We start from the raw sequence: 287099 nt of genomic DNA on the forward strand, positions 1-287099 counted from the left end.
GTTTATTTGATGTCTTGATTCATTCGAGCAGAAGCATTTGTGAGTATGCAGAAAAATAAAAAAAGTGGTTAGTATCAAACACAGCGATATTATTTATTACAAGGCAGAAGCAATATTATATATTCGCTAAAAAAATTATACTCTACTTGAATAACAATACATATCATTAAAAATATTATTTGAAATTCTGGGTCAGCTTGTCTTAATGATCCAAAAAGATGCAACATTAGTTTTAAATGAATTAAGCGTATTCAATAACATTATCAAAGTAAATATCGAATAAATGTCCAAGGAAAATAGAAGAAAGGCATCAACAGCATATTTTTTCGAGGGTGCTTGAAACTGGTAGTGTCCACTTTATTTTAATTTAATTATGTTTCATCAACAAGTGACCAAAATTTTAGTAGGGATATTATCGTTTTGTTTTTTGTCATTAAAACAGATTATTGAAAACTCATTAAAGGTTATGCTGCTTATGTTTTATTGCTGTAATTGAATGATTCAACTTTTGAACCAGTGCTCACCGGCGAGAATAAGCTACGCATCGTCAATGTCACGTTCCCCGGACACATTAAATCGAAATCTCAATATTAATAAAGGCTGCCCTATGCTACTGTAAAACCGAGTGTGTAAAACTTAGTGCGAGGTGGCATTTACATTGTTTTTGTATATGGGCTCCGATATCCACTTAATACCAGATAATCCTTGAAGTCGTCCGTCAATATTAGCAATAAAAAAAAACATATCTGGTTTCTTTCTAAATTTTATGGGCACTATGGGTGAATCGCGATTTTTCATGAACACAGATTAGTTGCGTATTTATTAGTAAAAGGAACGGTTTGCTCACTAATTTACGGTTCCTTCAATAAAACAGATAAATTTAAATTAATAATTATCCATATTAATCTATACATATAAATAAAATTGGAGTGTCTGTTTGTAATATTGAAACAACCGCCATTTACTACATGCATATGAATATATATATATACGGTACATACACCAAAATAACATTTTTTACAATTTTTGTCTGTCTTTCACTGATAGGTAGCTGATGATATAAGGAGTAACTTAGGCTACTTTTTTAAGACTAGCTTCGCCCCGCGGCATCACCCGCGTTACGATAATAACCGCGGGTAACATCGCGGGACCAATAATAAAATTTAATGTTTTCGAAGCGAAGCGAGGGCGGGTCGCTAGTTTAAAATAAATTCATTTCGGCCGAGGACAGTATTGTTTTTTCTTACCTGAGAAAGGCGAATATCATCAGAGACAGGACCAGAGCGATCAATGAGATCGCGTAGCCACCGACATACATGTTGTTGATCACGTTGCGGAACTGTACACAATATTACAGTTACATTTGCCGCGAAACGATCATGCGTCCATTTTGGTTTAAAGGGTAGAACGAATGACGCTGTACAAGTGCTATTGAGATTTCAAATTTACTACCAGGTGGGCCTAGCGCCCAATTATTTATATTGCAATTAATTATCGGTAAGTAATTAATCGGTAGGCAGCGGCTTGGCTCTGCCCCTGGCATTGCTGAAGTCCATGGGCGACGGTAACCACTCACCATCAGGTGGGCCGTATGCTCGTCTGCCTACAAGGGCAATAAAAATAATAATAATTGTAAAATAATAATTAATATCCATACAAAATAAAAATTAATATGTAGCAGGCAACGGCTCGGCTATGCTCCTGAAATTGCTGATATTTAAGAGCAACGGTGACTACTTACCATCAGGTAGGCCGTATGCTCGTCTGTACAAAGGAAAAACCTTCTGATCTTTTTTACGAATTTATTTGATGATAAATCTATACAATACTAATATAAGCTGAGCCGCGGCCTTTTTATCTCCACTGTCACTTTAATAATATATTGTAATATTGTTTAGATAGAATTAGAAATCTATGTCATATAAATTGAAAAGTTATTTGTATTGTGGAGTAAATAAATGTAATTATTATTATTAATGTGTATTAAACACTGCCTCGCCTGCGAAGACGGCAGGACACACTCCGGCGAGGTGGGCAACAATCGGCTGGAGCGTTAGGGACTATTGGGAGAGAAACCGGCGAAATATACGGGCATTGTCGAGCAAGACTGCTTTTTGCATTTGGGCTACCACCGAATTTTTATTGAGACCAAGCCTCTCGAGATGTTTTGGAAGGCTTTTAGGGACCAAACCATTCACCGATACAACTACCGGGATTATTTCTGCAGATATCACCCTTATTATTATCATTATTATAATACTAAATCACTAAATCGTATTGTACAACCAGGGCCATCCCTTTTGTTTTAAGAAATGGTTGCGGTTTGTCTGTCCTTATCCTGTTTTCAATTATTTGTGTACTCTTTTATAGGATCCCAATAAGAAACTGTACGTTGGTACAGACGAAACCACGGTCAGTGCGTACATAAAAATACGGAAATTATTTTATTATAAACTCTATACGTACAAAGGTACATTTTTTACTAAATCTATATATTAATACGTGAAGCAAAAACGTTGTATCCCTTTTTACGTAAATTGCGCGGACGGAGGAGTATGAAATTTTCCACACTTATAGAGAATATAGAGAAGAAGTGCGCAATGCTAATTTTTTTTTTAAATAATGCATAAAAGATACATTAAATCAATAAAGAAAACATTGCACACACTACATACCATGTATTTGACGCACACACGCATGCATACTACCTATTTATTGTCAAACTTTTGTTCTTGACGTTTGTGGTCAAATTGAGAATAGATTAAATATTGTTTGTCTTTAATAATATTTTTTTATAGTGTAGCCTTGGCGAAATTTGTGATTATAGAAGTATAAAATACAATCATTATAGTGTACAAACTTACAATTGCAATTAATTATAGTCGAATTTCGACTACTGCGGGACCTCTAGTTTAATAACTACCATGATTTATCTCTCTGATCGAATCGGCGATTCGTTCAAAGTGGAGCGTAAAAAATCTTAAATTAAAGTTTGTCAGTTTCTAACTAATAATAACTAATAGTAACTAATAGTAACGTTCATTGTATTTTGTTATTGTACTTACACGCAGATCATCGTAGTCAATGCATGTCGTGTAATTGGTCCATACTTTCTTGCTCTCCGGATGCTCGAGCCAAGTTCCGTTCTCCAAACAGCTGTGGTTTGTACAAGCATCAGTCAATTTAACTACTTTGTATATCTATTAGTACCACGTTTCAAAAGTACTTAATACGATAAACAACAATTAAATTAATCGTAAGAAAAAGTAAAATGCTATGAGGGTCTATTGATTTTGTAAGTTAATCCTAAAGTTAGTTAGTCTCTCTTTTTCAACCCGAGTCCACTCAATGCTTTAACGGCCGTCTGGTGTAGTGGTAAGTAACATGGTCACTACATAAGGGGGTCGCGGGTTCGAATCCCGCCAAGGGAAGATATTTGTATGATAAATATAAACGTCTTTTCCAGGGTTATGGATGTATATTAAATATATGTATGTGTATAATAAAAATCTTACATTTATTACCGTTATCTGGTACCTGTAACACAAGTTCTTTACGGACTTATCACGGGACCAGTTAACGTGGCGTGATTGTTAGTAAATATTTATTGTTATTATTATTATTATTAAAATGCTGAGCGTGGGTGGACTAGGATTGAAAAAGAGTGTCCATCCAATGTCTTTTCGAATGTAACCCATCCTTTTCGCTCTGTTGCCTTGCGTATCCAGTCCTTACCAACCACTTTGACCAAGTCTTCGGTCCACCTCGTTGACTGCCTGCCTACGTTACGACGTCCAGTACGAGGTCTCCACTCCAGTAATTTTGTGCCCCACCGATTGTCAGTGCGACGGCATATGTGGCCGGTCCACTTTCACTTATTCCGAGCAATCACTTTGGCTCTATGTCAGTCAAACCAGTTCTTCTGCGGATTTCGGTATTGCGTACTCTATCTAGTGGAGAAATGCCTAAGCCTAAACGGCTATGCCCGTTCCATGGTTCTTCACGTGACTCGCATTTTGGTCATAATTTGCTTTTTGAGCGTCCATGTTTCGGCCCCATATACCATCACAGGGAGAACACATAAAAAACCCTAGTATCATATAAAAGTCAACATTTCTTACTAAAAAAACCTTCACAGTTCTCCGATGCGTTGAAAACGTAGTCCTAAGAAATTGAATATTATGCTTTCTTTTTAATTTTGCATTAAACTATAACGACCATCAAGCTGGTCTCGGAAGGCGCGTAGTGGAACCATGATTTGCTGCTTGCAAAATATAGTTGATGTAAATATTTTTTATAAATGTATTTTTAAATTGGTTTACATACATTTCGACTGAAACATAATCCTATTAGGAAAATAGTGAGCCCGTCCTTTAATATGCATACATACATACATATATATGTTTTTTTTTTCATTTTGACCAGTAAATAAATAAATAATGCTGTTTGACTTTAAAAAACAAAGTGTAGTTTCAGCGTTTTGAAAATTTTAAATACCAAGTTTTATTACCAGAGCACAACAATGGCGGAGAATTTTAGGTGCGTAAAAGCAGATGTAGGTACTAACGCGCATGCGCACTTGTCGGTACCCAGGGTGGAAAAGTTACACTTTCTTCCCTGTACAGCGGGAGGAAAAGTTAGACTTTCTTCCCTGTACAGCGGGAGGAAAACCAAACTTTCGGTGTAGGTAGGAGAAAAAAAAAAATTTACGTTGACAGAGTGAAGAATATAAGTGAAGGCAACTATTATATCTATTAGATGTTCAGACTTCGATACAAATAAGCAATGTCTTCTACTTTAGATTTTTTTATATTTAGAGGTTTCGATTAACATAACCCCATCTCTTGCAGTTAGTGATGTAAAAGCAACTAAACTATTAGATTTAGATATATAGGTAAATGTAGCCATATTGTCTGAATATTACATTATCATGCGTTTCTGATTGAAGGGTGGGACAAACATTATGCAATTAATTGAAATTTCGTCCTCCGGGTGGAGGCATTTACGTTGCTGTAAATACGTACATACGTCGTATACGGTAAACGTTGTTATCTCCAGCAATCTCCTGACTGATGCTCCATTAGTTCGTCCATCTATCTACACAATAACTTATAGTACCTACTAATAGGATATGATGTATATAGGCTCCGAAAACCATAATCAAAACGAATACTAATTTAAAAATGGTAGCAAAATGATAGAAGCATAAAAATGTCTTCTTCGCTTCTTGTTTAAGTAAGGAAGTGTCCAGGGCACAGACTTTAGGCATTCTGAATTTTAAAATAAATTACTAATTCTAGACACGAACCATTTTTTTTTTATTGCTTAGATGGTTGGACGAGCACACAGTCTACCCGGTGTTAAGTGGTTACTGGGGCCCATAGACATCTACAACGTAAATGCACCACCCACCTTGAGATATAAGTTCTAAGATCTCAGTTTAGTTACAACGGCTGCCCTATCCTTCAGATCGAAACGCATTATTGCTTCACGGCAGAAATAGGTAAGGTGGTGGTACCTACCCGTGCGGACTCACAAGAGGTCCTACCACCTACTATCTTTAATTGTATCTATACGTAAAATATCCATTTGTATTATTAAAAACTGAAACGGAGAAAAAAGAATACAATTTTGAATGTCATATAGGTACTCACTCTTTAAAAGCAGTTCGGCTTGGGTCGAATCCATTTATTAATTCTGGACAATTTTGTGCAACCGTTGTGTTGGACGGAGTTTCGTCCCAACATGAAAAACCGTCGAACGTTTTCGGGCACCGTGGAGCATTTTCTGTTAAAACCGAAAAATACATCGATTAAACAAAATTAAATAAAAACTGCAGGACTGTGTCACGAAAGTCTTCTTATTTGCAGAGCATGTCACAGCAAGGAATACGGTGAGCAGTCGAATGTGGTCTTGTTTAATAAGTAAATCTTTATTTACTATTACTCGTTCTATTTTGATAATAGTCAGATTATTATTAAATTTATTGAAATAAAAATGTCAATCTTTTGTATTTTGAATACTGTTTCACTCAACTTAATTACATCACATTGAAAAGGTACTTTAAATTGTGATTTATTAAACTTATGTATTGAGTGTAAATATTGAGTGTGCTTGTGCAAATTCTATGAGGTGAAAGCAAAAAGCCACATAAATTGCAATATAAATTTTTCTGAATTACATTTATTACCAAAGTTAGGATTGATGAAGTTAATATTATACGTTGCGTTTCGGCTACGTTACGATGTAAAACCGTTTTTATGACAAATTTTTCGGTGTATGATTAATTAAATTTACTATGACACAAATTAAATTCATTGAAAACATTTAAAAATCTTACCGCGATTTAACATTCAAAACTTTTCTTCTATTTCTACCTAGTGTATTAATATTATATTTTATCTTATTAGATCAGACAGAGAAAAACTAATAAAAATACAAATAGTATTGATGTACTTATGTGGCGTCCATTCAAGGATTATTTTTCAGGTCTCGTCCACCGATGCACTTGTTTACTCACCGTCGTATTCCGACTGAACTATTGTATTGTGAGTCTCATTTGAGACAAAACACTCTTCATAACGTGTATAAAGCACCTTCAGCTGTGGATTTTCAGTGACGTTGGTTTGATTAAACAATTTGTTCAGAAAACGTGACAACATATTGCATTATCTAATAGCCTTTTTCCTTGGTCGAAATATTTTGCATTCAGGTCATCGTTCGCATCTAAAATGAAACACCAAAAATAAATTTTAATATAATTGTGTAAGTTAGTCACGTACTGTTTTGAAGTTTAACGGCCTTGTACATATTATTTTGGCTTTCACTACGACTATGTTATTGAATCAGCAGATCATAGGCGCCGCAATGTACGGCGAATATAGGGATTTCTTTTTCTTTTCTTAATCGCGTAGGCTACTACATGGATGAGATAGAAATATATGGAGAGGTTAAAGCGATTCAAATGGCGAGATTATGGTAATAGAGATTGATGGTAATAGGTAATAGGGCTATGGTATGGTACTTAATTGATTTATCGTCATCAACTCTCTTACGTTTCAGTTAAAAACCTGTCCAAACTTTTTTTGTTTGTTTAAATAGCAATTAAGATTTCAGCACGTCTGCGTGTCAGTCTGCTTTTTTCTATATGACATCACTATGTATATAAAGTTCACGTACGACTCCTTCGTAAAGCCTGTGCGATTTTAACACCTCAAAAGGCATTTTAATCAACGAGTAATTTGGATTCCGCATCAAACATTCGTGCGTCCATCAAATGCACCGGAGCACTTCTTATTAAGGCTCAACAAACGTAGACCGGTCCTGGTGGGAGCCCTCTTCTTCGATGTCGCGAATGTGCTCGACAAAGTTTGGCACGACGGTTTGATTTACAAACTATACAATATGGGCATGCCAGATAGTCTCGTGCTCATGACACGAGACTTCTTGTCGAACCGTTCGTTCCGATATCGAGTAGGGGGAGCTCGCTTTCGCCCCCGTATCTAGCGGTGGGGGTCCCGCAAGTATAGTGTTCGCTCACGCAACCCGCACCAACATAAACACTCTTCAAATTATTCAATCCCGTTTTTACTTGATAGCCGTCGAAGCATCATGGTTCGTGAGGAATATGGATCTTCGCGACGATCTGGAATTAGATTCCCGTACTAAGTAATTGAAGACGGCGTCTGTGTGCCACTTCGAAAAATGGCCCTAGACGATAACCTCCTTATCGTGTCCGCCGGAAACTACACACCCGATCCTGCGGACCTAACGGTAAACAGTTGCCGTCGCCCAAAATACATCACTTAGATTCCTCCCCTTTCATTATCGGTGCTTTTACGGATTCCAAGCACCGGTCACCGTTCTCGTCGAATGCGACCAAGGATTCAACTAGTAAATTAATTTACAGAGGCAGTCCACTTTTTTTATTGTCCGTGTAAGAAGATGAGCAGATGGGCCACCTGATGATGAGTGGTTACCGTCGCTCATGGACGCCAGCAATGTCAGGTGCAGAGTCAAGCCGCTGCCTACAGTTTAATACTCTCTATAAGCCTCGTTTCAAGAAGGACATGTAATAAAGCTCGGGAAACACCGTGGAGGAGAGCTCATTCCAAAGCCGAAGGGTATGTGGTAAAAAAGATCTCTGAAAATGCACTGTGGATGAGCGTAGTGGCTCCAGTTAGTATGGATGGACTCTACTCCGGTGGCGGGCGGTGCGATGGTAAAAACGAGACGTTGATATCATCTCGAACAATTCCTCAGAGCACTCCCCATGGAACATATGGTACAGAATACAGAGGGAACTGAAGTTCCTCCGCAGACCCAGAGGTTCAAAACGATCCGTGAGAATGGGATTATCGACAATCCGAACAGGTCTCTTCTGTATGGAGTCAAATGGAAGTAGCTGGTATTTGAAGCCCCAGCCCAGAGGCGGGAACAATGCTCCACGCGAGTCCGGACCTGTGCTTTGTAAAGCAAAAGTATTGTCAAGGCTTGAATCGCTTCACTCTGTTGAGGACTCTCAGCATTTTGGACGCCAACTTGGCATTGCCCTCCAAATGACTCCGAAACTGGACATCGCTTGAAATGTCGACTCCAAGTATCATAATACTCTCGGAAGGTTGCAGGGATACTCCTTGGAATTGCGGCGTCATGACAAAGGGGTCCTTCTTCGCAGTGAACGCGTAAACTTGTGTCTTGAAGGGGTTGAATTGAACTAAATTCACCCCACTCGGAGACTCGCCCCAGAGAGTTCTTCACTTAAGACACAAGCTTAGATCTTCTCTTCTACACCACGCTCCGAGAAAGACTCTGATGGTCGATATATCGCACATCCCCTGTGCTGTCATTCGCATAGCAATGCATGCCATCAATAAGTAGCATGTCATTGATATACCTATATTATTATTTATACTTTATTTCAGTTTTTTTTTTAAAACCATCACATTTTTTATACAGGACGAAAAGCGTGGGCGAGTGTACGGAACCTTGTGGAACGCCAGTCTTAATGGTCATAGTATCGGAGCAGCAACCGTCTACAATGATAGTGATGCTCCGCCCATTCAAAAAGCTAGCGATCCTCTTGCAGTCCCTCGGGCATTCCGTAAGGTGGTAAAAAGTTTCTCGCCGGATCTTCTCAGTGGGTTGCGTTTCCGATCTGGCGCTAGATTCTGAGATTATTATTAACACTAGCCCTAGCTCTAGCTAGTGCGAATAAATACGTTGGGCTGAGCCCAATGAGCTCGCCTACACTTTCGGTCAATCTGATGTAATGGTGGCTATCATCATAGGCAGATAAAAAAAACGGTGACAATAAAAAAGGATTTAGCACCTTTAGCGGACTTGTCCAAATCACTGAGCATCCTCTCGACCGCGACGTCTTAAAACATCTAAACAGTTGCCCATAAGATCTATATAATTCTTACACCAGATTATACACAAAGTGAGCAGAGTGTTCGTTAACGCATTTATTCAATAAAATAAAACTAGATAGAAATAAGAATAGAATAAGGCTCTAGGTAACACGCTTGAAGGACTTCAATAATCAACTCGTTTATCCTAGCAGAGATTGCAGTCCCACATGATGCGATGGGCGGTGCCGGTTAGTGCCGTATGTTGACAAATCGCAATAACATGAACTTCACTAACTTAAATGAAAATAAGTTATGTTTCCAGTTTCCATGCCCCGTCAACATCAAAGTAGGCCAAGTATACAAATGGCGATGTTCTATTTATGTGAAATATTTTTCTTTTTAACTATAACAGAATAATGTCATGGACGACTACAAACACAATCAATTTAATTTACTTAATGCAGTCAAAGGCTGTATTAAAAAGTGTAGCGGTTCAATATCAGAGATAAGCCGATCATAATTCTTTTTAAATCTAATATAACGTCTAGTATAACATATGCCACGGATTTTTTTATGATTGAAGGATCTCTGGTGGCCCGGAGGCCTTTCCAGTTTGACCAGGACAGGTGGCAACGGATTTATAAGTGTGTGCAATATTATTTATCCTGATACCGACAAAGAATTAATTTTGTCTGTCCAATAGTAGGCATAAACGGATTTTTTAAACATCTCATAGGCTCATCCTGCTTTAAAGGATAAGTTAATGGTATCAGGTTGCTAACCCTGTTAGTTTTGAAATTACCTAAGAACCATTTAAAAAACTCCGAAAACAATATTTCTGAAATAGATTTCAAGATTTTAAAAATCTGAAATAGATTTCAAGTATCAAATCAAAATCATCAAAATTAAAATTAATATTTAAACTTTATGCTTACAAAGATAGAATGTTATAAGTAAATATAAAAAATATTAAAGTTATTTTATTGGTCCGCAAGCATCTCAGCAGCTCAGCTCACATTTCTTTTTTAGAACTAATTATTACTAAATTTAACGTCTTTGCCGTATGTCAATGTAAATAGGCTGAAGTTATTATGTTTTAGATGTTTTTTGTTACTTAAGGTAATAAATTATTGATGCTGAAGTCAAGGGTTTACAACTATTTCATCAGGAGCCATAAAATCAGGGAAATTGTAAATATTTGCAATGAAAGCATATACAACAAAACATATACATACTTCAGTTACGTTTATTTGCAAAGACCCACTTAGCCTTTAAGCTGTGCATTGGCACGTGCGAATAGAACGAATCGCTTCACGTGGCATTAGAAGTTCGAGGAGAAAAATTGATTGATATTTGCATTCTAATCTAAAAATGTATCTACATTTATTTCTGAAAATAATCACATACGATTTATTTTTATATCAACTATATTCATATTGTATCACGCGACTATATATATGCTGAAGTCCAGATACAACCGGCAGGTATGAGTTACTTTATTTGCATGAACAATCTCCACGATACAGGAACCGGTGGAAGGTCGTATTGTAAGTCCGCACGATTAGAACTCACACCCTAAGCATTTTTGGTGCGAAACAATCATCCATTTTGCTATAACGAGTATGACAGTCGTTTTACAATACAATTGAAACTTCCAACTCAAGTCTGAAAATAGGTGACAGCATTCACGTTTTGATGTCTATGACTCCCGAAACGCTTAGCACCAAGTTCGTTCGCCCGTCAGAATAATAAAAACAAAAAATAAAATAATCTAGGCTCCAGGGGCCAGTTAATTTCATGTTAAAAATACAGACATGAGCACTGTATTTCATCGACTGCACGTATATCGGGATGTCGGCGGGCCCGTAATTGCCCTCGGGGATTTTTTGGCAACGCTCTAATAATTAAAAAAAATATTTTTTATTTTGTTATCTTTCAGAACGTTTAATTTTAATTTTATTATAAATATTATTTATTATACTTACTATATATTATATATTACAATTATTATATTCATTCTACTTAGTCTGGCCATAAATACTGTTACAATTAAAAATAAAAATAAATCTATTGCAAATAACATTTATTACTTATACAGTGTGCTAGTTTAATACATAAATATAAAACAATTTAAAGTATAAAAAGCTTATTCGACTTATTATTTTTACTGGTGGTAGGACCTCTTGTGAGTCCGCACGGGTAGGTACCACCGCCCCGCCTATTTCTGCCGTGAAGCAGTAATGCGTTTCGGTTTGAAGGGTGGGGCAGCCGTTGTGACTATACTGAGACCTTATAACTATATCTCAAGGTGTGTGGCGCATTTACGTTGTAGATGTCTATGGGCTCCAGTAACCACCTAACATCAGGTGGGCTGTGAGCTCGTCCACACAGCTAAGCACAAAAAAAAAAAAATTCGAAGTGGTCTCCATTGGCTGCAATACAGTCCTTTAAACGTTGAGGCCAGTTATCAATAGAAGCACGCACTCTTTCCATGGGAAAATTTTTCATTGCCAATCGTACGGATTGTTTTAGGGACTCCAAATTATCATGGCGTTTAGAGCAAGCCGTATTCTCTAAAACTGACCATAAATCATAATCCAGCGGATTAAGATCGGGAATAGACGACGGCAAGTCTTCAGCTCTGATGAAGTTCGAAACGTTCGTTTCCAACCAAGACTGTGATATGATTTAAAGTTCTTGGTAGCACAGAGTCCAATCTTCAAATCGCAGAGTGCAGGCAGTTACGAAATAATATACCTACTAACACACTTTTATATATTAGTATTAGTTACGTCGATGTTTTAGAATATATTATCGAAATCACAGTTTTCTTATTTTTTATTGTACTTCACGAAGTGTCAGACATTTCTTCACTTCTTCTTATTATGACAACTCTTGTCACTTCTTTCTATGTATATGTTTTTGATAAGGAGTTTCTATATCCATTAACTCCAACACTTTCCCTAAACATTTACATAGTACACAGTCCTAGTGCCTGGCGTAGAACTGCATATGACGTACGAGGTAGTGATTTGGTAAGGATGTCTGCGACTTGATCCTTTGTTCCGATCCGTACAACGTTGCAGATACCCTCAGTTACCAATTCTCTGACGTAGAAATGTCTGAGCCGGATATGCTTCGTTCTCTTGTGAAACTCGGGGTTGTGAGCAAGACGAACAGCAGCTTCATTGTCCACATGCAGAACCGGTACGTCCGCAATTGTAGTCAATGCCTGGTATAGTCTAGCAAGCCACATTAGTTCTCTGCCAGCTTCACTAGCTGCCACAATTTCGGCTTCTGTAGTGGAGATAGCGACCGATGTTTGTAGCTGACTGATCCATGAAACTGTGCCTCCAGAATAGCGACAGATCACTCCCGTTGTGGAACGTCCGGTTTCTGGATCACCTCCGTGGTCGGCGTCGCTAAATCCTTCTAGGATTCCAGGTTTGAGACCAGCTTTATATGAGATCCCATGCGAAAAGGTACCTTTGATGTAGCGCAAGATACGTTTTACCTTGAGCCAATCTGTCTTTACAGGTTTCTCCAACTTTCTTGAGACAACTCCGATGGCATAAGCAATGTCAGGGCGAGTACCAACCATTAAGTATGCCAGAGCACCGACAGCTTCTCTATATGGGAAACAGGAAGCTTCCGTTTCTTCTTTCCCTTCTTGAATAGCCTCTCTCTCAATCGGTGTGGAAACGGGATTACAGTCACTCATTTGAAAGCGGTCTAATACCTTTTTCGCGTATGCCTCTTGGTTGATGAAGATGGAGCCATCCTTTCCTCGATGGATTTGAAGACCAAGATAATATGTCGCTGGTTTCGTCGTTATGCGCAGTCTCTTCTTCAAATCTTCTAAGAAAGCGTTAGCCGTGTCTTCATCAGTGGCAGCTACTAATCCGTCATCGACGTACAACGTGATCAGTAGTTTCTTCCCGTTAACTTCTCTTGAATATAAGCAGCAATCAGCTTCGGACTGTTTGAAGTTCATATCCAATAGGATCTCTTGAAAGCACGAGTTCCAGCACCTTGGTGCTTGTTTAAGTCCGTACAGGCTACGGTTAAGCTTGAAAACGGTAGACGTTCCTTCCGTGAGGTTACACCCTTCTGGCGGTTGAACGTATATTTCTTCCTCGAGCTTTCCGTTCAGAAAGGCTGTGCAAACGTCGAATTGGACCAGATGTAAGTTTTCATGCGCGCTAACACTGAGTAGTGCTCGTACAGTAGTCAGGCGTGCGACAGGACTGAAGGTCTGGTCATAGTCTACTCCTTTCCTTTGTCTGTACCCTTTTACGACAAGTCGAGCCTTGTATTTGTCGATCGTGCCATCTGGATTTCGTTTGATCCGTAAAACCCATTTGCAGGGAAGTGCTTTTCGTCCTTTTGGCAATGCACACGGCGTCCAAACGTTCAGGTCTTCGAAGGATTTCAATTCGCTACCCATTGCCCTTTGCCATTCTTCGCGATCGTCCCTTTTCATAGCGTCTGCGAAATTATTTGGGAATGTTTCAGTGATACAGACGTAATCTCTTAGTCTCTCAGGACGTCGAATCAGTGAGCGATCTCTAAGATTATAGCCGGTTGGCGGTGGTTCAGCATCATAAAATAATTCTTCTGGAACTGTCGTTTTGTCTTCATGGTCATGGTCTTCGTAGAGGACTTGATCCGATTCTTCTCCCTCGAGAACATGATCATGGTCGTTGGAGATTGTTTCGGTAGTTGTATCTCCCTCGTGAACGTGTGTTTGCTCTGGAATTGCAACTTCTCTTTCTAAGTTCGTATTTGGCGTTATGGTAATCGGGTATTCTCTTGTCTCAACTTCTGTTTTAGGAATTTCACTGTTACAGATGGGAAGAGGTTTCTCATCGAAGATTACGTCACGAGAGCGGACGAGCGTCGAGTGTTTTCCGTCTGTGACCCAGATACGGTAGCAATCTTCGTCGTACCCAATAAGTCGACCTTTTATTGCCTTTTTGTCGAGTTTTCTACGCTTCTGCTTTGGAATATGGACGTATGCGATTGAGCCTATTATTCGGAGATGTTTAATAATAGGTTTCTTTCCATACCAAAGTTCATGCGGAGATTTATCTGAACTTGTGGGACCTGTTCTGTTCAGTATGTATGCGGCGGTATTAATGAGCTCTGCCCATAGCACTTGCGGTAATGGCTCATGAGCGTACATTATTGATCTTGCTGTCTCAACTAGGGTTCTGTTCTCCCTTTCGCTTACTCCGTTTTGTTCAGGTGTATACGGGGTGACAAGTCGCTGTGCTATTCCATGTGTGTCTAAAACATTTTTTATGGACGCGTTGTCAAATTCACCGCCGTTGTCGCTTAGAAGGCACTTTATGGTGTGTCCGACTGTTTTAGTTTGAGCGATCATCAAAACTAATTTGTCTTTGACCTCGGACTTCTTGCGTATGAAGTACACCATACGGTAGCCAGTAAAGTCGTCTTTGAACAGAACGTAGTACTTATAGTTTGAGAAGCTAGGTTGAAACGGTCCGCAAACGTCAGTGTGTACGATTTCTCCGGGCGCGGTAGCTCGGGTTCTTGTACCGAATTTAAGTCGATGCGCCTTTCCAAAGATGCAGCCTTCACAGGTATCTTTATCCATCGGCAGGATTAGACCTAGTTCCCGTTGGATCGTCGCTCTTACGTGTCTTTTATTTTGGTGAGCGAGTCTCTCGTGGTAAAGTTGCATCGTTGCTGTAGTTGCAAAGACTTCGGGTGGTTTTTCTGGCAGTACGGGTTTTACTTCCAGTCGATATAAGCCACCTTGTTTTTGTCTCTTCCCTATTAAGCATACTTTCCCGTTGACAATGACGTTGCATTCAGTTGTCCTGGATGAAAAGGTGCTATTCGGGACTCGATCGTGAAGTGCGAGTACGGAGAAGAGGTTCTTGCTTATGGCCGGAACGTACCAGACGTCTTGCAGGCTGATGTCGATTTGTTTCCCGTTAACATATCCTCTGAGCTGTACTGTTCCTTTGCCTTTGGCACGGACTTCATTACCAGCGGCCGTTGTAACAGTGTAGTTCTCATTGAAATGTTCGTAGGTTTGGAAAATGTCAGCTCTGTTGGTGACGTGGCTTGTTGCGCCATTATCTATGTACCAGTTCTCGTTGTCCCGTGAAACTGTGAAGATTTCGTTATCTTCTAAAGACATGAGTAACAAATTAGCGGTCTTTGAAGTAGAAGGCGTTGCTGTCTGGATCGGATTTTGGCTCTTAGGAGGTCTACCGTCACGGATCCATTTTTGACAGTTGCGTACTCTGTGGCCAATACCTAGGCAGTAGTTGCATTTAAGCTTCTTGTCCTTCTTCTTTTCCGTATTCGAAACCAGGGCTTCCGAATGATGCGAAGGTACGTTGTTACCTTGCAGTGCCCTTTCAAATGCGCAGAGATGACTAGTTAGGTTTTCTACAGTACGGTTGGATTTGGGCAGTAGGAGCCAACTACTTCTGAAGCTGAAGTATGAATCATCAAGCGTGTCCAGTATCTTACAAACAAGTAGCAGTTCGGGTAGCTCTTGGTTACTGTCCTTCTTGAGTTCTTGATTCAGTTCAGTCCAGATGTTCTTTAATTTTGACATGTGAGTGGCTATGTCGTCTGCTTGATCCCTCTTAAAGCTGAAGAAACTCATACACAGGTTGTAGGTTTTGTCCGCATTTGTTCCGTCGAACAGCCTGTGGAGCTCTAACCAGACATCACGTACTTTAGTGAACCGCATAACTTTTCGAAGTGTGTCTTCTTGCATATTGGTGGTAAGTATTAGGATAGCGCTGGCATCAGCTTTATCAAACTTATCTTTTTGTTGTTGATAAGCCGCCAATTCAGCATCGCCGCATCCGGTAGGTGGACGAGTAGGCTCCTGGAACGATCCTTCAACTACTTCTAGGGCCGACGGTACGGTGCGTAGTAAGCATAAGGCTTTGTATTTCCAGGTGTCCCAATTTTTTCCATCTAGGAGGCCGATCTGAAGCTTTCCTGTGATACCTTCCATTTTCGTAGTGCTGGGTCCGTAACCTGATATGATTTAAAGTTCTTGGTAGCACAGAGTCCAATCTTCAAAACGCAGAGTGCAGGCAGTTACGAAATAATATACCTACTAACACACTTTTATATATTAGTATTAGTTACGTCGATGTTTTAGAATATATTATCGAAATCACAGTTTTCTTATTTTTTATTGTACTTCACGAAGTGTCAGACATTTCTTCACTTCTTCTTATTATGACAACTCTTGTCACTTCTTTCTATGTATATGTTTTTGATAAGGAGTTTCTATATCCATTAACTCCAACAGACTGCGTAAACCGAGCTTTATGAGCTGGCGCTGAGTCTTGCTGGAAGGCCCATTCTTGATTATTAACATGGTGTTGTTAAGGGGCTTCACTACCTTCTCAAGAATGGTATCTTGATACACTTGTGCCGATGTTTTGATACCTTTTTCACAAAAGTATGGCTCAGTCACTCCTTCATAGCGAATATCCCACCAAACCATCACTGAAGTCGGATAGTGCCCACGTTGCACTCTGTCGACTAATTGGGAAGCTTCCTTAGAGCTTTCTATGACCTTCCTTTGCGTACGACTTCAGTAGTTGTTTCGATTTTACCACCCTATTCTCTTTTAAATTATCAGTTAAGAAATGACCAGTACGTCTCTTATAGGCTGTAAGTCCTAAGTCATCTTTTAAAATACGCGACATAGTTCTAGGTGCTATCTTCATCTCCCGAGATAAAATATTTTGCTTTCGGACAGGATTTTTTCGAATTCTTTCCCTTACTGCTTTGACCACCTTTTTCGTACGAACACTGCGTGGACGGCCAGATCTTTTTCTGTCACAAACAGAGGAGGTCTCATTGCACCTATTAATAGCCCGGTACACAAACATTTTACTAATACTAAGCGTATGGAGAGTTTTAAAAATTGCATTTGGCTCCATACCTACTTTGTGTAATGCAATCATAGCGACTCGGTTCTCTTTATCATCCCACTACATTTTAATATCGCAAAATATTGTACAATGTATTGGCGCCAAAATGAGAAAACTCAATGAGCAATCATATAAAAATGACAGATTCCAAATTCAAATGTAATATTTTGTTTATTTTTAATTGTAACAGTATTTATGACCAGACTAAGTATATTTGTTTAAAATCTTATTAATTATACAATATTTTTTAAACAAGATATAAAAAACAATTTTAAAAAATAATATAAAAATAGATTGTCGCTGAAGGTGGCTTCTACTACACAAGCCATCAGTGGTTTGAACTCCGGAGTGAGAAATTCTCTCACAATACATGAGGAAAACTGCCTTCTGTATCAGGCCCCTAAACCTAAACCAGCTGGATAATGAAAGTTTCTTAAGGCGTTTATAGAATCTTTTCGTTACCAAACCGTGTATCGACACAACTATTGGAACAATTATGGTTGAATCAACATACCACTTGGCGGTAGTTTCGTGGACCAGGTCTAAATATTTTATTAATTAGTCATTTTCTGCCTTCACGCTGTTCTCGTCATGAGTTCTCGAAATGGTGATATCAGCCAACAATGCTTGATGCACTGACCGATCTAATATCACAACAACAGGCTTATTGGCAACAATATACCTATCCGTGATAATAGATCGGTCCCAGTAGAGCGTAACATGACCGTTTTCAAGAACTGGTTGAGGTTGGTGTTGGTAATAAGGCTATTAATATTATTATTGGAATGCAGGGTTGCGGTCCTTAAAAAAAGGAACCCTTAGACCAGTGTCGTCCATCTGTCCGACATTCAGTCTTTTTTCAAATGTATCAATTTACAACAAATATTATGATTTACTACCGTAAAAGGTAGTCATAAAAAAGGTCTCATCTAAGTTTTTTATTGCTTAGATGAGTAAACGAGTTCACACCACTCCTGGAGTATGGATGGTTCTACTCTGCTCTGGTGGCGGGCGGTGCGATAGTAAAAAAAGATGAAGGGACTCTCTTCAACGTTCCTCAAAGAACATATAAAATATAGAAGTAATCCAAGTCCCTCCGTAAATCCTGAGGCTTCCAACGATCCGTGAGAATGTTATTATTGACAGTCCCAACGTTTGTATGGAGTAAAATAGAAAAAAATTGGTATTTAGGAGCATTGGCGTAGAGAATGTTGACCCCGAGAATTCCAAGAACTCTCGAAAGGTTGTGTGGCGGTAGCTATCATACATCACAAGATATTTGACAGACGCCTGAATCTCGCTTACGACATTTTTAAGAAAAGCTTGCATATACATAAACAAGTTCCGAACAACAGCAGTCGGGTCGTCGCCGCGTCGGTCTACTGAGCAATTTCACCAGTTTGGTGGAAGCTCTTCCCTTCGTCTTGGAGTGACCATAGTTGTATATGAAAACACTTCTTAGAATCGCGGCATGAAAACAAAGAGGTCCTTCTTTGCAGTAACCACGTACCCTTTGTCTTCAAAGTGAATTAAACTAAATTCAATTAATCTGTTCCACAAGTTTCGATGGTCTTTCTTAGACTATGTTCCGAGAAAAACTCTCAAGGACAGTACATATCGTATCCTGTATGCTGTTATCCGCATCTCAATGCATGTCATTGATGACAGCCCGCCACTTTCATACGGGATGAAAATGGTACCGAGCTTTGTATCAAACCGAATGCCAATATTTTGGAACGTGAACGCCAATCAATGTCTGTAAATGAACGAAAGCTTGTTATAATCTTGTATCAGCAATTGATAGGATTTAGGAAAACTCAGACCCCTCCCCCGGTAATCTTTCAATAGAAGGCAGCTTGGGACCGAGTTTCCCTGGCCCTTAAGGCTCAAAAAATTAACTTTACAAGTGCCCGTAACCTCGCAAACGGGATTCAGATTAAGGCTCAAACACCCGACGACCATAGGGCCCTCTCTTCTTACCTTCGTAAGGAGCGTATAAGTTTCCATACGTATACGCTCCAGGAGGAGCGCGAACTCCGTGCCGTCATACGTGGCATCCCTAAGAAGTTGGATGGTGATCTCGTCAAGGCCGACCTTTTAGATCAAGGCCTACCTGTCAACTCCGTGCACCGCATGCACACGAGCCGCGGACCTGAGCCATATAACATGGATACCGTCTGTAGGCTCTTCGGAATCACCGTCGAAGCCCCACACAAGAAAGGCACACCTAGCCAGTGCCATAACTGACAATTATACGGGCATTCTTCCCGTAACTGTCACGTGCACCCCCGACGCGTCAAGTGTTAAGGCGATCACGCCACGGCCCTATGCACTTGCGATCAAAAAACCGCGACGGAACCGCCTAGCTGCGTCCTGTGTCGAACACAGGGTCACCCCGCAAATTACCGTGGATGCCCTCGAGCCCCCAAAATAAATCACCGCATCGCTCGCCAAAACCGCCTCCGAGCTTCCGGCCCGAGCATCAAAGCCTCGGCACCCTCTGTGTCATAGGCTAAGCCTGTCTTCGTTCCAGCGCCGGTGCCCAGCGTTTCGGCCTGGGCGAAACCGCTGCCGTACAGGAACACGGCTACAACTCTATCCCCCGTGATTCGTCCCGCCCCCGCGATACACCCCTACCCCGCGAATTGCCCTTCGACAGCGTCCGACAATCTCGCTCTAGCGATCGACTTCTTTCAGTCGATTAATTTTGAGTGCGTAAAAGCTTTGGGCGACGCCATCCGTGCCGCCTCCACTGCACAACACTTCATCGCCGTTGTGCAAGAATACGCTGACGTATACGTGTCGTTAAATACGAACGTCCTCCCCTCACTCCGCCGGTAATCAATGGCGTACAATAGTAGGCTGAATCCCCTATCCGAAACGATAGGATTTTTTAACGCATACGGTCTCGCAAATCAACGTGATCAGGTTTGTGATTTTTTGCGTGACCATCAAATTGACATATTTTTAGTACAGGAGATTTTACTTAAGCCCGCGTGCCGTGACCCTTAAATCGCGAACTATAACATGGTTAGGAACGACAGGCTCACTGTTCGTGGTGGTGGTACCATCGTTTACTACAGAAGAGCTTTGCACTGCATTCCGCTCGATCCCTCCGCTCTCGTTAACATCGAAGCATCAGTATGCTGAATCTTACTGACGGGACACGCGCCAATCGTTATCGCGTCCGTTTATCTTCCACCGGATAAGATCGTTCTAAGCAGTGATATCGAGGCGCTGCTCGGCATGGGGAGCTCTGTCATTCTGGCGGGCGACCTAAATTGTAGGCACCTAATGGTGGAACTCTCATACCACAACCCCCAAGGGCAGACGTCTCGACGCGTTAGTCGATGATCTCGCTTTCGATATCGTCGCTCCGCTAACCCTGACTCACTACCCGTTAAATATCGCGCTTCGCCCGGATATACTCGACATAGCATTACTAAAAAATGTAACTCTGTGCTTACGTTCGACCGAAGTAGTTTCAGAGTTAGACTCAGACCGTCGTTATGAAGCCCGGTCGCGCTCCCAATTCGGTTCCCGTCAAGAAAACTTTTTTTTTTTTTTTATTGCTTACCTGTGTGGACGAGCTCACAGCCCACCTGATGTTAAGTGGTTACTGGAGCCCATAGACATTTACAACGTAAATGCGCCACACACCTTGAGATATAGTTCTAAGGTCTCAGTATAGTCACAACGGCTGCCCCACCCTTCAAACCGAAACGCATTACTGCTTCACGGCAGAAATAGGCGGGGCGGTGGTACCTACCCGTGCGGACTCACAAGAGGTCCTACCACCAGTAATTACGCAAATTATAATTTTGCGGGTTTCATTTTTATTACACGATGTTATTCCTTCACCGTGGAAGTCAATCGTGAACATTTGTTGAGTACGTATTTCATTAGAAAAATTGGTACCCGCCTGCAAGATTCGAACACCGGTGCATCGCTTCAACACGAATGCACCAAACGTCTTATCTGTTAGGCCACGACGACCACAACTGTGGTGGATTAGCACACGCTGGGCATCAGCCTAGCTGAATCTGATCCACCATCGCTCCCGTGCAGCCCGGACCCTAATCCGATCCCTCCGGATACCGCTGAAGCCATAGACATCGTGTCACCTCGACATTAGATAACTCATCGAAGCAACTTGTAGTGGAGGACTTACTTCACCGCTTCAAATTGCCCGACGATAGTAGGGAGCTCCTTAGAGCCAAGAACGCCTCGATCCGCGCGTACGATAGGTATCCTACCGAGGAAAATCGTATTCGAATGCGCGCCCTACAACGCGACGTAAAGTCTCGCATCGCCGAAGTCCGAGATGCCAGATGGTCTAATTTCTTAGAAGGACTCGCGCCCTCCCAAAGGTCTTACTACTGGTTAGCTCGTACCCTCAAATCGGATACGGTAGTAGCTATGCCCCCCTCGTAGGCCCCTCGCGGCGTTCGATGATGACGAAAAAGCAGAGCTGCTTACTGATTCATTGCAAACCCAGTGCACTCTTATCACCCAGCCCACGGACCCTGCTCATGTAGAATTAGTAGATAGTGAGGCTGAACGCAGAGCCTCTTTGCCACCCTCCGAAGCGTTACCACCCGTCACCCCGATGGAAGTTAAAGACTTCATCAAAGACTTACGCCCTCGCAAGGCTCCGGGTTCAGATGGTATTTCTAACCGCGTTATTAAGCTTCTACCCGCCCAACTCATCGTGATGTTGGCATCTATTTTCAATGCCGCTATGACAAACTGCATCTTTCCCGCGGTGTGGAAAGATGCAGACGTTATCGGCATACATAAACCCGGTAAACCAAAAAATCATCCGACGAGCTACCACCCGATTAGCCTCCTCATGTAATGTAAGAGCGTCTGTTCTACAAACGTCTCAGAGACTTCATCTCATCAGATATGTAAACGGAGTAAAATGTCCCTTCGGAACAAGGTGACACTTTACAAAACTTGCATAAGGCCCGTCATGACTTACGCGAGTGTGGTGTTCGCTCACGCGGCCCGCACACGCATAGACACCCTCCAATCCCTACAATCCCGCTTTTGCAGGTTAGCCGTCGGGGCTCCGTGGTTCGTGAGGAACGTCGACCTACACGACGACCTGGGCCTCGAATCGATCCGCAAACACATGAAGTCAGTGTGGGAATGTTACTTCGATAAGGCTATGCGTCATGATAATCGCCTTATCGTTGCCGCCGCTGACTACTCTCCGAATCCTGATCACGTAGGAGCAAATCACCGTCCTCGCCCTTTGTGGTCGTCGTGGCCTAACGGATAAGACGTCCGGTGCATTCGTGTTGAAGCGATGCACCGGTTTTCGAATCCTGCGGGCGGGTACCAATTTTTCTAATGAAATACGTACTCAACAAATGTTTACGATTGACTTCCACGGTGAAGGAATAACATCGTGTAATAAAAATGAAACCCGCAAAATTATAATTTGCGTAATTACTGGTGGTAGGACCTCTTGTGAGTCCGCACGGGTAGGTACCACCGCCCCGACTATTTCTGCCGTGAAGCAGTAATGCGTTTCGGTTTGAAGGATGGGGCAGCCGTTGTGACTATACTGAGACCTTAGAACTATATCTCAAGGTGTGTGGCGCATTTACGTTGTAAATGTCTATGGGCTCCAGTAACCACTTAACATCAGGTGGGCTGTGAGCTCGTCCACAAAGCTAAGCCATAAAAAAAAATAAAAAAAACACGTCCTTACGGATCCATCAGATCCAATAACTCTTGCATTAGATACCTTTAGCTCTAACACTAGGAGCAGGCTTAGAAATTCCGGTAACCGTACTCGTCGAACTCGGCAAAGAGTTCGACGGGCAACCTAACCCATGTATCAGCCCGCTGAGTTTCTCGCCGGATCTTCTCAGCGGGTCGCGATTCCGATTCGGTAGTAGATTCATTCGCGAAGCAGCTACTCTTGAGTTGTTAGGTCTTTGGAGGTGCTCGGATTGCTGTTAGCAAATCCCACCCCTGTTGGCTGAGCCTTGCTTGCCCACCTGTCCTGGTGAAATAGGAAAGGCCTCCGGGCCACCAGTAATACTTCAATCATAAAAAAAAAGTTTGGTTCAAAAAAAGAGCCTGAAAACCGAATCATATTTTAGTAAAATAGGATAGGATAAAGCCGTCCGTTTTAAACGTAGTCGAAGTTTAAGCAAAAAAAGCTTTGACTATTTATACAATTGAAGCACGAACTATCTCTCCTACCTGTACGTTCCTGTATTAATTCTCGAAAAATGTGTTAATTTAAAACTTTCTTATTGCATATATGTATTTATTCAAGTAGGATTCGGAAAATATGATTCTCCAATCCACGTGTTGTTTATGGAGTTTACGGAGATAAACCTAGGCTAGTTACTAGAATTAGTTTATTCGCTGGTAACATATTTTTGTAGGCTATTTATTGTACTAGCATCTGTTTAAATCAAAATCTGTTTTGGAAAATTAAGAATTAAGGGCGGAAGTCCGGCGATTTCCACCTGACCAAAAAAAAAAAAACTAATGTACAGTATAAATAAGCTCGAATTTAAAAACGATATAATACGAGAAGCTCAAACTAAGGTCATAAACAACACGATTTGCTTAAATTACTACGAAACAGACAAACTCTTAACATAATCTCCTTATTTTCAATTGGTGTTTATTCATTGTGTTACTAACATAATTTATTCTCGCATACAAACAGACAAAACACACACAACAATAACAAACACATATGTGTATGTTTTCCTACTATTTATTTTGATAATTAAAATTCTTAGCGATTGAATTATTCGATTAGAATATATTTCTATTTGGCTGTATTGCCCTATAGTTAGCAAATCGTTTATAACACGAAAACCTCGATATATACCCCCAATAGTCTATATTTTTACTGTTGGTAGGACCTCTTGTGAGTCCGCGCGGGTGGGTACCACCACCCTGCCTATTTCTGTCGTGAAGCAGTAATGCGTTTCGGTTTAAAGAGCAGGGGCAGCCGTTGTAAGTATACTTGAGACCTTAGAACTTATATCTTAAGGTGGGTGGCGCATTTACGTCGTAAATGTCTATGGGCTCCAGTAATCACTTAACACCAAGTGGGCTGTGAGCTCGTCCACCCATCTAGTAATAAAAAATAAAAAAATAACGAGAAACACGCACGTTGTATTCAATATGTGTGTTGTTGTTTTAACCTGTTTACATGTACATGAGCAATGAAAAAAATTATTGAAAAAAATTAAATATATTTAATTCCCTGACGTGTTCCTTTTATGTTCGAATTATAAAAGTTGTTGAAGTCAACAAGTTTTTACTTGAATTAAATAACAAACAAACAAAGGAGTATTAAAATGCATTTTTACGTAATTCCTGAAAAATATTAATATAATATTAATATCATTCCAGTATATTTGTCTCAAAAGATCTACTCACTCTACTACTAAACTAATTTCAAACATATTTTTCAGAAAAGCCTCATAACTAAATTAGATTGATTTTTTTTATCGAATAAGGTACTAAAGAGTTATCCGTTTTTCTGCTGTTAAAGCTGTTATATTTAAAAGTATATGTAATGACCACCAAGTCACAATATATCAACCAAATACAATAACAATTCACATTCTTGTTTATGAAAAATCATTTTCTTTAAACAATAAGGGCTAAAATTTAATGGCGAGTTTGTTGAACTCGCCATTAATTCGAGTGATGGCGAGTTTGTTGAACTCGCCATCACTCGAAACTTTTCAAATTCGAAATTTTTTTTTGTGGTTTCAGTGTTATGACAAGTTTACAACTATACAGGGGATAATCAACATTGACGCAGTTTATCCATTATTTCCATGTTCATATCCATCCATATTAAAGTATGAAATTGCCGATTTCTACTGAAATATTGAAATTCTTTTTTTTAACATTTAACATATTTATTTAATCAAAATATCTACCATTATTATCTATACATTTTGCCATCTAATAAGAAGCTCATTTATGCATTTGCGAAAGATCTCTGGTGATCTAGATTGAACAAACTGTGTGAAAGCATTTTGTACCTACTGCCTCCTGGGAAGAAAACTTTTTATCATGTAAAAATTGTCCAAATCACGAAAAAAATGGTAATCCGTTGGAGCAAGGTCTGGCAAATACGGTAACAAATGGTTTCTAAATGCAGTTCATGTAGAGTTAAAACGGTTTCTCGTGTTGTATAAGGTCTCGCATTATTATGGAGCAATAATGGTGAAGTTCGATTCATGAGTCGAGGCTGTTTCACTGCAAGTTGTGCTATTATTGTTCGGAGTTCGGCACAGTAGACATCTGCTGTTATTGCTTAACCAGATCGGAGAAAGCTATAGTGAATAACACCATGCTGAGACACCAAACAGTTACCATTACCTTTTTATTGGTAAGCTTTGCTTTAGGACAACGTTGCGGCGTATGACCTGGGGTCAGCCATTGCAATTTTTACTTACGGTTGTCGTAAAGAGTCCACTTTTCATCAAATGTCCTAATTCGATCCAATATTCTTTCATTTCTGTATCGATTCAACAAGGCAATACAAGTTTCGACACGCGTGTCTTTCTGCAGATCAGTCAAATTATGACGCATCCATTTTTCATATTTTTTTATTTTATTGATTTGACGCAAATGGGCCAGTATTGTTGGTAAGGTAACGTTAAACCATGCCGCTAATTCCTGGGTAGTTTGGCTCGGATCGGCTTCCACCATCTCGAATAATCGAATGTTGCACATTTTTGAAAAGAAGAACCTCATAGGTATCATTTGAAAAAAGTTTCACTCAAAAATCTTAAGCCCTGAAGGTTCTATGTCAATTCGAAGTATCTACTACAATAAAACGGCAATTTCATACTTTAACCCCTATAATTTATATTTCCGTTAATAGAGTCGATTGGTTTGTGTCTGATCTATAATTAACACTAAGTCCGGGAGTGCATAATATCAAATTTTACTAAGATTTTAAAGGTACAGAGTAAACAAATCTGCTCTGTGCAAGAATGATGTCCACAGCGTTACATATTTCAATAAAGTTGCTCGCTCATCAAATATTTATTAATCTCGTGAGTCTTCTCATAAACCTTTCTCAAAGGCTTGTTGTTGAAAATATGTTCCAGTTTATTATTTTTCTAAACTAATTTTTTTGTGTACAAATATTTTTTAATATCCCGAAGCTATGCTATGCTTTTACTCTCGTTTCATAGATGTCGAGAATGCATATACGAGGCACACACATGAGTGACGAGAGCACACAAGTAGACCCGCATCTCAGAAATAAAATATTTAAATTTGAAAGTTTGTATGTTTCGATACTGTTCCTTCAATCACACCAAAATGGCTAAATGGATTTCAGTGAAATTATAGTAACTTCTCTGCTATAATAGCTAAAATCTCATATGTACCTATGTAGTTCGTAATTTGAACTAACTCATACGTTTACGATTTATTATGCAGAATGACATGGTCCAAACGATATCAGGTGTAACTAGTTCAGTAAGCTCAATTGTACCTATGTTTGCATGTTAGTGTTTTTATAGACCAAATTCGTAAATCAATTGGTAATTTATGTATAAGGCAGTGTAGCGGATAGCCATCACACAAACTCAAGATATTTAACAGATGCTTGAATCTCGCTTACGACATTTTCAAGTTAAGGTTGCATATATACAAGTTCCGAACAACTACATTCGCCGGTCATCGTTCTCGTCGAACCCGTCGCTTGCGACAAACAGCTCGGCGAGTAAATTAACCCACAGACACAGCCCACTGAGTTTCTCGCTGGATCTTCTCAGTGGATCGCGTTTCCGATTCGGTGGTAGATTCTGCGAAGCACTGCTCTTGCCAGGGTTAGTATTAGCAACGTTATCAGGTTTGAGCCCCGTGAGCTCACCTACTAATTGGGCGAATCTAGAATAACCCCTCGAAGTTGCGAATAGGTAGGAGAAAAAAAAACAACAACGAACGTTCCGACCGCTTTCTACCAAGTAATGTCACCCGTTCGGTGGAAGATGTTCCCATTGTCGTATACCCTCCACAAGAATGACACAGAAATGGCTGTCCCGGAAAAAGGCAAAGGGGTTATGGGCTAAACCGCGAGGTACATTTAGTACTCAGAGTCTCGTAAAAATAATAATTATTTATATTTATATTATATTATATTATATTATATTTATTTATATTATAATAATTATTATTTTGAATATTAAAATTATTTTGAACACGCATTATAATATAACTAGCTTTTGCCCGCGACTTCGTCCGCGTGGAATAGTTACTTTGGCATAACGCTAAATTTTACCCGCGACTTCATTTACAGTCTTCGATCAACAATAGTAACTAGATTTCGGGTCGGCGCAAAAATCCGTCTCGTTAAATAACAGCGCACTTGAAATGTGAGCTCTTATTTTGTTTAGTTCACTTCCGACTCAGCCAATGTCAACTCGTCTCACAATGCCGCAGTGTGTATTCAAAAGTTGCAAATAATGCCCGAAAAAGCAATTTAACGGCCGGAGTATCTTACTTTTGGTAAGTACATGAAGTATACGTTATATTTTAAGCTTTAAACTAATAAATAATATTAAATTTTAAACAAAATTACCGATTTTATCCACCGCTACAAATGTTGGCCAAGGCTCGCCAACACTTGGACAAAATTTTTGTTTAAAAGAAAAGTAAATGAATGGAGTAGATTTGTGTTGTAATAATTTTTAAAAATTTGTTAGCAGTACTTCAAAATTGGTTAGTTAAAATTGGTTAATTCTGCTTTTGTGTCTGTTTGTTGGATTCTCATTGGATACTTAGCTTTCCTTTTTTATTTTAGCTTTCCTAGCAATCACGTGTGCAGAATGGATCTCGATTGTCGCCAGAGAAAGAAGAGATTACTTTTATAAGCCAGCTAAGAACTGCACTCATTGACACTGGACATCTTTGCCTTCCGTGTTCACGGCTACCGAAACGTGGCCGAAGCATTGTAATAAAAATATCGCGCTTAAAACCGTTTAAACGTTGTTTTATTATATGTACTAGTCGCGAAAACATAAAAATATACTATAAAAATATCTATTACACAAAACGTAACGCTAATAAAATAATAAGTAATGTGTAGATACCAACAAACATAAATCCTCAAAACATAAAAAGTAAACAACTACACTTTTACTTTTTTTTTTTTTTTTTTATTGCTTAGCTGTGTGGACGAGCTCACAGCCCACCTGATGTTAAGTGGTTACTGGAGCCCATAGACATCTACAACGTAAATGCGCCACACACCTCGAGATATTCTATAAGATAAGTTCTAAGGTCTCAGAATAGTTACAACGGCTGCCCCACCCTTCAAACCGAAACGCATTACTGCTTCACGGCAGAAATAGGCGGGGCGGTGGTACCTACCCGTGCGGACTCACAAGAGGTCCTACCACCAGTACAAGAGGTCCTACCACCAGTACAAGAGGTCCTACCACCAGTACAAGAGGTCCTACCACCAGTACAAGAGGTCCTACCACCAGTGCAAGAGGTCCTACCACCAGTACAAGAGGTCCTACCACCAGTACAAGAGGTCCTACCACCAGTACAAGAGGTCCTACCACCACTTTTACTTTTATTCATATAATAAATTATTTTAGTGTTCAACGCGACTCCGTTACCTCCTGTAGTAAATAGAAATTGAAATTTCAAGAAGCAAAAATAAATAAATCAAAACGATGTTAGTTCTCAAAGGTATAACGGAAAAAATTACTTTATTTGTTGGTTCATAAGGTTCATTTAACATTAAAGGTTGTTTAACATATTCCTTTTCATTTGTAAGTGACAGGAGTAATTTATTGCTTTGTGACGAATGATCGTAAGTATTAGATAATGTTTTGGAGATTTGGAACTTTATTACTAGGTGGCATAGTTGTAATTAGTTTGAATTTAAAACTGTTTCAAAACTTTTTTCTCCGTTTGTTGTAAACCAACGTAGCTATGTATGTGTATATTCACGTGGACAGTTTTTGCTTCGATTTTGTACGTGTCCCTTTATCTAGTTACAATTGTTGATAGAAGTTTACAGTACTCTGGTTTGGTACTTCATTACTGAACCGGTAGATGGCGTTGAAGAAGCTAGATTTTGAGATTTTTTGACAAACAATTTTTTAATTTTTCGTAAAAAACATTTTTTTTTCTTAATAAATAGTATCCTATGTTACTTATAATACCTCCAAGAATATGTGTACAAAGTTTCATAATGATCGGTTAAGTAGTTTTCACGTGAAAGCGTCACAAACAAACTTACATTCACATTTATATATTAGTAGGGATGTATAATAATGTACACGTATTGTAACCCGCCCTCAGACTGTTATGTTCTTATGTCCACACCTTATTTTAGACATCTATTTTTAGAAATGCTGTAATTCATTAATTATACCTCGTGTATCCAGATTTAAGGAAATTTATTTTTGTATTTGTTGTATTATGTTTAATGTTTATTATTATTATTATTTGTTTTTGTGGCCTGAGATTTATTGTTCATAGTGAGATTTTATTGAATTAACGAAACATATATGGGTACTAATGCGAAAGAGTACTAATGCACTAATGCATGCTCTACATCTACACAAATTCTTTTTTTTTTTATTATCCATAACAACGAATGTGCTTAGAATTCACCTGGGAGCCAAAAGATATCCCAATGTAAGTCCCACTCATTTTGAGACATGTTTTTATTTTATTTTTTAGTTTGATAGATGAGCATATGGATCTCCTGATGGAGAGTGGTTACCACCGCCCATAGACGTCAGCAATGCCAGGGGAAAAGGCAAGCCGCTGCCTACCGCTAAGTACCCGGAGTTATTGTAACACAATTAACTTGTTTCATGGTTGTTCTATCCTTCAAGCCGGGTCTCGTGGACGGTAGAAGTAGGATGATAATACCAACCAGTCCGGGCCTAAGAAAGATACCCTAATCTTTTTTAATACGCTTTTATATATTTTATATAAAAAAACAAAAAAAAATACGCTTTTATAGAAAATCCAACTAAAAAATAGAAAATAAACTTTAATAAATTTGAATTAAAAATAGTGTAAGAAAAAATGATTTTATTGTGAAAAAGGGTGGGTTGCTTTTCAGGATATTATCAATAAACCATTCTACTCAAATCTGTTCATAAAATATTTATAACTACTGATACCATGCACCCACGCTTTTTTTACAATAAAATAATTATTTCTTACCCTATTTTTAATTCAAATTTATTTTCTATTTTTTAGCGGGGTTTTCTATAAAAGCGTATTTTTTTAGTTTTTTCAAACTATTATTTATTTGTAGTGTAGCATAGTTAGCGATTACGAGAGCAGATAGAAAGCACGCAACGTTAATGCTGCCGTCCACGTTGAGACATAAAGTCAAATATTTTAGAATAAAGCCGTATCTGTTATTCCAATACATTATCGGAATCGAAATTGACTTGGGTTCGATTTTCCACGATCGTGGAACTCTAACATAAATAAAATTAGTGCTCTAAGTTTCCTTAGGTAAATTAATTACCGCAGTAGTCAAGGCTTCTCTAAGCATACAAGGCGTATATATATAGACTCATGACGTCACTAACTATTGGGCTACGAAATATGAAAACGTGAAAAATAAAATAATCGTTAATTTTCTTTCGTTAAAATAATATGTATACTATTATTTACTTACAAATTTTTATTAAGAATGCAGGACTGCTGCATTTTTTTGGGCTGATTTATGGTTATGGTTGCATTATCATTTTTAATTTTTCAAATTAATGGTCGCAAGCAGTTGTCAAAGATTATCAAAATATTACTAGGTAGTTATGTTAGCGGAAAAAAATATGAGTTAAATACAACGGACATTGCGGTAGGCAAAGGCTTGGTGCCTGAATCCTGATATTGAAGATGTCCATGAGCAACGGTAAGACTTGCAATTCAGTGGGCCAAGCGGAAGATCCTTTTGTACGGCATAAAACGCAATACTCGTTTCGAATTAGTCCGGAAATTTTAAATAGTGTAAAAATAATTCTCCTTAAGATGATTAGTCAGAGCTTTTAATAGATACTAAAAAAGTAATCATCAATTCATCTAGAATTAAATAACCATCTTCGTCAACAAAAAAATATTCGTCTTAAATTAAAAAATCATCATCGTCAACAAAAAAAAGTAAAAAAATTAAAAGTAGCCAAACTAACTGCAGAACAACAAAAAGTGCAACAAGCGGAAGTAGAAAATGAAATTACGCTCTTATTTTCTTGAGCACCTACTCTAAAGATGCACTCAAAGCGAGTTTGTTAAAATTTATCCCCGTCTTTTAACAGAAAATGAAATATAAGATTAAAATAATATATTATTTGATATTGAAAAAGTTAGGAGAAGAAAAACATTTTCTGACTTCTGATGTCGTGCATATTTTTGAAAATGCTCATACCGAGTGAGTGAGACTCATAATGAGTTACATACAAGAATTTAATAAGCTATTCTTTGTTCTTCGATGCAGTTGAAAAGTGGGTTTTTTCAACTTAATTAGAGTAATAAATCTGTAGAGTAAAAAAAGGAATAATGACAATTAGAATCTATCCTCAGTCAACTAATCAATATTCAACGATTTTAATAAATGGAAAACAATAATTGACCGCCTTGAAACTAAAGTAAATGAAAATAAATCAATTTTAATACAGTTGAACTTCAATAATTGCACATAGAAAAAGTACAATTCGAAAAACCAAAAAAAAAATCAAATCATCAAATAATCAAAACTTATTAACAATGACTTACCTCATCCCAAGCAGCTTATTCCAGAAGGCTCTGCAAGTTTTGTAATGAAAAGGACAACACTTTTGAATTAATTATAATTATCTATATTTAGATACATTTAATCTGAGTAGTGGAGCTAGCAAGGCCCGGCGCCTTTCCGCGACGAAAGCTGAGCGGGAACTGAGATTTCTCCAGCGCTGCCTTTATTGCGGGCAGTTCGTAGCAAATTCAGAGCAGCTCTAGGTGCTTCTAGGTACTTCAACCGCCGGTCACTGTTCTCGTCGAACCCGTCGCTTGCGACAAAGGGCTCGACGAGTAAATTAACTCTCAGACACAGCCCACTGAGTTTCTCGCCGGATCTTCTCAGTGGGTCGCGTTTCCGATCCGGTGGTAGATTCTGCGAAGCACGGCTCTTGCTAGGGTTCGTGTTAGCATCGTCATCAGGTTTGAGCCCCGTGAGCTCACCTACTAGCCACGGTTACGCTGGAATAGCCGCTCCAGGCTACCAGCTTAGTTAGGGAAAAAAAAAAGCAGCTCTACATGCAAAATTTATTTTATCTAAGTAATAATTTTGATTTTTTATTACTTATAGTTAATCATTGAGTTTAATTTGAATTTAATTTTTTGCGTTGAACGTAATGACCAAGGTTTTCATAATTTTTATGCCGTTCAACAATTTAAATTACAAAAAAGCCTACAAAAAAGTTTCTTTTTACTGGCTTGTTCTAGGATTATGTTTTAGATTTAGCAGTCCCAGTTGCCATATAAACTTTATATTAGTACCAGATACTAAATTAAAACAAAATCGAAATTGAACGAAGATATTATACTATGTTTATAAAGTAGGATATTTGTTGTAGAATTTAATTGGTTCGTTTAATGTTTTACATATAGTACTCAAGTATATCAGCTTTTGTGGAAAACTACTTTTCACTTGTTCAAAAATAAATTAGTTCCAAGGAGTTCTAAATGTATACTGCATACGTTAAACTAATTAAAAGGTGGAACTTTATAAACGGCGGCAAGCGACCGAATGCAATTAATTTATCGATGCCTTTTTGTTCGAGTTCCTATTTTGTTCGCTTTAGGAAATATCCGTAAAGCATCTTGCCTTCACCTGGAGAGGAGGATGCGTTGAATAGGGCATCTAAGATGTACGATTAACTTGTACCAAAAAAAATGTATAATTAAAATTAAATGACAAGCAGTGTACATGTGGTGTATTATTTTTATGAGTTTGAAGTAGTATTTCTCCATATGTATATATAATATACTCCAGGATTTAACAAATAATCTGTGTGTTTACAATATTGTGCTTTTTATTTTCTAATGTACTGCACAAAGAGCTGAAATTCGCTTTTGATGCTCAGTGCGAAGCCCACAGTGGAGCCCACACATGAATACTTTCACTCGCCTTGAAATCTTAGGTCGAGGTCTCGATTGTCAATACAATTGACACTACGACCCTACGAATACGCTGGGGAAAAAGGTTTACCGTATTTTAAATGTGAAAAGTTGCAGTAAAATCTTTTTAGTTGTACTGTTTGTATCTGGCTTATTTTAATACTATTAAAACTGACTACTATTAAAAAAAAACAGACGAAATTACAAAAAAAAAACAGAAATATGATGGTAAGCAGATGTCGAAAGTTTTTCTGTGTATATTAGTAAATCTAACAAATACATTCAATTTTGATGTTTTATTGTAAAAAACGGACAAAGGTGACACAGCTCTGGAATTTTTAATTTTTGGCAACGTTTATGGACTTAACGATGAAATACAAAGACTTGTTTAAATCGCTTCTATTTTTGAAAAAGTGGAGCAATAGCTACAAATTTGGGATTGGAGCTCATTTATGTATTAAATAGCATATTGAAGAAATATGTAGTAATTATTTTTGCAGTAAAACTTCTACATTATAATTTGAGTTCTTGATATAGCTGTAAATAGTAGGTGAGCTCATGGGGCTTAAACCTGATGACGTTGCTAACACGAACCCTAGCAAGAGCCGTGCTTCGCAGAATCTACCACCGGAGTGGAAACGCGACCTACGGAAAAGATCCGACGAGAAATTCAGTGGGCTGTGTCTGAGGGTTCATTTACTCGTCGAGCCCTTCGTCGCAAGTGACGGGTTCGACGAGAACGATGGCCGGTGCTTGAGGTACCTAAAAGCACCGTTAGTGGATCGGGAGGATCAGAAATGACGTGTTTAGTATAATATCTATTTATTCACTAATTTCTTTTATTATTTTATAATATTTTATGGAAAGTGAGTTCTTAATTCCATAAAACAATCAAATCTAATGGACGGTGTGACGGAAAATACTTCCCATTTTTCTATTCACAAAAGCGTTGACCTATATTATTTGTCAATAACTAGTTTTAACATTAAATGGCTTTGTTCTTTTGTTTAATCCAAAGGATGTTTTGATAATCTAACCCGTTGCTCATTTTCTTACATGACATTCCGGATTTATCGAAATATTCACGTTTATAATATATATTTTTTGTGAGAATTTTCTTTTATTAGAACTTGTATAAGGGAGAGTGTATTGTTCGAAGCAATTCATAAAAACAATTCAACATGCATTTGTATTAAATAAACATTTTGCTTTTTATTTTGTTGCGATGTCATATTATTTAATCGAAACCGTGTAGCATTTATTTCGTTGCGTAGGTCTGCTGTGTAGCACTGGATGGATTAATATAATGTATTTTGCAAGTAATTAAATAAATCGATTAAAATTAACTGTCATGCGTGGTTTCTTCTTCACCATCGTCACGAACAGAAAATGGTGACCCCGACGTGATCGTGATTTGAAGACGAAACCCTCTGACCGGACGGATCGGACGTGATGTGACGTGAAGGCGAAAAGAAAAATAGCCCATTAATGTTGGTTGTTGGATTGCTCGTACCTGACAACTGCACAGCTGCTGGATTGTCATATCTACTGGTGCATTGAGCTCGTTCAAGGAAGTAGCCAATTTTCAATTATATTTTCATTAAATATGGGAATTTAGCCTCATTTTGTCGCAGAATGCTTGCTTGCGTAAATCAAATATACCGACATTGTTATTGTTGTCGACGCAATATGCGATCGTAATCAATACGCAATTAACTTAATTTACTAATAATTTAATCTAATAATTTGCTATTTTAACGATGTATTTTTGCATAATTTTCGTAAGTTTTTTTTGATGCTTTGCTGATTGCTGCCTGGGAATGAAACTATATCTACCCGCGCACACGCCAACATTTTTTGCTACGAATCTTCGCAATATCTATCTTTAACCGTAAATTTTTGTACAATACTATTTATTTCGTATGCTGTTATGTTGGAAAAAGTTAAGAATTTTTATTCAATAGCTTATTTGCACTACTTATCGTTAAAGTGTGATTTATGTATATAATATAGAGTTTCACGAAAAGTCATTGTACACACAGCTATCTTATTAGTTTTTTGTCGACTATTCAAGTTATGCGAGTCGCCAAGGAACCCCTTGGATCCCAACCAAAGCAACTGCGCGTATATTAATCGAAGTGGAACAAGGAGAGCGTAAGACGGGATCAGTGACGGAGTGGACTAAGGGAACTTGGCTGCCGCTGTAGGACACCTATAGCAGCCTGATAATTGTTTTTAATTTATTATTCGCCCATTTTGTTGCAACTTTAATGGCAACCATAATTGCAATTAATGGCAAATTTAATTGCAATTATGGTGGAATTGAAATCATTAATTCAGGAACGTGGTACGATTAGGGGAAGAGTAACTGCCTTTCAAATGTATACGAAAATTATAGAAGCAATTGATTCTAAGGTTATGGCTAAGGTTCAGCTTAATAAGCTTCAATTTAAACTTGAAAGATTTCAAAACTTATTGACCATTTTTGATGAAGTTCAACGAAAAATTGAATTATTGAGCGAGGATACTGTAGAACAAGAAAGGCAATTACATGAAAGAGTGCGGAGTGCGGGGTTCGTGGGATATAATAAAATGCACGTCTTAATTGCACAACGCTATATTTCAGATTGTCTTATTACTAACTTACACACTACACGACCGGGGTTATTTAAAAAAAGAAAAAAAATTAAGTAATACTTACATTTTTTTTATTATATAACTAGTCAGGTCATAAGTATTGTCACACAGTAAAAACTTTTCTTTTAGAATGCTGGCCACAAAAAAGTTTATTGAATTCGAATTTCGAATTGTTCATGAAAATAAAAATGTATACTTTTAGAATTTTACTCATTTTTAAATATGGAGTGGACGCTTAAAGAAGACCGTGTTACAGTTATTGCGTTGCATCGTTGCGGTTACGCGCCAATTCAAATTTTTAACATACTGAAAAATTTGAATATAACCAAAAGATTCGTTTATCGTACCATCAAACGATACAATGAAGACTCTAGTGTAGATGACAGGTCAAGAAGTGGTCGCCCTCGGTCTGTTAGGACTCCAGCAGTGATAAAAGATGTGAAGGCGCGAATTCAAAGAAATCCCAAACGTAAGCAGAAACTATTGGCGCTTCAGATGGGGTTAAGCAGAACCATTAAGCCGGCTATCCTCGACCCACGCTGGTTCTGCCCAGCGGGGTATTCCGTAGGATAGACCATTCTAACCGGCGCCATTTAGGCGGGCTCCGGATAGCCTGCCAACCGAGAGGGCTGGTGGTCGTGGCGTCGACGACCACCAGTCCGGCGTCCTGAGGGGGAGGGCGATGGGAGAGATGTGCTCCGCACTAAACGCCTCACTTTCCCCCATTTGCCTTTTCATGGGTTCTGTCTCATGCGAGGTTCGGACGCGGGTTGTTGAGCGACAGGAGGTTTTAGTCAGTTCGACTCCGACATGCCCCGCCTTCCATCCCCAGGGGAGGGCGAAAATCCGGCGATTTCCTCCTGACCAAAAAAAAAAAGCAGAACCACGGTGAAAAGGGTGTTAAATGAAGACTTAGGGCTTCGGGCATATCGAAGAAAAACAGGACATCGTTTGAATGCTCGTCTAATGGACCTGAGACTGAAGAGGTGCCGCGCTTTGTTGAAGCGGTACGCGGGAAAAAAATATCGGGAAATTCTTTTTTCGGATGAAAAAATTTTTACCGTAGAAGAGAGCTACAACAAACAAAATGATAAGGTGTACGTACTGTTATATGGATTTGGCCGAAGGCCTTTTTAAAAAATGAAATTAAGAAAGAATAGATTTATTTAATTAAATTACAATAAATTGGGCTCAATTTAGGGCAAGTGTCACGCGCGCGGATGATGGTTTCAAACTGATTTAAATTATACGAGTAATTATAAAGAGATGATAAAACTGCTGACTTTGTGATTTGTAATGGGGTTCCTTAGCACTATTGTATACGGGAACCATTTATAACAGCCCCGGGGCCGAGAGTAAACTTACCCCAAAAGGGTTAAGTTTAGGAAAAAGATGTACGGAGTTTTGGCACACTAGGGGAGACGGCGGCGACTTCCGATAATTCTTCGGTTTTTTCAATATTTAATTTAGTTTTGAATTTTAAAAGACGGTGACAAGTGCCCGATTTTACAACATTATAAAAAAGAGCTAAAATAAAAATAATAACTATAATAGAAATAATTATGGTTGTATATGAATAATATTCGCCGTATAGAACAATATGCGGTTTTTCATTAATCGTATCTAAACTTTTTATAATATTATTTATCTGTGTATGTTGTTGGGAGGTGATAGAATCAAGGTTAAAGTTAGATAAATTTAATAAAGGCAATTTAGTTTTGTATAGAGTTACAGAATTACAGCAAGAGTCGTTTAAAAGGTTGAAATTTACAATAATTGGTTGAAATTTTATTATCTTTGAATATTTTGGTATTAACCTTGAATCTTTATAAAATGCTACACAATGTATGGGAAGGTTAATGATGCCTGTACCTACTATTATTATCTCTGTACTGGGTTGGTCTTGACAATCTATGGAGAGTTTATAAGGTTCTGTAATTACAAAGACCCACCTGTTATTGGACAGTGGTTGCAAAATATCTAAATGACCTCCAAGAAAATTAGTTTTACAAACATTAGGTACAGAGTTTAAGGCTTTAGAAATAATTTCCGATTCGCAGATCGGGGATCTAGAACTGGAATAGGCATCTATGTTTTCACAAATGTAGTTTAAATTATATATTACCTTACAACTAATTAAACTATTCAACTTACAATAATGATTTCTATTTCTAGTGATGGCGATATATTTAGTTGATGGAATGATAGTTGCGTATGTTTTGTTAGAAATAATGACTGGATATGGAATACTATGGTATAAGTGATAATCTTTTGAATCGACAAGTGGTACTTTTAGAACAAATACAATTTTATTGTTATTATAATAGGTAGCGATTTCAGATACATTCATTAGTGTATAAATATTATCTAATGACAAACTTATGGGGAATTGGTGATAATCAGCCAAAAATCTATAATTGTCTACAAGCTCTGAAAACAATTGTTTCGGGGTTATTATAGACGGATATAAAATATTTGACTTGCTGAACATAATTGCGTTAATAATATCTTGTAATTTAAACGATAGTGTTAACAAACTGCTCTCTAGAACGTTCAATATTTCGTTAAGTTTTGACCTTTGAAGTAGATTGTCGGAAAGTAATGTGGAGTTTTGTTGTGCATGCATTAGAGTATCAATTGCACTGTTTAGCTGTTGTTCATTGATATTGATTTTATTTAAAGTATCTTTAAAAGAAGAGATGGTTGATGTAGTTACCAAAATATTTTGTTTGATTAATTTAGATAATTTAGTTTGGTCTTTTTCTATAACTTGAATGGCATTACTATAACGTATGGCATCGTTTTCGTCGATTGTACCGAACAGATGTTTGGACAAAGTACCGACTCCACCAAACCAGGCCGACCTTTTAGTTCTAATTTCGATTAAGTGTGATATTGATTCAAAGTCGCGAACTATGTCATTATATCTTATTGATAACGGCTGGTGTAAGTTTAAACATTCGACATTGGAGTAGAGAGCACTTTGCCTACACAGGAATTTTGAGCTGCCTATCACACCGTTCAGATTTATAATGTGTGGTTGTATGTAAGAAATATCTACAGGAACTATTACACTAAGATGTCCGTCTATTATTTTGAGTGACCCGATAGGGTCAAAGTATATACCAGATGTATTCATTGAGGGTTCAATGAATGTTTCGTGTGCTGAAGACAAGGAACTGTAAAGGAATAATAACTATACTAAATCTTAATATACGTATCTTACTATAGTTATGTATTGAATATAGTTATCTATTAAACACTTATTAAACATATATAATAATAATTTCATGCATTACATCGGCGTGCTAGTTTTATTTCATCATAGTGATGAATTATGTGACGCCTATTTATCAATAAGGTTAAACTATTCCTACCATTTAATTTAATTACTTTATAAGGACCCTTCCAGATAGGTGAAAGAGCCTTGCGCATTCTGAGGTGATTTTTCAAATAAACGTAGTCGCCAACATGATAAGTTACTGGGCGAGTGTGGGCGTCGTAGCGGGCCTTGGAAGACTCTTTAGATTTCAGTGTATGTTTAGTAGCTTGTTCTCTAGTGACTTTAAGGCGATGTTGCAGCATTCGAATATAATCAGGGTAAGTTGCATTTGGAGCTGATTCATAAATGGAGTTTGGAAGAACGGGTTTGTGACCGAAAATTAACTCGTAAGGCGTATAATTTGTTGTTGAATGGGTTGCAGTCTTATATGCCAACATGGCTGTATATACATACATATCTTGGCCAGTTGTCCTGGTTTCCGGATACGTAGGATTTCAAATACTCTTTCAATGTAGAGTGGCTCCTTTCTAATGCACCTTGCGTCTGTGGGTGATAGGGAGACGACCAGAGCTGTTTAATTTTTAAGAATTTGCATGTTTCTTTAAACATTTCAGAAGTAAAATTTGAACCCTGGTCGGTTAAGATGGTTTTGGGAATGCCAAATAAGGAAATAAAGTGAATCAGACAATCGCTGGTTTCTTCAGCGGTAGTACTGCGAATGGGATAAGCTACAGAATACTTGGTGAGATCGTCTTGAAGGGTAAGGATGTATTTAATTTTTGCTGTACCGGATTCGGGGAGAGGACCAACTATATCTAGGGACAATCTTTCGAAGGGAGCTGTTGAGGTGGTTGTTATCTGCATTGGTGCACGGTTAATTTTCCTAAGCGCTTTATTAGTTTGACATTGATTACAGTTTTTAACATAATTTTCTATTTCACTACGCATGTTCTTCCAATAGAATTGTTCCCGGATTTTGTTGAACATTCTACTAGAACCGAGGTGTCCGGCGACAGGTAAGTCATGATTTTCGCGGAGAATTTTTTGGACTTCGGTAGGGCAAGGATAGTATATTTTATTACTATAAATGTGTATTTGGATACCGGTATTATGGAATAAGTGAGCAAGTATGTTGTAGATTTTTATATAAATATGTTTATCGAACGGGTTCTTGAAGTCAGTAATGCTTATTTTATCGATAGTTTCATTCATGGATATTAAATGGTTTCTAAGGGCTTTTAATGACTCAAAAATGTCACTGTAGGTGCAATTATCAAAGTGATGTACCTTTATAAATAGAAAGTAATAGTTTTTATCATTAAGTAAAAGGTTTTTGTAGGAAAGTAAGGTTTTCTCTGAATTCGTGAATGATTCTGAATCTGGTGAATTTAATAAGATTTCTTGAACATAGGGAATTGACTCATCTAAATCAAGGGATGCAGGTATTACGATAGTTTTGTGTTGGCTTTTTATTATACTATCATTATGTTCAAAAATGGCTGTATCGTATTTAAAGCTTGAAGGAGTTTTTAAGAATTTAGTATAGGTGTCGTCGAGATCAGGTAAGTTATGGGGGCTTATTAAAGTATTAGGTTGTTGTAGAATAGGAGCTTGACTACTAGAAGGTTGGGGTTCATTTTCTATTATTGGATTTTGATCAGTGATTTCAGGTACAATTTCTGGTTGGAGCAGAGTATCAGGTAAATTGTTAGGACTTGGACTTAGAGGCGTAAAATCAGGGACTTCGGCATTAAAGGGACTGATGTCTAATGGACCCAGATCAATCAGTTCATTTTCATTTAAGTTTTCAGGATTTTCGGTATAGACAGGATTAACGGGATAACGAGATAGAGCGTCAGGTGCTGAATTTAATTTGCCTTTTCTATATATAATTTCGTATTCAAATTCTTGTAGTTGGAGACGCCAACGTTGTAGTTTGCTACTTGGATCAGTATGGTTAAATAGCCATTTTAGTGGACGATGATCTGTTACTATGATGAACTTACGACCAAATAAATACGGTCTAAAAGAATTGCAGCCCCAAACTATAGCTAGCAACTCCTTTTCGGTTGTGCTATAGTTAATTTCACATTTATTTAGTGTTCTGGATGCATAGGCTACAGGGCGGTCTTTACCTATAGGACCTTGCGAAAGGATAGCTGATATTGCATAGTTCGATGCATCGCAAGTAAGGTTGAATGGTTTAGTAAAATCTGGGTATATTAATACAGGAGAGGTAATGAGTTTATCTTTGAGCGTTTCGAAAGCTAATTGTTGCTCGTTGGTCCAAAGAAAAGATGCATCCTTTTTCAAGAGGGATGTGAGTGGTTTTGATAGTTTGGAGAACTCTGGGATAAAGCGTCTATAGTATGATATTAATCCTAAAAAGGATTTAATATCCTTGGGGGATTTTGGGATTGGAAACTCTTTAACGGATTTTATTTTATTAGGGTCTGGTTTTAGTCCTTCCTCGCTAATTATATGACCTAGGTAGCCGACTTCTTTTCGTAGAAATTCACATTTGTCTGGCTGCAATTTTAGGTTAAATTTACGTAGTCTATCGAATATTGCACCGAGGTTTTCAATATGAGATTTAAGGTCATGAGAATAAGACACAATATCGTCTAAATACACAAAACAGCGCTCACCTTGTAGGCCAGTGAGCACATTGTTCATTAAGCGCTGAAAAGTTGATGGGGCATTTTTTAGGCCAAAGGGCATCCTTGTAAATTCAAAGTGTCCTTGAGGGACACTAAACGCGGTTTTGCAAGCGTCTTTTTGAGTCATTGTTATCTGATGAAAGCCAGAAGCGAGATCTAATGTTGTGAAGTACTTTGAGTTTCCTAATTGGTCAAGAATTTCGACAATGTTAGGTATGGGGTAAGTTTCACCAATAGTAATATCGTTAAGTTTCCTATAATCAATTACAATCCGCCATTTCTTTTTTTTTTTTTTTTTTTCATACCTAAGCTGATAGCCTTGAGAGGCTATGTCAGCGTAACCCTAACTTTAGTAGGTGAGCTCACGGGGCTCAAACCTGACGATGTTGCTAACACGAACCCTAGCAAGAGTCGTGCTTCGCAGAATCTACCACCGGATCGGAAACGCGACCCACTGAGAAGATCCGGCGAGAAACTCAGTGGGCTGTGTCTGAGAGTTAATTTACTCGTCGAGCCCTTCGTCGCAAGCGACGGGTTCGACGAGAACGGTGACCGGTGCTTGAAGTACCTAAAAGCACCGTTAGTGGATCGGGAGGATCCGAGATGACGTGTTTTGGGCGACGTCGACTGCTTTCCATTCTGTCCGCAGGATCGGGAATGTAGTTACCGGCGGCCACGATGAGAGGGTTCTCATGTCGTGCCGCTTTATCGAAGTGGCGCATCGACGCCGACTGCATATACTTACTGGTGGACTCTAAGTCCAGGTCGTCATGGAGGTCGACGTTCCTGACGAACCACGGGGCTCCGACGGCTATCCTGCAAAAACGGGATTGAATAATTTGGAATGACTTTAAGTGAGTGCGGGCCGCGTGAGCGAACACTACACTTGCATAGGTCATGACGGGGCGTATGCAAGTTTTGTAGAGTGTCACCTTATTTCTAAGGGACATTTTACTTCGCCTACATATCATCGGGTAGGCCATTTCTTTTGACCAGAGGCATCGGTCTTTTTTGGGACAATCCATATAGGCGAGGACCAAGGAGATAGAGAAGGTTGTATGATTTTTTGGTCGAGCATTTTTTGTATTTGTGAGTTTACTTCTTGTTTATGAATCTCAGGAAATCGATAGGATTTGACATTAATAGGTTGATCGGAAGAAGTTCTAATCTCATGTTGGATGGCGTCAGTCGAGGTGAGTAAGTCATCAGGGAGGTGAAATATATCAGAATATTTAGAGCACATATCGTAAAGGGCTTCACTTTCTTCGCTATTTAAATGTGATACGCGTAATGATTTAAGGACATCATTAGTTCTATCTAAGCAGGTTTTAGTTGTGATTTGCGACTTACAGAGTTCATAGTCAACTGGAAGTAGAGTAAGTTGAAGTTTAGAATTTATAATAGCAGGTTTTTCAGAGGTATTTAAGACAGTAAGATTTACGCGATTATTATTTTTTACCTTCACTAAGCAATTAGCAATATAAAGTGTATCACTTACGTGTTGATCAAGAATGAGACCTTCTCTTAGCTCAGGATTTGTAACTGAGCACTCAACAGTTACCTCTGAGCGAGGCGGAATTTGGTAAGTGGGATCCGTGAAATTGAGTTTAATTTTATTTTTATTTAAGTAGAGAATTTGGCGATTGTAATCTATAGAGCACTGAAAACGGGTGAGTAAATCTGTGCCTATTATTCCGTCATAGGGTAAATCTATTTTGTCTATTACGTGAAAAGTGAAAGGAATTGATTCTTTTCCAAATATAAGTTTAAGATCAAAACTACCCAAAGTAGGTACGGGGTCTTCCGTACTATCTATACCTTTTAATTTAATTATATTATTTATGAGATTTATGTGTGAAAATGATTGAATAGATGTTTTTTTTATGAGGCATACGGAGGATCCAGTGTCAACAAGGAAAGTAAGCGGCTTGAAGGATATAGATGTCGAAACAAGTACATGGGGTAAGGATATTTTGCTAGAAATACAAGATAGTTCATAAATTTTACTTTCGTTTTGTTTTGTAATTGTATTTTCAATGATATTGCGTTTGTGTTTTGATATTGGATGAATGTAGACACTTGCTTGGGGCTGGTTACCCTTGTGGTCTTTGGAAATTGAATTACGGACACTTGTTTGGGGCTGGTTACCCGTGTGGTCCTTGGGAATTGAATTATGGACACTTGTTTGGGGCTGGTTACCCGTGTGGTCCTTGGGAATTGAATTATGGACACTTATTTGGGGCTGGTTACCCGTATGGTCCTTGGGAATTGAATTATGGACACTTGTTTGGGGCTGATTACCCGTGTGGTCCTTGGGAATTGAATTATGGACACTTGCTCGGGGCTGATTACCCATGTGGTCCTTGGATATAGAAAAGGTGTCTTTATCGTTACAGTTAGCTTGAAGTTGCGGTTTGGGCCTCACGAGACACCTTCGTGAGTCCCTTATTCGTTTAAATTCTGATTAAGATTATCTTGTGCATAATCTGTGTTAGATGATGGTTGCGGCTCGAAATCATCGTAGGTATAATTTTCGTCAACTAAACAGTTTACGCGAGCAGGATTAGGTTTAAAGTTTTCTTGAATTGGACGTTGTTGAAAATAGGGTTGAGGTATTTTGAATCGATTATTATTGTATTCACGTTTTTTACAGGTGTCGATTGTGTGGCCTTGGGTTTTGCAGTAACGACAGTACGGACCTTGGTTGCTTTGATTGTAAGGTCTCTGTATTTGAGGTTGAGGCCTAGGATTTCCGTTGAAGTTGGGAGGTTTGGAGATTTGGAAGGGTTTTGGGGACTGGCGTTGTGGCATGGAAGGGTTACGTTTGTTAAATAAATTTAATATTTTCTCCTCGGCAATTGCTAAATTAATAGCTTCGTTGAGGTTTAATGGATTTTTACCTCTGACTAAATTAGAAATTTCAGGCTTAAGGCCGAGTAAAAATGTATGAAGAGCTAAGTCTTCCATGGCTGCTACGCGGCCGCTAAGCTCAGACTTCTTTTTATTGGATAAGGTTACTTCTGTTAATAATTTTGAGAGGCAAGTTTCTAGGCGTAGAGCAAATTGGCTGACGAGTTCACTAATACCTTGACGGCATTCTTGCAAATCGGTTAACAAATGGGCGTAATGCTTTCTTTCCCCAAATTGTGTCTTTAGAAAATCACATAACTGGTCCCAACTACTGAATTCTTTTATTGAACAAGCTATTGCGGCTTTTCCCTCTAGTTGTGATAATATAAATTTAAAAAGAATTTCTTGTTGTGGTTCTGACGCTAATTCAATGGCATTACTACAGTTAGAAAGAAACGAATTTAATTTCTCGCGTGTTCCGTCAAATGGTTTAATAAATTTAAATAATATAGCAATCGTTACGTTATCGGTTTTTTCTAGTTTAAATTGAGACTCTTTTTGAGACATAGCTAAAAGTAATTAATACACACAAATGAAATAGAATAAAATATAGTGAACAATGATACTATACGGTGTAATAGGCAGCCACCTAAGTAACTTGATACACAGATAGCGTTGAGTAGTTAATGCAGGTGTGGTGAGTGACAAGTATAATTCTAAGAATTGACCCGTGAGAATATAATGTTAAAAACAATATTGGCAACTTATGATTAATATTATTAAAATTATTTTCTTTTATATTATTTCTAATTCTTCAATTCGTCAAACACGGATTTTCAGTCACGATGATTCACTTTAATTACGCACTCGATTATTTTCAGCTAATATTGATATGCACTTTCACTATGGAGTAAATTGATAAATAAATTCGCTTACAGGATCACGCAGCAACAGAGGTACAGGAACATGACTGGTTCACCTTGTTTTCTTTCAGGAAACGCCACACGCCTTAGGACTCGCAGATTTTCCACAGGAACAGCAGGTAAGTTTGATAATTATTTTTCTTTTCAGGAGCGTAACGCGTAACAAGACGAAAGCAAGCTACTTTCGTTTTTAAATAATACGTTTTTCAGGAAACTGGTATATTTTATTTTTTTCAGGGTCGAGACTAAGTGTTCGCCAGGATAATGCGGCGTATTTGAGCACGAAATTCTTCTTAATTATTGGAATTGAGATGGATATGAGTTTGATGCACTTCTTGACACTCGCGGCAAAGTCACTTTAGTTTTCACTTTTAGTTTTTCACTAATTAATGAGCCCGGACGGAGACGTCCCAGGGATACCTTAACCTTCGGTATCCCACCGCTGCCACCAAATTGTTATATGGATTTGGCCGAAGGCCTTTTTAAAAAATGAAATTAAGAAAGAATAGATTTATTTAATTAAATTACAATAAATTGGGCTCAATTTAGGGCAAGTGTCACGCGCGCGGATGATGGTTTCAAACTGATTTAAATTATACGAGTAATTATAAAGAGATGATAAAACTGCTGACTTTGTGATTTGTAATGGGGTTCCTTAGCACTATTGTATACGGGAACCATTTATAACAGTACACAGTAGTGAAGAAGCGAGCAACCGTATTCCGCGTGTCCAACGAGGTCATTTTCCATCCTCGCTCATGGTATGGTTGGGAGTTTCATATTGGGGCTTAACAGAGGTACATTTTTGTGAGAAAGATGTAAAAACGAATGCAGTTGTGTATCAAAATACAGTCCTGACGAACCTTGTGGAACCTGTTTCTCATACCATGTTCAATAACAGGCACTGGGTATTCCAACAAGATTCGGCGCCAGCTCATAGAGCGAAGAGCACACAAGACTGGCTGGCGGCGCGTGAAATCGACTTCATCCGGCACGAAGACTGGCCCTCCTCCAGTCCAGATTTCAATCCGTTAGATTACAAGATATGGCAACACTTGGAGGAAAAGGCGTGCTCAAAGCCTCATCCCAATTTGGAGTCACTCAAGACATCCTTGATTAAGGCAGCCGCCGATATTGACATGGACCTCGTTCGTGCTGCGATAGACGACTGGCCGCGCAGATTGAAGCCCTGTATTCAAAATCACGGAGGTCATTTTGAATAAACTTTAGTGTCATGACAATCTATGTTTTGTTAAGTTCATTTTGGTATATGAATGATTACATAATGAATAAACTTGTTTCAATTATTTTACATTAAACATGTGACAGAATTTATGACCTGACTAGGTATATAAATCACACACTGTAGTTTTTATTTTATATTATATATAAGGTTTCGTTCGATTTTTATGGATAATGTCACATTTTCCATTGATATAAATTTTTACATTAGCTCCTAAATCTTCTATCACTGAATATGGTCCTTTATATAATTCTGTTAATTTATTTCCTGTTTCATTCTTAATTAAAACTAAGTCATCTTTATTATAACTAACACTGTTAACATTTTTATCGTAATTATATTTCCTATTTAACTTATAATTGCGACATCTGTAATCTATATCTTAATTCTAACATATAATTATCTGGATTATATAGTGGATCCACTGTATCTCATATATTACTAGGGATGTTACATTGTTTTCCGAACACTAATTCGAAAGGTGTATATTTTATAGATGTGTGTACAGACGTATCATAGGCAAAACACCAATACTGGAGCCAGTGACTCCATGTTTCTGGCTGTCCATCACACTGTATTCTCAAGAAGGCGGCAAGGTGTTTATGCATATTTTCCAAACTACCTATAGATTGGTGATGATAAGCGATCGAGTGTAACTTACTTATGTGTAACAATTTACATAGTTTTTGAAGTAAACTCCGTTCCTCGATCAGTAGTTATGACCTTAAGTATTCCATAATGAAGTATAAAATTATTTACAAAAACATTTTCCACACTTACCGTGTCTTTACGTTGTAGCGGGAACGCTTTGATGTGTTGTTTTCGCATTGATGTAAGTTCACATTGAATTCTGAGAATGTAATTATATCCTTCGACGTCAGTGTCCATGGGTCCGATAATATCGAGATAAATCTTTTCGAACGCGGTATTGGCTGTTGTTGTGATAACCATTGGTTCCTTAATGTTTCTAGAGTATGTATTTCATTTTCTGACATTTACTACACTTTCTAACATACTCTCTAACGCTATTCTCTAGACCTGGCCAGTAATATTTTCGTTTTATATTGTTAACCATACGACGGACACCAGCGTGTCCACTCGTTGGCAGCAAATGAAAGTAATTTCATATGATAGTCTTTTCATCTCTGTCGACAATTCTTCTAACATTCTTTAATAGGTTTATTCGTGGTCCGGACCACACTTGTCTACTTTGTATTTCATTCAATAATTTCTTTATAAATATCGCGTCTCTTTCTGTTTTTATTAAACATATTTCTTTTACATTTATTTCATTACAAAAATCACTCGTCTCGCGAGATCTGCTGTATATAATTAATGTATATGTATATTATATAATTACTTAGTACGTACGCAAAACATTCTTTTTCTTTCGTTCTTTGTTTGTTCATTCTAAGTTTGTCTAATTATTTTCCTTGAATAAATCTCATTTCAACGAAATCGCTAGGAATTCTAAATATTTCTCCTATCCTTGGTTGATCAGGCCTTGGAATTTGAGATGAAATATTTGGAGCCCTAGTTTTTTCACTGACACTACCTGTACTACTAACTTCCTTTCCTGTTCTTCTAACTTTTTCTTTTGTGCTCTTGTGAGAACTAAAATTGTTATGGTCACCCTACTTAATGCGTCTGCAACGCAGTTATCTTTTCCACGAATGTAAACAACTTCTACTCATATTCTTCTAATTATAATCTAAATTTTATTAGACGACTCGAGGGATCCTTCATGCCAAATAAATATATTAATGGCTTATGGTCGGACAATATGGTAAAACTTTTTCCAAAAAGATACGGTCTAAAATATTTAACGCTCCATACAATTGCTAACAACTCCTTTTGGATAGTAGGATAATTTATTTCTGCTTTGTTTAGGGGTCGACTAGCGTATGCAACCGGGCGCATATCTTTGTTACATAAAACTGAACCTATGGCAATACCGGAAGCGTCTGTTTTGTAGTATAAATTCATTGTCACCGGAGAAATCGGGATACTGTAAAATAGGTGGGGAAATCAAAGCTTGTTTTAAATGTTCAAAAGATTGCTTGCAAATATATCCGAGTATTTTACGCAAATACATTGGATTTGTTTACGTGTGTCTGCTTCTAAATGATTAAATTTTAAATTTTGTAATAATTTTTTAGTTCTGCTGACAGAATTACGTGGTTCTGCGAAATTACATATATTATAGCCAAATATAGATTTTAATTGCGGTGTAAATATTGGCAACATCACGTCGTTATCATTTAAATTTAATATCCGTACCGGTATTTTGCCGTTTTGTGGTTTACCTAAAATGTTTCTTAAGTAAATATTTTTAACTAACTCTTTTTGAACGACTATATAATCATGGTTTGATTTTAACGATGAATCTATTTTTATTAAATGAACCGTGCAGACGGCGCGGCTCACCCCAAGGACGCCCAGCCGACGGAGCCAACACCTACTGGCTCCTGGGAAGTAAACTTTTTATCATGTAAAAATTGTCCAAATCACGAAAAAAATGGTAATCCGTTGGAGCAAGGTCTAGCAAATACGGAGGGTAACGAATGGTTTCTAAATGCAGTTCCTGTAGAGTTAAAACGTTTTCTCGTGTTGTATAAGGTCTCGCATTATTATGGAGCAATAATGGTGAAGATCGATTCATGAGCCGGGGCTGTTTCACTGCAAGTTGTGCTATCATTGTTCAGAGTTCGGCACAGTAGACATCTGCCGTTATTGCTTAACCAGATCGGAGAAAGTTATTGTGAATAATACTATGCTGAGACACCAATTAATGGGTATTATTATTTTATATATTATTTTATTGGTAAGCTTTGCTTTAGGACAATGTTGCGGTGTATGACCTGGGATCAGCCATTGCAATTTTCACTTACCGTTGTCGTAAAGAACCCACTTTTCATCGCATGTCGTAATTCGATCCAATATTCCTTCATTTCTGTATCGATTCAACAAGGCAATACAAGCTTCGACACACGTTTCTTTTTGCAGATCAGTCAAATTGTACGCACCCATTTTTCATATTTTTTTATTTTATTGTTTTTTTTTTTAATTGCCTTTTGGGCAGACGAGTGTACGGCCCACCTGATAGTAAGTGGTCACCGTCGCTCATGAACGTCAGCAATGCCAGGGGCAGAGCCAAGCCGCTGCCTATCATAAAGTACTCTCCGCAAACCTCGTTTGAAGAAGGACATGTCATAGCGCTCGGAAAACACCGTGGAGGGGGGAGTTCATTCCAAAGCCGGATGGTACGTGGCAAAAAAGATCTTTGGAAACGCACTGTCGATGAACGCAGTGGTTTCAGATAATATGGATGAAATCTGCTCCGATGGCGGGAGGTGCGATGATAAAAAGGAGATGAGGGGATCATCTCGAATAATTCCTCAGAGCATTCCCCATGGACCATGCGGTATAAAACACAGAGAGAACCGAAGTCCCTCCGTAGACTCAGAGGTTCCAAGCGATCCGCGAGAGCAGGACTATCGACCATCCGAACAGCCCGTTTCTGTATGGAGTCAAACGGAAGTAGCTGGTATTTGGGAGCCCCGGCCCAGAGGTGAGAGCAGTACTCCACGCGAGGTCGGACCTGCGCTTTATAAAGCGCAAGCCTCTGTCCAGGCGTGAAATACCGCTTCGCTCTGTTGAGGACTCCCAGCATTTTAGAGGCCAATTTGGCTTTAATGGCTCCGAAACTGGACATCGCTCGAAATATCGACCCCCAGAATCCCGACACTCGCGGAAAGCTGCAGGGATACTTGAAATTTTGGCGCCATGACAAAAGGGTCCTAATTTTATACTCAATTTCCTAGCTATAAATTTAGCTAAAAAATTCTTGCTTCTATTGAGCAGGAAAAAAATATGACTTTGGAATCTGCTTCCAATTTAAATTAATTAGTAAGACAAAGGAGTCACACTCTTGTAATTACAAATCTATTAATACAACAACTAGAATATACCCATCAAAAGACGTTAACGTTTCAATTATTAACATATTCAATTTGGTGCATCAAAATTTACAAGGGATGATGGGTAAAGAGCTAGGAATTGAAATGTTTTTAAATATGCATAATATTAATGTCATCTGTGTCACTGGTATAGAAACTATGAATTATTGTTTAATTTTAATGATCATCAGTTGTCAAGTTCCTTCTGCAGAGAGAACGTTATTCGCGGTGGCTCACTGATTCTCGTTAGTAAATGTTTGAAATGTAAGGAACGAAAGGATGTAGTGGCCCTCTCTGTTGAGAGAATTATTGAAATTTCCTGTGTTGAGCTTGAGCACCTCATTGTTGTCTGCGTCTACCGACCTCCTGATGCGTTATATGATTGTTTTGAAAATAGTTTGGAAAATGTATTGCTAAAGCTTTTTGTCTCTAATAAACAAATTTTTGTATGTGGTGATTTTAATATTAATCTTTTAGAAAATACAAATATCACTATCAGATTCAGAACATTGTTAAAGTCATATAACTTTCCAAACTTATTTTTAGAGTCTACTAGGACAACGACCACATCGGCAACATGTTTTGATAACATATTTACAAATGTAACACCAATTAACAAAAAAAATATTAATCAGTTATCATCAGACCATAGTGGACAATTTGTGTCTTTTGAATCTAATATGAATTCTAAAGATAAAAATACTCTTGTGATTGTTCCTATTAATAAAAAATGAATTGAGAAGCTTAGAAATAATATTAAGCAAGAACATTCAGAAATTATTTATAACAAAAACCCAAATTTGTCATAACAGAATATGTTTGAGAGAATGAATTTGGTCTTTACTGATGTATTTATTCCTAAAACTGTAACATTAAAAAACAAAACAGTGTTCAGCGAGTGGGCCACCACCGGAGTGTACAAAAGTAGAAAAAAGTTATATGATCTGTACTCTCTGCGAAGCACTGCTCTTGCCTCAGTTTCAGGATCTGCTGAAACTGCCAGGGTTAGTGTTAGCAACGTCATCAGGCTTGAGCCCCGTGAGCTCACCTACTAATTGGGCGAATCTAGAATAACTCCTCGAGGTTGCTAGAATAGGTAGGAGAAAAAAAAACAACAACGAACGTTCCGACCGCTTTCTACCGAGTAATGTGACCCGTTCGGTGGAAGATCTTCCCATTGTCGTATACCCTCCACAAGAATGACACAGAAATGGTTGTGAATGAAACAAGGCAAAGGGGTTATGGGCGAAGCCGCGAGGTACATTTAGTACTCAGAATCTCGTAAAAATAATAATAAAATGAAGAAGTGTCCTTGCCACTCAGGCAAGGACACTTCTTCATATTATTATTTTGAATATTAAAATTATTTTGAGCACGCATTATAATATAACATATTATAATGAACACGTATTTAACCCGCCCTCAGATTGTTATATTCTTATGCCCACACCTCATTTTAGACACCTATTGTTATAAATGCTTTATATTCGATACATTCGCTGTAATTCATTCATAAACAAATATACCTCGTGTATCCAGATTTCAGGAAATTTATTTTTGTATTTGTTTTTGTGGCCTGAGATTTATTGTTCATAGTAAGATTTTATTGAGTTAACGAAAATTATTAAAAAATTTCAAAGGACGTAATATCATTATTGTTATAAGTCTTCCGAGTGCTACTAAATATCGTAGCACAAAGAAAATTGGAACGCAATCGATCAGTGTCTGGTCTGAGCCGTGGTCTATAGGTAGCTCTATCACAAATTGTTTTTTTTTATTATCGATAACAACGAACCTGGGAGCCAATAGATGTCTCAATATAAGTTCTACTCATTTCACTCATTTTGAGACATGTTTTTATTTTATTTTTTAGTTTGATAGACGAGCATACGGATCTCCCGATGGTAAGTGGTTACCACCGCCCATAGACGTCAGCAATGCCAGGGGAAAAGGCAAGCCGCTGCCTACCGCTAAGTACCTGTTTTTCTATCCTTCAAGCCGGGTCTCGTGGACGGTAGAAGTAGGATGATGATACCAACCAGTCCGGGCCTAAGAAATATACCCTAATCTTTTTTAATACGCTTTTATAGCTTCAGACGTATGAATGTTAGTATGTAACGGAATCTTTGAACATGATTTTGACCCCCTTCAAAACGTCGGATTAACTCGCAATTTGGCATACTTATTAAGGACCGATGACAATTTAATATTTAAAAAAAATTGAAAAAATTGAAATTCGACTAAAAAATGAAAAATAAATAATAGCTTAAAAAAACTAAAAAAAATACGCTTTTATAGAAAACCCAACTAAAAAATAGAAAATAAATTTTAATAAATTTGAATTAAAAATAGTGTAAGAAAAAATGATTTTATTGTGAAAAAGGGTGGGGTGCTTTTCAGGATATTATCAATAAACCATTTTACTAATATCTGTTCATAAAATATTTATAACTACTGATACCATGCACCCCACGCTTTTTTTACAATAAAATCATATTTTCTTACACTATTTTTAATTCAAATTTATTTTCTATTTTTTTGTGGGATTTTCTATAAAAACGTATTTTTTTAGTTTTTTTAAACTATTATTTATTTGTAGTGTAGCATAGTTAGCGATTACGAGAGCAGATAGAAAGCACGCAACGTTAATGCTGCCGTCCACGTTGAGACATAGTCAAATATTTTAGAATAAAGGCGTATCTGTTATTCCAGTACATTATCGGAATCTACATTGACTTGGGTTCGATTTTCCGCGATCGTGAAACTCTAACATAAATAAAATTAGTGCTCTAAGTTTCCCTTAGGTAAATTAATTACCGCAGTAGTCAAGGCTTCCCTAAGCATACAAGACGCATATATATAGACTCATGACGTCACTAACTATTGGGCTACGAAATATGAAAACGTGAAAAATAAAATAATAGTTAATTTTCTTTCGTTAAAATAATATGTATACTATTATTTACTTACAAATTTTTATTAAGAATGCAGGACTGCTGCATTTTTTTTGGGCTGATTTATGGTTATGGTTGCATTATCATTTTTAATTTTTCAAATTAATGGTCGCGAGCAGTTGTCAAAGATTATCAAATATTACTAGGTAGTTATGTCAGCGGAAAAAAAAATGAGTTAAATACAACGGACATTGCGGTAGGCAAAGGCTTGGTGCCTGAATCCTGATATTGAAGATGTCCATGAGCAACGGTAAGACTTGCAATTCAGTGGGCCCAGCGGAAGATCCTTTTGTACGGCATAAAACGCAATACTCGTTTCGAATTAGTCCGGAAATTTTAAATAGTGTACAAATAATTCTCCTTAAGATGATTAGTCAGAGCTTTTAATAGATACTAAAAAAGTAATCATCAATTCATCTAGAATTAAATAATCATCTTCGTCAACAAAAAATATTCGTCTTGAATTAAAAAATAATCATCGTCAACAAAAAAAATAGTAAAAAAATTAAAAGTAGTCAAACTAACTGCAGAACAACAAAAAGTGCAACAAGTGGAAGTAGAAAATGAAATTACGCTCTTATTTTCTTGAGCACCTACTCTAAAGATGCACTCAAAGCGAGTTTGTTAAAATTTATCCCCGTCTTTTAACAGAAAATGAAATATAAGATTAAAATAATATATTATTTGATATTGAAAAAGTTAAGAGAAGAAAAACATTTTCTGACTTCTGATGTCGTGCATATTTTTGAAAATGCTCATACCGAGTGAGTGAGACTCATAATGAGTTACATACAAGAATTTAATAAGCTATTCTTTGTTCTTCGATGCAGTTGAAAAGTGGGTTTTTTCAACTTAATTAGAGTAATAAATCTGTAGAGTAAAAAAAGGAATAATGACAATTAGAATCTATCCTCAGTCAACTAATCAATATTCAACGACTTTTAATAAGTGGAAAACAATAATTGACCGACTTGAAACTAAAGTAAATGAAAATAAATCAATTTTAATACAGTTAAACTTCAATTGCATATAGAAAAAGTACAATTCGAAAAACCAAAAAAAAAAAAAAAAAACTAATGATCAAAACTTATTAACAATGACTTACCTCATCCCAAGCAGCTTATACCAGAAGGCTCTGCAAGTTTTGTAATGAAAACGACAACACTTTTGAATTAATTATAATTATCTATATTTAGATACATTTAATCTGAGTGGTGCAGCTAGCACGGCCCGGCGTCTTCCCGCGACGGAAGCTGAGCGGGAACTGAGATTTGTCCAGCTCTGCATTTATTGCAGGCAGTTCGTAGCAAATTCAGATCAGCTCTACATTCAAAATTTATTTTATCTAAGTAATAATTTTGATTTTTTATTACTTATAGTTAATCATTGAGTTTAATTTGAATTTTATTTTTTGCGTTGAACGTAATGACCAAGGTTTTCATAATTTTTATGCCGTTCAACAATTTAAATTACAAAAGAGTCTACAAAACAGTTTCTTTTTGCTGGCTTGTTCTAGGACTATGTTTTAGATTTAGCAGTCCCAGTTTCCATATAAACTTTATATTAGTACCAGATACTAAATTAAAAAAAAATCGAAATTGAACGAAGATATTATACTATGTTTATAAAGTAGGATATTTGTTGTAGAATTTAATTGGTTCGTTTAATGTTTTACATATAGTACTCGAGTATATCAGCTTTTGTGGAAAACTACTTTTCACTTGTTCAAAAATAAATTAGTTCCAAGGAGTTCTAAATGCATACTGCATACGTTAAACTAATTAAAATGTTTATGGACTTAACGATGTAATACAAAGACTTGTTTAAATCGCTTCTATTTTTGAAAAAGTGGAGCAATACTGACCAGGCGTGAAGTACCGCTTCGCTCTGTTGAGGACTCCCAGCATTTTGGACGCCAACTTGGCTTTGCCTTCCAAATGACTCTGAAACTGGACATCGCTCGAAATGTCGACCCCAAGTATCCCGATACTCTCGGATTACTCTCGGATACTTGTTTAAATCGCTTCTATTTTTGAAAAAGTGGAGCAATACCGACAAATTTGGGATTGGAGCTCATTTATGTATAAATAACATATTAAACAAATATGTAGTAATTATTTTTGCAGTAAAACTTCTACATTATAATTTGAGTTCTTGATATAGCTATAAATAGTAGGTGAGCTCATGGGGCTCAAACCTGACGACGTTGCTAACACGAACCCTAGCAAGAGCCGTGCTTCGCAGAATCTACCACCGGAGCGGAAACGCGACCCACTGAGAAGATCCGGCGAGAAATTCAGTGGGCTGTTTTTGAGGGTTCATGTTGTCGTTGAGCCCTTCGTCGCGAGTGACGGGTTCGACGAGAACGATGGCCGGTGTTTGAGGTACCTAAAAGCACCGTTAGTGGATTGGGAGGATCCGAAATGACGTGTTTAGTATAATTTATTTTAAGCTTTATAAAACACTAATTTATTTTATTATTTTAAAATATTTTATGGAAAGTGACTTCTTAATTCCATAAAACAATCAAATCTAATGGACGGTGTGACGGAAAATACTTCTCAGTTTTCTATTCACAAAAGCGTTGACCTATATATATTATTTGTCAATAACTAGTATCTACATTAAATGGCTTTGTTCTTTTGTTTAATCCAAAGGACGTTTGGATGATAATCTAACCCATCGCTCATTTTCTTACATGACATTCCGGATTTATCGAAATATTCACGTTTATAATATATGTAATATGTCAGATGGTACTGGAGTAAATAACGCAAATTTGATTTATCTAAAAATAGAAAAGTTTATTGTTATTATAAAATTAAACACTAAAAACATTTAAACATTGTGAATCTATTCACCTAAAAATAGAAAAATCGACAATTAAAGGTTTTTTACTTCCAATATTTCATAAATCACTTCACGGTCAAGATCAAATTCTCTATCTGAGTGTGTCAGTGCCAATGTCATTCTTATATATAATCTTACTCTATGGCCACGTACACAACATGCAGTCTATAAGCTTACATCTCCCCCCCTCAAAAGTGCAAATTAGTTCGGGCTAATTTGAATAATCCAACTGGGGAATGAGTTTTGTCACATGGTACAATCCCAAGGACTTTTTATTCTTTCCAGTGTTGATTCTACATACTGAATCTGATATCATTTCTTCGATCTCAAAAGGACCTATTCTTAGTTCATCCATTTTAGATCTGTTTAACTTATTACAGTCCATTATGTAAACCATATCACCTTTTTGAAACTTTTAATTTATTCTGTTTTTGTCAAAAATAGCCTTGTTCAATTCATGTGATTTTTTTGATCTGAGATATGCTGTATGACGGTCTTTTTCCAGTTCTCCTGGTTCCACTTGTTTTTTAATTAAATTCATTGGTAGTACATCGGTTGGTTCCCCACTTAACAGATATAGAGGCGAATAACCTGTCACTGTGTGGTTTGTTGAGTTGTAGGCTTTCACACAATCCATTGCCACGGTTGTCCAAGCTGTTCTTTTCTCTTTGCTATTCAGGACACATCTAATCCTATTTACCAGCGTCTGGTTCAACCTCTCATTATGACCATTTGAAAAAGGAGCATCTACTGCTGTAAAAATTAAATTAACAGAGTAGTCCTTTAAATATTTTTTAAACTCTTTTGAATTCAGTGCTGGATATTGATCAGAGAGCAATATTTCAACTTCATTATCCTTGATTACTTGGTCTATCAGTTTTATAAAGTCCTTAGCCAGTTGTGTCTTCGAGCATGAAATGTAAGCATAACGTGTGAAATGATCTATCAACAAATGTAGATACTTTTTTGAAGATCTGTTACCACCAAATCCTCCTATTGTATCTAGGGACATGATTTGGAAAGGTTTTTCTGCCGGTCCTAATTGTGACATGAGTCCATAATTCCTATTCAACCGTGATTTGTTTTTTATACAAACTTCACATTGACGGCAAATCAATCTTATATTATCCAGTAGATTTGGTGCTGTGTAGAAAGGTCTTATTTTTGACTCAATCTGATTTATTCCTACATGACACAAATGCTCATGCACCTTTTTTATTAATATTTTACTGTAGTCTTCGGACAAAATGATTTTTTTCCTCTTGTTGTTCCTTTTGTAATATATACCATTTTCTCTAATAAAACTATGTTTGTTCTGTATGTTTAGATTTTTGTTCTGGTCCTCCAATATTTCCTCAATCCTTACAATATTTACTGTTTTCAATTTATCTTCTTCGTTTTCGTGGCTTTCAAACACAGGATTTCTGCTTAAGCAGTCCGCTTCTATATTATTTCTACCTGGGTTGTATTTTATTTCAAAGTTGTATTGTGATAGGTAATGAGTCATGTCTCCCAGTTCATCATCTGTTCTGTTTTTTATGTTTAAATTTTCTAGTGGCTTGTGGTCCGTATAAATTGTGAATGATTTTCCTATTAGCCAGTGTTGCCAAAAGTAGTATCTATATCAAAATTATTCACATCTATGCCCTCATTGAAATTTATTTCATAATTAAACTCCCTGGTTTCAATTTCTTCAGTGGGGCTGACATATTTATTTTCAGTTGGGTTGGCACCTTTCTGTAGTTGGATGTTTAAATTCCCATCATGGGTCAATCCAAACCGCTTTATTGTATCCAGTCCCAAAAGTAAATCATGAGTGAAGTTTTTATCCTTGCAAACGAATGCATTTATTTCTTTTTCAATATTCAGTATTTTCCCCTTTAATCTTATTAAACCTGTTGTTTTTCCCCCACCACCAATTGTGTTGAATTTACTTTCTATGTAATTTTTCTTTGAATTTGTTACTTTTATTAATTTGGAATTTATTAAGGTTATATTTGAGCCAGGGTCATAAATACCTGTGCAGTTCAATGCGTCATCCAGTGTAACTTCAACATCTATTAGTGGGGGAATATTTAGTTTTTTGTATCCTGAAATTCATCAATCTCCAACATTAAGTTTTTGCAGTGTCTTACACTGTCGTTACTCTTCTTGTCTTCTTTGAACCAGCACAAATCTTCAGAGTGAAATCTGTTTTTCTTTCCCATCTTGTAACATATTTGACAAAGTATTTTTTTTTTATATTCAGCTTCTGTTTTAGTCGAGCTTTTCTTTTCAGTAAAATGTTTTTGTACATATTTATTCTGACTTTCATGCATCCGTAAGGCATTAAACAGAAGAGTTGGGTCGGTTACCTCTTGTCTATCTAGTTTACTTGTAATATAAGTTGGCAATCCTATAACAATTAAATCAGTGAGAGTTCTGGTATCTATATCACTATTATACTCGAGTAACAATCTCTGCTTTTTCAATGCATATTCCAGAAGAGAGCCATTCAAATGTTTGAAACTCAATGCATACATTACAGAGGACCAACTTTTATCTGCGAACGTGTTTAGGAAACTAGCTTGCCATATTTGCCACATCGAGTTTAAACTGTGTTTAATTAACATAGACTCATACCAGTCACTTTCTGAGTCATTTAAAAATAATCTCAAAGCACTAATTTTCTATGTATCATCATTTAAATCAAATCTTGTACATTCACTTTCAAAATTTTGCAACCATTGTTTGGCGTTAGTGTTTTTGTTATCAAAGCTCTTTAAAACAAATTTTTCATTCAATTTGCTTAACTTGTTATGTTTTTCTTTGTTGACCTTGGTTTTATCACTTAATTTCTCTAAAATTTCCAATAATTTTCCATCTGTAATAGATTGGCTTGTAACTTGAGTCATTTCTTGTAATAAATAATCATTAAATACCATATTTTCAGCATCATCCATGTATAGTGCTAAAACATCACTTGGCATGGACATCCACATCTTTCTATTATGACCTCTTCTCTGTAATGTTTTTTTTATTTTCAAAAATTCTGGTAACTTTACCAATTGAGGGTGATGTTTTGCTGCTTGCAAACATGGTGGTATGAGATATGTTGTTCCATCTTCTTTTGTTACTGATTTTATAATCAAGATGTTATTCTTCGGGTCTTCATCTGCCGCCAGCTCAACTTCAAATTGTAATCTTTTCATGATCTACTATTATCCAATCAAACTCTGACAATTGTCGATTTGTAATATGTCAGATGGTACTGGAGTAAATAACGCAAATTTGATTTATCTAAAAATAGAAAAGTTTATTGTTATTATAAAATTAAACACTAAAAACATTTAAACATTGTGAATCTATTCACCTAAAAATAGAAAAATCGACAATTAAAGGTTTTTTACTTCCAATATTTCATAAATCACTTCACGGTCAAGATCAAATTCTCTATCTGAGTGTGTCAGTGCCAATGTCATTCTTATATATAATCTTACTCTATGGCCACGTACACAACATGCAGTCTACAAGCTTACATATATATTTTTTGTGAGAATTTTCTTTTATGAGAACTTGTATAAGGGAGAGTGTATTGTATACTAAGCATTCGCAGCAATTCATAAGAACAATTCAACATGCATTTGTAATAAATAAACATTTTACACTTATATGAGATTTGGTGCGATGTCATAATTATTATTTAATGGAAACCGTGCTACGAATAATTATTTATTCGTAGAAACCGTGTAGCATTTATTTCGTTGCGTAGGTCTGCTGTGTAGCACTTGATGGAGGTATAGTAAGATGATTTTTGACATGCTGTTACTTACTTGTCATTATATTCCATTTGATGATTCAGGAAATAATGATAAAATTATATCCGAATATTAATCATTACTTGATTAATTGACATGCAACTCCCAGTAGCCTCTAGTACTGCTCTCAAATTATTTCAGAAATGAATAGATGTATTATCGGAAGCTATTATTTTCACTTCATGATTCAAGGTGGGTGGTGGCATTCGCTTTGTTATGTTTATGTGATGGTAACTGTTTGAAATCAGATGGTCATTAGTAAGCGTAGTAAATTAATTCTTATTAAGCACTTTTCGTTTTTTTCTTATTATTTATATGTCTTGGGCATAGTTATTTAGTTATTTCGGTAATCTTTTGTTTCTTATAACGACTCTCATTAACAGTTTTATCGCTGGGTTAGTTAAATTTTTTTTTTATTGCTTAGGTGGGTGGACGAGCTCACAGCCCACTTGGTGTTAAGTAGTTACTGGAGCCCATAGACATCTACAACGTAAATGCGCCTCCCACCTTGAGATATAAGTTCTAAGGTCTCAGTATAGTTACAACGGCTACCCCACCCTTCGAACCGAAACGCATTACTGCTTCACGGCGGAAATAGGTGAGGTGGTGGTACCTACCCGTGCGGACTCCCGAGAGGTCCTACCACCAGTGATTACGCAAATTATAATTTTGCGGGTTTGATTTTTATTACACGATGTTATTCCTTCACCGTGGAAGTCAATCGTGAACATTTGTTGAGTACGTATTTCCTTAGAAAAATTGGTACCCGCCTGCGGGATTCGAACACCGGTGCATCGCTACACACAAATGCACCGGACGTCTTATCCTTTAGGCCACGACGACTTGGACATTACATACATGGAAGAAGTTTTAGTATTTGCATACAGTATTTAAAAAATTAAGCACTTCAAGCCTAGGGATATGAAGGAAGGACTAAGTAAGTAAGAAAGAATTTATTTCACAATAAGCTACGAATTTTATGTTGGTAAAACTGAATTCAGCCCTAGATTGTTTTTATCAATTATAACAATATATTGTGACACTGGATTTTTCATCAGAACGAAAACAAATGTTTATCGCATCAATAATCAATAATGCTTCCAAAATTTCTATAGCCATAATTAATACGCAAAAGGAAACAAACAATAATAGCAAATGAAATAACAAGAATAATATTCTGTTTTCCTTTGTGCAGTACCTGTGAATAAATAGTGCGCGACGAAAAAAGAGCCAAAAGCGAATATACACACATATAACTTTTAATACGGGTTAGTTTTTAGTTTCGTCTGAAAATATCACCGAAATTGAAACATCCATTTACAAATGAAATTTAGTTCATGTTGACAGTATTCTAATAACTTAGTATACTATTTTAATGCTCCATATAGGCCGTCTAGATCATGTGCAATCTACTGTTAATTGATCAATGGAATTCTTAGACGTGAATAGTTCATTGTTCAAAACCATAGACCTAACTTCAGTGGATGAAATACAGTGCTGCTTTTAGTTATGTCATATTTAAAGTATATTGCGAATTTCATAAGGGCCAAAAAACTCGAACAAAGAGTTTGTCTTAAATTGAGCATCGCGAATGGAATTTCGTGTTCGGAGTCTCTGAAAATGTTAGTCAAGGCTTATGGCGAATCGATTTTAACAGAAACCGATTAAAATAAAAACAAGTGCGAGAGGTGCAAAGCGTTCAAAAGCGGTTGATATATTATGAAAGATTTGCCTTGCTCTGGTAGGCCACCAACGTCTGCAACTGAAGTTAACAGGAGCAATAGTGAAGTGAAAATTGGGATTGATAATCCTCATTCAAGCTTGATAGAGATAGCCTCCGAACTTTCTGTGTTTCCGTACCATTCCATATCATTTTAAATAATCACTTGGGTATGAAACATGTTATCGCTCGGATAGTCCCAAAAGACCTGATTTTCTCTAAGAACTCAATCGCATAAGAGTCGCTGAGGAACATGTCCATGTTAATTCCCACCCAACATTCATGAAACACATTGTTGCTTGTGACGAGATCGGTGTACGATTTTGACACGCAAATAAGTCACAAGCTTCGGAATGACAACTTCCAACTGAACCGAAACCGAAAAATAACGCCAAAGTAAAGCAAAAACCACAGTCGGGTCGACTGTTTTCTTCGACTATCTCGGTGTTATGTACTCGGAATTATTAATGAAAGGACAAACGGTAAATAAAGGATATATGTGAGCATTACGCGGCGTTTAAGAAAACGAATTCGATGAAAAAGGCCAGATTTGCGGAAAGAAAATTCTTGGATTTTGCATTACGATAATGCGCCTTCGCACAAAGCCATCATTGTGAACAAATTTTTGAACAAAAACTCAACAAATGGAATCAAGCTTCCACCTTATTCACCAGATATGGCTCGGGCTGACTCCTTTCTTTTCCTTAACTTAAATTACCAACTCGTGGCATCGGTTTTAATTAGGTAGAAGACATAAAGGAGAATTCGCAGCGAGAACGGAACGAAATTCGGAAAAAACGTTAAAAAAATTTTTGTTGATTGGTTTATTCGTCGAAGTAAGTGTATCGTTTCTGAAGGAGCATCCTGTGAATGTGATAAAATAAATTTGAATGAACACCAAACATTTCGGGTATTATTTATCATCATCATCAGCCTTTATCTGCCCACTGTTGGACATAGGTCTTCCCGAAAGCCTCTCACAGAATGCGGTCCTCCGCCTTCCATATCCAACGACTTCCCGCCGTGCGCACTAAGTCGTCGATCCTCCCGGTTGGAGGATGCCGCACGCTCCTGGTACCCATCCGTGGCCTCCATATTTATCGTTTCCTGGAAATTTCTTGACATACTTTTAGTATGTCACCTACCTTCGCATATGAGATTGTAGTCGTAGATAAACTATTCTATATACTATCTCTATCTACTATCGTCAATTAAGTAGCAGAAACGAATTATAAAAGAACGAAGTCGAGAATGTTCGAGAAGTATAACGCCATTTATTGTCAAATGGCGGAAAAGCATATCGAAAATGCGCGACTTGTGATGAATGTTCTCGATAACTCTAGGGATGTCATATCGATTATAAAAGCGTTACAGGAATGTCACGAAGGCAGTTAGTAATCGGAACTACTCGGAATGAAACACCGAACGGATCACTTGAAGCGAAGCGGAAGAAGTGAATAGAGAATTTTAGTGAGAATTTGTTGAAAATTTTAGTGAAATTGAGAATTTAAGTGTTCTTTAAGTGCTTTAAATTAAATAGAGTTGTAATTAGCACTTCGGTAGAATTTAAATTTATCCCGAACCCCAGTGCGTAACACTGTAAATCAGCGGATTGCCAACTGGCGTGCATGAATGTTTCGGGCCACTAATAAGTAAGATGGTGTATCCGTACATAGACAATGGGGCCTCGATCCGCGCCTACGATAGGTATCCTACCGAGGAAAATCGTATTCGAATGCGTGCCCTACAACGCGACGTAAAGTCTCGCATCGCCGTACTCCGAGATGCCAGATGGTCTGATTTCTTAGAAGGACTCGCGCCCTCTCAAAGGTCTTACTACCGCTTAGCTCGTACTCTCAAATCGGATACGGTAGTAACTATGCCCCCCTCGTAGGCCCCTCAGGCCGATTCGCGGCGTTTGATGATGACGAAAAAGCAGAGCTGCTGGCCGATACATTGCAAACCCAGTGCACGCCCAGCATTCAACCCGCAGACCCTGTTCATGTGGAATTAGTAGACAGTGAGGTAGAACGCAGAGTCTCTTTGCCACCCTCGGATGCGTTACCACCCGTCACCCCAATAGAAGTTAAAGACCTGATCAAAGACCTACGTCCTCGCAAGGTTCCAGGTTCCGACGGTATATCTAACCGCGTTATTAAACTTCTACCCATCCAACTCATCGTGATGTTGGCATTTGGAAAGAAGCAGACGTTATCGGCATACACAAACCTGGTAAACAAAAAAATAATCCGACGAGTTACCGCCCGATTAGCCTCCTCATGTCTCTGGGCAATCTGTATGAGCGTCTGCTCTACAAACGCCTCAGAGACTTCGTCTCAGCCAAGGGCATTCTCATCGATGAACAATTCGGATTCCGTGCACTCATGCGTACAACAGGTGCACCCCCTCACGGAGCACATTCTCGTAGGACTTAACCGACCAAAACCGATCTACGTGAGAGCCCTCTTCTTCGACGTCGCAAAAGCGTTCGACAAAGGCTGGCACAACGGTTTGCTTTTCAAACTTTTCAACATGGGCGTACCGGACCGCTTTTCGATATCGAGTAGAGGGAAACCGCTCCTCCCCGCGACTACTCACGGCTGGAGTCCCGCAAGGCTCCATTTTTTCTCTGCTCCTATTTAGTTTATTTGTCAATGATATTCCCCGATCGCCGCCGACCCAGCTAGCCTTATTCGCTGACGACACAACCGTTTACTACTCAAGTAGAAACAAGTCCGTATTCGCGAGTAAACTCCAGAGTGCAGCGTTAGCCCTCGGACAGTGGTTCCGGAAATGGCGCATAGACATCAACCCAGCGAAAAGCACAGCAGTGTTATTTCAAAGGGGAAACTCACCGCTTATTTCCTTCCGCATTAGGAGGAGAAATATCACACACCTGATCACCCTCTTCGGCCAACCTATACCCTGGGCCAGGAAGATCAAGTACCTGTGAGTCACCCTGGATACGTTCATGGCATTTATTCTCGGCAGACTCTATCCCATGATCTGTAAGCGGAGTAAAATGTCCCTGCGGAACAAGGTGACACTTTACAAAACTTGCATAAGGCCCGTCATGACTTACGCGAGTGTGGTGTTCGCTCATGCGGCCCGCACACACATAGACACCCTCCAATCCCTACAATCCCGCTTTTGCAGGTTAGCCGTCGGGGCTCCGTGGTTCGTGAGGAACGTCGACCTAAACGACGACCTGGGCCTCGAATCGATCCGCAAACACATGAAGTCAGTGTCGAAATGTTACTTCGATAAGGCTATGCGTCATGATAATCGCCTTATCGTTGCCGCCGCTGACTACTCCCCGAATCCTGATCACGCAGGAGCAAGTCACCGTCGTCGCACTAGACACGTCCTTACGGATCCATTAGATCCAATAACTCTTGCATTAGATACCTTCAGCTCTAATACTAGGAGCAGGCTGAGGAACCCCGGTAACCGTACTCGTCGAACTCGACAAAGAGGTCGACGTGCAACCTAAGCCATGCATCAGCCCGCTGAGTTTCTCGCCGGATCTTCTCAGTGGGTCGCGATTCCGATCCGGTAGTAGATTCATTCGCGAAGCAATTGCTCTTGAGTTGTTAGGTCTCCTTCGGAGGCGCTCGAGCAGTTGTTAGCAAATCCCAGCCCTCCTGGCTGAGCCTTTGCTCGCTCACCTGTCCTGGTGAAGCTGGAAACCCCTCTGGGCCACCAGTAATCTTTCAATCATAAAAAAAAGACAATGGGGATCGCCCGTGCCTCCATTTATTTCTACTGGCAATCATTGATTAAAATTATCCAAATACCAAGCGTACCGAGAGTTTTAAAAATTGCATTTGGCTCCATACCTACTTTGTGTAATGCAATCAAAGCGATTCGGTTCTCTTTATCACCCCACTCCATTTTAATATCGCAAAATATTGTACAATGTATGTATTTAACGGCCGTCTGGTGTAGTGGTACGTGACATGGTCACTACACAAGGGGGTCGCGGGTTCGAATCCCGCCAAGGGAAGATATTTGTATGATAAATATAAAATGTCTTTTCCAAGGTTATGGATGTATATTAAAATATTTATGTATGTTTATAATAAAAATCTTACATTTATTTCCGTTATCTGGTACCTGTAACACAAGTTCTTTACGAACTTAGCACGGGACCAGGTTTAATATTAGGTCAAACGAGATCGAATCCATTTATAGATAATTTCTGAAGTCTGCTGGTTCTAAATCACTCATAATGTTCATATATGCTAACATTCCGCACAGCAATAAATATTTCTTCATCGATATTCTAGTTTTTATTTATTTTTTATTTTGAGAAATAGAAACAAAAAACAAAAACCAAAAAAACAAAAAAAAAAACAAAAATTTTGTTATTGTCTAGACAATACTGGGTCCATCCTCTTACGCACACGACACGTCTTACTTCGTCGCGTTTCAACTGACAATTGATTCAGTAACTGAGCTTAGAACAGTGTAATCAGAAGCTTCTAAATTTGCTTCTGAATTCAGTCGACTAAATTCAGCCAAATGTAATAAGCCTTTTAAGAATGAGTCATAAAATAGCAGATGTTAAATTTGTGATTTGTTTTGTCATTTGTTCCTCCTAAATAATATAAATATAAATAAAGATCGACTGTCGCTTATAGAGGTATAGATAAGTAGCAGTCTCACTTACGGAGGTCCATGAGGGAAAAACGACTCTCCCTTACCAAAGTTTCTGTTTCTCGCTAATAGAGGTTTTGGGAGATTAAAATTACGGGTCCTAACTCTTACTCTCACTTATAGAGTTTTCTCACTTATCCAGTTCTAACTTACCCATGTTTGACTGTATACAGGTACATACAGTTAAGGATTCTGGTTTCGGCAATGTTATAATAGTTGGGGTTGTTTCCGGAATCTAAATTGCGGCCATAAATCTAATTTTTTTTGTATTTATAGATTTTGGACGAGAGATTATTATTATACAGTGCAAAAAGGACTATTTCAATAAAAACCTCTACGACGGAGTATAGAGCTTATAAGTTTATTTATATTATTAAAAATTAATTTTTGACATTCTTGACAAATTACACAATTTGTTTACAATTTTACTCGAACCACTAGATTTTTATTAGTATTTTATTGAATAAATTTGAGCTTTATTTTGAACTTAAAATTAACTGAAAATGTCGACATCACTTGATTCAGCCTTGGATCCAATGGAGGAGATACGTTTTAGAAAAAAACATGGCTCTATGTGGATGGAAATACAAAAAGATACGCATTTCACTTTTGATGAATTAGAAAGTAATTTTTTTTTCGTACATTTAGCGTAATAGATGTTTATTATTGATTTAATATATTAACGATAATTAAATGAATAGTTTCTTACTTAGTTACCTTCATTACGTTCAAAAACAGTGCAAAAGTACTCGACAGAAATTTTTATTAGTTACGGCAATCGCTTTAATTTTATGTTTTGATTAAAATAATATTAATGATTAACATTGGAATGTATCCTGAAAAATCCGAGACTTACTGTACTTTTATGATAACAAGAACACGGCTTATGCTATGTATCATAAAATACCTTTTAAGAAAAACCTTAAAAATAACCTTACCTTAACCCTTAACTTATAACCTTATTTAAAGATACCTTTAAAATACCTTTCACTTGTCAATACAAGTGGTGTCTCTAAGGTTCTTTTAATTCCTAATAAAAGATATTAAGTAATTTAGTTTCTATTTAAAATACATATTATTAATATATAGGTAATTTTTGTGTATATTTATTAAAGTATATGTGTATTTTAATGAATCACTATTTTTTTTCTGTTTTTGTAAATTATCTAAGATTTTTATTAAGAAATATGTTTTCATTACATATAGTTTGTATTATTTTGTATACTCGATAATTATAAGTGACGGATCTATTGAATTTTTTTTTTTTACATAATTTCTCCATTTTACGATGGTCTAGATGAGATCGTTTCCAGCTGTAAAACATTGTAGTATTGTTGAATATTTTTCATAACTCATAATGATAGAAATAGTAAAATACTGCGTTCCAAATTAATTTCAATTAGAAAAGAACTTAGCTGCTTATAATATTATAAATTATTGTAATAAATTGGCCGACTAAAAACAATTTTTGTTATATTTTGAAAACAGGAATCTCTCAATTCATATGATCAGAATTAACAGGAATATAAATGTATATTTGTTGTAGAAATAATGGTTATATTTTTCAAGATACAAAAGCGCGACGAAAAGCCGGCTGCATCCGATTTAATATCTAGGTACGTAAAATCAATTTTTAGCTAGAGTAGTGCTAACTTGTTCCAAGTACGCTACCTCCGCCTCACAGTATGTCAGATTAACGGTCGCCGAGTTAAAAGGGAAACTGCATTGTACCATATTCGAAAGTTTACATTTTTAAAACCGAAACGAGCTTACAGTACCGCGCTACGTGTGCTTCTCAAGCACTGGATTAGACTTGAAACTGTACACGTCCCATTGTAATGCACGTAACGTGACTTATATTTTACGAGAGCAAGGGTTCCGTCAGCTGTAAACTTAACAGTACGGACGGTTGTGCTTAAAAGCAAAACCGGATACATTTATTTTTAGTTCAGAAAGGATGCGTAAGAAATTTAATTCAGTGTAAAAGAGTTTTATTTAAAACAATACTTATATGTTTTCACTAGCTTAAGTCAAATGCTAAACCGGATTTAAATCTCTTTTTCCTAGCAGTTTTGATTTATTTTACCCTAAGAGTTTTATTATGACTAGTGGTCGCCCGGTAGTCGAAATTCGACAATAATTAATTTAAATTATAATATTGAAAATTATTAATTTGTCTATTGTCAAAGGCTATCATAGACTTCTATAACAACAAATTTCGCTAAGGCTACCTATAGATAAATAATATTGAAGACAAACAGTATTAATCCATTCTCAATTTCACCACAGACTTTAACAAGAAACAAAAGCGTATATATGCGTGTGTGTGTGTCAAGTAGATGGTATATAGTGCGTGTAATGTTTTTGTTATTCATTTAAGATATTTTTATGGGTAATTAAATAAAAATATTAACACTCTACACTCCTTCTCTATATTTTCTATAAGTGTGGGCAATTTCATACTACTTCGTCCACGTAATTTTCGTAAAAAAAAGGGGTACAAAGTTTTTTTTTTCTTTACGTATTAATTAATATATAGATAACTTTTTTTTTCAGTTTTGTTCTATTATATTAAAAATAGAGAATGTGTTTCAGGTCACATTTCAGAGATGTGCTTCATACTGGTTTAGGCATGACGGATTCATACATGATGGAACGTGTGATGGTAGCTCTCGACCGAGGCACGTCTCCTTACGTTACGATGGCAACTTTTGCAAAGGCTATATCATTGTATTTACGCGGTGATATTGAAGAACGTATCGCTTATGCGTTTACAGTAATTTCGTTGTTATTAGTAGCATTACTTTGTAGGGACTTTTCGTCTTGTACCGGTTCATAAAGCAATGAATATATATATAACTATTCATGAAGATAATTTTTTTTGGTTCATCCTGAAATTTTCAAGCTAAATTTTAAGTTTTTAACTACAATGTTCTTATTTAATTAAAAAATAAGTGGATTATTTGTCAAAGCTGTTCGATGTATTAGATAGTGATTAATTCGTTAGAAGATATAGTTAGATCTTTGATTGAGCTTCATTTAACATTGGTTGTTTGGTACAAAAATTTAGAAAATCCGCATTTTTGCTTAAAAATATGGAAATTTACTGACGAATCGCATAATTGACGAGTTGTTTTTTTTTTGTTTATACATTTATTATTAGCAACAATAATTTCATCGCTCGAAAACAAAATGGTATTATTATAGTAGTATTTATTACCTACAAGATAGTGGCGGGTATTTTGTATCATGTTTTAGTTTATTTATGTACATTTTTTTTTTTCTTAATCTTCACAATTTTGATCATAAACATTTCCTGTACATTTCTGCTCGTAGTGTTACGATCTTCTCGGCGAAGGTCACTTAAGAAGAGAAACGATGTATCAGCTCATGAAGAAGAGTCTTGCGAAAGCATCTAGAGATGATGACGTCGAAGAGGCGGTCAAGGTAACACATTAATTATTCAAACTAATTTCGAGTTCGATGAATATTGACAAAAAGAAAACCGTACAACAAATTTGAATTTTGAAATTTTTTCCGCTTTTTTTAATTTCTTTTGTGTTTTCATATTTGGGCGTCAATCGGTAAAATTAAGCACTCTATATTTTCACCGTATTTTTTATTCTACAAATAATTATTTAACATATTTTCAAAAAGTAGTGGTATAAATCTATTCTATTTATAAAATAAATTGAACAAATGGAGTGATTTTTCACAGATTTAGAATATAAATAGCGCCATTTCAAATTTTTCCGTTGGTATCTTATAAGGCGACTAGAGGAATCGCCGGAAAACTGGCAACATCATAAACTGAGTATGATACTAGTATAGTGCGATCAGCAACTGGTTTTTTTAGGTGGTAAGACGTTTTGTAAGCACGCACGGGTGGGTATAACAATCCTGCTAATTTCTGACACGAAGCAAAATATACAGTATAATTGAGGCTTAGGCCTCATGTTTCTAACTGGGCAACACGATTAACGTTATAATATCGATGAGGTCTAGTAACCTCTTAAAACGAGATGGGCCGTGGGTTCGTATATTCATCTACGTAATAAAAATCTTAGGTATGTAAGTATTTACTCCTACATGCACTACTAAAAGTAAAAATTATGTAATAGGTTGAGGAAAAAGTATTTTCGCTTTATAGTATGTATGAACTTATAATAAAATCTCTTTGGCCTATTTGTATCTGGCTGGTTTTGGTATCATTAAAAGTTTAAATTTTAAAGAAGATAATTCCAAATTCAAATTAGGAAAATGCGTGATTTTCATTTATTTTTCGTACTGTCAAGATGAGTGAATCTAATGAAGAAATTCGATACATTTTAAAATTTTACTACAAAAAAGGTAAAAATGCAACACAAGCCGCGAAAAAAATTTGCGATGTTTTTGGACCCAGTGAAGTGTCTGTGACACGTCCTTATGGAGCCATCAGATCCAATAACTTTTGCACTAGATACCTTCAGCTCTAACACTAGGAGCAGGATGAGGAACCCCGGTAACCATACTCGTCGAACTCGACAAAGAGGTCGACGTGCAACCTTACCCATGCATCAGCTCGCTTAGTTTTTCGCCAGATCTTCTCAGCGGGTCGCGATTCCGATCCAGTAGTAGATTCATTCGCGAAGCAGTTGCTCTTGAGTTGTTAGGTCTCCTTCGGAGGCACTCGGGCAGCTGTTAGCAAATCCCACCCCTTCTGGCTGAGCCTTTGCTCGCCCACCTGTCCTGGTGAAACTGGAAAGGCCTCCGAGCCACAAGTAAATATTCAATCATAAAAAAAAAGTTACTGTGAGAGTAGCACAAATTTGGTTTAAGCGTTTTCAATCCGAAAATTTTGATGTTAAAGATGCACGTCGCTCTGGTCGCTCTATCTATACTAATATTATAAAGAGGAAAGATTTGTTTGTTTGTTTGTTTCGAATAGGCTCTGAAACTACTGGACCGATTTGAAAAATTCTTTTTCCATTAGAAGCCGACATTGTCCCTGATGAACATAGGCTACTTTTTTTAATTTTTAATTTTTTTTTTTTCATTTGTGTTTTAATGTTTCCGAAGCGAAGCGAGGGCGGGTCGCTAGTTACGGATAAAATGGATGCAATTTTTGAAAAAGTGGAGCAAGATCGGCATATCAGTAGTTACGATCTAGTTGAAGAAGTGGGAATTGACCACAAAACAGTTTTGGCGCGTTTGAAAAAAACTGGGTACACAAAAAAGCTCGATATTTGGGTACTTCATGAGTTCACTGAAAAGTGGTCACGTACGACAAGAACGTGCGAAAAAGGTCGTGGTCAAAGGCCGGTCAGGCTTCACAGACTGTTGCGAAACCCGGGTCAACCGCAACAAGGTGATGCTGTGTGTGTGGTGGGATTGGAAGGGCATTATTTATTATGAGCTGTTGCCACCAGACAGGTCCATCGATTCTGAACTGTACTGCGAACAACTGATGAGATTAAAGCAAGAAGTTGAGAGAAAGCGGCCGGAATGAATCAACCGAAGGGGTGTGGTTTTTCATCATGATAACGCTAGACCTCACACATCTATAGTAATCAGCAAAAATTAAGAGATCTTGACTGGGAGGTGTTAATGCATCCGCCGTATAGTCCTGACCTTGCACCTTCAGATTTCCAGATGTTTCGGTCTCTTCAGAATTCTTTAGACAGTGTCAGGTTAACATCACGAGAGGACTGTCAAAATCAATTGTCGCGGTATTTTGATCAGAAGCCACAAAATTTCTATAGCAATGGGATCTTGCCCCTACGTACAAGATGGCAAAAAGTTATCGAACAAAATGGTACCTACAGACTTTAGTTAAATGTAAATTAACTACATTAAAAAATGTTGTTAATTTTCTTAAAAAATGCGAACTTTTTCCCCAACCTACTATTTAAAATATTTCATCACAAACCGAGATATATTAAACAAATTCGTGCAATTTTACAAATACAATTATAAAAAAGTCTAAATATTTTGGATGAATATATATAATTTGGCGACCAATGACCGAGAAATTATAAATTCTGGCAGATCTGAATGGAAATGTCTATATTAGATACTTTGTAATTCATACAAGAGCATTCTTAGGTAATAAGTAATTTTACTGACGGTAGGATGTCTTGTGAGTCCGTACGAGTAGATACCACTACCCTGCCTATATCTGCCTTAAAGCAGTAATGGGTTTCGGTTCGAACGGTGGGGCAGACGTTATACTGTTTAAAACGGAGACCTTAGAACTCATGTCCCAAAAGAGGTGGTGGCATTTACGCCAGTGGGCCAGGTGAGCTTTCATCTTACTAATAAATACGTTTACTATAAATATAGATATCAGCGCCACCTACCAGCATAAGTTAAAACTACAAGAACTTTTTCAAAAATTTAAATACTTGTTCACAGTAAGAGCCCAATAGATGGCGCTCAACTTTTCCATTAAGAAAAAAAAAATTTTGATTCTTCTTACTCACATGTTTAGAACTGATAATTACTTTGTTGATAATTCTTATACTTCTATAGTTTTGCGAACAAATGTTCGAAAACAAATCTTGTATAATATATTTTTTGTAGAATATGATAGACACATGACAAATAAATTTAGACGATATTATATATTTTTTACAAGCTCATGCGGCTTGAGGTCAGTTAATTATATTTTTTAATTTTATAATAATACTCAACATTTTGAATACTTATCAATGTGTGCCGTTAACTTATCAGTTTTAAATAGTAACTACAACTCTAGCTCTAGAAAATCAAAAACAAATTTAATTTTAGTCAATGTTTTTTGTACCTTTGCTATGTGATCAATATAATTTAATCAATCAAATATATTCAATCCATTGTCGTGAATTCGAGAGATAGGTCATTATGATACAATATATTGCATAATACTAAGCTTGTTCAGTAACGTATACATATTTTAACTAGTTGTTCCTAATGTTAATTTCAAATTCTCTTCAAACAAGAACGTTTAAAGTAACAACTGTAACAAGCTCAAGTATATAAAACAATTGTACGGTATAATTGCATTACGAAACCAAAGTAAAATAGAAACGTTGCTTTGTTCTATCGTTAAATATCTCTACAAAGCAGACTAACTCATTTTAACTCGGTTGAGCTAGACTTCGCATTTCACTTGTAATGTAGACGAGGATGAATGTCGTTGGTTCTATGTAACCAACAAATTCTGATAACTTTGTTTTTCTAAGTGTATCTTGTAAAGTTCATTTTATTATTTCATAAATTTTATATGGTTTTTTTTTTCCTACCTATGCTGATAGCCTTGAGAGGCTATTTCAGCTTCACCCTAACGTGTATAGGTGAGCTCACGGGGCTCAAACCGGAGTGTTGCTAACACTGACCCTAGCAAGAGTAGTGCTTCGCAGAATCTACCACCGGATCGGAAACGCGACCCACTGAGAAGATCCGGCGAGAAACTCAGTGGGCTGTGTGTGTCTATGGGTTAATTTACTCGTCGAGCCCTTCGTCGCAAGCGATGGGTTCGACGAAGACGGTGACCGGCATCTGGGTATTATTGTTTGTAGCTATTATAATATTTATTATATTATTATTATTATATTATAGACTATAAAAAAAATTCCAATTATTTACGCTGATTTCAGTTTTCAATTCGAAGAACTGTAGTTGTGTAACTACGAGTACTATTGTGGTTATATATTAAGTATTTAGTGTCTACAATGGACTTTCAAACTAAAGTTTCTGTCTGTGTCAAACAAATTAAATTTTAATGAATATATCACTTAGGTTTAGAGCTTAGTTAGAAAAACTTTATACTTTTTGGGGTCAGAAAAAACAAGCTATTTTTTTTTATTTTTTTTTTATTGCTTAGATGGGTGGACGAGCTCACAGCCCACCTGGTGTTAAGTGGTAACTGGAGCCCATAGACATCCACAACGTAAATGCGCCACCCACCTTGAGATACAAGTTCTAAGGTCTCATTTATAGTAACGACGGCTGCCCCACCCTTCAAACCGAAACGCATTACTGCTTCACGGCAGAAATAGGCAGGGTGGTGGTACCCACCCGCGCGGACTCACAAGAGGTCCTACCACCAGTAATTACGCAAATTATAATTTTGCGGGTTTCATTTTTATTACACGATGTTATTCCTTCACCGTGGAAGTCAATCGTGAACATTTGTTGAGTACGTATTTCATTTGAAAAATTGGTACCCGCCTGCGGGATTCGAACACCGGTGCATCGCTTCAACACGAATGCACCGGACGTCTTATCCGTTAGGCCACGACGACCGACAATGCTAGACAATGCTTTAAGATTTTTTTATATTATAAATTGCGACATTGTGCAGTACCTAGTTTTTCTAAGCATACATACTTTGAACCCAAGCCATACACCATTTTTGTTGTCAAAAGTCGTTGTTTTAAATATGCTATCTGGACGCAGACAAAGCAAGCATTACTTTAGAAAGCTATTTATTTTCCATGGTCCTTTACTTTGCGCTAATACGCCCAAATTCTGAATATTGAATACACGCGAACGTACTAGGTATAGTTGCGACGAGAAAACTATGTCATTTTCAAATTTGAGGTATTTGCTACGTGAAATATTTACCTTTGTGCTCTGTTAATAGCGTTCCTGTTTCAGGCTTTTTTTTCCGGAATACTACAGTTTCCTTTACTTGCTTCTATGCTCCAAGCTTCACATTGCATTTTTTTTCTAGTTTTTTATACCAGACGACTGTCTAAAAGCAATTTTTGTATCTCGTAGGAAGAGTATTTTTCCGGATGAAAGTAGTCCTGTGTCTATTTATGTAACCATGACACCCTTTTGCAAAATTACATGATGATCGGCTTAGAAGCTGGAACGTGTAAGCGTAACAGAGAAATAAATAAATCTCACATTCGTATTTATCGTAATTATTATTAGTATTGAAAACTGAGCTTATTTGTAATTAATGTTTACTGTTAGAAGCGTACGTCACCACATCATCATCATCATCATTATCCTGCCCTTCTCCCAGTCACCTGGGGTCGGCGCAACATGTTTGCTCCTTCCATACTCTTCTATCATATACCATTTCTTCGTTCACTCCCCTCCTACCCATATCGTCTTTCACACAATCCATCCATTTCTTCTTAGGTCTACCTCTTCCTCTAAAGTACTTCCACATTCACCACATACCAACATGAAATTAATAAAAAGAAAAATGCGTCTAAAAGAGCATAGCTTAGGTTGGTTTAGGTTGTAACGATTTTTTTCGTCCCTCAAATTTATTCAGTAACATACAGTATTAAATAAATAATCTACGAAGCCTTTAGCGCCGATCGACAAATAAGTTTCCCCTTGTAGTAAGAAGAATTATTCGATAAAGTTAAAGTTAGGTAGGGAAGGTAAAATATAAAAAATGGTAAACGTAATTTATTTTTGATAAATTTATCCCATTGTCTATGGATTGCTTTACTTTACCTACCGAGCTACTGTCGAAATTTTGTTAAATCGAATTATCTCTTTGATATATGACTGTTAAATACGGACAGACAGATCCAAATACTAACTGAATATTATAAATTTAAAACACGAAATCCTGAAAACGATAGCAAGAGCTAGAGTAGTAACAGTAGCTAGATAGAGAGTAATTGTCTGAGCAAGTCTCGTGTGTGAACTCAAATAAGCTAAGGATAAGTTAAATTAATTTCATTTTCCGAGAACACATTTTAATTTTTATATAATGTACGTTTTATTCTTCATTACCTTAGTATAGGAATTTGTTAAATGTCAAAGTACTTTTTCAATTTATTACATATCTTGCTGCTTGGTTATTCTTATATGATAATGTTATTCCTTCCAAGTTTTTTTGGTGCTTATTGTAGAAAATAGTTATCCAGGCATAATTCAGTAAGGTAGTTATTTATCATGTTTGCAACCTCTTTGTTTTCAAGAAATAAAGTTTATTTATATGTAATTCTTATTCAGTGCCATTTTTCATCAAACTTTTTAATGAAATACATTTAGGTATATTTAATATATCGCACCTTTAGAATTATAAAGACCTACTTCGAAATTTTTGGATTTCGACTTTAATTCAAATTCTAGAATGACCTCTTCAGCGACGCTTAATAATCAAATGACCAAAAGTAGCTTATAAAGGAACAAACTTAACCATCGGTCTCTTTCATTTCGTCCCCTTCCTCCACGTGTTCTCGGTTTGAAAATTTGATTTTCCAAAAAACCCTTTTTTTGCTTAAGTCGGTTGACGAGCACAAGGGCCACCTTATGTTAAGTGGTCACTGGAGCCCATACACATCTACAACGTAAATGCCGCCGCCTACCTTGAGACATGAGTTCTATGATCTCAGTTATTACAGTACAGCAGCCCCCCCCCCAAACCGAAACGCATTACTGCTTCACGGCAAAAATAGGCAAGGTTGTGGTACCTACTCGTGCAGATTCACAATACGTCCTGTCACCAGTAATTACGCAAATTATAATTTTGCGGGTTTCATTTTTATTACATGACTAACTGTACCCGTCCGCTTCGCTGGGCATTTAAAATTATCATTATTATTTCTCACCCCCACCGAGATTCTCATCATTAACGCCCCCGTAACTGGTGTAGGGAGTCCAACACTCATATAAATATTAGCCTATCCATTAAGTACATGTATTTTCTACATGGATACCAAGGTTCAAGTCAATCGGATGCATGGTTCAGTTGTTATAACGGAACATCCGTAAAAATCACTGTAGATTTATATATTAGTCAAATATTAGTATAGATTTATATATTAGTACAGACTAGAGGTCCCACAGTAGTCGAAATTCGACCATAATTAATTGGAATTGTTAGTTTGTACACATACTATAATCACAAATTTCGCTAAGGCTATAAAAATATTCATAAAGACAAACAATATTTAATCTATTCTCAATTTGACCACAGACGTCAAGAACAAAAGTTTGACAATAAATAGCATGCATGCGTGTGTGCGTCAAATACATGGTATGTGGTGTGTGTAATGTTTTCTTTATTGATTTAATGTATCTTTTATGCATTATTTTTAAAAAATATTAGTATTGTGCACTTTTCTCTATATCTATACTTAATATACTTAATATTATAAAGAGGAAAGATTTGTTTGTTTGTTTGTATTGAATAGGCTCCGAAACTACTGAACCGATTTGAAAAATTCTTTCACTGTTTGGAAGCTACACTATTCCCAAGTGACATAGGCTATAATCTTTTTTGCAAAAAATTAGAAATCCTTACTAAAACTCCAAAAATGTAACCCAAGATGTAAAAAAAATACCTAAAATATTCTTTACGCCGCGTGCCCTGCGAAAACTATTGATGATAGAATAGAATAATGTACTACGACTTTGTAGAACACATTATTATTTACAAAAAGTGTCGCGATCGCATATGTCTAACTATAACAGTTATGCCGCAATAAGTGTTCTTTTATTTTAAAAACTAAAATGCGTTGAAATTTTCGTTAAAGATCCGAGCGGAGCCGGAGCGGGCCGCTAGTTCTCTATAAGTGTGGAAAATTTCAGTCTCCTCCGTCTGCAATTTTCGTAAAAAGGGATACAAAGTTTTTGCTTCACGTATTAATATATAGATGTGTGATATTACATGATTCCTTTATTGTGGAAGTCAATCGTGAACATTTGTCAAGTACATATTTCATTAGAAACATTGGTACCTGCTAGCGGGTTTCGAGCACCGGTGCATCGCAAGATACGAATGCACCGGACGTCTTATCCTTTAGGTCACGACGACTTTTTTTATTGGGTCTCTATGATTCTAAAGGTGCGATATATACACTTTTACCTTTGAATTCCATATTGTTGGGATTAGGAATATAATAGGTTGGCTCAATCCGAAATTCTTTCATGCACTTCTAACTTGTCACACTCAAGAGTTTTCTAAGCAGATTGATGAACAAGATTTACAATTTTCAATTTGGCCGCCGGCGCCGTCTTTTGGTTTTTAGCGATATTCTATTGTTTTCAACTATTTTCCTCGTGGCAAACGCAGTTTCTCTTGGAGTGCGAACAGATGAAAAGGGACTTTTAGCCGAAACGGGAGGAGCGGAGTTGTGTCAATTTGTTTTATTTTGTTAATTTAGTCTTTTCGAGTTTAAATGTGTAATAATTGTGGTTTATTAGCTATTTAGCTTTGGTGAAAATGTACAGATGTGGGAAAATTAAAAAAAAGCCGCTAGACGTAGCTTCTCAGGTTGTTTTAAAAAGTTCCCCAAAAAGTCTCAGTTCATAACTACTATTTTATTGAAACTTTATTTCATCCCATCTCATCTCGTTTCATTTTATTTAATATTTGAATTTTTTTATAAGCTGACATTGACAAAAATGGTTTAGTGAAAGGCTAATTGCTACATTTAAAAAAAACAATTAGCAGAATATAGCATGGTTAGAGGACTGAAGAATAAAATAGAAAATCCCAAAATGAAATTCTTATAATTTTATTCTCTATCTATCTTCTTATTACATTTGGCTAAAAAATAATAATTTCAGTTGCTGAGTGAGCAAAATGTAATCGTCAACGAGTCTGTTTGTGACTTTTGAACTACATAAAATATAAGTTTTCATTATTTTGTATATCTGATCTATTTTATTTTGTCGATATAATAAAATAAAATGTTTGTTTGTTTGTCTCTTATGTTCTTAAGCCATTAATCCAATTGTGATGAAACTATTGTTGTGGGCATTCCAAGGATGCCTTCTATCGATATACGACCAGCATCGTGCGAGGAATTTCAGGAAATCGATTTTTACAATAAGCGATAGCGGAGTAGGTTTTACTAAAATTTTTTTCTCCGAAATCCCTCGATGGGTTGAAATGACAAAGTTATGTTATAAATGCAAATATGTACACATACGTTAGTTGTTTAGTAAGATTCAATTGTTTAACTCTCGAAATTAGAGATACGCAGATCCAAATTTAGATTTGCGGATTATAAATATTGCAAATAAATATACGTTTGCTTTACCGACTTGGCGTCGCTTGAATTTGTGAATTAAGTTAATAATTTAAAGGTTCACGACAGGCATCCCAGAAAAAACTTCAATGATTCATCTACGGGTACCTACTACAGTTTAAGAAAACTATTATGGAACATTTGTGTATGACGTATTCTAAAGCCAATGATTGGAAGAGGTACCTTTGAGGCACATTTTTTATATTTATAATATAAACTTGAAAATTACTTTTAAAATAAATGACCAAAAAGTAAATAAATGACGGTAATCATAAAATAAGATAGTCGATTAAGTTTGTTTCGTAATTTTTTTTATGATTGCGTTTTTTCGACATTTGTTGTACAGAAAACCATCTTCAACATTTATACTCATTGAATGTCGATAATTGTGTAGGAACGATACCTTTTTTTACCCTGGGGATTCCATTTACGGATCAAGGGGGGTAACGAACCGGGTTATGTCGGACTCCGGCGCCTCCCGAGAGGAAGAAGGAGACGAGGAGGGCCAAGGTCCTCCACCTCCCCGAATACCTCACAGGAGACTAAGCCTTAAAAAAGGCGCGTGAGGTGCTCGCCCCACGAAACCAACTACCGACTAAGCCTCATCGAGCTCCACCACACCGGCTACACCAGACCTACGGTACCGTAGTGCGTACCGAAAGTCCGCCTTCGCCGGTACCCGTCCTGATGATAAGACGGGATTTCATCTCCGGGAATATCCCGATGGACGTCGTCTCGGGAGACACACCGTGGGCGGCGCACAGGAGCCACCTTGCACCGCCCCACCACCGGACCGACAGACGAGTACCGGGCGCCCCCGCACCCGCTACAGTCCCTATGGGGGCTGAGCGGGAGCTTCGCGCCCGCGCCGCCCACCTCGTCTTCTACGCTGAGGTGCTTCGCGCTCCTCAGCCTCACGGGATACCATTACCAGGTCACAAAACCTGGCCATGACCTCCCACGAGCTCTGACCCTCTAACATACGGGCGACGACAGCCCGCAAGGAGAGGTCTCTCCCCAGCACCGCGACGAGATCTCGCCGTGAGTGCTCCCAGCGCGGGCACGTTTCGAGCGCGTGCTGCGCATCATCATCCGGATGCCCGCACTGGTGGCAACCTGGATGTAGCTCTCTCCTGCAGACCTTTCACAGATACCTCCCGAAACAGCCATGTCCCAAGAGGACCTGCGTAAGGTGAAAGGAGAGTACACCGTGATACCGGCTTCTTTCTGCAGATTTGAATCGGCTATTTCATACTTTTGACCCGTAATATTAAAAAATTACATGAATCGATAATAACTAAAAGAGATTTTTATAAAAAGTACATAGATCCGATCTTGCAGCTTTAGCATATATTTTTTTTGTGACAACTTCAATCATAAGGTTGGTGTCTCAATTGCGGAAAACCTGTTCTACAAATATATGTCTGCTTAGTGGTCGAAAAAGGCTGGGCAGTAATTCCCACGAAGGCTGACAAAATGCCTTACAACTAGTGATTATTATATATTTATATTTATGCATTTTATTATTAAACGATACTATTATTTCGTTCTCATATAGATAACTATAATATCATAATCATTATGATATTATAATTATTATAATATATCATACATCGTTAGCTTGTATATAAACACAAGCTATCATCACCCTTGGTTGTTAAATGTAAATAGCGACCAAATCCGTGCGGAACTACAACCTTGAGCCGTAATGATATATTTTTTTAATTACGTCAAAGAACGGTGAAGAGTCAGCTAATCTGATGGCAAGTGATTACCGCACCCTATAGACAAACAATCAGGCCGTTCCTTACCGCTAAGTAACTTTGTTGAGTATTTTTTGAAGAGGGACAGTCATAGGGCTGAGTGAACAAACACTATCGGGACAGAGTTACCTCCAGAGTGACAGTACGAGGAAAAAATGACTTCTAACATGTTGGATGCTTTGTGTTCCGAACAATAAACTAGGAACCGGTAACAATGGTAAAACAAGAGTGACTTTCTGGAATAAAGGCTATTTAGTCCGAGGGTGTTGTGTCAACTTAATCTGTCAATTGGGTGATTTATGAATGGAGTGTCCCAATTTTTTCTGATGGCTTTTGGGCTGTATGCGTTGTGATGTATCACGTCATAGCCACGGTTTGCCGCCACGTCGTTCATTCACAATTTAATTGTTGCTTCCATCGTTTCTCTGGCGTACTAAGCGTCACCAATTTCGGCTCTTTGTACACTAGTTTTTTTCCATTCCAATAGACTTTTAGTTAGCTATAGGTACTATTTGAGGTTGGCCTACGATTTTCTGAGGACTACCACATGAACGAAAACTTGAACATTGTTTTCGAGTATTCACAGTGTGTCACAGTTTTTATTTTTATTTCTTAGGTAGGTGGACGAGCTCACAGCCCACCTGATGTTAAGTGGTTACTGGAGCCCATAGACATCTACAACGTAAATGCGCCACCCACCTTGAGATATAAGTTCTAAGGTCTCAAGTATAGTGTAAGCTCAAATTCCAGAGCCAGTAAATAAATACACAGGTTGCAATAGTTCACTTAATACTTCTTTATTTGTAACTCCACTTGTACAATCTTAGATATCTGCTCACTACTCAATACACTGATTTCTGTGTCGTTTTTTCAGACTACCGCCTTTTTTATTATGTCACGTCCCCACTACTGCCATTGCTCCCACAAACAGTGTTGCTATTTAACAATCCGATAATTGCCTTAAGTTTAACATGATACATTTTATTATTTTTGTTTTAATTATTTTACAATAAACCTTACATTCGACCATCCTGACAACATGTATGTCCCCATACATGACCCAGGTGGTAACCTTACATTAGGCCAATATTTACTCAATTAGTCATCAGGTGTCCCTTCAAAGAAGTGTGCCTTTGTTGGTGCCAAATAAAATTTAACAGTAAATTACAGACATATGTAAATTCCTTCAAAACAGACTTTTCATTTGTTAAACTGCCTCAGCCAGTCAATTCTCAGTTGTGAAACTGCCTCAGCCAGTCAATTCTCAGTTGTGAAACTGCCTCAGCCAGTCAATTCTCAGTTGTGAAACTGCCTCAGCCAGTCAATTCTCAGTTTTGAAACTTCCTCGAGCCAGTCAATTCTCAGTTGTGAAACTTCCTCGAGCCAGTCAATTCTCAGTTGTGAAACTTCCTCGAACCAGTTCTCAATTGTGAAACTTCCTCGAACCAGTTCTCAATTGTGAAACTTCCTCGTACCAGTCGATTCTCAGTTGTGAAACTTCCTCGAACCAGTCGATTCTCAGTTGTGAAACTTCCTCAAACCAGTCGATTCTCAGTTGTGAAACTTCCTCAAACCAGTCGATTCTCAGTTGTGAAACTTCCTCGAACCAGTCGATTCTCAGTTGTGAAGCTTCCTCGAACCAGTCGATTCTCAGTTGTGAAACTTCCTCGAACCAGTCGATTCTCAGTTGTGAAACTTCCTCGAACCAGTCGATTCTCCGTTGTGAAACTCCTTCAGACCAGTCAATTCGTAATTGTGAAACTCCTTCACACCAGTCAATTCTCAATTGTGAAACTCCTTCGAACCAGTTAATTCTCAATTGTGAAATTCCTTCGAACTAGTCAATTCTCAATGACTTTAAACACACTAGACCAATCAATTGCAAGGACTTCGTGACATAAAATATAACAAACTGAACCAATCAATTCTCAGCTGTAGTATTTCTTGTTTTGCTTTGAACCAATCTATTCTCAAGAACTTTATGAAATAGTACCAACTGAACCAATCAATTCTCAGCTGTAGCATTTCTTGTTTTGCCTTGAACCATTCAATTCTCAAGAACTTTATGAAATAGTACCAACTGAACCAATCAATTCTCTATGAAATAGTACCAACTGAACCAATCAATTCTCAGATGTAGCATATCTTGTTTTGCCTTGAACCATTCAATTCTCAAGAACTTTATGAAATAGTACCAACTGAACCAATCAATTCTCAGCTGTAGCATTACTTGTTTTGCCTTGAACCAATCAATTCTTAAGGACTTCATGAGATATAAGTAACTGAACCAATCAATTCTCAGCTATAGTATTTCTTGTTTGCCTTGTAGGTACCAATTAATTCTCAAGGACTTTATGAAATACACAAACTGAACTAATCAATTCTCAGCTGTAGTATTTCCTATTTTGCCTTGAATCAATCTATTCTCAAGGACTTTCTGGTCAAGGTGCGAACCAATCCATTCTCGCTCCTGACCTGTAAATAAAATAATACTGCAGCATAATTTCTTCATCAAATTAATTGTATACATAATAACAATTTAAGCATAATAATAATATGTTTATGTACATATATTAACTGATAAATACTGATATCTTAGTAATATATTCTAGACTATAATCGATCATTACTAATACTATTATTCAGTGTCGGTTGCATCGTGATCAGTATCAAGTTCATTAATAAGAAGATCAAGTGACGCGATATGTATCCATTGCTGCATACGATCGTATGCAAAAGTAGTTTTGCGCTTATTTTTCATCCCTTCAAATCCAGGGATCGTTTATCCTATAATGATCATCACCTAGCACTTAAGGTTCTTGAAAGGGCCTTCGTAGTAGGGCACAAGCTTTGTGTCTTTTAAAAGAAGATTTTAATACTTTCAAGAGTTCTCCCTTGTTGTAATTTCGAGCCGGTTTCCTATTCCTATCGTAATAATGTTTTGTTTTCTATCCTTTCCTTAACTTGTTTCCGTATAGAAATAAGATCAGTCAGTCTCTCTAGGCACTCTTCGTTTAAGGCCGGATTAATTTCACTATTCATTTTCATACCGAACATGACTTCCATTGTTGTCCTATCAGTAGTCTTCTGTACAGTATTACTTAAACCCCATTTATTATTCCTAACTTCTTATTCCAATCCTTCTCATCGCTTTTAAATTTTGTGCAGTTAATGAGTCTAAAATCATGCAGTTATACCATTTGTGATCGTGGACTGGAATTTAAAATTTGTTAGATACCTTTATTAAGACAAAATTTCTTGAATAGTTGAGATGTGAAAAAAAACTTTCCTTATCACTAACGTGCCTATCTGGGTCACTGAAAGTATAAAATATCTCTTCAAGCATATAATGACGTTCTGCGCCTTCGTGCACAGATTTAATAAATACAAACTTTGTAAAGGAACCTGCTATAACCAAAATGTTCGTATAGCCCCGTTTTGACCTTATGAAGAACCCAACATGATCAAGGTGAAGCGTGTGAAAAAGAATGTCGAACTTCAAAATAGGATGTAACAATCCTTGCCGTGCATGCGATGTATGCCTCGCGTAAGCGTACTCAATACACGCGCTTACGCAAAAAGAGTCATTTTCACAAACCAATAATTCCGCCTAATTCTTCTACTTCGTCATGGTTCAACTTACAATTTTGCCATTGAGTACCTTTTAGTACCACCCATCGAACATCTTGTTAAACTTTGTTTAAATACCTAAAAAGCTTATTATTGCGAATGATAAAGAACAATTACGCCACGCTAACTGGTCCCGTGATAAGTTCGCAAAGAACTTGTGTTATAGGTACCAGATATCGGAAACAAATGCAAGATTCCTATTATACACATACACACATTTAATATACATCCATAACCCTGGAAAATACATTAATATTTATCATACAAATATCCTCCCTTGGCGGGACTCGAACCCGCGACCCCCAGTGCAGTGACCATGTCACTTACCACTACACCAGACGGACGTTATATAAAGTATAATATATAAAGTATGTCTCTATTCTACCTAAGTCCGCGTCACCTAACTGAAGAGTTAATAACCAGTCTTTATCATTAATGGTTAAACAGTCGGTGTGTGTGTGTGTGTGTGTGTGTGTGTGTGTGCAATAGTTAATTTTCTTCCGGGACAGGATTACGCGACATCGCATCGACGTGTGCCGTTCTGGTCCCTGCCCTATACTTAACTCACAGCTAAAATCTTGAATCAAGAGCCACCATCTAGCGATCCGAGGAATTAGATCTCTTTTTGAAAGGTAGAACGTAATGCACTACAATCAGTCGCGATCTTGAATGCCTTCCTTAGTAAATAAGCCCTAAACTTCTTGAGTGAACACATAACAGCTAATGTCTCTAGTTCATATGAATGGATAACCCTTTCTTCTGGAGAAGTTTGAAGACTGTAGAATGCTACTGGTTGGAATTTCCTGGAATACGCTGTAATAGAATTCCTCCAACTCCTAATTTGCTAGCATCTGAATGAAGCTTATATGTTCTGCGTTTGGATTAAGACCGGTCTATCAACGAGACTTTCTCAGTTCTAGAAACGCATGTTCCTGTGCCTGCGAACATTCCCAGACATTAAGTTTGTTCAGGGGGTGTGCGACTAACGCAAAACTTCAGACCGTGTAAGTTTCCAGGACGCGGAAAGTCAATGACGTACTGTATTATAGTCGAACGCCTTCCGCACTAACCTCACAACCCAAATATTCGATGTTGTTCTACAAGAAACTACACTTTGCAAGGCTTAATGTCAACTTCTAACCTGTCTAGACATTGTTTTGTGGATTCTCCTTTTTCTTACGTAGGTACTAAAATTATTGGACTCACAAATTCTGATGTAGATTCCCTAAGTATGCCAGCCTCCAACACCTCATTTACCCTTCCGCGTGCTTTATCCTTCTCAGAATTTATCTCGGTCAGTGACTGCTGTACCAAGTAATAACTGGTTCTTATCAATTAAGTTATCACTCATTACCTTATGGGCCTGATTCGAAACTATCGGTGAGAATTATTTAGTTAATCTATTTATAACCTTAATCGCTTCGGTTCGAAAAATTATATTATTTTCGTGTAATAGAGTGTAATAGGCAGCGTATTGATACTGGTGTGACAGTCGCATATAGCTGCCCATTTTTTAACTAGGTAAATGCCTCCACTAATAATGGCTTCGTTGTTTAATTTTGCCACTTATCTATTAGTTATTAGCACATAACCCATATGCTGTACTAATACACAATATAACGCTGACACTTCCGAACAGCTAGCTGAAGGTGACTTAGTATTTTTATTATTTTCCTCGAACAAACAGCAATTCAGAATCTACATTTAAAAACCTCAAAGTAGTTGAATCTTTATAAAAACTAGCTGACCCGGTATGCTTTGTAGTGCCTCAATCGATAAATAAAAGACCTAAACTTTTGTCTATACTTCTATACTAATATTATAAAGAGGAAAGATTTGTTTGTTTGTTTGTTTGTTTCGAATAGGCTCCGAAACTACTGGACCGATTTGAAAATTCTTTTTCCATTAGAAGCCGACATTGTCCCTGATGAACATATGCTACTTTTTTTTATTTATTTTTTTTGGTTTCATGTGTTTTAATGTTTCCGAAGCGAAGCGAGGGCGGGTCGCTAGTATAAAATAAACTTAAAACAACCACCGTCCGTCCGACGGGGGACATATCAAAGGAAAAACAAAATTGTTATTTTTATTTAATTCCGACCATTTCTATATTTATCTACCTTTTAAACCTTCCCTGGACTTCCACAAATAATTCAAGACCAAAATTAGCCAAATCGGTCCAGCCGTTCTCGAGTTTTAGTGAGACTAACGAACAGCAATTCATTTTTATATATAGAGATTATATGAGGTTGTTTAGTAAAATATTTACCAATTAACAAAGACTCATCTAACATTCATGATGATCATAAATTAATCTACAAATCACTAGCACGAACGCCATCAATCTCGAGATGTTGTTGATGAAGTTTGCTCCCGGGTAACTTTTTTAGCTTATTACCAAAGCCTTTCATGATGGTTTGTATATTGTCATGAATTTGCCTAATCTGTGCGCTATAGATATTATAATGAGGGTCATTTCAAAATCCACGAGCGACTCAAAGACCATACCGTTAATATAAACTTTCTTTTCTTTTTAGAACTTGATTCGCTGTCAGAGGCATTTTTATTTTTTCAATTGCGATCGTTGTTGATCATTATCCGTGTCCCTATAACTCATTAGAAACTGTAAAAGCCTTTCTGGAAGAGAGCAGCGCAAAGCTAAGGCACTAGACTTCATAGTCCTGTCACTAATTCAGTGAATTATGCAATCGACAGCGCGCTTACCAGAAATACCACATGGGTTTAACAGAGACAGTTTTTCATAATAGTATTTCTCTATAGGTTCATTAAGCTTGCTTCTTCATCTCAACATGTCTACGAAGCACTGGCCATAATTTGTTCGTAAGGTTTATAGTAAGTGTAGAAAAGTGTATAGTGGTGGTATCGTCCCAACCATAAACCGACGCGCCTTCATTAATTTCACACATTTCCTGTGATATTTTATTAATCATCGATGTGTTCTGCGCTAACGATTGAGATTCGGGACAGTGCTTAATAGACTATTGTTTTGACAACAAACATCATTGGTAGAAAAGGAAGGACTACGTGACCTGATATGTGTTGCACGGCGTTCATGGTTGACGTTTGCATACCGCCCGTAGTCACTTCGGCGCGTCTCTGTAGCTGCACGAAGAGAGGTCGCACGTGGCCTCTCGGTTGAAGAGCGCCGTGTACTTCTCTTTCATCGCTGTAAAATGTCCCGCTCTTGCTGCAGCTCTTGTTCTAGTCGCTGGATACGTTCTTGGTACAGTTCCAGCTCCCGGGCCCGGCTGCACGTGCGAGAGCTGCTGCCACGATTACGAGATCGGCTGGGACCCGCTTCACCTCTGCTTCCTTTACGGCTGCGCGAGGGTGTCATCAAACGATTGTCGATTCATGTTCTGGAACTTGCAGACGTTGCAAAATGTTATTTTAAATTGAACGTGAATAATATGAACAACGTTCAACCTATACTAATATAATAGAGAGAGGACAATTGTTTGTCTATAAATTCTCAGTCATCGGACCCATATCAACATTATTTCACCTACCCCAAATGAAAATATCAATGAAAAGCATGGGCAGCATTTTATCGACGGACTATGCGAGCGGGGCACCGAGCAAAAATTAGTAGAATGAGAACTACCTATATAAAGTTCGTAACTAGTTATGCTTTATACATTGAATTCGTGGTTGAAACACAAATTCAAATGAACACACCTAAAATAAAAGGTGATATTAAAGAATATGTACATACGTGTACACAACATATTATATACGCATCATAAAACTCAATGCGATATGGTCGCTGTTATTAATAACATAAATTACAATGTTATTTTGGTTGTATTCTAGCTCAACAAACATTTGAACGTTGAGTTATAATGAAACACGTGACATAACCATAACATCAGATAGTTTTTAGTTCTCAGTTATTAAAATAGTAAAGAAGATGCCACAATCATGGCGTATCACTTTATTCCGGGCTAAACTTTGAAGCTACCTCCGTAGTCAGCGCGGTTCTAATTCATTTTCTATACTTTTTTTTTTTTTTTGCGAAATATAAAGTGACGGCCAATTAACAAGAAACTCAAGAATGTACTTACGTGAGGCGATCCCTCTTCTGAGATGTAAGCTCAAATTCCAGAGCCAGTAAATAAATACACAGGTTGCAATAGTTCACTTAATACTTCTTTATTTGTAACTCCACTTGTACAATCTTAGATATCTGCTCACTACTCAATACACTGATTTCTGTGTCGTTTTTTCAGACTACCGCCTTTTTTATTATGTCACGTCCCCACTACTGCCATTGCTCCCACAAACAGTGTTGCTATTTAACAATCCGATAATTGCCTTAAGTTTAACATGATACATTTTATTATTTTTGTTTTAATTATTTTACAATAAACCTTACAATAGTAACAACGGATGCCCCACCCTTCAAACCGAAACGCATTCCTGCTTCACGGCAGAAATAGGCAGGGTGGTGGTACCTACCCGCGCGGATTCACAAGAAGTCCTACCACCAGTAATTACGCAAATTGTAATTTTGCGGGTTTGATTTTTATTACACGATGTTATTTCCTTCACCGTGGAAGTCAATCGTGAACATTTGTTGAGTACGTAGTTCATTAGATAAATTGGAACCCGCCTGAGATTCGAACACCGGTGCATCGCTCAACACGAATGCACCGGAGGTCTTATCATTTAGGCCACGACGAACAAGTTTACATTCATGTTACATTACATACATTCGAACATTAACGAAGTTTATTAGTAATTAGTTATATTTATTAATTACTTTGTAAGTACTAGTATTCAGTTATATAATAGCCGCACTCGCCCGCTTCGCTGGGCATTTAAAATTAGCATTATTATTTATTGTCATTATTATTAGGGAGTCCAACACTCATATAAATATTAGCCTATCCATTAAGTGCATGTATTTTCTACATGGATACCAAGTTTCAAGTCAATCGGATGCACGGTTCAGTAGTTATAACGGAACATCCGTAGAAGCCACTGTAGATTTATACATTACTAGCTGTACCCGTCCGCTTCGCTGGACATTTAAAATTAACATTATTATTTCTCACCCCCACAAAGATTCTCATCATTAAAGCCCCCGCAACTGGTGTAGGGATTCCAACACTCATATAAATATTAGCCTATCCATTAAGTACATGTATTTTCTACATGGATACCAAGTTTCAAGTCCATTGGATGCATGGTTCAGTAGTTATAACGGAACAGTCGTAAAAACCATTGTAGATTTATATACTAATAAGTGTTTTACTCTTTCTAACACATTTAAAACTGTACCTAATTGAATGGATCTTCTCTCTCGCACAAAATTCATGTTAGATTTAGAGAAAATCAGGTTTTTTAGATCTGGATCTCGGTTTTACTCGGACTGTTGATTTAACCGAATTCCGGGTGCAACAGTTGGCTTCAAAATGTCATTTTGAATTTTACTGTTTAAAAGCTAATACAGAGTATAGATTAGTAACTAAAAGTGCAGCTTAAAATTTTTAATCAAACCAAGATAGGGTCTATGTGTTTTATGTATTAATTAAGATTATCTGTGTTTGGTTTAATAGATAATTATTTATATTGCGATGATTGCTATTTTTACAACTATTTCTACATTTAGTTGGTATTAGAGCGTATCCTTTTTTAATATACTTTTAATCGGTTAAAAAAAAATTAACTTTGGTTGTTTATAAAGTCGGTGCTGTATAGCTGAGTAGCAATTACTTTTCCAAGTAAACACTCTCGGGTGGGTTCGATCTAATCAGACTCGGCTGAACGAGGGCCGCTCCTGGAGTCTCGGCCCGATAACTACTCTCACCATCGTTCTAATCGTTTCATTAGCACTGCTATTAAAACATAAACAAACATTAAAATTTACCAATGAAAAACCAAGCGCCCTGTTTGTAATAGATTGAATTTATTTTCATTATGATTTTGTCTAATGTTTTATCAGCTCACGCGGACAAGTGACCTGTTATTTTAAAAGGTTAATCATCCTTATAGTAGGTAATTAGCAATTACATATGATAAAAATCTAAACTCGTTTCATTGTTAAAAATGGATCAATCAGACTGTGAGTTTCAAGAAGATTTATTTACTGATTGTATTGAATATAAATACTTTTTTTTCGCATCAAGAAGAAGAAAAACCTTGTATTAGCCAGTCTGTGTTTGCAGAACGACGAGTTGGACATCTGAGACACAGAATTTAATATTTACTATGCGTATCGGTCATTTATTAGGGATTTAAGTATGAAATTGCCGATTTGTACTGAAAAATTTAAATACTTTTTTTTTTTCATTTAACATATTTATTTAATCAAAATATTCTACCATTCTTATCTATATATTGCTGCCATCTAATAGGAAGGTCATTTATGCCTTTGCGATAGAACTCTGGTGATCTAGATTCTACAAACTGTGTTAATGCATTTTGTACTACCTCCTGGGAAGTTAACTTTTTATCGTGTAGAAAATTGTCCAAATCACGAAAAAAATTGTAGTCCGTTGGAGCAAGGTCTGGCGAATACGGGGGAAGGTGACGAATGGTTTCTAATTGCAGTTCCTGTAGAGTTAAAACGGTTTCCCGTGCTGTATGAGGTCTTGCATTATCACGGAGCAATAATGGTGAAGATCGATTCATGAGTCGGGGCTGTTTCACGGCAAGTTTTGCTATCATTGTTCGGAGTTCGGCACAGTAGACATCTGCCGTTATTGCTTGACCAGATCGGAGAAATCTCAAGTGAATAACACCATGCTGAGACCACCAAACAGTTACCATTACCTTTTTATTGGTAAGCTTTGCTTTAGGACACTGTTGCGGCGTTTGACCTGGGGTCAGCCATTGCATTATTTGCTTACGATTACCGTAAAGAATTCACTTTTCATCACATGTCACAATTCGATCCAATATTCCTTCATTTATGTATCGATTCATCAAGGCAACACAAGTTTCAACACGCGTTTCTTTCTGCAGATCCGTCAAATCATGAGGTACTCATTTTTCATATGTTTTTATTTTATTGATTTGACGCAAATGAGTCAATATTGGTTGTAAGGTAACGTTAAACCATGCCGCTAATTCCTAGGTAGTCTGGATATTTCGGATCGGCTTCCACCATCTCTTTCAATTCATTTTTATTCACATGCGTGGGCGGTCCTCCACGTGGTTCATTCTTTAACTCAACATTTCCATTAAGAAAACATTTAAACCAAAATCGCACGGTGCGTTCATCAGCAGTCCCCTCTCCAAGCGCAACATTGATATTGCAACCTGTTTCTGCAGCATTACTTCCGCGTCGGAGCTCGTATTCAAAAATCACTCGAATTTTTGAAGTAGCCATCTTTATTGTCTTAGCTAAATAAATAAAAAACAATTGAAATTCGATAATCAAATGTTGCACATTTTTTAAAAGAAGGACCTCATAGGTAGGTACCATTTGAAAAAAGTTTCACTCAATAATCTCAAACCATGAAGGTTTAATGTCAATTCGAAGTACCTATTACAATAAAACGGTAATTTCATACTTTAACCCCTATTACTTCAAGCATGTAGAAGTGTTGGTTATCCTCTCCGCAATACGACGAAAATCTAGGGGCGCTGGAATGGCGTCGCGTCATGAGTTCATAGCGTTACAAAACTAGAATTGGAAGACAGATAAAATATATGGGTCTGACGACTTCATATATACGTACTTGATCTACATATGACAAAACGTACTTTTAACGTTCTATTCATTTTTTGCAAACTCGACATAACGAATTTTATCTAACTAGTTAATTGAAATTCTAAGTTTGTGTACCATTATGATTCTATTGTCAAATAAAGATCACAGATTTCGCCAAGACTACACTTTAGACAAATATTAATAAAGACAAACTTTATTTAATCTATTCTCAATTTGACCACAAACTCTAAGCCACAAGAAAAGTTTCACAATAGCTAGTCAAATAGTATGCATGCGTGTGTGTGTTTGTCAAAGACAGGGTAGTGTGTGAAATGTTTTTTTTTAATTGACTTAATGTATTTTTTATGCATAATTTAAAAAAAAATATTAACATTCTGCACTCCTTCTCTATATTCTCTATAAGTGTGGGAAATTTCATACTCCTCTGTCCGCGCAATTTTCGTAAAAAGGGGTACAAAGTTTTTGCTTCACGTATTAATATATAGATTCTAATGTAAATGTAAACGTCTTCGATTATATAATTTATATTGTTTCATCAATTATTTAAGATATTGAGATTGCAAGAAGAAGATAACGCACCTATTAAGAAACCATATACAAGCTTTATTATTGCAAAAAATAGAGGAGACCTTGTGCTTCTGATGTCGAGAATATTGGCCTTGTCAGTTGCATTTTCCTGCACGTAAATAAATACGATAAAGTAACTCTCGCTGCCCAGTAACTCTATGAGTGCACAGTCCAATATAAGGCAAAAGTTTCCCTCAGGGGTTGCGATACATTTAACGTCTTAAGCTGCACAGCTTACACAATGGCTTAAGTAGACTTTCTCTTGTCCACAGGAACTCGTTGACATTATGTTGAAGCGTATGGATTTGGATCACGATGGAGTGATTAATTTTACTGATTTTAGACAATGCGTCCTGACCACTCCGTCGTTAATAGAGAGTCTAGGCTACTGTTTACCAGAGAGGCCAGCTGTGTATGCATTTTTGGGAACTTGGTGTCCAGATTGGGGAAAAATGTGATTGAATAAATTAAACATAAAATAGATCGAGTCATGTTTACATGTTTCATAAAAATGATTACGAAATTCTATTCAAAGTAAAGGATAAAAATAGAAAAGTTCTTTTTAATAGTCTAGCTTAGTAATTAGTCTTCAAATTCATACGTACAAATTCGTTTACGTCAGACTGTAATATGCTAATTTAATTCCCTAAAGACCCGAGGAGGTGATCCCACAGTAACTTTTAATAAGCATAGTTACAAACGATCAACTTCGTGATACGAATTGAAGTGAATTTGATCAGATTCTATGTCGTCAGAAACGACCGACATTCATACTTGAAAAAAATTATCGATAATTATCAAGGTGAAACTGAATATTGAGGCAGTTATTCAGTTTCAGTTTTAATTTCTTCACAAGGTTATGTGTGCAGATTGTGACTTGTGATACGAATGCATGTCTGCATGTGTATTTCATAATGATATCGTAATCGTGATATCATTATTGCAGAATTATGAAAAATAATTTACATTCACGGAAAAATCACTAGAGTAGACAGTCTCGATTGTTTTTAAAAGAATACTATTCAGAATCAGAAGAAAGAATCATTCGAAACGAAACGTATTATGCGTGTACGTGAAAACTTGATATACACGACTTTCACGAAAACCTATTTTTCAGATTTGCATTTAAACGACAAAGAGTTTAATAAGTATATATTTTTAATTTTTCAATCTAAAACAAAACAATAAAACGGGTATTTCCTTTGCTTCCCTTAAACAACATACACACGTATTATAACGGTATAGTATAACGTCGAGTTCTTGAAATCTTATTGATTTACGTCATTGTGTATAGCTAAACTCATTAGTTCTGTTGAATAGGATCTCCCTTCATTCCGTTCAAGTAATGCGAGAGCCTTTTCTTCGAGTTCCAAAGATATGATGAAGATAATAAACGAGACATGTCTTCGTAGGTTAAAGCAGGAAGACGTGGGCATAGTAACTTTTTAACTAAATCTCGATATCTCTCCATTTTAATTTATAACTCTGCCTATTCCTGCCGTGAAGCAGTAATGCATTTCGGTTTGAAGGGTGGGGCCGTTGTGACTATACTTGAGACCTTAAAACTCATATCTCAAGGTGGGTGGCGCATTTACGTCGTAGATGTCTATGAGCTCCAGTAACCACTTAACACCAGGCGGGCTGTCAGCTCATCCACCTATCTAAGCAATAAAAAATAATAATAAAAAAGGTAAACAAATAAACATTGATAAAGCTAAGGAGTCCTTCCCATAGGTGTAAACACAGCAATTTTTTCCACGCGAAATATGAAAACCAATATGGAACCAATGGAATTTATCTGAATTTCTATAAATTATTTTTTAAAAACTTAAATTTAAATTTAGTTGCTTATTTGTGATTTATTTGACGTTCCTTAAGTTTGTTTAAATTATTTAAATGTTGCTTAGACAAATCAACGACCTCACCACGGCTTACCTAGTATTATCTATTACTACCTGGGCTCATATATATACAAACAAAGTACGCCGCAATCCTCCATGAAACACGAGATCGAGGTATCATACTTGAAGCTGGAACGCATGACGGCTTTAAAACGGAATTAGACAAGATGCATAAGACGATTGCATAACACGTCCTTGCACAAAGAATATTTGTATTGAAAATGAAAACTGAGAATTTATTTCAAATCATTTTTCACAGTAGAACTGTATCAGGTAGAAAAAGAAATTGGGTTCTACATTGTTTTATATTCTCTTACAAATGGATCTGCTTAAGGAATTCTAAGCATTATCATATGTGGGCTTTGTGCGGTCGTCTGTTCAATGTTGCTTATTATAATCTATTCCCTTGTCAATAGATTATTAATAAGCAGCATTCAACATCGATTTATTGATTTTCTCCAATCACGCTTGCTACCACTGCAGTATATATGTATTTTGGAGTTATATTCAGATGTGTCGTCTCTCTACGGAATGATTAGGCTACTCCAATTAACGTTCGATACACGGCTTTCAGTGAACTAACGACCAAATGGATTTTAGTTTCGAGATTTACCTGATCCATTATCAGGAAAGGTAACTAACTATACGTACAGAAATAGTGATATGACTTGTCTACACTAGGCTGGACAGAATTGATATAGTCGAAATCTGATTTTGGAGGTTAGGAGGATTTTTTATTTTTTTTATTGCTTTGATGGGTGGACGAGCTCACAGCCCAACTGATGTTAAGTGGTTACTGGAGCCCATAGACATCCACAATGTAAATGCGCCACTCACCTCGAGATATAAGTTCTAAGGTCTCAGTATAGTTACAACGGCTACCCCACCCTTCGAACCGAAACGCATTACTGCTTTACGGCGGAAATAGGCGGTGTGGTGGTACCTACCCGTGTGGACTCCCAAGAGGTCCTACCACCAGTAATTACGCAAATTATAATTTTGCGGGTTTCATTTTTATTACACGTTTTTTTTTTTTTTTTTTTATTGCTTAGATGGATGGACGAGCTCACAGCCCACCTGGTGTTAAGTGGTTACTGGAGCCCATTGACATCTACAACGTAAATGCGCCACCCACCTCGAGATATAAGTTCTAAGATCTCAGGTATAGTTACAACGGCTACCGCACCCTTCGAACCGAAACGCATTACTGCTTCACGGCGGAAATAGGCGGGGTGGTGGTACCTACCCGTGCGGACTCCCAAGAGGTCCTACCACCAGTGATTACGCAAATTATAACCATGTTATTCCTTCACCGTGGAAGTCAATCGTTAACATTTTTTGAGTACGTATTTCATTAGAAAAATTGGTACCCGCCTGCGGGATTCGAACACCAGTGCATCGCTTCATACGAATGCACCGGACGTCTTATCCTTAAAGCCACGACGACCAGCTCGAGCCCTGTTAGAAGATTAGGAGTACTTAGGAGGCCCCCCTTTGGCAATCAGATCGGGACAACCGGTGCGGCAAATACCGCGCGGTGTGGAATATCTGGTAACGCCTGTCGGGCTGATGACTTGTTTGGTCGGGCGTTCTTAGGCCATCCGCTTGGTTGCAGTGTTAAGCGGGGTCGCCTTTCTTACCACTCCCGGGTTCAGTCATTTAGAGAGCCTTTCAATCCACTTTTTTGTTTTCGATGAGTTCAACTACGGCAAGGGTTTCTCACATATCTGGTACACTCTGGGTGTTGTAGGTGACTTGGCCCCGGGCAAAAAAAATCGACGTCTGTTTCCTACTGTCATTGAGTTCATGGATAAATTCGACCACACTTTTATCTTTTGTGGTGAATTGTATTAAATCACTGCTGTATTAATATCGTGTGCAAATATGCCAGACTTCAAATCCTTCAAACAGTACAAGTACAAATGTTTCTAAAATTTATTAGTAAATGCATACCCCGCAGACGTTCAAGTACCTCTGTCTAATGATAAAACGGATAAAAAAAGAGTAATTACGGGTAGATTGAAATATTGGGTGCTCACAGATGCAGATACCTATGTCCTTCTTATTTCTACGTCATGCAATTTATTTAAAAGATGGGACAGCCTTTATCAAATTTATGTAATTAGGACTTCGACGTCATGTGTCAAGGAAATTGGTAAACCATTTTGAAATTCCATCCAAAAAAGTTCCATTGTCATTTAAGACCAGATCGCTCTGATTTTGTTTGCCAATTTGAAGCAACAAAATATACTACGTAAAGATTAAAACACTAACTGTTAAGAGGAAGCCGATTTATGTAGTAAGTGTAAGATTCAGAAAATCCTAGGTTTCAGTTCTGACTTCTGACTGACTGAGTCAGGCAGAACTTTATGGACTCTGTTAATATTTAACGTGTTATTTCCACTGTAACTGACGTGTAATATAGTCCCGTGATCCCCTGATAGCGCTTGCAATAAATAGCGCCGCAACACCGGGAACTTTTAAAATGAAAATCGTGGAAAAAAACCCTCAAAATAGTGTTTATAATGTAGATTGCGTGTGAAAGTTTAAAGCAATCAGATAACTGAGTTGAGTAAGTGAATGAATGGATGGATTTCGAACTTTGAACTATGGCCTTGAACTATAATTGTCTATAACATTCAACGTCAGACAAATAAAATCGATTTCGAATTTCAATTTGGCCTAGTAGCTGATTATTTACGAAGATCAATGAATAGTCTTAAACTACTTTCGAGCTATAGGGCTCACAAAGCCTGAGAGTGATTTACGGAAAAGGCAACAGATCTAATTGTTCAGTATTACATTTTCATTAGAAAAAAATTTGAGAATTTTTTACAATATGAAACATTACAAATGTACTAGTTGAATGGTCTCACTTTCTTGCAAGAACTGGGAGCTCTTAAGGATAAATTATATTTAATTACATAATACATATAATTAAATATAACTTTGAAAGCACATGAACTTGTATAAATGAGCGCATGTGCCAGTTTAGACTATAGACCCTATGACTATGACGCGTGTGCGTGAATAATCTACGCGTTTTGTATATACTTGACTGGTGGTAGTACCTCTTGTGAGTCCGCACGGGTAGGTACTACCACCCCGACAAATTCTGCCGTGAAGCAGTAATGCGTTTCGGTTTGAAAGGCGGGGCAACCGTTGTAACTATACTGAGGCTTTAGAACTTATATCTCAAGGTGGGTTTATTTATGGGTGGGGTAAACTATCGGGCATTTTATGTCTAGTTTATATGAAATGTTTCCTGAATTTGTAAGTTGCGTCAATTAACATAAGATTCGGAATTAAGAGAACAAATAAATGAAATAAAAGAAAATGTACGTTTCTCTGTATACTGTGCTTTAGTTCTGGTATTTATATAAATCGATTACTTTATTTAAATGTAAAAGATAAAGAAGCCTTTATTAACAACCTTAATTCATATTTAGGTACTTTTTTTTTTCTTTTCATTTGACATCGGTTAAGATTGTTTTGCTTTCACATAGGCCTCCCCCAAATCCTGCCATAAGTTCCGGTCGTGGCATTTCCTCTTCCACGTAGAGCCTGCAACGGCCTTTATATCGTCTACCCACCTTTGGAACGGTCGTCCTTTTAATCTTTTCCCCTCTCGAGGGTACCATTCAGTTACTAATTTAGCCTATTTTTCTGTTTTGCTTCTATTTAAATGTATGTAGGTTTAAATGCAATTTACTGTGGAGCGGTATCGATTCGATGAATTTTTCTAAGCGTATTTTAAGCCTTCATTTGAAGCCGACGTGATGTCAGGTACAGCTACCTAGATAGCTGTCACTTCAATAGGATTTAGCTTTTTCCTTTCGTAAGCTGTAAATTGCTTTAAGGTTGAATGTTTGTATAAGTTTAATATTCTTATAATTAAATTATAAGATAGTATGTTTGAAAGTATGACTTCATTTTAATTTTAATTAAACCGATTATAAGTTCCGATTACTCGTATTTATGAGAACAGTGGTCATGGATACTGACTACTAAAAGAACGACCAAACATAAATACCATTATTTTCTTTTCATTGTCCTCGATGACACATGCTTTGGCTTGCTATAAGTCAAAAGAAGATAGACCTTGCCACTTTAATTTAGATTCTCTTCTTAACCGGAGAAAACTAATGGGGGGTATATTTCTGTACAAATTAATCCATGGAATAACCGACACACCTAATCTCTTAACCCAGATAAAAATATCAGCCCCTAAGTACCTACCAAGAACGAAGAAATATAAACCGTTTATAAGAAAGCCTGCTCGTTTGAATCTAGGTGCTTACTCTACCTTAAACAGAATCCTTTGGGACTACAATAATGTCCAGGGTAGCACGAATCTGCCATGAACTTTTGTCAATTGTTCAATGTTTTGTATTGATGATCACTTTGTTGGTGCAACTTAATAAATAAATAAAACTGAAATATTAACTTAGCATATTGTAAATTATTAGCTCTGATAACTACTTAGCAGCAAGTGAGTTGTGAGTTCGATCACCCGTCTAAGCCATAATAAAATACTTACGAGTGAATGACCGATAATGCTTTTGACAGCTTTTAATGCTTTTGCTATTACGTAACAAAAAAAAACAAATGTGTGCAGTATCACAAATATTTTTTTTAAGCTTTCTAAAAACTTTTTTTTATTAAAAAGTAACATCGATACGCTATGGTATTGGTAAGCTAATCTGTTACATAAATTAACAAAAAAAATAATGGTATTTATCGTCGTATTTATTTTTACCACTTTCCATGTTTTCCAAATGATCTACATAGAATATGTTCTTTTCGGACCGAAGTTCCTTATGGGACGATGCGGGGGGTACCCTAACCGGGAAAAAACGTCTGTAACGTAAGATTTTTATTATTTATGTATAGTCTTAGTATGATGGCTATAGTGTCTAATGTATAGTCTACCTGATGACGGTTATTAATATTATTCACATAAATAGCTGTTTCCTTATATATTATTATTATATATTTTTTATAAATCATTGTGAATAAAATAAAGTTGATAACTTTGTAAAGATTTTTTTTTATCAATAAAAAATCATAATAAAAAATGTATACCCGAATAATTATTTTCTTTATACCTCCAATAGAACTTAAAATTAATATTTTTATAATATGGAACTTCGTTCCTATCCGGTATCCCACGACACCACACATCTTTTTTTATATTTCAAGGTAAATCAGATCCGCTTCCGAGTCCGGGAGAATGAGTGAAAACATCGATCGAGTGAAAACAGTATTTATCAGTATTTCATTCTTTGGATAGGTAGTTTAAGTATTGTTAGTATATAATGATTTAGATAAAGATAGTCTAAGAACAAATTTTAATGATTTAATGTATATAATGATATGATAGAATACGAGAAATGGTGTAGCATATAACGCGTTGTACATACAAAAGCAACGATTTGAAAAACCATTTATTCATTGTGGTAAGACAACTAAATATTTTGTTACGGGCTGGCAAAATTCCCTTCTAAAAAATTTATATCAGAATAAAGTGGAAGTTTTGTTAGTGAAATTGTAACTTACTAGCGACCCGCCCTCGCTTCGCTTCGGAAACATTAAAACACACATGAAACCAAAAAAAAAAAAAAAAATTAAAAAAAGTAGCCTATGTTCATCAGGGACAATGTCGGCTTCTAATGGAAAATGAATTTTTCAAATCGGTCCAGTAGTTTCGGAGCCTATTCGAAACAAACAAACAAACAAATCTTTCCTCTTTATAATATTAGTATAGATGAATAATGTACGTTGCGTTTTATTTTTATTGAATGAGATCAAGTGTTCACATTTTCGTTTCACTAATAACCAACGAGCCGTGAATTATTTAATTACGAGCTTTCCAACAGAGATACGTGCTTGCGATGGGTGTCAGTTAGCTGTCTGCAAGCGTTGCATGCAATTAATCTAGAGCGTAATGCCTCGTTGTATTGTGGTATTCAGTTTTCATGGCTTTTATGGTAATAGTGTATTGTAAGCTCCTACCTTTGTGCTACTTATTTATGCTGCGGAGCAGTCTTGCGTTTCGGAAAGAGAGTGGGATAGTTATGATTTTGTTAGTTTGTTGTATGATGTGTTTGTATGATTTTGTTTGATAGTTATGATGTATTTTCACCATACTCCGACGGCCCCAAAAACGCCTCATAACTAGTAATTACGCAATCATTTTACATGTTACATTTTAGTATTCGACGTTAACCCTCAATTGTGGAAGTTGTTAGTGAGCACTTTTCTACTTCTACTTTTCTACTTCTACTTTTCTAGTTCTACTTTTCTACTTTACTATTTTCAAAAAATATACTTTCTGGCAGGATTTTGAAGCTAGATTAGGTGAAAGTTGAAACTATTTCATATAGTTTTAATTCATTATTTTAAGTCCATAAAAGTAAATAAAAATCGTGTTTTGAAACGAGCCATTTTATTTTCGGTTTTCCGTTCACTGTTTTCTTCTTGTTTTTTAGACATACATATAATATTTTATTTTCCTTTTAGTGTTATCATTATAGGAGATACTGATATAAAAAAATAAATCGTATTGAAGATAATTACATTTATAATAAATGCTTTCGATTCATGTCAAATGTTTTTCGACTATAGCCGCTCGATAATACCTAGTCAGGTCATAAATTCTGTCACATGTTTAATGTAAAATAATTGAAACAAGTTTATTCATTATGTAACCATTCATATACCAATAGGAACTTAACAAAACATATATTCTTATGACACTAAAGTTTATTCAAAATGACCTCCGTGATTTTGAATACAGGCCTTCAATCTGCGCGGCCAGTCGTCTATCGCAGCACGAACGAGGTCCATGTCAATATCGGCGGCTGCCTTAATCAAGGATGTCTTGAGTGACTCCAAATTGGGATGAAGCTTTGAGCATGCCTTTTCCTCCAAGTGTTGCCATATCTTGTAATCTAACGGATTCAAATCTGGACTGGAGGAGGGCCAGTCTTCGTGCCGGATGAAGTCGATTTCACGCGCCGCCAGCCAGTCTTGTGTGCTCTTCGCTCTATGAGCTGGCGCCGAATCTTGTGGGAATACCCAGTGCCTGTTATTGAACATGGTATGAGAAACAGGTTCCACAAGATTCGTCAGGATTGTATTTTGATACACAACTGCATTCGTTTTTACACCTTTCTCACAAAAATGTACCTCTGTTAACCCAATAAGAAACTCCCAACCATACCATGAGCGAGGATACCACGAGCGAAGAAAATGACCTCGTTGGACACGCGGAATACGGTTGCTCGCTTCTTCACTACTGTGTGCGTACACCTTATCATTTTGTTTGTTGTAGCTCTCTTCTACGGTAAAATTTTTTTCATCCGAAAAAAGAATTTCCCGATATTTTTTTCCCGCGTACCGCTTCAACAAAGCGCGGCATCTCTTCAGTCTCAGGTCCATTAGACGAGCATTCAAACGATGTCCTGTTTTTCTTCGATATGCCCGAAGCCCTAAGTCTTCATTTAACACCCTTTTCACCGTGGTTCTGCTTAACCCCATCTGAAGGGCCAACAGTTTCTGCTTACGATTGGGATTTCTTTTAATTCGCGTCGTCACAGCTTTTATCACTGCTGGAGTCCTAACAGACCGAGGGCGACCACTTCTTGACCTGTCATCTACACGTCTTCATTGTATCGTTTGATGGTACGATAAACGAATCTTTTTGGTTATATTCAAATTTTTCAGTATGTTAAAAATTTGAATTGGCGCGTAACCGCAACGATGCAACGCAATAACTGCAACACGGTCTGCTTTAAGCGTCCACTCCATATTTAAAAATGAGTAAAATTCTAAAAGTATACATTTTTATTTTCATGAACAATTCGAAATTCGAATTCAATAAACTTTTTTGTGGCCAGCATTCTAAAAGAAAAGTTTTTACTGTGTGACAATACTTATGACCTGACTAGTTATTTATGAACTCAGATAATGAATTATTAGTTCAAAATGACTAATTGAATTATTATTATGTTTTCCTACTTTTGACATTCTAGTTTATTTTGTAATGATATAACATTATACTGAAATACTAGTTTGTTCTTGCAATTTTGTCGTGAAACGCAACGCTCAGAGAAATTTAAGTTGTATTTTTATTTTTTATTGTTTTATTGCTAAAGTGGGTGGACGAGCTCACGGCCCACCTTATGTTAAGTGGTCACCGGAGCCTATAGACATCTGCAACTTAGATGCCGCCACCTGCCTTGAGATATTAGTTCTAAGGTGTCAGTTTTTACAATACAACAGCTGCCCCACCCTTAAAACAGAAAGGCATTACTGCTTCACGGCAGAAATAGGCAGGGTGGTGGTATGGTACCTACCCGTGCGGACTCACAAGACGTCCTACCGCCAGTAATTATGCAAATTAAGTTTGATTTTAAAGCAAACAGTAAAATTCTGAAATTTAAAACTTACTTAATTCAAGATCGTTGAAATAATTTAGCTCTCTGCGCGATTTACCTCTTACTAATTAACTTGCTTAGTCCTTTGTGCAAGTTGGTGCATTTCAAAATTCTTCTGAAAGAAAGTAAGCGTGTTTGGAACTACTTCTTATTAATTCTGCCAGTTAAAATAAGGCTTTGAATGAAATATAAGACGAAGCTTACCCCCATTTTAGAATTTCCTAATGAATTTATATTATGAAATAAATAGTAGACATATATCAAGTGGTTTTTTAACTTTGACCTAATAATCAAAGATGACCAATTTTTTTTTTATTTACTAAAGAACGCTTTATTGCACAGGGATAAAACGAAACCAATGATGCTTTTTCGATGTGTTTTTTTTTCAGAAATAAGTAATAACTTGTTTCTCGAAAAAATAACATCGAATCTTAACAATCAATAGGCACCTTTCATTAAAAATCGTGCTCTTCAGATTGAGTCTAATTAATTGCATTTATTAAATGCATACGCAGGGAATGCTGCGTGAAAAGTAAAACATTAAATTAGTGAAGTAACCACACCCTCTATTACGTTTATTTTAAATACCGAAACTAAAGTTTCAACATTTTAGCATGTATACGTTCACTATTTGTTATTATTGTGAAAAAACAAATGCTTAAATCATTATTATAATAACAAAAGAGACTGTTTAGTGAGCATGATTATCTTTTGTACAAAAATTCTGCTTTGAATGGCCGATTTCTTTTATTTTCACCTAATAAAACTCGGCCTGCTTTGCTGCTCGATCTTTGTTTTAAATTTGATTCGATTGCTATTAAGCTTACCACGATCACTTTTAGGCCATTCTGAAGATTTTCTGAATATTTAATCGAAGCCGATCTATCCATCCGCATCAGTGTCTCTATGGAACTATATATAACTAGTCGTCCACTCATATAGGCAAAAAAAAAAAAAAAACACATCTACTTTTATGCGTTTAGGTAGATCGTAAATGATATTAAAGTATAATTCGTTTCGCTAGAGGCTTTTAATATTATATAATAGTAAAGTTTCAACAATGATGAAACAATAAGCTTTGTATAGTATTGTCATGTTTTGTCCCATTGTATGGAAATAAATTTTGTTTATGAAAACGTTTGTTTTAGTAGTAGTTTGTTTAGTTTTAGTTTAGGGTTATGGTGTCGTATTTTAAATTGTTTATCTACACTATTTAAATCTGATGATTTTATGATTTTTTCCGGGTTTAAGCGGTCACTGAAGGCTGTAAACAACTTTTGCTTCACTTGCGTGAGCTATGAGGTCGGAGTTTTCGTTTATACTCGTATGGTTCCGAGCGATTCTTTTACCTATTAAAACGGAAATAGAATAACTATTTGGAATGGATCATAGAAATAGTGCTTATAGTGCTCATAGAAATAGTGCTTCAGTAACTAGACGTACAGGCTCAGGAGAGACCACTATACTATTTTATTTTCTCTTTCTTTCACTATACTGGTGGTAGGACCTCTTGTGAGTCCGCGCGGGTAGGTACCACCGCCCTGGCTATTTCTGCCGTGAAGCAGTAATGCTTTTCGGTTTGAAGGGTGGGGCAGCCGTTGTAACTATACTGAGATCTTAGAACTTATATCTCAAGGTGGGTGGCGCATTTACGTTGTAGATGTCCATGGGTTTCAGTAACCAATTAGCACCAGGTGGGCTGTGAGCTCGTCCACCCATCAAAGCAATAATAAAAAAAAAACTATATTATTTTCAATGAAAGTTACTTAAATTTGGTCAGAAAAAAAATATATTTTTTTATCAAGAATGAAAACGCGTTGTCGTTAAGTTAACATTATGTAATATGTACGTTACCACGGTATAAGATGCTGTCATGTGACTGACAATAACACCTCCTCTATTAGGAGTTCAAAGGCACGCCTACTTCTCACTTTAACGTTAACGTAATATAATTTGACAGCTTACTAAACTCGATGTGTGATGTTATGACTACGCGAATATTTATTGGCGTGACTATTTATAGAGGATGGGGGATGTGTTTTCATTTGGATAGTCGACTATTATTCTTTTCTTACACGTTCCTTCTTATAAATTACATAGTTTAAAGGATAAGACGTCCGGTGTATTCGTTGTTGCGATACTCCGGTGTTCGAATCCCGCAGGTGGGTACCAATTTTTCGAATGAAATACGTACTTAACAGATGTTCACGATTGACTTCCACGGTGAAGGAATAACATCGTGTAATAAAAATCAAACCCGCAAAATTATAATTTGCGTAATCACTGGTGGTAGGACCTCTTGTGAGTCTGCACGGGTAGGTACCACCGCCCTGCCTATTTCTGCCGTGAAGCAGTAATGCGTTTCGGTTTGAAGGGTGGGGTAGCCGTTGTAACTATACTGAGACCTTAGAACTTATATCTCAAGGTGGGTGGCGCATTTACGTTGTAGATGTCTATGGGCTCCAGTAACCACTTAACACCAGGTGGGCTGTGAGCTCGTCCACCCATCTAAGCAATAAAAAAAAAAAAAAAAGTTTGCGTTTAACAAAATTGTTATTGTGCTTAGTAAGAAATAAACGTGTATAAGATAAATAAAAAAAAGCGTTTTTTAAGCCAGCACGGGTAAATAAAACCACTCTTTCTCATCAACCGCGTTTCGACTTAGTTAGTCTGAGACGAAATACACTTACATTGGGATAATTATCCCGAATGGTTAATATTAATATGCTATCGTGGACAATTTCTTGCGTCTTTGGTTACAACAAATACATCGAACATTAATTAGATGTATATAAAGAAGTAAAAAAAAAAATTCAAAAGAACAACTTTACGGCCGTCTGGTGTAGTGGTAAGTGACATGGTCACTACACAGGGGGGTCGCGGGTTCGAATCCCGCCAAGGGAAGATATTTGAATGATAAATATAAATGCCTTTTCCAGGGTTATGGATGTCTATTAAATATATGTATGTGTAATAAAAATCTTACATTTATATCCGTTATCTGGCTAGGCGGGCTTCGGACAGCCTGCCGACCGAGAGGGCTGGTGGTCGTGGCGCCGACGATCGCTGGTCCGGCGTCCCGAGGGGGAGGGTGATGGGAGAGATGTGCTCCGCACTAAACGCTTCACTCTCCTCCCCTTGCCTTTTCATGAGTTCTGTCTCATGCGAGGGTTGGACGTTGGTTGTTGAGCGACAGGAGGTTTTAGACGGTTCGACTCCGACATGCCCCACCCTCCATCCCCAGTGGAGGGCGGGAGTCCGGCGATTTCCTCCTGACAAAAAAAAAAAAAACCTGTAACACAAGTTCTTTACTAACTTATCACGGGACCAGTTAACGTAGCGTGATTGTTAGTAAATATTTATTTATATTTATCTAAAAAGTTTCTTTATCGATTTCGAAATCAATGCGAATCTGTTCAATATTTTGATGTCATTAAGTTTCTATTCCAGAGAAGAAAAGGCTTATCTGACTCTTTTGTATGTGAAAACTTTTCAGTTTTAAATTTCAATTAATTTTTTGGGGCGCAGGTGGTATTATGTTTTTTTTTTTTTTTCGGCTAGAGGGCCGAACCTCCTAATAGGTCCCCGCGCAAAAGGGAAAAACAAAAAAAAAAACAAAAAAAAAGTGGTATTATGTTGTAAAGCTGCTAATCCTGCCCACGATCACCATAAAGTGATAAACATCAACGACTGTATTAGTCTGGAAATCGCAATTTGTCAATTCTTCATTACAAAAATATACAGATTGGTACTTTCACGGGTTCAGGCACCTTGCTTCAGAATACTAAGAAAACAACTTGCTGAATACAGACTGACACTGAATATTAAAATAATATCTGATATTGCATACATAGAAATATTGAAAGCTCATAATAATATCTATTAATCATTTATACAATTTGTTTTATTTCAGTAAAGGAGATATAAAGATATAGCCGCGCAAATACCAGTAAAAACTACATATATTAGCACAAAATGTAAATACCTGGCTGTGGATGGTTACTGCCGCTCTCAAAAGTTGTTAGTATCTGGTATTCATACAGTAAGACCAATCTCTATTAAGAATTAAAAAGTTAAAACTACAAAATTTTTACATCTTCACAAAAGGCCAATTTTAAAATTGTGTCTATTTCTCCGAAGCTTAATAGTGTCGGAAGCTGAAGCAATTTCTGGGGTTTTTTTTTTCAGTTTTAATAGCTTGTAGAGTCCTAAGTAAGCTGCGGTTTGAGTTTTTATTTTGGTAAATAAACTCGATGCGACTATGTCAGTGTTCAAATCCCGTAAGAAGGTACCAATTTTTAGATTGATATACATACTTAGCCATCATACACACTGTAAGAACTAGAAGATTGCACAAAGTGGGAATGAGTTGCTCGCTCCGGGCATTTCAATATTGCAACAATTGTTACGTTATAATAGTCATTGTAAAAATGAATATTTAAAGAACCTAACTTTAAAAAAAAAAATCTAATATTTAAAAAAAAAAGACATGCCCGCTGAGTTTCTTGCCAGGTCTTCTCAGGACGGAGGCTAGTTTTTGTGAATTGACGGTAGTTCTTTTTGACGTTCAACAAGTATGTACTTTCATTTAAGTTGAATAAAAAAATTTTTTATTTATTTATTTGATTTGATTTGATTTATTGTTTTCTACGTTCGACGAATGACATCAAGCTATTAAAATCAAAATCTTAAAAATGATAATTTTCGCAACTACCGTTTTTATAGTATAATAAATATACGTAATCAATTAAGTATTGTAGAACCGGACGGGTACCACCACCCTGTCTATTTCGATGACGTATTTCGGTATGGTTTGAGTCAGTATAAAACTCAGACCTTAGGGTGGGTAACGGTATTAGCATTACGATATCTATGAAATTCGACAACCACTTAACACCAGGTCTGTCAACTCGTTCACACCAATATGCAAAAAAAATAAGACGATACCTCCAACTGCGATTTCTAAAAATGCCAACTAAAGAATACTTAAAGATTTTATGTATAGTTTAATTAGAATGGTAACGCTATAAAAGCCATAAAGAAAGTGAAATACATATTACACACACATAAAACTTTTTTGTATCTCTAGATAGGTAGAACGATCTCATAATCGATTTGCTACCGGGTTATATTTTATGGTAATTTGAATACAGCCTTGAAATATCTTCGATGTCTCATTTGATTATTTAACGGCCCTTCGGCTCTACGGCCTGGCTGCTTAAGCTACAAATAGCCGGAAGGATATGGCCTAATTGTACTGTTTCACAATACGCCGTGTCACTAATAATTGGGCACGTTGTACACGTTTCATTTTATTCGAATTTTTTCCTTTATGTTTGGTGAAAACGTGTCATTACGCGTTTAAGAAAGAAAAAACAAGCTTTATACTCGGCTTAACTGTATACATAGGCTAATTTAGCTTTTACGCAGCATACGGGATTTAAACAAAAAAAGACTTTAAAGTATGATGAAAACTTTGATTTTGAGACGCATATTATTTTTGTCACAAAAAAAAAAGTACATTTCTAATATGAACATTTTTATTGATTATAATTCATTTATACACTGTGAAATACATTGAAAAAATTGCCATACGAAAGCTCTCTTACAGTTTGGTTGAAGAGATTATTAAGCGCGTATGGGTCACAATAACAATTCCGGCAGCTACCTTAAAGTTTGAGATTGAAGTTTCGATTGCATTAAAATAACGACTGTCCTTGTAAGCGGAACGCCCCGTTATTGATTCTTTCCCTAAGCTACTGGTACCGGTTGCTATTCTTTTGCAATTAAAAAAGACGGAATACCTTTTGGGCGTTAATTATCCCAATAACGTTTCGTAAATAATTAATTTGCGCACAATCTATAAATATGTGATATGAGTGCTATCTATACTAATATTATAAAGAGGAAAGATTTGTTTGTTTGTTTGTTTCGAATAGGCTCCGAAACTACTGGACCGATTTGAAAAATTCTTTTTCCATTAGAAGCCGACATTGTCCCTGATGAACATAGGCAATTTTTTTTTTTTTTTTTTTTTTTTTTTTTTTTTTTTTTTTTTTTTTTTTTTTTTTTCATATGTGTTTTAATGTTTCCGAAGCGAAGCGAGGGCGGATCGCTAGTTTATAATATATATGGGTGTAGATAATAAATCACGTTTACCGCCTATCGCCAATGTAATGTAAGTACTTCCGCGGGTGTAGTCTCCTGAAAACAGCTACGATCTTTACTGACGAAAACCGCTAATAGTCAAGTAACAAGTCGTGGAGTCGTGTGCCTTCGTAAACGAATACTTCTGAATATAGTAGTAGTGTTGTACTTCATTTTGTATTTTTGTAAATACGCATCAAGACACCTGTATTAAAATTAGATGATTCGAATGAGTTTCCTTAGATATGTAAAATATAATTTATTTTAATCTTCATTCCGTCTTATTTCATTCATGTTTACAAAACTGCTAGCTCCCATGTAATTATTTGAGTTTTAATTTGGACCGCACCAAGCGATTTTGGTAGCACTCGTAAGTAAGCACTCGTAACAATAATTTGATCCAATCAAATGAAAAAAAAGTGAAGTTGAAGATGAAACATGTTACGAATTAGAATAAAAAAATATGTATTATGTTTAATAACAGAATAAAATTGTCATGACCAGGAAAAGGCAGAAAATGGTAGGATCGTAGCTGTTCGCAGGGGTAGGTGCAGTGCGCGGGGTGGAGGCTATACCGGTGGTGAGGTCTGAGGGGAAGCTTCACTGTCTCTTGGCACGGCTCTGCGTGCGGACGTCCCAAGCCAAGAAACCTCAATCGCGAACACTCGCGCTAATAGCGCACATTTCTTTTACCCAAAAGTCTAAATACGGCCTCAAACTGACGGGAAGTATAACAAACTTCGTTCAAAAAATCAGCAATGTCGTTACAGATGTCCAGAAGGAAACTACTGGTAAGTTTTTCTTTTATTTTTGTTGTTATTTGGTCACAGGGCTAAAGTACTGGCAAGTAACCGAAGGAAGGGCGCGTAAAAGTTTGAGTGAGGCGCGGTTTACGGCGGGCGCGGCGCCGCAACAGGTAGGCCGATATTGAGCGAAAGATCGGCTCATTTTTACTTTTCACTTAAGCGACCCTGATCCTGGTCTCTTCCTGTGCTTGCCGTTTTCTTTCTTGAAAATAATGTTCTTATTGAGGTGTTTTATTTAATATCTCTCCGTCAAACTTGATCCCTGCTTATTTAAAGCAAAACATTAAACAAGAACAATAGACTGAACTAAAATTTACTAGGAGTATTTCTGATTTTTTTAATTGGGGCTTAGCAACCCCAAGTAGTATTTCGCGGATAAAATGAGACGAGGATAGCCTTGGGTCACCTATTGTCTCTAAAATTTATATCTCTTTTGTGTAAAACGAAAATAAAGCCCATTATATTTGAAGAAATAATTATCCTTGATGTACGGAAAAATATTGTGTGAGAGAAAAAACTTTTTATATAATTTGTTAATCTTTCCAAACTCTAATATATATTTTTATGTATTACAATTAATTGAAAAATACTTTAGACATTTTGAATTTAACAAATTATTTAATCATAATAGGGAACGTATAAGAATTTTAGCTCTTATTGAATTCTCTTACTATAATTTTTCTCGCAAAACATATTATGTCCGGCGGCAGAAGCTCGGACGGCATACTGTCATTTTAATAAGGGATCATTCATTTCTGTATATGTATTATATAGATTACTAATTAATAAAAAAAACTAAAAAAGTTAATTCATTACTTTACATGAATTTTTATTTAACTTTTAAATTCACTTCAATATATTGATTTATTTTGAATAGTTAAAAATTTATTAGTATATTCTGTCACAGTCATTGGAAAAATTAGGAATGAAAGCGCTTGATATTTTTCTCGTGGATTTTCTCATAATAATGATTTCATACAATCCTTGTCCTAGTTAAATCGGCATACGCATGGCAATTGATTTTTATTTATCTATCTAAATAGATACTATTACGGTGCGCTAGATATTTCTGGAAGTTAATACTAAAATATCTGAGCAAAATGAAAGGAAGTCTAGTAACAAGCTGTCCATCAATATGTTTTCATAACATGAATTTTACAATCAGGTTATAATCAAATGGACACATCGAACGGTTCAAAACGAACAATTATGTTACCAATTATAAAATAAATTTTTACCGAAATTTATATTAGAAAAAGGGGGAAAATTCAAGGGTTAAATTGCAATTGATGGAATAATATAAATTACGAAGAAATACGAATAGAAGACAAAATCATAATGATTTTAGACTTCATTGCGTGCATTTAAAAATAATTACAACTTTTATTATTATGAATGTAATCAATCTTTTTACGATTCAGCATACGTTTATATAATAATTCTTTGAGATTGGATATGGTGTAGACAATGAAATCATGGGATTATTTTCCTGCTGTTAACCAATATACGAGTTTCAACTTAGTACGTAAAACAGGTCTCGTTATAAGAAGTAGATTTTTTTAAAATAGATAGATCTATCTAGAAATCTACCTTCTTATGAGTTATTTATTCTTTTTATGTAGAAACCTTGACGTCTTAAGCTTATTTGTTCTCTTGGTGCAGTATTAAGATTTATTCGTCTTTTCTTGATGTTTTTTAATTTTATTTTTATTACTAAAGAGGTACCGGAGTCGATAGAAATAATAACAGTATTTCCGCAACACACTTTCAGCCTTAAAATCTACGTCTTAAATTGTAATATTTGCGGGTTTGTTTTTTATTACGCGATGTTGTTCCCTCATCTTTATTCCGCAGTTCATTAGAAAAATTTGTATCTGCGTGCGGGATTTGAACACCAGTACATACGCATCGCACCGTACAACGTACATACCAGGCGTTTTATCGATTAGGCCACAACGACTTCGACGACCATGATGGTGTCCCGTATTCTTTAAATATACTTACATAAGTTGATGTAGGATTTTTATTGATAGTAATATCAACGAATGATTTGTGGCACTTGAGTAGTTTCAAGAAAACGTTGTTTTTCATACAATTAGCGACAGTTATAGCGCACCGTAAACTTGTTTCGCAAGTTTTTGAAAAGCAGCATAACTCTTAGAATTATTAGAATTAGGTACTAGTTGTCATAAACAACCGTGACGATCTTCATGTATTACCGTAAAGTGTTCCAAGGATCTTACATTATGTGGTCTATCGGGCATCTTTTAGTCTTCCTAATTCCTATATTGGGGAGTCGCAGGACGTGTTGCGAGTTGCACGATTTGTTAACACTAAATGATTATCTCAGCGGCGGATATCTAGATTACGCAGACTCTACGTTACAAATAAAATGAAGTAAAGTAAATTGATTAGTACTGCAAAAAAAATATGCTTTTAGCCCTATAAGGCGCTATTAATTTTGATACAATATGGGGAATAGATATTGATTTTCTGTTTTTTTTACTTTACTTATTTTTATTTTATTTTTAAACTTAATCTGTGAATTAATTGTGCATTTAATAATACAAATGTCATACATCTATTCGCAGCATACATTCTCATTCACACAGTTAAAAGTGAATTTTCTTCGAAGTGAAAACATTCTGTTAAATTACCAAGCTAATTTTGTATGAAGTTCCTCACGTGGTCGATGGAGGGTACAACGAACATCACATTTTCCATCTATATGAGTTAACACTCTAACACCAGGGCTCTTTTAAAATATTCACGCACTCAATTACCTCCAAATGAGCCGAGCTGTAAAGCGACGGGGATGTTTCGTGAATGTGTCTTTTTATCTACCGCGTTTTAACGGTTTTGTTTATTGATGTTCCTTAAAATTCTTTTTAATTACTTTGTAATCTTAATGGTGAAGTACAGTTAGTTGACCTATTTATAAAATATGCAAAGAATACTTAAACGCTCTTCCGCTTGCGAATCGTTTTTTTTTTTTCCTACCTAAGCTGAGAGCCTTGAGAGGCTATATCAGCGTAACCCTAACTTTTGTAGGTGAGCTCACGGGGCTCAAACCTGATGACGTTGCTAACACGAACCCTAGCAAGAGTCGTGCTTCGCAGAATCTACCACCGGATCGGAAACGCGACCCACTGAGAAGATCCGGCGAGAAACTCAGTGGGCTGTGTCTGAGAGTTAATTTACTCGTCGAGCCCTTCGTCGCAAGCGACGGGTTCGACGAGAACGGTGACCGGTGCTTGAAGTACCTAGAAGCACCGTTAGTGGATCGGGAGGATCCGAGATGACGTGTTTTGGGCGACGTCGACTGCTTTCCATTCTGTCCGCAGGATCGGGAATGTAGTTACCGGCGGCCACGATGAGAGGGTTCTCATGTCGTGCCGCTTTATCGAAGTGGCGCATCGACGCCGGCTGCATATACTTACTGGTGGACTCTAAGTCCAGGTCGTCATGGAGGTCGACGTTCCTGACGAACCACGGGGCTCCGACGGCTATCCTGCAAAAACGGGATTGAATGACTTGGAATGATTTCAAGTGTATGCGGGCCGCGTGAGCGAACACTACACTTGCATAGGTCATGACGGGGCGTATGCAAGTTTTGTAGAGTGTCACCTTATTTCTAAGGGACATTTTACTTCGCCTACATATCATCGGGTAGTTTTTTTTTCATGTATACGAGGTATTACGCACCTGGTATTAAGCGGTTACTGGAGCCCATTGACAACACGAAGCGAGTGTCACAATCCGCCTTGAGAAATGAGGTCTCTAACACCTGAAATCGGAACGTACATCTGCTTCGGCATATTAATAGGCAGGGTGATGGTATTAAACCGAGCGGGCTTAAAAAACGCTCACAACTGGTAATTACGTAATATATAATTGTTGATTATATGTTGTTTTTATTAGACGATGTTTTTCATTATGGTAGTGATTCGTGGACATATGTAAAGTATGATTTCCTTACAAAAATTGGTTCCTGTCTGGGGTTTTTTAACAGAGGCACAGCCAGTCGCATAGCCCGATATGAGTAGAGCAAGCGTGTTTTCTTTGTGACTACGACGACTTTATGTTTAGTATTAACGAGCATTAGTATTAAATAATGGAGTCGTCGTGGCCTAAAGGATAAGACGTCCGGTGCATTCGTGTTGAAGTGATGCACCGGTGTTCGAATCCCACAGGCGGGTACCAATTTTTCTAATGAAATGCGTACTCAACAAATGTTCACGATTGACTTCCACGGTGAAGGAATAACATTGTGTAATAAAAATCAAACCCGCAAAATTGTAATTTGCGTAATTACTGGTGGTAGGACCTCTTGTGAGTCCGCGCGGGTGGATACCACCGCCCTGCCTCTTTCTGCCGTGAAGCAGTAATGCGCTTCGGCTTGAAAGGTGGGGGAGCAGTTGTACTTATACTTGAGACCTTAGAACTTATATCTCAAGGTGGGTGGCGCATTTACGTTCTAGATGTCTATGGGCTCCAGTAACCACTTAACACCAGGTGGGCTGTGAGCTCGTCCACCCATCTAAGCAATAAAATAAAAATAATCGAAATAGGCAGGTTTTTTACAAGAATGAAAATTCAGTTAAGTACTATTCTCTCCTCTACTTATAAGTGTTATCACTACAGAGTATACAACAAAGTCGCTTTCTCTGTCCCTATATCTGTCTGTCCCTATGTCATTCCGATTTGAGCAACCGACGCGCGTGGACGTGCTCATTGTTTTGTCGGAAGTGACTACCGGTGATAATAGATCATTGTTCGTGGCACATCTGTGGCCCAAGTGTTTCTCGGAATTTGTACCTGCGCCTAATTGCAAGGCATTGCCGCCCGGGAACTGTGCAGTGGTTCTATTCACTCTAATTCTATTCTATCTATTCTATTCACTAAAATTTCTAAAATTCCTAGAATCGCTTCGGCCAATTTAGTGTTACCGACGCAGGGGCCTCGCCGCAAGGCGAGCGCGTGTTTAAGTCCCGGGGCCGCCCCCCCCGGGCGAAAATCACGTAAAGATGGAGGAAAAACTTTTCATCGACTTCATTCGGGAAAAATATCCGTCAATCGCGCCCGAATTCGAAGCCTATAGGGCCTCATTTGGTAAATATTCTCCCCCCGCATCTCTCGCCGCCGTCGCCAAACATGCCTCGCAGGCATGCCTCGCGTGCCCCGCCGCCGGTCCGTGTTCAAGCGCACGTACGCACGCCGCCGCCGTAGCGTCTAACGCCCCCGCCCCCGCTACCCCCGCGCCCGCGTCAATCACGTCAGTTTCATCCGTCGCGACCTCAATAGCGTCTAGTTCAGGCTCCGATACCGAATCGGAGATGGACTTCGAGTCCGCGACTAGCCCTCAACCCGGAACCTCGGATGGGTTCCAAACTGTAACGCGCGGTAAAAAGCGTACTCGCGTCGTGGAGTCCCGGAGCTCCATGACGAAGCAAACCAAGTCCGCGACCGCCTCCCGACCGCAGGTAGTCGTAACGCCGGAGTCGGACTCCGCCCGCCGCGTAATCCCACCGCCGCGCCCAAAAACCGCGCCCGCGCCTAAAACAGTTGTCCCGCCCCCGCTGATACTCCAGGAGAAGTCAGCGTGGAATCGCGTATCCCAGGCCCTTCAGGCCAACAAAATTAATTATACCCATGCGCGTAACGTCGCGCATGGGATTCAGATTAAGGTCGCAACGCCGGGCGACCATAGGGCCCTCTCTGCTTACCTCCGAAAGGAGAACATAGGTTATCACACCTATGCTCTTCAGGAGGACCGCGAACTCCGCGTAGTGATACGTGGAGTCCCCAAGGAACTCGACATAGACTACGTAAAGGAGGATCTGATCGGTCAGTCCCTCCCAATAATTAGTGTGCACCGGATGCACAGCGGACGCGGCAGACAGCCGTACAATATGATTCTCGTCGCGCTAGAATCAACCCCGGAGGCAAAGAAAAGAATCTCATGTCTCAAAACGATATGCGGCCTCTCCGGGGTCACCATCGAAGCCCCCCATAAACGTGGTACTCCCGGGCAGTGCCACAGGTGCCAGCTCTATGGCCACTCAGCGCGTAATTGCCACGCGCGCCCCCGCTGCGTGAAATGCCTCGGCGATCACGCAACCACAGAATGTTCGCGTGTTAGGGAAACCGCGACGGAACCCCCAAGCTGTGTCCTATGCCTTAAGCAAGGGCACCCGGCAAACTACCGCGGATGTCCTAGAGCTCCGCGTAAACGCCCGAACCACCCAGCCCCCCGAACCGTCGACCCAAAGACTTCGGCGCCTTCAGTGCCGAAACCAGCCTTCGTACCGGCTGCGGTTCCCACCGTCTCGGCGTGGAAAAAACCGCTGCCGTATACGAAGGAGGGAACACAAAACGTACCCCAGCTCCCGCCTGCGACACGTCACGCGCCTCAGCCCCTGCTCGCACCTCGCCCCGCGCCCGCGTACCGCCCCCCGCAACCCTCAGTCGTCAACGACTTCGCGCTCGTGCGCGACTTCGTCACCGCGGTAAACTTTGACCGTCTGCGATCGTTCGCAGATGCTATCCGTAGGTCGGTAACCCCCGAACAGCGGCTCGCGGCCGCTTTCGATCACATGGACGTCTACGAGTCCGTGTCTCGCACGTTATAAAAATTCTTTACCGGTAATCAATGGCGCAAAAAGGTAGAGAAAAACCGTATTCCCTTACGTTAGCATTCTACAATGCTAACGGACTCGCGCGGCAACGCGATCAAATTTTCGAATTCCTCCGCGACAACCTAATAGATATTCTGTTAGTGCAGGAGACCTGCCTGAAGCCCTCGCGTCGTGACCCGAAAGTCGCGAATTACGTCATGGTTAGGAATGACAGACTCACCGCCTCCAAAGGCGGGACTGCCATTTACTATAGGCGGGCCCTGCACGTTGTCCCTCTCGATACTCCCTCGCTCTCACATATCGAGGCGTCAGTGTGCCGTATCTCGCTGACGGGACACCAGCCGATCGTCATCGCATCCGTTTATCTCCCCCCGGACAAGCCCCTCCTGAGCAGTGACATCGAGTCACTGTTCGGCATGGGAGACTCTGTCATCCTGGCAGGCGATTTAAATTGCCACCACACCAGGTGGAACTGCCATCGTACTAACGTCAACGGTAGGCGTCTCGACGCGTTTATAGACGACCTCACCTTCGAAGTAGTCGGCCCCCCAATTCCAACATGTTATCCGTATAACATCGCGCTCCGTCCGAGCACTATAGACCTGGCATTGCTTAGGAACGTAACTCTGCGCTTGCATTCCATCGAAGCACTGTCAGAGCTCGACTCAGACCACCGACCTGTCGTTATGCAGCTCGGTCGCCCTCACAACCAAGTTACTGTTACGAGGACCATGGTGGATTGGAATAAGCTGGGCACGTGCTTAGCCGAAGCCGCTCCGCCAATCCTCCCTTACGGCCCGGATTCGAATCTATCCCCCGAGGACACCGTCGAATCCATAAACATCATTACCGATCACATCTCTTCCGCGATCATTGGATCTTCTAAAGAAGTCGATGTGGAGGATAGCTTCCACCGCATTAGACTTTCCCCCGAACTTAGGAATCTCTTAAGAGTTAGGAACGCGGCAATCCGGGCCTACGATCGTCTTCCCACGCATTCAAACCGGATTCGGATGCGTCGTCTACAACGCGAAGTCCACTCCCGCCTAAGCGACGCCCGTAACGAAAATTGGCATAGTTATTTAGAACAACTCGCGCCCTCCCACCAAGCATACTGGCGACTAGCTAGGACTCTCAAATCCGAAACTACCGCTACTATGCCTCCCCTCGTACGCCCTTCAGGCCAACCACCGGCTTTCGATGACGATGACAAGGCTGAGCTGCTGGCCGATGCACTGCAAGAGCAGTGCACCACCAGCACTCAATACGCGGACCCCGAACACACCGAGTTAGTCGACAGGGAGGTCGAGCGCAGAGCTTCCCTACCGCCCTCGGACGCGTTACCCCCCATTACCACTGACGAAGTTAGAGAAGCGATCCACAACCTCCAACCTAAGAAGGCACCCGGCTCCGACGGCATCCGTAACCGCGCGCTTAAACTCTTACCAGTCCAACTGATAGCAATGTTGGCTACCATTTTAAATGCCGCTATGACGCACTGCATCTTTCCCGCGGTGTGGAAAGAAGCGGACGTTATCGGTATACATAAGCCGGGCAAACCGAAAAACGAAACCGCTAGTTACCGTCCGATTAGTCTCCTCCCGACGATAGGCAAAATTTACGAACGGCTCCTTCGGAAACGCCTCTGGGACTTCGTTACCGCGAATAAAATTCTAATAGACGAGCAGTTTGGATTCCGCGCTAAGCACTCGTGCGTACAACAAGTGCACCGCCTCACGGAGCACATCTTAATAGGGCTAAATAGGCGTAAACAAATCCCGACCGGCGCCCTCTTCTTCGATATCGCGAAGGCGTTCGACAAAGTCTGGCACAACGGTTTGATCTACAAACTGTACAACATGGGAGTGCCAGACAGACTCGTGCTCATCATACGAGACTTCTTGTCGAACCGTTTGTTTCGATATCGAGTAGAGGGAACTCGCTCTCGCCCCCGTCATCTGACTGCCGGAGTCCCGCAAGGCTCCGCGCTCTCCCCGTTATTATTTAGTTTGTATATCAATGATATACCCCGGTCTCCGGAGACCCATCTAGCGCTCTTCGCCGATGACACGGCTATCTACTACTCGTGTAGGAAGATGTCGTTGCTACATCGGCAACTCCAGATCGCAGTAGCCACCATGGGACAGTGGTTCCGGAAGTGGCGCATCGACATCAACCCCACGAAAAGCACAGCGGTGCTCTTCAAAAGGGGTCGCCCTCCGAATACCACTTCGAGCATCCCACTCCCTAATAGGCGCGCAAACACCTCCGCCGTTAGCCCAGTTACTCTCTTTGGCCAGCCCATACCGTGGGCCTCGCAGGTCAAATACCTAGGCGTCACCCTCGACAGAGGGATGACATTCCGTCCCCATATTAAAACGGTACGCGACCGTGCCGCCTTCATATTAGGACGTCTCTACCCTATGCTTTGCAAGCGAAGCAAACTGTCCCTCCGTAATAAGGTAACTCTCTACAAAACTTGCATACGCCCCGTTATGACGTATGCAAGCGTAGTGTTCGCTCACGCAGCCCGCACCAACTTGAAGCCCCTTCAGGTTATTCAATCCCGATTCTGCAGGATAGCCGTCGGAGCACCATGGTTCCTGAGGAACGTGGATCTCCACGATGACCTGGAGCTCGACTCTGTCAGTAAGTATCTACAGTCGGCATCATTGCGCCATTTCGAGAAGGCGGCACGACATGAGAACCCTCTTGTCGTGGCCGCTGGAAACTACATACCCGATCCTGTAGATCGAATGGTAAACAGTCGACGTCGCCCAAAGCACGTCATTACGGATCCTCCCGATCCATTAACGGTGTTTTTAGGCACCACAAGCACCGGTCACCGTCCTCGTCGAACCCGTCGCTTGCGACGAAGGGCTCGACGAGCGAATTAACCCCTAGACACAGCCCACTGAGTTTCTCGCCGGATCTTCTCAGTGGGTCGCGTTTCCGATCCGGTGGTAGATTCTGCGAAGCACTGCTCTTGCTAGGGTCAGTGTTAGCAACTCTCCGGTTTGAGCCCCGTGAGCTCACCTACACACATTAGGGTGAAGCTGAAATAGCCTCTCAAGGCTATCAGCATAGGTAGGAATAAAAAAAAAAAAAAAAAAACCCTATGTATGCTTAAATCTTTAAAACTACGCAACGGATTTTGATGCGGTTTTTTAATAGATAGAGCGATTGAAGAGGAAGGTTTATATGTATAATAGCATCCATTAAATAGTGGAGAAGTCAATAATAAATTACAGTTTCCGAAGCGAAGCGAGGGCGGGTCGCTAGTAAGCTTATAAACCGATTTTCTTTTTTTAAGTACTGACAAATGTGAATGAATATGCTTCGAATTCAATATTATTGTAACAGTTTCAGTTGTCCAGACAGTATTAATAATTATATTGATTGCTGTGGATGATAGACGACCAAGTGGCCTAACTAAACGTAAAAAGACACCGCCGCTTATAGATGCCGTAAATTACAGGGCAGCAAAGCCGCTGTCTACCTTAAAGTTATCAAGCTGACATTTGATATTAGATCAGTATAGGGAAGACTGCGACGACGCAACTTCAAGGAGTACAGAGAGATAGAACATATGCCCATTAAAGGTGTGATGCTAAGGTGATGCTAGTAAGGTGAAAGTTTTTACGCTTTTTTAGAAATAGTCTGAAATGGTTATAGGTGTAGCATTAACATCTGTCTTAGAGGAGCTCTAGTTATGTTTGAGAAGCTCCCACAGCCTGGGTGAAAAAATTATTACCACTAGATATGGGGAAGTGCGTGTTTTTTTTTAAACTTTTTTTTTCGCTAGTGAATAACTTGGATTTGAAGCTTTTTCCAGCTTCGCCAGCACAGGTAGGCAAGCTAGTGCTCAGCTAGAAACGTTGAATTTGCTAAGAGCTGCTGAGCTGAACGACACTTGACACCTCAAGGCCAGCTGCTTCGCGAATTTTACTACCGAATCATCATGAAGTCAACTCAGCGGCACATGTTTTAGGGATAAATCTAGCCCACTCGACTTATGGAGCCAAAACTCTCGTCTTACCGCACACTGTGTGAAGTGGTTCTCCGACAGAGAACTATCACATTAGGAGATGTTGGCGATGTAGCCTCCCGTCATCCACAGTCAAATTCGAAGCGAAGAGCTTAACCAAAAAATGAGCTTAATCTTTCGCACTGTTGACCAGTGCCAGACCATACCAAAAAGCATGGTTCCCAGAAGCATAGCACTTCAATGGCTCTCCAAATTGGCCAAGGTGCTTTGACGTCAGCTTGCCAATGGTCCTTTCATAGAACTTGGAAGTGGCATTCGGGATCCCAACGTCCATAGTAAAGGACTATTGGACGTTGGGATCGTCGACGTCTCTTGGCATCATTCGATGCCGCGTATGCGAATTGCTTGAGGCATGCAACATTCCTATTGGCATTATTATACCACAAAGCAAAGTCGCCCCCATGAGTAGGATCTGTAAATTCACGAATTTCATCCCAATCTGCTAAGTAATACTACCCACCCAGTTATCGTCAGTAGACCAGGACGAGAGAGTGGTATCGTAGCCTGGAGAAAGCGCTGATCAGATAATCCAATTGGAGGATCAACCACCACACTCTATCCTGCTAGTTGAGTGGTCAGCAGAAGGTGCAACAAAGAAGGGTTGTGTCCCTTAATATCTAGGACATAGGTGGGCTGTGTTATCTTCGGGGAGAGGCCGTAGATCAATGCAATACCGTAGGCAGCCCAACCCCGGCTCTGGACCCCAATCACTCTTAGTGGCAAGTGTTAAAATCTTCAAGTACCGCCACCTTCGTAGATGGGTACTGCTCAGGCACTTTCTCATTCCCCTCCAGCAGGTGCTACAAAGAGTTGAATATGCATCACTACTGTGGGACCTGTACAGACGATTTTGGTACAACCCTCATGGTCTACGCGTAGCCGCCAGTGAGACAGGTTCGTAAACGCCGGCTTTACGCAGAAAGTGGCTCTGCAATACGTATCCGGGATACTTGACGTACGAGGTATCATCCAGACCAGACACCTGTATTTCCGTCGGGAAAAGTGGGGTAGGCTGCGCCGTTTCATACGGCCAGGAGGGTACTGCCGTCAAGGGCCCCCCTGGTCATCGGAAACGTAGGCGTCTGGGTGAGGTGACTGGGTTGCGCTTCCTGGACATCAAAATGGAGTTTCCACACTCGCTTCTCACTCAGCGCGTGGGCCTCTTTACCATCTTCGGCCCTCGTAACCCACATATCCCGCGCATTAGACATGGGAACCTTATAGTACCTTGAAGTACCGTCTCCCGGCCCGAAAACAGATGATATGGTCTAAACAAACTGAAGGACTGATAGTGGGAGGTAAAATTCTTGTGTCTGTGACGGGATGAGATTCGGATCGAGCTCGGAAGCATGGCACAGTCATAATTTAAAACAATTTTCGACTATATTTCAGTACAATCATGCTTATGAAATACATAGCGGTAAGCAGCGGCTTGGCTCTGCTCCTGGCATTACTGAAGTCCATGGGCGACGGTAACCACTTACCATTACCAATAAATAAATAAAAACATATGCAAAACATTACTTTTTAGAAGCTATAACAATTCTAAAATTTCCATTATTAGATTTCAGAAGGTTTAATTTCTAACTCAAAGTATCTGTTAAGCATATTAGATCATGTTATTCAGTTGAAATTTGTCTAAGATTTTGAAATGTCTACAATAAAAGCTTTGTTCAAATATTAAATACATGCAACTGTCGAGATTTAGAATACATGGATCGTATTAAATTTCAGATATCTAACTACAAATGTATGTAATTTAAATTTTTTGTTACCTAACTTTTTTTCTGTTAATCTCTCTTTGGTATCAACTCAACAACGAAGATAATAAGGAGAAGTTCATAATTTATTTTAACTGAGACTATTATTGTATTTGTTTTTGACGGAAATTCTATCCTCAGTTGTTTGTACTAATTTTGTGATCATCGTATATTTAGAGATTTATTTTGTGATTATCGTGTATTTTGCTTCAAAAATAATTGCATCTCTAAATTGAATCATTACTCAAGTTCGTTTTAACATCATAAAACGATCGATTTATGGGGAAATATGGAAATAAAAACGGAATTCATATGGAAATTCAATAATAAAGAAAATTACAATAATAAAAACCTATTGATAGCTTCTGTTCGAAATTAATTTCTATCAACGAAAATTACATGAAAATCAGATTTTTATTTTTATTTTATTGCTAAGATGAGTGGACGAGCTCACAGCCCACCTGGTGTTAAGTGGTTACTGGAGCCCATAGACATCCACAACGTAAATGCGCCACCCTATGAGATATAAGTTCTAAGGTCTCAAGTATAGTTACAACGGCTGCCCCACCCTTCAAACCGAAACGCATTACTGTTTCACGGCAGAAATAGGCAGGGCCCACCCGCGCGGACTCACAAGAGGTCCTACCACCAGTATTTAGTTTATTCCATTATATAGTTTAGTCCTTCCGCAGATGTACCTACGCAAACAAACAAAACTAACAAGAGAAGATAATTCTAAAAATCGCTTGCTTACGATTTATTTTTAACACACATTTATTAGCTTGTTTTATGTATCTACTGTAATGAAATTTTTAATATGATTTTGACCTTTTCCAAGCCACATATTTCATTTGAACTTAGCACACTTTATCAAGGACCGTTGAAAATACTCGTATAATAAAATTTTCTGTAATAAAAAAATTAAGAATAATTTTAGCGTAAAAATTAGTGAGGTACTATTAGATACCGATATGTAAATATTTTATTGGCAGAAGGTTCAAGTCAATCGGATGCATGGTTCAGTAGTTATAACGGAACATCCGTAAAAACCACTGTAAAACGAGCACCAAACAAATTACCTTTAAAACTCCTTTAGAAATTTATGGAATGAAGTAATAAGGAGCGGTACCAATTAAAAATTTGTTACTAAACCAATTTTAATGAAGTCCTTTTCAAGGAGGCCGTGGATATTGCTTAAATATTTGTTTTGGTATTGTGTGTAAGGGTACGCGATGTTGAAGAGAACGTTCTGTGGAAACGAACCAGGGGTTTAATTGAAAATCGTAGTATTTTTGATAAGCGTTGAAGAGATTAGAATATCGACTTAACAGATTCGGTCAATATGTAAAAACCGAAATAATTTTACTAAAGATCTGCAAAGTTTCAATCGAATAGAACATCTATACTAATATTATAAAGAGGAAATATTTGTTTGTTTGTCTCGAATAGGCTCCGAAACTACTGGACCGATTTGAAAAATTCTTTTTCCATTAGAAGCCGACATTGTCCCTGATGAACATAGGCTACTTTTTTTTTTTTTTTTTTTGTTTCATGTGTGTTTTAATGTTTCCGAAGCGAAGCGAGGGCGGGTCGCTAGTGTTCAAATAAAAAAAGCAAACCTACAAGTATACACTTTTGATTATTCGAAAAATGTTTTACTGGTGGTAGGACCGCTTGCGAGTCCGCACGGGTGGGTACCACCACCCTGCCTATTTCTGCTGTGAAGCAGTAATGCGTTTCGGTTTGAAGGGTGGGGCAGCCGTTGTAACTATACTGAGATCTTATAACTTATATCTCAAGTTGGGTGACACATTTACGTTGTAGATGTCTACGGGCTCCAGTAACCACTTAACACCTGTATATGCTCGTGTGGCTGTATGTATGTATTTATAAAATAAGATAGATTTAAAATAAATTTTTGAAAGGATGAGGAAGTACGGAATTGGATTTTAAAAGATATTTTCAATTAAAGTGATAGGTTCGCCAGGAAACAGGGGTCGGACAGAAACTAGGAAAGTTTTTTTTTTATTGCCCTTGTAGGCAGACGGCCCACCTGATGGTGAGTGGTTACCGTCGCCCATGGACTTCAGCAATGCCAGGGGCAGAGCCAAGCCGCTGCCTACCGCTTAATACCTTCCACAAGCCTCGTTTGAAGAAGGACATGTCATAGCGCTCGGGAAACACCGTGGAGGGGAGCTCATTCCATAGCCGGATAGTACGTGGCAAAAAAGACCTCTGGAAACGCACTGTGGATGACCGCAGTGGCTCCAGGTAGTATGGATGAACTCTACTCCGGTGGCGGGCGGTGCGATAGTAAAAACGAGACGTTGGTATCATCTCGAACAATTCCTCAGAGCACTCCCCATGGAACATATTGTACAAAATACAGAGAGAACCGAAGTCCCTCCGCAGACTCAGAGGTTCTAAACGAGTTTCCCTGTTGAACTACGTTTACGTTAACTTAACAGGATCTACCCGTTTATTAAGCGACATTTTATATTGTTCTTTGATTTTACATAAATTTATGGGTGACGAATTGAAGTTGGGTAGCGATCCTACCTTTGGCTTAGCTGTTCAACTAGTTCCTGACTTATAGAATATCAATTTAAAAACCTAGGTCGCCGCACTCAAGCTATTGAAATATTTTTGGAGTGAGAATGTAGTAGCGGCTTGGCTCTGCCCTGGCATTGCTGAAGTCCATGGGCGACGGTAACCACTCACCATCAGGTGGGCCGTGTGCTCGTCTGCCAACAAGGGCAATAAAAAAAAAACCAAATTATCGAGTAAGAACTTAATTTATATATATATATACTTTTCATAATCTAAGTTTCCATTATTTTTTTCTGCAAACGAGTATTTTAATTAGAATTTCTGGCTTAGGCCTGTATCTTATAAGCGCGGAAAGAACACAAAATCTGTTGTTCAACTTCCAGACTTGAAGGAACTATTTATATTAAAATAGTTAGTTTCTGATATTTACGTCGAAACTTCGAAAGAAACCAAAACGATAAAAGATCGATTTTCTCAATTTTAGTACTACTAACTTAATTTGATAAGCATGTTGATGCTACGGGCTAAGTTTCACGTTGAGGTCTTCGACGTGTACGGCTATCAAACCTTATGCCTGACCCCAGTGACAGGGATGCAAGCCTGATCGACTAACAAAAGTGTTAGTGGATCGGACAGATCTGTAAAGACATGTCGACGATGACTATTCTTTGCATGACCTATATCAGAGCTATAAGGTCTGGCGACCACGGTTTCACAGAGTTATTATGTCGCGCTGACGTATCAAAGTAGCGTTTCGACGCAGACTTTGGGTCTTTTCTGATGATTTCCTCACAAACTTAGGAACTCCAAAAGGCAATTCCGTAGAAGTGAGACTGTAGTGATTGAAGTGAATCTATATGGGTGTGGGAATATAATGCCCTATTCGTATAGAGTATAATAGGGTGTGATGTTGATGTGGCAATTAAATCCTTAGCGCAAAAGAAAAAAATATCAAGCAGGTATTTTTAATAGTAAATGCGGTCTTCCTTAACTTACTAAGCATTATGATCAATATTATACAACATGAAATTGGTAATGTTCCCACACGTACGTATGAATTGAACATTTTAAACTTGATAGAAGGTTAAAAATGATCATAAAAATCATGTACCTGAAAAGCATCTTTTTTTTCACCACAACATATAAGTAATTAGAGGAAAGTTCACAGTAAAGTTTCAAAACAGAAATGTACAGATGGGTTGTTTGCTAAGCTCATATATTACTTCGTTCCGCAATTAAATATGCTGGAAGGCTTTGTGAGAGAGAATGTACCAGCATGTGGGCTTGTGTGGGTGTTCAGAGGAATAAGCAATCATTCGCACTACATGCAGTTTAAATCAGTTTCCCGTAAATTTCTCATAGGGGCGAAGGATTTAAATATGAATGAATCTAAAATGAGCTCTGGCTATTACATGGTGCTTTATTCAGATTCACTGGTTTCGGACTAGGTTGGAGGTTTAAGCAAATTACGCATATTGAACATTGTGCTCTATGAGGCTTAGTGGAAACTAGCGGAAGGGAACGTTGTGACTTAATCTTTATAAATGTCAACATTTGACCTCTTTGTGAGGATGAGTTGATGACGACCGTCAATACAGTACAATGTGACTTCTCTTTCTCGTACTGCTGCGAGATGGTGAACTCGCAGAAGTCGAGAATCTTCTTCCAGGACTCGTCACAGCCAAATATCGTAGCCACGACGGTCGGCAGATATAAGTCCGTTCCTATTTGTGTCACAAGGATACGGTACTGCCTTTCCCACGCGAGCCAGTCCGCTAACGTGTGCTCACCCATGTTCTTGTCACAGCCATATGATGTACTAGCTGAAACTCCCTTGTCAGGTAAGCATCTGCCTCAACCGAAAGATGACCCGTCCCTGGTCGCAGTTCACCAAGTCAGCGAACACCGGGCACACCGCCTTGACGGTCCATAGACTGGCCGACGGATTGGCTAAGCCGCGAGTGGTGGTACTTATGCCTGAAATTTCACAAAACGACCAGCATTTACGCAAATTTACAAATTTGACTTTGACATTTTGTGATGAGAAAATAGTATAAATTTTAGTTGCAAAACGACGTATAGATTAGGAACAGTGCTCGCACTTTGTCTCATTTTTTCCACTCTGCATCTTATTTTATAATCCCGACTAGGCACATAAATAGAGTTGAAATGTTTTTAGATTAGTTATTTCTAAATAACATCGTAAACCTTCTATTTTTTGTATTTAACAACATTACATACCTCAAAAAAGTTACTTCCTGTACATGAACAGTAGCTAAAATCACTTTCTACTTCACTCAAATGTTTTATGATTATACTATATGTAATTAAAACTCAGATTAATTAGCCGGCGTTTGAGCTGTTCCGTATGTTCTCTTGTTTACAAATTAAATCCTTGGCATTAGTAATGCCAATTATACCGGCACATCATCAACAACCTATCTATTCCAATATCTCTTGAAATGATCGAATTTCATACAAATACAGTAGATACACATAAATGTACGCACAATTTCTATTCGAAGATTATTCGACGCCGCTCAACAAGTGAAGCGATGTCGTCACGAAAATTCAATTTTCCTTAGTCACTAGACCGCGAAAACGTACAACGGCATCCCTAACGAAACAGTTTAGGTTGATTTACACATGATTGTTCGCACTACTAAAACCTTCAATTAAATAGATAATAGTTTAAAAAAACTAAAAAAATACGCTTTTATAGAAAATCCCACTAAAAAATTAGAAAATGGTGGTGCATGGTATGAGTAGTTATAAATATTTTATGAACAGATATGAGTAGAAGGGCTATTTTGATAATATCCTGAAAAGCACCCCACGCTTTTTTTTACAATAAAATCATTTTTTCTTACACTATTTTTAATTCAAGCTTATTAAGATTTATTTTCTATTTTTTAGTGGGATTATCCATAAAAGCGTATTTTTTTAGTATTTTTAAACTGTTAATATTGAATTGTTATCGGCCCTTAACAAGTATACCAAATTTCTAGTTAATCCGACGTTCTGAAGGGGGTCAAAATCATGTTCAAAGATCCCGTTACATACTAACATACATTCGTCTGAAGCTAATAAAAGCGTATTAAAATAGTGTATAATAAATAATTCCTGTACAGATACATATCGAAATGCAGCATTTCAATTTTGATTCTTGACTTCTACGAATATATTTTAGTTCAGAAAGTGTATTTGCTCAATAGCTTAAAGCTTCTTAGCACTTCGGCGGAATTAGAAACAACCAAGGCTGCGGCCTTGAGCTCAGAACACCCGTCTAAAGTAATATAACTAGAAAGTGGAAACCGCAAGAAATATACAAATCGATACTGCATTACATCAGTATCAGTCTCTTAATGTAAAAAGAAGATATCGCGAATAAAAACAAACGAGTACTATTCAGTACACTATATTGCTGGCTGTAAAAAACATTTATGAGCGACCGTTGTGGCCATATTTTCTAGACGAATAGAGAAACGTTTTTGTTTTATTTCTATCTTGTTCACGGTCCAAAAGTTAATATAAAACAAGTTATTGAAAATATCAAAAATTCTCAAACTTCAATATTATCATATATTTTTAGGTAAGAAAGGTAGGGCAAACTATAAAAATCATGATATTTTCTCAACAAGGGTAAGGCTAAAATGCCTTTTTGTTTCAATCAACATTATAGCTATAAATTAGATATAAATAAAAAAATAAAAATTTTTTCAATCTTTCATTATAATTTTATATATGTATATCTTAAGTCTTAAATTATAAAAATAGTGAGAATACTAAAACACGAGATTAAGCTGCAAAGGTAATTCTAACCGCACAGCTCTCAACATTCAATATATGACTGGCCCGTACTTAATTACGACGTAAACCTACAGAATACCACAGATATATTATGATTCCGTACAGGCGAAATGCGAAAATAAAAATATAGTAGTTTCCTTTCCTTGTCACGTAGGAACTATATTGTAAGAATGTGGGTCGATTTCGAGTCTCGTTAAATAAATAGCAGCCACTGAACGATGCTAATTTACCTTCATTGAATATGTAGGTACAACAAATACGTAAAGCAATGCTTTACGATGTATCATTACATCTAATTTATAATTATGCATTTATAAAAGGTACTATTCGCCCGGTGGCCGAAATTGAAATAATCATCAAATTCATTTTATTTACAAAAAATTTATTTCCCTTTTTTATGGATGCAATGTTTTCTTTAAAAAATCAAAAATAATCGTTTCCAGTTTCGAATTATTTGGATTTAAGTAACAATAAAGCTCATCAATTTCTACTAAACAAAAGAATCAAATGACAAATAGAGGGGCAAAGGTAATAAATAATCTATAATAATTAATAAGTAAGAGAAAAAAGGAATGTCATTTATTTCGAATTGTCGCATAACAAGAAACGATAATTATAAAGTGAATAAGTATGTATGTTGAAATTGTGTAATTTTCAAAACAAGTATCTGTATCGACGAAATACATAGTTTACGGAGTCTGCATTTTATCTTTAATCTATTATGTATAAAATATGATGTAGTCAGTGGATGTTGCTGTAAATGTTTTTGAGATTTCTAAACCAAAGTCGTGGCTTAAAGTATAAGACGCTCGGTGTACTCGTATCAAGTACAGCGACTCTGTTCAACTCCCACAGGTGCCAATTATTTCTAATATGTACTAAGCACGTGTTCTCGTCATCTTAAGTCTAGCCCTGCTCGAGTGAGTTCTGTCTCATTCGAGGCTTAGGTGCAAGTCGTTGAAAGACAAAGGGGTTTTAGTTTGTTCTATTTCGACATACTCCATACCGTCCAATCATGTGGAGGCAAGTACGGCGATTTCTTCCTGATTCCTATAAATATATGCTACACGATGAAACATCATGAACACGACGAACATGAAAATCAGACCTACATTAATTAAAATTTGCATAATGACTGGTGTTCGGACGTATTGTGAGCACACGCGTGTAATGACAAAATTAAAACTTCGTTCATTCCGATAAGCGATAGAATCGCGATCGAAATTAACAAGAGCGCGGTAATCACCATAAATACAGGTTGGTGAGCGCATTAAGTTGCTACAATACGTCGCTAAGAATGCCGCTTTCAATTCTTCCGTGAATAGTTTTTTCGTCTTTATGATACTCACTGAAGGATAATGTATAGTTCTGTTGTACATATCATACAGCCTTTCTATGTTACCGATTTTACGTCGATATTACGTCGTTCTATTCATTCGCGTCCTCGAGAACAACACATATTTATAATGTGAAACAGTTCCTTTTGTTACTATTACCGTTCCCAATTAATATTATTTTTAGAGGACTTGCTCTTAGTCTATCCAGTATAACAAAAGATACATGCTGTTAAAGTAATTATTTCAGAAATATTTATTGTTTAGTAGAGATTCGGAAGAAAATAAATCTTATAGTTCGTAAACTGTAGTGTGTGTCAATTTATTTGTAGCTGTGATGTGGGTTAAATCCGGAATCTGAAGAAGGGAACATAAATCTTCGAATAATGTAACCATACGCTGACAGCCGATGTGGCGTCGGATGATCAATAGTTGAAGTTTTGTGAAACCGCTGAACCCATTATGCCATCGTTCAATCGCTACCGTAACAGAGTTAATACTCTAGTAACTCGGATTCCCGTTTGAAGAAAAATGTCACCGCGGTTAGGACGCATCGTCGAAGATGCCTATATTAGATCTTAAATATTCCCGGTTTTAGTTAATGAAATTAATGTCTACAAACAACGAGTTACAAGGTTGTAAATAATATTAGCATCCACATTTTAAAGCGTCTTTATTGTAAGAAAAAGTAATTAAAAAAGAAAAGTTTATTGAAACCAACCTCAAATACATACCTCCACGTGAAATTTTAACGCCCATGAATTGATTTAGGGGTGAATGAAAGATTCATTGGAACGTATCCCCAATGCGGTTCATAAAATGAATAAATTAATTTTTCAGGAATACATTACATACACTCCGATTTCATTATTTTTTTCATTCTTCGAAAACCTTTGCGCAAAGAACTGTATGTATTACTTATATTAAAACACAATTTTTTTTTTAAAACAATTATTATTATTTTTTGCTTAGATGGGTGGACGAGTTCACTGCCCACCTGATGTTAAATGGTTACTGGAGCCCATAGAAATCTATAACGTAAATGCGCCAACCACCTTGAAATATAAGTTCTAAGGTCTCAGTCTAGTTACAACGGCTGCCCCACCCTTCGAACCGAAATGCATGACTGCTTCACGGCTGAAATAGGCAGGGTGGTGGTACCTACCCGTGCGGACTCACAAGAGGTCCTACCACCAGTAATTACGCAAATTATAATTTTTGCGGATTTGATTTTTATTACACGACTAGCGACCCGCCCTCGCTTCGCTTCGGAAACATTAAAACACACATGAAACCAAAAAAAAAAAAAACAATTAAAAAAAAGTAGCCTATGTTCATCAGGGACAATGTCGGCTTCTAATGGAAAAAGAATTTTTCAAATCGGTCCAGTAGTTTCGGAGCCTATTCGAAACAAACAAACAAACAAATCTTTCCTCTTTATAATATTAGTATAGATGTTATTCCTTCGCCGTGGAAGTCAATCGTGAACATTTGTTAAGTACGTATTTCACTACAAAAATTGGTACCCGCCTGCGGGACTCGAACACCGTTGCATCGCTAGATACGAATGCACCTGACGTCTTATCCTTTAGGCCACGACGACTTAGTAATTGTCCTTTGTTTCTAGTCGGAAGTGCGTTTGAGTTAAATATTTTCATATCTATTACATGTATTTTGATTTCATAATTTAGCGTAATCACTTTTATTTTAAGTTATGTATACACTATATACACCTGAAATAGTATTCAATACTCCATCTTTTACCATATCCAAATTAATATAATGTAAGACGGCTTCGTTACACAATCGACATTGCCAACAAATTCGTTGCTCGTCATGTGCATGGATGTGAAAGTTCGATTTTTCTTGTTATATTCGCTCACATAAAACAAAAATATATCACGGCGGAGACTATACTGAGACCTTAGAACTCATATCTCAAGGTATGTGGCGGTATTTACGTTGTAGATGTCTATGGGCTCCAGTAACCACTTAACCCCAGGTGGGCTGTGAGCCGTACCCATCTAAGCAATAAAAAACGTACCTACAATTATAGAAATATGAATTAATAACATGCTAATTTTACAAAAAAAGAATGTATTTAATAGCGTTTTCTGTTGCATAAAAAAACACACTATTCAAAACAGCATCAGTAGACCTCTGTCGTTGCTGCAATGTATTTACATTGAACAATACAAGAGTCCGTTTACATGTTGTATGTAAATTGTGAAACAACTGAATCAATTTAGTTACAACTTAGCCCGGAGAAGCTCGTAGCAGCTTGTTTCATTACAAGACGAGACTCATCCTAGTGAGGTGCTCCCTAGAGAACAATAGTGTGAAGCCGTGGCACATTACTATTTTACAATAAACTTGATTTCTTGTATTTAAATATACTCATTAGCTAGTACTTGAACATATTCTAAGAATAATGTTTAGCCGTTCTAACGATAGCTACAACAACAACAACACAAACAACAAAATTTATATTCTAGAGCATTTCGAAAATTCTCTGTTTATTAAACAGATTTCGCACATATTACCAACTAAAATAAAATCTCACAATATCCAGAATACCTATATCCAAGAAATTCTTGGAGCGAAACTGGAATGATATTAAAATTAAACATACATTTAATTTTGTCGAGTAACTCTTTGGGTGACGTCTTTCTTTCATATAATATCGTTTCCACTTTAAGATCGACAGTAGCTAAATAGAATTAATAATATATTATTTTAATAATTATATGTGCATAAGCGAATAATCTATTCGGTTTTATTAATCTCGTTTACACAGAACACAGAACTACAGAATTACAGAACATAACTAGATATAACGGTGAAAATCTCTTCGGAATTTAAAAATGTGAAATGAAGCGACAGTGTCAACCATGAAAAAAATCAGATTAAGCTAGCCTGTCGCATCGCATCGCAGAGTCGGTAACGACATAATTGGGTAAACCTATTTTTTTTACTATTTTCACCGGTTCGTAACGAAACGCTTAGGAAATCTGCCTGAACACTTAGTGAAGATGAAGTTTTTAGTCTGCAGCTAAAAATGATGAAGCGGGCACTCGTAATTAATTGAGATTACGTCTGACGTCTGGGTTAATTTATAAGACCACAACGATGAGTTTTTAAATTGAAGAACGATTAAATTTTACGGTTGCGGTTCGGTCAACAGCAATTTTTTTATTTTATTGCTTAGATAGGTGTACGAGCTCACAGCGCATCTGGTGTTAATTGGTTACTGGAGCCCATAGACATCTAAAACGTAAATGCGCCACCCACCTTGAGATAAAAACTAAGGTCTCAAGTATAGTTGCAACGGCTGCCCCACCCCTTAAACCGAAACGCATTACTGCTTCACGGCAGAAATAGGCAAGGTGGTGGTACCTACCCGCGTGGACTCACAAGAGGTCCTACCACCAATAATAATATATGTACTTAAGTGATAGATTAGGTAATGTATTCAATTAGTGGTAAATGCAACCATAGTCCATAGATATTACTACAACGGCACCTGTTCAACCCCTTGAAATGTGAGGTCGAAGTAAGTCGAGACTGGATAGAGCGGGAAGTGGGAAATTGGTAACAGTAGCTTTGATTGATATCCGGGCAGACTATTACCGTATTCCTGGCAGATTTTCGACTTGGAATTAGAAATTCTCAAATTTCCGTTTTATCTAAACTCATCTACAGTTTACATAGTCCAAATAGACATTTTTATAATTAAATAACTGTATATCTATACTAATATATAAATCTAAAGTGGTTTTTACAGATGTTCCGTTATAACTACTGAACCATGCATCCGATTGACTTGAAACTTGGTATCCATGTAGAAAATACATGTACCTAATGGATAGGCTAATGGATAGGCATAATATTTATATGAGTGTTGGACTCCCTACACCAGTTGCGGGGGCGTTAATGATGAAAATCTTTGTGGGGGTGAGAAATAATAATGTTAATTTTAAATGACCAGCGAAGCCGGCGGTTACAGCTAGTTATATATATATATATATATATGAATGGCTTCACTAAAATAACAAATACGTAATTGTTCGTATTATATACAATGAGTCAATTTGAACAACATTTATCGGTTTTACAAATAAATTTACAGAAATACCTTACACGAGGAACGTATTACGCCGGAAGAGCACATATTTATTGCATCACCTTCACGGGGATTGTGTGACGACCGGGGGTGTAAGGCAAGAAAAACCTTGGATTCTGCAGTAAAGCCCGTGTATAGCTGCATTCAGGGACGAGACCTAAGGTCCGCATGCAGTATTATTAAATAGTGTAGTTTCCTGGGGGAATTTAATCGCGCTTTCGCTTGTGAAATAAAAATTATATGTTTTATTTTTAAATTTTTTTATTGCTTAGATGGGTGGACGAGCTCACAGCCCACCTGGTGTTAAGTGGTTACTGGAGCCCATAGACATCTACAATGTAAATGCGCCACCCAACTTGATGTAAATGCGCCACCCACCTTGAGCTTGATGTTTGTTTAAATTAAATGATTGGTGAATGGACATTTTTAAATGTGTGAACAAATGAACACGTGTTCCGGATTCAAATTGTAGATGTCGTGTGAATACCGCCGCCTATCAGAACGAAATGAAATCTTAATAGCGTATGTACTACCGCTGTCCGAAATCCAAACACACAACTGCCTCATAGTTGTGCTGATTATACCTACCGTCTGCCGTCAGTGCCCTGTCACTAGTGATTACCGATAGATTGTAATCCTGACAAATGTCAAATTTAACTATTTAAATTATTTTCGGTAACCATAAAAACAATTCAGAAATAATTTCTGAACGGGTTTTTCGGAATTAACACAAATAAATTTGAAAGAATGCTCCCAATGCGTTTAGTTTTTTGAAAAAAATCTGGAATCCGCTCTCGAAATTGGTTTTGTAACTTACTTCAGCAGCGTGATCGTATCAAAGCTATGTTTAATCAAGTTAACTTGTTTTTTAATATGGGACAAATGTTTTTTAATTCGTTACTCAATAATTTAAAATTTTGCTGAAACTGAGTAACTACTTTTATCTGTTTGTTCTATTTCATATTATAATATTTTAAATTTTAGGTCTAAAAGACGAATATAAAGTTTTTTAAGGCTAGGTAATCTTACAGGATAAAACTCTGTCGAACTAGTCTACAAGAGATCTACCTAGATCTTGGCCTCCTTGAGCGACTTCTCCGTTCCTGGTATGATTTCTTCAAGTTAGTTTCCTACGATATTTCACTTTTACTCCCTTACTCTGGCTTGAGTTTGTATTATAGTAGTAGTGGTTCTGGTGATGGTAAGCCATTTCGTGAGACCGCATAGGTTGTTCAGCATCCTGCCTGTTTCTGTTTGTTGTGGATTTGGACAACGTCGTGTCTTTCTGGCATAGATTGGACCAGACTTGTTGCTGTCCACCGTCGTGACCATGATACTTGGCAACGACGAGTCTTAAAAGGCGAGATTCAAGATACATAGCGAGATATGAAGCATGGCGAGATAAATAACTAGCGCAATTCTGTACTATCTTCTGGATTCTGAATTACAAAATAAATACGGGCGAGACTGTGTGGTACGTATAGTATTATATAAAAAAACATTATATCATAATTGGCGTGTTCGGCTTGGAGTTGACTGCAAACATGACTGTAAAATCAATAACCGTATCTGATGTTCAGTACAGTGGCCACTTAAACAGATTGTAGTGTCGGACCGTAGATTGAATTATTATATTGGTTAATTCATACATTTTAATAAGTTTATAATAAAAACAAAAAAATAATAGTTTAAAGAACTAAAAAAATGCGATTTTATAGAAAATCCAACCAAAAAATAGAAAATAAATTTTAATAAATTTTAATTAAAAATAGGGTCAGAAAAAATAATTTTATTGTAAAAAAGCGTGGGGTGCTCTTCAAGATATTATCAAAATAGCCCTTCTACTCATATCTGCTCATAAAATATTTATAACTACTGATAACGTGCACCCCACGCTTTTTTTACAATAAAATCATTTTTTCTTACACTATTTATTATTCAAGTTTATATTTTTTTTTTCTATTTTTTGGTTGGATTTTCTATAAAAGCGTAGTTTGTTAGTTTTTTAAACATTTTTTTTGTCATTTTTTAGTTGAATTTCAATATTTTTTTTAAATATATAATTGTCAGCGGTCCTTAATATGTATACCAAATTTCGAGTTAATCCGACGTTTTGACCTTTCATTTCGATTTTGACCCCCTGGTCAAAATCATGTTCAAAGATTCCGTTACATACTAACATACTAACGTACATACGTCTGAAGCTAATAAAAGCGTATTAAAAAAATACATTCGGTAAAAATTAGTCGACTCTTGATATATGTGTGTTTTTATAGGATATATGAGTCGTCTATTATCAAAGGTGGCAATCTGTGCATTAGGACAAAAAAAAATTATTGATATGTCAATACAGATTGATTTGAATATAATCGTCTCCTTCAAAGAATACGGTTCAAAACCTGCATTAAATAAAGGTTAATACTTAACCTATTATTTATCTAAGATGTCGTTCCGAAGAGTTTTGTGACTGCCAATGGAATACAAAGTCAATAATCCGTTTTTCTGATTTACCAATAATTGTCCAAAAGTCAGATTGCCGGCTTTGATAATAGTCGACTCATATGTAGGAAAGAAACGCAGTGAGTTTCGATGGATGTAGTCATTAAACAGTTGTCATTTACACTAAACCTATCGAATTATAATCATTATAGAGCTTGAACACGTATACAGAAATCAATCGTGAAACGGAAATAATTTGAAGAGCCAGTAGCAAGAATAAATAGCATCTGCCACAATTTCCGAATTCCTTTAGGTTCAATTAAGAGCCACAATGTACCCGCCAGTGATCGCTCTGAGCACGTACGCCCACGTGTCTCTGTGATAACAATGACTTCAAATCTGTAATTCCAAATAGTTTATAGCTATGGAGCGCAAGACGTGATTGTGATCTATAGGATGCCAGTTATTACTGTTCAATATTAGGCCCCTGCAAACATATGAGGTCGCTTTTTCATTACAAAATTCACCAGGTCGAAAATTACAAAAATAAATAAGAATAATTTACAATGATTTTCCTCTTGCACAATTTTTCTTTTTTTCATAATCTTTTCCACCTTTCCAACTTGTACTATGAAAAAATATCTTCTGTGCTCGCCATCTCAACTTTTTTTATTTTTTTTATTTCTTATTTGGATGGACAAGCTCACAGCCCACCTGGTGTTAAGTGGTTACTGGAGCCCATAGACATCTACAACGTAAATGCGCCACCCACCTTGAGATATAAGTTTTAAGATCTCAGTATAATTACAACGGCTGCCCTACCCTTCAGACCGAAACGCATTACTACTTCACGGTAGAAATAGGCAGGGCGGTGGTACCTACCCGCGCGGACTCAAGAGGTCCTACCACCAGTAAAAAACTCCGCATATTAAGTCTAGCTAACAACGTTATTCACTGAAATTATCATTTTAGGCACCTGATATTAAACTACAACCAGGATCGATATAATATTCCAAGTACGATCATTACTCCTTTAAATGTCTACTTATTTGTAAATTCAATTTTATTATATTAAGCTTCGTCAGTTGTTTTATTTTGATAAAAGATGTGAAGTATTCTTAACATCTTAGTACGTACCTTGTGAACTTAATGCTCACTAAATGAGAGATTAATGAATAAATAGGGATCGTACCGAACCTTTTTGTAGTGAAGCTCACAATATTTATGTGAAGAAAGAAATTAATTTACCTTGAGAGTCGTTCAATGTGTATCCACTGAGATTACTTACAAATATCAGTTATTTTATTACATTTTCAAATGTTTACTGTAGCACCAAATACAAACACATTTAAGGTAAAACAAAGTGGAATCACATGGAAGTGTTTTAGACTGTGGTTAAATTATAAATAACACGATTATCTTACTTTTTTTTTCGATGAACATTTTAACTAACATAAACATGTATAGCATATTATATACTATAATTATAATATAATATTATATATAATATTAGTGATTAAGTTTCATTTATCTTTTCGTGTAAATAAAAGTAAAAGTTCTGTGGTATTTATTGTATTTTAAAGATTCTGTTCTAAATCGAATTAATTATGTTTCGAGGTTTGATCCGGTTTAACTATGTTACTGTTTTACCAATATCTATTTACGATAACAAGTAACCACTCCTGATTGAGCAGCCCTGTCGTATCGGCCTTTAAGATTGTAAGTAAACAATATCGAATTTCATTTGGTACAGCATTGGTTGTAAGTAATTGAGAAGAGTAAAATATCTTTTGTGGATCCCAAGAAAATGTTTCAGAAGTATCCCAATATGGAGGCTTTTGTCGTCGTTTTCCTCGTAATGTACCTCGTTTTTTTTGTTACACATTTTGATGTCCATTACAAATGAGTTTTCGTAAATTTCTAAACTTTTAATTTAGAACTTAATTATTTTTAGTTTATTCCTGACAGCCGTTCTTAAACAAGATAAGTTATTGAGTCGAATGAGAAATCATTTTCATATTTGTCCCCAAAAGTGGGATATTGATCTTCTAGTTATACTACTACTACACCACTGTTATATTAGAATTGTTGATAAAATTTTAAACGACTATTGTTCATTTTGTGACTCCTAGTAAACTACAATTCACTTACTAATGCTTTTTGCATTGTAAACGTGAAAAAATAAAGAAACAAAAAAATATTAGCTATAAACACTTGTACAACATGCATTAATGGTTTAATATACATTAACATTATAGTATATTTTGAACATAATAAAAGTGCGTCAAGCTTTATAGAACAAGATATTATCAAGCGAAAATTAAAATGCACCACAATTCTGGAGCGTGTTAATTTTATTAATGACACGTTCATAGCTTGACAAAATGGAAACTAAATTAATAGCCAAAATTCATCAATGTACTCATATCAAATGTGCTTTTGTATCAAATGTACTCGTATCAAGTGGCTCAGGCAAATATCGAATTTAAATGCTGCTAAAATTTTAATTTTTGACATTTATTATTTGATATCAGCTACTACGAGTAATTGCAATTTGAACTAATATAATTAATATATATATATATACCTATAGGTAGCTGCTATACAATTCTTACAATTTTTTTATATATCCAATCTAATAAAGAACAAAATACAAATAACGGTCATCAAATGATAGGAAAAATGATCTAATAATGAGAGAGTGAATTAGTTTATTTCTTAGTTTGTATCACATTCTATTTACGGGTATGTACATACTTACCATAACTCTAAATAGTTTAGATAAAAGATGATATTAAAAATGTTATCACTTTCAATCGTTAAGGTTATGATATATATAGTTATTGTGTGAATTAGTGAGCTATTGATGTTCAATACATTTCCAATTTGAAAATAGAATAATAATAGAATAATAATAATAAATAATATAAGATTTCAACAAAGAATAATTAATTTTATTAACTATCTCTAATATCCGGTGAATCGCTTTTTACTATATACAGGTATATATTTAGTGGGGTACCATTGTAATCTAACGTTTTCTTATTTTTAACAGGACGTGGGGCCAGTGCCCTGGATCCGGCTGCGAAATTGGCTGGCTTTGTGAAGCAAAGCATAGGAAGCGGGATGTCTGGAATAGTCTCCAGGCTGACCGGGTCTGAAAGTCCCCCGCCAATGGAAAGTAATCCCATAATGAACCACTACGAGATTGGGAGGGAGGTGACTACGGTGGGGATGTGCATGTTGTGGCATGTGCACGATGCTTATCGCAAGAGTGACGGAAAGGTAAGTAGTGATTTTATCCTTGCATCCTTATATGATAGTTGGGTAAAAAGGTGAATCATTCAGGTACCTCATTCAGTACACGAACATAATCGGTATTTGAAAAAAATGTTTCCATATGAAGTCGACCATTTCGATGAAATTTTCAGGAAATCTACTAGTTGGCATTTTTTTCGGGTAGGCGGCCAAACCTCCTACGAGGTGTCCACGCCTAGGGGACTCGCGGGGTATGTGGGACTTGTCGGTCTGCAGATGTTAGGAGCAGACCACGACCCAGGGATATTTTAAGGCCCTCCATCAAACAACTCCCCTTGCAATCTCTCACCCGAGTTCTGATTTCCGATCGGGGTTAGAGCCCAGGCAGAGCACAGAGCTTCCCGCGGCCATCACTACAATCAGACTCGCCAACCAGTAGGACGCCTGGCCGACGGGTAATCGCGGCAATAGTCGATGACTCTATGTCGGCCATCTAAGTACGGCAGGTCGTCAAGCTGTGCCGCTGATATCCCGGAATACCCCTGTGGACTTTATTTTTTTTATGATAGGGCTTACTGGTGACCCGGAGGCCTTTCCAGTTTCACAAGGATATGTGAGCGAGCAAGGGCTCACCCACGCCGGTGGGCTAGCACCAGCCTGCCAGGTCGGAACGCGATACACCGCCAACCGGCTACTCTTACAGAGAAGTTCCGTGGAAATGCTTTTATGCACACATAAAAATCAATTTTGTGAAAATTTAAACGAATACAAAAATCAACGTAGGTATATCCAAATTGTTAATATCGCGCAATACGATTATAATCTAAAAACGAGACCGCCCAATATAAATCTCACTGATATTTCACGCTACGCGAATCTGACGAGGAAACTTCGGGAATTATTTTTAATGTGTGCTACCTCTTCATGAGACTTGTACGGAAATTTTAACAAGTATCGGTTAACTCGTATTTCGTGAAAATGTGTATTTATTAAGAAACATCTGTCAGTTTGTTTGTTTAGACTTCGAGTGTAAAAGTTATCTAATAAAATTACTTTCAAACTTGAATGTAATAGCATGTTATCTTATTAAATATCTTTAATTTTGATTTTGTCACAGTTTATTCAGAAAAGGTGTCAGTTAGGTTAACAATAACAAAATTCAAATTACCAAAGTTAGTATTTTTATGTTTATAATTTAATATAAGTACTTCGAATTACAAATTTAAAATGTAAAAATTTATACATTACGTTTATGTCTAAATCAGCCTTACTTATTCGCATAAAAACTGCTTTAATGTTTGGGTAATTTACTAAACATGTTTAATATTTAATACAAACCTAATCTTCATAGACAAAGTACATTGAGTTATAAAACTTATTGAAAACCTTCTATAATTCACACTCACTTACATATTATGTAGTATAATTGCTTAAATACAACAAGTACAATGTTATTCGTGAAAAGTGATTTTCCGAAAATGAGATATATTTTCCATATCGAAAATTAGAATTGAAATTAATTCCGATAGAAAATGAAGAGATACGTGAGTAATTACAAGGAAAATTGAATCGACAACAATCCGATTGCTTTCTAATACATATGCATGAAAGACTACGTTCGAAATCAACACAGTTGAAAGATTTACGGCACGGAATTTCGGCTGAATGTAAATGCTTACTTCAAGCACACGGTATCACTGAGGGTGTAGTGAAATGTGAGGGACTTCCATTCCATTATACGACTATAAAAGTCGAAGTATGTAACATGAGAAATTTCATTCAACGGAACCCATCAAATCCTTGGCCACTAGAAATGAGTCCAGGGACGAGGTCGTAAACCGGAAAAGTAGGATTAGTTGGGTTATCACATTATTACATCGTAATCGTTCCGCAAACGCAATGGTTTAATTTTCCTTTAAAAGCATAGTCATTTCACAACCGTTGTACGTATTACAAGAGTGTTTCTGTTTTTTCTTCTGGACAAAGCTGGTAAGTTATTATTAGTATGCTTCAAAACACTCACAATTCTCGTTGTCTTTCTCGTTCTGTCACGATCTCTACCATTTGGAGTAGTGTTTCTTATAATGTGGTCGGCGCGGCGTGCTTATTATGGTGTGCGTCTTCAGGAATATTGTGTTTGCTCATATCTCTAACAAACATACCCCACGTTGTTTTCAGTTTTCCTCTGGACCCTTCTGATTGGCGCAGTTTTTAGTTATCACTTATCTAGCTTAACCGTATATTCATCGGTACATATATAATTGAATAGAATACGCATTTTTTCTTATTATTATGGTACAGGGGTATTATACCAAACATCTAGCCGATTCATTGGCGCAGTAACCAGCGGCCCTGACTGCTGGGTCAAAGGTCGTGGTTTTTTACTCCCAGATCGGGCAAAGGTTCGCATGCCCAACATATTTTTTATGTTATTCTTATGTCGTGCCTAAAGAAGTTTTACTTCAAAAATATCCTTTTATTTTTCACATAAATTGAATTTTCTTAAGTAATCACTTTGAGTAAACGGGCCCGTTAGGGTGCATAATTGTGTAGGTACATACATATTTATTAGGTATTAAGAGTTATTAAACTAAAAATACGTTTCATGGTCTCTGTTCATCGTTTCTGTTTCGTGCTTCTGTTAAAGAAAGACCTTAAATTTTGTTTTCTTTCTTAAGATGAAGTTTTATTAGACGAAATGAAATTAAACTTTAATACAATACTAAAATTATTTACAGTCACTATTGAGAAGAAAGGTAAAAAATCTATATTTCATAAAAAACAAAAAATCCATTGAACTAAATTTATCTATTAATTTCACACTCGTTAATGGACTATCGAAAATCGATAAGGTCCTAAGTCGTTGAAAATTGAAAAAATATTAAATTGATTCTGAGAAACTTGACCGACCGGCTGGCCGATACAAAAATAAGAATCAAAAGTATTCTGACGAAAAGTTTGTTTACATAAATGGAATTAATTTCTTCATTAACGTGAACACTGAACTTTAATTAATTTATCGAAAGATGTAATTAACTCACGAAACTAATTGGCAAATCAGGATGGGGTAGTGTGAATTTCAAATTATTACTCAGGAATAAATGATTATATTTTACACGCATAAAAAACAATTTCATCATCTTCTAAAACGTGGTATTGATGACGTCCATGGGCCGACGGCAATCACTCACCATCAGGTGGGCCTCATGCATTGCCTATAAGGGCAATAAAAATTATAAAAACCGTGTCATGATTGTAGGAAATATATTATATTCTCAAAACTATATATTCTCAAAACTCTTAGAATCAATTCATCCTCAAGACCGAAAGAACCGGTTAATTCTAAGAATCATTTCCAGCTTAATCGTAAGTTTTTGACGATTTTTACAAGTAGTATGGAACGTAAACTTTAAAGTGTTGATATGTAGAACGTCGAGAGTCAACATTAAATTTAACAAAATAATAGAGATGAAAATGTTTTGATACACCAAAAGTTTTAATGAGTCGCATGTGACAAATACGAGTATCAACAGTTAACGCCTGCACCCAGCAAGTTTAATTAGCATTCGTATAACCTTTGCCACGCTATAATGTTAAGTGGCAAACGCGGAAACTAGTTTCAATTACATTCACGAACCAAACTTTTTAGTGACATGTACATTTCAAATAATTAAATTTAAATATTTTGTTTCAGAAATGTGTTTATGAAACTTATAATGCGATGGAAAAATGTAAAAGATTTATAAACAAAGCTAACCTTATACACCCAATAGTATTTGCTATACGATTAGGTTATTCAAAAAAGTCCATTATTTAATTTTTTCATTATAATGAAACTTTTAATTGAATTTAAACATTGTAATGAAATTTCTTTACAATGTTTTAATATGGGTATCGTTTTACTGAGTGTCAATAAAACTTTAAAAAAGTTTTTAACAGGCTTATTGAATTTTCGTATAATTATAATAACGTCGAAAATATCAAGGGTATGGGATTTATTTGAACTGGTTAGCAACCCTTTATTACTTATATAAATATAGTACTAGTTTTCCTACATCTTTTTTTTTATTGCTTACATGGGTGGACGAGCTCACAGCCCACCTGGTGTTAAGTGGTTACTGGAGCCCATAGACGTCTACAACGTAGACGCGCCACCCACCTTGAGATACAAGTTCTAAAGTCTCAGTATAGTTACAACGGCTACCCCACCCTTCAAACCGAAACGCATTACTGCTTCACGGCAGAAATAGGCAGGGCGGTGGTACCTATCCGCGCGGACTCACAAGTGGTCCTACCACCAGTAATTTCGCAAATTATAATTTTGCGGGTTTGATTTTTATTACATGATGTTATTCCTTCCCCGTGGAGGTCAATCATGGACAATTGTTGAGTACGTATTTCATTAGAAAAATTGGTACCCGCCTGCGGGATTCGAACACCGTTGCATCGCTTCAACACGAATGTACCGGACGTCTTATCCTTAAGGCCACGACGACTTCCAAATCATCTTCACTCCCTTGATATATGTATAAACTTAAAACTGCCTCCTATTAGGTAGGAAGCCTCCTTTCACTCGCGCTGCTGTGGGTTTTTTTATAAAACACTAGAGCGACCGGTTGGCGGTGTATCGCATTTCTATTTAGCAGGTTGGGTCTGATCCAGCGGGGTATTATGGAAGACAAACGGCATCGCCTGGGCTGGTGTAGAGTCGTTGATTCGCCTCGAAGACTCCTGCAGCCCAAGTCCGCCCACATAGAATGAGTCGCGCCTCTGGTTGCGGTCTTGAGCAGCGAACAAGCATTCGAACCCCACAGGATGGTTCTGACCTAATGGGAACAGCGGCGACACCGCCCGTTGGTCGTCGATGACCCGTCGGTCAGGCATCGTATGAGTGGCGCTGCGAGTCTTGTTGTAGTATTGACCACCGGAACCCTACTCTGCCAAGTTCTGACCTCTGGTGGAGATCGAACCTCGGGTGGCAGTGCAAGACGAGTTTTTTTTTTGTTGGTTGTAAAAACATACTTGTATACGCAGTGTGCTCCCAACATCTGCAAACCGTCAAGACGCACATACCCCGCACGCCAATTAGGCGTGCCCCCTAGTCTCGCTCTGCCAGAAAAAAGTTAGAGTCGTTTGGTGAGTGGCTTGTAACACATTGGCAGTTCCATATAGCTGGTGCGCTTCCTCGGCATGAGAACTTCATTGGAGAGTCGGCACCCAGTTAAAAAAAAGGTGGGGACTTACCTAAGCTTTTGAGTTGAGCCATAAATACGAGCGAGTGCATTTAGATATACTGATAGTGCTTATAATATTTACTAAAAAAATACGCTAAAATTCTACACTTGACATATAAACCGGGATACTGAAAGATATAGGTTAGGTAGGTAGTTTTGAGGCCTCGCTGTTAACATTCTAGATTTTTAAACTTGTAAACTAAAGAAAATATTCTCTTGAAATTTACATTTCCAGTAGAAGCATTTTAATTAATACTAATATCATAGGAATCTTCATAATGGTTTAAAGAATATTCATTATAATCTACAAAATGTATCAAATTCTTCAATTTCATTACAAATAGTAAGGTAAAAGTTTCTAGTTATCATTAAAAATGGTGTGCCGCCACCAATTAAAGATCAACCTACAAATTATTTTGTAAAATGTTGTTTTATCGCACCATTTTTGTTAGTTTCTGCTAGTTGATCAGAAATCGTTTACCTAATATTAAATTTAAAAAATTATAACTAAAAGTAAATGTAATTTGCACTAGAATGACATAATGATTGATGCTGGCTACCTTTGAGTGAGATTAAAATTGTTTGTAAATATAAATAGGCGAACACTTTATTAAGGTTTCCTTTTAGTGTTATATTTGTTTAGAACAAGTACTTATTCGAATGTTTACGATCGCAAACTCCCGTAAAAGACAGCGTTAAAATTATTCCAACGGAAATAAGGTGAGGACCTATCTCGCCAAAGGTTATAAACGTCACTGCCGACGTATTTAATGACGATTGCTTTAAAAACTTCCTCCTTAACAACACTTATACTTTTAACGTATCAATCTAAAGAAAATTGAAGTATTGAAGTCGTGAATTGAAAGTGAATTAATCTGTTCCAGCGGTCTCGCTAATGTCGATCGGATTACTTCGCGATTTCTAGGATTTCTTTCATTTTTAATGCTTTCAACCATAGAGTAGCGGTCGGGCTTACCTAAAAGTGTAATATTATTAAAAGATAAATTCTTTCGAAATTTCCTTTTAATATAGAATATATTGATATAATAGACGCTACATTAAGATTGAAAATGAGTGTTTAAATACATATATTTTTTGTAATATTGTTAAACTCAGAATTCTCATGCTTTTGGATTTTATATAAATAATAAACAGTTGAGGAAATTAAATAAATACCCGTTGAATAGTAAAGATTATGTGTAAATTTAAATTTTACAAAAAAATTTAATGAACGTTATGATAAAAGCAGTAACTATAATAAATACGGAATCTTTAATCGATTGCCATATGTTAAATATATTCAATAGCAATTATTTATGAAACAAAATGATATTGGATTTGTAAAATTAAGTATCCAACTATATACAATATTATTATTGCCGATATAATTACTTCGCGCTCAATTTTTATTTTTATTGCTTAGATTTGTGGACCAGCTCACAGCCCACGTGGTGTTAAGTGGTTACTGGAGCCCATAGACATCTACGACGTAAATGCGCCATCCACCTTGAAATATAAATTCTAAGGTCTCAAGTTACAAGGGCTGCCCCGCCCTTCAAACCGATACGCATTACTGCTTCACGGCAGAAATAGGCAGGGTAGTGGTGCCTACCGGTGCGGACTCACAAGAGGTCCTACCACCAATTGAGAACTAGCGAGTTTTAAGCGCTATATTACGCCATTACTAAGTTTTAATTTACTTTATACCAAATCGTCAAGTAATTTTTATTATAATTAATAATAAACTTAACTTATTTAGTAACTGATCAATTAAGCGTTGTTTTATTAAATGTATAGTCTGAAAATTGTTTTTCCGTAAATTAGCATAAAATTAATATTACTTAACCGTAACTGGATTATTATGTAATATTAATAATTGTTACAGCCTATAAAACACGAATATTATAAGGTTAGTATAAGAGGAAATAATTCACGGTTTATGAAATTTCAATGAAAACGTACAAGTATTAATTAATAATTAAAATATATCCTTACGGCGTGTATATCTCAGCTGAGTATTTCGTCGAACAACTTAATTAAAACTTACAAGGCAGAGCTGATAGGCCATGATAGGCGTTGATCGGGATTAATGTCACTCGTGAGACCAGTTAATTAAAACAGGGTTGCCAAATAATAACGATACTCATTGAAGCACTAGTAATGATAGAGAAGTAGAAGTTACCTAATCATTCATCATGAACAATCTTTCACCATGAACAGCTATTTACTTTATCATTAGGAAACAATTAAACATTCTAAACTACAGAAGAATACATGTGATTAATTAAATTACATCATCTTCTATATATTAAAATGAATTGCCGTTCGTTAGTTTCGCTAAAACTCGAGAACAGCTGGACCGATTTGGCTAATTTTAGTCTTGAATTATTCGTGGAAGTCCAGAGAAGGTTTAAAACGTAGATAAATATGAAAATACTCGGAATTAAATAAAAATAACAATTTTGTTTTTCGTTTGACGTGTCCCCCGTCGGACGAATTTCTTTTGTTTGTTTTAAGTTTATTTTATACAAAAGTTTAGGTCTTTTATTTATATATTGAGGCCCTACGAAGTCTGCTGGGTCAGCTAGTTTTTAATATATTGAAATACGATCCATAAACCTAATATTTAAACTGAACAATATTTGTTGGCATAATAGTGTAAGCCTATCCTCATCTAATCCTCAAGGCTGGTGATGCGACAGAGAAAAGTCAAACCACAAGACCGCTGATGTTTGAAACGGCAACGAGAACAATCAAGTGTAACAACGCCTATGTTAACAGATCCCTTCTCCGCCCTATTCAGAACAAAGTAAATTATTCACACGAACGTCGTCAAATAATGAGTATCTGAGCGAGATTGACGGAAAATTAAAATAACACAAACATTATTTATATTTTACTTCAATAAATAAATCGATAAGGAAACGTAGTGAGAGCACGCTTGCATTATACTATATTTAGTATACATAATAATTAAATGCATAATGTATGTACATACATCGTATGTACATATGTACTCATATATGTACATCAGATATATTATTTAATTTCAAGAAGGAATTTAGTTCCCTAGAGTACTTTGTTGAAAGAAAACGAGCGGCTTGACTATAAAAACGTTGTACATTTTCATAATTAAAATTTAAAAGGCTTCTCAACTTTATTCTAATTTATACCAGGACCGAATCATAAAATTCCATTGAGTACTTGTTCAAAGAAAGTAGCTAAACATTCACGTTTTTCGTAAAATACAAATCTGAAAACGGCCAGAAGTTTGGGTCAATTTCCAATCAAGTTTGTGGTTCATTTGATCTTTGCTCAGTGAAATAGATTTCTAAAATTGATTAAGGCTTTCACTCGCCTGTTGAATGTCGTATCGCTTTCCTACTAGAAACGTAAGATTATTTTATGATGGACATAATTTCCTACAGACAGTTTCTGTTTTTGAAATATAATGATTTCTATGAATCTGATAATGAACTTCAAGTTAAATAGGTATTAAATTATGTTGTAGACATTGAATTTTAAATGGCGATTTACATATATTAAATACCCAAAAAAACGAATTAACCAATTTTGGAATTATAATTCCAAATTGAAAACCGAGTAGCTGAAGGCGATACAATAATCTAATTGCGTGGCCCGATGACTTCGAATAAAACGATCTACGCTTGGCACGTGCTCAATACACGAATAAAGTAAATTCTACTGGTGGTAGGACCTCTTGTGAGTTCGCGCGGGTAGGTACCACCGCCCTGCCTATTTCTGCCGTGAAGCAGTAATGCGTTTCGGTTTGAAGGGTGGGGCAGCCGTTGTAACTATACTGAGATCTTAGAACTAATATCTCAAGGTGGGTGGCGCATTTACGTTGTAGATGTCCATAGGCTCCAGTAATAATTTAACACCAGGTGGGCTGTGAGCTCGTCCACCCATCTAAGCAATAAAAAAAAATTCATCATTCACTGGGCTAGCTCTATAACTCCTTAACTGAACTCCCGTATCGAGGGCATGCTATGAATGTGCCTTATGATATTATTATTATTATTTAACTAATATTTAGAAAAAGTTATGAACTGTACCTATATCTCGTTAAATAGAATGACCAACTCAAATTATTCAGGAATATTCGAACTTGGCAATTGGGCGCATTCAGTGGAGTATTGATAGATATCTCGAGATTAATTGAATTTGGTTTTGAATTTACATATTATTATATACTATAGGTACTTAAACAAGTGTGTAAATTAAAGTTTAAACAGTGTCACACGTAGGCGTAAAGTTTTTTCATATATTATGTAGTTGCAAAATACAGCAGTTATAATTGCATTGATTTATGAAGTACATTACCATTTTCATATGAAATTTATCCCTTTCTTGTTTTATTTTTCTTCTGGTGAATACATAAATAAACCAAAAATAATATTCAAAAGAAACAAAGGAAACGTAATAAAATTCGTAGACCCGTGCCAATTCCAAGTAAATTATTTTACAAAGATGTCGTTCTTCACTCTTATTATAAACTAACTGTACCCGTCCGCTTCGCTGGCCATTAAAAATTAACGCCCCCGCAACTGGTGTAGTGAGTCCAACACTCATATAAATATTAGTCCATACATTAAGTACATGTATTTTCTACATGTATACCAAGTTTCAAATAAATCGGATGCGTGGTTCACCAGTTATAACGGAAGATCCGTAAAAACCATAATAGAAGAAATAAATTAATCGGCGGAAGAAAAGTATCAAGTATAAAGAAACTAACATCATAATAATAACTATACATAATCACACAACCAAACTAAAAACAGAAATATTTACAAAAAATATAACCGTGGCAAACCTTCGTCGTTTGGCAGCGTGCCCAGAAGTCTGGTAGCATTCCCACGTTGTATGGCAATGCTTAACCTCTGTGCAAGGTATAAGTCAGCCCTCTGGTAACCAGATGTTTCGACCAACCTCTTCGCTACGTCATTAAAAAGGTGCTGTGCACTAGGACCCCACGGCCCCAAAGTCTCTACCCCAAATATGAAACCTCTATCGAGGAACTATATTTGCGCCGCTTTAGGTTTTCTGCAGTAGCAGCGGCCGCTCCATTAAATTTAAAAATCAATTTCTTCGCGTAGTAGTATGTTTTTTTATTGGTTACGTGCGTAGTCGCGCTCACGGCCTACCTCATATTAAGTGGTTACCGGAGCCCATATACATCTACAACGTAAATGCCGCCACATACCTCGAGACATTACTTCTAAGGTCTCAGTTTTTACAGTACCACGTCTGGCCAACCCTTCACAGCGAAACGCATTACTACTTCACGCCAAAGTAGACAGGGTAATTGGTACCTACCCGTGCGGACTCACAGGACGTCCTACCACCAGTAATCAAGCAAATTATAATTTTGCGGGTTTGAGTTTTTATTACACGATGTTATTCCTTCACCGTGGACGTCAATCATGAACATCTGTACGTATTTTATTAGAAAGATTGGTACCCGCCTGCGGGATTCGAATATCGTTGCATCGCTAGATATGAATGCACCGGGCGTCTTATCTTTTAGAAAAAGAGAAGAACTAGGGGTAGTTTTAAATCATAATATGAGGAGATCACTGCGATCAACTAATAATGAAGAAAAATGACCAGGATCGGATTACAACATACGATATACACTAAGTCCATCGATAACAAATCATGTAGAGACAATTTTATTAGAGTATACCAATTGGTGAAAGCTCATGCAGATGTAGTCGCGACGTCTAATCATTTAATAATTTAACTTAATATCCACAGTGATACGAATTGAGGAAATAAGCTCAGCAAGTATGGCTTATTAGAAAACAAACTAATCACATCTCATCTCATTTACAATTTCTTTTTTTTTCCTAAATTGAAATATTATCGACATCCGAAATTGCGTTTAGATGAATCATTCTTGGATTGTGAATAGAAAGTTATTTAAATAATGCACTCGAAGAATTCCTGCTCCACTTGATCATTTCAAAATGGAAACAAATCAGTTTGCTTTTACGGTACCAGCTCTGTCGAGACTCCTTTATACTTGAGATTACTTAAATGATGTTGAGCTCGTTAAGTCTAAATTTACATTATACCCTGTCTTCCTTCGATTGATCTTAACGTTTTCTCGTTAAAATTATTCGAACAGCTTTCGTGTACACTTGAGAGCCTTCAGCTTAATGATCTTGAAAGGGCATAGCGCTCCTTCCTTATCTCCAAGGTTTTCCCGGGACTGTCAGTCTGAAACTGGCGTGAATTAGGAATACATTGTTTATTCACATATGCCTCATAGTTACTGAAGCAATACAACAGTATAGTGTACACTGCAACGACGACTTATTTTTGCCGCATAGCCGTAAAGTGGTCGAATAACAATACAGTTGACGCTTCGAATTCATCTTTCAAGTGGATGCTGCCGTATCATGTGGCTATGTGCTATGTGCGCCGTTTCAACCAGGCGAACTATGAACTCGTCTTCATATCCTGTGTAATAAAAAGAAAAAGAATGAAACTACTGTTTTGTTTTAATATTGTCATCTTCAAAATGTATCCGTAGTAACGTTTAAAATTCGTCAATAGCTACTACCTACTAAACATAAAGAAAATAAGAAAATCAAATATTTCGTTATGATTGTTTTAAATTTAAAACATAAATTTAAATTAAATAAATGGGGCCGTTATAGATTGACTTTTCTAAGTGTAAAAAATATTATTAAAACAATGATTGAAATTTACTTCTTAAAACTAAAAGGATTTTTATGACAGCTATAACGCTCGTGGTAAAATTCATAAAATAGGCAGTTGTAAAAATCCCCATTGGTACTAATTAGAACATCAGTGATTTTTTTTGGGTTTTACTAGAAATAACCATTAATTGAACATTGATTGTAATTCTCGTAAATTAGTCGGCTTACACTGTATACATTATTGATTTATGCTTTGTTATTACTTGTATTCGTAAATTATAATCGATACTGTGTCTGAATCCCCCTTCTTAATCTTAAATCGTTTTAGCAGAACGATTAAAAGACAAAAGATAATATAAGACATACATATATATCAGATATACACGAATAAACCTTAAAAATTTAACATAAAATAAAAATAAACTTTTTTGTACTATTTATATTTAAAAATACTTCAGCATCAAGACAGGTTTCTTTTGCAATAAATGTAAAAGTACGAGACAGTTTTATTCGTATGCAAAACATTGAACAACTTAGAAAATACCACTATAGAAAGGAGCAGTTGTTGTGAGCCACTTATTGCATTCTCTAAGGTTGTTTGTTCCTTTTTCCTGTTCTCACTATTTGTTCTTCAAACATATCTCGAGATACTTGTATTCTTTAAATAAATCTTTGAACAAGATTTAAATTTTAATATTTACTTTAAAATAAATCTACTTTCGCGAATTATATAAAGTTTTCTCCTTCCTTGGATCGTTGAAAACAATGAACAGACTCGAATTATCTTTTTTTTTCTTCAAAATTTCAAAAAGCATACGAACAAGATGGCCAGTAAATCAGCTTCAAAACTGCATAAAAACTTATTGCTCCACCTAAAATTTATTTTTAGCTAGGGACCGTCAAAACTTAAAACACTAGGTGGGTAGCCGATAGACGTATCCGGGGGTGTATATTGTAAAAATGTTTAAAAAATAGAATAGACTTTTATTGGAATATTAATAAAAACGAATATAGGTTGGTGATTTATCTAAGAACGAAGACTCATTCCACCTAACAAAAGCTATTTACTGAATAGTGAATCAGTTTTTTTTCGATAATGCTACTAACGCCAAAAACAGTCAACGGCTTAGCACTAAAGAAAAAAACAGACACAAGCTCCCTGTGCTGCGCAAACTAGCAACGAGGCCACTCTTCTTTTTTGGCTTCCTTTTCAATATGGAAATTGGTTTTTGTAATGCCATTGTGCCAGTACCGAATTTAGAAAATATTCAATATTTATTAATATTTTATATGAAAATGAAATGGAATGAAATGAAGACGATATGTTTGAAATTTGTAATCCATTGGGATGAAACTGGATGAAATGGAATTAAGCTAGATGCAATGGAATGAAATAGCGCCCCAGGAAAACGGTGGCAACTTCCTGAGATTTCAATGGGTTTGTTGGAAGAACCTAAGAAGCCACGTCAAACTCCTCGGTTTTTTTTTTCACATATCTGCACGTTCACAGATTTCGGTGTACCAACAATACACAAAGTTGGAATTGAGGCAAATACAATGTCCAAAACTCTCTACCGCTTTCTGTTAGTTGACTGTTTGTGTACCGGGCTATTGATAGGTATGATGAACCATTCCCTGTTTGTTACAGAAAAGGGCTTGGCCGTTCATTTTTATATTAAAATGTAATGAAAGCAGTGAAAGGAAGAATCCGTAGAAATCCTTTCAGGACTCAAAACCATGTCGCTTATAGAAAAAGATGGATGATAATAATAATTAGGATTAGGATCTTCAAATTAAAACAACTTCTTAGGCCGTACGAAAATAGAGCAAATAGAGAAAAAGGTCCTATTTAATTTCTAAAAAGTGTTAAATGATCATGCTGTTTTTGAGGAACGTTTTTGCATACCATTAATACGCAAGACGTTTCAATAAAGGCAAGATTTTTTATTACACGGCTAAGCGTGGCTAAGTTTCACTAGTAGCACATAAAGATGAGTACAATATTAAATCAAACAGTTTCATGGCAATACTCAGAACAATCAGCAAGTTAAAAGCAGAAGGCTTTTTGTGAATGAGTCCTTAACTGAACACCGGGACATTTTCGATGAAAAGGCAACGAATCAAAATAACTATCAAATTGTTATTCGTGAAAATGTTTATGTGTAATAATATTTTCAAGAAAAAAAATAGAAAACATTTTCTTATAAGCTTTCCATAAATCTTGTCTGATATAAAAGTACTCTACGTTCGCAGCAACAATTTTCTGGCAAGGTTACCCAGTAGTTTAACATATTCAACACGCTCTTTTTGCTTTTGAGTGTGAATTCTTTCTCGTAGTTTTTTCTTCGTGAACTATATTATTTCGCATGTGTGACGAAACTAGTTATTTGTTTTTCCGGTTTTTTTGTGTGGGTAAGTTTGTTAATTTTTTTTACGGTTTTTCCATTTCTCTGCTATGTATTATTTCTCTGACGATTGTCAAAGGCTTTCCATTTGTGTTCTGTTATTTGAAGTGGAAAACGTGTACTTAGAGCTTTTTGTGATCATTATAAAATGAAGATTTTGAACTAGCTTTGTGCGGTATTGGACAAATACGGAACGGTGTTCATAATAAAAAGTAGTTAGCTTTCCTTTCGTGCCATGGTGACTGAGTTTTAGCGAGACTTTTAATATGCTTTTAACTTCAGACGTATGTATGTTAGTATATAACGGAATCTTTGAGCATGATTTTGACCCCTTCAAAACGTCGGATTAAAACGTCGGAATAAAAAATTAAAAATAAATAATAGTTAAAAAACCTAAAAAAATACGCTTTTATAGAAAATCCAACAAATAAAATTGAAAATAAAATTTTAATAAATTTTAATTAAAAATAATGTAAGAAAAATAGATTTCATTGAAAAACAGGGTGGGGTGCGTGGTGTCAGTAGTTATAAATATTTTATGAACAGATATGAGTAGAAGGGTTAAAGTAATTTTGATAATATTCTGAAAAGCACCCCACGCTTTTTTACAATAAAATCTATTTTTCTTACATTATTTTGAATTCAAATTTATTTTCTATTTTTTAGTTTAGTTATTTTAAACTAGTTATTATATTTTAATAAAAAAAATTAACTGTTTTAGCTTTACGAAATTATAACTTCAAATTTTTCTAGCCCGTATTTTGTCAGATTTGTAAACAGGTCAAATTTAATTGTGTCTTACTAGCTGTTACTAACTTTTATGTTATGTTTATAAGCGGATGACACCAGTGCACCAATGCACCTAAATGCTCTTAGCTCCCTAAAAAGCAACGCGGTCGTATCTTTTCGCATACCGTCCCAAAACATGCTACAGAAAAGAATAACTAAGCCCTCAAACGGACAGTCGTCCTGTCATGAGGCACTGTAAGTGAATTACATTAATTAAAGCGCTGCACATGAGTATGTCGGAAGAATTGGTGATATTTTCTTCTTTTTGAACATATTATTATGTTGTCCTGGCTTAACACATGACTCGTTTGTGTACTCGTATCAAACGATGTGACTCTGTTCAAATCTAGGAGGTAGGTAACAATTTTTCTAAAAAAATACGGACATATTTAGAACATACAAATGCGTAGACTTACGTTGCATATTGTGTTATCTATGGGCTCTGGTAATTCCTTCACGATTCAATGAGCCTTAAGGTCGTGCACAAATGCAATAATTAAATAAAATAATTAACAAAATAGAAACACAATTATGAAATTGAAAAATACTTGAAATATGTATACTTAATGTAACTATAAGTTTGATTCAGACGTATCTTTTATGATCTAAACTTCATAGTTTAATTATAGCACATGTGCTCTAAACTAGGAATTTTAAATTCAATGAGTTTTTCGCGTGTGATATTCAGAGTGGGACTTAGTGAAGTGCTCGGCTTTCTAGGGTTAGTGTTAGCAATCGCTCTCAGGCTGAGCCTCGTGAGCTCTAACCCAACCGTAGCTGGAATAGCCTCTTAGGCTACTTACGATTAGGTAGGGGAAAAATAGGCATTCTTTAGATTTATTATTAAAGCGTTAATACTGTTTCAAAAAATCAACAGTGTTTCACGGAGAATAAACGCCGTACCGCTCGGAAGGAACGCTTCCGCTCTGAAGTCGTCTGTCTACTAACGGGTTCAATTAGCGAACACCTATTTCCTACATTGTTCTTTTTCACTAACGAAAGCTGTTTCCTGTATTTAGTTGTCTGGAATTCTGTTTTTTTACTAAGCAAAAAAAAAGGCGATCACGAAAACGAAACTACTCGAACTGCGAAGTTGCTTGTTCGAAATTTGGATTACCAGACAAATATTTTCACTAGAAACGGAAGCGATTTTTTGTTTGTTTTATTGCAGTACTAAACGTGGCGAATTAGCTTTGTGGTTTCCTTTTTAAAAATGTTCGTGAGGAGTTATTTCAATTTTAAAGCCCCCGACTTCAAAGTCTTTTAAAGATTTTCGTTTCAAAGCAACCGGTAGCCATTCAAATGAGTTAAAATACGAGTATTTGTGAAATGAAAGCAGATGAATTTAAGTATTAATGTATACTATAGCAGACAGCTATATCCAGAAAGGAAATATATTTTTAGAAGCACAATATCACCAATGATGTGAATCTACGGCTTTTCATCTTACGTAAATGCTCTTAGATCGCCTCGACATACGAGAAGATATTCCATTATTCGGCGACAGTGGAAACTTTTCTCGTTCTCAGGTATTTTCCGCTGCCTTCTGTGAAAGTTGCATTCAGAAGTTGAGCAGCAGAAATTTGTGAGAGTCCATAAAATTGCCTTGGCACCGCTTCTTAATCGAAGACTAGGGCAGAGATTTAATATCATGTCAATGTGCAGTGAAGACAAACAGAAATTGACTAGATATTAATCGAACAGTCTCAAGATCCTGATCCACTATGACCTCTATGTATATATAATACCAATACGGTCATTTTACTGGGAGGCTCATTCAGTTGGAACTGTTATTTTATGATTGAAATTTCCTGTAATTGGTCGACCTAACTTCTAATTCCGTTATCATTAACAAAACCTTCTCCACATTTTTATTTAACCGAGAAATGTAAATAATTCATCACGGTATATATTTTAAATAATTTAAAGTTTCCTTTAAAATGATTAAAACTTAAAGTTATTTGAACTAATCTATATAAATTTATCGCTTTTAATTTGTTGGCTAATTTTGAAATAAATTCTGATAACAACAAATTTGTGTGAAAATAGTCCATAAAAGAGTTTTTAGTCACCGAGCTAAAGTATAGACATATTTGAAATTATTTGCTTCACACAGTGTGTCGTCAGGCGGGAGTTCCAACTTCTGGACGTCCATAAGTGATCCAGATTGCATCCCCGCAGTGGCTCTGAAAAGTACGCCCTTGAAATGACACCTGCGCTAACGCGTTTGTATCATCGCCTCCCTTATTGCACTAATTGGGTTCCGACTTCATGGAAGACTGCCCACGTCCATCCTATCCCCAAGAAGGGTCACCGGTCGGTCTCATCGAGCTATAGGCCTATCGCGATAACTTTCTTGCTTTCCAAGGTGATAGAGCGAATAATAAATACACAATTCCTGAAGTATCTTGAGGATCGCCAGTTAATCAGTGACCGACAGTACGGTTTCCGTCACCGTCGCTCAGCTGGCGATTTTCTTGTATACCTTACTCGCAGGTGGGCAAGCTTCGGAGAGCAAGAGCGAGGCTTTTGCTGTAAGCCTTGATATCGCGTAGGCCTTCGACAGGATCTGGCATAGGCTGTTGTGTCGCGAAGGTACTATCTTACAGAATCCCCGAAGGAGTCTGCAAGTGGATTGCTAGACTTTTGGATGGGCGGAGCATCACAATCATTTTAGACGGTTGCTGCTCCGATATCATGACCATTATTAACACTGGCGTTCCTCGAGGCACGGGGCTCACCCCCACACTTTTCATCCTGTATGTCAATGATATGCAGTTTATTGATGTCATGCATTGCTATGCTGATAACAGCGCGGGGGATGCGCGATATACCGGCCATCAGAATCTTGGAGTATGCTGCAAGAGAGATGATCAAAACTTGTGTTTGAAGTGGAGAGCTGTCTGGGGTGAGTCCCCAAGTTGGGTAAATTGAAATTGGTTCAACTCAACCTGTTGAAGACACAAGTTTGCGCGTGCACTGCGAAGGGGTTCTCCCTTTGTCATGGTGCCGCAATTCTATGGAGTAATCTTTGACGAGTATTGGCATACTTGGGGTCGACGTTTTGAGCAATGCCCAATGTCGGAGTCATTTGGAGGGTAAAGCCAGGCTGGCGCCAAAAATGCTGGAGTCCTCAACAGAGCAAAGCAGTACTTCACGTTTGGTCAAAGACTTTCGCTTTACAAAGCACAGGTCCGGCTTCGCGTGGAAAACTGATCCCACCTCTGGGCCGGACTCCTAAATACCAGCTACTTCCATTTGACTCCATACAAAAGAGGGCCGTTCGTATTGTCGATAATCCCACTCTCACGGATCGTTCGCAACCTCTGGGTCTGCGGAGGGATTTCGCTTCTTGTTGTGTTTTATACCGTATGTTCCATGGGGAGTGCTCTGAGGAATTATTTGAGATGATCCCATCATCACGTTTTTACTATGGCACTGCCCGCGACCGGAGTAGAGTTCATCCTTACACTTGGAGCCACTATGTTCATCCATATGGCAAAAAACATCTTTGGAAATGCCAAAGATGTTTTTTGCCACGTATCATCCGGCTTTAGAATGAGCTCCCCTTCATGGTGTTTCCCAAGCGCTATGACAATTCCTTCTTCAAATGAGGCTTGTGGAGAGTAGGCAGCATCTTGGCTCTGCCCCTGGCATTGCTGAAGTCCATGGGCGACGGTAACCACTCACTATCAGGTGGGTCGTATGCTCATCTACCTACAAGGGCAATAAAAAAAAAAAAAAAAAAAAAATCCAAAACAAAATAATAAACGAATGGAAGTTGAACAAATTTTTCATAACTTTTTCTAGTTCATGCTTTTTTCGATTAAAGGAAACATATATTTTTAAATCTCGTCAACGCCGAAAAGTAATATGATTGAAAGTTATCGTAAACTTCACTTAACTTAGTAACTTAGTAAGTTCGGGCAGCTAACTTCGATTCCGATTTAAATATTAAAATTTGTTTAACTGAACAACAAATTTGAACACTGTTGCTTATTCATAAAACTTAGCCTTTAGGTCCAAACAGGTCAATAGTTCAAAGTTAAGCTTTCAACGCTTTAAGATCGTGTAATTTCTATTTTGTCGTATTATACAATGGGAAGAAAGGATTACTGGTGGCTCGAAGGCCTTTTCAGTTTCACCAGGACAGGTGGGCGAGCAAAGGCTCAGCCAAGAGGGAAGGGATTTGCTAAAAGCTGCCTGGGTGCCTCCAAAGGAGACTTAGCAACTCAAGGGCAGCTATTTCGCAAATGATTTATTTGCAATATTTTACTTTTGGTAGAACCTCTTGTGAGTCCGCACGGGTAGGTACCACCACCCCGCCTATTTCTGCCGCCTTGGGTCCTAGAGGCGGAGGCGCTCGCCGCTGACTATCAGTGGTGGGCTGACCTTCGTGCTCGGGGCGTAGCGCGTCCCAGCTCCAGTGTGGTCAGAGCGCGGAGGGCCCAATCTTTGCGGTCCGCGCTGGAGTCATGGTCCAGACGGCTGGCTGATCCTTCGGCTGGTCGTAGAACCGTCGAGGCGATTCGAGAGGACGCCTCACTTTCCGGCTCACGCAGGTGCTCACTGGGCATGGTTGTTTCGGTGAGTTCCTCTGCACCGGATCAGAGCCGAGCCGACGGAAGAGTGCCACCATTGTGGTTACGACTTGGACACGGCGAAGCATACGCTCGTCGTCTGCCCCGCAAGGGAAGGGAGGCACCGTGACCTCGTCGCAAAAATAGGAAACGACTTGTCTTTGCCGAGTGTTGTGGCATCGATGCTTGGCGGTGACGAGTCGTAGAAGGCGATGCTCGACTTCTGCGAGTGCACCATCTCACAGAAGGAGGCGGCGGGGCGCGTAAGGGACGCACAGGCCCGCAGCCGTCGAGCGGGGCCAGTGAGGCGTATCTCACCCAAGCCCTGGCCCTCTAAGTGTTTCGGGTCCCTGTCGGTCTAGGGACCGGCGAGGGAGGCCTCAGAAGATGACGTACAAGCTGCTCTGCACGCGTTTTATGCAAGAGCATCCGGGTGATGGAAAGCCGGCTATCTGATCCAGCGGGGTATTCCGTAGGATAACTCACTCTAACCGGCGCCATCTAGGCGGGCTTCGGATAGCCTGCCAACCGAGAGGACTGGTGGTCGTGGCGCCGACGACTGCCGGTCCACGTCCCATGGGGGAGGGGGATGGGAGAGATAAACTAAACTGAACACTTTACATTCCCCCCTTTGCTTTTTTAAGAAAAAAAGGGTGGCGCCGCAGTCTGGTTGTAGTGTTGACCCCGGGAACCCCCTTACTCTGAGCGTATTCTGACCCCGGGCAGAGATAAAACATCGGGTGTAAGACTGCAGGGGAGTCGCTTAGTGCGGTAGGGCCCTAAAATATTTTTGGGCCCACGATCTGCTCCCAACATCTGCAGATCGTCAAGTCCCACATACCCCACGCACTCCCTTAGACGCGATGACCTCGTAGGAGGTTCGGCTACGGACCAGAAAAAAAATGGTTTGGTTTGCACGTCGAACTCTCTGCAGAGTTCGATGTGCGACCCCACCCATTTTGTTTTTCTCAATTCGCTACAGAGTTCGACGAGTACGATTACCGGGATCCCTAAGCCTGATCCTAGTCCTACAGCTGAAGGTGTCTAGTTCTGAGGTTAATGGATCTGACGGATCAGAAAGGATTGGACTAGGGGGTCGATGGTGAATTATACAATAGTATTCTGCATCTTATTACATACTGCGCTTAGGTTCCTCAGTATTGGTATAATTTATATTAGTTATATGTGAATGTGAAATTGAAGTAAATTATAAACTACGAGGGCGGGATGATAAGTAACTAGCCTTTGCTATTTAAAATGTTAAAATTAAACAAATATATATGTCATTTGTAAATTCGTCTCTTTGCCCACTTGTGTTCTAAATTTCAATTTGGTGGCGTGAAATTTTTTATGATTTTTTGTCATTTGAAAATATATTTCGTCATATATTTCTTTCATTATCAAAATGGATAAATTTAAACAAAGATCGGTGATAAAGTTTCTTCATATGTAGGGCATGAAGGGGAAAGATATCTATGACGAGTTAAAGAATGTTTTGGGTGAATGTGCTCCTTCTTATGCCACAGTAAAAAACTGGGTGGATGAGTTTAAACGCGGTCGTACATGTGTCCAAGATGAAGCTCGCCCCGGACGTCCAAAAAGCGTCACGACACCGCACATGGTCGTGAAAGTACATGATATGGTTTTAACAGATCGACGATTGAAATTATCTGAAATAGCTGATACTACAGGTATCTCAAAAGAACGGGTACATCATATCCTAAGTGAGGAATTAAATATGAAAAAGTTATCGGCCCGTTGGATGCCGCGATTGCTTACGCACGATCAAAAGAAGGAGTCGGGTACAAAACTCAAAAGAATGTTTGGACCGTTTCAGAGTAATAAAGCCGATTTTTATGTCGATTTGTAACAACAGATGAAACATCGGTTCATTATTACACGCCAGAATCAAAAATTCAATCAAAACAGTGGACGCAATCGGGATGCTCGGCTCCAAAAAAAGTTGTAAAGTCGGCTGGAAAAGTCATGGCTACCGTCTTTTGAGATGCGGATGGGATCTTGATGATAGATTACCTTCCTAAAGGTCAAACAATTAATGGAGAATACTACGCTAATCTTCTAGATAATCTTCATCAATGTATTCAGCAAAAACGACCAGGTTTGGCGAAAAAAAACATCTTCCACCTTAGGGTCACACATGTGTTAAAGCTATGGCAAAAATCAACGAATTGAAGTAAGATTTGCCGACCCACCCACCTTATTCGCCTGATCTAGCGCCATCCGACTTCCACTTATTCCCTAAGCTCAAAACTTTTATGGGTGGACATAGATTTGCCACAAATGATGCAGTCATAGCCGCTGTAGAGGAGTATTTTGCAGGCCTCGAAAGAAATTATTTTATGGAAGGCGTTACTGCTTTAGAACGAAGATGGAATAAGTGCGTAGAGGTTCACGGAGACTAGGTCGAAAAATAAAATTAATATTATCACGAAAAGTTGAGTGTTTTATTATTAGGCTAGTTACTTATCATCCCGCCCTTGTATATTAACAAAGGACATGGGCCATTTTCGGCCCAACTACTCGTGCTCTCAAGGACACGAATGAAATATCTATAGAAAATAACATTTCATTTTTACATACTTATTATAAAATTTAAGGGTATTTTAATGGTGGGATAATTAAAATCATAAATAAAAAGAAATTAGCATGACTAAGCTACACTGATAATATTGAAGGAGTTGCCATAGGTAAAATATATATATGTTTTAAACAATTCACATTAAATCTTCTTAAAAAAGACATTATATTGCAAAAAACTAGCAAAATATCTTAACATATTTAATTAATGGATTTTAAAACTTCTATAAAACATTATATCTAAACAAAAAACTATTTTTATACTTTTAAATCCGTAGAATAAATCATCACATTGATCAATAATTATTGATCTTAAGCAAAACAAAAAAAACTACGCTTGTTTAATTTTAGTCGTTTTCGCACTCGTGCGCATTAACGATATTAATAAGTGTTTCGTTGCCATATACCTGCTTATTATAACTTTTTTCCATAAAATTAAGTCTTGACGTTCATTGAATTAGGTCTGTGTTATAAAGTATAGTAATATAAATAATATTTAAGCTGATGATGATGATGTTAAAGTGTTAGTATATTGACAGCAAATCATATGATAAAAGTAACCTAAAAATCTTATCTTATTTTTTAAATATCTCTGTATCCCCATGAACAATATTGATTTTAATTTGTTTATAATAAAAGGGATATATAGTCTGTTATTTAAACTTAATTTCATTACTTTCCTTGAACTTCATTTAGTGGGCCGTGCAATGTATGAAGAGTGGCCCATGTCCTTTGTCAAATAAAACATTGATAACAGTAATACTATTTACAGAAATTTTATGTTTATTTAATACATTATTTTAAATTGATTTCAATGAAATAGAATAAGAAAAAAATCTAAATAAAAATAAATTGCCGCCGGTGAGAGAATCTGACACCCAAATCACAAGTTTTTAAGGTTCCACAGTGACAAACCTCACGATACGCGATGTGTCGAGAATGACCACGTTCTTTAACAGACTTTTAACTGGAAGTCGAACAAACGAAAGCTTTCGTTACCAAAACTCGTAGTGACATCTATAGGAACAATGTTAATTAAATCAATATGGCACATGGCTTGAGTTTCGTGGGTCAGACCTAATTATTGTATCGATTTATATTTTCTGCCTTTACAAGCCTCTCGCTGTAAGGATCGGTGATATGAATCAACGCGGCTTGATACGGAGAACGTTATTTTAATTATTAAACATTAGATTACTCGTAGTAATTTTCATTGTGACTATTATATTATTCAACGATCTGTTATAAGTGCTCTATGAACCCTATGCTGCTAGCCCCTGATCTTATTGCCCCTATTTAATTATCCTCTCTTATATGTATTTAATTACGCATCTCGGAAATCGTTCGCTAACTTTCATTCCATCTCCCAGACCCGGCAGTTGTGTCTAATTCTTAATTAAATTATTTTATTTTCCTGTAATGTACTTAGTATAGTAAAATAAGTATATTTTTCAAAAATACTCCATCTAAGTGACTTAGCAGATCGCATCTATATAGTATTGCTAACACGTTAATTATTTTTAAAAAAATCGGCTTTACTGGGCGCTGAGCTCATAATCGAGCTACAGTGTGGTGTAGCTACTGGGACTCAAAACGAGCTTCAACTGTACTGTGTAATGCTGGTCCTTTTTAATGATGTCAAACCTAAACGCAAAGCTTATTTGCGGTAAAAATTGACAGGAATATGAAACGTACCGTGCTAACTTATATGTATAATAATACGCTCGTCATCAATAAATGCGAAATGGCGATTACAGTATGCTAGTTTAATCAGATCACGTGTTCTGTTAGGAGCCTTTACGATACCGATGCGAAGTGATGAGGTAATTAATCCTATTTTCAAACAGCACACAACAAAAGTGAGAGCGAAATACTGGTCTACGTATTAGTGTCAGGATGTCTTGAGGACCTGCGCGATTTGATGCGTCTTGGCGGTTTCTGTCGCAAAATAATCATGCATTCGATTTTGAGAAGTAGGATGGATAATCATTAATGCAGTTATACAAAGATAAATATGACCCGTTTTATGGCGGGCACTGTGATTCAGTTAGCGATGTGTATGATAAAACTGCTCATAACTCCACGTCCAAGCTAATTTTAAATAATTTATAAGGTTGAATTTCGAATGTTTTAAATGCCGACTAAAACTTTAACTTCAAATTAATATTGAATCGAAACCAGTTTTAATTAAATTTCGGGTTGTATCGGTTGTATACCCCGAGGTCGAGTGGAGTTTTAACTAATTATGATTACTTAATACGTAGATGACGTATTTACTTGTTTTTTTTTCAAGTGCTACGAATTCGCTCTTCATAGTCTATTGTGCGTTTTGTTGTACATATTTATTAGGAGTAGGTATAAAGGGAAAACGAACTTTGAACGAAACGAACTAGGAACCGTTTGCCAAATATCAGCCCAGCTCCTCGAACTTCACTATAAGCAATTCAAACTCGCTCTGGTACTCCCCTAATTGCTATCGAGAAGAGGAGTTGAAGAGAAAAGTAAATTTAGAATAAGATTCTTATGGACAAACAACGTTTGCTCCCTATGATTTATACTGCTTTAAGAATAAACCGAACCATGTATCGAAAACTCTAATACGTTCCAAAATTCTTGTTCTTACTCGGGCATTCTTATTAGTGGTCGTGTTTGCGCTGATACTACACGCATAGGCTTTCGTTAGGTCCCCAGTGCTTTCGAGGATTGCTCTCCCGGTAATGCGCTGTCAGATCAGGAGGCTCGAGGCGTTTCGAGTATATTGTACCATGGTGGACTCAGTTGTTTTCTTTATCAAGTCAAAACAGCGAGCTGTTAATCTTCCGCATGATCTCTTGCTTTCCAACTGGTCTTGAACAATTAGTCTCTCCAACACTTCCGTCCTCTTTTTTTGGACATGTGCTCAAATAATAATAAAAACCTTAATTGCACAGTTGACGAAAGACGATCTTTGACACCGCGTTCTTTGAGTATGGATCTACTGGTGCTGAATACCGTCCACGGGACTTTAACAGGCGCATCTCCAGTGGATCGACTTTATGGCGATCCTGTAGTCTGTATATTATGTAGTAGACTAGATTTTGGCTCCAGAGATTAAAATTTAATTAAACGAAAAAAACATAATAGCTTTTGTGTTCGAAACATAGCTATTTAACAATAATTGACCAGTGTATCGGACATTAAATCAAAATTAATCCCTTTTATGTTTTTGTCTGCATGTTGCGGTCGTTTCATTCGATGCGATTTTCGAATAAATCGATTCACCCGCCTACACAGAATAATGAAGAGCAGCCAAATATCGATATAACAAAAAGTATATTCGCCGACAATATGATATACTTTACTTATAAATATATTTTTCCTTAGTAATATATTATGTAGGAACATTATATTACCGACGGTTTTCGGGATTCGTATTCCACGATGGTTATATGTACATAGGTAAGCTCCGTGAATCTAATACAATTTGTTTTGTCCTCGGGGATTCAGTGAAGGGAGCAAATAGGAAATGTGTTCGTTTGAAATTTTTTGGAGCCATCAAGGCTTCTGTAGTTTATAAAGTTTGAACCATCGTGTTTAGTGAATTGTGTCTCATAGTTTTCGTTCACTATAGAAAGCTACTTATAGAAAATCAATGTTCTTTATCAAATGCACTTTAAGAGCTATTATCCACCTTGAGACATGAGCCCTGTGTCCTGCCTAGAAGATCACCACGTCGACATGTCGTCTCTTTCTCACCAAAATGCATGACATCTTTGCGGCAAAAAACAAAAGATGGTCGTATCTATCCGTGTGGGCTCTCAATATGTAGACGTATTATGACCTCCACCAATAGTTACGTAAATTTTAAATTAAATTTTTTATCGTTTTCTAAGGTACTTTTACGGTTTAGTAACGTGTTTTTTTTTCTTCATAATATAATTTCAGACGCTTCGAATACTACAGTTACTGTTTTCATGGAAATATTATGACGGAAAAAAAAAGCGGGATTAATCCGGATTTTCAGGATCTCCTCCTCCTTGCGTCGGTTTCCTCATTACTAAGGGTCGTGGTCATGGCCTTGAAACAGTTTGTTTTTATAATGCACCGCCATCTGTTCCTATCTGCAGCTGAGTGCAGAGCATCGTGCACTGTGGTATCTAGGGCTGCACGAATCTGGTCTGTCCAACGGGTCGCGTTCCTGCCTCTTGGATTTTAGGATAAATCAGGATTAATCCGGATTTTCGGGATTAATCGGATTTAAAAGCAGTTTCAATTAAGTTAATTTTGACGTAATTTATCCATTTATTGTGGTACACATTCAACGCGTTTTAAGTACGTATGCCCTTAGAAAAAATGGTAGCCGCTAGTGGAATTCGAACACCGGTATACTCGCATCGTTGAATTCAAGCACAGCGTGTGTCTTATCTTTCGATTTTCAAAGGCTTCACATCATCTTCATATGTAGCACAATACACACACATATCACAAAAACGGTCAAAGTTCCTTGTAAATTTTTTTTTCCATTTGCAAGCTGATCTATTTAGTCACCACAAGAATCAATTTGGCGATATTTTTGTTTGTAAATGTAAACGTATTATTATAATTACCGATTAATTACTTAAACACAAAATCCTAAAATGTTTTTAAAATCTATGTAACGGTTTGAAAATCTATAAAAATAACATGTATCGAGAAATCCGAATCTATAAAAATAACATGTCTCTTATATTTGAAATCGGTTAAAACCCCGTAAGCTATTTTTAAGCTCGAAGGAACCGCGCTAGATGGCTTCAGCAAGAAATGCGATTTAGTGATATCTTCAGTGTACCTTAAAATGTTTAGAGGTAAGAAGTATTTGATAATATGTACTTATGTAGTAGAAAAAAAAATCTTAGTTATGTATAAACTACGCATGGCAGGAAATCGAAATATTGAAGGTCTCAGGGTGCTCACTTTCCGTTTGAAATGACAGTAACGGACTGCGCGCTAAAGTTGACCCGTATCATAACTATTACAGAGTAATATTTCTGTCGTCAAATACTCATAACATATCGTTACATAACATAACATAGTTTCATATGGCACAGATGTGAATATTACAACGTAGCAATAATGCTAGTCATATCTTATCAATTTGTTTTGCAAACCATATGAGTATAAGACTAGTCCTAACGCCGAGTATGACATTACCATAAAAATACGACGAGTATTCATAATATTAGTTCTAGTCAAACATGCACTGTTTAAGAAACAATGCCAAGTTAATACCCTTTAAAATATGACGACGCTTGCAGCTGAAAGTAAGTATTGTACTTTTTGACGAAGCATGTTGCTGATAACTTTATTTCTGTAATCTGACGAAGCATGTTGCGGATAATAACATGTACTTTTAGGTTAGGAATATTGTGTTCTTTTTTTTTATAATAAATAAATGTAATATGAAATTCAAAATAAAACTACAATCGAATTAAAAAAAATTAAAATAATTATTGTAAACTCAAGTTTATTTTGACCGGCCCGCTACACTGAACTATCGATATCTTCATAAGCTTTACGTAGTCCGTCATACCTGTGTACATTTTGCAAAAATTTTTATAATGATTTACGAATCAAATAAGGAAACCATACCAATTAATTTTTAAAACCATTTGTATTATTCTAGAGAAACGCGCTCACGTTTTGTTGTGTTCGCTACTTTATTGCCCGAAAAAAATCTTGAATACTCTCGCGCAAATCTCACTAAAGTTTCCTAGAATACGAACAAAATCTACATCAAGTTCCATTACGATGCAATAAATAGTTTAGGAACCCGTAGCGAACATACAGAAATAAAAAACATTAATAATTACTTCTACATTGATTACTCGTATAGCATTGATTACTCGTATAGCATTGATTATTACTATTATCTAATATACTAGTGAAAACCGGTCACGCTCCGTAGTAATTGAATGAAAAAATTCGATTTCTTGAAACTATTGACACTACAAGTATTGTTTGTTAATGTTGCGTGAAAGGAACCTTACCTATAGTGCCAGCAACAACTATACCAATAGGAAAGCGTAGAGGACAAACACACATTACACAAAAACTATTTTTTTTATAATTATATAAATAGATCAATCACTATTGTTCGCCCAATGATCGTAATAATTTGGCGAATATTAGCAATATGATAGATCAAGAACAATAACAATAGTGATCTATCTATTCAAGCTCGATTACGATTCGACTGTGTCTCTTCGACTCTGTCGACTCAAATCACATCACTCACACCTGAAGACTCATTTTATGTACTACAGAATGATTTCTGGTTCACTTATAGGCTTTTTGATGAAAAAAAAACGTTATCGATTTTTAAAAAACAATCGGTTTTAAAACTCATAAATGGCTATTAACGAAAAAAAATCGGTAGATAAATTAAGGATATTAAATTATAATACTACTATACTTAACTGTTACGACTTTGTCTTCGTACCTATACATAGAGATATCATTGGAATTTAAATAACACATTTCAAGAACACAAGCATTCCATTATTTCACCTTGGACACTCTACAAATGAACCATTAGCGAACTTGGATTCCCTTTAGATTGCTCTACTTCTACACAATGAAATAATAGATTAATTCATTAACTTGGAGGTTGCGTATAGCCACTCTCTATTGTCTTTGGTATTGCATGCGAGTGCTACAGGATATAAATAATGTGAAGAAACTATTGTGAATATTTTAGAATTTACTCTTTCCGGGGGTTTACTAAAACGTTAATTTAAACAGTTTTGTTTCTCTTAAGATTTCATGAACGTATTAAAAAATGTATATAATAACTAGATGACCCGGCAAACGTTGTGTTGCCTTAAATAAGATTTCTAGGGAAATTCTACTGTAGAAATAAAAACCTCATTTAACCACATAATACCTCATTATAAACAAAAAAATATATCCAAAAAATTAAAATAAAAAATAAATGTTTGGGGTGGACAACCCTTTTCACTTAGGGGTATGAAAAATAGATAGTAGCCGATTCTCAGACCTACTGAACATACTATTGATACAAAAATAAAACCAACAAAACATGGCTGAAAAATGTATAGTATTGTATAGCTCTCAAATATATTAAGTGTATAATCTATGATGTATAGTGAGTAAGTAAGACAGGAGACCGGCTTCGTCCCCATCCCTACTACGTGATGTTTGCTGGATCAGTGGTGACACCTGGTGGGGATAGCTGATCGATTAATAGTTGATCAGTAGTCGACCGGCGAGCGCGGGAGATCAAATTCAATTTAAAAAAAATCATAATTAAAGGAACTTGAAATTATAAACTCTGAATAAGAATTTATCGTACTACAATTATAATATTTGGTTGCCATCTTGCAACCTTATTGCGGATGGAAAAATAGGGGTTGATCGTATAAGAGTGAAAATTGAGAGTAATATGATTTTTTTTATTTTAAGTCATGATAAAATAAAAATAAAAATGAAAATCTTGCCAAAAAAATTAAAGTTTATAATTAACAAATAAAAAATAGGGGTTGATCGTAGAGGGGTGAAAATTTCAGAGTAATATGTTTTTTTTTATTCTACGTCATGACAAAATAAAAACAAAATTCTCGCAAAAAAATTTAAAGTTTTTAATTAGCAAATAAAAAATAAGGGTTGATCGTAGAGGGGTGAAAATTTAGGGTTGTATGTATTTTTGTATGTTGTATCATAAAAAAATAGAAATTAAAAATTTTGTCTAAAAAATAAATAAATAAATTTAGGGGTGGACTACCCCTAACATTTAGGGGGATGAAAAATAGATGTTGGCCGATTCTCATAGATACCGGATAAGCACAAAAAATTTCATCAAAATCGGTCAAGCCGTTTCGGAGGAGTATGGCAACGAAAACTGTGACACGCGAATTTTATATATTAGATATCTTAGTATATAAAATATTTAAATTTTGTTTATTTGAAGTCTTTTAAAAAGTTTACCTTGAATAAGTTATGAGTAAACGAAAAAATGTTTATTATTTATATTACATCTATATATATATTCTCGCTAGACACCCTAACGCCAGTATTATGTTAACATTTAAAACAAACAGTCCAAAATCCAAACAAACATTCGCGTCTTGATAAGATTCATAAGATTATCTTCTTCCTATGCACGGCGTCTAATTTTCTTATAAATATTCTCATGGTATGGCGTTTGCTTAGCCAATATGAATGAATACTACCACACCCCATTTCTGTGTTCTGCTTTTTAAGTTTGAACGATTACTGATGGCCCGGGGCATTTTCAGTTTCACCAGGATAGGTAGGCGGGCACGGGCTAAGCCAGGAGGGGTGGGATTTGCTAACAGTTGCCCGAGAACAGGTGAACCGTGGGGTTTTCTTATTCATTTAAAGGAAACCAACATGCCGGAGCAGTATTTAACAACGTTAAAAACCAGTCTAAGCACAAACGCTTATTTAAACAACGATATTATATCATATAAAAATGTATTTTATACACTGTGATCGTAACGTGTTTAAGCCAGGCAGTAATCCAAACATCGGGCGATGTTTTATTAAATTCTTTACTGCTTATACTGCGTACTTCATACACTGTACATTCATTCCCTTTTATTCAGTGCCCGATAAAAGCTCTTTTATATCTCGAATACCAACCAACTCGTAAATAATGTTATTACACGATCATGGGTTTATTAGATTACAAACTTATTTTATCCCGGAGCTCCAGCTCCACTGCTCTGAAACGTCATCGCACGGATGACGCTTGATAGATATAAAGTGGTCTCATGGTCATGATATAATTAAAAAGTATTTTTTAGATAATTATATTTTCAGAAAGATGCAAAGTTTCGACCTTCTATATGCAGAACCTGCAAGTCAGGTCGTCAGCCACGTTAAATGCAAAAGTGCTTTCCAGTGCTGAAGTATCCTATGAAAGCATTTAGTTGAACTCAACAAAAAATGGGCTTGTCATTGTAGGTTTCACTTGCAAACTGTTTCGTGTGCCTTTGTGCCGAATTATTTCACTATTCTCTCATGTTTTTTTTTAAGTATTTCCTCAGCTAGGATTCCGTAATGTGGCTTTGGTCAACACCCTTACGAGTATACTATCATTAATACTAATAATAATATAGTTAAGTTAGGTGGACAAACTCTCTAAACTCGCGCGCGGGTTATGTCAAACAGCCCAAATGACCCTTTATATGACTCGCCTGCAATTTGGCCCAAACGTCAGAACATGCCTGTAACAGACACGGGGGAGGCAAGAGGGGCGACCGCGGTCAACGCTGCAAAGACATGCAAGGACACGATCCGTCAACTCATACTCCCGCGATACCCCGCTGGACCATATGCAGCGTAGATCCGGATACTGCGGTCCATCATTATCCGGTTGCTCATTTTCTTGGATATCCCTCGGCGGTTCCCGGTCTATGGTGAAAACGACTCTACGTCGGCCATCACGGTCGGCGGGCAAACAGACGGCTTAGGCGGTATCAGTACTACTCCGGAATACCACACTAGACCGTAACAGACTGCCGGGTCGGAACACTACACCCTGCCAATCGGTCGCTTTTTTATTCCGGCACTGTGGCGCACCAGAATGAATGCTTATATTCCATAAGCGCACTAATTAAAGCGTACATACATATGTGACGTATAACTTTCATATATTTATTGATTATTGTTAACCGCAGCGGCGTAAGATTCAATTGGCGCTGCATTGCAATGGTTTGAGTTGTTTAGCTAATTAGTTGTTTACGTAAAATTTGATTAACTTTAACAATTTTGTCACACTGTTTTTATTATTACTATTCGTGATTCGTGTTTAATGAACTAAAGCCAAATTATATAAATATTAGCAACAATTAAATGTTAACGAATTACTTAATTAAGGGGATATAATAATTAGAAAAACGTAATAAGAAATCTGATAAGAGATGCTTCGTGAGGGTGTTTCCAAGAATTGTGTACTGTAATGTGATTGTCACTCGATCTCCTCGGGATGTTGTCAAATGATTAGATTACCAATCGATAAATGAGTTGTCAACCCGTATGGGCTTTGTTTCTTTTAGTACCAATGTTCGTAGATGATTTCAAACCCTTATCTATTTATAATTCAAACATACAATTATCCGTATTATTATTTTAAAGCAATAGTAAGTTCGTTTGTACATGACGCTTTCGCGTATTACCTACTGAACCGATCATAATAAAGGTTTACATACACGTTATCAGGGGGTACAGAAAAAAAATTAATAAACGTTTTTCAAAGGGATAACTACAGAAGAATAATACTTTATATAAGGAGTTCCTGTGTCCCCTAGATGCGGCAGATGTTCGTTGTATGTGCCAATAACGCCTTGCCATATCGTTTGATCTTAGTTTCGCATTTTATTACCCTTCAGGTTTCGTAGTAAACTACACTTCCGCTACGGTAGATTTTTTTCTATTTTAATAAAAACAAATGTTTGATATATTTGCATTCTTACTTGTAGATTTCTACCACCATTGTACCACAATCCTTTCTGTTTGTAGTATTTTTTTTTTTTTTGTAAAACAGACCGGCAAACAGAACTATAAGAAAACATTTTCGGGTTTCAATAAAGGCCAACCAATGATCCATAAAAGTAATTGAGACAAATGACAAATATTAATACCTCTTTTTCTAATCACGTACATCTAGTTAAAAATGAATCAGGAAGTAGCACTATTTTAATTGCGATTTGCACAATGTGAACACTAGGAACAAACATAGGCTTGCGTTGCCGGCGGCTCGAATTAAGAAAATAAGCAACTCTTTTAGGGGGCTGGGTGTACAGCTTTGCAACAAGATCCCACTAAACGTTCAACTACTACCTGTTCATAGATTTAAGAAAACTGTTAAGGAACGTTTGTGCAACAAGGCATATTATAAAGTTAAGGATTATTTACTAGATGGCACTACGTGGGAATGAGGCGGTCGCTCCTGGCCTTTTCATTTTTCATTATTATGATTATTTTTTTAGACTTGTTTTTTCTTTTATTGTGAATATTTCTATTTATTTAAAAAAAAGAAAATATTTGAGAAAAAACAAAAAAAAAAAGCCCGCTGAGTTTGTTTCGCCGGTTCTTCTCAGGACTGTGGCTTTTTTTGGAACCGGTGGTAGAGTTAACATTGTTATTTGTATTTTGACATTCAACAAGTGTGCCATACTGACATCTAAGTTGAAATAAATGATTTTGAATTTGAATTTGAATATATCATAAAAGGCCTTGTATTAATAATAATACACATTTCTGTACAAATCATATTCATGTTCCTCGATAAGCGCACAGCCCTGACTGTTTCTGACACGTTTAAGAAGACGCGACTTGCGGCCACTTGTGGCTTCTGGTTTGATATCGGCGAAATGTCGTCGCTTTCAATTTTATCCCCAATAGGGCACGTAACCCGGGTTGAGTGCCATCATTACCGGGACTTAGTACCGTTTTACTCTGAACAACGACGTTGCTAACTCTCCGGCGCCGCCTATAAAACACTCGATGTCACAAGTAACTACCTAAACTTTTTTACAAGCTTTGTTATTCCAAAATAACCGGTCAATCATTTAGTATGCAATTAAATGAAATTGATGTACAACTCGGCGGTTATTGCCGAGATATTTATGTTAGAGTACCTTATCGTGTTTAGTAGTGGTATGTTGTCTTATGAGCTCGCGGGTATAAGTACCAACACCCTACCTGTTTTTGCCGCGAGGCAGTAATGCGTTTCAGTTTGAAGACAGTCGTATTATGGAACTGAGACTATGAACTCGTATTTCAAGGTGGGTGGTAGTTCGTTATTGTTGTCTATTGGCTCCACTTAACACAAGCTTAGCCATGAGATGGTTCACCGATCTAAGCAATAGTAAAGAACATCTATGTAAATTTACTAGATGAATTCTGTAAATGTTCATATAATTGTGATAAAAACTTGATACAATTAATGTTAAATATCCAGGAATGGTTTCTGTAATAGTTACCATGAACATGCGACACGTGGCGCTCGATTAGTCCCCAAGAAGTCGATGTTTTTCATACAATTAGTTATAGCAACTGAGCCGATTACTGGTATTAAATAATACAAGCGGCCATATCGAATAAAATTCAGTATTTTAAGGTAGTGTCAGAACGCTAATTCGACGAAGCGGCACGGCACGATAGCCCTCTTATCATGGCCGCCACTAATTATATATCCAACCTAGGCGAAGAGGCAACGCAAAGCAGCCGTCGCCCGAAACTATCTTATCGGATTCCCCGGATTAACTCTTAGTGCATTTAGGTCCTTCAAGCACCGGTCACCGTCCTCGTCGAACTCGGTGTACTGTTCTTGCTAGGTCTGGTGTTGGCAAATTCTTTCAGCTAAGTCTGTGAGCTCACCTACCCATCCGCGCAAATACGGAATAGCCCTTAGGCTACGAGCGAATAGGTTTTTTTTTATTGCCCTTGTAGGCAGACGAACATATGGCCCACCTGATGGCGAGTGGTTACCATCGCCCATGGACTTCAGCAATGCCAAGGGCAGAGCCAAGCCGCTGCCTACCGATCCAAGCCGCTGCCTACCGAGCCTAGCCGCTGCCTACCGTAGGTAGAAAAAAAAAAGTGTGTGTGTCCGCTCCGACGCACGACTGGAGTTTACTGGATATAAAAAATTAAACGAAACAATACGAGAAATAGTTCTATATTACGACAACACGATACACTACAGATTATTAACAAATTAACGAGACACAAAACAAACGACTAACAAATATATGAAAATACAATAATGAGAGAAACGCGCGATCAGTACGAGGCTTTGTGGCGGACTGCCGGCGCAGCAGCCCGGCGTCACCTGCAATAACGCGGCCGCGCGTTGGCTCCTGATTGGCGCGCGCACGCATCACGCAATCAGGAGCCAATCAGGCGCATAACGCATTTCGTGTGACATGCTAGTACGATTTTGATTGGCGCGCGCACGCATCACGCAATCAGGAGCCAATCAGGCGCATAACGCATTTCGTGTGACATGCTAGTACGATTTTGGTCCCCATAATTTTCATACCCCGGGCCTATATATGTAAATCGATTCTAAAGGAGTAAACTCCAATAAACTCCAAAAAGAAAAAAAATGTTTCGTTTTCTCTCATTTTATTTCAAATACAAACCCTGTATAGTGTGAATTTGGCTTAAAAATTAATGAATTTAATTTCTGAGAATATGTATGTGACAGAAATCTAATAAATAGATATATATTATTATTATTCTGCATTAAACACTGCCACGCCTGGGAAGACGGCAGGACACACTCCGGCGAGGTGGGCAACAATCGGCCGGAGCGTTAGGGCTATTGGGAGAGAAACCGGCGAACTATACGGGCATTGTCGAGCAAGACTGCTTTTTGCATTTGGGCCACCACCGACTTTTTGTTCAGACCAAGCCTCTCGAGATGTTTTGAGAGGCTTTTAGGGACCAAACCATTCACCGACACAACTACCGGGATTATTTCTGTAGATACCACCCTCCACATGTAATATTATTATTATTATTATTACTATTATTTTCCGCGATCACTATGATTGATGAATGATCTTTGCAGTCGGTCAAACATACGCGCATACGCGCTATCTACCGTTTGCCATTTTACCATGTATTATATATAAACTAATAAACTATTTATAATATTATTATTAGTGCTATTGCACTGCACTACTACTAAATTGACACAAGTATGTCTGTGTCTGTAGTATTTACAGTTTGATGACCACGAGTAACGGTGAAGATTGTTTGTTTCCGTTCATAACAGACACGGCTTACGCAAAACTGTTAAGATCCAACTTTGAGCCTCAAATGGAAGGCACATTATCAGGATTACGCTGAACCCTGAGCGGATTGCTTTTTACTCGTAAGCTCTAAACTAAAACGAACAGCACGCTTAATATTTATGTATATTCCTTTGAACAAGGAAAAAGCTCAAATTAACCCTTGTGTTTGAAAACGGGTAAAAAACTCGTCCGTTTTTTTTGTCCGACATTTTTTTATTATTATTGCTTAGATCGGTGGAAGAGCTCTCAGCCCACCTGGTGTTAAGTGGTTATTGGAGCCCATAGACATCTACAACGTAAATGCGCCAACCACCTTGAGATATAAGTTCTAAGGTCTCAGTATAGTTACAACGGCTGCCCCACCCTTCAAACCGAAACGCATTATTGCTTCACTTCAGAAATAGGCGGGGTGGTGGTACCTACCCGCGCGGACTCATAAGAAGTCCTACCACCAGTAATTACGCAAATTATAATTTTGCAGGTTTGATTTTTATTACACGATATTATTCCTTCGCCGTGGAAGTCAATCGTGAACATTTGTTAAGTACGTATTTCATTAGAAAAATTGGTACCCGCCGGCGGGATTCAAACACCGGTGCATCACTCAACACGAATGCACCGGACGTTTTATCCTTTAGGCCACGAAGTCTTCAATCAGAAAAAAAAACTTGATAGAATTACGTTGCGATAAATGTATACGGACGCTGCTGTATTCCATACTAGGAAAGCCATTAACTAAAATAAAACTTAAGATTATAACGTTTCATATTTTCAATCACTTCGTACCTCGTTGGCTTAATAACCAAAATAGAAAGGTTTTGTGAAAGCGAAAGAGGGGCTTAACAAGCAGAGTGCAACCTTTTGGAAAAGCAACGATGAGACCAATAGCAGCGAACTCGATGGATGTACATTTTCAGTTTCATATTTTTGTAAAGTTTTACTTGTCACTGTTATATTTTATCTATTTACTTAATTAATTATTTACTACATTTGAACACGTGCTGAATGATTATACAAAGTTTTCGTTTCTTTTCCCTTCCTTATTTTCACAAGCAATAATCGATTTTACGCTTCTACACTATTTACACTTCAATTTTCGTAATTAAAGGCCCGTTGTTTGTCTAGATTTCGGCCTGAAGTGGTTTGCCCCGTTTATTTTTAATCATTCATTAGTTTCAAGTCTGCGGCACCATCAACATACTCGTAAATACGCAACTACATATACATATAACATCATATGAAACACATCTCCTTGTAGTTTTTGAAGTTGCGATCACTTTTGGTGTTCGTACTCGTCAATTTTCCTGATTGAATGTACATGTTTTTTTTATGCTATATCCGCAAAGATACTTGCCGAGGTAGTGCAGAGCATGAGGGATGTTTCAGGGAAGTAAGTCGCGTCCCTGATGCCGGGTATGTATGAGCTGCGTCTACACAGCTACCTGCAGATTTTCATCTGGAAGATGGACCCGGATTGTCCGATAATGCAGCACTGGACCGAGCTGCATGTCAAGCACTCTAGCACTCCCGATCCAAACTTAAATTTAGACTACGATATTGACCAGAGTTTATTTCTGTATGTGTATCTTCATAATAATTTTTATTCAATCATAATTTTTATTTGATTCAGTTGAAGATATTGGTGTGATAAAAATATTTCAATTATTCTATGTACACACATGTATGGACTGGTTCCTGAATTAAATAATTTTTAAATTTTAATAGCCTACATTTATTTTGCATTTTTTTAAGCTTGTGAACGCCATGTGAATGTTATCACTCGACTTGGGATATCATGTCGATATTTTAATTCATTACGATATTATGAAATCACGATTATAACATTACACGCGTATAAACATGACCATGCGGATAGTAAACTCAATATTAAATGAAACTGAATCTTTTTTGAACCTTAAAAGAGAATAGGACTCCAAAACTCTGAACCCTTTTTCGAAGCTGAACGTGTGATATCGTCGCAGAATACTATCAGAAAAGAAGTTTAATCTGTAGAACGTATTAACGAACTAGATGTTAGTCTCCCTGGGCAGCTTGGAATAAATTTGTATGTACCCTATCCGTGTACGAAACCATCATCACAATAGCTCCACGAGGGTCCATCTTAAACTTTATAAATCAATATTCAACAAAAATCTTTAAATGTAAATTCAAGATTAGAAAAATCTGGTCCTAGAATTACTTTGAGAACAATAAAATAATACAATTCTCCGTACTGTTTAATTTGGAATACAAACTGCTGCAAGTCGTTGTTAGCCATTACTCTAAAGTTTATAGCCAACTAATCTAGCCGCGATCAGGCACAACTTGGATGTAGACTTTGTAATATCATAATGAAACGGCGGATCCAATTAAACTGATTAAATAGTGGAATTTCGAAAACAACTTTTTCAGAAGAACAGTTATTAAAGTTTTGAAATCAATATTTTCATTTTGAGTTAAGTGCGGTAAATGTGCGGTTTTCAGTTTTACATGCTTAAAAAAACATTTTGAGAACGAACCACATACAGTGTACAGACATTACCTGAGCCGAAACGACATTAAAAAACTAGTAGAAATAATAACCAGTTGCCAAGTGAAGTATTTCTCTGGTGGCCAAGCATATTAATTATCATGGAGAGATTTAGTGTGTGTATCTGAAACATTTTCACTATTTGTATGACTTTATAAGCAACAAGATGTATGTATTTGTTATTTGCTATCACGCAACAGCACAGCCGGTCGACTTAATTTTTTTCCAATGCCATAGATTGTGTTACGAACAGGTATACATACTACTTTTTATTCCAATAAATAACAATGCGTCCAATATTATAAATTGTAAATGAACGTACTTAGAAATGACGTAACAACAGCTATAATTAAATAATACAACATTATATTTACTATTGTACAGTTTTATTAAACTGTACATTTTGTTACACAGTAAAAATTCCACGTAGACTACGCTCGCACTAAAAATATCCTCGTTAAAAGTACAATAATTAAAAAAAACAAGCTCTTGAAACCACTTCACAAATTAGAAAAAAACCATAATGGACTTCCATTAATAACGCAAACAAAGATTTTTTTCCAAGGTCCGATGTGAAAGGTATTTAATATGCCACTGCAACCGTTTTGATTGAACGTTTTCATCATTCACAAGTGAACCGCGGGTCATTCGACATTTGCGTCGGTCATAAGAGGAACAAGACTAATGGAAGTCCAGCAAAAATCGCGTTAACTTCAATATCAGGAGATTTTGCATATGCGTCGTCGGCTTACTGAGCAATTCGATTTGTTCGACGAAACATCTTCTCTATTTGCCCATACTAATAGATTTAAAGCGGAAGTGAGTCCATTTGTTTCTTACGCTTTCGCGTCTTAATTGGTGGAGAGATCTTCAAGTAATTTTACATACTCATTGTCAGGTTTTTTTTATTGCCCTTGTAGGCAGACGAGAATACAGTCCACCTGATGGTCAGTGGTTACCGTCGCCCATGTACTTCAGCAGTGCCAGGGGCAGAGCCAAGCCGCTGCCTACCGTAAACCAGAAGGGATCCTGATGAATCTAAACGTAGCTTTTAGGTGTTCGCCCGTTATAACACTTGGTCAACTGGTATGAATAAGTTGCAAAATAATTAGACTATCCGAAAAGAAAAAGGAACCTATGGTATCTCGGGAGAAAATGTAATAAAAAAAGACGTGTGGCACTCGGAGAAGAAGCATTTTTTATCAACTTATGCAATTATAAATCGACAATAATAATTTAATATTAAAACAACAATAAAATAAGATCCGGCGAGAAATTCAGTGGGCTAATTTTCAATGAATCTGCTACATTGTGAGTATTCCATTTTGACCGCACACTCACTAGAGGGCACTATATGGGATAGAGACACGCCTTTGGATGCTAGTTCTAACTCTCATTCGCCCAGAATAAACGGCTTAGCTAGTTTAATTTTAATGCCACTCCAATCACTGAATGAGTAGTAGGAGTAGTAATAAAATTCTTCGACTAAGCGATAGAAAATGGCACGCCCAACGCATTGTAATGTGATATAATTTTCTATTTTACAATTCCGTTTGTCGCCGATAGATGGCACTTGACGCAAAAGCTGAAGCTTATTGATGAAGTTAGTGTAATCACATTTTTTATTGCTATGATGGATGGACGAGCTCACTACCTAGTGTTAAGTGGTCACCAGAGCCCATAGACATGAAGCACGTCTGTGCCGCCGCCCACCTTGAGACACTGGCCTATAATATATATTACTCATTAATAAAGTATTCGCTCTACGACTTCTTTTCAACGTTCTTAGTCTCAACAACTTTCCGCTTCTTAAATATTTCGAGACTGAAACGTATTCAAACAAATATCCATCTTAACCTTATAAATTATCCTTCAAATAAGTGTATAAAATTTTGATGGATAATATTAAAATATGCTCAGTGTTAAAATGTAAATTATTGTATACTAAAAAACTATTCAATCAACAGCCTGAAAATATATTTAAACCGACTGACGATCTTACTCGTACTATATGGCTTTAAATTAATTTTTGTTTTCATTATTAAATCTAACAATAGTTTCATATGGTTATATGTTTTTACTTTTGCCCAAGTATGTACATTTTGAAACATCGCATCTAAACCACAGAAACTGTACCTAAATATCATAAATAGCTCACTCATAAATATATCGTAAAACGTTTCTCCTGTATCATTAAAATGTGTATAAAACAGAAATAAAGTGGTAGGTAAATAAAGTATGAAATGTACATCAAATGGAAATGATTTCAAGAAGCAAGATAGGAAATTCTATTTATAATACCAGCTGGCATTGAAAATATCCAATGCTAAGGTCAATTTCACAATGCTCGAGGAGCTTTGCTCTTTTCCAGAAAAATAAATTGCTTTGAATATTCCTCTTTCTATAAAGCGCAATGTTTTGTTAGTGGTTGCAAAACAATATTTGATATTTAAAATAACGGTGGCTTAATACTTTTGCATCTATCAAGAGCAGGACAAATATAAATTAGAGTTTCGTATAAGTGTACTTATATATTGGTCTTCTAAATATCAATTCTTATAAACTAAACTGTCAAAATAATGTATGTACACTTTTTTATGTATTCATATTTGCCGTTTTAAGAGAAATTTTATCTAGTATTGTTCTTAAACAGTAGTTTCTAAAAAAGTGTGCTTTAATATTTTAAGCAAGATTTAGCTTTGACTGTTTCTCGAAAGATCCCTAGAATTTTCGGCAGTTTTTCGTAGATTTTTTTTTGATCAGGAGGAAATCGCTGGACTTCCGCTCTCCCCTGGGGATGGAGGGCGGGGCGTGTCGGAGTCGAACTGACTAAAACCTCCTGTCGCTCAACAACCTGCGTCCTCGCATGAGACAGAACTCATGAAAAGGCAAAGGGAGGAAAGTGAAGCGTTTAGTGCGGAGCACATCTCTCCCATCACCCTCCCCCTCGGGACGCCGGACCGGTGGTCGTCGGCGCCACGACTACCAGCCCTCTCGGTCGGCAGGCTATCCGGAGCGACGAGGACACGGTGCCACCCCTCCCATGCGGAGCAGGCGACGAGCGTGTGCTGTGCCGTGTCTAAGTCGCAGCCACAATGGTGGCACTCTGCCGTCGGCTCGCCTCCGATCCGGTGCAGGAACTCACCGAAGCAACCATGCCCAGTGAGCACCTGCGTGAGCCGGAATGTGAGGCGTCCTCTGTCACGATTCACCCAGTCCACAAGGACTGGGTGAATCGCCTCGACGGTCCTACTACCAGCCGAAGGATAGGCCAGCCGCCTGAACCATGATTCCAGCACGGACCGCCGTGATTGGGCCCTGCTCTGACCACAGTGGGGCTGGGACGCGCCCCGCCCCGGGCCGAAGGTCAGCCCGCCACTGATAGTCAGCGGCGAGCGCCTCCAGAACACAAGGCGGCGTCCCAGCCAGTACACACGCCGCCTCGAAAGAGATGGTGCGATAACCACGGATGACCCTGACCGCGATGGTGCATTGCGGCCGTTGCAGCAACCCCCACGGCGAGGGAATGGCCCCACATGGGCGCCCCGTATAGGGCCATTGATCGCACCACCCCTGTATAGAGACGGCGCGTCACTTGGTCAGGCCCCCCGACGTTGGGCAGAAGCCGGCTTAACGTGCCGGCCACCCCCAACAAACGAGGAACCAGGATCTTAAAGTGAGATAACATGGTTAGTTCAGTGGTTTTCAAAAGTATACCTTTTGGTGTACACTAACCTAAATTGTTCAGAAAAAAATCGCTTGACTTATGTTTAATTAGAGAGTTTCCTTTTTTATTTCGTCGATCCTAAATAATGAATATCAGTAAAAATAAAGAGGGTCACCGTCTTTTTTTTTTATTGCTTAGGTGAGTGGACGAGCTTACAGCCCACCTGGTGTTAAGTGGTTACTGGAGTCCATAGACATGTACGATGTAAATGCGCCACCCACCTTGAGATGTCAGTTCTAAGGTCTCAGTATAATTACAACGGCTGAACCACCCTTCAAATCGAAACGCATTACTGCTTCACGGCAGAAATAGGCAGGGTGGTGGTACCTACCCGTGCTGACTCAGAAGAGGTCCTACCACCAGTAAGTAACCTAATTTAAAATCAAAGCAAAGCAAAAATAAGGAAAAGAAAGAATGGAGACTTTCAAGAGCATCTATTTGCTTTTAGACCGAGCAGCTTCGATTCGACTGATATGTGAAATTTTAAATTTGATTACGTATTGCCTTGAATGCATTCCGGTCTTCCATTACCGACTGATTTTGGAAGCAAGCAATATTCAATTGTGTGTTTATAAACTCACTCAATGGATATAGAGTGCAGAATTCAGTGAAAGAAAGTAGGTACGGGTATATTTTAAGAAAAGTTGTGTTGTTCACAATGGATTGTGAAAGGTGAATCCGCACACTGCATGTTTCTGCCGCGAAGTAATAAAATTTGTTTGAAACTTCGAGAAGATGTAGCAAGGTAGGCGGAGGCGTTCACACTGTCAAATCCAATGGGTTTCTTGACCAATTAACATCTGTTTATTAATAAAAATTTCAAATCTTGTTCTTTTTATTTGCTAATATTGTACATTGCGCGCGAGTAACAGCTTCGAGTAAGCACGGAATGCGTGCGCCAGTTGCCTTTTCTTTGCGTTGTAGGTAAATAGGGACCATGTTAATGATGATTGTAATGACTTATTCGACAGCGATGGGGCAACACAAAGCTACCGTTGCCCGAAACATGTCTTGTCGTATTCCCGGATTCACTCTCGTTGTTTTTAGGCCTTTCCTACACTGGTCACCGTCCTCGTCGAAATCGTCGATTACAAGGAAGACTTCGACGGGCAAACTCACTCATAGATAGACACAGCCAATTGAATTTCTCGCTGGATCTTGTCAGTGGATCGCGATTCCGATCCGCTGATAGATTCTGCGAAGCACTGCTCTTGTCAGGGCTAGTGTTAGCAAATTCGCTCAGGTTGAGCCCGCGAGCTCATTTACCCATCCGGGCGTAGCTGTAATACCCCCTTAGATAACCAGCGAATAAGGAGGGAAAAATTGTGATGATTATGATAATTAACTATGTATAAAGTGAATATTTCCGTTCACGTTGTCAAACTTACTCAAAATTATTTCTAAAGCCTATGTGTAAGAAAGGTTTGAGTTAAAATCATGTTTTTAATATATTTATTTATTCATTGTGTACTCTTTTGCAGGAAGCATCGGTATTTGTCTTCGATAAAAAGCTTGCCGAAAGACTCTATAAGCCGAAACGACGGGAGCAGTTGCTCGAACGTATCCGTATTGGCATCGACAATTTAAAGCGAAAGCCCAGCATCACGAAAACGCTTGCTGTCATGCACAGTGCCGAAGAAAGCAACGGCTCTTTGATATTCGCTACAGAACCCATCTTGGCTAGTTTGGCCAATATATTGGCATGGCATGTAAGTATAACTACCACATTCATTAACAATAAAATTAAAATAAGAATTTCAGTTATTATCATACTCAAAGACTGAATTGTCCTATTGGACTCATAATTAATTCGTATTTGTTTATATTGCTAATGATCATCGCACATAACTTATCTGCAATTCCAACTTTATTCGCATTTATTCACATTTTATGATTTATTTAATAATTTTATTATGCATCCTTACTTTTGATTTAATCATTCCTTAATACGAGAGAGATATAGCGAATAGAAGAACTCCGTTCCAACCGGCTTTCCATAAGACACCAGTGTCTTTTTTACTAAATTTAAAATACAAATAAAAAATTCGGTCTAAAATAAAGTAATAATTTGGGAAACACCCAAGCAACTTTTTGGGCTTTCCAGATAAAATGTGGAATAAAATCCACAAGTTGAACAACGAACAATTGAATCTAAAGTATGTTCTGCATGTTAGAATTTTTGTCGTTGAAAAATGCGAGCAGAGTGTTAAATTGTTGATACTTTTAAAAGTAGTATAAACTTGTTCACAATTCCATTTTGATAAAGTGCTGAGAATGAGAACTAAATGAAAGTGAAAACGAAGTATTACTCGCTACTCGGGATGCCGCTATGGATAAATGCTGAAAGGTCCCGTTAATCTTAACCTGTTGCTTTCATTTCGCTTTTATTTTATCCTGATTCCGCTTTGCATCCAATGTGTGGACTATGAACGTAAAATATAATATTTTTCTCGGTTTTGTGCGAGAGCTGGAAAGTTTGAAGTTAGTCAGGTGACATTATGTTTTCAGTTTCTCTAAAAGTCTCATTTCGTACGTAGTAAAAAGTGTGCTCGTTAAAGCTAATGGCTTCTCGGTAATTTATTGAAATTTAGAATATCTGGTTGAGTTGTTGGCTGTTATTGTCGTCACGACAAGGAGGCCAGACATACATATCGACACTTGAAAGGCAAACGTGACGATGCGACAATAATTGCTTTGTACATAAATGATAGGCAATAACCATATTCGATGCGCAAAAAATATATATTTCTAGGGCTATTAAAATCATTTCAATCCTACAGCTAGATTTGTTAAAACAGAATTTATTTCAGGTATTTCAACTTTAAATTAGTCTACTGTAAAGTTCACGCATTGTCGCTTAGTCACGTTTGTCTTTCAAGCGTCGATATGTATAATGGGACCAACATGTTCACTTAGTACTTGTCGTTTAAATGTATATTTAATTCGTTCTGTTATCAAAAGATCAGAGTAAAAACAAAATTCAACATAAGCGATAACCCTGTCGCTTCCACCTTGATGTAAAATCTTTAAATGGCCACACGTAATGAGCACGGCAGTCAGTCAGTAAATCAGTCTACGGTCAAAGGTTAATTATTAGTCAATCAGTTTACTTCGGTTGTCCCTACGCGTATTGTATTGTAGATTTACTTGTAGCAGTAACAAAACTTGTCTCATAAAAGAACCCACTGACGGCCATCCCGATAGCACCTGCCTGAAATATAAGGTGAATCTCCCACATTAAATTTCTAAATCGCCGTTACAGAGTTTTATTTGAAATTTCATCGCACTTAGGTCGTACATTTTCTTTATTTTGGAGACACAACAATCGCAAATGTAATATCTTTGGTTTCCATGAACTCTGTTGTTATAGCAACGTTTTGACTTCGCTCAAGTTTCACTGCCACAAATATTATATTTTTTGTGTCACTTTTTTCTGATTAGTTCAAAGCCATATACGAAGACGCTATGGCCTAATGAGTAAAACATTTCGTTGTATTCGAATCGACTGTACTTATAAATAATACATGTTCAAACATTACTTCGACGTTAATAAAGTATCTGCTATCGTGTAGGTAAAACGTATTTTTACTTTTATGAATTGGATGATAGAAAAGCTGGAGGTAGTTCCTAGGTAATGTCAGCCCGCACGGCTAGTTACAACTGTTCTCCTAGTATCTGTCGCGAAGCAGACATATATTATGTATTTTGGTGTCGTGGGGGGGGCAGCTCCTAGCAGTCTCCTAGTATCTGTCGCGAAGCAGACATATATTATGTATTTTGGTGTCGTGGGGGGGGGGGGGGGGCAGCCATTATACAAAACTATGATTTAATTGCGACTTTTGCTTCATATCTCCAGCGGAGTCGTGAGGACCCAAAAAAGATTGTACTGACATCGGTATTTAACGTAATTTGCATTAAAAAGAAAATTAGTATATGAAATTCACAACTACGTGTTGCTTTTCCGTTTCGATAAGTTTAACTTCGACACGTCCATAAAATAGAAAACATTTCAAAGTAATTTCGCGGAACGGTGCTTGTGAAATTTCTGACGCGTTCAAGAACAGAACTTTTAGTTGGTTCATTCAACAAGTTGTCATCGAAGTTCAGATCTTTAATTGCATTTATCAAGTATGTAATGTATTGGAATTGAAAACTGGCATGAGCTGTCATTGTTTGAATTCGAAGGCTGAATCTAATAAGTTGAAACTACTAATCAACCCCACCCAAAACGTAGCATGTCCTTAATAACTGACACATCGTTCATTCTGAAGACGTACTCATATATTACTGGATACCAATTAAAAAGCGTTTGATGTTTTAAGTACTTGAGATCTTCCGTCAGCAACTTGAACGTGATGGAGGTAAAACTCAAGTCTAATATGCCCATAGGAAACAGGTAGAACACTTTTAATGCCTACAACAAAATCCTCAGTTCTAAACATCTCACCAGAAAATCGAATCTGTTCATCTACAATGCAGTAATTAGGTCTATTGTGACCACAAACATTATAATATTATATCGGGAGGATAATTAATAGAATCTAGCAGATTTTGCGAGGACGCTGCTTAGTAATATCTTTCGCTCCGTGAGAAAAAGCCCTCATATGTGACGTTATGTTCAAACGAGGCTTGCAGAGAGTAACCAACGGGAGGCAGCGACTTAGCTGTGCCCCTGGTATTGCTGACGTTCATGAGCGACAATAATCACTTACCATCAGGTGGGCTGTATGATCCTACAATGGCAAAAAAAAAACACAAACAAGGAAGATCTAGAGGCCGAAGCAGATAGGAAAAGGAAGAGGAAATCAACGGGTGAATAAGAAAGGTTCTCGCAGAGAAAAACGTGAAATTCAGAGCAATTATTATGGGCAGGAGTAATTTTTTACATTATATAGCTCGCGCCACAATTAAAATCGGATTTCGGAGGATCCTTTGGCGTGATTACGTTTGCGATATATTGCGAGCTCACAACAAGTTATTATGCTTATGTAAAAATATGTAAACATTTTTCTTTTTCATATTAGAATTATAGTTACTGCCGATTTAGCTTCGGAAACGATCTCTATACTTTGTTTGTACATATTTTTTTTTTGTATATCTTAAATTAAAATACAGGAATCAAATATACCATCGGGAGGACCACAGCCTATCCGGCCATTTCCAATGAATTTCGGAACGCCTACTGGCTACCAGCCACCACCACCACCACCACCGCCGCCGCCGCTATGCAGCACCGAATACCACTTCTTGGATATTGAGCTCCGCTTCGGCTTTCTCCAGGTAATTCCTTTTTGTGTAATAAAATGATTGATTAAAGATTCTGAACAGAGGATAAACGACTCTTTAATATGAATAAAGTAGTAATAATAAACTAGTACAATTAGAGGCATATGTAAAATAAATATAATTAATAAAAAATATATCTTCTGATCTTCTGAAATGTGCCGCCATTACAAACGGGACCTTCTTCGCAGTCAACGCAAATCTCTTACTCCCACTCAAAGTTTACTCCTTAAGAATTAATTTCATATATAGAAATCGGTATGAAGAATTGATCATTAGTACAATGGAGTCTAACAAAAAACGTTCTATATACTTTTCTTTTCTATACTTTTCTTATGAAAAATGGTAATTTGAAATGAAATGAGATGACATGAGATGAGGTGAAATATAATCTCAGTAAAATGGTGGTCATTTACTCAGACTTTTTCAGTGGACTTTTTGGACGATCCCGAGAAGCTACGTCCAGCGGCTTTGTTTCATTTTCCCACATTGTGTTTCACAGATACTAAGGTAGTTAATAAACCACCGTTATGATACATTTAAATCTGAAGAAACACTAAATAGACAAAATAAAACAAATCACACAACTTCGCTCCTCGCGATCCCGCCAAAAAGTCTCTTAATATATCCTTTTCATTAAACAGAATAATGAACTTTACGGCATGACACTTAAACTCAGTTTATTGTTAGTTCACTCAAATGTTAAATAGATGAAGACAGTCCAGAAAACGGTATAAACGAAATAAAAAGTACAGATTTATTTAATATATTACCTATTGCACGAGATCGATCTCAGTGAAATAAAGAAACGACTGCGACGTATGTACTGAATTATATACATACGGACATCAATATACCTAGATAATGAAATAAGTATTTTTTTTCAAAAATACATCTTTATCTGCTATGGTAAAATTATTATCTGAAAGTTATATTCCTTACATTCAGAAATAAAATGAACGATTGAGTTAACCCATCGAAAAAAAAAAATTCGGTGGATCAGTAAAGTTCACTGAAACGTATTTCAGGGAAACTGATTTCGTTCATACGGGCGAAAGCCAGATTTAAGGTGATATTTATATCAGTCTATTGATTTATTTACACAATCCCAGAAGACTTGTTTAAGAAAAAAACTCGAGCCTCCGGTTTCTTTGTAAAATTTTCCTTCATTGTTTTATTTATGTGACCGAATCACGTTATTGAAATATTGAAACAAACACGTTTAAAGATTCCGTTACATAATATATACGGGGAAGCCAACAAAAAAGTGTTAAAAAGAGTATGATTAAAAATTAATACGCTTAAACACGTACGAGTAGTTTGCGAACTATACCTATTTTATTTAAAAAAAAATGGAAAAATTCATTTTTTGTCGCCAAAACAAAATTAAGTCAATTACAAAAGAAAACAGAAAATATTATAGCATAAATACGTTATGTGTTCACGTATTAAAAAAATAAATCAATCAAAAATGTTTGATAAACAAATTTGCATTTTGAAATTTTTCCTGACGTTCTTCTCCAATTCATTTTGACTTTGCTAAAATTCCGCTCAAGTTTCGTTCGACTTAGCTTGTTTTGCAGTAACAGTAAGAAAACATTGGCACTAAACTAAATCAAACAATCTCATTTAATAAAAGGGATTTATTTGGCCAAATGGTTATGGTACTCCCTGATTTCAAATGTAATTCGGCCTCCTATTGATACAAAGGCGGGCCGCTGTATTTACGTAACGTTGTCAGGAGGCTACAATAACGATTTAACACCCAAGTGCAACGTGAGCTCTGCTGTCAATTTACGGCACGAAATATAATTAAAAAAATATATTTTATGCCTTTGACGCCGCAAAACTCTCACAGCATCACACACGCGCAAAACAGGTTCCTGTAAATTTATTTACTATTGCCATCTTCACATTAAAATTTGCTTCAAAGAGAAGTTGCGTTTTATGTTTATATAGGTATATTGCTACTTCTATGAAAACTAATCTTATTTCAGTTGCACGTGTATCGTTATTTACATATTTTTATATTTGAATAGATCGTAGAGGCTCTGAACCATCTTCACTACAATTTGAAGCAAGTCCATCGCAATATAAATCCTCACGCTATCATCGTGACGAAGCGTGGAGCTTGGAAGCTGTTCGGCTTTGATTTTGCCGGTACGTATGAGCACAGATAAATCTTTGTTAACAGCAATGTTGCAGTGTTGCATTAAGTTGTTCATAGAAGCAGAACAGCTCTCGATAATTATTATTTGAATCAGTCAGGCATTGATAATAGTTTGCAGAGATCAGACCTTGACATTCTGATCACATTGTGACTTTGAAATAATTCAAGCGAAATCTACGGAGATGAAGGAAACGAAACCTTGAAAGCGATGTTAATAAAATAATTCTTTACGGATCAGAAACTTCTTGCAGAAACACCGTTGCTTTTATATTTATGTATGTAAAAAGTTACGATCTGAAACAAATACGGCGTAAAATGTTTCTTTTTAATTCGAAAAACACGAGCAATAAAATAGATATCGAAACATTTATGGTGGTAGGACCTCTTGTGAGTCCGCGCGGGTAGGTACCACCACCCTGCCTATTTCTGCCGTAAAGCAGTAATGCGTTTCGGTTTGAAGGGTGGGGCAGCCGTTGTAACTATACTTGAGACTTTAGAACTTATATCTCAGGGTGGGTGGCGCATTTTTGTTGTGGATGTCTATGGGCTCCAGTAACCACTTAAAAATCTTAATTTTGATATTTTATATGTATGAAATATATTTTTTTTAACGAAAAGCTCTTTCCGAACATGGATGTTCTTGCGGCCGTGTTTATTATTCGGCATCCGTTGTTTGCGGTCCTCAAGAGAGCTTTTTTCTTGCACTGGTGCTTGAGCTTGGCTAAACGGGACACATGTCACGTAAAAGCCGTCATCCACCTTGAGACATTACATTTAAAATTCAATTGTGTTTAATAACAGCAGTTTCTCCCTTCAAACCAGTACGCATGTCTGCTCCGCGATGGGAATAGGTACAATAGAGACATTTACCTTTGCGGGTTTACAAATACGCCTTACTACCACTAATTATGCACATTTATAAAATTCGCTAGTACGATTTATTACACGATGTTATTCCATCATCGGGGAATTCGTTCGTAAACATGTGTTAGGTACGTATTTCCTTAGGAAAATTGGCGTCTAATTGCTATATTTAAACACAGATAGTTTGATATGAGTAAGCTAGTAATTTTATTCTTTAAACTAGTGGTCCCGCAGTAGTCGAACTTCGACTAAAATTAATTGAAATCATAAGTTTGAACATTATTATGGTTCTATTGTCAAAGATTATTTACTATATTTCTATAGTGACAGATTTCGCCAAGAAAGATAAACAATATTAACTTACTTTCAATTTGACTACAGACTTTAAGCTATAACAAAAGTTTATTGTCATAAACAAAGACTATGTGTGTGTGTGTGTGTGTGTGTCTGTCAAATACATGGTAGTGTGTGTATTGTTTCTTTATTGATTTATGTATTTGTAATGCATAATTTAAAAAAAAAATTAGCATTCTGCACTTCTTCTCTATATTCTCAATAAGTGTGGGAAATTTCATACTCCTCTGACCGCGCAATTTTCGTAAAAAGGGATACAATGTTTTTGCTTCACGTATTAATATATGATGTATCATGAAGACTTTACTACCGCTTTTCAAAACTACATATTTGTAAGTTTTACAACGCATGAAATGTGACTTAGAATTTTACAATACGATTTTACAAAATCAATATATATATATATATGTATATATTTATTCATTTATTATTATGACGATTTCTTTTTATCGGATCTTCCTTTTTTCCTTCAAAATGAAGAGATCGCTTCGTGTAAACCATGAAATAAATTAGTGTCAACGTTTTGAAATGAAATGTATTATTCTAGTTAGGCAGTAAATTTTAAGTATCTGGTGTCGGTGAGCTAACCCACTGTTAAGATTAAGCGTCCTTTCCTCATCCCTTCAATTTAGGTCGCCACCTGTTACTCTCCCACACCTCTAAACAAATTTCGGAATTTACGGCTTCAATATAGTCGTCGATTTTTTTTTAACTATGTTATTAAAGCAAAACTCGCGTACCTTGTTTCCAACGAATCGTAGCATTTTTCGTTCACGTAAAGTAAAAACAGCGTATACAATAAAACGATCTATGAATATATTATGCTTATAGGTGTTTTATAAGGTTTCTTCATATAACTTTTTCTATTAAAATGGCGTTAACGCTATTGTCGCAACAGCAAATACACCCCAAAAACGACAGTGAGCAATTCTCCACTTACCTGTAGCAAATACAAATGTTACAAACAAAAAACCACGCTAGTCCAAAAACTGTCGTCATAATTGTAAATTTTTATGAAAGCAACATTCCACATTAACTTACTGGCACGTTGAAAATTAGGAATTCATTACAGATGATGTTATATATGTAATTTGATAAAACAGGAAATATCTGTAATACTATAATTATACCAAATCCTTAATTTGTTTGAATTAAACAATTTAATCCACGTTCAATACTACAGAGGACATAATCAGCCTCGATCCAATTGAGATGCTGGCCATCGCTCCGTGGTCCATCAAAATACCAAGGACACTCCAGCCGAGCCTTGACTTTTTGGGTGAGTACTATGTAATTTTAAAAACTGACCATGGTTATTTTTAAGTGATAAAAGTTTACAGTTTATTAATAGTTTTGCATGTTCTATTCTTTTTGCATTATAATATTATATTGTTAACAATCATATTAGTGTAAATTAATGTGTTAAATACAGTACAGAAAACAGTGATGCCCAATAATGGAATCTTTACCGCCCGCTGAGCTGGTCGCCGGATCTTCTCAGCGGGCCGCGATTCCGATCCGATAGTAGATGCATTCGCGAAGCAGCTACTCTTGAGTTGTTAGGTCTCCTTTGCAGGCGCTCGACTAGCTGTTAGCAAATCCTACCCTTCCTGGCTGAAACTGGAAAGGCCTCCAGGCCACCAGTAATCTCTCAAATATAAAAAAAGGAATCTTTAAGAGTGATAGATGTTAAAGAGCTACTATTCTACATTTCTGCAATCATTAATGGATCTTACCTAGGTGAATATTCATTTTGTGCGATACACATTAATCGGATCGAGATTGGTGGCAATCTATGCAGTATCATGCACATAGTTTGACAGAAACACGCAAGCCTGCATAAATACATGAAAACACCGCACCGCATCAATTACTGACAATTGAGTAGCAAAGGCTTTCACATTACTTAGCATCGACAGTTTCCTGAAATTTTGGCCGGTTGAAGTTGGATTTCCAAATCATACAAAAAGTACTAAAAGCTTCACTTATAACAAACCCTCTAAAAAGTTTGCTTAATGTCAAAAATACTGCCGCCCGTTACTTTGTTTTAGCGACTCTCTGATGTTTTTTAACGACTGTCTAAATTTGCGCTACAGTTGCGTGGTTTTCTCTGAACACAAGCTGATAAAGCATTGAGATTGAGAGAATTGTATCCTTCATAATTCTGAGTATGATGAACTATTGAAATAGTTAGGCTCGAAAAAAATAGAGTGGTAGCACGATGAGCAAAACAAAAATCTCATCACTAATTACTTCTGTGAGCGTCTCTTACCCGTGCAGCCGATGAAATATATTTTAAAACTGCCGCAGCCTCTTAAAATTACAAAAACGGTCCTCTTATTTAAGATTACCACCTTACTGGTGGTAGGACCTCTTGTGAATCCGCACGGATAGGTACCCGCCTATTTCGGCCGTGAAGCAGTAATGCGTTTCGGTCTGAAGGGTGGGGTAGCCGTTGTAACTAAGCTGAGACCTTAGAACTTTTATCTCAAGGTGGGTGGCGCATTTACGTTGTAGATATCTATGGACTCCATTAACCACTTAACACCAGGTGGGCCGTGGGCTCGTCCACCCATCAAAGAAATAAAAATGAAAAAAGATCAAAATGTCTAAAGAGACCATTTTTAGAAAATCACGATACATCGAGAGGAAAATTAATATCTGTGAGAAACATGGGCTCTCTCCCTCTCTTCTACTTCTGTGCTTGCCTTTTTGTATAAACTACGTGAACGGGTAAAAAATTCCGTTAGAAATACTTTCTGTTACAGTCGGGAAGACGCCCCATTGTACGCTGCAAGAAAATTTTCGACCCATACTGAACGAATGAAACGAGAGCTTTGAAAATTATATTTACGGCTCTCGTTAAATTATCAAAACACTTTGTCTTAAAGTAATTTTAAAAATTGAACTACTATTTAAGCTAAGGTTTGAAAATATCGTATAGGTATTCAAATAAGAATGACAGTTAGGTGTAAACCATAATAATTATTGTATGTAAATATGTATTATACAATATTTACTCTGTTTTAACGGTACATAATTTTATAGTCAACGTACGGTTTGATTTTTACTTAGTTCAAATAGTGCTCGGTTATTTTTGGTTACGCGACCTTAGCTCGCCTATATTATTCTTTAAATGTATTGATACAGCTCCCGAAGTGCAAATCTCCGGGCAGTGCAACATTTTATCAGACATGTTCTCCCTTGGTTTGGTGATCTGTGCAGTTTTCAACAACGGGGTACCCCTTATTCAAGCTAACAACAATCCTATGCTGTATTTGAAACAGATTGAGCATGTGAGTATTAAATATTTATTTTATCACAAATGTTTTTCTTTGCTGCGTATTTTTTTACGAATTTAGGTAAATATTTCTCGCACTTTTTATCATTGTAAATATGCAAAAGAATCTGGTATTAACCGGTTACGGGAACCTGCAGACATCATAGCCTGAATGCGTGATGCGTTCATATGTTGGGTTTTAGTCTATAATCTATGGTTACGTGACCCGCAGCCTAATAGACTGGCTGATAATATTAGATGGTAAGTATCCAATGTATTAGACATTGGATACCACTTTTTTTACAAATACGAAGTATTTATAGATTAAAAAAAGTAAAAAAAAAAAAAAAACATGTTGGCACTACTTGAATATCACATACACATACCGATTGGTGTTATTTTTGTTTTTGTTTTTATTGACTATTATAGACAAAAGCGGTTTAATTAAAAATAATATTTTATGAAGATGGGGACGGAGCAGCCTACAATATTATTAATTTTAAGTGACAGAAATGCCTACAATATTATTAATTTTAAGTGACAGAAATGAATTTTGCAACTCCAAACGGAATAGTGAGTGCACAAAAATTGTAACGAAACCAAACCAAAACCGGATGACTTATGAATTGCAGCCAAATATATCTATACATATAAATAAAATTGGAGTGTCTGTTTGTAATATTGAAATTGCCTCTTTTTACTATATGCATATGAATATATATACGGTACATACACCAAAATAACATTTTTTACAATTTTTGTCTGTCTGTCTGTCTGTTTGTTCCGGCTAATCTCTGGAACGGCTGGACCGATTTTGACCGGACTTTGATGATATAAGGAGTAACTTAGGCTACTTTTTTTAGACTAGCCTCGCCCCGCGGCTTCACCCGCGGTACGAAAATAACCGCGGGTAACATTGCGGGAGTCAGCTATCGATAATAAAATTTAAAGTTTCCGAAGCGAAGCGAGGACGGGTCGCTAGTCCTAAATAAAAGTTTGAATACTAAAGTACATTACTAAGATAGTTTTAAGAAAATGTAACAGGATTTTATATTTAAGATTTATTAGTTTTAAGTTTAATTCAAGGTTGTTACACAATCGACTTCAGCAGTTACGAAAGCCCGTAACTATCATCAACTAGAGCTGACACCAAAGTTGCAATTACCCTTTTATGCTGCTGTTAAATTGCAGTATGGTTTTTTCTAATAATCGGAAGCGATTAATGACTGCTTTTCTTTTTAGTTGGAATATCAAGTCAATGCTTTGCTCCCTCGAATTCCGGCACAGCTGCAGGAAGCCGTTCAGAGACTCCTGTCAGTGGATCCTCACCCGCGCCCCAGCACGCAACTGCTACCATTGATAAAGTACTTCAAGTATGTTTTTTATAACTAAAATGGGCCACCGGCTTCGAAATTGTAATGTTAATTGTAGTTTTTACACTTTGCAGAAATCGTGATTCAAAATTATTGAAGCACAACAACCATTGCCGGTTTTATTCGAAGTAAACCGAAACAAATTAGTATAAGACTTTATTTATACGAAATTAATAAGTTTCGTTCGTCCGTTGCGTTTTAAAGTACCTAATGATATGTTCATGATTATGCCGATGGCCGATCTTAGACTCTTTGTTGTGTATTGAATTATTTGCATACGTTAGCTTAGTGTAAATATTATAAAAGAATTTAAATATGCTTGGTAATTACGCTATCTAAAACGATACTGGTGGATTTACATTTGATTTCAAAAAATATTCATACAGGGGCCAGTGTGAACCACCCATCCGCGCCATGCAGCTTCTGGACAACATGACCGAGAAGGATCCTGCAGTCAAAACTGCTTTCTATCGGACTCAATTAATGGAAGCCCTACCTTACATTCCGAAGGTCCGTTTTTTTATGCCGAATATGTTAAGATTACTGCCGCCATTCTCAAAACGGTAGACGTGATTGAAAATTACTTCACTCTGCGACAAACTGTATTCTTTTGTTGATTTTTACTTGAAATTAGTTCAAAAACATCATACGACTCCTCAAAAAAATTTGTTTCAAAAATTCGCCGTCCTATTAATATAAGATGAAGATATAAGATGCAGAAGATCTGTGCACATTCATTGTATTACAAAATCTTTTTTCTGGGATTGCTGAAAAAATACTCTTACACGTTACCTTTAGTTTTTTTTTTTTATTAAAAAATCTAACGGACACTAAAGAACCCATAGCAATGCATTTCCAAATCATGTATCTTAATGAGAATCATTTTAAACTGCGACTGAAGTTCGATTTAATCGTGAAGCTATTCATTCTATCAAACTTATATGTTATCTACCAAGCAGTATTGCTAAAATATAAACTATGAATATTAATTTAAAGATATTAAATGGGACCAAAATAAAGAACAAGCTGTCAAATAAAAAATCATCAAAATTAAATTAAATTGAAAACCTCTCCTCCTTTTTAAGGCTTTTGAACAAATAACTATCTTTAATTTTCTTTATAGCAATAACGAAGCCCGTCATCAGCTTCTAAAAAAAAAGAAAGAAAATCTTATGAAATGTTTATGGAGAAAAGGATAATGTCTTACCCCATTTATTAGATTCATGAGGTCGAGGCTCGAAGATGAAGTGGGTTCTAGCTCATATTTCCGGTGTCAAGAATTACAATATACTGTAAAAAATGTAGTATGCATAATAAAACAGGGAGACAATTCATTTTTATTTGATACTAGAGGCCAGCTCCGGCTCCGCTCGGGTCTTTAACAAAAATTTCAACGATATTAGAGGTTTTTTTATTTTTTTAAATAAAAGAACACTTATTGCGGTATAGTTAGACATATGCTGTCCCTACATTTTTTGTAAATAATAATGTGTTCTACAAAGTCGTAGTACATTACTTTGTTCTATCATCAATATTTTTCGCAGGGCACTCGATGTAAAGAATATTTTAGGTAATTTTTTTACACCTTGGATTACATTATTGGAATTTTAGTAAGGATCCTTAAGTTTTTTCGAAAAAGATTATAGCCTATGTCACTCGGTAATAGTGTAGCTTCCAAACAGTGAAATAATTTTTCAAAGCAGTTCAATGGTTTCGGAGCCTATTCAATACAAACAAACAAACAAATATCTCCTCTTTATAATATTAGTATAGACAAAAAAAGATTATAGGAAAATTAAATTGAATATTTTTTCAGAAACTGCGATGGCAGCTTGTGTGGCCCTCACTGCAGGCCGAGACTCGTACCACGGAAATACTGGCATCCGTTCTGCACCCGATCTTTTGGTTGACAAATGACGCTACACAGGACGAATTTAATAGATATGTTCTGCCCACACTGAGGTGAGGAAATAAGAGAAAACCGAAGATCTGCTGTTTAAGGCTCTAGATGGCATTTAAGTCTCTTTAATACTTAATAATACGTAAACAATGCAATATTCCAGTACTGATAGTGTTCATGTATTCTGCTTGCGTGTTTGTGCATGGATTTGTCTCACGTACTTATACACAGTCCGTTTAGAAGAGAAGTTATGTTATACAACCTAGTGCGATATTTTCTACAATTGTGCATTTTTTTAATGTTAGACGAATTAACCGTTTAGTATTAAACACAAAAACGGAAGCATCGAAAAATAAAACACTACATTTGAAAAATAAAACAATTCACGGCACGTCAATTTTCATATTCCCACAAAAGGGCATGTTAACTTTCTTTCCGAAACGCTGTTCAATAAAAATGGACGGCTTATTATTATATTACTGTTTAGTGATATTAAGAATCAAAGAAGCACAACAAAAATATATTTTTACACACATATTTCCTATTTAACGGACAACGTTTTACCTGAAAACGTTTCAGAGAGAAAGCATTTTTTTCTTTGACACGTATTTATATTTCATAAGTCCAAAAGGCCTTGCCTCTTGCAGAATTACATGATTCTAGGTGAACGGGAAGTGCCTTAAAGGTATTTATGAGTGACGAAATATGACATCCTTTTTTTTACCTTTTTTTTTATTGCTTAGATGGGTGGACGAGCTCACAGCCCACCTAGTATTAAGTGGTTACGGGAGCCCATAGATATCCACAACGTAAATGCGCCATCCACCTTGAGATACAAGTTCTAAGGTCTCAAGTATAGTTACAACGGCTACCCCACCCTTCAAACCGAAACGCATTACTGCTTCACGGCAGAAATAGGCAGGGTGGTGGTACCCACCCGCGCGGACTCACAAGAGGTCCTACCACCAGTAAAAGTGACCTTAGTATTTAGTAGGTAATAATTTTTCAAGTTGATATACATAATATGTATTTAGCCGTAAAGACGTCGACTACAACATAAGACGTCAAGGACAGACAGACCCGCGGATAACCAACTGATTATATATGAGACCCGATTTTTTCTTAACTCATCGTCTTCTGTGAAATCGGTGTCAGCAGTCGAAACCAAACCTACTAATCGCACAAAAGTTAGACCACCTGTTAATAAATGGTCTTCAGACGACTTACTATCAGCGAAGGACTCTTTTAGAAGTCATTAAATATAAATCATTTTACTATAGAATTTATTTGTAATTACTTTTTTTTTTATCTTAAATAATCTTACTATAAAAAAACTTACAGGGCACTACTGACATCGTCCAAAAGCATTCATGCAACAGCTATATACTTGGAGAATTTGCATATTATTTTAAGAAAATGCCAAACTAAGGATTCCGAGAATGAAGTGTTGCCAATATTGTATATGAGCCTCGACAGCAAGATCCAACAAATACAGGTTTGTTAATAACTTTATTCTTAAAAATAAAATTTTATATACCTCCGATACTATTCATGTATTGACCAACAACGACTTTAGTCCTATGCGGCCATCTTTGTCGATAATGTTCGTTAATCTATAATACATACTTAATGATTACAAACGCCAACATTATTGAACAGTTACATAGATTTTACTGGTGGTAGGACCTCTTGTGAGTCCGCGCGGATAGGTACCACCACCCCGACTATTTCTGCCGTGAAACAGTAATGCGTTTCGGTTTGAAGGGTGGGGCAGCCGTTGTGACTATACTGAGACCCTTAGAATTTATATCTCAAGGCGGGTGGCTTATTTACGTAGATGTCTATGGGCTCCGGTAACCACTTAACACCAGGAGGGCTGAGAGCTCGTCCACCCATCTAAGCAATAAAAAAAGTAGAAATAGATAATATTTCATTTACTATTAAAGGTTCTATTGTCGTGTTTTCGTTTCAGTTGGCATCACTGACTGCTGCACAAAACGTTACTGAATTTATTGATGAGAGAACTCTGTGCGTGACCATTCTTCCTAAAGTCAGGATCATATTCGAAAATAATCAGACAGACCACAAAGTGGTCTTTTTGGTATTAGCGTATTTCGAGAGGCTCTTACCTAGACTCGAACGCACCCATCTTCTTGAGCACATCATACCGACACTGCTCACCTTGAAACTTGGCGATCCGGAAATCATTCATCGGGTTGTCAGTAAGTAGTCGTGCGTTGTCCCCGGTGGTTTCGAAAGGGCATATCCACGTTTTAATTCCATTACAAAATGCCATCGGAACTTCTGAATGCATGCAAGGCCCGGCGAAGCTCGCGAATTCGTGTAATAATCGCGCACACGCGAATGTTGAATCTTTTGCGAGGCCACAATCCGTTATTTTATTGCGTTTTAAAATCATTTACAATTCACCTTATTCATTTTACAGAGCTCTATAGAATCATGCTCGCAGAAAAGAAGTTTGCACTGACTGCTAACGTTATGGCCCTGAAGATGATACCAACATTAGCTCCACAGATGGTCAACACGGCTTTAACTGTTGATCAGTTTGCGAACCTTATTGAGGTATTTATGATCTACTTATATAGTTTAAATATTAATATATCAAATAAATACTTAAGAAAATATTATAAATAAAAACTTTTTAGCTTCTTCACGAAATAGTCGATGCTATCGATAAATCTCAACGGTTCAAGTTGAGGACGGAGGCTGTGAACCCGGCGACGGATCGCTATCGTTCATTACGTCATCAAATGAGTACCGACAACGTGACGGCGCCGCCATTTAACATACCCAATCTGCGTGTGGAACAGCGCAAGACATCGAGCGCTGAAGACATGGCCCGCAAGAACTCAGCATCCGGGCCGTCTACTAGCAATCAAACCGGGAGCATCAGCGGTCTTAAGAGTAAGATTTAACTTTTCTATTACAATCTAATTCATACTGTTATAAATAGAAGAAATGTACAATTTGTGCATTCAATGTGTTTCTCTGGTGGTCTGGTGGAAGAAAACTCACTTTCAAATTAAGCTCTCGTTTTAGTAATATTAAATTATTTGTCTTTTTTATTTGTGAACAATTTATTTATTTTATTTATTTATTTGTTTCTCTCTTAAAGGTATAGTACAAATACAAATGGAAATTAACCTTATAATTAATTTTGTAAGCCTTTGAAAGAGCTGAAGTCTGTACTAGGTTCAAAGACCTGTATTACTGATCTCCAGGCTTCCTCCTTCTTAAGATAGATTAGGTTGGGTTAAGTCGTGAACAGATGCTGCGGACTAGTGTTGAGAGATCATTAGGTGTTATCATTTAAGATTGTAATTATAAGGAAGTATTTGGTAATAAGTGTGTGTGTGTGTGTGTGTGTTTAATTTATGTTGAAACTATTTTAAGTTATTAAGTAATTTATTGAACTATAGGGCTCGGACAATGGATTTTCGGATCGAACACTTCGAACAGTAACAATGAGAATAGTAACTTCCTTCGGGTGGCGAATGCTTTCCCCAATCGTCGTTTATCCGACAACACTTTGATGACGCCAAAAATCCGCATCGCCCCATCTTGTGCTTCGTCTCCTGGTGGCACTCCGGGAGGCACGGCGGGGCTCCCTACACGCCGCCACTCGAGCATAGGGCCCCAGGAACGTCGTGGATCTACCGTCAATCTATCTCCGCCTACAGTAAGTCAAATGCGTCTACTATTATATACCTGTAATAAAACTAACTATATTATACACTAGCTGACCCGGCAGACTTCGTAGTGCCCCAATCGATAAATAAAAGACCGACGGGGGACACATCAAAGGAAAAACAAAATTGTTATTTTTATTTAATTTCGAGCATTTTCATATTTTTCTACCTTTTAAACCTTCTCTGGACTTCCACAAATAATTCAAGACCAAAATTAGCCAAATCGGTTCAGCCGTTCTCGAGTTTTAGCGAGACTAACGAACAGCAATTCATTTTTATATATAGAGATTAAAGATAGTTATTTATCAAAAAAATCGATATAACTATGAGATGTTTGCTCGTAATCTCCATTTGAACTCCATTTGAAGGTATTTTGAAAAAATGGATCTTTTCATACATATGTGTATAGAATCTATATTATAGATAGTTACTGTTTTACTAGTCTATACTAATATATAAATCTACAGCGGTTTTTACCGATGTTCCGTTATAACTACTGAACCATGCATCCGATTGACTTGAAACTTGGATGTAGAAAATACATGTACTTAATGGATAGGCTAATATTTATATGAGTGTTGAACTCTCTACACTAGTTGCAGGGGCGTTAATGATGAGAATCTTTATGGGGGTGAGGAATAATAATGTTAATTTTAAATGTCCAGCGAAGCGGACGGGTACAGCTAGTAGCTTAATAAAAGCAGTAAGCTTGCGCCTCCGCTCATAAGAGTTGTTTTCACAGGCCCACCAGTACAGGGGCCGCGGCGGCTCAGGCTCGAGCCTGTCCGTGCCATCAACTTCGCATTGTGCTGTAAGTGAAGTTCACCCAGCAGATCTGCCAGGCTGCGTGCTCCCGCAAATCCCTATGTTCAGTGCTCATCTATAACCGGCTTAATATAATGTCATCTGTTCTCTTATTCGGTTGTCTTTTTCCCAAGCCGACCGGGAAAGATATTGCACCATTTCCATCATCATTATATGTACATACGTCTGTCTATATTGCACGAACCTGGTCGTAACTACACTATGAATTTTCTGTACCCGCATATTCCATCGCATTCTGTAATCAAAGCTATCTCTTACGTCACTGTGTAACGAAGTATGCGTGGCAAGCAACCGATTTTCGTAATACAATGAACCGATGCATGTTCGTTGCCTGCTGTGTTTATTTGTAAACGAAGCTACGACCGCGTCGAGTTGAACGCATCTGCATAACGCTGAGGGCTCCCTCCGTTCGTCTACGGTTGGCGCGAACACCTCTACGATTTACAGACGCATTGGTTTTTAGTTTTGTTCCCGAACAAAACTACAGCTTTTTTTTCAAAATTTAACCAACGATGAGACAGGTCGACTTTCCAGACCATAATTGGCCAATAGTTTCAACGAAGACTTAAAGAATAGGTACGAAGTAAATAACAATGAAAATCAGCTCGACAGGATTGATGTTTAGGTAAATATAATTTGATGTTTATGTGTATGCTTGAGTACTGTCAGTAGATTTCATTCGTTTAATACCTTGTAGAGGGCTCTGTTATAATTCTAATACTGTCGCTGTCATTTACTGTTGTACTGTTTTTCTTCTAAACAGATTGCATGGAGCATGGCCGTAAGTATTTCTTTTCAAAAACTATCACTTCAGTTAGATAACTTCTTTTATAACTAAAACATTAAATAATAAAAAAGGCTTTATGTTGCTTTTATGGGAAAATTGCTATAGAAGTCGCTTAGTATAAATTATAGCATGCCTGCCATTTACGACTATATGATCCGTGTGACCGTGTGCTTAATAATAAATAGATTAGTATAAAAAAATACCGCGCGTTGAAAATATATGTGCTTAGACTAAGTAATTAGGTATTCTTTTAGTACTCCAAAAAATCTTGTTATTGCAGTTAATACATGTGATCAAAACATGGTCGAAGATTTCAACATAGTTAGTGTAGTATGTTAGACAACAGCACCGGCTATTTTCTTTTATAATGATGTGTTTTATCGTATGTAGTCGACAGTAAGCATGCAGCAAATATAATTTAAATTTAAAATTAATAGCTCTCAATTTTATTTTGCTTTTTGTCTCAATTTTAGGTTTATTTTGTAAAAAATCAATACATACATAAATCTTTTACTAAATTGGTTTATATGCGATGATTTACGTTGTCATGTTTTTTGTGAAAACGAATTACGGGGTAATCGTTTTTATTTTAAAACAAGAAAACAAAATCATATCACTACTAACACAAAATGAACTTATTGTAATATATTACATTACTCATTACGGCAGATTTTTCTATTATAAGAGAATATAAATAATATAACCAGTTCATAGATTACTGAATTTCTAATAAATTCTTACATAATTGATAACTATCAGCTCATGATAGAAAAATGAGTCCGAAAATACCATGATTTACATATGTAATCGCAAACATTTCATTAATAAGGTTATCTAATATTGTATTATTAATCGTGTATTATAGGGCGGATCGGTACCAAACACATCATCAAGTGTGCCGTTTCTCTTGGCTTCGTCGATGAATTCAATCAAGTCGCGTCGTCAATCGGGCGCTGCAGCTGGACCTCAAGGCTCCCCCCAAAGCTCCCGAGGCTCTCAAGGCATTTTACAACAGATTAGCAGTGGCATGGTAAGGCACCTGCACCTTGGCACTCCTATCACTACGCCCCCGCGCGTTGTCCGCACAATGAACTGGGCACAAACTGTCCAGAACGCCAAGATTGCAAGCTTGAACGCTATACAAGCCACCGTCAAAAAATGCAACACACTCACTGTCCCGCTCCCGCGTTAAGAGCTCTCAGAGCATCAGGAGAGGCGTTGGGCTGAGGGACGCGTACGTGGAAAATGAAAATCTCCTAGACCCTGTTTACCTTACCTTCCAATTTATTATATATCCAACCTTAATTGAATATGCACTATCCGTTGATGTTAGCGATGATTTGACGTTGTAATTGATCTTAATCATAGTATATTAGAAACTGTTTTATTGTCATGTGGTAGTTATTTTAATGATACATTCAGTCAAAAAAGTATCGGGAATGAATGATTTGTTTATGGTTCCGAACGATTTTTTTGTTTTGGACTTTATGAAAAAAACGTGCTTAAATAAAAGCGGTCAAGATGTTTTAGAAGGTTTTCCTCGCTCTGGTAGGCCATCGACATCTGCAACTGAAGTTAACATTGCAAATGTGAAAGAAAAAGTTACTTAAATTCAAATTTAAGAGAGATAACCGCCGAACTTTCTTTGTCGATTTGTCGCTCACTAGTCGATTTCTAGCATTTTAAATAATCACTTTGATATGAAACATTTTGCCGTTCGGCTAGTCCTAAATGACCTGAAGTTTCGTTAAAAACTCAGTCCATAAGAGTCCCTGAGGTCATGCTACAACGAATCAATTCCGAAACTATATCAAGAAACGAAATATTAGTAATGGCGATACGTGGGCTTATGAGTTTGACATGCAAACTAATCAACAAGTTTCGGAGCTTTCCAACAGAACAGGAACCGGCAAAATGATGCCAAAGACGATCAAAAGTTAAAGTTATCTTGACTTTTTTCTTTGATCATCGCGGTGTTGCGGTCTCCCACGTTATTTTGGATTCCCCGATCTCCTATCGACTCTCCAATAACCGGACACAGTTCCCGGCAAACCCGTCGAATGCGACAAAGTGTTTTTAGTGCAACTTAACCTACAGACACAGCCCACTGGGTTTCTAACCAGATTTTCTCAGTGGTTCGTGATTCCGAGTTGGTGGTAGATTCAGTGAACCACAGCTATTGCTAGGGCAGATGTATTCCAGGGTGATCTCTGGAATCCCGTTCGTCTACACGTTCAGTGAAGCTAGCATAACCCCTCCAGGCTACAAGCAAAAGATAGACAAAAAATTGCTCAGTCGGAATTATTGCCGAAAGGTTTAACATTAAATAAAGAACATCATTTGAGCGTTATGCGGCGTTTAAGAAAGACTCAACAAAAAATGCCAAATTTGTGAAAAGAAACTGCTGGATTTTGCATTACGATAATGCGCCTTCGCTTAAAGACATCTCTGTGAACGAATTTTTGAACAAAAACTTAACAAATATCATTGAAAAACCACCTTATTCACCAGAAATAGCTCCCACCGACTTCTTTCTTTTGTCTATACGCAAATTATCACTTTGTGACACCCGTTTTTTGATTCGGTAGAAGACATAAAGCAGAATTGGCGGCTAAAAACTGAACTCAATTCCGAAAAAGCGTTTAAAATGTTTTGATCCTTGGATTATTCGTTGACATAAGTGTAGCGTTTCTGAAAAAGTATACTTTGAAGGTAATAAAATAAATTTGGATGAATAAATAACATTTTGTGTATTGTTGATCTTTTCCCGGTACTTTCTTGACAGAATACTATATCCTTCTTCGAAGTCCTTTTGTGTTTCCTGTCTTGGGCAGTATTGTATTTTTTCTAAGTCTCTTAATACTTAGTAATCGCTTAGTAATATTAGGAACAGATTACTTTAATAATAAACTGTTTACATTTGCTAAGGGTAATCGATACTTTGTGAGAAGCGGAGAAGCTTTAATCGGTATAATGTGGACATATCATGTAATTACCGTAAACTATGGTAATATGTCCAGTTGGATGAATGTTACAAACATGTTGTATACAGCAAATCTTTATGTATACAGGTGCTGTGATATGGTATTGTTAAATTTGTAAGAGACTAATATAAAAAATATATTTTTGTTGTTGAATTTACTAGTTATGATATATAATATTATTATATACCAATACGTTTCAGAATCGTTGCCCATAGAATGGGATGTTTACGTGCCAAAATTTTAGCGCACACTTTGCAATTTAATTTTTATTTAAATGAATACCTTTTTTTAATTAAATGCATAATATCAATAATTGCTAACTAAAAAATTACTACGTATTTTTTGCTTGTGTAGTTCCTAATGCATCATTCAAAATAATAGGTAGTTGGTGTAATGCATAGCTTATTTCATGTTGGTTTATTTTCATCGTTAAAACCTTGCATTCGTTCAAAAGTATCCAAAGCTCCTAATAACATAAATTCAAGACTCATTTTAAATTTCTCGAACACATTATGAATCTTATAATAAGAGTTTTCCTTAATTTTGTAAACAACATAAAAAAATGACATCAAACACTATGTGATACTCGTAGTACAAACTCTACTTCGCCTACGAGCTATCATGATGGTACTTAAGTTGTTGAATTACAGTTAAGTTTGAAGCGGGCGGGGATAGCGCCTTAAGTTCCGTGTCCACCCAACCGCGACCTCCGTACTCGCACACACTTTAATTTTAATCAGCTTTATTATGGTTGCTTCCAGTCACACCTGTTAACCGGACATACATAAAGAAAATTTGATTGAGATTAGAGTCGCGTAATATATAACGAGAGCTCTCCGGCGAAACTGGATACGAACGCGGCGCGTCAACCGAGCCCCCGCTCGCGCTCCATACATACACTTAATCATTCAAATAAAACGGCTTCAAATATGTTACACTACTCAAGTACATTTTTTCTAAATTATATATTATGACGGCCTAACATTAAATATCAATGTAATTCGACCAAACCTCATAGCTTAAACTTGACGCGGTGGTTAAGAATTTTTGAATCGCGTTTATTACTAAAGCGTTATCTTCGAATCAAAGCACAAAATCCGCGGCAAGTAAATATTTTAATAATGCTAATAATGTATTATGATCTTTAAACAACATGCTTTTATTCGTCATGCTTATTTTCATTTTAGCTTTCAAACAAACTCTATCCAATACCTAACAGGTTCCGTGAATTAAATGCATTTCATTGGTGACTATTGCGATTTTGTTTTATATGTAACAAACATAAAACAGAGTAAAAACAGGATATTTTGTAAAATAGAATGAAAGTTAAAAGTTATTTTATTCTTCTATTCAATTTTAATTGATATTAAAAAATTTCAAAAAGTTAATTGAAATACTATTTTTCTTAGGGATTTTAACTCAATTGGAATCTGTAAGAATGGTAAAGTGGTAAAGGAACAGCGATTGAGGTTAGAGAAATGGCATAATATGCGTATTATACCGATACCTGTGGGGTTGAATTGGGGCATCCGTTTTTATTAAACTTGCATCGTTGATAAACAATTATGAACAAATCTCAATTATAAATAAATCAAACATACATAAAAATATGTACAACATTTTAATGTCACTAAATGATTAAAACCATTAAAAGAAAAAACAGATTATACATATATTTTTATGAATATTTTCACATACATGTAGCTGAGAGTTTGTATTTTAACATTCAAGAAAATAATTAGTATATTTTTATAATTGTGACATAGTAGACTTGGTCCGGTTCAAAATCGCAATTCAATATCATTTTGTCGACTCCGGTCAGATGAAAGTGAGAAATAGCATATAAGAAACATTAGCTTGAGCAAAACATATATTTTAATATTAAAAATAACATATTATACTCCTATATTCCGTACTATATTTAGATAAGGAAAAGAAAAATGGAAGATGTAATTTGTGAAACATGCGGGTAGATCAGCAAATCAAATGCAAACAGTTTAGGATATAGACTAAGTAGATAAATTATTTTGTCTTTGATAAATCTTGACAAAAATATTTTCTGATGAAATTTGCCGCTTTAAATATTTCCTATTGTTCTATATTAAACATATTATAATGATTGTTAGTAATTAAGAATTTTATCGTAGAACGTAGTATAATCGTGTTTGCTTCACATTAAAAAAATATCTGTTGATCGATGGAAGTGGAATAATAATTAGGAGGAAATACCCTATTTTTGATAGTAAGCAACTTACATAAACTTTTCCGAGACGATTTACCTACAATTAATGATTATTAATGGACCTGCTTTAAGATCGACCACGTAATATTGTCAGAAAAAAAAATGCAGTTTTTAATCCAAATTAAAAACTATTTTTTTATTCCTTAAGGGTTGTGGTGTTTGCTCAGCACTTAAAGTATGTGATACATCTGGATGTGCCCTAATAAAAGTATCGAATAAAATCACATCGTCCTTGAAATTAATCGATGTGACTATTTAATCTATTTAAAGAATAGTTCCTTATTATTCCAAAAGATGAAACTTCTATTTATAGTTAAAAAAATATATTGTCAAATTCCTATATCTTATACCTAGTCACTTTAAACGTATATAACTATACTTCCAACATTATGTTTCAGTTCAGAAGTTCAAAACTTATTTACATAATTTTAGTAATATTCGATTGGTTCTTTCTGTTTTTCACGCAATCGAACAAGGTTTTTAAATTTCAAATCTCATTTATATTTTATTATTATTATCGGTTTCTATATTATCAACTAAAACTTCTTTTGACTAATGTTGTAAAAGCTGTGTTAATTGAAACTTATAGTATTTAGTAAACATAGAAAAAGTTCTTCGTCATATTCGATGTTATCAGTATTTAATTATAGTGAAAAAAATATTCACAATACATAAGTACTTATATAAATCCTTTAAAAAAATTAAATATTATTTTCATAGAAATATTACTGTTCTATAAAAAATGTTAGAAACCTCAATTATTGAAATCAATACATGTAGAAGTTTTAAAAGAATCTTTAATGTAAACCGTAGAAAATGAATTTAAAATTTAAAATAATATTTATTGTATCAATGTACTTTGCTCTGATAAATTACATAAATGTTACTTTTTGTCGTTATATATGTATACGTGGCTAATGTAGAGGAAATAAAAATTAATAAAAATCCAATCGTGTTTTTTCTTCATTCACCTCCAACACATCTCCTTTACTAGAAGAAAATTTAAATTGATGAAACTTGCCCTCGGGGTATAATTTTAGTAATCACGAAATAAGATTAAAACATTATTCGGTCGTTCTTGATGAAAGAAAGTAAATAATTTATATGCGACTGGAGTATTAGCATTGCATTATTATTATTTGTAATTAATCGCATCGTTAAAACACACTCCACAGTACATAAATGTAGTGTAGTGAAGTGTGAAAAAATTAAGAAGAAAATAATACTTAAAAATATATTTCATTGAACCCTGTAGTCGGCCTTGTGTTTCTAAATCTATTTGTTAATGTAAATCTGTTGTAATGCTTTTTTATGATTGAGGGTTTACTGGTGGCCCGGAGGCCTTTCCAGTTTCACAAGGACAGGTGGGCGGGCAAGGGCTCAGCCAGAAGGGGCGGGATTTGCTAACAGCTACCCGAGCCCCTCCAAGGGAGACCTAACTACTACCGGATCGAAATCACGACTCGCTTGGAAGATTGAATTTAAGTTTGAGTTTTCCCTTTGAAATAGCATCGCAGTGCTTTTCGCTGGGTCTATGTGCCATTTTCGGAACCACTGTTCTAAGGCTACGGCTGTGCTCTGGAGTTTCCTCGCGATTAAGGACTTGTTTCTACTCGAATAGTAAACAGTCGTGTTGTCGGCGAATAAAGCTAACTGGGTCGGCGGCGACCGGGGAACATCGTTGACGAATAAGCTTAATAGGAGGGGCGAGAGGACAGAGCCTTGCGGGACTCCAGCTGTGAGAGGTCGCGGGGAGGAGCGGGTTCCCTCGACTCGATATCGAAAAGAGTGGTTCGACAAGAAGTCCCGTATGATGAGCACCAAACTATCCGGCACGCCCATGCTGAATAGTTTGAAAATCAAACCGTTGTGCCAGACTTTGTCGAACGCTTTTGCGACGTCGAAAAAGAGAGCTCCCGTGTATAACGGTTTTGGTCGATTAAGCCCCACAAGAATGTGCTCCGTGAGGCGGTGCACCTGTTGAACGCATGAGTAATTTTTTTTTTTTTTTTTTATTGCTTAGATGCGTCGACGTGCTCACAGCCCACCTGGTGTTAAGTGGTTACTGGAGCCCATAGACATCTACAACGTAAATGCGCCACCCACCTTGAGATATAAGTTCTAAGGTCTCAGTATAGTTACAACGGCTACCCCGCCCTTCAAACCGAAACGCATGACTGCTTCACGGCAGAAAATAGGCAGGGCGGTGGTACCTACCCGTGCGGACTCACAAGAGGTCCTACCACCAGTATTGCATGAGAATCCGAATTGTTCATCGATGAGAATGCCCTTGGATGAGACGAAGTCTCTGAGGCGATTGTAGAGCAGACGCTCATACAATTTGCCTAGAGACATGAGGAGGCCAATCGGGCGGTAGCTCGTCGGATGATTTTTTGGTTTACCGGGTTTATGTATGCCGATAACGTCGGCTTCTTTCCACACCGCAGGAAAGATACAGTTCACTATAGCGGCATTGAAAATAGATGGCAACATCACGATGAGTTGGACGGTTAAAAATTTAATAACGCGGTTAGATATGCCGTCGGAACCGAGAGCCTTGCGAGGACGTAGGTCTTTGATCAAGTCTTTAACTTCCGTTGGGGTGACGGGTGGTAACGCATCCGAGGGTGGTAAGGAGGCTCTGCGTTCTACCTCACTGTCTACTAATTCTACATGAACAGGGTCCACCGATTGAGTGCTGGGCGTGCACTGGGTTTGCAATGTATCGGCCAGCAGCTCTGCTTTTTCGTCAAAAATCAAAATCAAAATCAAAAAAGTTTTATTCAACATAAATGAAAGTACATACTTGTTGAACGTCAAAAGCACTACCGCCAATTCACAAGAATTAGCCTCCGTCCTGAGAAGAATTGGCAAGAAACTCAGCGGGCATGTCTTTTTTTTTTTTTTTGAAATATTAGATTTTTTTTTTTTAATATTAGATTTTTTTAAATATTAATTTTTACAATAAGTAATTATAACATAGCAATTATTACAATATTGAAATGCCCGGAGCGAGCAACTCATAATCTTCTAGATAATCATTGACTTTAAAGTTTTATTGCACAGATGTTCTTTAATAGTTTTCTTAAACCTATGTATATGTAGGTTCTGAACATTTTGTGGGATTTTGTTGTACAGGCGAATCATCGAACGCCGCGAGTCGGCCTGAGGGGCCTACGAGGGGGGGGCATAGTTACTACCGTATCCGATTTGAGAGTACGAGCTAAGCGGTAGTAAGACCTTTGAGAGGGCGCGATTCCTTCTAAGAAATCAGACCATCTGGCATCTCGGACTTCGGCGATGCGAGACTTTACGTCGCGTTGTAGGGCACGCATTCGAATACGATTATCCACGGTAGGATACCTATCGTAGGCGCGGATCGAGGCGTTCTTAGCTCTAAGGAGTTCCCTAATATCGTCGGGCAATTTGAAGCGGTGAAGGAAGTCTTCCGCTACAACTTGCTTCGATGACCCATCTAATGTCGAGGTGATGTGTGACGTTAAGATGTCTATGGCTTCAGCGGTATCCTGAGGAGACGGGGTAGAGTCCGGGCTAAACGGGAGCGACGGTGGATCAGATTCAGCCAGGCTGATGACCAGCGTGTGCCAATCCACCACAGTCCTCGTGACGGGAACGGAATCGGGAGCGCGACCGAGCTTTATAACGACGGGACGGTGGTCTGAATCTAACTCTGAAACTACTTCGATCGAGTGTAAGCGCAGAGTTACGTTTTTTTAATAACGCTATGTCGAGTATATACGGGCGATGCGCGATATTTAGCGGGTAATGAGTCGGGGTTAGCGGAGCGACGATATCGAAGGCGAGATCATCGTCTAACGCGTCAAGCCGCCTGCCATTCGGGGTTGTGGCGTGTAAGTTCCACCTGATGTGTTTACAATTTAAGTCGCCCGCCAGAATGACAGAGTTCCCCATGCCGAGCAGCGCCTCGATATCACTACTTAGAACGATCTTATCCAGTGGAAGATAAACGGACGCGATAACGATCGGCTCGTGTCCCGTCAGTGAGATTCGGCACACTGATGCTTCGATGTTAGCGAGTGCGGGAGGATCGAGCGGGACGCAATGTAGGGCTCTTCTATAGTAAATGACAGTACCACCACCACGAGCAGAGAGCTTGTCGTTCCTGACCATGTTATAGTTCGCGATTTTGGGGTCACGGCGCGCGGGCTTAAGTAGGGTCTCCTTCACTAAACAGACATCAATTTGATGGTCACGCAAAAAGTCAGAAACCTGATCACGTTGATTGCGAGACCGTAAGCGTTAAAAAAATCCTTTCGTTACGGATAGAGGCTTTATTCGACTTATGTACGCCATTGATTGCCGGCGGAGTGAGGGGAGGACGTACGTATTAAACGACGCGTATACGTCGGCGTATTCCTGCACAACGGCGATGAAGTGTTGTGCAGTGGAGACAGCGCAGATGGCGTCACCCAAAGCGTTAACGCGCTTACTTACAGTTGATCGACTGAAAGAAGTCGATCGCTAAAGCGAGATTGTCAGACGCGGTCAAAGGGCAAGTCGCAGGGGAGGGACGTATCGCGAGAGTGGGACGATTCTCGGGGGAGAGAGTTGTAGCCGTGTTCGTGTACGGCAACGGTTTAGCCCAGGCCGAGACGCTGGGCACCGGCGCCGGTTCAAAAGCAGGCTTAGCCTTCGGCACAGAGGGTGCCGTGGCTTTCATGTCTGGGCCGGAAGCTCGGAGACGGTTTTGGCGGGTGACGCGGCGATTTATTTTAGGGGCTCGGAGGCAACCACGGTAATTCGTGCCCTGTGTACGCCACAGGACGCAGCTAGGCCGTTCCGTCGCGGTTTTTTGATCGCGAGTGCATAGGGCCGTGGCATGATCGCCCAAACACTTAACACATCGCGGGCGTGCATGACAGTTACAGTTGTAATGCTATCAGCTTAGTAAAACTATATAAACAAATTTTGTTGTCCCTTGTTGTTGTGCTGTTACCAAAACCCACAAGAAACGCTACGGCATGAATGCCATGGCGCATATTAAGACATCAGGGCGAAGTTTCAAGAGCATTGGAACGACGGCCATCCTAGCCTTCAGACTAGAACATGTTACTGCTTCTTAACAGAAACATAAATGTCAACGATACTGTGGTGAGAATCTACACATCCAACCAAAAGTACTCAAGATTCAAATACGACAGAGAAAGTAAAGTAGCCATGACAATAGTGGGTAGGTATGTGTATTAATGCAGATGAATGAAATAGCAAGTTGAACTAATAACAAACAAGTGGTAGGAGAAGTTTCCTTTTAGTCCATTTAAGTAGACTTTAAATTAATACACAAGTCTGCCTATCACAGGAGTTTTAAATCTAGCAGACGCTCATGATTGGTCAGTCACGAAACACGCGCAGTATGGAGCTGCTAATGTGACCAGTATCAGGATTTTAGAGGAAATACTGGAAACTTTAATAAAAATCAATGAAATAAAAAATATTTAAACAACGGCATAGAACAACGTAGAAACATAACTCGATACCGGTACACCGGATGACTTACCCTTTATATCACCTTTATATTACATCTTCGACATTATTTCAAGAATTACGCGAAGAATAGTTGTGACTATTAATTTACATAAATACAAAGCTCTGCGAATGGCTATTTTTTCAATAAGTTTGGTCTGATTTGTTGCTTCCGTCTTCAAAAGGTTTGATTCAGTAACATGAGTTAATACAATTTTTCGGTTCAATATTATCAATAGACAAAATATAGCAATCAATATATACATATACTATATAACCCCAACCAAAATAAATAGAATACCATGATGATGAATCATAAAATAATCATTGTATGTTAATATATGAAATTCGTCCATTACCGTTGGTATCACAACCGACGAGTCAGAAAGTTCAAACGCTTTAGTCATAGATTATACACTTAATATATCTTTAGTATCAAGCGGATGTTGGAAAGGGATTATACACTTTTTTGTAAAAAGTTGCACCATTGCATTCGTATTTTTCGTACTATTCTTGAAGGAGTGGCGGCGTATCGTGAAGCTACTCACCAACGCATGAAGTGATGACCACGATCACTCTGACTAGCAAAGAAGAATCTTAAAAACATTTGGTATATAAAATATCAAGCAATTTTTCTCGTGATTTCGACTTTGTTGTGGTAAATTTACCTACCTCGTTTAAACATAATGTTAACATAATATCTAGACAGATATGATTGTAATCATCTAAGATTATGTAAAATGTATTGTATGTATACAAAGTGTTAAGAGACTAAAGTATATATAAAATTACAATTTTTTCATAGAAAAAGTTTAAATTTCGTCTCACTGAAAAAATTCGCTTATTAAACCTGCTGCTTAGCCACATAATCATTTCTGCCATTTCTAAAAATCAATGCGTAGGATATTGATTATCCAAAACAATACGAACATTGTCCAACAACCAGAGCCTATTAGTTATATAATGTTTGGTGTATTTTGATAAAGCTATTTATTAAAATGGAATAAATCTTAATGGATCATAAACACTCAGCATTTCTGCCATTTCGTTCCAGAAATTCTATTGTAAATCGGAAGTCTGGTCGTGGTCGCTTTTATTTATAATACCGCCCATGGTACTATTATTATACATTATTGTTTTTTTTATGTTACTGTAACAAAGTATATAGCCTATGTTGTCTTATAGTTCAATGATTGATTTTTATTTAGTGAGAACCTAGCCATGGAGATATTAGGTATTAGATATTATATAAGCATTAGCAGACCGTTATGACTGTCGGTACTTGAACCATTTTACCATGGTTCACTTGCGGACTAAATAAAAATAATTATAATAATGGTTGGTTCGAAGTATCAGTTAAATGGAATATTTTAAATGTATTCACCTGATAATTATTTTTAATAAATGTATCTTTTTATTTGATTGGTTTTGGTAATTTTAAATATGTTTCAATGATATTATTTACACATAGACTTGTTATCTAAAATAAAATTAAATAAATAAATTACTACCTAAAACGTCCGAGGGAAACCTGAATGTATATAAAGTATGTATATAGAGTAGTAGTGATAGTAGAATGTATATATATAGAGATAAAATTTAGAAGGGAAAAAATTAAGTAGACTGTAAAATAATAGACTCAAATTATAAAACCATTTTTATTAACAAAGTATAAATTATAAAAAAATATTAAATAATTGTTGAATACAGTATAACTCAAAAGCTACTTAATTTAAAAATGCGAGTAGTGAACCTATGTATACGCAATACCGGTGGTCCGGGAGCCAGGTACAATTTCGGTCAATTATTTCTTCTCCAGCGAAACTTCGTAAAATGCATTAGGGACCTGTACTATGAATACTCGCGACCGTCAGCTGCGACTCCGTGGGTAGGGCGGGTAGTGGCAGCCTCCTACGCATGGAAAGAAAAAATGATTTTTCAGTCATTTCCTCCCACTTGAAAATTTGTCAGATTATAGTTAACCTAGTATTTTGAAAGAAAAAAAAAGTCAGCTGATCGTAATATGGTGGATTATACGTCAGCTGACTGCTGAAACATGAAAAAAAAATTATATTTTCAATGATTTCCTGTCAACTAAAAATTTTCCTGTTGATCGTTTATATACTACTATGAATGAAAATTAATGTTAGCTTGCTGTATCTCAGTGGAAAGTTTGTCAGCTGGTACCTTGAAAGGTGTAACGCAGCAGCATCTATCACCTACTGAATCTTATCAGCTGACGACTTTTCCCTTGATTTACAGCTAGCTGATTTCTTTCATTATTTACTAGAGTATGTTAACAATCCTCTTATAATTTTTTGTCCGGGAGGAAATAACGTTTCTCAAGTTATTTTTTCTTTATATATTACAGTTACATTGTGGATTAAAACTAAATTCTCCAGATGCGATGTTATAGCAAAAGGTACACTCGGAGGGGATGTTTTACCCATAACTACGTAAGCGGTACGTAAGTTGGCAAGATTTTGGCGTAGTGGGGGTAAGGTCGCGCATAGTACAAATTGCAACAAAAAAATGGTCACTTTTATTGCCCGTATATGATTTAATTTAATTTTTTATTTGCCATAATTTATTTTTAAGCATGTGTGTTTAAAAGAAAGTTAAAGAAAAGAGAGGAATTCGTGAAGTGTATTAGGTGTTATAAATAAAATACAATTAAAAGTTAAGAAGTTTATTTAAAAAAATATACTTGATATTAAAAATTATGTGTCGCCGTCCTCACTATCGTTTTCTAATAGAGCTACCTCTTGCATTAAATTTATGGTAGCACCTGAGCTGGTGGAAGGAGTTGGCACCTCATCCTCGACATAACTCTCGTCGCTGGAAGAGTCGCTGTCGTCACTGGCGTAAATAATAAAACGCTCAGTGATTGAATAGACTATATGGTCATTGGTATTTGGTCCTGCCATTTCAAACAAATTTAAAACAACAACACTCTTAACAAAAACTAAATTTAAAACAATAATAACAATTTGTAACAAAACTCAATATAAATAAAGGGTACCTACAACTTTAGTAGACGCAAGTGTAATCAGGACGGAAAACGGAACGTAGACGCGGTGCGGGAGGGGAGGGTCGACTGACGCACCAATCGCGCGCTCGGAACGGTGCTACGTCTTTCCCCGCGTCCCGCTTGACAACCAAAGAGACCTAAAAACGACTTGTGCGCATCGAATGACTCTTGCCAAGTTACGTGCCGGGGACTAATTATACAAGGGCCCTTTGTTGTGTATAGCGCATGTAGAAAAATTTCGGTCGAAAAAAAGTAGGTGGGGAATATAATGCGACTCGAAGAGAAAGTGAAACGTGTTTAGTCGAAAAGAGTGTTAGTATAGTAACAGTTCAGTATAAAATAAACATGTCTAACGTTATACATTTTTGCGTCTTTTGCAGAAAAACCAATGCTCAGTTAAAATTATTTAGCGAAGATAATTGAAATAAGTGCAGATATGTATTTGCAATATGAAATGCTAATAATTTAACTGGTCACGATACTCTTACCAACATTTCCTCCATGATCAAACTTTCATATTTGTTATCAAAACAGTCAAATCAAACATACTGACGAATAACTTAAGAAATGTTATTTCCTCCCGGACGAAAATTTATACGAGGAGTGTTAACATACTCTAGTAAATAATGAAAGAAATCAGCTAGCTGTAAGTCAAGGGAAAAGTCGTCAGCTGATAAGATTCAGTAGGTGATAGATGCTGCTGCGTTACACCTTTCAAGGTACCAGCTGACAAACTTTCCACTGAGATAGAGCAAGCTAACATTAATTTTCATTCATAGTAGTATATAAACGGTCACCAGGTAAATTTTTAGTTGAGAGGAAATCATTGAATTTTTTTTTTCATGTTTTAGCAGCCAGTTGACGTATAATCCACCATGTTATGGCCAGCTCACTTTGTTTTTCCTTCAAAATACTAGGTTAACTATAATCTGACAAAATTTCAAATGGGAGGAAATGACTGAAAAAACTTTTTTTTTCTCCATGCGTGGGAGGCTGCCACTGCCCGCCCTACCCACGGAGTCGCAGCTGACGGTCGCGAGTATTCATAGTATAAGTCCCTAATGCATTTCACGAATTTTCGATTGGGAGGGACTTGGTCATGAAAATCTGTCACTGGCTCCTGGACCATATTATTATGACTATAGCGAAATGTATGGAAAACAACAATTTACAAGAACAAACATTGATTACCATATCTTATATGTTGATGGCACTATTACAAACGGCTACGATAAGAGAATTATCGTGTCGCGCCGCATTGTCGAAGTAGCGTTCTGATGCCAACTTTAGATCCTTACATATCGGCTCTGAATTTAGATCGTCATGAAGGTCGATATTCCTCGCGTACCACGGTGCTCCGACGGCTATCCTGCAGAAACGGAATTGGTTGGAAACCTAGAGGATTTATATGCATCTGGGCCGCTTGCGCTAACACCACGGTTGCATAAGTCAGTCATTACGGGGCGTGTGTAAGTTTTGTAGTGTCACCTTGTTCCGAAGGGACAATTTACTTCGCTTGCAGATGATGGGGTAGAGTTGACCGAGTAGGAGGAACACGGTTTGTTCGCATACTGACTTAATGTGAAAACCAAATGTCATCCCTCTGACAAGGGCCACGCTTAGGTTTAGGCCTTGAAAACCCACGGTATGGGCTAGCCTAGCATTTTGATGCGGGAATGTAGTTATTGCGCCTAAGCTAAAAGCGTGATAATCGCTATGAAAAAATATTTTTAAATCAATCAACAACAATCTAATACTCGCATACTTTGTATACAATGACGTAAGTAAATGAAAACAAAGTTTTCATTAGCAAAGGAGTTAACTTTTTAAATGTCAAAATAATAGGGATGGGAAGTGACAAGAACTTAATAAAACAACTAGTGCTTATTTATTAATTTATTACTCCCAAAATTCTACATGAAGTTTATAATAATAAAATGATTTACTACAATATGGATTGGTATACTTTAAATGAAAATTATTTAAAATGTTTCTATTATTCGTCCCGAATCTAATAACTAACTCAGATGTACCCAAATATTTTAAACATAAATAACTGATTTAAACAACTAATACAATCGAAACTGAGGAAAACTAATCAAACAAGTAAATAGTTAAATTGAAACGTACTTTTAACATCTTGCCTTCACAAATGACTTATTAAATATAGAATCGATTAAAATGCTTATTTCTACATACTTATTCCAACAGTACTCCTTTCCTAGTTGTTATAAACAATATCTTGATAGTGATGCTACATTCCTGCTCTTCGTTACAAACAAAGCCATCAATAAATAACTCCGCATAAAAATCTTAGTTTCCCGATCCTGGTTTTCAAAATCGATAACGATTCGATTCATCATCAAACACTGTCACGCATTTAATTCAGTAGATTTATATAATTCATCCAAGAGTTTCAACTTGCATATGAACATTACTAAGATTTGTATTCAGAGCTAAAAAAGTCACTCTATTTTCTAAGAGAATTACGGTTATACAATGATTACTACATAGATATGCAACATGTCACCTTCTACTTCATTAAAATTACGAGATAGACATCAATGAATAAATTCGTGAATAATACATATTACGTACATACGAATATTTTACTTTTATTCAAAATGACAAAATCCAATTTTAATATGACAACAGTTAAGCTGTTATCTAAATATGAAAAGTCTAAAAAACCGTCTATTACGTTCAACACAACGAATAGATAATGTAGTAGAACATACTTGTATACCAAGAGAATAATTTTACATCAACTACCTTCCGTCCTCATTCTTATAATCTATAATTTACCGAGGAATTGGTAGTGTTCCCAAAGATGGCTATTTACGTGATTCGCGACCTATTTCGTTCAAAAGATGTTTTGTTATTCACTCCCCAAAAATTATTGATCAAATATTTCGAAACATAAAACTATTTTAACAAATGATATTATTACTCTTGTATGTTATTAAATGATATAGCCGAATACAGTATGAAGTTAAACATTACAAATCCCATATAATGAAACACCAAGTATATAGTTATTTAAATACGATATTATTAATAGGAGCTTAGTATGTCTACAAACATTACTTATTTTGTAAGAAAACGCGCTATTCTCTACACGACAAAAGCGAATTTATAATATTACCAATACGTAACGATCGCCGAAAACGAAGACGCCAGGAATCCCTGATGCTATGCGGTCTTAATGATCTCTGGACAGCACGTATTGCAATAGAAATTATAAATATAGTAATGATCATTCCACAGCTTTGAAGCGGAGTGACAGTCGCCAAATGTTTTCGCTTCAGAATGTCGAATAAACATGAATTTCATATCACATCTTTAACAAACTTTTCACTTTATCTTGAGATATACACCGGTTCGGTTTGGGATACTATTGTCTTATAGCTAAACTATTTCCGTTGTGAGTAAATGAAGATTGTTTTATAGTAAAACGCAGAATGATATTTACATTGCTAATGGCTGAAAACTTATGCGCTATGTTTAGGGTTTATTTAAAATGTAAAAGCCAATCGAATGAATAGAATGCCGAAAAATACACCAACTGTTATATGATTATACATAATTCTATATCATTTTTATTCATACTATTTCATTACTACCATCTAAACATGAAAAGCTTGACACATTAATATAATTAATAATAATATAACTAATGTAACACTACATATTAGATGTCAAAGGAAATTAATTACCTATTATCAATCAAAATGCCCGACTTCATCATGATTTAGTATTTTAAAACACGAAAACTTTTAATTTTATATGATCGTAATATATTGCTATACGTGATATAAGCAAATGCAGTAATTTTTTAATAAATTTTGTAAGCGCGAAAAACAAGGATGTGCGAATAGTATCCGAATAATTCAGTATATTCTATTGTTACTTGAAGTAAATATTTTTAATGAAGAAAAAAACTGACATTATAACCTTGACAAAATACCGTCAGGAAGAAATGGACTTTATTTTAATTCAGGGTTAGAAATCGTTAAACGACCTACAAATGACATAAATCTACATCGAAATGCAAATTTCAAAATATAGTAGTAACCTTGCACGTCTAAACTTGCAGAGACATTTGACGAAGCCTTTAGACTTCAAAAAAATTATGCATTAGTTTTCATTATTAATAAATTAATCAATAGATTTTAGTTAAAAAGTTTGTATATAAATAATATTTAACATTTACTTATTATTTTATTACTTTATTAATTAAAAATTAAAAATGTATTTAAAAAAAAAATTATAAAATGTTTAAAACTCGTTTACATTTTAACATTGCTTGTATTTATATGAAAAACATGTAATACATCATAGGGAAAACTCATTAATTAAAAAAATACCGAATAAATTCGCACCTCCCTATCGAAAGGCTATTCGAAGCTAAACACGTAAAACGAATTTTCCGAATCGAATGCAGGTGAATCGATTTTTTCCTTCATAAATTTATAATATTCCATTACATGATGACTTAGCATTTATCCATTGATGAATTACTTACTATATGAATAATATTTAACAACCAAAAGCTATTCCCCAAAACTTCACTAAGACGCTCCGATGCGCCCATTAAGACGCCTTTAAATTAATGCGTAAAACAAACGCTTCAACTACACGAAAATACCGTTAAGACCAAAAGCCTTGGCATACCGCATAGGACTTATACGAAAATCTATAAACTAAAAACATTATTTATTTTAACTCCGAAGGGAAAATCTATTTTTATATTATTATAGATTTTTATGAATATGTATGTACCAAGCCGAATCTAGAGTCACGGATTTATGAAATATTTTAAAACAGAACGATTTTGTTACAACCAAAGTTGTTTATTCATTACAAGATTACAATACAACTATTCTCCAAATAATTGCTTTTATTTCTAATTTACTCAATTTTCATTTCACTACACATGAATGAATAGACAATATTCCTACGTGATCACAACATCTTTGCAGAGATTGTGTTTTGATTATAATAATATAGTTTTCAAAATAGCATGCGAATTACATTGAATTTGAGTGTTACATGTGTCAAATCAGACGCCCACACACTTACCTGATACGGCCTATTAAATCTACAATCCATTGAATATAACATATTTGAAAGCTTTGAAAAAAATATGACCGACACGATAATAATGCAAGTACTTTTTTATTGTTACTACAATATTGCAAAGACATTTATACAAAAAGGTTACATTTATAATAATATTAATAATATGTACATATTGATTACTTCAGAGTAAGACTACGAAACGCTTGAAGTTACAGAGATAGTTTAAAGTGACATAAAAATTTTAATTTCTAATGAGCCACATACATATATTCGGACTACGTTAGGTCCAAGTAAACAGTATATATTTCCATAGATTAAAATGCTGAATGTTGATAGTGTCGTGATTTTGCTGTTGAATGACGATTTAGTTGATTTTATATGATCGCTGTTAGAATGCGCATTTGATAAATGCCCCAACTGGGTCATTCCAACTAGCTGGGGGGACGAATTGTCGAATGATTCATTTAATCCGACAATTCGCTCTCCTCGGATCATTCATCCTTGCTGTCTTCGCTCGACTCTGGTGGCTGGCGGCTGTCGGAGCGGCTATAATTATAAACAAACATTATAAATAACTGCCGCCTCCCTTATACGAATCCTTGGATGACTTCACAATACTTGTTCCATTATTCTATAGTTTAATATCTTTTTTTTATGATTGAAAGATTACTGGTGGCCCGAAGGCCTTTCCAGTTTCACCAGGACAGGTGGGCAAGAGCAAAGGCTCAGCCAGGAGGGGTGGGATTTGTTAACAGCTGCACCACCGAAAGAGACCTGACAACTCAAGAGCAGCTGCTTCGCGAATGAATCTACTATCGGATCGGAATGGCGATCCGCTGAGAAGGTCCAGCGAGAAACTCAGCGAGCTGATGCATGGGTTAGGTTGCACGTCGACCTCTTTATCGAGTTCGCCGAGTACGGTTACCGAAGTCCCTAAGCCTGCTCCTAGTATTAGAGCTGAAGGCGTCAGGACAAAATCATAAAGTACTACCTTTAGGCCTTTCCGAGTTAATAATACGCTTCATCATAAATAATACTTTGTTGTCAAAACATCACTCACATGACGTCACAAAGCCCCACTCAGGGTTACCACCTCATTGAACGACGTAGTAAACTTATTAATGTTGCTATTATTATTACCCTGCGTTCAGGAATCTTGCTGCCGAAACGTAACGCGCTGGATCGTAGTCCTCGGAATCGGAGGCGCGGTTGCGGGCGATGTTGCGCATGTGCTCGCGGAACGCTGTACGTATTGTGGCGCTATCTGCAGAGTTCGAATTGTCGGAGGCTTCACGAAGACTATCTGTAATCACAACAAAACTTACTGCCTACAAGAATCCGATGTAATTTATCCAGATTAAGCTGGTTAAGTAGAGTTGTAGATTTTGAGCTAAATGTGGTTTAAAATAAACCTTAGTGACCCTATTATGTATGTTAATTTCGAAGTACACTCAGTACAATTGTTTTATAAAGAGATGATGATTTTAAAGCAGGACTATTTGTAAAATTAATTATTATTATTATATATCTTTATTTCAGTAAAGAGACCATACATTTTGTTAGTAATTATTGCTTATAATCTATGTTAGTAACTTAAAAACCTAACACATAATTATTTGACTATTTATTACAATTTCTTTCCCAAGTGCCTCCTGCTGTTCCCAAGGCTTATTAATTAACCGTCCCTCGACCTTGCTCGATATGATGTTCAATATGAAAAATTACAAATCATCTCTTTAAATCGACAAATCGATAGTATCACAAATGATATTAATCTTACATCATTTTTCGTTGGTCAACATGGAATGTGTGTGTGTGAATGTTTTTTTTTTTTTAATAAGGCGGATCTTTTACTGGTGGTAGGACCTTTTGTGAGTCTGCACGGGTAGGTACCACCAACCTGCCTATTTCAGCCGTGAAGCAGTAATGCGTTTCGGTTTGAAGGGTGGGGCAGCCGTTGTAACTATACTGAGACCTTAGAACTTATATCTCAAGGTGGGTGGCGCATTTACGTTGTAGATGTCTATGGGCTCCAGTGACCACTTAACACTAGGTGGGCTGTGAGCTCGACCAACCAATTAAGTAATAAGAAAAAAAAAACATCGCCGCTGAGATAATAATTTAGTGTTAACAAATCGTGCAACTCGCAACACGTCCTGCGACTCCCCAATATAGGAATTAGGAAGACTAAAAGATGCCCGACAGACTACATAATGTAAGATCCTTTGGAGTCCGTTACGGTAATACATGAAGATCGTCACGGTTGTTTATGACAACTAGTAATGCTAAAAAAAGTCTACAAACCACTCATGAAATTATCAAGATTTGCCGATGGTCTAGATTGACGGACGCAGCGGCGCTTCCTAGATGGCATGCCGGTCAGGTACGCGTCGCTGAACGGCTCTTGTGGCTGCGGCCGTTGAGTCTGCGCCTGCTGATCACGAGTGAACACCGGCACCCATTCTTCGCCCCAGTGTTGCATTAGAACAACTGGTGACACCTAAGAATACATTGACATTATTTAATAACTCAAAACTGTGTTTTTTATGATATAACAACCACTTCCGTGTCTATTCAATGCGTGGAAGAATCATTCTAACGTCTATGTATGGGTTTCAGTAGCTTCTGAAATCTAGCTCAGCTGATCACGTAACTCATTTATTTTTAATACGCTTTTATTAGCTTCAGACGTATGTATGTATGTTTGTAACGGAATCTTTGAACATGATTTTGACCGCCTTCAAAACGTCGGATTAACTCTAAATTTGATATACTTATTAAGGACCGATGACAATAAAATATTTTAAAAAAATTGAAATTCAACTAAAAAATTAAATATAAATAGTAGTTTAAAAAAACTAACAAAATACGCTTTTATAGAAAATCCAACTAAAAAATAGAAAATAAATTATAAAAAATTTAATTAATTTGAAGTAAAAATAGTGTAAGAAAAAATGATTTTACTGTAAAAAAAAGCGTGGGGTGCATGGTATCAGTAGTTATAAATATTTTATAAACAGATATATGAGTAGAAGGGTTATTTTGATAATGTCCCCACGCTTTTTTACAATAAAATCATTTTTCTTACACTATTTTTAATTCAAATTTATTAAAAATTTTTAAATTAATTTTTTATTTTTTACTTGGATTTTCTATAAAAGCGTATTTTGTTAGTTTTTTTAAACTACTATTTATTTTTTAAGTATTGACGTACTATTTTTTATACTTTATAAGAAGTACATTATTAAGTTACTTGATTTTTAACAGATTTCAGTTATTTTATTTCATTCAATTAATTCTCATTACTCAACTCACCTCGAAAATTATTGACCGAAACGATAAAGACGAGCGTCCGTGAGTTTTGTTTAAACGTTTAGATGAAACTGTCCGAAACGTTTTACATTAAAATTTATTCAACAATACGATTGCGTAAAAACTTTCCATGAGTGTACCGCGTGAAACGTGTTTGTTTGTTTCGATTTATTCATATTTATTCGCACTAGAGGTCCCGCAGTAGTCGAAATTCGAATATAATCAATTGGAATTGTATAATAAGTTGGTACACTATTATGATTGTATTTTATACTTCTATAATCACAAATTTCGCCAAGGCTACACTATAAAAAAATATTAATAAAGACAAACAATATTTATTCTATTCTCAATTTGACCACAGACGTCAAGAACAAAAGTTTGACAATAAATAGTATGCATGCGTGTGTGCGTCAAATACATGGTATGTAGTGTGTTGTAATGTTTTCTTTATTGATTAAATGTATCTTTTATGCATCATTTTTAAAAAAATTAGCATTGTGCACTTCTTCTCTATATTCTCTAAAAGTGTGAAAAATTTCATACTCCTCCGTCCGCGCAATTTTCATAAAAAGGGATACAAAGTTTTTGCTTCACGTATTTATATATAGATGCTTTAATACAACAATTTTGAATTAACGTTTTCAAATTAGACGTATGATGAGAGCACAAGAAATATTGCTCATAGTGCCCTATTGAATTTTTAATCGTGAATGACTTTAAACAGAGAAAACGAGACATACGATCGCGGTCTCCGTTAGTTAATTGCTCACGTTATTTTCATAGAAAGCAATCTTATACTTTTATATCGACTGTTGGGAGCGGAGCGTGTTATAAGTCAGCTCGTTATGATACTACAAAGTTCGAATGACGAACCGCATGCTTGCCGACTGAAGACCAGCAGTGGCAATTACATTTGGTTAACCGACAGCGCTGATAACGCCCGAATATCATTCGATACTTCGATCAGTCGGCCTATAGTCTATATATATATAAATGAATTGCTGTTCGTTAGTCTCGCTAAAACTCGAGAACGGCTGAACCGATTTGGCTAATTTTAGTCTTGAATTGTTTGTGGAGTTCCAGAGAAGGTTTAAAAGGTTAGATAAATATAAAAATGTTCGGAATTAAATAAAAATAACAAATTGGTTTTCCTTTGATGTGTCCCCCGTCGGACGGATTCCTTTTATTTGTTTTAAGTTTATTTTATACGTTATCGATATTTATTTATTTTATACTACGAAGTCTGCCGGGTCAGCTAGTTGCTAATAATTTAAAATTCTTATGTAAATATAATGAAAAGAAGAAAAAAACTACTAATCTTTTCGGTTAGACTATTTTAATACGGACCGCTCATTTATAACATTGTAGTAGTCGATTGATAACTTTCTGCTCAACAACAAAAAATATACGTCATGGCTATTTAAACTATAGATGGGGTTCCGAAATGCGTTCGATGTTATATATATTTTTATATCTATATATTAATGGTTGTTTTCGGAGTAAAATAATACACTGTATTTGTTTTTAACGTTGTTGTTCCAGTTGTATTTGGGAACACTTTAAAACTCGGATAGATTACTTTTGCTAATTTCATATACAGGGTGTTTTTATAGTTTCTGAAACTAAAACTAAAGAGAATGGACACGATAAAACTAGGAGTTGTGATTGAAAAATAAATTTTTGGTAGATCGATCTCACCACCACCGCGTATGAATGACGCCGTACTTTTTCTGCTTAACTCAACAGGCAATTTATTTTTGGGTCAGGTTAAAAGTTAATTTTCGTTTCAATTTCAATTTTACATTATTAGTCTACTTATTACTTACAAACTGCAAATCAGGGGAGACGTTGCCGTTGCGACTAGCGCCCACGGGGCTGCGACCGTTAGCTTCATTCTGTGGTGGCACTGTGCTACTATTAGACACCTGATCTGGTCGAGGTTGCCATGCTTCCCCGTGACTTGAAGTTCTGACCATTGAGCAAATATACATTTTTTACTATTCACATTTTATTGTTAAAAATTCGTTTGATTGTGATTATACTAACCGAGGTAGAGATTCGCTTCGATTTGCCATTGAAGCCCTCGCAATGGCCGCTGCAAACAGATTCATAGACGGGCGTTCTGAGGAAGTCGAAGGACGAGCTTGTATTGGCGCATGAGCTGGTGACGCTACCGGGGACGCATTAGATGAAGGTAACGGTGATGACTTAGGCGAGGCAGCTGCAGATGGTGTCGTGGAGGTCGGCACCGACATTGTAGTCGATGGTGCTACGGACAAAGCCGCAGATGTGGGGGTCGGTGAACCCGGTGGTAACGGTACCGGTGAGCAGACTGGGGTAAAAACTGGTGAACCAGCCCATGGGTGGACACTCGAGACACCTGTAGACAGCATAGCTGAAGCCACTCTTGACGGTGTCTCTGTGGCTATTCTTGAGTGTACAGGCGAAGCAGTCGTTGATGGTGCCGCTGAAGCAGTTGCTGAAGTTACTGTAGATGCTTCTTTTGACGCTGCTGTAGAATGAACAACTGAAGATTTTCGGGATTCGTCAGATAGCACTATAGATAAAGCAACCGACGGAGTTGGAGATGAAGAGCTTGTATGAGCTGGTGAAGCAACTGGGGAAGGCCCTTCAGAGCTAGCCGTTGAAGATGCTGTAGAGGCTGCCAATGATGCAACTACTGAGGCGGCGACGGATGCTGACGCTGATACCGCAAGTGAAGCCACAGATGATAGTGATGATGAATCATCAGATGACGAAGGGGACATTGGCCTCGGAGCTGTACCCATAGGAATTCTTTCCACGCACATACGTAATGGACAGCCACGCAAATGTTCACCTTCCATGTAAGGTGATGCTGTCGCAACCCCAATATGGGTCGGATGTAAGCCCGAGGAATGCGCCATCTCCATAGCCTGTGGCAATGGAGGCGGTGTCTGTAATATAGACATTATAATTACAAAACAATTATACTTACTACAAAGTAAGATACAGTATTTGTCTCTAATGAGTAGTACATACGCTCAATCTGCTACCATCCCTGAATCTAAGATATGGGCGCACCATGTTAGACTGTGTCTGAACATTTTCCATTATACCATTCAAATTATCGTTGCTGAGGGCGAGGATCATAGCCCGAGCTGCATCATCGAAATCTTCCATGATTTCACCCTATTAAAGATACAATATACATATGAACCAGGTTGTTTTATTAGAATTTAAACTGAAAAAATAAAATAAAAAATACACACCATGTAAATCCTGAACAAATCGCGCATGCCTTCTGCCCCTCGTTGGCAAAATTGAGTAAAAAGAGTGCACAGGTCGGTGAAAAGACGACAAAAAACGCGATAAAATCGGGGTGCAAATGATTCACCAGGAGCATCGGACATCACAGATGCAATTATAGCCGGCAGGCGAGATCGTACAAAGTTACGAAAAGACGTAGTTATATCAAACTCTTCCACGACAGGGGTTATGGTGCTCTGAAAAAAATATTAATAAAATAGTTTAGACATAGAAACAATGATTTTTTTCTTTTATTATCGACTAGTTGACCCGGCAGACTTTGCAGTGCCTCAATCGATTAATAAAAGACCTAAATTTTTGTATAAAATAAACTTAAAAAAAACAAAAGAAATCCGTCCGACGGGGGACACATCAATTTTGTTTTTAATTGTTATTTTTATTTAATTCCAAGCATTTCCATATTTAGCTACCTTTTAAACCTTCTCTGGACTTCCACAAATAATTCAAGACCAAAATTAGCCAAATCGGTCCAGCCGTTCTCGAGTTTTAGCGAGACTAACGAACAGCAATTCATTTTTATATATATATATAGATAGATAGGTAGATTAGTTTGAGGCTATTCGTTTGCAGGAAAGTTATTTCACACAATTCTTCTGTTACTAGTATAACGTAGTCAATCATCGTTTCCCCACTATTGTGAAATATTATTAGATTAACTCTTAATAATTACCATGTTCCTTATGAATTCCTCGTGTTGGTCAACAAGGTAATCAGCGACAGCCTGAAAAGCGTTCTCTCCCTGACATCTGTCAGCCCTGTTCAACAAATCTTGAATATAGTGGCGCAAGTGTATGCGAACCGAATTGAACTCGTTGGGAACAAGAATAGGTTCCCCGTTCTGGGACTGCATTGGTTCCATTAAAAACAGGTGACGAGCCTGCAACAAAATAAAATTCGTTCTTGATGTTCATAAGAAAATCGTGAAAATTATGTCTTAAATTACAATAATATCTATAAAACAATTCCAAAGGATAACTAGGATTAGGTAGTTTACTAGCATTTTTAATTAAACATTTTATTAATCTGAAATATTACATTATTATATATATTTTGATATTGCCACACAACATAGGTACTTAAAACCATTTGTCTTCTTGACACGCTCAGCCTTTCTTTGTAAGCGGCAGTGTAAAGTGCTATACTTTATACTTTCTTTTTAGTCATTAGATAATATTGAAAAGATAAATCCTACTTTACTAAGTACTAAATATATTCATTTTACAATTAGTATCAGTAAATACTTACAACTGTCACCATGAAAGCTGTAAGCCATATTTCCTGATTCTCCTCAGAGCTATTCAGGAACTGTATCAGCAAGTTCATGTGGTCCTGGATACAAAAAATATGTACACAAATGTGAGATGTCTTTGAAAATTTTTTCGTTTGAATAGAAAATATTAAAATGAAAAGTTTTTTTTTTGGTTTACTACAATTCCCTATAAAACCTTAGAAGCTCCAACTTGAACCGAGTCAATGTTATAAAATGAAGTGTTAATATTGTTTTCATTTTACAGTAGCTGTTTGTTACGTAAATTAACACAGATGACAGCATTAGTGTTTCCACAGCAATATATGGGACATTATATTTAACTAGCTGACCCGGCAGACTTCGTAGTGCCTCAATCGATAAATAAAAGACCTAAACTTTTATATAGAATAAACTTAAAACAAACAAAAGGAATCCGTCCGACGGGGGACACGTCAAAGGGAAAACAAAATTGTTATTTTTATTTAATTCCGAGAATTTTCATATTTTTATACCTTTTAAACCTTCTCTGGACTTCCACAAATAATTCAAGACCAAAATTAGTCAAATCGGTCAAGCCGTTTTCATGTTATGTCGTGACAACGGAAAACGGGTTTCATTTTTATATATATAGATAAGTAGTCATCATTTGTCTAAAAATTTAAAAGCATACATTTTCTCAATATCTTGGTAATATTGTATGGTTGAGGCCTTCAGTGTAACATATCTATATAAAATATTAATACGTGAAGCAAAAACTTTGTATCCCTTTTTACGAAAGTTGCGCGGTCGAAGGAGTATGAAATTTCCCACACTTAATATAGAGAATATAGAGAAGTAATGCAGCATGTAAATATTTTTTTAAATTGAGGCCGTCAGCGCAGAAGTGGCCGCAATTTTCATATTCGTGCTTATACTATACTGCAATTTATTTCAAACAAATAAATTTTGATGCAAAAATGGCCTACCCATAGTTTTACATATAGATAACAGATGGATTTGTAAATATTTTTGAGCGTATTGTTTTTGCCAAAGCAGGGTAAAAGTAAATTCAAACCTCATTATCTCCATGCGAACTATGGTAAGCTTTAAGCCACTTTTGCACTGACGGCCTCAATTAAGCATAAAAAATACATTACACACACAATCATGTATTTGACACACACACACGCATGCACACTATTTGTTTATTATCAAACTTTTCTTGTTGCTTATAGTCTGTGGTCAAATTGAGAAGAGATTAAATATTGTTTGCCTTTATTAATATTTGTCTATAGCGTAGTCTTAGCGAAATCTGTGATTATATAAGTATAATAATCTTTGACAATAGAATCATAATAGTGTATAAACTTATAATGACAATTAATTATTGTCGAATTTCCACTACCGGGGTACCACTAGTATTTGTTAATCACCTGAGTTAGACTCGAATTGCGTGTGGTAATCGTTTCAAACCGTTGAGCCGCCGCCCTTCTAGCGCGTGCGCGTCCTACAGCCGCCAGTTGCTGCTGGAAGTATTCCCTGCAAATACAAAACTTACTTAATCGTCGGTTTTGTGCCTTTATAGAAGGCGCCTTCCTCAGTGGTGAAACCACACGACTCGGTGAATCTATTACATGAATAATTTCAATAAAACTATATTAATCATTACATACTGGCGGTAGGACCTCTTGTGAGTCCGCGCGGGTAGGTACCACCACCCTGCTTATTTCTGCCGTGAAACAGTAATGCGTTTCGGTTTGAAGAGTGGGGCAGCCGTTGTAACTATACTGAGATCTTAGAACTTATATCTCAAGGTGGGTGGCGCATTTACGCTGTAGATGTCTATAGACTCCAGTAACCACTTAAAACCGGGTGGGCTGTAAGCTTGTAAAACCGGGTGGGCTGTAAGCTTGTCCACCCATCTAAGCAATAAAAAAAATCATTTTTCAGAGGGTTTCATTTTGTATTAACCCGTCAAGCTATAATTAATTTTAATTCCCACTATCGCTCTTCTCTTCCGTAGAAGTAGAATGATGATGTTAGCTTACACAGATGCGTTCTAACTAGCAGAGAAATTACACAAAATACAATCGAATTCGCCGTTATTATTCATGATGGGAGGAAGATAAAATAAAGACATATTATTATAATAATATGTATATGTTATTGTTATAATATGTATATATATAACAAGCAATATAATAACAAAAATACCTGCGTCGTGTCAAACGAAGGCGGGCCCATGCGCTATCGCATTGCAAAAATCTGTCATATGTAAGATGATGCGACAGAGCGTGCGCACGGCCCGCCCCTGCGGCTCGACGCAACTGAATGTTCGCTGTAACAATATTATTTTAAGTTTAATATCGATTCAAATGTTAATAAAGGCATTAATTGTAATTAATTATATTATTTACTCTACACTTAATACTATTGGTATATAATACCGACACCAGTTATATTAAATAAAGGGAAAAATATATCGAGATACGAGCGATTGTAAAAATAACTAAATCTATAAAATCATTTATTGTACACCTTGCACTTTACAAAACACAATTGTACAGTAAATGTAGTTTTATTGAGGCAGACCGAAGATTAAAATGTATGGTGATGCTAATGTAACTATGATTCTGGCGGAAATTCTAGGAGGGTCGGGAGACTCACGTTGTCGTATCAGATCTTGACTACTCTGTGTTCTAACCCGCGCTTGTGTTCCACTTTGTGGCTGACTCTGACTCTGAGGCTGTCCTTGATTTTGAGTTGAATTTTGATTTTGTGGCGGACCTTGCGTAATGACAATAGGAGGAGTCACATGGACAGCCACTCGGTCTATACCAGAGCCCAACTCCTGACGAAGCAGTGTACTGGCAATATTATGCAGCATATCGATGTTCGGTGGCCCTCCCCAGGGCATAGAAGGCGCCAAGAAGACTGCAAATAAAAATTTAATTTACAACATTAACTTTATCATTAGACTTTATCAACTATCCCACACATACAAAAATAATGTAAATATTAGAATGATGTTACTTACGTATACGTATGAATGAATCTGGGTTAATATTAGCCAGTTACTTGTTATACCTCAAAGAGCCCATACTAATTCAATTTGTATTTTTTTCCATAACATGTTATTTTTTTTCTAGTTATGTGAATGTGTGTTCAATGTTGAAAAAATCCGAACGATTTAGCTTTATTTCCATCATATGATGGAGTCTTATCACATTGCTTACTTACATGTAATTATAAATAAAATAGAATTTGAATGAGAAGCTTGACATTAGTATTTTTATTTATTTTATCCCTACTTATTTTCGATTAAATGATTTTTTGGGTCTTAAAATGTTTGTTGGTAATGGTCCAAATGAGGTTGTTATAGAAAAAATAAAATAGAACTGGACAGAACAATGTCAGCTAGTTTAACTAATTATGTGTAAATTTATCTTTATGAGTTTAGAATGTTTGTTATTTCAGTGAAAAATAAAAGTTAGTTAAGTTAGCAAGCAAATATTCCTATTAAAGGAAATAAGTAGATCGAAAGTAAAAGTGTACGTATATAACGCACACAAAGGTCGAAGTTGTGTTTTTTTTTTTCAATGTTTTACCAACATTATTTGTTGAATTATTAAATGCCACCATCACAAATATTAGTAAATTAACTTATGAACTAAGCGACCATTTACTTCACACATTAAAACACTTAATAACACCTTCATAAGCTATAATGATCATTAAAAATGAAATTAACAGTTATATTCTCTGTAATCTACTTACTTCACCGTTTCCGCGAAAGCATTAAACAAATTAAAACTTCCTGGGGCTATGCAGGATTAAATTTAAAAAATTACCTCCACCCTCAAACTGCGGAGCGCCAGGGCCGGCGTTGTTGCCTGATTGCATGAAATCCTCCATGCTCATAATGACCTCAACACCACCCATGCTTCCAACCTGGCTCAAGTTCCTCAAGAAATTCTCGAACTCTATGATCCGATAGAAATATTTGTTAAACATGGCATTTAAAAAGAAATACTTTTTGGAATTCTAAGAGCCTACTTAAAAATAATTAAACCTTTTTAATTTAACAGTTGAACTTAGGTAGTTGTCATAAGGTGCATACCCGATAAAAATACGAATAATATTTGTTCTATGTAAACATTCTAATATAAGAGCGCAGCTGTTGTTTCGGTCGAAGAACAATAGATACGAGAAGGTTCTCTAAAACCGTAAACAAAAATATAGCTTTAAAGATATTCTTACCGGATAGGTCTTGGCGGCGATTACCACGATTTCCTTGATTTTGAGATGGTTCAGGCTGTGTGCGTTGACTCTGAGGGTGCGGAGTCTGTTCGGTCTGTTGCTGTGGTTGAGACGGTGGCGGTGGCTGTGGCTGCGGCTGTTCTTGTTGTTGGCTGGTGGCAGCAGCAACGTTAGCCAATCCATTGAGCAGCGCATTGTCGATCGGAAACGCGATCGGTACTCTCGTCTCAATTTCGACTTCATAAGTGACCGGATTTGACTGATCATCGTCAATAGCGCTCGGCTGAGCAGTATTAACATCGGCTGCATTTACTTGCATGGACGTAGTTGGTCCGCCTTGTATTTCGACTCCCAATTCAGTCCCAGCTTGGGCTGATGTTGCTTGATTCAGTTGAAGATGCTCAATTGGTGCTAGAACGGCGGTAATAGCTCTAACTGTAGGTGCAGCTGAAGTCGCAACAGTAGCTGTAGCAGTTGCGCTTGTAACGGTTTCTGAAGCTGTCGCTCGAGGATTAGTTGTAGTGGTTGTGGTAGTACCACTTGTTGCAGTGGCGGTTGTGTTTCCGGCGCTGGGTCGAGATTGGGGCGGGCGCCGGTTAGTCTGCACTACGTTAATTTGTGCCTGCCCGAAATTTAGAAACGATTAAGTTTTATAATAAAGATCTATTGAATTAATTTTGTTTAAAACCATTACTGACAATAACAGAAGCAATATTTCAACTACTAAATTTACCTGCATTGGAAGCCCGTGGTGAGCTACAACTGGCTCAGATGTGAGCCGTGGAGGGTGGCGTCCGACTTGGAAATGAAGGTCACTAGCCACGTGATAGGCATGTGCGAAGCTGTGCATTAAGTCATTGACTAAATCGACAATACGCTGCGAGTGAGCCCTTTCCTGTCCGGTGTACTCCGGTGTCTGAAATACAATTTCTTATTAGTAACCAATATTAGTATTTTATTTTATATGAAAAGTATATTTGTATACCTCCGGGTTATTAGCTTCCTTGAGCATTTCAATGTAGGATTCTCGATGAGGACTGAACTGGTCTTGAAGATTATCCAGTTCCTCGAGCAATTCGGCTAGATCTCTTGGCCGAGTGTGGCGGGTCCGGAATAATCTCATAGCCCTGTAAGATCTTAAAGTATACACGAATGTCAAAATAAACAAACATACATATGTATTTTTGGAAGGTTGCCCATGCGATGGACTGACCAAATCAAGTCAGCAGAGTGTACCGCACTCACCACAAACCGAAAGAAGTGGCGATTACTTATGAGGCGCATAACATCTGCCCACAGCAGTGACGACCACGACCGCTCTGACAAGAGTAATACGACAAGGAAAAAAAATGTCAACGTACTATAAAACTATATTATTACCTGTTGAATCTAAAGTAAGCAATACGTCGCGAGTAATTGTGAATAATCTATATTCCATAATATAATTTCTAATTAATGTGTAATATATTATTATACTGTGTAATAAAAAAAATTGCACATTACCTACTCTACGTTTTAACGTCATAGAACCTATCCATGTGTATGAATATATGGCTAATATGAACTTAACACACCAAATTATATTTTTAGGTACTTTTTTTTTCCAAATAGTTTAAAATCAATGAAAATTGTGATAAACCTAGACTCAGCGAAGCACTCCTCTAACTAGAGCAGATTTTAAACAAAGTCTGCCAGGCTGACACCGTGAACTCACCTTTTGCAACAATTGACATTTCAAAGTTCGTAAACACATCATTTTCTGGGTTTTTACTTTACTACTACGCCTACAATGAACGTTACTAATACCGCCGAATACTGGATTTCTTTTCTTTACCCAGGAATTAATTTTAGTTACAATTAGTGATGTCATAAAATATCTGTCATTTTAAAATAGGACAATATCGAGATGTAAATCATCTAAAATAAATCAAATTATGTTATAGGGTTTTTAGTTTCTGTTACAATGTCCATGTATCATAATTGTAGATTATTTTACATTATTTAAATTATTAAAATACAGTCTCGAAAGTATATTTATTCAGTAAGTCAGAGCGACGATGTCCAATTTTTATGTGTTTTTATCAAAGGTGACGCTCCCGTCATTTAACAGAGATAAAATTTCGAGTCTGTGCCTACTGCTAAAATTTAATATATTGGCTTCCAATAGTTTCTACGTGTTTGATTTTATTTTGAAATCTACATAAAATTTCTACCAAAATTAATCTTGGCAGGAGATGTTGGGTATTTTTTGAGTTGAGGCATATTTTCGGTTAGTTATTTAGTTATAGAATGCGTTATTTACTTTTAATGATATATATTTATGATTATTTTCAGCGTATCTAAAATGAAAAAATGCGCGTTTTTTTACTGTTTTTAAAATTATTTATATTTGGCTCCGTATGATATTACCAGCTTAAGAATTAAGAATAGATAGAGAATCATTAAGTCGTTAGAATTTGGTTCTTTAAATGGTTACTAACACTTCAGTTGGTAAAATTGCATGCACAGTAGGTACAGTAGGTCTGTTTAGAATAAAACAAATAAAATTATGTCACATTCGTTTGATTTCGAAGAAAATTCAATTATTAATCATATTTTCTGAAAGATTTTGATACTACCCTCAAGGGACGATATGTAATGCCCGAGACGTATCAATAATGAATTCGTATGTTTCAATATTTAGCAATAATCGCGGAGAAGTGTTTCTTTAATTTGTTGTAGAGGTCAATTTACAGAAAGTTTACATATTTCATACATACATAGAAAACCCGATAGCATACAAAATGTAAAATGTTCAAAAATATAATACGTTCAATTATCCTGACGGGTTGGTGCTTGTCGCTTATTATATAATTGCACGTTCAACCTCAAGTTTAGTAATATGCCGATCATAATTATCAAAATTAACGAGAAGTAACTACTCATCATATTATTCGCTTGTTAAAATGGCGCTCGCTGATTTATACTGCGCCGGTCTAGCCACACCCGGGTTATTGACATCCGAAGCCTAGACCTTCATCGATCCAGTCTAGAGCGCCGCGCATCTCATTTTAAGGATTGCGCAGGGCATTTTGTATCTACCTATATTTATGTCTGAGTAACGAGAAAAACTGTAAGCTTGCTCCTGTAAAAGTTGCCTGATACACTTCATAACCATTTTGTACATATTTCGGTCAGCAAAAAGAAAATTAATTAATACCTAAACCGACTTTCTATAAAAATATGTTTGATGAATCAATGGTAGAACAAGGGTGCTTTTCAGAAAATAAAAATTTATCATATTCGAATAAACACACATACAACGTCAATATTATAATGTGACGACATCAGAATACTCTGAGATTAATATTTAGGGACATTTTAAATCTACTTAGTATTGAATTTTCTATAATCTAAACTAAGTTAATTGTTTAGTATATTTTAAAGATAAAAACGAAAGCACCTACCTGCGGCGAGCATTCGCAACGCGGGCACCATCCGCTACATCTCCGTTTTCATCCAAAGGTGGAGACGGCTACCAGAAATTTTAAAACAAAATTTATTGATGTGATATTAAAATGTATAATAATAACGTCACTTTCAACAATAACGAGAATTATAAATACGAAATACACCAGTGTCCCAGAATTACGCACACACATTGTTATCCAAGTTTAATATATCAATGTTATTCAATAAACTTATAAATGAAACCAAATATGATTACAGTAACAAGCATAAAATGGAACGGTGAACATCACAAAAAAATTATTCAAACAACCCTATTTTTCAAACTATCGTAAGTTAGTAGATATGGATAACTTCATTACCCCAAATAAAATCCATCGTGCATTAGTGAATATGTACATGATTTTGTCCAAACAAACACCATTTTTTGTTATTTAGATTTTCTTGAAGCTTAATCACAACTACACTAATGCAATTTACAAAAAAAAAAAATATTACTGTGGTCGAATGTTTTTCATACCGTCTCGTCTACCAAAATAAATGTTTTGGTCGTTATATGTGTTTCAAAACTAATATTAGTTCAAAAATAGACTTGGCAACATAAATTTTAGGTCTCTTAACATTATTGTTAAGTAAACAATTTCATTACTTCTATGTTTATTGTTATATACACAGTTAAATACATATAAAAACTGGAAAAACACAATATAAAGAGATTCTAGAAATGAGTATTTCTTTTTATTGTATATGAAAAATACTGCTCTCAATGCAGAATCACTTTCGCGTAAAAAAAACTCTTGGCAGGAAAATTTTGTACATCATAGTAGTATATATGTTAACGGAAATGTATGTAATCCGTCATTGTATACAATTCCTAGGAAATGTATGTAATTCCTAAAATCGCACGGAAATGTGTGAAATAAATTATATTATACTTACACATTACACATTTCCTAGGAAATCTATACATTTCCTAAATAGCAATCGGAAATGTAAAACATTTAAGATATTGGTGGGTACGCGGGGACAGCGGGACGAGTCTTGCACTACGGTCAGTTGCCAACTTGCAATCCACTGGAACCGGCCAGGGATTTAAGAAGTGCCTTTGCAAGAAAAACTGTGCTACATCAAGATGTCTGTGTTTTAAAAATAAAGTATTATGTACTTCCAAATGCCATTCGAGCTTACCCTGCAAAAATAAATAGCTATATGGACTGACAAAGTATTATTATAATATAAAGATTTACTTTTATACCTTGACATTTATAATTACTTAATTATCAGACTGATTACTTGCCAAATGAAAATTTGATTTTATAAGAATAAATATAAGTTGATTTTGTGATACGTTAAAAGTTAATAGATAGTTGATTTTAGAAGTTTTAATTAGTAAGATAATATGAATATATTATTATTATTTTACAGTATGACTGTTACCCGATTGTCTCAATAAGTGTTATATTAAAAAAATATTATTAACAACGTGTTTTATTACAGAAAGCATTTACTTTATACATTTCCTAATACGATATTGGAATTATATACAATTCCGAGGAAATTTATACATTTCCTAGGATATCTATGCATTAAATAGTTTTTCAAGCAATATTTTATACATTTCCTAAATAGTATCGGAATTGTACACATTTCCTAGGATTTGTATACAGTTCCTTGATTTCATACATTTCCGGTAACATATATAATATTTACTACTAGAGTAAGATTTATTAAGGATTGCAGTCCCTTCAAAAAAATTAAATTAATTTTTAGTAATTAATTAAATAATAATCAATCGTAAAATTTAGTCTTTCTTAATATTTTAACTTTCTTGTAGCCCGTAATCATTCCTGTGTAAAAACCCTTTGAGATATTTTAATGTAAGGACCGAATTACCTACTGTTACATTGCCTTACCGGTTTCCTTCATAAGACCTACTTTGTAAGTATGAAACACAGAAATGTGTATTATAAAACACGCATACAAAGCTGTGAAACAATAAGAGCAAACTTTTAAAATTGATTCCATGTAGATAAATACCACACCCTTGAATTAATTATTTGGCCAAACAAAAAGTTACCTCTTCTTGCGTGTCATCAGGACCAGGAACATCCATAAATTCTATAGGAGGCTCACTGCTGGACGATGCATCAGAATTTCCCTACAGTAGGTACATTAACCAAATAAACAAATACATATTTACAATTTTTTTTAACCTATTCTTTAAAAATATGTTGTTACTCTTTGTTGTAATACTTACTTCTTTAATAGAAATAAAAAGTAACAATTACTACACAACAGTTTTCTCTTTCATACTAACATGCAAACAAACAAAAATAAAAGCAATTAATAAATATATGAAGAATGGGGAAAAAATTTAATGTTTGTAATGTTGAATAAAAACTGCTCTTAGCATTTTCTAACACATGCCATTTTCTTTTTAACCCTGACATAAAAGACTGCATTAGTCTAAAAAAAATTAAATTACCGTGCCAGTTATATGGGCATTAAGTTGAGCCAAAGATGTTTTGATATCTGCTATCAGACGTCGAATAAATTCCATACGTCCAGCTGTTGGAGACAGATTCATTTGCTGCTGTTGCTCAATCAAGAAATCTGGTGTTAAAGCCTAAAGCCAAAATATATAATTATTACTAACTATTATTAACGACACCTCTGTAAAATTAATATTGCATTTATAATTAAAATTTAAAAGATTATTACCAATAGATGTCTGATTTGGTGATGCAAGCCATTGTTTTGTCCTTCAGAAGCATGAAGATGTGCTGACGCGGGTCCAAGAGGGTTTATAGTAGACTGCCGAGATTGGGGACTTGGTGGCGCACGTTGAACAAGGTGAACAACTTTCCCGTGGACATCTAAACAAAGTAAACAAATTGTAAAAAAAACCAGACAAGGTGTCATATCATACATTTATCACAAACATATGTTTGTCACTTACATACAGAGAATACAAAAAAAAACTCTCAAACTTTCTTAAGTTAGATATTGTTACCAGATTTGGTTGCATTAACTAAGTTCCCTTTAGCTGCCCCAGATAAACGGAAGCAAGAACAATTTACAGATGTATGGAAAATGTGTGTTATTTTCATATCATATGAAAACATATATTTTTTACCCATGGAGACAGTCAAGCATACGGCCCACCTGATGGTGTGTGGTTACCATCGCTCGTCGGCAATACAGCCAAGCTACTAATTACCGACCAAGTAAGTCGTTGCCTACTGAAACTTTATTTCCTTTTTAAAAAAAATAAATTTAAAAAATTTTAAATTTTTTTTTTATCTAAGCTCTTTTAACTCTTGCTGAATTTCATTGGTCTATATTTTCGTTACGTTTGTATTGCGTAGCAAATATTATCTGTACCTATGTCAGGCAGACAAATCGAGAGACGGTGACAAGAGACAGCAAAGTGATCCTATAATGAAACCCTTCTTTCTGTTTGAGAACTAGATCCCTAAAAAGAAAGATATTTTCAAATTACCATATTCTGTGAGCTTTTTGTCATCTTGTAAAACTCTTCCACAGAAAATGAGTCTCTGAAGATGTATCTCAATACCCATCTGCTCCCGTACTTTCTCTTTGAGCTGCTGTACTGTGATCTGAAATACTTGTTATTTGTAGTGGCATAACACCATAATAATTTCGCAATAATATAGCACATAAAATTTCTTGCAGTAGCTGTGTTATTAACTAAAAACTTACATTATATCATTAGCAAATTGTAAAGTTTTATGGATTTTGTGACTTCCAATGTAATTACAATAATAGAACATGCTTTTCTTTATTTATAATTGACAATGAACATTAAATCATTACATATGTAACAATCAATGAATCATACAAGACAAAAATAATATTTTTCAGAATAGCAGTGTGGGTTACAAAGAAATGAAAGCAATGTGGAATAAAGGTCTTTAAAAAAAACAGTTGATGGAAAAAAATGGGAATAGAGAGTAAACATTATTTATTTATCAACTTCAGCACAGTCTACAACATCAGATAACAGCAAACTATAACTAAAAAATTTAATATCCCTCATAGCTAGCCAACTTAACAAAGGCTGCCTCTAAGAGTATTATTATTACGCATCCTGTGATTGGAAATGGTGTGGAGCAGTGAAAATAGTCATTAAACAAAGCCTTAATAAAAAGTGCTGTTAGCACTAGCATGTCATTGGATAAAAAAAATTGGTATTGTGATTTGAGTTTTGGTCATCTATCTTGTATTACAGAGCTTAATTTACTAAAATGTGGATTACACCACCCACCTTGCAGTCATATAGGCCTTAGTGGTATGGATGCTCTGATTTTCAAAAAACTTCGCAAAACTGTATATAGCCATTTTAATAAATGAAACATACAAAAATATGTCTTTGTACCCTACTTGAAAACTCACAATGATACCCTAAATACAAATTCCACGAAAATTTCCTTCATACAGTTTATACTGTACAACTTTATTATTTAAGGGTCAAACAAGTGAAAATATGTAAATGTAGTACACACTTTCTTCAATATTCATTGATACAAGAAACACTGACTCCTCAACTAAATTACCATATCAATATATTTTTTCTATCTTGTTCCATAATGTTCTCATACACATGCATATTTTTCAATTGCATTGAGTATTATATGTTTCACTAAACTTATTGATGTTACTCAAGTAAAAGGTTCTTAATTAATTTTAAATTACAGAAAGTTGTTGAAAATGATGAATATCATTATAATAAATGTATGTATGTACATTATGTAATTACTTTTTTACTAAGCTACACTATAGTTTCAAAGGAAAACAGAAATACCTATTATGACTAAAACTCAGTCCAATAAAATTTGGCAGTTGACAGTATACATGAAGTAACTAAAGAAAATTCGCATTGCAAAGGTTTAAGCAGCTGCCTCGCAAAAAACTAATTTAAGAGTTATCTTTGCTAACTACATGCATACATATAATCCCAATAACTACAAAAAAGCTATAAGTAAGAATGATTAAAATTATTATATGAAACATGAGTTTTTTTTTTTTTTTGTGTAGCTGCAACTAGAAAATTAACTAGAAAAAAGAAGCAAAATACATAAACTAAGTAGTGCACATTTCCAAATTAATTCAAAGATTTCTAAAATTATTTTTGCGAAGCAAATCAATACGGCGCAGGCGTGATGGAAGCAGAGTGCAGGACAACGAAACTGTCTATAATTAAACGGAAGAAAGACAAACAGTAGCTACAATTGGCCACATAGTAAGAAAAACTACTTCAGCATAATGCTATGCTTACCTCATCATCCACAGACATCTCATGATTAACAGCATCTAATGTCTTAATCGTAAATTCAATCATTTTTTACGAAAACATGAAGGCTCCCTGCGTTGTAGACTTATCAACGCGTGCCTAAAAACGAAATTATATTCACACACCAAAAAAGTACTTTAGCTACTACGAAAGAAATTGTTTAGCTAATACGAAAGACTTACGCTTACTTAAAAAAAAAACGACTTGTTTTTTTAAAAGATATATGAATGTACACATGTATTTTTAATTTTTTTAATCAGGTTGAAAAATCTTTTTTCTGATGACAGCAACCAAAAGGGCATTATTGTCAGAAAGAGCCACAGATACCAATAGATTGAAAAAAGTCCACTCGGACATATGGATGAAAATCAATAGTGGATGGGGCCATAGATTAAGCTAACTTTACTTTTTTAACCAAAATTTTGTATAATATACCTACCTGTTCAACGCATATTGTGGAAACCAAAAACACACTTAAATGACCATTGAAATCATTTTTCTTAATAAGGAGTTCTTTTATACAAATATAAAGTTGCTTTATAGATGTGACCATCAGCCGAATTTATCTTTGGTCTGCAACATTTTAATTACCTACACTTTAGTCTGTGTGGCACCTTATTTAAGAATCTGCACAATAAACTATCACTGGTAAACTAATATAAATAGCTCTGCGCTGTCTATCCCGAAGAGAATTACAACCACAGCCTTTTACTCGGAGCGAGACTACAAAAAGGAGAAAAATCGATACCCACGAAGCAGTCACAGTACCAAAATGAATTGTATATTCTATAACGACTTTTAATTTTTTAGTCTTCCAACATCGAAATTTGCTAACGTGGAAAAAATAAAAAAGGCCATTTAGCTGACCTCTATTCGGTAAAAATCCTTAAATTATATATAAAAATGGTCTACTTCGTCTTTTAAATTAAATACTTCTCATGACGAATCTACTTTTATAAATTTGTGCTTTATTTTGTATAGATTTTTTTATTAACTTAAGACCGCTATCTTAAAGGGATATATTATATTTTAAACTAATGACTAAAATTATGAGAAAGATAAACACCCGCTTTGTATAAAATATCGTTCGTTAAAATATCGCTCGTTTTTATATTATTATTGTATCCATAGCCTGCGTTGATATCTGGTAAGTATACAAGTAATAATGGAGAATGTTACACACGATGTTAATGGAGAATCGGTGCCACGGTCTTTTTTTTTTTTTTTTTTTATTTGTATAATTAGCCGGATACAAGTCCATTGGCCGTCTACATATTATAATACAATAATAAAGTTAATATTTACGAAATGTCATACAGTATACAAAATTATTAAATTCCCGGTTTTTTCTCAGGTTTTCATGTTATTTTTTCAGGTCAGATTTTTTCTACAGTCGCTGTAATAAATTTATATAAGCTCGGGAAAAGTCTTTCATTGCTCAAAAGTTCTTGAACGCGGCGGGTTAAGTCCTCTGACACTGACACATAAGTGTCTGACACTGAGAGTGACATTCGTAAGTCATCATCTTCAAGGGCTGTTTTTGTTTTCGTTAATTCAAAATTTTCTTCCAGTTTTTCTGTTATTTCTGTTACTAGGGTCCGTCTTTGTGTGGAAAAGTTGGAGCATTTCAATATTATGTGCGTCAGGTCTGCATTTTCATCATTACAGAATTGGCAGTGGCTGCTATTTGTTATTTTCATTCGGTGCAAATGGGCAGGTGTCAGGCAATGCCCAAATCTCATTCTGTTTATGATTGTTATGAATTTTCTTTCCTTAAATAATTTGATATTGCAATACCACGGCTTGCATGGGATCTTCTTTTGAATTTCCTTATACCATATGCCTTTATTCTCTGAACATAATTGCCAGTAACTCTCCCATAGCTGTCTTTTCTCTACTTTAAGTAAAGTTACATAGTCCGTGAATGGGACCTTCAATACTTGCGAGTGGTCCTCGTCATGTTCAGCATTTGCCGCCCTATCTACTGTCTCATTCCCACAAATACCGCTATGAGATGGAACCCATTTAAATGTTACAGTTTTACCACTATCAAATATAATTTTTCTTATTAAATATATTAGATAATTGAGCTTATAACTTAACTTATAATTATCTAAAGAGAGAAGAACACTCATGGAATCTGAAATAATAAGTACATTCTTTTTCTCCTTTTCCATATCACATACGTACAATAAACATTGATAAATAGCATATGTCTCTGCTGTAAAAATAGTACAATGATTATCTAATTTAAAACATTTAGTTAATTTCTTTTGCGGGTCATAATAAGCTGACTTAGTATTATTACCACTTTTGGATCCATCAGTATACAATACATAAAAATCATCTTTTTTAGATAGAAACTCATAAAATTCAAATTTACTGCCAACATGGCTAACATCTATTTCCATTTTAGCAATTAAAGAATCATATGAAACCACATATAAAGGCCATAGATCATTTTTGTAAATATTCTTTGTTTTCTTAAAAACTAAATTAAAAACACCTAACAGTTCTGGAAATTGTCCTGTAACCACATTATTTACAGTTATAAGTACATTGGATTGCTGAGAAATAGACAGAGTGTCAGGCAGTTTATTTAAGATAATAGGGCTATTGCATGCTAGTAACTTGGTAGAGAATTTTTCAGCAAATAGTATTCTTCTAATAGGTAGGGGCTCAATACAAGTCTCTACTTCCATTGAAATAATGGGAGTAGTGCGCATGGCACCACTTATTATGCGTAATGCCATGTTTTGAATTACGTCTATTTTTTTAAGAAAGGTTGGTCTAGCGTTCATATAAACTATGCCACTGTAGTCAAAATGGCTACGTATTAAGCTCTTATAGATTGTTGATAAAATATTAGGGTCAGATCCCCAGAATGTACCTGCCAAAGATCTCATAATATTAATACCTTTCATGGCATTGTGACATATATAATCTATGTGGCTTTTAAATGTTAATTTATTATCAAAAATAACCCCTAAAAATTTTTTCTCATTTACTAGAGGTATCTGTTTATTATTATAAAGAACTTTAACTGATGTGATGTCATTTCCTAAAACCATAACTGAACTCTTTTCACTGTTAATTTTAAGTTTTAAATTTAAGGAATAAAATAGATTTAATTGTTGTAGTGCTAAGTTTATATTTGTTTCAGCTGATTTTATATTTCTGTTTATAGTATATATCAGGACATCATCAGCAAACTGTAGAATTGAAGTATTATGAGGAATAAAATTAATAATTTGTGAAGTATATAAATTAAATAATAGTGGTGACATGCAAGCTCCTTGCATTAGGCCTTTCCATGTTTTTTTTGGTCCATGTAATTGATTGTTATATTTGACATATAGAGTTCGATCAGATGAAAAATTAAAAATCCATTTTAACAACTTTCCAGGTAAACCAAGATCATGTAAAATTTTAATCAGCTGTATAAGATCAACATTGTCGTAGGCTCCTTGGACATCCAAAAAGACACACACTGCAGTGGATTTAGATAGCTGGCAACTCTTCATATCATTAAGGAATGTTATCAAACTTTCAGCTGTACTCCTACCTTTACGGAAACCAAACTGACAAGGGGGTAATAGTTTATTTGTCTCTACAAAAAAATCTAATCTTACTTTGATCATGTGTTCTAGTAATTTACCAATGCATGATGTTAGAGAAATTGGCCTATAAGACTTATAATCATCTGGTGGTTTATCAGGTTTCAAAATAGGTACTACACACTGAGTTTTCCATGATTCAGGTATTTGTTGACTAAGCCAGAGAGAATTGAGAATATCAAGTAATTTGTTTTTCACTGAAATATGCAATTTCTGTAACATGATATATGGGATGTCATCTAAACCAGGCGCTGTGGATTTTCTTGATGTCAGAGCTATATCTAGTTCATGTAACATAAATGGTTTCAATAAAAAATTATTGTTTAGGTTATTATTGTTGTCAAAATACAGCTGAATATTGTCTAGTTCGGGTATGTCAGTCTGGGATAGTTTATTAATAAAATCATTTATCCATTCGTCATTTCGATATACGTTTCTATTTACATATATTCTTTTAAATTTTCTGATATCGTTCCAAATTTTAGTCAATGGAGTGTGTCTATTAAATGAATGACAGAGATTTTTCCAGCCATTCAATTTTGCCTGTTTGATAATTATTTTTTATGTGCATCAGCTTTTTTGTATTCAATATAGTTTTCTAAGGACATGCAGTTTCTATATTTTAATAAAGCTTCTCTAGATTTCCTTACAGATATAACGCAGTCCTCACTCCACCATGGTGCAGGGGCATTTGAGACACGAATATTATTTTTATGAACAGGAATACAATTAACTTTAAGATTGTTTAAAATTGAACAAAATTCTTTATAACTTTTTAGAGGATCATGACAAGTAGTTGTTAAAAAGCTATCAAACATTACTTTAGATGTTTCCATATATACATCCCAATTTGTTCTTTTGAATAAATACTTTTGTGAGCTATCCTTAATTTGATACTTTTTAGGGGAGGTAATCAGATCAATAAATGTTGGATAATGGTAGCTACCATGAGGGTCATCCCCGACTTTCCACTCACATAGTGGAGCGAGGACTGGGCTGACACAAGTAACATCTATGGCTGAAGAATTGAAGCCTGGTCTCTGTATAGTAGTGGCTGATCCTGTATTCAAGATGCATAAATCCAATTCATCAAAAATATCTATTAATTCTTTACCTCTTGAATTCGTAGTGCTACAGCCAAAAGCAATATGGTGAGCGTTAAAATCGCCAGAAACTATACATGGCTTCGGTATTTTACTAATAATATTTTTTAATTTATTCAGTCTAATCGAATTACGACTATTATTGTTTTTAGGTGGACAATATACACAAAGAATGGACACTGGTCCTGATACTGTCGACACTACAATAGCGATACTTTGAATATCCTGATAAAATGCTGTTTTGATAGTTTTGTATTGAAGAGTATTTCTTATCAATATACCTACACCGCCATGCTCGTTTTGTGCATTTTTTCCAATGTAATTGTATCCGGTTATATTAACAGAAGGACTAGATTTTTTAAGCCAAGTTTCATTGAGTAGACACAAATCTATGGAATTATCTTTAAGTATAGTTTTAAGTAACCATTTTTTATTGTTTATGCTTTGAATGTTAAATTGCATTAATTTAAGTGGATCCATTAGAGGGTTAAATTTTGTTTAAGTATATCTTTAATGTGTGTCATAGTTTTTGCAGAATTTGAATTGGCTATCATTACTATAGTTTTAACAATTATTTCTAGGAACTGATTATCATTTAATAAATTTTCATAAGATACATTATTAGTTGAGTTTAATTTAGTAGGTTGTTTTTTAACAGAATTAGGATTATCTATTAAGGCCTGTGATTTAATTTGATTCTTTTGTATTGAATGATCTGGTCTGTTCTGAAGTCTTTGCAAAGGTGGAAATTCTTTAGATACAACTGTAGCATATTGTTTTGCTAAATAAACATTTTTATGTTTTTCATAAAGGGCTTGTTTCACTGGACAAAATCTTGAGATAGCTAAATGATCGCCTTGGCAATTACAACATTTCAGAATTTCACTTGAACAATCTTTGTATGAATGATTGCCTGAACATTTAGAACAGACCTGTTCATTCCGACACACTTTGGCACTATGTCTAAATTTAAGGCATCTGAAACACTGCATCAAAGGTGGTACATATTGGAATACCTTATATCTCCAATTATCTAAATATACAAAATCTGGAAGAACAGTACTCGAAAAGGTCACACTTATTATGGACATTGGGACTATATTTCCGCCTACTTTTTTTGTGAAACGTCTAACAGCAATGATTTCTGAATCTGATATTAATTTGTCGAAGAGTTCAGTGTTACTCGTTTCTGTAGGAATGAATCTTATCTTCCCCACACGCTCCACTGAAGATGCCGGAATGTAAGCTTTCATGTTATTTTCTTTAAGGCAATTATGGTTTATAAAATCATTGGCAGCCACTGCCTGTTTAAATATAAGCATTATTTTATTAGCATTAATGCGCCTGTTCTCTTTGATGCCCTTCACCGACTTAAAAATTTTTGATAAAAGTAAAGGATTTTTGTTACCAATTTTATCTTCTCTACTGATACCTTCGATGTAGACAGGAAACTCGTCATTAAGAGAGTTATCAGGATAACTACGACGGTACCCAGGTTTGAGAAACGGTTTATATCTGTAGTCCGAATCTGATTGTCCGTCGTCCCCTTGATATCTGCGTTTTTTCGCCTCGTTTCTTTTTCCCTCATCATCGCCGTCACTTTCTGACGACATTTTATAAACTTTTAATATTTACAACTATTAAATATAATTTTTTTGTAAAAAAAATTTCAATTTGCCGCCTTCCTATTTCCCGCCAAAAAAGGAAGTCGTGCCACGGTCTTGTGACGGAATGTTGCTAGCTAATTTTAAGTTTCATTCTTAGTGTTAGTAGTGTCAGTAATTTCATCAATACATTCTATGCTATACGAGATATCACATTGCTCGGGCCTGATCCTCAAGAAATCGTAATATAGAACAAAGAAGTATAATGTTTTTAGTCTATTTATAGTAGAAGGATTTAAAGGGTACGAATAAAAAACATTTTTAAATTTAATTGTATAGTTATAGTCATCTATTAGTATTATACCAGTCATACTATTGTTATGCGCTGCGGTTCGGTATAAATAAAATTCTACCGAATTACAAGTATACACTGTGAGGGAGTTCATATAGAGTCCCTTCTTTATTTCGCCGTAAAGTCGTATTTTATGTAATTAACACCGCAGTTGGAACAATAGAAATTTTATTGTTGTAGCGGCACAATCAATTCTAAGTTATTAAATTAAATTAGTTATGTATTAAACACATTATAAATTATTTTTACGTTTTAAATTTTCGGCGGTAAAAAGGTCCCGTCTCACAGATTATATTCTTTTTCCCACTTCTCGTGCGTTCCGGCTTACGCATCATATAAATGTGCGTTCTTAAACGCCACAACTGTATTCAACACATAGAACACTTATATACACAGTGCCGGATTAAGCAAGCGCGGGGCCCGTAGCAAATTATTTCAAAGAGCTCTTGATCTACTATGGGTTCTTAAGTATAAAGTGGTAAAAAACAAATCAATAGTCTATACGTTTATTTGCCATCTATAGGTTAAAATTTTGTGGGTATTTAGTAAATTACTCTAAGGCTCTGACAAGTACAAAAAGCCAGAGATGAGATTTTGTGGCTATATAGAATAATTTTGATAAGAAACTAACAATTGAAAACTGATGATACTACACAAATTATTTTTTCCAATACATATTTCAAAGTTGATATTTAATGCAAAGTATATTATTTTTTTAGGAATAGCTAATGTTATATTTTATCAATGGTGCACTTTAAATAATGTTTATGTTTTATATGTATTTATTTGTTTCTTTTATTATTTTTTAAACTTCTACAAAGCAACTTTTCTAGATTTCATGTGGGCAAATTGAGAAATGATACTATTCGTATCAATTTCTCTGAGCAAATAATGTTCTATATTCATCAAAGCGAGATAATTCAGACGTTCTTGACTCATAATGTTCCTTGTGACTGTTAATCTTACAAATAAATATATAATTTTAACAACTTAAATCGAGCCATCTCAATCCTATCCGGGTAAGAGTGCTTGCATACGTCAGACTTTTTGTAGAGTTGATTATCAGGCTGATTGAAATTCTACACGTTTATAAAAACAACTTTTTCTTAATAAGTCACTCAAAAAATTAAGCTCGGGCAGAGATGAGTGGGTTTAAATATGCGGGGCACCCGTTCGCGCGGGGCCCGTAGCAATTGCTACTCTTGCTTTAAGGTTAATCCGGTACTGTATATACAGGGTGTTAAATGTGTGCAAGTGTTGAGGGGGTGTGTTGGAATTTGAATATGAACATAATGGTAGGCAACACTTGACACGTGTAAGGTTACAGATTTCGAATATAGGAATTATTTAAATGTTTAAAACAAATAATTGTCTTCTCGTCAGTGAAGACAATGACTTCTCATCTAGAGACGGTCAGAGCAACATCTTGGAGTTTTATAAAAATAAATTATTATAATGGTGTAATAGTGTACAAATTATTTGCAATATAATTATATTAACCATGAAGCAGAGTGTTTTCAAATAGCCCCTCATCAACCTACAGAACCCAATCCCCTCAAATTTAACCGTCCAACAAAATATAATTTTGGCTTTCGCCGTAAAATCCAAAGATTTATAGTTTTACTTCCTATAATATATACATACCTACTGTCAATTTCATTCGTTTTATTCATCGTCATAGACAATATGTACCTACCAATGAAGTAGGAAACCTATGGAAATGAAACGTCAACCAAAATTTCGTGCCACTGTGACGTCATCTGGCCACAAAACATGGCGGCTTTAGTGCTGTACAAAAGATTTCAATGTTATCAGGTTTTATCGATAAACGTTCTTGGCTCATTTTATTTTAAATATTGTTGAGTATTATTTATTTGTAGAATTTATACTTTAATGGGAAGTAAGTAGGTATATTGTTATGTGCAAATATGATATGATTTAGATGGGTGAAATCTAAGACAAGTTCGTCCTTCGAATTTGCCAAGTAAACGATATGATGATTTTTAAAAGTTGCTACACTGATTTTATAAAGTTGTCGTTTGTCGCAAAACACAAAGATATGGCGTAGTTCAAAGCCATCAGCCCATTTCTAGCATGCTAAATGTTATCGTGTTTTGAGTACGTGTTTTTCTTAGACTATTACAATCTATTTTAATTGTTTTGCTGACTCTAAAGTCCGTAACATACTACCGCAGCGCACCCCAAGGACGGTGCGCCGCACCATTTGAATCACTTTCGCTTGAGAGTGATTCAAATTTTAAACTTATCAAGGGACCGCGTGAAAAAAAAAACACCTACAGAACATTTATTCATTAATTACAAACGTCATTCCTTGTGACTTCCTCTCTAAAATTACTTAATTATTAAATATTTAACAAATTTACAATAGTGTTTTACTCACTGCGGAATAAAACTATTTTATTTAAATAGTTCCGAAGAGATTTTGTCGGTAGCCTTTTTCCCGAAATATCTAAACAGAATGTCTAAATATGTTTTGATGACATATTTTAAAGTGGTATTTATGATTAGTGTCATGATCAATAGATTCCGACCGAAAAATGGATTTTTCGGATGAGGGCTCCATAATGAATTTAAATACATATAGATAATAGTTTTAGGGCATCGACTTTCTTGAGATCCTATAAAATACGTTTTAATTATTATTTTTGTATGTTTTAAGCATGATAAATTATAAAATTTTATATAATCAATCATATTAAATCGATATCAAAGTCAATAATTAATGTACAACCCAAAACAGACGGCCGAACTGACGTGACAATGACATTTGGCGCGCTAAACATGGCGGATTTTCGGCCTCATTAGACGGAGACGGAGATATTTCACTGAAGTAGGAAACCTATGGAAATGAAACGTCAACAAAAAATTCGTGCCACTGTGACGTCATCTGGCCACAAAACATGGCGGTTTTAGTGCTGCCCAGAAGATTTTAATGTTAGTAGGTTTTATCGATAAACGTTCTTGGCTCATTTTATTTTAAATATTGTTGAGTATGAATGTATTTGTAGAATTTATACTTTAATAGGAAGTAAGTATATTGTTATGTGCAAAGATGATGTGATTTAGATATTATGTGAAATCTAAGACGAGTTCGTGCTTCAAATTTGCCAAGTAAACGATATGACGACTTTTAAAATTTGCTACACTGATTTTATAAAGTTGTCGTTTGCCGCAAAACATAAAGATATGGCGTAGTACAGTGCCATCTGCCCGTTTCTAGGATGCTGAATGTTATCGTATTTTGAGTACGTGTTTTTCTTAGACTATTACAATATATTTTAATTGTTTTGCTGACTCTTAAGTCCGTAACACACTACCACAGCGCACCTCAAGGAAGGTGCGCCGCACCATTTGAATCACTTTCGCTTGAGAGTGATTCAAATTTTAAACTTATCAAGGGACCGCCTGATAAAAAAAACACCTGCAGAACATTTATTCGTTAATAAAATTACAAACGTCATTCTTTGTGACTTCCTCTCTAAAATCACTTAATTATTAAATATTTAACGAATTTACAATAGTGTTTTACTCACTGCGGAATAAAACTATTTTATTTAAATAGTTCCGAAGAGATTTTGTCGGTAGCCTTTTTGCCGAAATATCTAAGCAGAATGTCTAAATATGTTTTGATGACATATTTTAAAGAGGTATTTATGATTAGTGTCATGATCAATAGATTCCGACCGAAAAATGGTGTCCGATTTTTCGGATGAGGGCTCCATAATGAATTTAAATATATATAGATAATAGTTTTGGGGCATCGGCTTTCTTGAGATCCTATAAAATATGTTTTAATTATTATTTTTGTATGTTTTAAGCATGATAAAATAAGAAAATTTATATAAGCAATCATATTAAGTCGATATCAAAGTCAATAAATAATGTACAACCCAAAACAGACGGCCGAACTGACGTGACAATGACATTTGGCGCGCTAAACATGGCGGATTTTCGGCCTCATTAGACGGAGACGGAGACATTTACGTATATTCATGTTTCATTTTATGTACGCACTGAAATACTGTTATATTGTTTTCCTGCGAGTTAAAGTGCTGAGTAAGAACGAGATAGATATATGTTTATGTGTGTGCCTTCAAAATGGGTGCTATTTATATAAGCAATTGTACGTATAGAACAATATGTCGTGTCCCTACTATATAGGTCTATGAGATATTTACGTATATTCATGTTTCATTTTATGTACGCACTGAAATACTGTTATATTGTTTTCCTGCGAGTTAAAGTACTGAGTAAGAACGAGATAGATATATGTTTATGTATGTGCCTTCAAAATGGGTGCTATTTATATAAGCAATTGTACGTATAGAACAATATGTCGTGTCCCTACTATATAGGTCTATGGTACCGTAAAATGGGGCGATTAGGGACAAATTCCAACTTTATGAGCAATTTTAAGGTAGTTGTTGATGTATATAATGCTATATCAGGATTAAAATGATTGAGTCTGGGGGGCATCTTTGTTGTCCAATTTAAAACTATGCAACTAGCATTCCAGTTTAAGCAAAAAATGCAAAAATAGGTGTAATCCCTATTTACCCAGAAATTGCGGTTAATTGGGACGAAATGAGAAATTTGCTAGGGTTGGCACTACTAGGTTTTAATTTATTTATTTATTTAGATGCAACAACAAAGTGATCATCAATAAAAAAAAATGAAAAACTGACCAAAGTACATGGCAGATGTCACCTCAATTATAGGTGCAATCGACAGTGCATTAACAACAATGGGCTTTCTTAGAAACGGTTTATATTTCTTCGTTCTTGGTAAGTACTTAGGGGCTGATATTTTTATCTGGGTTAAGAGATTAGGTGTGTCGGTTATTCCATGGATTAATCAGATGAATACCCCCACTCTGAACAAATATTAAATATTTTATTATGTATTACTAAGACATTTTTGTCTACCTTGAGATTTCATTGTTCTTGTTACATGTCTGTGAAAAATCGTCTTACTTATATTAAATTACTTATCTATTTCAACTAAAGACTTATTCCCAATTTCATAGGCTTCTATTGCTGTTTTTAATATTAAAGGATCATATCTCATAAAAGGCTTTGCACTCTTTGATACGTACACGCGAGGCATATCTAAGAATAGAAAACAATACGTAACTAATAATATAAATATTTACCAAACAATAAAATAACACATTGATAATTTTGAATAAAAGTTCTAGACAAAGGCATCACGAATAAACCAGATTTTTACCAACAAATTTAAAAAATATTGTTGTAACTACATAGACAACCCTACAAACCTGTACCTATTTATACTTAGGTCGTTTCCATTTCACGTATTCTTATCCCAATTGACCCCTTTTTCGTTGTTATTTGTACCTAAGACGTCCCCAATATCCCCAAAAACAACAGATTTTTACATGTATTTTTATTTTATCAAATACATTAAAACCATTAACAACTGAGACTCACCTTTAATATATATGCTGGTTCAAACACTAAATAACGTTTATAAATCACAGTCGTCTTCTATTATTATCAAATAAATAAAAGAGAGCAAAGTTTCCAGCACTAAAATAATTACCACCACAGGAAGTTAATTTGAAACGCGATTTTTTATAAGTTAGCAGCTATTATCATGCATATTCAGACTTGTTTTGTGAACTTTCAACATTCTACTATTAAACTACAAAAAATGGAAGATTTTGCTACGAATATAAAACTTATATTGAGCGTCGAAAGATTTTTCCGGTTTTTTCCCGATTCGCCTCTCAATCCCTAATCGCCCCATTTTACCGGTACCTACACTGAATTCAACAGTCAACTTCATAGATTATAGACTTAAGTCAACTTTGCGTTTCATCATTTGTCTCAAAAGGTTCGTAACGTCAAGAATTTTCTTCATCAATTAAGTAAGCAAGTAGAAATGCTTTCGATAAAAAGAGAGAGCTCTTAATAAATTCAGATATTTCAAGGATTAGGTTAAAATGGTATGATAAATATGTAACAATTTTCAGGAAAAAGTAAAAACCAATTGACGTTCCCGGCACAACGCACCAACGACATGGCTTCTACTCAAGAAGAAATTCTTCCCGAAGGATGGGAAGCTCGCAAGAGTAGAAGTACAGGTAAATTAGGCGTTTGCAATTAATACCTATTATGTTTGTTTTGTTAAAATAACATAAACGATTAATCAAATTTCTAATCAGTCAACCTAAATCAATAGAATGTTATTGATTTCTAAGATAAAATGGCAGACATTGGGTGTAAAATTTTGGTAGGTAGATTTATATTTCTCGGATCGATATCGAAACAACGAAGACCATCTATGTGTTTATATAAATTTCATTGAGAAATTGTTTTGATTATTATATAGTGATTACTAAAAACTCTACTTTCAAACGTTTTTATTTTTGAAGTGCTTCAGTAAGTTTTTATTAACACTGTTTACTGTTGATTCGGCGTCTTACGAGCCCGCGCTGTAGGAACCACCAGCCTGCCTATTCTTGTTAAGAAGTAGCAATTCCTTTTTGGTTTGTAGGGTGGGGCAGTCATACAATTGACATTGAGACTTGCACCTCGTGTGTGATGTGTGGCGCTGTTTACATTGTGATATTTGATGAGCTCTGCAAAGTTTGCAGTGGAAACCATTTAACATTAGTGTGTGTTTTTTAATGTTCTCCATAGCATATAAAAATTAACTCAAATTTGTATGCAGTTGGAACAACGCCCCTAGCGGCAAACGTAGGCAAAGTTTCCAACTCCATACAAACTTAAGTGAACTTTTATGCCATCGAGAATGTTATAAAACTCGCGTTAAGCACAAAGATTGACTGTGAGCTTGTCGACACATATATACATACACATAAAAAAGTATAAAAGAACTGGTTCACAAAATTAAATGTTCAATTTAAGGTTTTGGGTATCACAGCCATAATTAAAAAAATAATATAAAAAGCTGTTGGCATAAATTTTACTATGCGACTATTATGTAATATTTTATAATAAATACTTATTTTATCTGTTTAATTTTGTATTCACATTTTACAATTTTAACTCTGAAAAAATATTATATATTGTATTGTTTTAATCCCTACCAGTTTTTTATAATTATTGTAATTGGTATCAACAATGATGCACTTGTAACAGCAGATAAATAGTTGTGGACAAATCAAATGGTCATCTGGTCTTTGGCTGGAATTGCTTGTGCTATTGGAATCAGGAACTATAGATTATCCCCTCCTGGCTGAGCCTGTGCTCGCCCACCTGTCCTGGTGAAATTGGAAGGGCTCCAGGCCACCAGTATTACTTCTTAAAAAAGCTATAAATTACATATTTTTTCTTTTTTTTTTTTTATAAGTCGATTAAAGCTAACAGATCAGTTCATAATTATACACTAAAATTTGATACTTCCCATACAATTTTCTTAAAAACAAATCCATGATACAAATATAAAGGGTTGAAATAAGTAATGGGAATAATGCCTTAAATAATGCACTTTACCAACATGGTATACTTTACCATCATAGTAATAACTTGGACTGCCCAAACTGTGAAATCTATAACTAATATTATAAAGATGAAGAATTTGTATATTTGTTTGAATGTTCTAATCTCAGGACTTATTGGACCAAATTAAAAAAATGTTTCAGTGCTTAGCCCATTTATTGAGGAAGACTATAGGCTATATAACATCACACTAAGACTATACAAGTGCATGACTAATAAACAATGATTCAAAAACGGGGTGTTTTCCTTTTGAGATGTTCTGCTGGTTAAAGTTAGCCAAAAGAATGTATGACAGAATTGTTATCTATAAAAGTTCTGAAATAGTCTGCGAAAGCATAATAATGTGTCCATATTTTAAGGTTGGCTCACTATAACCTTTTTTATGTCAATCAAATTTCTAAAATGAAGCATTATTTGTGAAGGTGTTTTTATAAAGATAATATTAATCCTTATCCATATATCCTTAACACCTATCCATAGAATTTTCTTATGTTTTAGTTAGAATTTGTCCTGTTCACTAGGATGGACTAACATGTGAGTCAATTTTATGCTGAAATTTAATAGTTGATTCATTTTAGGAATGACATACTATCTCAATAAGCATACAAAAAAGTCTCAATGGGAAAAACCGGGTGGACCAGCTTCTGATGATGATGATGAAGATGATGATGATGAGGGTGGTATTCCCAAGGAGGTAAGATGCAGCCACTTGCTTGTAAAGCACAGTGGAAGCCGCCGACCATCCTCATGGCGTGAAGAGCATATTACACGTACTAAGGAGGAAGCTCTTGATATATTACAAGGCAAGATATGGAATTAATATAAATTTTATTTATTCCCATCATCAATGGCAAATACAAAATAAGAATCAAAAAAATTCTTTAAAAAATAAAATATCTATTAAGTTTAAACTTAATTGCTTTAAAAAAACACTTGTCTGTTCACTGTTGGAAGATTATTCTCAATGCATAATGCAAAATACAAATTAAATAAATAGTAAAATATAGCTTTTTTTCTTTGTGCAAAATTAAGTCACTAAAAATAACATTTGAAAGTATTATTATTTTCAGAGTATCGCCGTAAAATCATTGACAGAGAAGCTAAATTTGAAGAGCTGGCAAGTACATATTCTGATTGTTCATCGGCAAAACGTGATGGTGATTTGGGTCGTTTCAAGAAAGGTCAAATGCAGAAACCATTTGAAGACGTAGCATTTGCCTTGAAAATAGGACAATTGAGCCAACCAGTTCACACTGACTCTGGCATTCATATCATTCTTAGAACTGCCTAAAGATTGTTTTCACAGTTAATACTACTTAAAAAAGTGTAAAACAATAATATCAAACTTATATACCCACAATATCGCAAATACAATCAAGTATAGATCAATTTTTTTTTACTACATAAATTGAGACTGTCTTCCTTTTTTTGCAGCATTCTTGAAGATGTTTACAATTGATCTTGTTTACAAGTTCTTTGTTTGTATTGACTTTTTTGTACTATTTTTCTTTAGATTCTCTTTAAAGTAACTGCATGTGAAATATATGTGAAACATATGTGACTGTACTTGATTAGTCTTCTTCGAGATGTACTTATTAGTCATGAAAATTTTCATTTATCAGTATGATAATTTTGATTGTGAAGTTTCTTGAACGGAGCATTAAACTTTGCATTCTTTATTTATTAATAAGTTAAAAGGCTAATAAGGCTATTTGGTTTAAGCGACATTTCGTTTAATACGCGACCTGTTTCTTTGTAATTAAAGGTGCGTTTTTTTTTATATCGGTATCAACAGTTCGATGTTTTTAATTGAACTTCAATTAAGTTTACTCCAATCAAATAACGGAACTTTTTTTTTGTTAGTGATAAGGCAGGAAAACTGACAACTTAAAATATATTTACCTTTTTTAATACTTAATCTTTAAAATGACGATTTTTCAATTCTCTTAAAATACTTTGAAATTCGGCTCGTACATATGAATTCTAAAATCCCACATAGCATAGCGCATGTAACAGCTTGCGTCTGTTACACAACTAGAGGACTAAAAATATAATAAAAATATATTTGAACTCGATAGGACACAATTTCACGGAAACATTTTCAGTGAAATTCCTTAATAGTGTAGTTACAATTTATTATCTAAAGTTAAAAAAGGTCATACTAAACAGCTAAGTTGAATTTTCGCTTATGCCGTCGAGATTTTTCATTTATCAATTTGTCAAAACTTATTGCTTCCCTCTTATATCTGCAAGGTGATTTAAAAAGGCTTTGTCTCACAAGATCAGTGTAACGAAAAATCTATAGCCATCGCAGTATTTAAAAATTTAAAATATTCATTCTATAACGAATTTAACACATAAAGAGCGGGCTGTTTTACTGAAAATTGAAAAATCGGCACTTATTTCCTTTTTTAAGATCACTTTATAATAAGAGTTCGATTAGAAATTATGAACTTACCCACGGAGTAACTTGGCCAGATTGAAAATTTGTTGCGCCGATTTGCGCAATAAGTAATTAATACCATTAATCAATTATTTAAACATAATAAGCAAGAAATATAGACACGCATATAAGTTAGAAGTGCTTGTCTAGTCCGGCCTAGCTAGTCCGCGCGTATTTATGCCCTTTTCATCACCGACAACTGCGAGCAGTATCACAGATGGAAAGTTTTCTCTATTATTATTATTGGTGTAGTTTGTGCATTATCTAGCATATCTAGAATTAATAAAGCTAAATTGATATTATGTTGTGCTAATTATTAATACCTTTGTTACGAACTGATATTATTATTGTTTTTATAAATTACACTTCTCTAAATGTCCCAGTTGTCGAATTGATTCCCCGTTTCTCAGTTAATTACGGCTCAATTACGAAACAGATCTATTTAATAATTTATAATTTCCTTTCAATATGGGTAGGCAATAAATGGTTTATGGTATTTATCAAACCAAAACCAATTCAAATGCACAGACTTTCCCAAACATACTAACATAATAATATAATTTAGGTATATATCTGTACATTATTTACTTACTTAAACTTGGGAGTCTACATCGACACCGTATCACCGTACTCGGAAACATTGATGGAATCGAGATATGGAGGTTATTGCATTCCAATCTTAAAGAAACAAGAAAAAATATTCAAGATTAACTCATTATTCCGATGTTTTTTTCTACAAATTTTTTCTACAAAACTAAAAATTTTTTTCTACAAACTGCAAAATTGAACCTCAAAACTGATCTCATTAATTAATTTTCTAGCTATCGATAACTGTTTAAGGCGCCTACTGGTGGTAGGACATCTTGTGAGTCCGCGCGGGTAGGTACCACCACCCTGCCTATTTCTGCCGTGAAGCAGTAATGCGTTTCGGTTTGAAGGGTGGGGCAGCCGTTGTAACTATACTGAGACCTTAGAACTAATATCTCAAAGTGGGTGGCGCATTTACGTTGTAGATGTCTATGGTCTCCAGTAACCACTTAACACCAGGTGGGCTGTGAGCTCGTCCACCCATCTAAACAATAAAAAAAAAAGTAGGCTCCCCTATTTTCATGTTTCAAATGTTGACGCCCTAACCATAAACACGGCACTGCTCCAGAACAAATTGTGAATAGGCGGTAAGACCAGAGGTGTTCTCGTAGATAAATATTTATTCTTTGATTTGGTAAGAACAGGGAACCAACGATTCCGAGTCGAAGACGAGTGATGAGTATACGATAAAATTTACTACATGATATTATTGCCTAACCTATAGCCGAATTAAAAATCACCACACCCATGGAATGAACGTTAGTCCAGAGATCGCGGGGAGCCGCTTCCAGTTAGCATCAGGTCACATTGCGGATTCAAGAGACAGTTACGAAAAGTACAATTATTATGCTTTACTAATATACTAAAATATAATTTTCTAATCGTTTTATTCAGATATGTTCAAATTATAACTAAATAAATGATAAGATGTAAGAGTTTTACTCAAATTTAGCATTAAGTCAATCCGTCAATAGTCAGTCATTTGATTGTAATTACACATTATTTGCTAATGAAAGGTTTCAGGCATTGGAGGATTTGAAATACCGGTTTCATTTACACAAGTATTAAACATTATGGCCATAAATCTTTATCATTATTATTTATTTACAAGGCGGGTCTTCCTACTCCGCTTTAACAGGCACTTACTTTTTACTTCCCGGGAGTTTTATTTTTAATTGCTGTGTATGGGCAGGCGATATCATTTCCCTTAATGAAGTTTAGTAGTAGTAAGTATAAAGTATTTAGCGGACTCCATAGGCATCACAACGCGCATACTGCTACCCACTTCGAGACAATAATACAATTAAAGGGTTCCACCCGAACTCAATTGTATTGCATAAAGAATGTCTCTCACACATCAGTTTAACGGTATAACCAGGTAAATTGCTACCCATTCTCCAGTGAATCCTTTCCTTAAACGACACTCACTGGAAGGAGATGGAGTGGTGCCATTCTAAGCCACTACACAGCAAGGCTTCATGAGATAACACATAGTGCAAATGTGCTCAAAAGATCTACTGGTATCTCTTTAAGTGAGCGACCCAGAAATATACAGTTCCATAAAAAGCATAATATGTCATAGGCTTAGCAAGCTTTAATTGACCCACTGAACGAAGAGCCTAAGGCTGTTAGAAAAGTTAATGGATTTTTGTCCGGAGAAAATGCAAATGCAGGCATAGTGTGGTACTTACGCGTAACTACATTTTTTTTTCTTTTTTTTATAGCTGGGGAATCCATTTACTCATACCCGGTCCGGGGGGTAACGAACCGGGTTATGTCGGATTCCGGCGACTCCTGAGAGGAGGAGGGGAACGAGGAGGGCCAAGATCCTCCACCTCCCCGAATTCCTCGCAGGAGATTACGCCTTGAAAAAGGCGGGTGAGGCGCTCGCCCCGCAAAACCAACTATCGACTAAGCCCCATCGAGCTCCACCACACGGGCTACACCAGACCTACGGTATTGCAGTGCGCGCCGAAAGTCCGCCTTCGCCGGTACCCGTCCTGATGATAAGAGGGAATTTCATCTCCGGGAATATCCCAAAGGACGTCGTCTCGGGAGACACACACTGGGCGGCGCACAGGAGCCACCTACCACACGTACCTACACCTACTGACAAGTTATACTAACGCTCTGTACGTAAACGTTCCTAATTCGCGGGACGTTCCGTAAATATGCAAAAACCCGCTTACAAAGGATATTCGGTTGGATACCTACGTATTAGAATCCTTTTTATAAAAGTGTATGTGCCGATGTACCGATTAGACCCGCGAATAAAAATCTTTAGCCGGAAATATAGGAATTGGGTAGCATTATTTTAATCCGTGAATAGTGAAAACGCAAATGAAGGAAGCGCCAATAAGGAGTATTTAGTGTAGTCGAAACTCAAATACTAAGAGATTTTGACTATGTTACTCAGTATGATTCCTTAGGGAGGCTGGTCATTCAGGCAATGGTTGTAGATCTCGTGGAAGATTTCCGAACTTGTGAACTGATTAAGTAGAGACCCTGGTAATCTAAAATATCGCCAAAAGTATCGTCGAATCGTCATCATTGTCCGCGACTATTCTTGAGTTCAAGAGTATGACTCGAAAAAATGAATTATCGTTTGTACAACAATAATCTGTGTATATAATTATTAGTTCTTATTATTTGGTAATTAAAGGGTTAATGAGGTGGTTAATCAACATTTTTGAGGAAGTTAAATTGTAGCTCATTAGTTTCACTTGTACAGCTATTTAACAAATTTATAATATTACCATATCCGTGATTGGTTACTTCAACAGTTCTAAGAACATTAAAATTGGAAAGATGCAGTTTACTTTGGTATTTATAAATTTCCTGTTGCATTCATGGCAACACCTTGGCCTAAAAATCGTCGAACCGGTTTCATCTCAAACAAGTAAAGTTAGGATTAAAATTATTTTAATGGTATTAGAATTTTTGTTTATTATTGTCATGACTATTGTATTGACTTACGGCTTTCGTGATCACGGAAGACAGGTTTTACTTATTTTACGATACTTTTCTTTATTATTTTATAGTATTGAGTTTTTGGGTTTGATTTTGTGAAGTGATTAATAACTTTTAAAATCATTCGCTGTTAGTTTTTAAGACATTAAGTTACTAATATACCTATTTGAAATTTATGCCGTCACTGCCCGATAAACTAAAATGTTTTATTTACACTTTGGGAAACGTAAAATAATTATAATAATTCGTACTGAAATCCAAGTAAAAATAGTCGTGGAAATTCCCTTTCCATTAATGAAATACCTATCGGTACAGTAAACTTAGATCGTGTGATTGTGTCGTAATAGTAGGGGAGCCCAAGCGGGGATTTCGGGATTTACTAAAGCGCGGCAGATTAATATACAGGGGATACCTTGTACCCGGTAAAAATACCTCTATCAAATATAAACCTCATAAATAAGGCCGCGCGTCCAGTATAAAGGATCAGATTAGTAAAAAAAAGTTTATCATCAGAAATTCCCGAGGGCGTCAGATTAAGGTAGTGAGAGTTAATTACATGCTAAAAAGTGTATATTTCACTAATCTGACAATTTGAGAGTGACATAAAGAAAGGGAAGGACTACAAATATGTAAAAAAATAACGTCGTCTATACGTCTAACGTTATATTTGCGGTAGGCAGCGGCTTGGCTCTGCCCCTGGTATTGCTGAAATCCATGGGCGACGGTAACCACTCACCATCAGGTGGGCCGTATGAAGGTAATAATTCAAGAATAACGAATAATATGTAATCTGATGATTTCCACAAGCCGAAATATGCTATCAATATCTGTCACGCTCGAGTATGTCCACGCAACAGTTTTTTTTACAAATTTGAAAATGTAAGTATAGCCGCTTCTCCTACCGATGAATAGGTATACATTATATGACATTTTTTTCTTATTATCATCTAAGCTTTGCAACCCAATAGGTCTCTATGATGCTCGAGTAAATCCCCATTTAGCATCGTGGGTTCCCCTACTATAAAGCAATAGGAAGATCTGTCACTGAGTGAATGGCCTTAGAGTTTATTGTTTGCTCCACAAATATTTTCTTTGACCATGATAGAAGGTCACTTTTCGTTTTGGTTTTGTAATGCCCTTTTAATAACGCACGCGTAGCGATATCGATCTACTAATAGAAATGATATGACAAAAATGTACATAAATGAAAAAGTTTCTATGTTCCGAAAAAGAACATTCAGACTGTCCAGCAATAGCCTATCGACCAAACGCAGCTTTCCAATCCCAAAATCTTTCCTAAGTAAGAAGAAACCGCGTTTCGCATGTCAGTGACTCCGATGTCCTGAAATCAAAGAGCAACCTTCTAATCAATGACCTTAAATAGCTTTCGATTTACCACATAACAATTTGCTGTGAATTAGAGAACATTCTATATACCTTAATGTGCAAGTTTTTGCATTATGATTTTAATGCGCACATGATATTACACATACATATGAATGTTCTGCTCGACCAGTTCTATTTATAAAATATTATTGTTCTTTAAGCAAGCAACACAACAGATATTAAGGCGCCAGACAGGCCACTGACAGATCTTACTAATTACGAACAACATCTAGCCGTCTAGAAGCCTTTGATGGCCCTAATTGAAGAGATACCCGCAGAATGCAAGAGTTCAAATATGCTGTGTTTAGTTTATATAAAGAGCTTAGTTTTATTTTGATCGGGCGCGCTTTATGTTAAATTGAAGTGTTTTATGTTGATTTTAAAGTTAAACTTCATCTCATAGGATGGAAAGATTTTTATATTAAAGTGAGAATGATGCAGAAGTTTGCGTAGACTCAATCTAGAATGGTCGTCATGTAATGAATAAGTCATTATAATTTTTTTTATTGCCCTTGTAGACAGACGAGCGCACGGCCCACCTGATGGTGAGTGGTTACCGTCGCCAAGGACTTCAGCAATGCCAGGGGCAGAGCCAAGTCGCTGCCTACCAGCCAAGCCGCTGCCTACAGAGCCAAGCCGCTGCCTACCGAGTCAAGCCGCTGCCTACCGAGCCAAGCCGCTGCCTACCGAGCCAAGCCGCTGCCTACTGCCGTGTGGAAGTATATATGTATTAAAAAAGGTAATTATAGTAGCAGATGCTGAATTCGCATGGGCCAGTAGGTACCGTCGGCTGCGTTCTTCCCCTTACTGCCATGAAACTGCTATGTTTCTGTGGCACATGATAGTTCTCACAACAAAAACGATTGTAGATCAACCCTGAAATAAATTAAGTACACGTTCTAGATTGAGGATAAATATAGATCCACCTTTAACGGCAGAAGGGGAACTAGTGCAGGGGGAGCGTTGGGAACAAGATCGACAAATGGATAATTGGTACATAAGGGGATCTAACTGCCGGCCTTAAACCTTCAGCCATGATGGACGTGAACATCCGTCTCCGTCAAGCCATACACCACTTAGATCTGGTTGTGATTGCGATGCTTACTCTAATAGTATCAATTTAGATATCGCACAGGTACCTACAGGTCGTTTTAGACACGCAAAGCGAATATCAGATTATTATGTTGTTTTACCTGTTATTACCCTAACAACAACCGCATTCAGTGTATTTTTCATTCTCATATATATGTATGTACGTTTGGATCGTTAAATAAAAATAGAAGTGGAACAAATCAACTCAATTCATCTACACCTATGTCCATATCATATTACAATCTACGGGTAGCGTTTCATAGAGCTAATGTAGATTTTAACTTCATATCTGTATGACCCGTTATCGGAATAATTTCACACAACTTGGGTATCAGTGTGCTATCCACTTACGTTTGCCGCTGGGGCGTTGTTCCAACTCCATACAAATTTGAGTTCACTTTCACGCGATCGAGAAGTTAAAGAACTTGCAATAAGTACCTAAACCTGCATTACTCAATGAACTTTAAACTTCTTATCATATCATCGCCATATTATATAATCATTATTATACTGTGGAGAATTTATAAATGATTTTTAAAACAGTAATCAAATACAAAACGCATTAAATAAAACAAAACAAATCTAAAATATTCCTGACTAATACGTTATTCTATGAGCGTCAAGTTGTAATAACGCTGAGTACTGAGCTTGAACATAAATCAAGTAGTACCGCATCTTAAGACATACAATTTGTATGCAGTCAATGTATTAGAGACATTATCACACACATATTAATATCGACTGTCTATAAAAGCGATTGGGTTGTTACCTAAGAAGTATGTATATCAATCGTTGAATCGAGACAAAACATTTTTTTCTGATGCTCGACGAGATTATAATAGGGTACTTAGTCTAAGGTACGGTAAGGTAAGGTAAGGCACTTTACCTAAGATACTTTGAGACAGACACGCTGTCTGTAACTAACTTTTCACTAATACCTAAGTACCACCCAAACCATTTTTATTTATGGCCATAATTAAAAATAGTCCATTAAATATCTATTTGAGCCCAAGACCCACTCGGTGTTCGGTTACCGGGGCACATAGCATAGCAACGTAAGTTTCGCGGCTTGGGTTATGACGTCAAAATCTCAATTGAATTGTTGGTGGTTCCAGCTTCACCAGATCAGGTAGGCGAATTCAAGGACTCGACCAGGAAGAGAAGGTGTACATACTGTTGCGTAGCCGCCACCGATAGAAACTTACCGCTCAAGAGCGGCTGCTTCGTAAGTGCAATACTCGCTGAGGATGTCGGGCGAGAAAGTCAGCGGGATGATGATGCATAGGCTATGTTACACGCAAATTGCATTTTACAATACGCTCTACCACCACGTAGTAAAATTTAAGTTGTAAGTTGCCCTAGACACGTACTTACGGATCCATCAAATCCAATAAATAACCTTTGTATTAGACGCCTTCAGCTCTAACACTAGGAGCAGGCTTAGGGACCCCGGTAACCGTACTCGTCGAAGTCGACATCGAGACGACGAGAGATCGACGTGCAACCTAGTCCATGCACCAGCCCGCTGAGTTTCTAGCCGGATCTTCTCAGCGGGTCGCTATTCTGATCCGGTAGTAGATTCATTCGCGAAGCAATTGCTCTTCAGTTGTTAGGTCTCCTTCGGAGGCGCTCGGGCAGTTGTTAGCAAATCCCACCCCTCCTGGCTTAGCCTTTGCCTGTCCTGGTGAAGCTGAAAAAGCCTCCAGACCACCAGTAATCTCAATCATAAAAAAAACGAAGTTGTAATATTCGTACGTGAAGCGAAGTTGAGCTCGTAGTAAGTTTGTAAATGGTATAAACCATACTTCAACATATCTATCATATTTAGTATGTAAAAAAGTCTTAGGTATATTTCAACTGGATAATCAGTTTTAATTCTACAAAAACCCATTCAATTTCCAAACTAAACTTTTCCATTCACAATAATTAGGGAGCACAAATAGCATTATAACAATTAACGCTAAGCTAACTGAGCACCGTAAATAATATAATAACGACATTTATATCAATCGTATCGATACAAATACAATTTAAATAGTCTAAATTACGGAGTTGTGTCTGGTTTACTATTAAAACCAGTAGGCTCAAGAACATAATTAAACTTCTAAATGTATGAATTTCATTATTGAGCGACGATGTTCTGTCACAAATAGCGCGCAAGTGAGTAATAACAATATTGTATGTATTATTTTATGGTGCGCTCTGTCGCAGAAATGAAAATTATCAATTTAGAAGAGCAGATTTTAATTTGTTTTAAACACAAACACTGTTTTATTTCAATCAGTTTTATTAATATTTAGATTTTACAAAGCAATTACTCAATCAACACGTGGTGTTGAATGATAACTGTTTTAATACGTGCATAGGCGACTTTATTTCGTTTTTTTTTTAATTGTTTTAATTACTTTTAATAAATATTATTTTTATATTTATTTTTATTATAATTTTTCTTATTTATATTATTATTCCTTGCTAATTATGAACAATGCTAATACATATATGATAAGTAGTGCCGTGGCACTGACGTGCTGACGACGATGTATGCTTTCGATCAAGCATCCATGGGAGCGGTTAACCGCTATAACCGCGAGACCGATTAAGACGCACGCACTACAATTATTAAACGCGAATTCGACCGCGATTTTCACGGTTTGAAGATGGTTTTCAAAAGAGCAGTGTGTATTAATGTTCTGGTACGAAGAAATAGAAAAAGAAGATGTCAACGAAAATTTCACAAATGTTGGGCCCATCTTACCAGCCGTAGATTTGAGAAAGGTTTCTTTCATAAGAAATATAAAAATTTGAGATAATATCTAGAGAAATTATTCAGTTTCCATCGGATGTCAGTAACCTGCTTCGATAAAATTCTGCTCGATGTGCGTCCATACATTAATTTCATGGATACAAAATTTCGCAATGTATTTCACATTTCAAAAACCGCCCCCGGCTACGCATAGTGCGTGTACGCCCAGCTACTTATATGGATTACAAATTTTGTTGCGGTTTTTTTCCGCGACAATTTTGTAACATTTCGCGGTTTTAAAATCAGTCGCGGGAAAAAACCGCAAGTGCGGCCGCTTGTATTCATTTTCGTGTTTCATAAACTCACACGGTTAATAACCGCTGGGGTTTCACCGTAGTGCGGCCTAGGCTTTAGGGTGGACGCGCCATAAGTAGAAGTATTCACCGCGATCGCCTCGCCTACATCTCCCGGGCTCTGTTCCGGAGAAGGTCCGGACGCTCGGCCGAAATGCAGAGGAGTGGCTTAGTGGATCATTCAATGGAAATCTTGTAAGAACTTAAGGCCCCAGTTAAAAAAAAAACGATAGTGTACAAATTGCAATTAGTTTAAAGCGTACCGCTGCATTTTACTGGTGGTAGGACCTTTGTGAGTCCGCACGGGTAGGTACCACCACCCTGCCTATTTCTGCCGTGAAGCAGTAATGCGTTTCGGTTTGAAGGGTGGGGCAGCCGCTGTAACTGTACTGAGACCTTAGAACTTATATCTCAAGGTGGGTGGCGCATTTACGTTGTAGATGTCTATGGGCTCCAGTAACCACTTAACACCAGGTCGGCTGTGAGCTGGTCCACCCATCGAAGCAATATTTTTTTTTACCGAATACATTCATTCAGGCTGATGGTACTTAGAATTTACAAAGACGAATCGAAAAAACCAGTTTCTCCGAAAGAGCCATTGAGTCAATGTCAGTCGAGTAAAGCAAAAAAGTAAGTATTCATGTAGTCTTGTAGTAACGTGCTGTAAAACAACAACGTCGTGATGTTAAATACAACCTACACTAATTAGCTCCGTTCCACATGCCATTAATATTCGCTAGATTTGCAATTAACAAAGGCATCCAAATCGAAACAATACGGAGAGTGAATTATTAAACACCATTTTTAGATTATCCAAGTCAATTTTTCTCTTTTATTGTACCTACTTTTCAAAATTAATTAATTTTGATTCATGTTGCTTTCTGAGAGGTCTTCGTTTCTTTACCTATTCGCTGGAAGCCTATGAGGCTATTCCAGCTACGCCCTGATGGGTAGCTAAGTTCACGGGCTCAACCTGAAAGAATTTGCTAACACTATCCTTAGCAAGAACAGTGCTTTACAGAATCTACCACCGGATCGGAATCGCGATCCACTGAGAAGATCCGGCAAGAAACTCGGTGGGCTGTGTCTATGGATTGGTTTGCTCGTCGAACTCTTCGTCGTAATCGACAAGTTCGAAGAGGACGGTGACCGGTGCTTGAGGGTCCTAAGAGCATCGAGACTGAATCCGGGGAATCCGACAAGACTTGTTGTTTCGGGCGACGGCGGCTTTCCGTTGCTCTGTCGCGGTCGGTAAGAGGTCGTCGGTTCATCGGCTTATATTCATTTAAGAAAAATAAATTTACTTGCGACGCCCATTATCGTGTTTTATTATAAGCATAAAATAATAATAATAAATCTAGAAAGCTATACACATATTGTGCTATCTTGTTGTTTTGTCTCTTTCTTTTTCCTACCTAAACTGGTAACCCCGACTGGTTCTGACCCCGTGGGATAACCCATTCTAACGGGTGCCATCTAGGCGGGCTTCGGATAGCCTACCGACCGAGAAGGCTGGTGGTCGCGGCGCCGATGGCCGCCGGTCTGGTGTCCCGAGGGGTAGGGTGATGGGTGAGATGTGCTCCGCACTAAGCGCTTCACTTTCCCCCCTTTCCCCTTTTCTTGAGATCTGTCTCATGCGAGATTCGGACGTGGGTTGTTGAGCAACAGGAGATTTTTAGTCAGTTCGACTACGACATACCCCGCCAGCCATCCCCAGTGAAGGGCGGAAATCCGGTGATTTCCTCCTGACCAAAAAAAAATACCTAAGCTGGTAACTTAGGGTTATGCCAGCGTAACAGGGCGAGTGTTTTACTACCATCAACGAAAACATATACTTACATACATTCACGTTTAGTAAATTTTAAATTTAGTTTCCGTTCAAAATAATTCTAGTTAGGTATTCTGTAAGAATGGATGAACATGGCTCCCAAGGTCGTTACGGCAACATTAACATGACAGTGATTTGGAATCACTATAGCTGAGCATGACATTAAGTATTCAAAGTGACGGAGCGCAGGCAACAAACCTAACAATATAGTACGTTTTCATATGTAAATACAAGATACAAATCTCTTCAAAAATCAGCAGAAAACTTCCATTCCAAATTGAAACGAAAGATAACATTTAATAACCTATACTAAGATAACGATGTTTGTTTTCAATAATTATTTTACCATTAGAACCTTACTATTACCAATTCTCAATAGTGATAACATTGAAATCATTTAAAAAAAATGCAAATACAACTAACGGTCTCATCCCTTATTTGATGCTAAGTGAATATCCGAGTCTACAGACATCACAACGTGAATGATTGAATTTGCATAATTAAAATATGTGCGGCTAAAGTATTCGTATAATATAATTCTATGGTATACATACCTACTAGCAAACTCACGTGATAGGTATTCTGCAGAGCAGACCTGCGCCAGGGATCGTAACAGATTTTTATAAATTCCTGTTGGTACGGTTTGCGAAAAAACTCATCTTCATTAAGAACTGTGAAGTATACTGTCCTTGAGCGATCTGTATTATTATCAGCCTTCAATAACAATAAAAAGGCTAGATTTAGAGTCTAAGTCGTTTCTTAAATTCATCATCCTTATTACTCTAAGGCCTAAAGTTTTACCTTAAAAATCTGTACATTGTTCGTGCGCAAAATATGCATAGACTCATTTATTAGTTACTTGAAAAAACAATATAATATAATATAGGAACAATAATATAATATATTATAGTACACAACCGTATCCGAATTATTTTGATACGTTTTAAGACGACATTGTAAATTGAATAAATTAACTGCTAATAAATACATAAAGCACGCGTCGTTAATTGGACGAGACCCGTGTACTCGTATCGAATTTGCAATGCTCTTTAATACCTGCCGCCTGCGAAATAAGCTTGTACTTTCCTTCAATTCACCTTCAACAGCAATAAAAACAGGTATTACTGTTTTAAATTTCATAATCTAGTAAGTTTTCAAGAAATTCATACTTGTGTTTGAAATAAGAAACTACCTCTGTCTGTCTGTTACCGTTTGACGCAAACTAACATTGATTTTGACGAAATTCGGTTTATAACTAGGCTGAGAAAGAAAATAGGCATCTTACATACCATTGCTGAGCACAGGTATTCACTCAAACTATCTATATATATAAAAATGAATTGCTGTTCGTTAGTCTCGCTAAAACTCGAGAACGGCTGGACCGATTTGGCTAATTTTGGTCTTGAATTATTTGTAGAAGTCCAGAGAAGAAGGTTTAAAAGTTAGATAAATATCAAAATTCCTTTTGTTTGTTTTAAGTTTATTTTATACAAAAGTTTAGGTCTTTTATTTATCGATTGAGGCACTACGAAGTCTGCCGGGTCAGCTAGTGTATATATAAATATTATAAAGTATAACAAGTGCAGACGAAGCTGTGGACTGAGAGTTAGGTAATCAATTAACACAAACAAGACATTTTCTTAATCTTTTTTTTTTCTTATTGAAAATGTGTATATTATTTGAGGCCGTCAGCGTAAGTGACTTAAGCTTACTATAGTTCTCATGGAGATAATGAGGTTTGGATTTACTTTTACACTACTTTGTAGGCAAAAACAATACGCGCAAAAATATTATAATATTTACAAATCCATCTGTTATCTATGTGTAAAAATATGGGTAGACCGGTTTTGCAAAAAAAATATTTGTTATAAATTTCAGTATAGTTTAAGCACTAATATGAAAATTGCGGAAAATTTATTATTGTACTTATTAGTCCAGCTAGCTACAAAAGCTAATAGCTTAGCATAGCATAATCATCATCATCATCATCATCATCTCAGCCTGTCACTTGTCCACTGCTAAACATAGATACCTAGTGCAGCCCGTCCGTTGCCACCTGCATCCAACGTGACCCAGAGATTCACTAGGTCGTCGGTACATCCGTAGGTAGGTCACCGTCCCAAACAGTGATTGCCAGTACGTGTAGTACACGTTTCATACTTGCAAATAAACTAGAGAGTTTATTCAAAATTACAAGCTGATACTGAGACCGACAGAAAAAAAAGCATGTTCTCGGTGGCTTCACCCCGCTGAAGGTCACGGGGCGACCTGAGGGGCTAGGGGCCGCGCAGCGCGTTACCACCGCTCTAGCGCGTTGCCAAGGAGTTGTTACATCATCGTGAAAAAGGGCAATCGGTTGGCGGTGTATCGCGTCCCGACCTGTGCGGGCTGGTTTTGCTCCAGTGGGGTATTCCGGATTTCGGGACACCAGCGGTCACAGCGCCCCTAACGGCAAACGTAGGCAAACGTTCCAACTCCATACAAATTTAAGTTTACTTTTACGCTCTCGAGAACGTTAAAAAACTCGCACTAGCCCATTTTTCTTTTTCTTTCCTACTTCAGCGTTACCCTAGCTTGTAGATGAGCTCTCGGGGCTCAAACCATGAGGTGTTGCCAACAATGGCATGAATCTACCACCGGATCGGAAACGCGACCCACTGAGAAGACCCGGCGAGAAACTCAGTGGGCTGTGTCTATGGGTTAGTTAGTCGCCGAACCCCTCGTCTCAAGCGACAGGTTCGACGAGACCGATGACCGGAAACACACTGATATCGGTTCTAGATACGTGTGCAAATTTTCAAGTTAATCGGACATTTTGTATGATTGAAATTCATTTTGTAAAATTCCGTTAGATATTTAGATTTGAGCCAAGTTAATATAGGTACCTAAGCGTGAAAAAACACAAACAGAGTTTCAAGTTCAGAATCCGAATATAACTAGTACGATTGCAAATGCAAACAAGTTGTGTGAGCATTGCAACAATAGACAAGCTAAAGTAGACAATCAGATAATATGAAGCTGTTTTATCTTATCATATATGTCAATTTAATGTTATTATACTTGTAACATAACATTTATTTAATACGTGTAGTGTACAATAGTAAATAGTGATAAATTGTCTAACTTAACCACGGGTAGCTAAGGTAGCTAAGGCTTACGACGAAATCAAATAGTTACCTAGTCATGCGGACTATCCAGACTTATCCTGAATTAAGATAGACATTATGAAGATAGTATTGCTTGCCTCAGCACTACATGCGCACGGAGGAGTTTCGAGTTCTTTGGACATATCGCCAGAAAGAGAGGTGACAATCTGGAGAAGCTGCTGGTGACAGGCAAGGTATGCGGGAGAAGGCACAAAGGCAGAAATCCAATGCGCTGGTCGGACCAAATACGCTCCACTCTCAATACCTCAGTCCACGTTGCTATCCACACAGCCGAGGACAGGCAGGAATGGCGCAAGATGATGCAGGAGAAAGTGATTAGAGGAGGCCACGACCCTCAGCACTGAGGATTATCGACGCAAGGAGGAGGAGGAATGCTTGGTTTGGATGCTGTATTCTGTTGTTCGTAATTGTTACCGCGAACTGATTATAGGAAAGTATTACTGATAACTCCAGCTGCGTAGACCATAACCACCGTAAAGGAAATGAACATACATAAGTACTTACGCACACTAATATGCGGACTTTGAACATCATCATTTTGATTAATTCTCGATGACTTCATGGTTTGAGCTAGTAGGTCAAAAAATGAATTCAATGTCTGATCGCTGTTTTAGAAGAAACTTTACATAAAAACTATTCACTATACATTACATACATACGTCAGTTAGTTTTTTTGTATATAAAAATTGAAAAAAAAAGATCTAAAGATACCTAAGTACCGAAGAACTATGTGTTATGTTCATTATTTTTATGAACTAAATGATATCTTAATTTATTATGTTTCGGGACACTACTGTAAAACGTAATCAAAAAATAATCCTTCGTTAATACTGTACCTATACAAAGGAATGGATCGAGATACATGTGAAAAAGAACGCGTAGTAACACATACTATTTTAAAAACAAACATGTAATTTATTGTATGTTTCGATATACATTTGCGTCATTGCTCACATTATCAATACGGTAATTCGTCCGTTTGTATTTATTGTCAAACTCCGGGTCATCAACATGTGTGTTTTTATCAGGCGATCGATAATAATCTTTTACAAGAGAATCAAAATTTTTCCGCAAAGCTTGCCGACCGATGGGCTTTACACGCGCCACAACCGTGGACGCTGATAGCGAAAATTATCTCAAGCTGACACTAGATCTGATATAAAAGGATATATATCATTATTTCACAAATTTATATTAAATAATTTTTTGAATGTCATCCACATATCAGAATACTGTTGCATTAAAAACTTTCTCTATATTTTGAATTTATTTTCTGTTTCTGGTATATGTGAAGTTACTTCTTAAAACGATTCCTATAAGTAGTTACTTAAGTTAAAAGTACCTAGATTACCTAATATTTTCGACACTGTTTTTGGTCTATAAAGTGAAACAGCTGTCACGATTTTGGCGTTGTGCCAGTCGTGTACTGCAAGGTCGTTAGTGAAACATTGACTGTTCCCGTGTTGATTTCTATAAATAGGGATTTTAAAGTTTCAATGCAAATTGTGTTACCGGGGATTTGAATCACATGTCAAGTTCAAGGCTGAGGGTGAATACCCTTACAACTTTTTTTATTATTTGCATAAATCTTTGACCTAATTGTACGTAGTGAAGGTCGCATGAAGATAAACGAGATAACTAAAATGTCTTTTGTGTTTATCGGTCGGGGAACAACAAACGGCTTATGTCTCGTTATAATTTTTTTATCGATATTATAGTAATCTTGCACTTACTGAAAAATAAAATGCCATTGCTCATGCACACAAGGTTTGTTTCAATAATTTAAATTTAAACTTCGAATGTGTATAAAACAGTTTGTTGTGTATTTCGGGCTTCTCTTTCGACGTTACTTCGTATGTTTGAACTTCTTATTTTAAACATCATAAATTTGGAGAATAAATATTTTCTTATATGTTTTCTAATTGTATATACCTTGTATTAATGTATACGCGCATCGCTGTCGAGGTCGACGATAGCCGGGCTGGGGAAAGTATGGAGAAATAGAAGCACAATTAAGACTACAAATATTAGGCTCGTTAGAATCCTCTCACTTTATACACTACTGAGATGTGGGCTGTGTGAAAAGTGGAAAGGAAGAAAAATAGACACTCTGGAGATGTGGTGCTGGAGAAGGATGCTTGAGGTTTCGTGGACCGGATTTCGTACAATGAAGCAGCGTCTGTTTTTTATTGTAGGTACAGTATCGGATAGGGACTTTTTATAAATCATTTCACGACCAGATAGCCGGTCCATAGGGCGCCTCGTCGTGCTGGGAAAGGTGAACGGTACTAGACCGCTCAGGAGGTGCCAATGCGGTGGACCGATCAAAACAAAATTACAGTGGGAGCTCCCCTAAACAAGTAGAAGAGGATGGCCTCGAGCATGGAGAGTTGGCAGCACGTCGGGAGTCATATCAAATCTGCCCCCTCCAACATGATGATCACGACGTTCAAGAATTAAAGAGATTAAGCCGAAGAAATTCATACTTTTCCTACCTATTCTAGTAACCGCGAGGGGTTATACTAGATTCATAGAACTAGTAGATGCAGTGATAACACTAGCCCTGACAAGAGCAGTGCTTCGCAGAATCTGTCACCGGATCGGTAACGAGACCCACTGAGAAGATCTGACGAGAAACTCAGTGGGCTGTGTCTATGGGTTAGTTTACCCATCGCTTGCGACAGAGGGTAAGACGAGAAATTAACCGTAAGGGCGTGACATTTGTATTGTCTTAGTATCAACAAATAAAAAATTGTTAAAGTCGTAATAAAACAATTAAAAACTGTTTTTTTTAATTAAAGGTATTATACCGAACCAATACGAATCATTTTAACACGACAGTAAAATTAAGGAATATACAAAAAATAACTTTTGTTTGGTAAGATTCAATTATGTCTTCAATGATTAATAAATTATGTTTCAGAGTAAGTTGAGTGTCGGGCACACAATTCATTGATTTAATTTAGTATAAGCTTTCAATATAAGCACATTTTGAAACGAGGATATATTTTTAAACTTATACGTATATATCAACATTCTTAAAGCAAAACAATAGATTTTAGCAATTAAATTAATTCACTTAATTTACTCTTCGAACCCTTCCATTCGATCGATGAAAATTCATGCCGCCATGAAGTTGATAATTTTACTGGTAGGCGTATTGAGGTGTATTTGCCTCGGTTTGCGAGATCTAGCGCTACCCGACTCCGCTACCCTTTTCGGGTTTTGTCTTGCGAAAAAGTGGCGGAGGTTTTGTTTAGCGGCTGCACCTTTCCCATATCACCATATAAGCCTCAACACGGAGTGTGATTACCCGACAATCTAAGCTCTCGACTACAAAAGGGAATGAAGCGCATATAATAAAGCCGCAGCACAGGTCGAGAGCATGATTCCCTGCATTTCCGCCCCGAAGCATTTATGCGTTCTGGTTTGAAGAATAGACTTCATACAATAATCGAGACTTCGTCCCTATGTAAATATATCAAGGTGGATGACAGTATTGTAGTAATGGATGAGCTCTGGGAACCCCAAAAACCAGGTGAATCATGATCTCGTTCAAACAGTAAGGCAATTTAGGAAAAAAGTTTTTCTTAGACTGTTTTTGAACAAAATGATTAGAATTACTATGAGTTTCAAATTACAATTGACGAAAGTTTCGCGACCGTCATTAAGGTTAGTCTGATCTTGTATGTTCTGTAAATCACTAAACAACTTCGTGATTGCTGATAGTGAATTTGTTTTATTTTTAAATTATAATCGAGCGTTCAGTCACCCAGGACCAACGTCAGACGTTTGATAATTAAGAGCCTCTTACACAGAAACAATTAACTCATTATCTAATCAATTGACACGCGATCTGGAGATGGATTTTATCAGTCATGGCAACTTCCTAATTTCCATACATGGAAAAGTAAAAAAAAAATAGGTAACTAATACGTAATCATTAAGTAATCTATCTATCTATATATATAAAAATGAATTGCTGTTCGTTAGTCTCGATAAAACTCGAGAACGGCTGGACCGATTTGGCTAATTTTGGTCTTGAATTATTTGTGGAAGTCCAGAGAAAGTTTAAAAGGTAGATAGATATGAAAATGCTCGGAATTAAATAAAAATAACAATTTTGTTTTCCTTTTGATGTGTCCCCCGTCGGACGGATTCCCTTTGTTTGTTTTAAGTTTATTTTATATTAAAGTTTAGGTCTTTTATTTCTCGATCGAGGCATTACGAAGTCTGCCGGGTCAAGTAGTTGATAATAAAATATGAACTTTATAATTCTAGTTGAATGAACGTGTGCCGTTTCATACATGTTTAAGGTTGTATCAACACAAATATTATTAACTAGCTGTGCCCGCGACTCCGTCCGCGTGGAATAGCGACTTTCGGCAGCAGTTTTAGGACATATCTTTTGGTTTATAAGCACCGTCATTTAGGTATTTAGAAAAATCTAATTTAAAGTAATACTTCTCTATACACGACATAGACGTATAGCCATCGGGGATCAAAGCATACAGGTTGCTAGGATTGCTAACATGTGACAGAGCTACATAGCCGTGTGACCGAGTTGACTGTGTGAAAAGCAGTTAACACTTATATCTACACCCACAACTTTTAGCGTCTGACCTTGGGCTTTATTTATTGTCATCACGAAGCATAGGCTCAATGGAAACGCGATCGGTAGTGAGATGTGCTTCCCGTTCTTCTAGTGTCTCCCGAGACCGGGCAAGCTTTTGCTGTCCGAACCCCTTGGAGAGCTCAGACGGATTTCCCTATCAGTAAAGGTCTCAGACTCAAGCGATAGTGTATGTGCCTCGCGATCGGCAGTAAGACGTGTTTCTCGTTCTTCAAGTGTCTCCTAAAACCAGGCATTTGCTGTCCAAACCCTCTGAGGAGCTCAGGCGGGATTCCCTATCAGTGAAAGTCTCAGACTTACGCGATAGTGTATAAGATTCACGATCGATGGACCAACTGCGTCACGCTGTTCCCTGTTCACCCTAATTCGAGTGGTCTTTTTTTGAGAACAATGTAGACTCAATCGAGATTCTCGCTGAGCCGAAGTTTCTCTAATACGGCACCTCGCCTGACGGTCTTGAGAAGTAGTGAGTATTGCCTCATGACCTGTTTCAGATTCCTGAGATCGAACTAATTTCATTCCCTTAAGCATTCCTGCTGCACTGGGAGAGGTTGGATCTTTTTCGAGGCGTTCTTACAATAAGTAGTACCTACTAACACAACGTTGTTTGGTAAACACGTACTTATCATAAAACTAAATTATAAATACTTACAGATTATTACACAGTTTAACTTTATTACAGTTTATTAATTATTAATAACTATTAAGTCGTGTCAACCTAATCTTTTAACTATAGAAAACAAACGTGCCTATGGATTAATTTATTCATCGAGCTCTTCGTCGCAAGCGACGGGTTCGTCAAGGAAGCAGCGGCGCGGCATCGGCGCGCTTTGTATACCCGCGCGGCTGCACAGACGTAAACAATCTACAAACGCCCAGCTACTTGATTCTTTAAATTAGCATTTTTTATTTATTTATGAACCGATTGACATGAAACAAACACTAAATCAGTAACATCACTAACAGTCATTATCAATAACCACTAAGCATATAAACTGTGGCGAAGTTGTATTATTTTAATTGGTAAATTGTAAATTTTCCTCAAGTCTAATTTAAAAAAAAACAGCAAATCACCACTTCCATGTTATTACTGAAGCGAACGAATAACTTTAATACGCATCACTTGCAGTTGACTCCCCGTAATCTATAAAGCAAAATATATATACCAACTAATAAAAAAAAATCCTAATGTGTACACGTACGGATTTAAACATCAAGAAATTAGCTCTCTAATTAGAGGTTCATGAGTTATCAGTGTTGTTTTTATGCTTTGACGCCATTCATTTTTAAAACGATTTATGTCTGTGATAAAGATGGATTATTTTAACGTTGAGAAGAAAACATCTGGGATATCTCCACGAGCAAAACATAAAAAAAGGTCATATCTGAACGCGTAGTCGTCGACTGTTGTAAATTTCGTGTCGTATAGAATCAGACGCGAAATAAGCGTTGACGTGGCATCAGTTCATTACCAAGCACAGAGAAAATTTAGATCTGAAATATTTCGATCTGGAGTACTCGCCTTCGAGTCACGAGTACCATAACTTGTCTTCGTTTTCCAAGACGCTGTACGAACAGAGCGGTTAACGAAAAAGAAACCAAAAAAAATGACAAATCGTTTAATCAACGCCAAACTTCTAATCGTATTAGAGACTTGCTAACTATATAATACCCTATCACATAATTCCTTTGAAAAACACCTCATGAAAAATATGAAGCCAACAAATTAGCGATAATTTGTTTTTTTCCATTCTAGTGTCAATGTTTGTCTTTAGTATTAAATGCAGCCTGGCCATTACTGCTGTGAAGCAGTCATGTATTTTGTAGAGACAAACAGCTGTTATACTGAATCAATTGAAACTTCGAGCTCATATTTCAAGGTAGCGGAAACCACATTGACATGACAAGAAATTTATGACGGCGGTTCCGTCATCATTCTTATTCGGTGAAACTGAGTTTATTGCAATAAAAGTAATATAAACCTTTGTATAATAATTATTGAAACTCTCAACAAATAATTTTCACCATGACAGGGTAAACCGACAGTTTCGTTTTAACTGACCGACTGAGCCTGAGACTGCTCACTGAGACTGAGACTGCTGACTGAGTCTGAGTCTGAGGCTGAGACTGAGACTGAGACTGACTGACTGAGATAGAATGAGTGACTGAGACGACTCTGTCCACGTACCGCCATTTTATACTCTGGCGTTACGGCGTCTATCCTACATTTTTGTGAAATTTATCAAAACAACATTTTCTCATTTAAAATAATAATCAAAACAATGTCTTAATATTACTTAAGTCGTTATCAACGACATACAAATGGTTGAAGTTAGGGTAGCTCTATTCTAAGTCTCTTTAAGTTGGAACCGCCTTACATCAGATTACATCAGATGGGTCTTGATTATATTTGTACCAACAATCACGATATAAAAGAAATACTTTTAGGTTAGGAATATTGTTTTTTTTTTATAATAAATTATGGTTAGTATTTTTTTTTATTAACAAAAAAATTATATTTTAAAATAAATATTAACAATGTAACTTTTGATAGTCATCGTGGACTAAAGGATAAGGTACTTGGCGCACTCGTATCGAACGATGCAATTAGGCCGGTGTTCCAATCCCGCAGGCATGTACTAATTTTTCTAATGAAATACGAACTCACGAAAACATAAATACGTACTAACGGACGACCTCTACGATGAGGAATAACATTGTGTCATAAAAGTCAAATTCTACAAAATTGTAACATGCGTAATTGCTAAGCAATTGGGATATTGGGGTGGCGTGCTTTGCACGCTCACCCGCAATAGGAAGCCGGGTGATGGTAGACCGCGTTCCCCCGACCGCTCTGGGGGAAGGTGTAACGCGGCGCCATCAAAGTGGGCTCTCGGCCCGCTGAACGAGGGAACCGGTGGTCGTGTCGCTGGCGGCCACCGGTCCGGCGTCCGTGGGACGGTGGGATGGATGTAATGTGCTCTGCGTCAACCCTGTCCCGCCGTTTCAATAGCCCCGACTGGGCTCCGGCCCGGTCCGAGGTAGGGCGCCGGTTGTGAGCGGCAGGAGTTTTTAGTGAGGTTCAACTCCCACAGGAGAAAATTGCCGGATCCCCACCTTGCGATTTTATCGGCGATTTTATCCTGTGGAAAAAAAAAAAAAAAGCAATTGGGATATAGAGCTCAAGTGTCAAGGTGGGTGACGGCTTTCACATTGTAGTGCCTATGGACTATAGTAACCACCTGTCAGATAGGCTGTGAACTCGTTTATACTTCTATGCAATAATAATAAAAACATACATCTGTACCCCTACATAAGATTATAATATATGTAAAAAAAAATTTGAGAAAGAAAGTCGTTTTACATTTTGACTGGTATGATTTTGACGAAGTGGGAAAATATTTTATCATTGGGAAAGAATATAGGCTAGGCTACCTTTCATCCTAATGCTGAGCACGGATCTCCCATGCTATACAAAATATGCAGGCGAAGCCGCGCGGAAAGATAATGTGATATAAATTGTGTTAGTTTGAATTTGGCATCTGTTGTTTGTCACTATCGTGACAAGACCCACAATCAAGCCCCACTTAATATTAAGTAACAGCCAGAATCTAAAACAACTTGAATACCATTAATCACCTTTAAAATTTTATTAGAAGCCCTACTTGTATGGCATAACTATAAATGGCTTAAAAGAGGCAATACACACAAGAAACAAAACAAAACTGTTGAATATTTAACTGTGTGACTATTATATTTCATTACACGCTTACATATCGATTTCTCTCTAGTTTCAGGCCGTGTTTGCACTAGATTCACTCGGACCTTGATTCATATGAAGAATATCTAAAAAATAGGTTAAATTGCGACCCAACTTTTGACTAATACTTGCAAACGAATCTCCCATAGTAGTAAAATTCGTACCAAACCTTAATTCCGAGGTAGCTTCCTCAGCTCTTTTCTTTAATTCCTATTTGGCCACTGGTGGTTATGACTTTATGAGATGTGTCGAGTCGAGTCATGGTGACCTATTTCGGGAGTACGGGTTGGGCCTCCGAGAAATCCCCACTACCAGTGCCTGAACTTCCTGCTTAACTGAAGTGGTTGCTGGTTAATTTTGTTTGTTTAGTAAACATGTTGATTTGGATTTAGTTGCAGTTTGTATATGCATTAGATGTTAGTGCAGACTGGTGTGCAGCACACCCGCGCGTTGCGCAGAGTTCCTTCGTAGCTCTTTTTGTTCCGTTATTCAAAGATTTCGTTATTTCTTCCGAAATTCTTCGTCCTTCCGTTATTCTTCTTATTTTGGTGATTAGATGTATAAAGACGAACAGTAGCTTTATGCTACGTCCTCGTCGACCCGATAACTGCGAAACATCTGTTTAGTTGAAAGCTGGTCTACAAATTAATTACTAACTCAAGAAATTGCATGGAAGACCACTGACCCTGCAATAACAAGCCAGCATGTCTTCCCTATCTTATCTAGCTTTTACAAATAAACACAAATTTTTAAAAAATAAAGTTTGTTGTTATGATGTGAAAGTGTAGGTAACTAATTTGTGTTTTTGAAATAAAAGAATATTGTTCTTTTTTAAATGGAAGAATCGAGGCAGTTCGGAAACCTTGCGGCTTGGTTAGGACGGATTGGCAGACTCAAAGGCTTAGCCAGGAGGAGAAGGTTTGCTAAAAGCTACCCGAGCGCTCCCAGAGTGGCCTAATAGCTTAAGATTAAGAAACTCGCTGTTTAATGTTAATTGAACATGAAATTAACTGAAGATATTATTTTCTTCGGTCTTTTTTTATTATGAATGAGAGATTACTGGTGGTCCAGAGCTCTTTCCAGTTTTACCAGGACAGGTGGGTGAGCAAAGGCTCAGCCAGGATGGATCGGATTTGCTAACAGCTGCCCGAGCGCGTCAAAAGGAGACCTAACAACTCCAAAGCAACAGCTTCGCTAATGAATCTACTACCGGATCTGAATCGCGACCCGCTGAGAAGATCAGGCGATAAACTCAGCGGGCTGATGCATTGGTTAGGTTGCACGTCGAACTCTTTGCCGAGTTCGAGGAGTAGGGTTACCGGGGTTAGAGCTGAAGGCGGCTAATGCAAGGGTTATTGGATCTGATGGATCCGTAGGGACGTGTCTAGGCTTTTCTTCAGATCGGTCACATGTACCAGACACGGTGGGATCGTGCACAGGTTTCCGGTCGTGCGCGGTGTTGCACAGGGGTCGGTGCTCGGCCCCCTTTGTGGAATATCGGGTATGACTAGGTACTGAGGGGTGCCCTCCTCCCGGGCCTAAGCGTAATCTGTTACGCAGACAACACGCTGGTCGTGGCCAGGGGGGTGGGAGTTTTTCTGAGTCTGCTCGTCTTGCCACCGCTGGGGTGGCGCATGTCGTCGGCAAAATCAGGAGATTGGGCCTCGACGTGACGCTAAGTAAATCCGAAGCCATGTGGTTCCACAGGCCCCGGAGAGTGCCACCTGTCGATGCCCATATCGTGGTTGGGGGCGTCCGTATCGGGTCGGGGTGCAGTTGAAGTACCTCGACCTCATTCTAGACAGTCGTTGGACCTTCCGTGTTCGCTTTCAGAACCTGGTCCCTCGTTTGGTGGGGGTGGCCGGCGCGTTAAGTCGGCTCCTTCCCAACGTCGGGGGGCCTGACCAGGTGACGCGCCGTCTCTATACAGGGTGGTGCGACGGGGCGCCCGTGTGGGGCCAGTCCGTGGCCGTGGGGGTAGCGAAGCTGCTACAACGGCCGCAACGCACCATCGCGGTCAGGGTCATCCGTGGCTATCGCACCATCTCCTTCGAGGCGGTGTGTGTACTGGCTGGGACGCCGCCTTGGGTCCTGGAGACGGAAGCGCTCGCCGCTGACTATCAGTGGCGGGCTGAGCTTCGTGCGGAGGGCCCAATCTCGGCGGTCCGTGCTGGAGTCATGGTCCAGACGGCTGGCCGATCCTTCGGCTGGTCGTAGGACCGTCGGGGCGATGCGCCCAGTTCTTGTGAATTGGGTGAATCGTGACAGAGGACGCCTCGCTTTCCGGTTCACGCAGGTGCTCACTGGGCAAGTTTGCTTCGGTGAGTTCCTGCACCGGATCGGAGCCGAGCCGACGGCAGAGTGCCACCATTGTGGTTGCGACTTGGACACGGCAGAGCATACGCTCGTCGCCTGCCCCACATGGGAGCGGTGGCGCCGTGTCCTCGTCGCAAAAATAGGAAACGACTTGTCGTTGCCGAGTGTTGTGGCATCCATGCTCGGTGACGACGAGTCGTGGAAGGCGCTTCTGCGAGTGCACCATCTTGCAGAAGGAGGCGGCGGGGGCGTGAGAGACGCACAGGCCCGCCGCCGTCGAGTGGGGGCCACGGATCTCGCCCAAGCCCTGGCCCTCTAAGTGTTTCGGGTCTCCCTCACATGTCGGCCTGGGGACCGGCGAGAGGGGCCTAAGAAGACGACATGCAAGCTGCTCTGCACGCGTTTTATGCATGAGCATCCGGGTGATGGAAGGCCAGCTATCCTCAACCCACGCTGGTTCTGACCCAGCGGGGTATTCCGTAGGATAGACCATTCTAACCGGCGCCATCTAGGCGGGCTGCCGACCGAGAGGGCTGGTGGTCGTGGCGCCGACGACCGCCAGTCCGGCGTCCCGAGGGGGAGGGTGATGGCAGAGATGTGCTCCGCACTTAACGCTTCACTTTCCCCCCTTTGCCTTTTCATGAGCTCTGTCTTATGCGAGGTTTGGATGCTGGTTGGTTCCATCCCCAGTGAAGTCCAGCGATTTCCTCCTCACAAAAAAAAAGGCTTTTCTTCGGTCTTCGTGAGTCGTAGGCGTACTCTTACGTTTTATTTTTGCGTTTTTATTGTTAGTTAATTATTGTCGACATTTCGAATATTTTACGATTTTCGTGGTCGCGGACAACGTGTCCATAAAATAGTTTTAATTATCGCTTGATGATAATACTGCAGACGACTCGAAGCATATTGGGTCTCTTATTCAGTTTGGTACATACATATGTTGAATCCTTAATTTTGTTGCTAATATTCTATTATGTTTTATTGTAATATAAGGAATACATTTTTGTTAGTAATTAGGTTAGATTAGTAAATAGTAATTAGTTTAGTAAAACCAAATCAAACCAAAATAAGTACAGAGCTTAATAAAAGCCAATAAGTCATGTAAAATGGTTTTCGTATTCGATTAGGTCGATGACCTAGCAATCGATCAAGTAACGAAAATGCTTCTTACGGTATGACCATCGCGCGTAACTTGTAATTCATCGCCATTTGGTTAAGGGAAATCGCACAATCTCATACTTCAAATCACTGACCAGCAAAGAAGCACATTACAACTTTTGTATAGATATTTAAATTAAAATTTATATGTCTTATTTACTTGTTATTGTTCGGACAATCAACTTTATCATTCAAATGAACCTACTTAACTGATCCTTTCAGAAATGACATAGTTTTGGATGTGTTCCAAGAAAACAACTGCGAATATTTTATAATTTTTTTATCTTCATGTTTCTTTATTCTCTATAGGTGGAAATCTATATTAGACAAAACCAAAAATGTACTTTATTTTAATTGAAATTAAACTTCCAATATGGTCACTGACAAGACTCAGTTTCCATCACTGTTAAAATTTAAAACCAATATAACTTATGACATTTATTATTAAAATACAATAAAATACATTAATTGTAAACAAATGAAATTTATATGTAGGTTCCTAATATTATTAGTTGCGTATCGGCCGTGTTCTTATCGAACATAATTATTGGAGGCTACATTGAATAATTAGATAGTCTAGAGTTCAGTCGGTATTTTGCGGTTTCGACTGGTTATTTTTGCACGTGCTTACGAGGATTGTTAGCATGATCACTGTGTTATACTCGTACGACATCCTTGCCATTCCGAGATACTCGTGATATGGATATACAAACGACAATAAATGTAATACTGTTTTACATATCAACGCAGGGTGGGATCATTGACATTAATACGAGTATTATCAATGTGAATTATGCATGAAATGAGATTTAGACAATTACTTTAAATCCGAAACATTGTTGTTTTATTTTTAAACGACAGCATTATTTTGGATTCTGTTGCGAATGTAGTGATAAATTTGAAATATTGATATAGTTGTTAAGCGTACAGCTCTTATTCCAATAAAACATACAATATTTCTGTGGAAATGTTGAT

The 287099-nt window shown here is 36.9% G+C and overlaps 7 protein-coding genes, 2 long non-coding RNA genes and 2 pseudogenes across 23 annotated transcripts in view; 5 read left to right on the forward strand and 6 right to left on the reverse strand.

Moving 5' to 3' along the window:
• NGR-B4 (neuropeptide receptor B4) overlaps window positions 1–32204 on the reverse strand; it is a 46359-nt gene extending 14155 nt beyond the window's left edge. For both annotated transcript variants that reach the window (XM_089729029.1, XM_089729020.1), the window contains exons 1-5: window positions 32069–32204; window positions 6521–6726; window positions 5655–5787; window positions 3066–3156; window positions 1248–1339 (exon numbers count right to left, since the gene is read on the reverse strand). In XM_089729029.1, the coding sequence (XP_089585155.1) occupies window positions 1248–1339; window positions 3066–3156; window positions 5655–5787; window positions 6521–6662 (458 nt within the window). In that variant the 5' untranslated portion in view covers window positions 6663–6726; window positions 32069–32204. The remainder of the gene's footprint in view (window positions 1–1247; window positions 1340–3065; window positions 3157–5654; window positions 5788–6520; window positions 6727–32068) is intronic.
• Window positions 27617–28354, forward strand: LOC149503526 (uncharacterized). The gene is made up of 2 exons (XR_016325054.1): window positions 27617–27823; window positions 28119–28354. It is a non-coding gene; the product is annotated as an uncharacterized LOC149503526 (long non-coding RNA).
• Window positions 32205–43536: 11332 nt separating the features above from the next.
• Window positions 43537–45840, reverse strand: LOC149503527 (uncharacterized). The gene has a single exon (XM_089729149.1). The coding sequence runs from the start codon at window positions 45446–45448 to the stop codon at window positions 44477–44479; it is 972 nt and encodes a 323-aa protein (XP_089585275.1). The 5' UTR covers window positions 45449–45840; the 3' UTR covers window positions 43537–44476.
• A 12950-nt stretch (window positions 45841–58790) lies between these two features.
• LOC149503528 (uncharacterized) lies at window positions 58791–60151 on the reverse strand (annotated as a pseudogene).
• Window positions 60152–67489: 7338 nt separating this feature from the next.
• On the forward strand, window positions 67490–94080 carry LOC114245200 (calaxin). The gene is made up of 5 exons (XM_028177275.2): window positions 67490–67610; window positions 68533–68602; window positions 69582–69762; window positions 70323–70433; window positions 93895–94080. The coding sequence occupies exons 1-5, from the start codon at window positions 67490–67492 to the stop codon at window positions 94078–94080; spliced, it is 669 nt and encodes a 222-aa protein (XP_028033076.1).
• On the reverse strand, window positions 86412–89076 carry LOC149503529 (uncharacterized; annotated as a pseudogene).
• A 16651-nt stretch (window positions 94081–110731) lies between the features above and the next one.
• On the forward strand, window positions 110732–209438 carry bma (SCY1-like protein bma). Of its 6 annotated transcripts, XM_028177258.2 has the most exons (19): window positions 110732–110902; window positions 140675–140904; window positions 184722–184949; window positions 188356–188520; window positions 190563–190683; window positions 193095–193190; window positions 195062–195207; window positions 196434–196564; window positions 196951–197074; window positions 198381–198526; window positions 199806–199959; window positions 200437–200686; window positions 200911–201047; window positions 201131–201389; window positions 201905–202164; window positions 202917–202985; window positions 203763–203780; window positions 204652–204816; window positions 207532–209438. In XM_028177258.2, exons 2-19 carry the CDS (start codon window positions 140746–140748, stop codon window positions 207556–207558), a joined length of 2655 nt encoding a protein of 884 aa, XP_028033059.2. In that variant the 5' UTR covers window positions 110732–110902; window positions 140675–140745; the 3' UTR covers window positions 207559–209438. The 6 variants fall into 6 exon arrangements, 5 of the variants coding, with proteins under 5 accessions (XP_028033059.2, XP_089585186.1, XP_089585221.1 ...); XM_089729060.1 differs by having other exon boundaries at window positions 204652–209438; XM_089729095.1 differs by lacking the exon at window positions 203763–203780.
• Window positions 209439–222380: 12942 nt separating this feature from the next.
• LOC114245187 (uncharacterized) lies at window positions 222381–244083 on the reverse strand. Of its 8 annotated transcripts, none has more exons than XM_089729119.1 (23): window positions 243943–244083; window positions 243489–243602; window positions 241692–241809; window positions 240911–241065; window positions 240675–240815; window positions 240267–240347; window positions 238189–238256; window positions 235728–235878; window positions 235476–235658; window positions 234767–235364; window positions 234334–234465; window positions 233150–233416; window positions 232697–232820; window positions 231916–232021; window positions 230500–230583; window positions 229925–230131; window positions 229197–229430; window positions 228967–229116; window positions 227992–228881; window positions 227772–227913; window positions 224935–225130; window positions 223771–223933; window positions 222381–223176 (listed from the first exon to the last, which is right to left on the reverse strand). In XM_089729119.1, exons 2-23 carry the CDS (start codon window positions 243549–243551, stop codon window positions 223122–223124), a joined length of 4308 nt encoding a protein of 1435 aa, XP_089585245.1. In that variant the 5' UTR covers window positions 243552–243602; window positions 243943–244083; the 3' UTR covers window positions 222381–223121. The 8 variants fall into 8 exon arrangements, with proteins under 8 accessions (XP_089585245.1, XP_028033048.2, XP_028033049.2 ...); XM_028177247.2 differs by having other exon boundaries at window positions 234743–235364; XM_028177248.2 differs by lacking the exon at window positions 243943–244083 and adding an exon at window positions 243737–243852 and having other exon boundaries at window positions 234743–235364.
• Window positions 244084–245012: 929 nt separating this feature from the next.
• On the reverse strand, window positions 245013–249930 carry LOC149503530 (uncharacterized). Its single transcript, XM_089729140.1, has one exon. The coding sequence runs from the start codon at window positions 249834–249836 to the stop codon at window positions 248703–248705; it is 1134 nt and encodes a 377-aa protein (XP_089585266.1). The 5' UTR covers window positions 249837–249930; the 3' UTR covers window positions 245013–248702.
• LOC149503531 (uncharacterized) lies at window positions 248135–248844 on the forward strand. The gene is made up of 2 exons (XR_016323411.1): window positions 248135–248271; window positions 248376–248844. It is a non-coding gene; the product is annotated as an uncharacterized LOC149503531 (long non-coding RNA).
• Window positions 249931–255974: 6044 nt separating the features above from the next.
• LOC114245162 (peptidyl-prolyl cis-trans isomerase NIMA-interacting 1) lies at window positions 255975–260432 on the forward strand. Of its 2 annotated transcripts, none has more exons than XM_028177210.2 (4): window positions 255975–256056; window positions 256196–256306; window positions 258266–258490; window positions 258758–260432. In XM_028177210.2, exons 2-4 carry the CDS (start codon window positions 256243–256245, stop codon window positions 258976–258978), a joined length of 510 nt encoding a protein of 169 aa, XP_028033011.2. In that variant the 5' UTR covers window positions 255975–256056; window positions 256196–256242; the 3' UTR covers window positions 258979–260432. The 2 variants fall into 2 exon arrangements, with proteins under 2 accessions (XP_028033011.2, XP_028033010.2); XM_028177209.2 differs by having other exon boundaries at window positions 256008–256090.
• The last annotated feature ends 26667 nt before the right edge of the window (window positions 260433–287099 follow it).

Source organism: Bombyx mandarina, chromosome 01 (assembly GCF_030267445.1).
Source record: "Bombyx mandarina strain Sakado chromosome 01, ASM3026744v2".
Classification (NCBI taxonomy): Eukaryota; Metazoa; Arthropoda; class Insecta; order Lepidoptera; family Bombycidae; genus Bombyx; species Bombyx mandarina.

Coding starts and splice junctions, on each gene's coding strand:
- LOC114245162 (XM_028177210.2), top strand. CDS start 256,243: ATGGCTTCTACTCAAGAAGAAATTCTTCCCGAAGGATGGGAAGCTCGC. Junction 256,307..258,265: donor TCGCAAGAGTAGAAGTACAG/GTAAATTAGGCG, acceptor GATTCATTTTAG/GAATGACATACTATCTCAAT. Junction 258,491..258,757: donor AGCTCTTGATATATTACAAG/GCAAGATATGGA, acceptor TATTATTTTCAG/AGTATCGCCGTAAAATCATT.
- LOC149503527 (XM_089729149.1), bottom strand. CDS start 45,448: ATGTCTCAAAAAGAGTCTCAATTTAAACTAGAAAAAACCGATAACGTA.
- bma (XM_089729060.1), top strand. CDS start 140,746: ATGTCTGGAATAGTCTCCAGGCTGACCGGGTCTGAAAGTCCCCCGCCA. Junction 184,950..188,355: donor CCAATATATTGGCATGGCAT/GTAAGTATAACT, acceptor ATTAAAATACAG/GAATCAAATATACCATCGGG. Junction 195,208..196,433: donor ATTTGAAACAGATTGAGCAT/GTGAGTATTAAA, acceptor TTTTCTTTTTAG/TTGGAATATCAAGTCAATGC.
- LOC149503530 (XM_089729140.1), bottom strand. CDS start 249,836: ATGTCGTCAGAAAGTGACGGCGATGATGAGGGAAAAAGAAACGAGGCG.
- LOC114245187 (XM_028177247.2), bottom strand. CDS start 243,551: ATGATTGAATTTACGATTAAGACATTAGATGCTGTTAATCATGAGATG. Junction 240,348..240,674: donor ATGCCCATATAACTGGCACG/GTAATTTAATTT, acceptor TACCTACTGTAG/GGAAATTCTGATGCATCGTC. Junction 229,117..229,196: donor ATTTGTTCAGGATTTACATG/GTGTGTATTTTT, acceptor TATCTTTAATAG/GGTGAAATCATGGAAGATTT.
- LOC114245200 (XM_028177275.2), top strand. CDS start 67,490: ATGTCGACATCACTTGATTCAGCCTTGGATCCAATGGAGGAGATACGT. Junction 69,763..70,322: donor GTATCGCTTATGCGTTTACA/GTAATTTCGTTG, acceptor TTCTGCTCGTAG/TGTTACGATCTTCTCGGCGA. Junction 70,434..93,894: donor ACGTCGAAGAGGCGGTCAAG/GTAACACATTAA, acceptor TCTTGTCCACAG/GAACTCGTTGACATTATGTT.